The following is a 245,350-nucleotide window of genomic DNA, read 5'->3' as shown; positions in this document are numbered from 1 at the left end:
CTCCTCAGAGAAAGTTCGAGAATCTTCAGGCAGCTGCCAGAGCTCCCTGGAGAGGCCTGACAGCTGACACATTGTGCCTGTCACCAAGCCTACTGGAGACTGAAAACGTGGGCAGCAGTAATTAGAGCACATGGGGGCGGGTGGCACCAGGTCTTTCTGGAAGTGTCTAGACACTGACCCTCTAGGAGTCCCTGCCCAAAACGCATTTCCAGCCTGCCCACCCACTGGGCCTCCGGCTTCTGGCTGGCTTGGCCTTGGGATCACCTAGCTCCGCCCATCACAGAAAGGGTTCAACAAGGGACCATGTGAAAGGGGAATCATCCTCTGGCCCCTACAACCTTGCTGTCCAGCAGGAAGAATGTGTCTAGCTCGGGAGTCTGGGGAACCCGCATGTCTGTCCCTCTGTGACCTTGGCCGGCAGCCAGCTCCCGTGACTCATTTTCTTCATCTGTACAATGAGACCATGGGACTGGATGTTCTGTAAGACTCCTTCCAGCGCCATGAATCAACAGTTTCTCCTCCACTTTCCCCCTCCCCCCAGGCTCCCTACACTGCCTGCTCTGCGGTCTAATGCTGCCGGCAGGGGTTGTATACGGTGAGTGGAAGGGAGGAAGTGAGGAAGGTTGTGGAGATGTGGCATCCTGCGGTGGTCGTGGAGGTGGGAGGCCCTGGTGGTCGTGGAGGTGGGAGGCCCTGCGGCTGGGGGACCCTCATGTCTTAGTTGCCCTGAGAGCCTTCTTCAGGCGGAGGGGGGCCTGGAGAAGGAAGGGAAGGTGCTTGGTGATAGCAACAGTTTGTTGAATACCCCCTCGGCTGAGAGAGGCTGGTGAGAGGCCAGGGGGCTTCCAAGAGCATCTCAGAGAGGCTGGGGATGAGGAGGGGGTGGTGCCAGCTGGAACACCCAAACTGGGCATGTGCACTTGTGACTTGCTTCCCTGGGCCTGGGAAACCAATTAAGGAGAACAGGACACAAGAAAGCCCTGTCCAGCTGCCTGGCTACTGTGTGTGTTGGGAAGGGAAAGACTGGAAGTGGGAGGGGTCCATGAAGCCCCCTTTTGCGGAGACAGACCAGGAGAGAACCTACTGCACCCCAAAGGCTCACATCCTGGGAAGGTTCCCCAACCCCCAGCCCATTTTCCCCTCCTTGTTACCAGTGCAGAATTGGAGTTTCCTGTTTTCCTGCATGCCTGCCTTCCTGTCAGTATTTTTCCCTTTTCCCAAGGTACAGAACAGAGGCTGACCCCAGTCCGTGGAAGGGACAGGGGCTTGGTACCCTGGTACCCTCCCCATCTTTCCCTAGGGAACGGGCAGTGAGGGCAAGAGCTTCAGGCCACCAGGCTGACTTGGACCCTCCCCCAGGACTGTCCTCTCAGTCCACGCCTGTTTGTGCCCCTCCTGGCTGACACCAACAGGTTTTTTTCCTCTCTGTCGCCCTCTAGTGTCTTCTTGCTGCCACCACATCTTGCCTTTGGGCCCCTGCCCTTCCCCCGGGGTTTCTGGAACTTCTTACTCCCTTACTTCTTGCTCCCTTATTTAACTCATTTACTCATGTGACAAACATTTCAAAGGCACCTATTGTAGGGGTAGCAGAGACCAATGAAGCATGGGGTGGGCTCCAGAAGCTCACATATTTAGGGAGAGAGAGAGACGCCAACAAACACTGGAACAAGAGCTTAAGGCCTTAAAGGCAAGAACAGACCCAGCACTGAAGGCCCAGAGGCAGGGGTGGCCACCACAGCTGGGGGCCAGAGGCTCTTTAGAGTAGCAGGCAGTCTGGCTGAGCCTCACCCAAGCCTGTGGCGGTCAAGGGACATTCTTGGGAGACCCAGGGAGGAGGGCCAGCTGAACTGGGTTGTGCCCAGTAAAGGGAGGTTGGAGGGCTGGCAGGAGGAAAGAATGGCTGTTGCAGGTGGAGCCATTAAGAAGCTTTCCAAGCCCTACGAGCTGGTGGACTTGATCAAGGGATGCAGGGCCCACAGGGAAGAAAGTTCCATTCCATTACTTCAATACCGTGCCCTCTGAGCCAGTGTGGCACCCAGCAGTGCGTGTTCAGTGTGTGTGTGGAAGGAGTGAGTGAAAGGTCGGACCTGCAGTTTAGATAGAGCAGGACAGACTGGAGGGGGCAAGAGGTGGGCCTAGGAGGGGTGCTAGTGAGAAGGCCCAGGGTTGCTGGGCCAGCGATGGAGGTGGGGCAGAAAGGGGAGAAGTGGTACCAGGGTGTGGGGAGAAGGCCTCAGGCTGAGCAATGAGGAAAGGGAACAGGGGAGTCAGGAGGGGCAGGCACGGGCTCAGTGTGAGACAGGCTGAATTGTCACTCCCACCTCTGTGTTTCCAGGTCCCCCGCCCAGGAGGCCGCACGCCCAGAGCAGGGCCAAATATAGGCTCCTTGGAGCCCCAAGAGCTTGTCTGAGGCCCAGTTTTGCTGAACTTTGTAAAGATTTAAAGAGATAGGTACTTTTCTGAAGAGCCTTCTCAGATCAGAAATAGAGCCACTGGCTAAAGTTGCCCCTTCTAAGTCAGAGGGAAAGGAAATAAAACTGGAGGGCAGGTCATACACAGACACAGCCACTGGCTTCAGGAGCATGGCCTCCCTGCTCTGGAGACCAGACCCGACCCGGGCATCTGTGTCGTGGCTGACAGGTGGGAGCTGTGGGCACGTCAGATGCTTCCTCAGCAGAGGTGGGCTGGCGGGCCCTAAGGGCTTAGTAGTGTCTGTGAGATCCAAAATTGCATGCCAAATTGTGGGCGTGTCCCTAACTTCTGGGAAAAGGGTTCCCAGCCTTCATCAGGTTCCCAACAAGCAGCTGATTCAAAACCGGGTTCAAATCCACCACTCTGAGAGAAAAGGAGCAGAGGAAGTGGGGAAAGAGGAAAGGGAGAAGGGAGAAGGGGAAGGGGAGATTTTGTGTATTTGTTTAGATCTACATAAAAGTAATACAACTGTTAAAAGAAAAAAACAACCCACTATTCTAAACTCTCCTGTCCAGGCCCACCCCAGTGCCCTGCCAGGACGGTGGTAGCTTATCAAACACTTGCTCTGTGCCAGTCCTGGCCCCTGGTACTCTCCGGACGGTGTTTCCTGTCAGCTAGCTCTCAGCCCTGCCTGTCACATGGGGAGAGTGGGAGCCTGGGTTCAGGCACATGACGCTCCAAACTGCGTTCTATCCCGTTCTGGAACATTCCACATACAGGGAGGCTCCCGTGTGTTGGCCCAGCGTCTCCTCCCTCTGCCCCACCTCCACTCACTGCTGAAGCAAGATGGGGTGTGGAGGTTGGGGGCTGTAGGGGTGATCTTCTCGGGTCCGTTTTCTTCCCCACTTTGCTGCAGGCTCTGCAGACTCCTGCACGGAGGCAGGGGAATGGAGCTGCTGGGCTCTGGTTCCTTGGTGCCAGTTCTTCTCCCTGGGTCCTGAGGAGTCTGAGCCCCTCTCATTTCTCAGTGGAAAGGGCCCCAGGACTCCATGCCCTTCCCGTACTCTCCAGGTACCCAAATCCACAGAGGCCTGGTCTCACCACCTGCCCTTTGGGCACTGAGTGTTTTATTCGAGTCCCAAGTTTTATCCGCACCGCGGAAAAAAAGGGAGTGGAAAATAGAGAGGGGGAACCCGGACCAGATCCCAGACCCCTCCCCCCACTGGAGCCCAGGGCATCTGCCCTATTGGGCCAAGGAAGACTTTGTGAGATCCCTGAGGGCCCCAGGAGGAGGGGGCTGGGAGCAGCAGAAGAGGGCTGGGGGCCACTGCCTCCTGTCGATGCCCTAGGCCAAGGTCCTCATCTAGATCCTACCCTTTCTTCCAAGGGCTATAGCACCCTTCTCTGGGAAGCTGTGGCTGGCCGCACCCCCACCAAACCCTGAGGAGGAAGTGCTCCCTCAGGCAGGCCCTGAAGCCCACATCGTCCTTGCCTGTGATCCCAGACAAGGGGCAGGTGGGAACACCAGGGCCTGCCCAGCCATCAGGCTGCACTGCCTCTCCCCTCTTCTCACAGGCTCTTCCTCTGCCCACCCCTTCTCTCTTCCGCCTCCTGACCCGGACCCCTTTTCATCTCAGTCACACTCAGTTGTGGTCTGTGTGGCCCATCTATTGTCATGCAGAAGGCCTGGTTGGTGTGGCCTTGGCCCAGAGCACTAGGTGAGGGCCGGAGGGGACAGACTGGCCTGGCGAAGAGAGGTGGGACTGGAAGTGAGTTCCCGGGCCCCTCCTGGCACTCCTGGGCCTGGGGAAGGGGCTGGGGAGGCTACGGGGCCAGCCTCCAACCTTTAGCCAGGGTCCTCCTGCAGCTGACTCAGAAGGAAGCAGCTCCCCAGCCTGGACGGTGGTACACCAAGGGTTAGTCCGTTCTTCTAACTAATATCCTGCTTGCTCTCCCACCTCCTTGCCTGCCTAGTGACAGAGATGAGCCAAGGGCCCTGTGAAGTAGGTAGGGGAGGCTCCCAGGATTGGCACCTTTGGAGGTGTCCCTGGGTCCACTGAGCTAAGATCCCTAGCCCGGTGAGCTGGCATCAAGCAGGAAGGGGGGGACAGGGTGACCCCTGTGTTCGAAAAGGCTCTTTGTTCCCTGGACATCGTGGTCAGGCAGGAGGTGGGGGTAGGGACCTTCTAGAAGTAACAGAACCCAGCCCCTCCTTGTTTGCAGGGCACCCACCTCAAGGTCTTCCCTGGCCCTGGGACCTCTTTGTAGCAGTAGGGTGTAGGCCCCCCCTCATGGGTCCTGGGGCCTGACCCCTCGCTTCTCCCTGTTGCCAGGGGATACCAAGCTGGGTCTCTGAGGGCTCAGAAGCCCCCACTTTCTGAGCTGCTCCGGCTGTGATAGCTGGGACTGAGGGTCCGGGAGGGGCTGCGCGTGCGGCTTCGGGTCCCGCGACTGTGGCTGCTGTAGCTTCCGTGGCTGTGGCCGGGACTGGGGCTGCGGCTGGGGCTCCGGCTGGAGTAGTCACTGCTCAGGCAGCTGGAGGAGGAGGAGGAGGGGCTGGGCCGGTAGTAGGGGATGGGCCGCTTTCGGGCACTGCAGGGAGGGAAAAGCTGATCACAGGCCATCCAGGGCCCTGAGCTCTGCCCATCCTGGGCCCTCCCCAGCAGTGGCCAGGGCTCTTCTGCCCCAGATGCCCTTGAGCCCTGGCCTTAGAGTGCCCCAATCAACAGGACTGGACAGTTAGTGGTCACTTGCCAATTTCACATTAATCATTTTGTTTTTCCCCATTTGTCTTCAGGGAAAAGGGCCTGAATCTCAGCTTGACCTGAGTAGGTGCTCAATAAGTATTTGTTGAATAAATATAAGTTTTAAATACAGACAATTCACATCAACAGAGCTAAGCAGTGGCTTCTGTGCATGGAAACATTTGCATGTGTGGCCCAGCTCTGCTCCTCTGTTCCCCACAGAATGGACGATTTGGGTTTTTCAGGTCACGTAGAAGGAACAAGGAAGAGACCCCTGGCCACTGCTGCCCACGCCCACAACCTGGCCCAGGCCCACTGGCTCCCTCTCCTCACTAAGCTACCTCCCGCCAACCCTGGAGTTAGTTTGAAGCCAGGAGACTGTGACCCAAAGAAAAGAAAAGAGAGTGGTTAAGGGGTTACAATGCCCCATCGCGTGGGGTTAATTCTGAGGAAGAAAACAGGTGTGCGTTAGTGGGAGCAGGAGGAGGCAGCCTGGGAGAGGAGCTGAGGTGGGTGCCAGGTAGCAGGTGTGAGGGTCTGCTATCTTAGGACCCCCATATATGGGTGGAGTGTGTCACCTGTCTGGGGGATGTCCCCAGACTCATGGTCTGGCCTCTAGCTCTGGGGTGAAGGGAGGAAGCAATGCGGTCATCAAGGATTAGGACGGAGTGGTTGGAGAATCAAACCGTGTGGGAGCTGAAAAGATGCTCAGGGAAGCCTGCTTACTGTTTGGACACAAGAGCAGAGACACAGAGAGGCCCGCTGATCCCCCAAGGCTGCTCAGTAAGGCTGCAGCAGAGCGGAGCTCAGAATGTTGCCTGAGGCCTTCTACCTGGTGTCAGGGGTCTAGGACTTCTGGGTGATTTTTGCAAATACAGACCATTGGCTCACCTGGAACCCAGGCCCAAACCCTCCCATCCTGGCAGAGAAGCTCTGATCCTGGCCCAGCCCCTTGGACTGTGTGGGGAAAGTGGGAGGGTGGGGTTTCTCCCACAGCTGCCCCAGAGATCAGGCTGCTGTTGCCCCCTCCTCTAAATTTCCCAGGGGGCTAGAAGGTGAGCAGTGAGGTTAGTGAGAAAAGGAGAGGCAGACAGACAGCTGAATAGAGCCAGATCAGCTCACATGGGCATCTCCCCTGCAGCCTGTGGAGAGGGGGTCCACTTGGCCCCCAGGCTGGCCACAGGCCACTCAGCAGGCTGGACCTTGAGATGAAGGAGAAAAGGAGACATCATTGCCAGGAGACGAATGTGGGGAGGGAGGGAGGGAGGAACGGGCTCCAGGAGGGGTGGCTGGAATCTTCCACAACTTAATTTCAGGTTTGCAGCTTTCGGCTCAGCCCCAAATACAGATTCCCCCTCCCCTCCATGGGCCTTCAGGCCCCCACCGGGGACGATTCGCCTCTTGAGGCCTTCCTTCCCTCAAAGAGCCCCCACTTTTGTCTCTGAGTCCCACCTCCTCCCCAGCACCACCAGTTCTAGCCTCTCTCCTCAGTGAGCCCTCTTCCTTTCGCTGAACCCCCACCGCCTTTCCTTCAGCCTCCTACCCCCCAGCGGTAGGTTCCGTCGGCCCCCCCGCCCCCGGAGGTCCCAGGGGCCTTCGCGCCGTAGGTCCCTGGCTGGTCCCCTGGCCCCTCCATACCTGGTGATGCGCCGCGGCTCCATGAAGCTGGGCGAGTCCCGGCGACGCTTGCGGATGGGCGAATAGCTGCGGGAGCGGCGCCGGGCGCGGGCAGCATCGGCGTCCGCGTGCCTCGCGCGGCCTTCGCCGTCCTTGTCCCTGCGGGGCAGAACCGAGATGAGCGCCGCCGCCGCGCGAGGGCGCTCCGGGCCCGCCCTCTCCCCGGCCCCCCGCACCCCTCCTTCGCCCCCACCGACAGGCGGGACCCGCCCCGCACTTACCGGCCCAGCGGTTTCTTGGGCGACGGTGAAGGGCTGGGGCTGCGGGCCCTCCTCTCCGCCGAGCGCGAGCGGGATTTGGAGGGCGAACGGCTGGAGCTCCACGAGCGCGGGTGGGGGCCGGGACTGCGCGACGAGCTCTTCCCTTCCGGGCCGCCGTGCCGGCCGTGCGCACCTGGGGACGGGGAGGTGCTGGCCGGCCGCGCGCGCGGGGGCCGCTCCTTGGCCCTGGAGGAGGGGCAGGGCGACAGGGGGCTCAGCTAAGGAGAACGCGAGCTCCGGGGAGCGGAGGGGACTCAGGAGGGGCTGGGGTTGATGCGGGAGGTCAGCGGGGAGAGCACGGGTCGGTGAGCGGGAGGACGTTGTGTGTGAGCTGGGGGTGGAAGGTTCCTGGACCCGGGAAGGTTTCCTGAGGACGGGAGGGGGCGGGGAGAGAAATCGGCGATGGAAGGGCCGCTTGGGGGTGTCGCGGGAGAGTGATCAGTGGGGGGGAGGGGGGCGCCCAGTGCGTGGGGGAGGGGCGCGGCCAGTGAGGGCCGCGGAGGGCCGCGCGGGTGTCCCGTGCGGAGGACCGGCGGGCAGGGGCGCCACTCACCGTTTACCGTGCCCGCCGTGGCCTCGCTCCGAGCCGGGCTCGGGGCCGGGCGCCCCGCCGCCGCCGCCGCCGCCCGAGTCGCTGCTGAGTGAACGCGACGACCCCCGGGGCGGCGCAGGCCGGCCGCGCCGGCGGCCTCTGCGGCGGGGCGCGGACGTCGGGGACCGCGAGCGCCGCCGCCGTCGCCGCCGCCGCCGCCGTCGCCGCCGCCTCGCCCGTCCGCCCGCCGCTCGGTCTCCTCGGCCCTGCGACGACGGCACGGAGCGCGGGCTCGCGCTGTCCTTCCCCCGCGCGGGCGACGTAGCTGCGCCGGCCTCCACCTGGTCGCCAACCCTGGACGAGGGCGAGCTGGGCTTCTGACGGAGAGAGAGGCAGAGAGGGCACGGCGGGGGCAGGGGGAGGGGAAGACGGAGAGAGGGGACAGAGAGACCGGAGCAGAGACGGAAACGAGAGGAGACGGAGCACCCAGAGCGGGGAGAGGCAGAGGCAGAGCGCAGAGTGGGGAGAGACAGAACGCAGATGAGGAATCCGAGAAAGAGAGGAAGAGAGAGGACAGACCAAGAAAAGGAGCGAAAGATGGAGGGTGAGAGAGCGGGTGGGTGGGGCGGGGGGAGAGAAGGAGAGGGGGCTTTCACCGGGCCCAGGCCGGGGGCTGCCAGTCCCGGAGCATCGCACACACGGTTCCCCGCGCCTGCCCTGCCTCTGCCTCTCCTGCGGGTCCACCTTCTGGCCTCAACAGTGCAGCTCATGCAAGGTTCTCAGCATGCAAAACACAAGAGGGACGGAGCGGTGAGGGCTGACAGGGAGGGGCTCCAGGACGGGCACGGGGCTGGCATTGCCCCCCTCCAAGGGACGGACGATCCCAGCAGAGAGAAGAGAGAGGGCGGGCACCGGGAGGCCCGACCAGGGCCAGCCCAGCAGGCCAGGCCCCCCAGCGCGTGGGGGTGAGTGAGGGCATGGAGGGGCACACGGCACACAGATGGGGTGGGGGCGGGACAACTGAACTCAAAACTAAACCGAAGAAAGGGAAGAAAAACAGAAATAAAAAACAAAATCCACAAATGTCATTAGATACCAAAATCAAAAACAATGTCTTAACTCCTGGGGAACTGACATTTTTCTGTTAACATTTTTCTTTCTTTGTTTTCCGGCCCTGCAGAGACCTGTGGAGCTGTCAGTAGCACCCGACTGTCTTTCTGTTTCTCTCTTTTCTTTTTCTTTTCTCTTTTCTTTTTTTTTAAGTTCTGATTTTTTAAGTCCCTCTTGGTTAACGTCCACTTACCAATAAAGTGGCACTTCCTCCTTTAGTAGGTAAGATGTGTAAGAGAAGGGAAAAGTGTGGTAGCGTAAGTTCATCATTAGATTCACAAAAATGCAAGAGAGATAGAGAGAGAGAGAAAAAACTCAACCACCCCATTCTAGGCCTAAAGGAGGCCACACTGCCTCTGGAGGAAGGGCTGGCAGCGCCTGGCTCCTCGGGCCTGAGCAGGCAGGCAGGCAGGCAGGCAGGCACCTCTTGGGTGACCATGACCGCTGAATAGAGATGTCATATGTTTTTCCAAAAGTGGAGTTAGGACACAAGGATCTGCACACAGAAAACCAGAAAGGGCACCTGGTACCTTCAAAAGGGCCTTGGCTGAGAACCAGGGTTCCAGAGCCTGCCACTACCTTACTTGGTGGCCCCGGCCAAGTCACTTCCCCATCCTGGGCCTTAGTTTCCCCATCCACAAAATGAGAGTGTTGGGCTTTGCTTCCTGATGTTCCTTCCGGAGCAAATTTTCCAAGATTCTCTGCATGCCCCCTGACCGCCCTCTCCATCCCCCTCCCTCCACAGGACTGGCTCTCCTCCTGTCCTTGGGCTTCCTGTGGTAACAGTTGATTACACTTGTCTGTTTATAAGTCTGTCCATCACTCCCATCCCGCCCCCAATCACCAGCACCAGCTTGACTTTGAGTACCTCCAGGGCAGATCTGGTGTCGAATTCAGCTCTGTAACCTGGGTCTTTATCACAGAATTTGGCACCTAGCAGGGCCTCAGTACTGTTTGCTGAGGGAGGAAGTAATGCCCTTACAAGAGCCAAGGCCAAACCAGGGAGTCTTAGGTTAGGGGCGGGGTCTGGGCCAAGTTCTTCTGACAGGCTCTTGAGATGAGAGAACAAAACCAGCTGCCACCCCTCGGGGTAACTTGCTGCCAAGGGCTGGAAGGAGTGTGTGGTTGACATGGCCCTGGTGCTTCCTGCAGTGACCAGGGTGGTGCCAAGGTCTTTCTGGACAAGCTTGGATGCAGCCTGGGCATGAAGGTAGAGCCAGGAAGTCATCCCCATTGGTGGAGAAACACAGCCAGCTCACATCTGGTGGCTGAAGCAACCAATAGATTCCGACCATAGGAGGTGAAAGCAGCTGACCAGAACCAGATGGGCCATGAAGACCTTCTCCTGGGAGAGCCTGGCATCTTTCTTTGGGGCACAGGCAGGCATAGTGGGCAGAATAAGCATTACCAGGTACCAAGACGCCCTTCTAAGCACACTGACCCTAGGCTAAGAGAGAGGGAGGCTGCATTGTTCAGCTGTGGCCCCTCTGAGATGGCATTTCCATTCTCAATAGACATTACCAGAGACCCTGGGCTCCCCAACACGCATGCCCTCCACCCCCACCGGTACAGTGCCCGAGCCCAGGCGTTAGGTTCTGCCATCCAGCATCCTTTTCCTTCCAGAGAAGGCAGATGAGAAAGAACTCTCCAGGTTCCCCAGATGTCTAGTTTCTTTTCTATTCCCTGGGTTGTCAAAAAGTGTAGCGTGAACAGATACGGGGTGGGAGAGTGGGTGTCCTGGCAGCCAATGCATAATAGCCCACACCCAAGGCGACGTTGGACGCTGCATTTATGAAGCCTTCACTTTTTACTTTCAGGGGTGGGGGGCAACAGTGCAAGAGGGCAGAATTTTAAACTTGGGGATGAGGGCCTGCATATGAATTCTGCTCCAGCCCAGCTCTGGGTCTGAGCCACTACTTTGGACTCCAGGAAGAGGCCAGCAGGGTGGGAAGAAGACTGAGGGCCATGAGGTTCCTTCCCACGGGGACTGCAGGGCCCTCTCTACTTCCTGCTGTCGATCTGGGAGTATTAAGAATAAAAAGGGCCTGGGCTGGGTGAATGCGCGCCCCCATCACATTGCGGTCCCCAGTCATTGAGGTGCAAGTCCCTGGGCTACATCTCTTGTGCTGATCTGGACCCTTCCTGCCTGTCACGTCTTGAAGTCCAAGCTCTTTCCCATTTCCCTCTCACCTCCTCCAAGCCTACTGGCTGCTGTAGCTCAAGATGATAGTAATTGGCAAGGCAAGCACCCTGGGACCAACCCTGCGGTGAGTTTGCTGAGAGACAAGGAAGTGACTTAACTCTGGGGCCTCAGTTTCCCCACTGGTAAAATGACCACAACTGGGGCCTTTCTGAACAGAGTGGGTGTATTCAGGGGTGGAGAAGCCTTTACAGAGAACAACTGACTCCCCGTTCCCTCAGAGACAAACAGGGTCAGAGCGGGGCAGGAAGGCACGTGGCCCCACGGCGTGTCCTCCGAATGCCGGGGGAAGGCAGACAGGAGGAAGATGTTGTAGGTAGGGTGGCATGTACTGCCTTCCTGGGGGGGAAACTCCTAGAGCCACCCTTATCCATCCACCCCTCCAGAAGCCCTCAGCAAAGGGTCACAAGGATCCTGCCAGAGGGTGAGCCTCATCCCCAGGAAATGGGGCAGATACAAGCCCAGAGACCATGGGGTCTCGTTGCCAGACAGGACTGTGGTGGCCAGGAACCACCAAACACCTTTGGAAGCCTGTTCTGAGTCCTGTCCCTCTTGCCTGGACCCATTCTTCCCTCTCCCCTCTCCCCACTCTGACTCACAGCCTGGCTCAGGCTTATCTCCCGTCTACAGTCAGCCTGAGGCCACCACCTGCAGGAAGCTTCTCTCGAGCTTCACCCTGTATTGGGTGTGCTCCTCTGTGACCCCCAGACCCTTGTTCCTTCCTTCAGTATGGACTGTGCCAGGACGAGCTAGGGCTAGGGCTACTCTGATGACAACTCCCCATTCCCGGGCCAGCTTTTCCTCTCTCGTTGTTCTGAGTGGTCTTTTTGTCTGTCCTGCAGCCTGGCAGGTGGGGGCTGCAAGCCCAGGTCTGCCTGTCCCTCCCTGGGCAGGGACGCTCGGGCAGGGCCTGGCACGGAGGCATGCTCGGCTAATGCTTGCTTAGTGTGTGTGAGTGAGTGAGTGTGTGAGTGAGTGAGTGAGCGAGGCCTCCCCTGCCCCTGAAGCCTGCTCCCAGGAGCCCCTCTGGTCCTTGGTACCGCCTGCTCCCTGACATCTTTTTTTTTTAATTTCTTAATTGTTTTAATGAGAGTTTACCTCAGGTTAAATTTATGTGATACCTAAAAAACAATTTCATTCAGTTAATTTGGAGAGAAAAATGCACAATGGTATATTGGGTGATCACTGACTTCCTGTTCAATGTCTTTTCTTTTTGCTTATGTGAGGAGTCTGAGGTGGAAAGACAATGGGAAGAGAGTAGAAAGGAACAGTGTGCCTGGCTGATCCTGGTGTTCTTGAAGACAAGAATGAGTGAGCATCTGGAATGCTACCCCTCCAACTTAGCCTTGGAGGGTCCTGTTTCTGGTCACATCGGGTAGTCCTTGTGGGTGGGGCCTCCACTCCCCCATCGGACCAGCAGCGCTTTCTCCCTCCACGAACAAGATCCTCGTCTGCCCTCCTGGCACCACCCAGGGCTGAAGACTATTCTGAGTGGGTAAGCTCCTGAGGACCTGCCCCTGGGGCCAACAAGGGGGGAGATGAGAACTTCTATTTTCAAAGCTGAGGATGGAGGCCCAGAGAGGCCTCACAAGGGTTGGGGTGTCAGACTTCTGTGGCTGCTCCTAGGTGGGACAGAGAACAGTTTGAAGGGCAGGGATGGGGAGCTGGCGTCCCTGAGCACCTGCGTCTGACACGTGCCCTCAGTGTGGTTAGATGAGCACTGGGCTGGAAGTCACGAGTCCCACCAAGCCTGGTTCTGCCCTGACCTTGGGGGTCCCTGGCCTCTACTGACTATCCCTTCTGGATTGTTCTGCATATTAAGCTCAAATTCAGAAGATGAAAAGATGCTGGGGAAGGAGGGAGTGCCTGTCTGGACTGGGTAGTGGTCCATGGAGGTGGGGGTTAACTGGGAGTTCCTTCTACCCCCAAATGACCCTGCAGAGACTTTTCCAAGTAGGGCCTCTAAGTCCAGTGCCTACTGGCCAGCTCACCCCTGCACCCAAAGCTCAACTACCATCGCACCCCAAAGATGGAGCTGTGGGGTTCAGCCCTGGTGTCAGCCTCACGGTCCTACCTAAAGCTCCACCTGCAGCCAGTGTAGGACCCGCGGGAGCCCAGCAGGCCCCAGAGAGTGGGACAGGGTTCCTTCCCCGCCTGACCTCAGCCAGAACTTCCTCCAGGATCTGGAGGCCGAAACGCCCAGCACAGGCCCCTCCACCAACAAAGGCTCGTTGCCCAAGTGGGCCCCGGGGCTGGCAGGGGTGAGGGGTGAGAGGGTTAGCAGTTACTCCAGACAACAGAAATCAAATTGGCTCAACCACAGCATAGAGTTCAGGAAGGGGACACAAACTCGGAATGCTAAACCACACAGAAATGCATTCAGACAACAAAATGAGAAAGAGAGGGCATGAAGGGGGGTTGGAGGTGGGAGTGAGGTGGAGAGAAAGAAGAAGGAGCAGGGAAAGTGGAAAGGAGGGAAGAATGAACCAGAAAAGTTGTTGGGAGGTGGGGGGTGGGAGGGAGTCAAGAAAACCAAATGACAAAACCAGGAAACACAGCTTTGTAGCTCATTTGGAGGAAATGCAAGTTACAAATGAGTAGTCACTAAAATAAAGAAAAGGGAAAGGGAGAAAACCAACCAGAGCGAGACTGAGAGAAAGAGAGAGAAAGAAAACCACATTCAAACCAAGCAGAGTGGCAGGGCTTATCTGGAGATGGGAGCGAGCGAGCGCACAGCGGAGCCGGGATACCTACCTTCTCAGTGGTCAGGGACGGGAATGCAATAATAAAAAAGAAAAGAAGGTCTCCGCATTGGGAATGCAGAACGGGGAGAGACAGTGACTCTAGGCTGCGCTGCCCCTGTGATCTGGCACATGGGCAACCAGGCGTGGCTTTTGGTCTAGTCCCTGGGATGTCAGGGGGCTCCTGCCCAGCCATCACTGTTTGCTTCCCCCCACCCCAACAGGTTCCAAAAGGCAAGCTTTTCTTAACTCGTTAAACAACAGAAAACCTCCAGAGGGCATGCAGGAAGCAGCTGATGGAAGCAGAACCACAGGGTGGGCAAAGGAGTGGCTGGCAGCCTGGGGAGACAGGCCCATTTCAGGGGAGAGATGGAGAGAAACAGACAGACACAAGAAGAGAGAGAGACAGGGAGGGAGAGAGAGAGCAGGAAAGAGAGAGACAGAGAGAAAGGTGGACCCAGCCAGAAAGAAAGAGAAGCTGTTTAAACAAGGCCAATCCGAGTGGACAGATGGGTTGAAAGGAGAACTGTGCATTTAAAAGGGAAGAAAACCACAGACTCAATTTGGAGGACCAATCCTGCCTCAGGTCAACCTGACTCCCTTGTCCCGTGGCTTCAGCACCATTTTAGCAAAGTTCATTCCTCCTGCTTTCCGGCTTCATCCGGGAAGAAGCGCCAGGGTGGCCCTGCCTATTCTGACTGCTCCACTCCAGCCGTGGTCGCTGCTCTTTCCCGGGGGAGGCGGGGGTGTGTGTGGAGGAGAGAGGCCTGGGATGAGGCAGGCCAGGGAGAGCTGTGGGCGGAGGCACCTCTTCTTGGGGTCACCCTAGGCTGCCCATTTTGTGATGAAATTCGAGCCAGAAGCAGAGGTCAGAGAGTCTGGGGGCCTTGCTCAGGAACCCTGTGTGGCACTCTCAGCAAATGGTAAGGCACCTCCAGTGCTAGGGACAGGTGGTGCCAAGGCAGGGGCCCCTACTTCTAAGGCTGCAAACCCTGCATACCCTATCAGCTCAGCTTTGGGCTCGGCGTCTTACTCTTCTATCCCACATCGTGTTCCCCAGAGCAGCTCCCTTGGCTCTCTGCGCCTCCCTATTTCCACACTCACATGTGTGAGCTGTGAGGCCTCAGGGCTCCACGGGTTGCTAAAGCTGCAGTCACATAGAGTTTTGTCACTTATGCAGTGCCAGGCTCACCTACACCCTGGTCTGCGTGTGGGCTGGCCTGAGTGCTGGGGAGTTGAGGGAGCTGGGGGCCTGCCATCAGCATCTGGAGGGGTCCCCTCGGGGAAGGCATGAGTGGAGACTTCCAGCACCCACCTCCCAAATCCTCCTCCTCCTCCTGCTCAGGGCTCCTGGAGTTTGCCTCCCATTGGCTACTGTCTTCACATCATGACTGTGGCTGGGGGTCTGGAGGTCAGAGGGTCTCCTTTTAGATCTCCCTCCAAAATGCCATGTGACCTGAGACTGTCATTTGCTCTCTGTGAGCTTCGGAGGGTGGGAAGCAGCAGCACCCAGCAGCACCCAGGAATCCCTCTGTGGGGTTTGGCCCTGGCCCAGGACAGGGCGACAAACAGACGTCGGGAGCCAGCATCCCGCCGGCCTCAGGCCTCAGTTTCAGGACGAGGATGGATTGTTTTTCTCTTGCTCAGGAGTATCTGGCTTTCACACCCCCGCCTGAGCAAACCTCTCTCAGGTGTATGCGGCTCCCCGTTCCAAGGCCTCCTCAGGATCGGAGGCCGGCACGGAAGGTGCTGAGCAGCCTGTCCCTGTCATGCCCAGCCTTCCTGTACTAGACGGAACTGAGGGGACACAGGAAGCTCGCTGTTCTGGGAAGGTCCCTGGGCGACTGGGACAAGTCTCTCCCTCCCGGCTTCTCTCCAAGGTTCCTTACAGACAGGGACCCAGAAGTGCCATCTGTACGCCTTTTGTTCATTTGAAAGCTAAGGCAGCCCCGCCTGTGTGCCTGCACCCTGGGGCTGAGGGGCAGGGTGGCTGCTGCTGCAGATTCGGCACAAGCAGATGGCTCAGGAATTAGTTTTTAGGAGTTATCTTCCCTTTTAAATTCTGATTGCAAAGGACGAAATAAGTACATAGAGATATGTATGCAATTAATGTTCACTTGAGATTCAAAAACGATTTCTGCATTAGGAGGAGAGGCTCCCACAGTAACGCACAAAAGCAAAATTCTAGAACAACAGAGAAAAAGATAGAAAAAAACCCAGAGAGATAGTTTGCATTTCTGTACATTACAAAAGGAAAAAAAAAAGGAAACAAAAATACAAACAAAAATGAAATAACAGGAAAAGTTACATGAACTTCCCCACCCTCTCCCCTTGCCACTAAAGGAGAAATGGAATCACAATATTACCACGTTTCAAATGGGAGGCTAAAAAAAAACAAAAACAAAAACAAAAACATAGACGGGGTTAAAAATGGTGAGCTTTTCTTTTTCCATTTGTCTCTCTCTCTCTTTTTTTTTAAAGGTAGAGTCCAAGAATACCACCCCCGGTGCTTTTCCCAAGAAACATTTTTGGTTAATGGCGGAGTCTATGTCCCCATTTCACTTTTAGAAAAGGCCTCACGGGCGAGGAGGGACTCTGCGTGCAGGTGAGGGCTGGGGGGTGTTCCGCAGTCCCTGGTCTCCCAGACCCCAGATGGGACTGAGAGGGCTGGGGAACATGTTCTGTGAAAGGAGTAATGGAGTGTTGTCTCCTAGAAAACTCCCAGGGCAACGTCCAAACGGAGTCCCATTCTGAGAGGGAGACGAGCCTGGGGTGGGGCCAGGGCTTTTTCCCCGGGCCAGGGGCCAGGTCACCGGCCCTGAGTGCTTGCTCCTGGGGTTGCCTGGCTGCTGTGGCCATTTTGTCTGCACATGCCCAGGGCTCTTGTGGGGGCTGTTGCTTAGGTGTCCAAGGCTCGGGGTGGCTGGGGTGGGGGTATCAAAAGTGGGAAGGGGCATCCTTTTCACCCTGACTTGAAAGCACATGCTTTTCTGCACCTCTGGGGAGGGGAGGGGCGGGGCCTGAGAAGGCCAGGGTCCTGTGCCCGTGGGGTGGAAGGGCGCCCAGGCTAGGTGTCCTGTCTTGGACTTGTCCCTGCCCCGGCTGCCCTCGGCTGCCTCTGCGTGCCCTCTCCCACACCCCGGATGGACCCAGGGACCCTGGAGTGATCATCCCCACATGGCTCCACCAGCCCCTCAGAGCTCAGGGGCCTGGCACCCTGTCCATGGGGGCAATCTCCAGACAGGTAATGCCCTTTAACAGAAATTAACCTTGAGACCAAGGGCCTTTTGTCAAGTTTCCTTGGCTTTCTGGGCTGAGGCCATGGACTAAGGGTATTTGGGTAAAGAAAGGAAGTGAAAGGAAAACAGCCAAAAATCAAAATGAAACTGACCAACATGTACTGTTCACTGCTAAGACCTGAGATCTGGGGAGGGGCAGCACCCCCGCCTGCCCGAGACTGCAGGCAGCCTGTGGGTCTGGGGGTGCGAGGGGACTTGCAGACTGCAACTCTAAGTCCCTGTGCCCACCCGGTGCCCCTGCCGGTGCTGCAGCCCCTCCTCCCTGAGAGGGCCTCTGCACTCCGCAAAGACCAGCAAATGAAAGGCCGCTCTGGGCCTCCCCTGGGGCCTGGGCCAACCCCCACCCTGGCTCAGACCTTCCACTGTGAGCTCCTACGATCCCCCCACCTATTGATGGGTCTCAAGGAGTCTCTGCCCCTCCTGGAGGATGGATGGGGACAGTTTTTTTGGGGGGGAGGGGGCGGTTGTGGTGGTCTCCCAGGGAGCAATGGGTACACTGGGAAGTGCCTTAGAAAGGATGGGAAGTGGAATCCCCAGGTCTGACCTACCCAAGGGAGGGCAGTGCCTGGGACAGGGCAGGCTGTCCCGGCAGCAGGGACTCTAGAACTGCGGGTCTGTTGTGGCAAGGGGACTGAGATGGGGGCAGGAATCTGAGAGAGGGGTGGGGGCTAGCGAGGAGGTGAGGGACAGCGAGCACTCTGAGGGAGGGAGAGGACTGGATGAAGTCAGGGAGGCTCAGGGCCCAAGTGATGCCCAGGGGAGTCCTGCCTCTGGAGCCCTGTTCCAGCGGCCATGGCCCTCCCACCTCAGTATGGGGGGGGAGGGGCAGGGAGGCAAGAGATCTTGGTTCCTCCTCAACTCCATACCCAAATGGCTGAGTGTCCCGGTGATCAACCCTCTCTGGCCAAGCTCAAGGGTGGCTCAAGCCTGCAGAACCCCCACCCCCACCCGAGGACACTAAGGCCAGGTGGGCATAACAACCAAGCACTCCTGGCCGCTCCGGTTCAAGGGAGGTCGCATGGGAGGGGGAAGCGGCGGACTGAGGGAGGCTGGCAGCGCCCCCGCCCGGTTACACTCTCCCCGCCCCCGCCCCCGCCCTGCAGCGGCTGGCCCAGTCCCGGCAGGGCGCAGCCCGCACGGCGCGGGAACCCTCTGCAAAGCCAGGCGTACGTACATCGGGCGGGCTCTGCGCCGAGTCTGGGCGGCCCCCGCGCGCTCCACTTCTCTGCCCGCTGCCTCCATTCTGTTGGGGCGACGCCCAGCCGCTGCCGCCCGAAGGGGAAGGCGATCGGCTCCCGCTGGACTGCTGGCTGCCTGTCTTCCGACTTTCGTCTCGGTGCTTGGGGCTCAGCCTGGGGTCAGGGGACACGGGGCGCCGGGCAGCTAGTATACGACGCTCCTCTACAAAAGGCCTCTACCCACCCCCACACTGGACGGGAAACCCTTCTATTTAGAGAGCAAGGCCCCAATCCTCTCCTGGCCTTGATTTCCATTCAAGGTCCGGAGCGCCAAGCTCGGTTCCAGGCTGGCATTGGCACTGCCTTGGTAAACTACCCACTGATTGGTTGCCATTCTATCAGCCTGGCTCCCCAACCCTTGGGGATGTTTAATAGGCAAGCCCCATCCCTCCAGCAGAAAGCCGAGCTCAACCACACCTTGAGGCTCCCAGTGGCCCAGGACCTACCTGCTCGGTGGTCTGGAATCACTGTCCTGGGTGGAGAGTGAGGGGCTGTGGGAACTTCTGCTGCTGTGGCGATGGGACCTCGGGCCTGGAGACTCCTGTGGCCTGCGGGAGAAATCAGCCTGTACCTAAGTTCTGCTTGACCTCCCCATGGGGGAGGGCCTGATGCAAGCCACTGCTAACCAATGCGCTCTCCCCCAGCCCCCTACGAAAACACGCAAAGCCTGTCCATGCAGGTGCAAAGCCCAGCTAGTCCCTGTGGGTCATTTATGGGAATTAGGAAAACACACCCTTTTCTCTAGATGGTCCCAGCCCCCCAAGACTCTGGAGAGGTGCAGGGGGGTTACAAGGACTGAGCCTGAAGAGACCCTGGACGGGGAGGCAAGAGACTTGGGTTTCAGTTCCAGCTCTGCCACTGACTCATGAAGGCTCTTGGCTTAGCTCTCTGGGTCTGAGTTTTTCCATCTGGGCAAGGGGTACAAAATGAGCTCTCTGTGCCTCTGTGATCCAGAAGGTCAGCTCTGCTGTGGGGGAGGGAGGAGGGGCTGAGGGGCTGAAGAAGGGGAAAGAGTGCTCACCTCTTCCTCTCTTTGTTCTTCTCTTTTCTTTTGCTCTTGGGGCTCCGAGATCTGCAGAGAGCAGAGGCTAGGTGACAGCACAGCCTGAGCCAGGCACAGGAGGGTGGGCGTGGAGCCCTGGAGCTGAGCTGTGCCTTGGTGTGGGCCTGAGATTTGCTTTTTTTCTGATCTGAGCCTTCCTGGCAGATATGGGATGCCCCCCTCCCCCCCACTGCTTTGGTTTCTTCCACTTAGCCAACTCTGTTCCTTCTCGGGTAAGTCTTGGCCCATGATGACCTCCTGTCTGGGCCCTAACTGCTGCTCCCTCTGGGAGAACCAAAGGGTTATATGTCCACAGATCCAGAAGGAAGGGGGACTTGCCCTTATCTCCTGGCATCGGTCTCAGAATAGGGCCCTCTGATGAGTTACCGGAGTGAAGGTGGTCCCTCCACACTTCGTTTGTGCCCCAGGTCTTCTCAGATGGGCCCCCCAGTTCTCTGGGGTGGCCTCCACAGCCTAGTTCCTGCCTTTGACAAGAGGACTGAGAGCCTTCTGATTAGCCCTCTAACGTTTCAGCCCATGTCTGGTCCAATGGGTCCCTCAGCCCCACCCTCCCCTGATGCCACCAAATTCCAGCTCAATTCTTTTAGTCCTAAACAGATGCTTTCTTCTGACCAAAAATGGGATGATGCTAAGACACATTGGAAGGTGTTTCTCACGGGAGCAAAGCAAGTGGCAGGCAGGCTTGGGGGGTGGGGCAGGGGCAGAAGTTTGGGTCTAGAACCCCTGTTGCATGCTGTGGGCTTAAGTGTCCCCATCTGGAGCACTCTAGCCTAGCTCCTCTCTAGGTCCTTCCCAGGATGGCTGGGAGCTGGCCGGAGGACCTGTGCAAACTGATAGTGGTTACTGAGGGCAGCAGGGGCCCACACTGGCCCATAAGAACTGCAGGAGGGGAAGGGAGGTATTGCAGGGCCAGGACTAGGTGTTCATTTAGGCTTCTCCCCTACCTGCAAATGATCACGGGCAAATTCCCACTACCGGGATGGAGCTGGGGACTCTGCCCCTCCTCAGGGCTGCTGGGAGGGGCTCTGGCTCTCATGCCAACCGTGGGGCATGTGACTGCCACACATCTTTCCCTCTGTGCTGGGCGTCCTACTTTCTCCGCCCCTGCTTCTGCCTGGGCTCCTGCCTTACACTTCCTCCTGTCCTCTCTCCCAATCTGCCCTGAAGTAGTCACTGTCCTGCTCGAGGCCCATGCTGGCTCTCAGCCCTGCCTACGTGGAGGCCAACTCCATAGCAGTCAGGCGTGTTGGGGCTGGCACCTGCCCCTCAGATACTCCACCTCTAGCTGCAGGCCACCCACCCTGTCTCCTACCCACTGAGGCTTCCTTCTGCCTGGAGTGTCCTTTCCCTGCAAATTCGGAGTTCCAGTTCCTCTGCCTTCTTAACTGACACCTCTGTGAACATGCCCCTTGGACACTGGACCTGCTGTGTAGTCTGGAAATTCTTGGGGCCCCCTTGTTAAGGCTGATTCACGGGGCAGGTAAGGATTACAAAGAACTGGCCTGCATTCTCCTCCCCCACCCTCAGTCCCCTGCCTGGCTCTGAGAAGGAGTCCCTGGAGCTGGAGGGTGGTGTGGGGAGGGACCCTTGCAGATGCTTTCCGGTGGTGGCTTCCTTTGGACTTTGGTCTCCGCAGGGGGGCACAGCATCTCTCCACACCCTCCCATCACGTCACACCTCCACAGGGCACCGCTCACCTGTGCCGCCTCTTCCTCCTGGACCCAGAATCAGACCTGTGGAGCCATAAAAGGGTTCTCCTAAGCCCACCGGGGATGACTCAGGGACACTGGGGCAGCACAGCTCTGGTCCTGGGCCCCGAGGAGGTGAGAGGAGGCCCCAGGGGAGGGAGGGTACCTGTCTCTGCGGTGCTTCTTCACACTCTTCTTCTTCTTGCGCAGGGGCGAGGAGCTCCCACAGCTGCGAACAAAGGGATGGGAGGTGGGCTCTAGTGAACTGGGGCCTGGGAGGTGGAGGGAGGGGCAGCTGAAGTGACTGGGGAGGCTGGGTGCCTGGGGCATCAAGGCTGGAAAGGGGATTCCAGGCCATGAAGTCAACTGCCTGTTACACAGAGTGAACTGAGGCCCAGAGGGTCTCTAAGGCCCGAGGGTCTCAGCAAGATCTCTAAGGGTCGCTGGTGGAGCTGCCTGTGTTGCCCCCGGTCATCCTTCTAGCCCCCTTGGCATTGTACGAGAGGACAATTTCAAGCCCAAAGTATAGAGGCTGTAATGGTGGGGTTTCTGGCCTTTGTGGGGGAAAAGCTGCTGGTGTCCGAGGTCCAGGCCCTGAGAGACCAGGCCTCCTGCCCCAGGAGGACAGCCGGGACTCTCACCCTCCCACAGAGCCCCTCTCCCCAGCCCCTCCTGGCTCTCGCCCGCCATCAGCACTGACCTGCACTCGGAGTCTAGTCTCCTCTTTTTGCTGAGGGCCAGGGGAGAAAGAAGGACACAGTTGGATGGGGTTAGTTGGGCTCCCAGACATCTGCCAGGGCCTCACCCAGGACAGGGGAGGGGGAACCACAGATGAGACCCTGCCAAACCCTCCTCCCCAGGCCACTCACACTGTGGCAGTGAGGGCAAGACTGCTGGGGAAGGGCAGAGGGGTGCTCATCAGGTGGACCTAGTCAGGGGCAGTGTGTCCAGCTCTGGGGCCTGGAGTGGGTGAGTGACCATGCTGGGGACTCCATGAGGGGAGGGGACTTGGTGAAAGGGAGGGACTCGGTGCATGGGGGGGGGGCAACACAGTGAGGGGAGAAATTTTGTAAGGGCACATGGGCTCAGAGAGGCGGGCTCACAAATGCCGCGTTGGGTCCCTGCGGACACCTGGGGGACCCCAACGCGCCCCTCCCGTTCCCCGCCGCCTGGCGGCGCTCTCACCGGCTCCTCCGGTGGCCGCCTTTCTTTTTCTTCTTCTTGGGAGGGGGCGACGCCGAACTGCTGGACCAGTGCTTGGTCCTGGGGGAGAAGGGGTGAGGGGCGAGGCGGAGATGAGGGGGAGGGACCGCCCCGGCCCCACACATCGGCCCTGTCCACCCCCGCCCCGCCGGGCGCTGACCTGTACCCCCGGTGCCCGCGGTAGCAGGCGGCCGGGCAGTCGCAGTCCACCGGACCGTCGTCTTCGTCGAAGGGCGCGTACTCCAGGCCCGGCTCGACGCCCTCGGGCAGCCTCGGGGTCTCCGCCACGCTGCCGGCGACAGGGAGGCTCAGCACCCGCCCCCGACCCCGCGGGCAGGCCTTCCCTGTGTCCCTTTCTCAGCGCAGCGCCCCAGGCCCGGTCCGCCCCGAAAGGTCCAAGGCAGGCGGGGTGCGGCCGGCCCCGGGTCTGCAGCCTCGACCCCCTAGACAGTCAGGCGGGGATTTGGGGAATCCAGCCGGGAGCCTTTCTTACAGCCCCCCGCCCCAGCCTTAACGGTGCCGTGCTTTGCAACAAGGAAAGAAGAGCACCGAGGCCTTCTGCCTCGGATTTCCTATTCCAAGTTTTCCTTCTCTCATCCTTGAGCCCCCTCCTCCTGAGTGAGGCCGCTGTCCTCATTAAGTCCCTCCCCGCACTGATTCTTTGTCCCCTAGTCCCATTCACTGCGCCCTCTCACCCAGCCCCCTTTGCCCTCACGGATCCGCTCTCGTGCGTCCTCGGCCCCTGTAACGTCACTGCCCTATTCGCCAGCCCCTCTCCCGTCTCTAAGCCCACTCCTCCTCTCCAGCCCTCCTCTTCGCTCACTGAGCCCCCATCACTGCTACGGCTTTCCTGAGCCCAGCTGTCCTCGTCCCTGAGCCGCCTCCCCCTGCGCACCCGCCTGTCTCCCTCCCCCGCACCCCTCCTTCCTCCAGCCCTGGCCGCCTCTCTGAAATATTCATAGCTTCTCCTCGCCCTCCTCTCCGCAGCCTCCAGCCTCGGGAGGCCTCCTTGCTCTTCTCCTGCTGCCAGGCTGTCATCCATCACTGCCTGGCGGCAGCAGGCGCAGGCCCCAGTTCTCGGCCTGCCTTGGATGCTCCCCATCCATCTTGCGGAGCGCTCCCCTGCGCTCAGCAGGGCCCAGTCCTGTCCTTGCTCCTGGCTCAGGAGGCCCCAGCCTTCTTCTGCCAGATGTTTGAACCCTGCGAGCACTTCAAAGAATGAGGCTCCCTCCCCAAAAGGTAGCTGGGCTTAAGGCAAGCGCAGGAGGTTTGAAGCTGCAGAGGCGCCTTCACTGCGCACTGTCCCTGAGTCACTGTGTGACCTGGTGCCTGTCACTCCCCCCTCTGAGCCTCTTCTCCAAGATGACAGTGATAACTGCTACAGGGCGGTGGGGAGAATTCACAGAGGTAACGGGTGCTGCGCAACTTTGGTTTTTACTGAACAAGCCCAGAAGTGACCCTCCAAAAGCCCAGCTCCAGGGGGGTGGCCCCCCACCTCCACTTTTCACTTCACACTGGCTCAGGGCCCCTTCTGCACTGAGGCTCAGCCCTGGTTTTAATTACCCTCACTCCCGGGTGCCATTCACCTGCCTCATTCTTTCCCTGCCCTGAGAGAGGGAGGCCGGGACTTAGATCGGACGGCAGAGTATTAAAAGCATAACATGAGCTTTGGATTCACACAGACAGGTCTGAATCCAGGCACGACCAAGTTCACTGAGCCTCAGGGTCCTTATCTATCCACCGAGGAAGAGCATATCCACGCTTTGAGGAGAGGATTAAGTGAGCTTCTGTGTTGGAAGCTCCCGCTGTTCCCACCGTGGTCGCCCCTGTTGGATGGGGGGCCTCTGCCTCACACAAACCAACACCGTCTCTTGCAGGGAGAAAAGCGGTTGTGACATGCTCGGAAGAGATAGAGGACAAGGAAGGCAGACCACAGCTACTGAGATGAAAGGATTTTCAGGGTCAGATCTCCAGCAGAGTGCCCATTGATCTGCTAATCTTGAATCTCAATGATGCCATTCAGTCCCCAAACACCAACCTGTCCCTGGCAGCCTTGAAGTCATCCAGGTGTTACAGGAGACTCCTCTGAGGTGATGGAGGAGGGGCTCCTGTCATTTCCCCCACCCCCATGGAGTCAAACGCCCCCATGGCCCTTCACTCAAATCTCTGTGCTCCTCCCCACATTCGTCTTTCTGAAGTCAGTGGCCTCCCACCTGCTGTCCCTGTCCCTGAAGTCTCCAACTCCTCGGCCTAGTCAGCACCCCACGCTCCCAGGGCCTGTCACCCCACACAGCCCTTAGCCACACAAGTGCCTGACACACAAAACATAGTCTCCAGCAAAACTTAAGGGCACTCCAACATTGTGTGGGCACGCCAGCGGGAGGAGGGGCTTCCATTTATCCAGACACAAAAATGAGGACGGTTATTCTTAAAATAAAATAGCTGAGTTTGGTCACTGCCTTCTGCAGGGACCCTTTCTTGCCTCCTAGCATCTCAGCTGAGTTAACCACGCAGTCTAGACCCTCACCGAGCTCCTCCTTCCCCTCACTGTGCCCTCCTTAGTCGGCTGGCTGCAACCCTGGGGACATCTTTCCTTCCTTCCTCTGTCCCAAGGACAGAGCACCCTCCCCTCCACCCGTCCTCCCTCCCTGAGGCCTCATCATTTGGCCGCTCTCATTCTTTAGGCCCTTCTGAGAGGTTTACTCGAGAGCAGACTTAGGCTACAAGTGTCGGGCTCAGGGGCAGGCACAAAGACCTCGGAGCCTTCTGGTAAGACTTGTCCTGGGAGTTCCAGGGATATCAATAGAAGTTAGGCTGTGACCTCTTTTGCTAGTTTTGTGGGGCTGGTATGACTACATGTACTTTGCAAGATCTCCCAGAGTTTTCCTATCCTGTCTTTACCGGGTGACAGTATCACTAATTAAGTAATGTTTTCCAATGCTTAAATAGTTCTTGACAGTTCACAAATCTCATACAGAGCCACTTGGAGAAATTGACACCCCCCCCCCCCCGCATTTTACAGATGAGAAAACTGAGGCCCGGAGAGGGAAAGGAACATTCCCTTATGGTTTGGGGACCTCTGAGCAAAGAGGGTAAGTTCACCTATGGACTTGGCTTTGAGAAGTCACGTGCAAACAGGACAGCCCTTGACTCTGCTGGCTGGGCCTCCCTGCTGGAGACATTAGATCAGCTGTCCTCTCCCTGGTTTATAGATGCATTCGTGGGTGTGTGCCGCGCTCTAGATTTGTTTAACATCTCCTGCTCTTAAGTTCACGTTTGCGATCTAGTTTACTTCTCACTATGTCCATGGAACGGGCAGGGGAGCCGTTCCTCCCTGTGACGGAACAAACCAAGCCTCACAGGGCTGCCCAAAGCGGACCCAAAGAGTCCACTGTGGAGGGACCAAGAAGATAGTGAGCTTGAGCACAGCACAGGACATGCACCGGACTGGCTACCGTGGGCAAGGTTCTGACCTGGGAAGAGAGCGCCTGTCACATGCTCTTCTTCACGCCAGCAGTGTTGCTAATTAACTGGTTCTGTTTCCTATTAGCCAGGAGCACAATGGCCAACTGACAGATGAATGAGCCCAGACAGAGGAGGGCACATCCCAGGCAAAGGCTCTGCCCTCTCTGCTCATTTACTCAGACAGTACGCCAGGCCTGCCAGGGGCCTGGAGGAGCGGGTGGCAGTCAGTGGTGGCAGGAACAGGGATGAGTCAGGCCTGGGGCCTCTCTTCTGTGTCCTCAAAATGCAGGGCAAAAACATGACACTGTGCACACTATAATTACTAATGCAGGTGCCAGACATTATTTTAAGCATTTTATATGTATTTTTCTCATTTAATCATTTAATGCTCAGAACAAGCCTTTGATGTGGGCACCACCATCAATATTCCCATCTTACAGGTAAAATAATGAAGCACAGAGAGGTCGCACTGCATATAAAATCAGATGCATATGGGGGAAAAAAGAATGAGTTTGCTCACTGTGTTAGAAAGTAGCTTATGATTTTCTTTTCTATAAACCTTTTCTCCCAAACATTTTGTTATACAATTATAAAACAATTATTACTTTTTGAAGATTTTATTTATTTATTTTTAGAGAGAGGGGAAGGGGAGGAGAAAGAAAGAGAGACATCAATGTGTGGTTGCCTCTCGAGTGCCCCCTACTGGGAACCTGGCCCACAACCCAGGCACGTGCCCTAGACTGGGAATTGAAGTGGAGACCCTTTTGTTCACAGGCTGGCATGCAATCCACTGAGCCATGGCCCCAGCCAGGGCAAAACAATTATTCTTCGAAGTTGTCATTGTTTATTACAGTGAAGAAAGAAAAAACGAACTGACAGCAGCCACAAGAAGTAAAGAAAATGTGCATTCCAAAGAAGAGAAAGTTTTACTTTTACCCTGGGAATATGTGCAAAGTGGTTTTTGGACGCAGCCTTGGATGGTGGGGTTTTGAACCTGTGCAGAGGGGCTTGGGCATTTCAGGCTGAGGGCCCAGGGCGAGAAAAGACGTGGGAATGACAGCAGGCAGGGCGTAGCTGGGAATTGCCGGCAGGCCAGGCTGGCTGCTGTGTAATGGTGAGACTGGGAGACCAGGCTGGGTCTAGTCTGTGGAGGCCTCGAATGCCAGGCCAGGAAGTCCAAACTTGATGGATGGCTGATGGGGAACCCACAGAAGGTGTCTCAGGCAATATAGGGCTGCCCACAACAATCATTTCTAAGGACAAAAGCTTGTCCTTTCTTCGTGTCTCTGGGACCTCACTCCTTGTCTCCATCACCTCTCCCTCAGAATAGGAGCCTCCTGCCCTGTGGGACTCCCTGCAGTCTCACCCATCTGATCATCTTCCAAAGGGGAAAGTCCCCGAACACCTGTCTGACCACATCATACCTCGGCAAAGCCTCCCACTGGCTCCCACCACTGGTGGGGTCACATTCAGATACTGCAGCACTGTGATGTTCTGGTGTCCAGTATGAGGGCAGACTGGAGGTGGGACTGTCACTCGAGCCAGTCCATTAAGTTAAGGAAAAAGGATGATCCCTGGGAATAAAAAGCTCTGGGAGTGATGCTGTCCCTGCTGAGACCCTTTCCTGAGTGGGAGGTGTCATGGGCTCCTACGGTCCATAGAGAGTTAAAATCAGACACACACGCGCGCGCACACACACACACACACACACACACACACACGCATGCTCGGTGGAGACCCTCCAGCTGGCTCTTCTTTGTCATCTTGCTGAGAGGGCATTGAATTTCCCCACATCTCAAATTACAGGCTATGAGTGGGTGTGGGATATCAGGGTCAAGAAGGCAAAGACATGAGCACAGGGCCTGCTGGGTAGTCAGAGGGCATCATGGATCCCTGACAGAATCCACAGTTGGCAGACGGGGAGGAGACACCCAGGCGGAGAGGGAGGAACTAAGGCCAACCTGGTACTTGTCATTGCCAGGCCTCCCTGTGGTCACGGGGGATCGTGCATAGTACGGACTGAATGTTTGTCCCAAATTCATATGTTGAAACTCTAATCCCAATGTGATGGTGTAAGGAGATAGGGCCTAAGGGAGGTGATTAGGTCATGAGGGTGGAGCTCTCATGAATGGGAGTAGTGCCCTTATCAGAAGAGACCAGAGAGCCCTGGCTAGTGTGGTGGCTCGGTAGACTGAGCACTGGACTGTGAAGCAAAGGGTCACCTGTTTGATTCCCAGTCAGGGCACATGCCTGGGTTGCGGTCCAGGTTCCCGGTAGGGGGCTTGTGAGGAGCAACCACGCACTGATGTTTCTCTCCCTGTCTTTCTCTCTCCCTTCTCTTCTAATAAATAAATAGATAGATAGATAGGTAGATAGATAAATATTAAAAAAAGAGACAGGAAAGCTAGCGTTCTTTCTGTCAAGTGAGGACATAAGAAGGTAGCAGCTGACAACCCAGACATTCCTCACTTGAACCTGATCATGATTTCAGACTTTCAGCCTCCAGAACTGCTAGAAATAAACTTTTGTTGCTGATGAGCCACCCAGTCCATGGTGGTTTCATTATAGGAGCCTGAGCTGACTGAGACCGAGGGGGTGACCGTCGGCTAGTGATGCAGGTCTGCTGTGTGCCGGTGGCGGTTCCCATACTTAACACTCACAGTCTCATTGAATACCCTCAACAGTGCTATGAGGGAGTACTGATGTCTCCATTCTGTACGTAAAGAGGTGGAGGCCCAGAGCAGGTAAGGGGTGCCCAAGTCCCACAGCTGGGGTGTGCTGGAGCTGGGGTTCACAGCCCCGGGGGTTAGCGTTTAACTTAAAGGCTTGGACAGGGGAGCTCTGGCGGCAGAGCCTGTGCTCCCCCTCCGCTACCCCACGCTCGGAGCTAAGAAGTGAAGGTCCGCAGGGAAGCATGCAGACGACCCGCCTGTCACCTCCCTGCCTCGGGCCTTGGTTTTAGCTCCATAAACAGCTCTGCCCAGCCTCTGAGTAGCCCAGAGGGCACCAGCAACCTCCTCCGCTTGCTACAGTCACTGTTTGGAGTGCTATTTTCACACCATTTGGGCTGCTGGAGCTAAAAGAAGCCTCCTGGTCGAGCCCCTTCTCTGTGTAAAGGAGGAAACCGAGGCCTTGGAGCTGACGTTGTGAGGTCCCAGGACCCTGCCAAGTCTATGTGCGTCCTTCCCTCCAGAGTAGGAGTTCCGTCAGGCAAGGCTTCGGGACGCTGCTTCTTCCAAGGAGCCTTCCCTGACTGGCAGCGGGGCCTGTCCCCCTCAGTTCCCCTACTGAACATGCTGACAGGTGCAAGTGGCCACACTGTCAGGAGTTGCCAGTAATTTCTGGTTTCCAGTTTCAGGTTTGTGATTCTATCCAGAGCAAGAGGCACATCTCCCCTCCTCTTCTCCCCACTTCTCGCTCCTTGAGCTAGTCCAGGGCTCCGCATACAGCACAGATCCTCAGGGATGTTTATTTTGATGATGGTGACATGGCAATGTCCCCATGGCATCTCTCCCAGCATGCCTCAGTTCTTAAATGCTTCATTCATTCATTCATTCACTCATTCAAGGAAAGATAAGATCAAGACTACGGAAAAAGATCCGGAATCACCCACTAACAGGAGAGTGTTCCAGCTTTGGAAGGGATGAGATCCCTCAGGGAGATCTCTGGGACCTCACTCCGCAGGAAGAGACAGGTCACATGGTGGAACCCGGGGGTGGGGGACGACACCAACATCTGGGAAGTGGGCAGGAAGGAGGGAGACAGCAGCAGCCATCAGAAGGGCAGGAGGGACTCACAGAGAACCACATCTTGGAAGCCAAAGGGGAAAGTAGGTTTTCGGAAGGGGAAGCACAATGGTGGCACATGCCAGAGAGGTCAGGCCTGCAGAGGAGCATGCGCCATGGTGACTAGACTCAGGTGGCCATAGCCTGAACAAGTCATGGGGGTCATGGGGACAGAAGCCAGATCTCCATGGCCTCGGGAAGTGGAGACAATGCATGCTGCGCACTCTACAGAAATTTGGTTGAGGAAGGAGAGAACAATGTGGGCTGGTAGCCGGAAGAGAAAGCAGAATTGAAAGACGGTAACTACGTTAAGAGGAAGGAGCCCAGGGCAGGGAAGAAAAGCAGGCCTGTGCTGGGAGGGCCCAGAAGGTGGCAGGGCAGGCGAGGTTCGCACCCTCGCACAGGGTAGAGGAGGAAAGGGCAGATGACCTTCAGAGGAGCCCTCCTCTGGAGGAAATGCCCGGCAGGGCAGCGTTTACCCCAGCCTCTCACCCCACCTCAGTCCTACTTCCAGTCGAGGAAGCAGGGAATGCCAGGATGGGGTGGGGACGCCGAGGCTTTGCAAAGGGAAGATGGAGCAGAGTGGCTTCAGTGACAGTCCCTCAGCGCACATTGTCTGCCTGGCCTCTGGCCACCCAGCAAGCCTGGACACTCCCAGGGACAGGCTGCCCTACCCTCCTATGGCAGTCTGCTCCATGTTGCATAATTTTGAGTGGTTCCCAGTTCTTCTCTAATCTGAGACCAAGTTGATCTCCCTATAACTGCTCTGTGTATCTGAAGCTCTCCCGGGGGCCCATAATACATCAGCACACCTCCTGCCCTGTGGCAGGTGCGGAGATGTGACACCCCCACTCCCAGCTCATGCTCTTTCCCTGACAAGACTTTGGCCGTGCTGGCAATGGCATTGGTGTGTTGGTTCTTACTTTCCAGGGTATGAGTTTACTCTGGAGGCTATTGTGATGGTAAAAGTTAAGACAGAGGGACTAGCCTGGGGTCACACTGTCAGCCCGCAACAACACTGGGGTCAGGACATTTCTCAGCTTTCCTGATCTGTAGCCTATGATTCCCTTGGCTGAGATCTGGGCTACCTACCCCAGGGAGCAGGGGCTGGTCCCCAATAATGCCCCCATGTCTGGACAGGCCTGGAACTCCCAGTGGACAGAGTCCACATCTCTCTCCTCATCTTCCTTGCACCCACCACCCCAACTCCAGAAGGAGCCTTTGGAAAGACCCCTCTGGCACCCCACTGTTGCCCCAGCCTGCACCCTCCCTCCCCCTGCCCCCACGAAGGTGGCACTCACATGCGGCCTCCAGGCCGGTCCTCTCTGGTAAGCATTCCCTCCTTCTCCATCAGCATCTGCCGGAAAGTCCTGACCTTCTGTCGGGTCTCCTCCTCCGAGTACCTGCAGGGGTGCAGGGAGGGTGAGTGCTGCTCTCCTGGTCGGTTCCCTTCCTGCCTGTGCCTCTCTTCCTCCCCGAGCCGTAGGTCACAGGAGCACTTCCCAGCTTGAGATGACTTCTCTGAGCAAGGCTCTCGGCCCTGGGGCAGCTCAAGGCCTGCCCAATTTTCGCCAAAGCAGCCAACAAACCAACTGAACAAACAAGCCACCCGCCAAACAAACACATAAACTAAAGGAGGAGTTGTTCCCAGAGGGGGGGTGACCGACTAGGTGAGGCCACCCTTGCCTCCTGCCCTCCTGTTGCCCCCAGCCCCAACCCAGGTCAGGCCCCCCTCCCACTCCAGGCTGCTACAGTCACTCTCTGGATACGTTTTAGGGAAAAGTGAGAATCCATGGCTTTTTCTGCTTTCCTGGCCTCAAGGACATCTCATCCTCACAGTAGCCTTGGGAGGTGCTTAGGACTTCGCCATCTCTACAAAATCAAGGCTACCAAGTGGCTTGCTGGGGACCCCAGTGCTAGCTAGATCCATTGCTTCCCTCTGCACTGGTGGGGGCAGGGTGTGGGTGAAAGTCCCTCACTTCTCTACTCCCTACTCCCTCCCTCGCCGATTCAGGTCTCAGGCTAGGGACCGAAGTCCAGAATTTTCTGCCCTTCATCCTTACTCCCACACCCTGGAGTGAGTCCTCATCCTCTCTTGCTGCACCACGGTGGCAACCGCTGCCTGGGCCTTCCAGCTTCTCTGGCATTTCCCACTCTAGCACATGTGTACACTGCCCAGGCGGGGGCCTTTGCTCGCCCAGCCCCTTGCCCTGTGCCAGGGACATAACAGGCCTCTAGTGGCTGCTGCTGAATGAATCTTGGGGTCCCTGGCCCCCGCCCTCTCTCCCTCATGGGTTGCAGGTCATTGTTCTGGATAGAAAACACGGCGGCAAATAGAATGGGGGTCCCGTCTTGTCTCTATCGTCCCTTTACCATTCACCCCCGTCCACGCTGCGGGGCCAGCACGCCCCGCTCAGCCTGCTCGTGGAACCAGCACATGGTTCCCTCTCAGGGACCATGTCCTCCCTTCATCCTCCTCTCCCCTTCTTCAACGAACATGTGCAGAGTGACCCTGCCTTTTAACAGAGCAATTTCACAATCCTTTTCAAAGGCCTTAAAAAAATAAACACACCCTTTGACTCAGAAATTAACTTCCAGGTTTACCCTGAGGAATAATCATGGCTAGGCACAAAGATGTGACTCATAGGATGTTTACAACAGCGTGGATACCCTCTGATCAGGCTAGGTGCTGATGTTTGTGTTTCCATAGCAACCTGTACCTCCTGGATCCTGGCAGGTGGCTCCTGTGCCAGTCATCATCATTGACTCCTCTGTATTCCGCACTGGCCTGGGAGCCCCCTGAGGCAGGGACCTTGTCCTCTGGATTTCCATTGTGTCCCCAGCACCTGGCACCTTGTTTGTTTGCACGTGTGGCACCCCAAACTTTTGATAAATGAGTGACTGGTGATGAAGAGGCATCAAAGAGTTTGAAGGCTGGATTTTTAGTTTGGAAAGACGGCTTTGGTGGCTGTGTGGCTAGAGGAGAGGGACCCGAAGGCGGGGAGGCTGGCATTGGGCTGCTGCAGCGTTCAGGCAGGGGACAGTGAAGTCAGAGCTGGAGGGTGGGCCTGAGGATGGGGGGAAGACGTGGGCAAAACTGTCTTGGTGGGACAATGGCTGGAGCTCAGGGACTGACTGACCACATTGGGGGTGGTGGTAGATGGGGAGCACAGCTTTTTAACCAGGTGTCCTCTGATCCCCAGTTTGGGTCTGATCCTCTGCAGGTTCAGGTGCCTGTGTGGCCCACCATAGGGAGGGGTGAATCCTGCCTGGCAGGGGGAGAGGGCCAGCTATCCGGACTCCCCACCCCCACCACAGGGAGGATGTGTGGGTTGGGGGTGCTCAGGCTGCACTATACTGACACCTCTAACCCAGCTTCACCGAGCTCTGGGGCTGGGCCCATGGTGTCCGCCTGCGTCCCTACTTAGCATTCAGCTGGAGGGTCCTTGTCCTCGTGTGTTGGTCGGTGCAGAGCCGTCTGAGGGCTGGGCTGGCCCGGTGCCCAGGAAGATGGATGGTGGCCTCTCTCTGAGCAGTAGAGGCACAGAGGAACTGCTCCCCATCTCACCTCCTCAGGACACCAGCTTGTCATTGTCACCAGCACAGGGACAAATAGCACAGGCCCTTCAAAACTGCTCAGCCCCTGGCTCATAGACCCCGGGAAGGAGACGCAGGCTGGCTGGACCATTGGCATGGGGCCCTGAGGAGATGGCCCAAGAGAGTGACTGGGCCAAATCACCCGCTGGGTTGTAGTGGCTCCAGGCCAGGGTTCAAGCCCCCAGGTCTGGGGGTCTATGGAGCACGTTAAGCTGGGAGATGGGTTTCATTATGACCTGGAATAGGACATGTGCAGGGATTTGGGGCTCACCCCCAAGCTGGCAGGTTTCAGGCAAGCTGACTAACTCCAGCACCTGTCACTGGGGGGCTGGGGGGCTGGATTGGACTTGGAGGCTTGCGGAGGACCACACTGTGCCCCAGGGTTTCATGCTGGGAGAAGCTGGGGACCCAGGGATAACATTTGATTTTTGAGAAAAGAGGTCTCGAGTATGGCCACCCCCTCCAAGACTCCACTCCCCTCATACCTCTTGAAGTCAACCCTCTCAGCTGAGGCCAGCGGTTAAGGAGTGAGGCAGGAGAGCCAGGCAGCCCTATTTTTGAGTCCTGGCACCCCCCACCCCCACTTTCTAGCTTTGTGAGCTTGGATATACTTCTCTCAGCTGTGGCCCATACATCTGTGAATGGAATAGTAACTTGCCTTTTAAGGTTGTCATAGGATTAAGGGAGATATAAAGTTCTTTACACAACACATAGTAGGTACTCAATAAATTGTAGCAATTGAGGATTTTTTGTTCCCGAGTGGTGGGAGCAGAGGCTTTCAGGTCAGGAATCACCTGGGCCTCTTCTCTTTCCATCCCCAGGAGGCAGAGGCTGAAATGGGAGGGAGGCCGGTGCCCAACCATCCACTCTCTGTGGAAGTGGCAGCATCGGCCAAGCTAAGGCCATGCAGGAGGCCTGGCTGACACGGGCCAGAGCTGCACACTGAGAGGCAAGAGCTTGGACAGGGGAGTGGGGATGGGGAGGACCATGATGTCTGTCTCCCTGTCTCCTCTCCACTGTATGGGAAGGGCATGCCAAATTTGTTGTGCTTTGGGGACTTCCTGGGTTGCTCTCTGGGGCTGGGGTGGGATGAGGGGACACTGTATTTTAAAAGAGGTCCCCAGAATAGAAAATGTTTGATTCTGCCTGTCCCTGACCAGACCCAGGGCTCATAGATAATCCCTTCCTTGGTCATTAATGTGTTGATTTGATCTGCACAGTAGCTCTGAGGTGGGCGGATGGCCTCACTATTCCGATTTTGCAGAAAAGGAAACAGGAAAGGGAGAGGGGAGGGCCCAACGTTCCAGTCTCTGCCAGGGGCAGGGCCTGCCGCCACCACCACCACTGCCACCATCCCGTCACACAAGAAAGGGCCCGGGCAGGGGGACATTTGTGGTGGGGGTGGGAGTATCACATTGCATAGGCTGAGGGTTCTGTCCCCACCCCCACGGAGATTGCAGGCTGTGTACAGAGGCTACCCTGGAAGGTGACTCAAAATGCAGCATCAATCACCAGTGAATTAGCTGGCCATCTATCAATATTAAGGAAGGAATTGCTTTTTAATGGGGCCAAAGAATGTGTGTTCCTGTGACTAGTGGGAATATTTGTCAAATGTCTGAGAACCTGGTAAATAAATGCGAATGAACCAGTGTTTCCAGAAATGGATATTAATGACTGAATTTGATAACAGGGCAAGGGTCCCTAGTGTTTGAGGAGCACTTTCTGGGATCTGGCTGTGGGCAGAGGAGCCCTATATATGTCTTAGTCCACAGGACCCTCGAAACGATTCTGGAAGGCAGGTGTCCCTATTTTACAGGTGAGTAGCTGTGGCTTGCCCAAGGTCACAGGCCTGGGCTGGAAGGTTGGACTGTCGGGTTCCAGAGTGGCCGTGCCCTTCACCCCGGAGGCTGCCACCAAGAGATGGGAGGGGAGGGGGCTGGTGACTGGAAAGCATCTGCAGTGGCTGCTCGGGTGAGGGGAAGGGGCCCTGACTGAATATCTAGAGACTTAGTAGGCGACTCCCAGAGATGCACAGGGTCCTTGATGCCTGGGGGCTGACACCAAGGACGTGACCAAGTGCCGTCCCTTCCACCTCAGGCTGCGCTCATCTGGTCAAGACCCTCCCAAGTGCAGTGAGGGGCTGGGGCTCAGGGAGGAGGAGGAAATTGAGCTGGGGAAGGGGCGGGGCGGAGAAGGCTTGGGGAGGGGGAGGAGCTCTGTGAAGGAGGGGCCTAGGGGTTCCCCGAAAACGAGCTCAGGAGGGGGAGGGCTTTCAGAATGGAAGGTTCAGTGAAGAGGCAGGGGCTCCGGGAGGGGAGAGGTGCTCAGGAAGAGAGTGGGGCTCTAAGAGAAGGAGAGGGCAGTTTCCAAGAATAAAGCCCAAAAGGTTGGGCTTCCCTCCTTTGTCTCAGTCATCCCCTTCAATTCCCAGACCACGCCCACACTCCCCTCCCTCCTGGACACAGCCACCTCCGCAGGGTTTGCAGGTTTAAGGCCTTGGGGCTCTCTCTGCAGAAGGATACTCCATCCTACCCGCTACTCAACCCTGCCCTGGGGATCTCATTTCCTCATTCCACATCAAACCTCTTTCCATCTGCCAGCTGGAAGCCTCCTTTTGGTCTGTTTTCAGGAGTCCTCATCCATCCATCTCTCTCAGCAGAGACTTTCCCCTCCCCAGCATGGTTCCCTGTTGGAGGTCAACACCAAGTCCCTGCGCCCCTCTCCTTCCCTTATAAACAGCACAGGTTGCCTTGGCCTGCCTTTCTGACGGTCTTCCTGATGGCCTACTACTGATGACTGTCTCTGTTTGAGCCTTAGTGTCTTCGTGGGCTTCACAGGGACAGTGAGCCATGTCTTGGCTGTCTGCTGAGGCCAGACAAAACAAAGCACGGTTTGGAAGGACTGCTGTCTGCAGGCTGTCTGCCCTGATGTGGCTCGGGGCCCAAGCCCATACATTGGCATTTCGGATTTCTTGGCTCATGGACAGTGCATGTCCAATAAGTGGGCCGGCTCCCAGTTGGTCTCCCTCCATGGGCAGCCCACTTGTTTCAAAGTACTATACTCAGGGCACATGCAAAAGGGAACCTTGGGGCTACCAGCTTTCCCTGGGGCTGCACCTGTGGGTAGGTTTGTTCTCTGTTTCTTTGCCTTCAGCTCCACGTCTGTCCCACAGCCACCAGACTTGTGAGGGAAGTCCCTCCCAAGCCCTCCTTCTCAGCCAGACAAGTTACTACTCATCCTTCAAGGGCCATTCAAATGTCTCCTCGTACCAGAATCTCTCTTGTGAGTTCCTGAAGCCCTCGGTCCTCTCCTGTCCTGTCCTATAACCGTGATTCTGACCTGTTTTGTGATGGAGTTGGTTGTTAACACACTTGTTTCTTTTCTGAGATGGGGAGGGACTTTGAGGAGGCAATTCCAATCCAACTCTGGGCCCCAGCACTGCCCAGCACAGCGCCCAGCACACTTGTGTGCCCCTGTGACTTACTCTGAACTGGACAGGGTGATACCTAAGCTTCTGGCTGCCAGCAAAATTTCTGATCCATTGCGCTTTCCAATCTGGCTGCTGCACCTGCTCGGCAGAGTCCAGTCAGCTTGATCCACCCATTTTATAGAGGTCTTGAGTTGTCACCTATTTTTACATGCTTCTCTCCTCGACTGGACTGGATGTTTTTTGGAAGGCATGAATTGTGTCTCCTGAGCTTCTGTGAATCTGAGCTCATTTCAGAGCTTGACACAGTGTTCAAGACATTTTGTTGGTTGAATAAACTAATAAATGAATAAAAGTTCGGCTGGGCTTACAATAGTTCTATTCCGACTGGTTCGGACTCCCATTCCTTGCCTGACTCAGCCCCAGGGCTCCCTACGCTTGCTTGGCTCCGCCCTCGGCCCCAGCCCCGCCCCGCCCCCGGCCGAGCGCCCTATCCCGAAGCCCCTTTCTGGCGCCGCGGCTCGCTCACCCCTGCTCCTCCATCATCTCCTGCAGCTCCATGCATTTAAGCTCCACACGCCGCTTGCGCTCGTGGTCTAGGATCTCGCGATGTGCGCGCTTCACCAGGCCTGGCTCGGCGGCCCGCAGGTCCTCCTCCGCCCGCGGCCAGCTCCCCGAAGAGGCGCCCGGCTGCGGGAAGCCGTTTGCAGCGTCGGGCGGGGACGGCATGCTGGCCGCCCCGTTGTTGACGGTGGAGGACATAGCGGCTGTCCCCAGAGCCGCTGGTGTTGGCCCTGCGGGATAGACATAGACACGAGGCGGGATAGTCACTTCTCGGCCACCTGCTAAGCTCCTCTCCGCGCGGGTTAATCCTGGAGATTTAAAGGTCCACTCAGGGCTCTAATCCGCTTCCCCGCAGGCTGAGGAGCGGGGTGGATGGCAGGTTTGCACCTTTGGGTCACACCTCAGAGCATGAGGTGGGATTGGACACTGGGCTTTCCCCATCTGTAAGGTGGATGAATGCAGGCAGGCGGGACTGTAGATGGTCTCTAAGTGTCCTTGCCTTGGCTTGGAATTCCTGGGCCTGGCTGCTTAGCCCCAGTCCTCACACCTGTTTGCAACTCCCCTGGCAATCGAATTGGTTCCTGAGAAAATTGGTCAGTTTTATTCTTGTTTTTCCTTCAGCCTCCATTTAAACCCCCGCATCCCCAAGATACTCACTGTCCTGGCTCTGGCTGGGGGGATCACAGACCACGGGTGCTCCCACCTCCCAGTCTGCTCCCAGGGCAGCCCTGCAGAGGTGAGAAGACAGAGCCTTCTTTAGGCTTAGGGGCATTTCCACCACAGATGGAGTTTTCAGTTCCCACTTTGACCTGGCTGACTTCTCCAAAGCCAACAGTCCAGGTGGGGGCCTGATCCAGATTGAAGTCTACAGGACTGTCCCCTCCTTTGTTCTGGAAACACTGCTTCTGAGGATGTGACCAAAAGTGGCACTGATGTTAGTTTTCCAGGCAGGCACATTTTCCTCCAGGCTCAGGGAAACCTGAGAGTTAGCATGGCTGGGGAGATAAGAAGTCCTAGCTCCGCTCTAGGCCCAAAGTAGAGCATGTGTATGCATTTGTGCTGGCACACACATGTGTGTGCACACACATACACACCAAGGACCCATCTCAATGGGGGGAGGCACCTCCTGAGCTATTTCCATTTTCTTTCTCCAAGGCTCTGCTAGTTGCTAAGCAACAGGGAGGCCTCCTTTCCAGGGAGTGGGATGGGAGGGAGGGAAAGGGTGGAGGGAGGTGGGAAGAGAAGAGATTGGGTATGTCTGGACATCCTGGATGGACCTCCCCTGCAACACAGCCCCCGACACACACTCTCCTTACTGACCTCAGAGTGATGGGAGTGTGGGGCACTCAAAGCCACAGAGACTAACAGGCAGAGAAGAGAGGGAAGGACTGTGAAAGGCACTAGGGGCTCTGAAGGGGACAGAGTGACAGTGGTGATGATAATATGACATCCTTTATATGTCCATCCCCTTAAGTCCCAAGTCCCTGGGTTCTGGGCCAGACTCCTCTACTCTTTGCTATGTGACCCTGCCCTCTGAACCTCTGATCGCCACCTGTGCTTGGGAGTGTCATCCAGACTCACTCTCCAGGAGAGGAGGGCTCTCAGGGTTTTACAAACCAAAACTGTTCTTTTAGCCTCTCTTCACCCCAAACCCTGCAGGTGTCCTGCCGGTGTCCTGCCGGCCCCTGTCCCACCTCTGTACCCCAGCTCCACCAGGGCTTCTCCTGGGGTACCCCATAAGCATCACCCACTCCCCAGTCCCCACACAGAGCTCTGGGAACCCTGCTCCCCACCTGCCTTAGCCATGGTGCTTGGCTCACAGGTGTCCCTTCCACGTGTTGGTCACCTAGCCAGGGACATGTATGGGGCTCAGAGACCTCCACTGCCCTGGCCCACTAGAGCTCACCTGTCATCAAGTTTGGTCCCTCACCCTCTCTTCTCAACATCGCTCACATTTATTTACTTCCTTCCCTCCTGTTACGGTCTCAGTCCAAGCCCCTCACCGTGGTCCACTCTGGTCTCAGTGTCCTGCCTGCCCCTGCCCTCTGTCCATCCTGTATCAGCAACCTGGGAAGTCAGTCCAGGAGCAAACCAGACATGTCATGCCCTGATGAACAATTTCTAGTGGCTTCTTCCCGTCACCTTGGTTTAAATTCACAAAGTGGCCTGCCTTCAGTCTAGCTGTAATCCACCCCTTAGCAGATTCTCCCTCTTTCTTGCCTCCAGGCCTTTTATTTGCTTTGCCCTTTCCCTGGGACACTCTTCTGACTCCTACACATCCTCAGAGTCCCTGCTCAGAGGCATCACCACCTTCTGGAAGCCTTCCTTAGCCTGTCCAGAGCCCTCGCCACTCACTGTCATCACTGTGGGTTCACGGGCCTGGCTCCCCCGGGCTTGGCGCAGTTTAGTTTTCTGCTCCTGCAGAAAAGTGTCTGCAAAGTGCCTGGGCAGGTGGAGCTCAGTGCATATGGGCAGAACAAATGGAAAACAATTGCAGTGGGAGCTGGGATGGAGGAACACCTGGCACGGCTCTCGATAGAGCCTGTGAGATCACTTCACATTTTGCCTTATGTGATCTCACAGCTTCATCCCTTGCTACGCCTCATCCTGCAACCAACGTCCAGCCCCTCAGCCTCTGTCATCTGTCCCCAAACAAGCATGATGCTCTTTTGTGCTTTTGGTGGCACCCCATGTGGTTCCTTGGTGCTGGAATCTTCTCCTCTTCTTCATCTGGGGAACTTCTACTCATCCTTCAGGGCCCAGCCCAATGTCACCTCCCCTGGGAAGCCTTCCCCACTTCCGAGGAAGGACGAGTCACTCCCTCCTTGACTCCCACTGCTGTTGTCCTCCCCTGTTTAGATACTGAGGTTCAACGTGTAGTTTTCATCCAACCCCTGTTCTAGACTGCGAACCCTTTGAGGACACTGGACGACCTTCATTCAGCTCCTCAGAGCCTCCCCAGCCCCTGGCAATGCAGGAGACACCCTGAAGGTGAGGGGAGAGAGTGCTCAGGCCCAGTGAGAGCTGTGGAGAAGGCAGGCTCCTGGCCACGCTGCTCTGCAGGCTCACCCTCTGATGTGAGTGAGGCTCCCCAGTCTAGAACTTGGCCCAAGCTCCTTGAGGACAGAAGAGAAGAAGCTGATGGGGATAGTTCTGAACATACTCAGATCTCCAAGCCCTGATAATTCTACCTCCAGCACCAGGAGAATGTCTGGATGAGACTGCTAGGCTGCTGGGGGCAATCTGTCAGGAATGCCTGAGAAGGGAAGGAGAGGGGTATGAAGGCACAGGGGGTGGGTAGTCTGCATTTTCACTAGATCAGATGGCAGATTCTACCAACTTGTGGTTAATGGGAGGGTGCCAGGCTGGAATCTGAGGAAGGTCATTAAAAGGATGACCCTTGACCCAGTAGTGGAGGAGCCAGGGGTCACTGCACACTGAACCCACTTCTTTCTGAGTTAGGGTTGCTGGACCAGCAAACCTGGGAGTCACTAATGCTGCGAGCACAGGGCCTGGTCTCTCTCTGAGGCATCCTGTCTTCTACGGAATCCTTGTGAGCTTTCTTAAGGCAAAGGGACATCGTGCTGGTGGGAACTGATATTCTGCACTGTTGTAATTGGTGGACAGATTGACCTGTGTTCAAGAGAGCTAATTAATAAGTCAGTGTCACATTAGACGGAGGTATTTAATGGAGGACCAACTACAGGGCTCTGTCCTCTACCGCTGCTCTGATATGCTCGCCATTGGCTGGAGGGAACTTTGACAACCTAGTGATCAGATTCACAGAGGACACCACCTGGGAAGGCTCCTAAAGGATGGAGGGATCTAAGAAAGTGAAACAGGACAGTGAGAAATGCCACAGTCTGCAGCTGGGTCCCAAACTGACTCTCTAAAATTGGAGTGGGGTAGACATAGTTCAGAAGCAGTGTATTTAGGAAGGATCTGGGGGCTTTCAATGGTCAGGGACTCCATCGTGATGCGGGTGCCAAAAGTACATGTTATCTTATGCCCCATCAACAAAAATACATGCAGGATGAGGAGAAGATGAGAATATACAGGCTACCAGAATCCCTGTCTTTAAATATTTGGAGGATTGTAGGGAATGTAGGCCAAACCTGGCTGAATCTGCTAGGAAACTTGTGACAAATAGGTAGGGCTGCCAGATTTGGCAAATAAAAATATGGAATGGGAAGTTAAATTAGATTTGAATTTCATGAATTTCATCTTTGGGACATACTTATACTGAAAAAAATATTCACTGTTTATGTGAAATTCAAATTTAACTGGGCGTCTTCTACTTTATATGTCAACACTACCCGGGTCGCACCCCAGACCTGCTGAATCAGAATCTCCGCAGGTGAAACTGTTAATGTTCCCCAGGTGATTATGATATAGACTGCAGACCAGCGACTGGGAGCCCTGTCAGAACAGGTGCTCAAGTTTTCTCAGGCCTCAGAGTCACCTGGAGGGCTGCCCCGCCCCTGGTGGCCCGGTCCTGACTCAGCAGATCCCGGGAAATGTCTGAGCGCTGGCATTTCCGACCAGTTCCCGAGTGCTGCCCTTTGGCCGCACGGAGAGAGGAGCGAAGCCCAAGCCAGTCTCTCCCACTGTGGCGCTGCCCCCTTCACAGCCTCACGACTGCAGGCCTTTGTTCCAGAAGACAAAGCCAGAATTCCTGCAGGGAAGTCATGTAGAGCGGACTTCAACTAAGTCCAGGACAGAATTTTTCCCCTAACAATCTAATCTTAACGCCCCCGCCCCTCAAGAAAACCTCGGCGGTTCAGTCCATCCCAGGGCAAGTGCTTCCCGTGGCAGGAGCTGCGCAAACAGGAGGGAGATGCCGTGTTTGCTCAAACACTCCCCCAGCGTCTGCTCCAGCCCTACCCTGTGGAAGGCTGAGGATCTCAAGGTGAACAAGACCCCATCCTGGCCCCCTATTGCTTTGGGAAACCAATAGGTGCCGGGTGTAGTAGTGTGATCAAACGGAATCTGAGGAGTGTCTGCAGCCTTGCCTGGTTGCTCAGGGCAGGCTGCCCAGAGGGGGTGCAATGGCTGGAGGCAGGGACAGCGGGGCAGGTGAGACCTGAGCAGAATTCAAGAAATAGACAGACTTGGCAAAACGTGATGGATGTGGGGTGGGGGCAGGTGTCTTGGATGACAACACCTTGGGTGAGCAGGTGGATGGTGCAGCCATTGACTGTGATGGAGGACATGGAGGGCAGATGGAGAGTGTGTGAAGGGTGAGGGTCTTGTGGGGGTCCAGCAGGCAGATACGAGATCTAGAGCTACAACCCTAACCTTGATCCTAACTTGCCAAAGTCCCTGGGGACACTGATGCCATCTTTGGAGGCCCAGGAAGTCTTTTCTCTGCCGCTGATTGGCTGTGAGACCCTGAGCAAGTGTTTCCTGGTCTCCTGGACAATGTGGGGAGCGGGGCTGGTCTCAGAGACCCCACAGCTCCTTCCCTGCTCTGGTAGTGCTACTTACACAGGTACACCGCCAAGCTTTCAGCCCACCCCCTTCCTGCTGATGCAGCCAGGGCCAGAGCCACAGCAGCCATCCTCAGCACTCAGCCCGAGGCCGTCCCCAGCATTGGGTCAGGTCCCAAGGGCAAGCCCAGATGCGGGCCTGCCAAACCCTTGTGCAGATTAAGTCATGTGGCTCTAAGTGGTTAAAGAGCCAGACCTCTGATTCCCAAGCCTCAGGGCTGTGTCCCTGGGCTTGCCTCCTACTACCAGACCCAAGCCTGGGTCCCCTGAGCAGACCTGGCCTGCTCAGGATGGAGTGCAGGATGGAACAGTCTGGCTGCTGGTACCTGCAAGTCCAGCCCTGCTGGTAGAGATTAATTGAAGGTGAAACAGTCCATCTGTACTGCAGAGTCCAGTCTGCTGACAGGCATGGCCTCCCAGCTAATGAGATCGTCACTCATTCCGGGGCTCAGAAGGGTGGGATTCACAGAGCGGTAGTGACCTGGCCAGAGCTGGGAGGGCGAGCAGTGAACGACATACGTGGCTGAGGGGGAGATTGGGCTTTGCCCTGGGCAACCCTGTTTTGAGTGGGACACAGGGGTATGCTCTTTGGGAACGCATAACACCTTATCATGTGACTTAAACTCCGTGCCTCGATTTCCTTGCCTATAAAATGTAACCAATAACAACACCCTGGCCCAGAGGTTTGTTGTAGAGTACGAATGTATGAGAAATGGTACCACAGCGCCTAGCATGCAATGAATGTCTCATAAATGGTGCCAGTGGTCATTGTTATTTGTCAGTGGTGACTGTCCTGGTTTGGACATGTGGGTGTGAGGAGTCCCCAGACATCCAGGGGAAGATGTCCAGGGGCCTCAGATCGTGGAGCTGGCACTCAGGAGGCTGAGGTCAGGTCCGATTTGGGAATTGTCCTGACATAGCTGGAGACTGAGTCAGGACAGGGAACAGGTTGTTGCTCATGGAGGGAGGAAAGCAGATACAGGAGCTCGGGGCAGGCTGTGGGTGTCACTCTGAGGAGCTGGCTGAGGGGACAGGGGCCACTTTCCTACTGCTGGCCTCAGCAAACTTCTCCCCTCCCCATCTCACTCCCAGCACCTCATGGCACCGACCCAAGGGCCCCCTTTGCTCCTGGGGCTCAGAAGCCTCTCTCGGCAGGGGGCAGCACTCAGTGCCCCAGGGGCCCCTTTCCCTGCCCCAACCTGCCAGAGACCTACCTCCCCAGTGATAATGCCCGGACTCAGGGCCTCCACACCCTTGAATGTACAGGTTCCCACAGCTTCAAGTAAGCTCTCGATCCACAGCCACACACAATGTAACTGCATTCTTGCTACTAAGGCCTTTCTGTTGCCTCCCATATGCCCAGGAAAACGGGGTGGGGTGGGGTGGACGAGGAGCACTGGATTTGGAGTCAGAGGACTTGAGCTTGAATTCTGGCTCTACCACTTCTGCTGGGTGATCAGGGAAAGTCATTAAACCCCCTGAGCCTCACTATTCTCATTTGTAAAGCCAACACTCTTTACCTCATGATGCGGTGGGGTCATTTATTCTTTGAGTAACAAGCTTGTTGTGCAGGCAGATTCTAATTACACCCTCTTCCCGCACCCTGACCTGGTACTGGGGAAGCAAATAAGAGACCAGAGAAGGTCAGCTTGGCCTGGGATGGTCAGGGGAGGCTTCACCAAGGAATCGGTGTTTGGACTGGCCCCGTGGAAGATGAGTTGCTCCACGTGAGGAAGGGGGAGCCCAGGTGGGAGACAGGGTAGACGGGAGGCAAGGGCAGGCAGGGCGCAGGGCTCTGGGGCTGAGAGGACCAGAGGGGAATGGAGCATGATGGGGACCTGCCTTCTCATTAGGTAGGGGCTGTGGACACAGTGTGAGCCCTTCCAGAGAAAAAACCCAGTGTGGGAGAGAGGTAGGGAGGGACGTGCCTCCTGAGTTTCCTGGAGGAAAAAAAATTCTTTGTAACTGTCAGGAACGTGATGAAACTGACAAACACACATGAAACCACGTACTTAGATTGTAAAACTAAGTCTGGGTCTTTGTAAGAATGAGTGTCAAGATTTTGTCAGGCTGGGGGAGAAAACCCATCTCCACCGTGTCCAGGGAAGCTCAGTGTGTCTCGCCCCACCTCAGTTCCCGGCCCTGGAGCTGCGGTGTATGGGGGGAGGAGCATAGCTGGGAGGTCTTCAAATGTTTGTAGTTGGTTTTTTTTTAAGATTTTATTTATTTTTAGAGAGAGTGGGAAGGAGAAAGAGAAGGAGAGAAACATCAGTGTGTGGATGCCTCTCATGTGCCTGCTACTGGGGACCTGGCCCACAACCCAGGCATGCACCTTGACTGGGAGTCAAACTGGAGACCCTTTGGTTCGTCAGCCTGCGTTCAATCCACTGAGCCACACCAGCCAGGGCTGGAGGAGAGATCTTAAAGGGTAAGTAGAAGCTGGTGGGACAAAGAAGGGGAGTAAGGATGTCTTGGGTAGAATGTGGGGTGTGTGCAAAGAAAACATAGAGGAAAGAGCATGGGCTTGTGTAGAGCGGAGCCCAGTGGATGGGAGGGGACAGAGGCTAGGGCTGTACCCTGCAGGCCGTAGGGAGCCAGTGAAGGCTATTGAGCTGGAGAGTTCATGGTCAGATTTGCATTTTGAAAAGGTCTTCTGTGCCTTCACTTTTGCTGGCCCTTGCCCTTTAGAGAGAGGTGTCACTCTAGCTCCACATTAACCCAGTCCACATTCATCAAGGTGGACCTAAGACTTGGAATGCATTAACAAATAGGCTCCATTAAAAAAAAAGAAACCTCAAGATGAACATGTGCGGATCAGCAAGAGGCAGAAGAGGAAGCCTGGGCTCAAATCACTTACTGTGTGTCCTAAAGTGACTCAGCCTCTGGGCTCAGTTTCCTCATTTGTAAAATGGTGTTAATACTAGTAACCCCCTTAGGGTTTAAGGAATTAACCCTTAGTGAGTTAAGGGTACTCACTATGTTCTACATGTGAGTATTAATTTCTCATGACCATAACCAGGGGTGTCCAACCTTTTGGTGTCTCTGGGCCGCACTGGAAGAAGATTTGTCTTGGGCCACACATTAAATATGCAAACACTAATGAAAACTGATGAGCAAAAAAAAGATTTTAAGTAAATTTACGATTTTGTGTTGGGCCACAACCAGTCTAAACCACGACAGGGGTGCGATAACCAGTGAGACATGTAGGTCAGCATAAATCAGAACAGATCATGTAGATAATTGACCATTCCAAATCAGTACCAACTTGTGAAGACTAGTAGCCAACAAGGTCACTTTCCCCAGATAGCAACCCACATGGACCAGCAGAGACCAGCATTCGCTGGTGAGAAGATGCTGCAGGGTGAGGCCTGGGAGGAAGGGCCGGGCAGGCCGGCAGCGAGAGGGTTAGCAGAGTGAGCTTCCTCTCTGCCTCCTGGGGACTCTCGGGAGGGCGGGAGGCGCTGGCACTGCTGCTTGTTACCCAACCCTCCAGAAGACGCTGTGGGGGAGGGGAGAGAGAGGGAGAAATGCTGAAAGCCTGCTTTTCAATTATTCAGCAGCCAGAGCTTCCTGCCGCCCCTGTCGGAGCCAGAGGAAGTCCTTGGCCAGAGTCCCCGGCTGGGTCTGGCTGGGCTGGTGCAGTTCTGGTTGCAGGAGAGGCAGGCAGCCGGGCCCACAGAGATGCTGGCACCACAGCCTGGCCCTGCGTCACAGTGCCCCTGGTCTCTCTCCTGCCCTCCCCTATCCAGCCCTGTGCTGGGCCCAGGGGTCCCTGTGCAGGGCTCGGAGCTGTCCCTTTCCCTGCAGTCTTGGATTGTGCTGTGAAACAGAGGTGTGGGGATGGCCAACTTCCCAGAGCCAAAATGGAGTACCCAGAGCAGGCAAGGGAAGGAGGGCAAGCCCACTGACCGCAGGAGAAAGTCCTTCAGCCCCCACTGCGCTCTCGGACTTCTGGCACTCTGCTCCACACGAGAACACACTAGTCTGTGCTGTCCTGTCTGCCTGGAATGCTCTTACCCTTTCATGCATCCTCCAAGACTCTGCTCAAGCATCACCTCCTCAGTGAAGCCTTCTGTGACTTCCCCCGGGGGGCACACCTCTGCTGTGCTCCTGGAGCCTCACCCTCTCGTTGCCACTCACAGCATTTATCTCGTTCTGTTGCGACCGGTTACTGCCTGGCCAAGTAGGGGCTCTCCAAGGGCAGAGACCGGGTAGCCTTCATCTTCCTGTCCCTGGTGCTCAGCACAGAGCTTGGCACAAAGCAGCCATCTGTGAACATTGGTTGAAACCCAAACTGTTTGCGCTGATGGCAAACTCACTGCTTGCTTTTCATCACTGCCTTCTCCCGGGACCTCAGTGAAAAACGGTACCTAGTTCCCGCTCTCAGTATGCCTAGACTTTGTGTGCTGGCATTTGCAGGGGCCACATCGTCACACACTTTGTAAGCACTGGAGTCCAGCTCTGTCTTTGAAGGATTAGGTTGGGCCAGCCTGGCATCCAGGCTCCTGCCCATCATCAGCCTAGGGCCCCTGTTCTTGTTCCTTTTGGCTCTGATTTGGGTTCTCAGAACAGAGGATCTGAGTGGCAGATTCCAGGGACAAGGAAGCCTCATTGTATGCTCCCCAAACAGGGGCCCACAGTACAGGCAGTCCCCCTAGGTAAGACCAGTGCAGACCACTGTAGCCCAGAACAGACCACGGGGAGCCTGAATCAGACTACATACATCAACAAAGGATGGTGGAGAACTTGCAAACCAATGTAAACCAGTGAGAGAGACCAGTGGAATAGGGCAGAGCATGCAATACTGGTCACTGAAAATAATACAAACGCATTCCACCCAGCAGACAGACCTGTATGAACCAGTACTGATACAAAACAGACAAGCGGTATTTTAGTCCCCTCTGCACTCTAGTGGAACGAAGGAATCCCTGTCCCCACTTAGCCCACTCTGCCCCTCTTCTGGGTGCTTCCCGGCCTTCAGGAAGCTGTAGCCTCCCGGCCAGGGAGCAGGCAGCTTCCTTGTGGCTGCCTGAGCTAGACTGGAGATTCAGGATGGGAGCCTGAGAAAGGACCTGTGCATGGCTGAGCTGTCACTGATAGCCTGGGCTGTTGTGGAGGTGGTGATCTCTGTGTCCTGGGGAGGGTGTGCTCCAGAGGGCATTGGTGAGGCGTCCTAGGGAGAACCCCTATGTACCAGGACTCCATGCTCTCTGAGGACCCTCCCATGCTGGCCTCTGGGGGTGACCCTGGGGTGAAGTCAGAGGAGCCCATATACTCTCACCAGTTCCATACCCCCTTTCCTCCACCTCTTCCCCCTCCCCGTCCCCGGGATCCAACCCTCCCAGGTTCACTCCTAGGAGCTGGGTGGAGGAAAGGAAAGGTGACCTAGAGGCTCTATAACTAGATCTCTTTTCTTTTTGGGGCCTCAGCGTCCTCATCCAGATGGCGAGTTAGGAGCCTGGGACGAGGGCAAAGCTGGGCTCTGAGTCCCTGACAGTCCAAGATTGAGAATCATCAAAATTGGGCGGTGATGTGTCTCCCCAGGAGCCGTCAGCAGGAAGGGAGTGCTGGACAGACAGATAAGGCCCTTCTACCCACTGGGGCAGGGTACAAGAGAGGCCAGGGGCAGCTGCTTCCACTGCCCACACAATCTCATTATGGAAAATTCCCGCTATTGACTCAGCTCTAATCAAGCTGGCTGCCCTGGGCATCCCCCCCAGGTTTCTGCTGGGCCGGGAGAGATCAAAGAGAGCCGGGCTGGGGGCTGGAGCCTCAGCTGCCATTCTCATCGATCCAGATGCGCCTCTTGTTGCTAGGCAACAGCCTCCAGTCTCTCCTGGTCCTTCTTCCCCCAGGGGCTGCAGGGTAGGGCAGTTAAGAGGGTGGAGGGAAGACCCCACGTTCACTCTCCAGGTTTTCTCTTACCAAGCTAGAGATCTCTGTCGCCAAATGGGGAGCCCCTCCACCTGCCAGGAAGTGCTCCCCATTCTGGAAGCTTGACCCTCTTACTAAAATGGACCCCTTTCTCCCCTCGCATTAGTATTCATCTCTAGAACACTCAAAACCCACACCTCCTCTGCTCTATGTAAGCACGTGGTCAGGAATACAGACCAAGGGTTCATCAGAGAGGAGAGGTGACCCTTGGGGGGCGGTCAGTGACAAAATCAAGATGAGACTGCAGGCCACCAACTTTCAGCTCAGCGTTGGACTAGATGTGAGAGCCATTTAATCTGGAGAGAATGGCTCTGAAGACAAATTCACACTCTCAATTTTGAGTGGGTTGGCTTTTTTTTTTTCTTTTTCCAAAGCGTAGGATGAATTTCATAGTAGTTTTTTCTTTTTTGTTTCAAGTGCTATAATTTAAAACTGTAAGTTGTTCTTTAAAACAGACATAAAAATGTAGTATGGGTTTTGGGGGCTGAAATTGACTAAATAATGCAAATCTGATCATTTTATTACAGTTTAATATTTTGCATATTTTATCTACCCGATGCTGCTCATCCGCCCTCTTTTTAAACTGCATATGTACAATTCATCCCAGCAGTTGTTACGTGGTGACCTACTTATATCGTGGCTTATTTAGGATTTTATTGTTTCTCCCCTTCCGAGGCCTTTACAGCCCCTAGGGATCAAAAGGATCGGGCTCTTCCCTCATCAAACTTTTTTTTAAAGTACAACTAAGGAAGACGGGGAGGTGATGTATTTCCCAAAGTGTGAAGAGCCAGAACTCATTCGCCTGAGGACCCAGCCCGCAGAACTGCCAAGAGGTGCACTGGCCTTGGGCAGCCAGCTGTCCTGGCGTCCTTGGTCTTGCCACTGCCGGCCACCTGCTCCTCCCAGCCCCACAGCACAGTGACAGCTCCTCCCTGGCTCCCTGGCCCAGCCCCAGTCACGCACTTCAACTCTGAGAGGTGCAGCTTTCCAGGGTCCTTGACAAATGGTAGCCAATTAATGTCAATTAATCTGATTAACCTAAATAGTTAATTAAGCAGTTAATTAAAAACATCGTTGACAATAACCTTCTATTCCTGAGGGAGTGTGGTGGGAGGCGTGAATGGTGGGGAGGGGGGTTTCTCCTTGCTCCGGGAAGGGGCAAGCCCCTGAAGGTTAGATTGGGAGTGAGAGCTGCTCCTGCAGCTGCGACTTCTCCTGGTCTCCACCTTGCTCTGCCATCGGCCCACAGAGCTGCCATCAGGTTGTCCAACCCTACCCCAACCACAAGCTCTCTCCCGGCCCCTGGCCAGTGTTGAGAGGGTCTGAACTCAATGGGAGAGGCTTAACTTCAGCTCAACAAAGGAGGGAGAAAGGCCTTCTTTCTGGGAAATGTTCATCCTCGAATCCCTGAGAGGAGTCCTGGCCTTTGCTGCCACCACCCCCACCCAGACCACACACCTCACAGCCTGCAGCCCCATTAAGACCAGAGACTTCCCCACGCCATAGAGCAGCCCTGGCAGGGAACTGCCATCCTTAAGCCCATCCTACAGATGGGGAGACAAGCACCTCCCATCTGCCACACCCTCTGCTTGCACTGGGGACCTGCAACCATGAATAACATAGGGCCCCTGCCCTCAAAGAACTCCTAGTCTGGGGCATCCCGGAACAGTGCAGCCTCTGTGGTCCTACCGCATCTCTGCTGGGCGATGCAGGTACGTCCCAGTACCCTCCACTGTGGCCTGGCTCCTTCACAGGATGCTGCAGGGACTAGATGAGTCAGCGCACCCAAAGCCCGCAGAGCTGTGGCTGGCACATGGGAAATGCTGGAAGAGTGTTCCTGAGGATTATTGAGGGAGATGGGAGGGTGGACGACCAGCCAGGACAGAGTGTAAAAGGAACCAAGAAGGAAATAGCACCGGGCACTTGGGGGGACACGGAGGAGAGGGCCCGGAACAAGCATTGCACAGAAGACATGCGAGCAGAGTCTGAAGTTCAAGGAGGTAGAGGAAGAGGAAGAAGGGAATCCAGCTGAACGGAGCAGCAGGCGCAGAGCAACGAGGTACCCATTCTCAACTCTAGCATGTGCAGCCACCTAGGAGCTTTTGAAAATGCAGGCCCCCACCTCCCCAGCCCCACCCTCAGATTCTGAGTAGATGGGTCCCAGGAATCTGCTTTTCATAGAATGTTCTGGAAATGCTCAGGCAGGACTCTGCACACAGAGACCATGGTTGCTGCGGTTCTGGATGTCCCTGGTTGGGAGGAGCAGAGCCGCAGCAGGAGAGGCACCAGGCCATGTGATTCGTGTCCTGAAAGCACACCGCAGGCCCCCCTGCTCTCTCCATCTGTCCAGATCATGCTCGTCCTTCGGGGGTGACCTTCCTGAAACAGTTCTGGCTGTGTGCTTACCTGCTTGAGACATCCCGTGGTTTCTCTGCTGCTACAGGAGAACGGTTGGGCTCCCCCGCCTCACGCTGAGGTCCCTCATGAGGCCTCTCTCCAGCCTGGTCCTTTGCCCCTCAGGCCAGGCCCTGATTCTCCAGCCACACTGTATCCCCAGTGCCTGGTGCTCTTTCCTCCTCCATTATTCTGCTCATGCTGTTCCCTCTGCCCGAAGTACTATTCCCTTTTTTCTCCCCCTGGCAAACCTGTACTCATCCTATGAGGTCCATCAGTGAATACTGGCTCCAAAGTCACCCAGGCAAGGCAACCCCCCCACCAACCAGTTGCCCAGCAGCCATGGGGATGCTTCCACATAACCATATTCCATCTCAAACATCACCAGTTTAGTGGTCTTGCTCCTCATGAGACTGACCGTAGCTCCTCCCTTTCTCCAGTGCCTCCCTCAGGGTTTGGGGATAATAAAGATAACTGAGCCTTCAGTTCAGAAAATGTTTGATGAGTGAATGAATGACCATCTATGCTTTCTAATGTATGAGAGGCAAGGGACAGAGGACAGAAATTGGGAGGCAGAGAGGTGCCCCTCCCTTATTGGAAACAGTAATGGGTGGGTCACAAGGACCAAGAAGCATGTGTCACACCGTGCCAAACAGGGAGGGAAGACAGGACAGCCCAGAGGCAAGGTCTGCGGAGTGTCCCAGCTTCCCTACCATCCCGGAAGGGGTGGCTGGGCTCCTCCGCCAGTCCTGAGGCTTACCCACCCCAGCCTGGGGCTCCCTGTCTGACACTGAGGTCTGTGCCAGCAGCTGGGACAGGTGTGGGAGACAGATGCCTCACTCCTCACCCTGTCCCTGCTCCACGGGTCTTTCTTTCTTCCTGAGCGAACCCAGCCTGGAGCACGGGCACACACATCCCTGTCAAATCTTCCAGAGCAGTGTCTCCAGTACCTGTCCCTCTCTCACTGTGCCGTCACCTCCTCCCCAGCCTCTCTGTCCTTGGTCTCTTTCTCCCCGTCTCTCCTCCCCTCACCAAATGTAGCCAGAGTGGGCTTCCTAAAGTGCACATCTGACTGTTTGTGACTCTGCTCCAAAGCCTTCCGTGACTCCCATTCATTTCCAAACAAATCACTAGCTGTCTCAGTGGTTTTCAAGATCCTTCCAGACTTGGCCCAGCCTACTACTCCCCCTGGCTGCCCTCTCCTCCCAGGAGTGCCCTCTGTGCTGTGACTACATTCAGTCGTTCACTGTCTCCTTAATTCACCAGAACTTTCGTGCTGTTGTCCACACTGTCCTCTGGAGCGCCATGCATCTGCCGGCTCTGTCTGGTACCTTCACTGTCATTCTCCAAGGACCCTCTCCCAGGAGCCTCCTCTGGCTGCCACATCACTGTGGGCATCTTAGTCCCAGCAGAATCTCAACAGGTCGTCACTATCAGTGTCCTCAGGCCTCCCTCTCCCACTAGTCTGGGAGCTCCTCAAGGTCAGGGAGTCAGTGCTCCTGCTGTGCCCAGAAAATAGGGGCGCAGATAGATGTTGCCTGAGTGGTCACACACTCACAGGACCAGCTTCTCTGTGGAGCGCACTGGGCATTCTCCTTTCTCAGGAGCTTTCACACCCATTGCCAGTTGCTTCTCATGCCACACCTGGAGGAAAGTATCACGATGACCATTTTACAGGAGAGGGAAAGACCTGGCTGTGGAGATCGGGGCCCAGATGAGATCTGGGCCCAGAAGATTGGCAGTTGCCTGATTTCCAGTCCTGAACTCTTCTTTCGGAGGTCTTGTTACATCCAGGCCCTCCCCCTTCTTAGGGGATGTAAGACTTTCTCATGCTTCCCCTCCACGCAGAAGCCTTGGCCCTACCCCCCTTGGCACTGGCAGTGGGTGGACTGAGGAAGCAGGCCCCCTCAGTCCCTGGCTGACCCGGTCACAGGCCCCCAAGCCAGCTTCTTGGGGAGAAACCGCAGCAGCCAACAGGCCCAGAGGGTGTGCCCCACCCAGGAGAGGAAGCGAGGGGCAAGCTTCTCCCTGCAACTTTCACTGGCTCCCTGAGAAGCAACTCCCCCCCGCCCGCCCCGTGCCCAGCCTTCACGAGGCCATTAAAAGAAAGCTTTTTGAAGAATCTTTAAAAGCACCAGAAAGTTCTCATGATGGAATAAAAAAAGAAGATACCGGTTTCCCCCAACAGCATGTTCCCAGTTATTTAAGTCTATGGATCTGTGAACACGTGGAAAAAATCCTGGAAGGAAATTCTCCCCTTTGCTTTGCTCACAGTGGCTGTCTTTGGGTGGTAAGACTACTGTCGATCCCTATTTCCTTCGGTTTCTCTATTTCCAAGTCTTGTGCAATAAAGATGTGTCGTTTTTCAAATCAAAAGACTTCAAAGAAGGTTACTTTTACATGTCTCCATTCTGGGGAGTCCTGGGGAGTTGTTCAAAGCCACAGGCTACACTCAAAGCTAGAAAGTGGAAGGCCAAGAGCTTCCCCGTGCAGAAAGTGGCCTGTACCCCGATGTCCAGTTCGCTGGGCCCAGGCTGCCTCATGGTCCTCCCAGGCCCCGGCAGGATGCTAAGGGAGCAGTGGCACTGGCCGCCAGCTCCAGCTGGCACAGCGGCCTCTGCAGTGGGCAGCAGGCCAGGGCGGGGGCGGCAGGAGGCCGAGCCAGGCTGACTGCCCAGGAAGCAGTGCTGCAAATGAATAGGCTGGCTGGCTTTTGGTGACGGGATGGGAGACCCTGGGTTTTGAGGGCTGCTCTGGAGCCAAGGACCACATGGCTGCTGAGGCCTTCCTCCCAGGTCAAAAGTCAGCCTGGGCAACCTTGAACTGGCACATCTGCCTGGGACCCCTGAGAGACCCATTCTGGATGGGCTTGGCCCCTGGGGATGGAGCTGTTGCCCTCCTGTGCTCATGACCCAGAGGAAGGTGAAGGGGCAGAAACCCAACGGTGTTAGCAGGCACTAAGCCACCATGAACGTCTAGTCTGGGTCTGGCTGGGGTCTCTAAAAGAGCCCCTTGTGCCAGAGGCCCCTCTGGGTCTCCGCCCTCTCACTGCTGTCTCTGTTCCCTCATCGAGCACCTCTCAGCCCCCTCCCTCTCTGAGCCCACTCTTACTGAGTGCCCTCTCTCTGATCTTTTCTTTCCTCATTAAACCCTTCCTCTTCTCTGAGCTCCCCATCCCTTCACTGAGCCCAGGTGTTGGAATTAAGAAGGAACTTCTCCATTTCTTGTCTGGCTGCCCCTCCCCACTGGGCCTGGACTAGTTGCCATACCGACCCACCTCCTCTGCAGGCCCCTGCATCCTCTCTTTAGAGCATCAGCTGCAAAATCCCTCCCTGCCCCCAAGGCTCCAGGAATAAGCCTCAGCCACCACACCCTGCTGCTTCCCTGGACAAGGGGCCTGTACATGTGTGTCTTGGGGCCTCCTGGACTTTGGCAAACAGCTCTGGCAGGTGTGTGCAGGGCATGTTCAGTGTCCTGGGCCAGAAGGGCTTCAGCCTGGGATCTCCAAGTGACCTACCAGGCCTCTCCAAGTCATATTTTCCCCCTTGAGTTAATCCTCAAGTTTGTAGGTGGGAGGGATGGGTGCATTTTAAATCTCAGCTCCAATGAATAAATCAAACCTGAAACCCTGGAGATGACTTCTATTTCTGCAGATGGACCCACAGGCTTCCTGACATACAGATTTATAGAGCAGACAGATTTTAAAATCTTGGTGCTGGTAGGGCCTTTGGGATCATCTAGTCAAGCCCTACCATGTTGTGGTTGAGGACACTGAGGCCCAGAGAAGGAAGGGCCCTGCTCAAGGTCATACAAGAAGACAGGGTCAGACATGGCTCCAGAAAGAAAGTCTTTGGACTCCTGTCCTAGAGCCCTTCTGTTACCTCCAACATGTGCCACCCTCCAACTCCCGCTGACCTACTGTGCCCTGGCTGACCCTCCCCCAGGAGAACCTGAAGAACTGAGGACAGAGTGGTGTTGTGGAGGCCACACTGGGCCCCTGAGGCAGTGGACTAGGGTTGCTCCACGACTTTGCTCCATGACCTTGGGGAAGTCATGTCGCTACCAGACCTTGTTTTGCTCCTCCGTGAAAAGGACCAGGTTATGTGAGGATGAAATGAAGTAATGTAAGTGAGGTGACAGGTCTGTGGCAGGGGCTCAGAGTGTGTCTAGGAGTTAAAGAGGAAGGTGGGCTCCCCCATCTCCTCTGCAGAGTCCTGGGCTGGCTGCTGGCACAGGAGGAACTATGATTCTGCCCCTGGGGGCAGTATGAAGTGGTCAGAGGAAGAGAGAAAAGTCAGTAGGGGAGGCACATGCCAGCAATGGGGCAGTTGCTCATGACCAAGGCCCCACTTCAGAGGGTGAGGACTAACTGCTTCAGAAAGGAACTGGCAGTCACCGGCTTGCCGAGGTCAGCAAAAGGCTGGCAGGCCTAGGATGTGAGAAGTGGGTGCAGCAGTGAGCAGATGGGCCTGTCAGATCCCCGTGTCCCCTTTGGCAGGCATGACAGTGGCGGGGGGTGGGTTGAAGTGGGGGCACTCAGCTGGCCAGTTCAAAGCACATTCCACCTCCAAATATCCCAGCGACCTTGAGGGAGTCAGCTCCTCCCTGCATTGCACACCTTCACCCATATGCCTCAGGCTTTCCACCTGGAACACTGGCAGCATGAATCAAGAAACTGACATTTAACTGGGCCTTGATATCAAGGGCCTGGGACAGGTCTGCCCTAGGGAAGACAGCTTGTGTGGCTTCATGACCTTGGGAAAGTCACTCAATTCTTGTGTTTTGGCTGTGAAATAGGGACAATGATGGCTTTCCTGTGAAGTTTTTGTGGGGATTAACTGAGTCAGCTGTAGCATTGTGCCTAGCATGGAGCTTGGTATCAGGCCCTCACCCAATGTCCACCTCCTCTGGGGAAAGAGAAAGATGTGTTTTAGACAATGCTGAAAAATTTTCCACCTCCTCCTTAAGAAATTCTTACTTGCATTTAATTTACTAACACTTGCCCAGTGTTTTACAGCTTAAAAATAGTTTCTCATCCACTATGTGGATTATTTCTTTGAACAATAAAGTAGATGCTATTAATGCTATACAGTACTTGTTTTACAAATTGGGAAACAGGCTCAGAAAAGTTATGTGGCTTTCTGAAGTCGCATAGCTTAGGTCTGAACCCATGTCTTTCAGACATCAGAATCCATGACTCCAAACCCACACCCCCCTCACCTCTTAAAATCCAATCAAGTCTTTATTCACTCTTCAAGAATTCTTACCTCACCCCTCACAGGAGAGTGGGATGGGGTATAAAATTAGGGAACCAAGAAGCTGGTGTTGTGTGGGAGCAACTTCCCAGCCATCTTGGTCCTATTTTTGGCTGAGAAGAATCTGGCACATGCTGGGAACATGACCTTAAGATGCCCCTTGACAGAGAAACTCCAGCCCCTGTCTTGCTCTTCATCAAAGTGTCTGCCTTTTCTCTTGACTCAGGACAAAAGAACAGCACAGGCTCCCTAATGCCAGAAGTAGGTGAGTGAGTGAGGTCTTAGGGGAGTGAGGACTTATGGCTAGGACAGAGCACAGGTATTGGAGCACCAGGCCAGAACTGGCTGCCCTTCTCTTGCTCTCCCCCAAATCCATCCCCACAATGAACCTGCTGCCAGAAGCAGGAACTGCAGGAGGCTCAACACTGTCCAAGCGAAAGCCCTGGGAGGGAGGGGGAGGAGGATGCAAGGCAGAGGCTGCGTCTCTTCTCTCATCTCTCCTTTATACCAGGAATTTTCTTTAGGTTTGGGCCCACTCTGAGCCCCAGAAACTCTCCCTGGGCATCCAGAAAGCCTACAGAAACCTCCCTAAACTCTTAGTGGCTATTTTCACTTCAGTGTCCTCCATCCTCTTCCCAGTGGGAGAGTAAATGGCATTCTGTGTGAGAGACCCAGTTCTCATTGCCAGCTCCTGCCTCCCCAGAGGCATACAGGCAGGTGAGAAAGGGGCCAGGTTGTCCCTTGTGCTGCCACTCCCTGCTGGACAGAAGCCCAGCATTCAGGTGGGGCCCTGCTTCCTCCACCCCTCCCAGTGACCAGCATCTCCACAGGGTCCCTGCAGCGGTCTCTCCCTTCCCTAGGGAGCAAGTCCTTCTCCTCAGTTGGGGGACGGTAATTGGACTGCAGCTGGGCGGCTCTCCAGCATTCTCATGGGGCAGGCTATAGTCATTTATGCCCACAAGAGTCCTGTCCATGACCCCGCATGGCTCTCACTTTCTCCATTCCTGTCTGTGAAATGAGCAACGTCCCTCATCTCTGTTCCCCAGGTGCCTCGCATCTCCGACCAAACACTCTAGCAGTCCCCCAACCTACCCTCTGGTGGGGTGGTCTGTAGACTCGGAGCACCCCAGCCCAGCTGGGAAGGCCCGAGGTTTGACTCAGCCCCAGCCCCTCTGGGAAATGCCCCCACCCCACCAGGGGCTCTCACCTCCTTGCTGACCGCTGCGCTCCGCCGGGCGCTCGAGTCAGGACCTTCGGCCCCGCTTGTCCGGACCTCCTCCGGGCCGGCTCCTCGGCTGGGTTCGGCAGGGCAGTTCCGCGGGCCCCCACGGCCCCGCGCCCGCCGTCTCCTCGCGGGCGCCGCCGCCACCGATTGCTGAAATGCTGGACAGCGCACCACCATGGAGGTGGCCTCCCTGCCCGCCTGCCGGCCAGAGAGGCCGGACTCCCACAGCGCCCTCTCTAGGTGTGGAGGCTCTCACCACCCCCCACCCCCCCCCCACCCCCCCCCCACCCCCCCACCCCGCCCCAGCCACCTCTCCTCGCCCAGCAGCGAAGGCGCGAGATGCGGCGTTAGGGGACTCTCCACTCTGGGACATCTGTTCCACTTCTTGTGGGTGGGGGCACCCCAGACCCAGGAGACGTCTGGAGCAAGGGAGGTTATTAATTTGGAATTGGGAGTAGAATTCAGGATGCTGAGTTCTGGCCACGACACTGCGCAGCGACGTCTAAGACGGCCGCACGATGCAGCTGGGGGACGGCTTCAGAACACCCCTTTCATCGTGCACCCTGGTGGCCGGACCAAGGCTGGGTTAGGTGCTGGCGGGGGAGGTCTCAACGGATGAGAGGAATTTTGAGAATGGAATCGTTGAACCTTCGGTGGTGCTCGCTCGGCTGGGTGTCTGGAGTTCTGAATTCAAGACACCCTTTGGTTACTTTTCCTAACTTTGGATGATCTGTCTGTCCTGCGGCTCCCCATTCCCTTTCCTTGTGTAAACAGTAATCCCGCTAGTGGAGGATATTGGGGGCGTGGGGGAGCTCTCCAAGGGGCGTTGGAAGCCCAGAAACCTTTCCTTAAGGGAAGCCGGGAATGTGGAGGCCTTTGCTTGGAGCCCACCAATGGTGTCCCGGTGGAAATTTCCTGCCTCAGCAAGCTGGGCTGGAAGTACCTGAGCAGGCTTGGGAAGGGCTGGGACTAGGGTGAGGCAAGTGAGGCAGATTTTAAGAAGACATATGCATGACCGTGAGAGTCATCCCTGGGTCCAGTGTACAATTGCTGTTTGTGGGTTTACGTGCATATGTCCCCATCTGTACATACGTATGATTGTGCCTCTGTTTCTGTGTCCGTGTTTGGAGTCTGTGTGCACCCTCCTCCCTTATTCTTCCCCCCAAATTTCTTCACCCTCACATGTGTCTTCAGAGTGTGTTGTGTGTGTGTGCTTGTGTGTGAGTGGTTGGATCCCTGATACTGCAGGCTCAGCCTAGTCTGCAGAACAAAGCTTGAGATGGGGGCGTGGGGGGTGGCTACAGCTGCTACTGCCGTTATCACAGCCCCATAGCCCCAGGGGTGAGTCCTCTGCAGGTCTCCTGCCTTCTGGCTGCATGAATATTTCATCTGCTGGGGCTTTGGGCTGGCCTAGCACCAGCGTGCTTGTTCTCCCTGTCTGGGATGGGTTGCCCTTTTTGCCTGGCGGTGGGGGGGGGGGGCGGTGCTGCATGCCTTTTCTTGGCTGGGGAGCCATGGCTGGGCATGTGGAAGGAGTGTGGGGGAGGCCAGAGGAGGTGCGGGAGGCTAACCTCTCAGAGTGAAGCCCTTCCTTAAATGAAGTCAAGTTGGCTTTAAACCTCACCACACTGATTTGGTTTCTGACCAGCCCTGGCCTCACCTCTATTTGGGACTAGTGCCCAGGAATACTTTGCCCCAGTTGGGCATACCTCCTCCTGCCCTCCCCCTCATCTGCCTGTGGTGTTTTTTTTTATTTTAAATTTTTATTTTAGAGAAGGGAAGAGAGGAAGAAAGAGAGGGAGAGAAACGTTGATGCATGAGAGAAACATTGATGGGTTGCCTTTTGTACACACCCCAACGGTGACTGAACCCACAACCTAGGCACATGACCTGACTGGGAATGGGACCTGCAGTCTTTTAGTTTGCAGGATGACACTCAACCACCTGAACCACACAGGTCAGGGTCCTCTCATCTGCCTCTTACAGCCACTGCTCCATAGATTTGCAGTGAGAGCTGCATCAGCGGAGATAGGGAGAGGCCCCTGCAAGCTGGCTGGCGGCAAGCTTTTCCAGCCTCCTTGGGCTATCTCTTCCACCACACCTGGGATGGGAGCCCCAGGAGCACGCTCACCTCTTGCACTGCTTTGCCCTGGAACAGAGGAATAGACAGGCCTCTGTCTTGGTTTCCCTACCAGCCTGCTAATTCTCTAAAGAGGGCTCCTTCCCTTGTGTTACTCATTTCAACAAAGGGCATCACCATCTATGTTGGCTTTTCTCTGTTTGCCCCTATGGGTCTCTTTCCCACCGATCTCTGATCTGCTCAGGGCCTGGGGAAGCTGACCTCTGTAGCCAGGTTACCCAGGTTCCCTTGTTCTTGACTTCTGGTTGGATTCATCCAAGGGTGAAGCATCACCAGGATAATGAAGGCTGGAAGGAGAGAGAAGTCAGGTATTTATTCCCTGGCTGAGATCCTCTCCAGCTCTGCTCCAATAGCCCCTTGTCCACAGCTCCATGTCTTCTGGCCAAGTTCTGGCATTGCTTCTTCCCTGTGGTGACTTCAGGCCTAGAGGTAGTAATGGTTCCCACCAATATACATCTCCAGGTGCTCCTCTATTCTTTATTGCGCCATTCTCATATCCTTACCCACACCTCTGTGCACAGTCCCTTCTTCAAGCTCTTCGATTAAACCTTTGGAGGGTCTATCTACTTTATTCTGGGTCCCTGGCCCATGCAACCTCCCTTCCTAAGTCCCATCTCAAGTCAGAGCCTTGTGAGTCCTTGAGTCCTCTAGTTCCCCCTTCTTCCTGCAGGGCTTCCACCGCCTAGAACTGTCCCTCCTCTTCACCTCCCATGATGTCTGCCTGGGCCAGGACTTGCTTGTTCCTGGTCCTGCTGGTACCTGCTGCTCCCCATTTACTCTTTCCTGGAATACACATCTCTGCTCCAGTGGCACTTGATCAACGAGCCTTTCCAAGACCTCCCCATATTAAACAGCATCTCTTTGCCCAACACTATTTTTCACTCCCTTAAAAGAATTATTGTGGCCCTGGCTGGTGTGGCTCAGTGGGTTGAGTGCCAGGCTGTGAACTGAAAGGTCACCGGTTCAATTCCCAGTTAGGGCACATGGCTGGGTTGAAGGCCAGGTACCCAGTTTGGGGACACACAAGAGGCAACCAATTGATGTTTCTTCCTCACTCTTTCTCCTTCCCTTCCCCTTTCTCTGAAAATAAGTAAATAAAATCTTTAAAAAAGGAATTATTGTGGTAAAGGATACATAACAGTTAACATTTTAACTATTTACAGATTTTAATAAATTAATTAATAATTCTTGGAGACAGAGGAAGGGAGGGTGAAAGAGAGGGAGAGAAACATTGATGTGAGAGAGAAACATTGATTGTTTTTTTCCTGCACACACCCCAACCAGGGACTAAACCCACAATCCAGGCATGTGCCCTAACTGGGAATGGAACTGGCAACCTTTTGCTTTGCAGTATGACGCCCAACCAACTGAGCCTAACTATTTAAAATGTACAAATTGCCCTTCTGATGTGGTTCAGTTGGTTGGGCATCGTCCTGCAAATTGAAAGGTTGCTGGTTTGACTCCCGCTCATGCCTAGGTTGCAGGTTCAGTCCCCAGTGGGAGCATGCACGAGAGGCTACCAATTGATGTTTCTCTCTTGCATCAATGTTCACTCCCTCCCTTCCTCCTTTCATTTCTCTCTTTCTAAAAACATAAAATAAATAAAATCTTAAACAAAATAAAACATACAGTTTAGTGGCATTAATTACAGCACATTGCCGTGTAGCCATCACCCCCACCCAAACTGAAGCTCTGTGCACATGAAACACTAAGTCCTCATGTCTCCCCACCCTGGCCCCCTGCACCCGCCATCCTACTCTCTGTCTCCACGAACTGGACTACTCTGGGTAGGCATAGATGCCTTATATAGATGGATTTATACAGAACTTGCCTTTTTGTATCTTAGCACAAAGTCCTCAAGATTCATTCATGTTGTAGAACGTGTCAGAACTTTTTTTCCTTTTTAAGGCTAAATAATAGTCCATTATATGGGCAGACCACATTTTGTTTATTCATTGTGAATAATGCTGCCATGACCGTGAGGGTGAAAGCATCTGCCTGAGCCTCTGCTCTCAGTTCTTCAAGGCACGCACCCAGAAGTGGAATTACTGGATTGCACAGCAATTCTCTGTGTGATTTTTGTGGAACTGCCGCGCCATTTGCCACAGCAGCTGCATCAGGGTAATTCCCACCAAGGACGCACAAGGGTTCCAGTTTCTCCACAACCTTGTCAACACTTGTAACTTTCTTTTGTTTTGGAAAATGTAGTCATCCAAATAATTTTGAACTGGTGTCTCATTCGGCTGTGATCTGCCTTTCCCTGATGATGGGTGACGTTGAGCATCTTTGTGTGTGCGTATTGCCATTTGCATAGTTTCTGTAGAGTCCCCTCTTTTATTTTTATCTTAGCACCATCTGTCACATTATCCAACCACTTATGTTTTTTTCTCTCTTCACACTCTAGACCTTGAACTCCACGAGGGCAAGGTCTTTGCTCCCGGCTGTATTCCCAGTTTCAGCACATAGGAGGCACAGGTGCTCAGTAAATATTTGTTGATTGAATGTCTAAAATGCTTCCCTTAATGTTTGGTGTTTCTCAGTCCATCTTCTGCCTAGCTTCACCAGCCAAAGTGTGGCTGTCTTGCGTTCTGCCGTTGTATTCTGAGAACACTGGTTCCCCAAATAAACCGTTTTGGAGTAGACCTGGGACTCCGTGTCTGATTCAGAGCCCTGCTCCTGGAGCAGAGTGATGCTGTCCCACTCCTCCCACAGCTGGGCTCGCTCACCTTCAGTCTGCCGCTAAATTTGGCGTTGCCCCCTCCCCTCTCTCCTCCTCCACCAGCCCCTGCATCCCGACCAGGCCTTTATTATGTTTGCTGTAGCACCTTTTTCAGTTTCCATGTCTTTTGGCTCCAAAGCAAATTCCCTTTCCGGGTACCCAACCTCCCACCCCTGGTGCCTGATCAGCCCTTCCAGGGGCCTCATGCTCAGAGGCAAGAGCCAGAAAGGCCCTGTGATGAGGGGCCGGCTAGGCCAGGCTGGTGCTTTCACTCACCTGCGCTCACAGGCCCAGAGACTGTGACCTCAGAATTAGTCCTGCCCTTTCTCTCTTATTCTGCCTCATCTCTGCCACCCTCTCTCCCTGCCGTCTTCTGTCTGGAACATGAAATCCACAAAGGCAAGGCTGGGCCATGGCTCTCCATATATCCTGCACCAGCACAGAGGAGGCAAGAATCCCTGCTGGTTGAATTAAGTTGTCTGTTTTTCTGTCTGTCTCCAAGCTGTTCTCTGTCCTGCCCCTCCACCTTTCTTTCCCTCTCCACCCCGCAATCTACTCTGCTCCCTTTTCCTCTGGCTCTGCCTGTCTCTTTCCATTTATATCTTTGTGCAAAGTGACTGTAGGCGATGTGGTGTAGGCAATGTGATGTAGGCATGCACCTTGGGGGCACTTGGCCTTGAAGTCATTCCTTCTCCTCCAGTGCTTCTCAACGCGTTTCCTCAGCGCTCTGCGTCAGACCCACCGTATTAGGTCCTCGTTAAACTCGGTGTCTGAACGCTCTCCAGACCTGCTCTAATGGCTGTCTGCTGTGGCCTAACAAATATTCCAGAACTTAATGACGCAAAACAACCACCGTTTTATTATATCTCACAAGTTTGTGGGTCAGAAATTTGGGCAGGACTTGGCTGAGTGATTCTTCTGCTCCATGAGACAGTAAATGGAATCACTTGGTAGTTTTCAGCTTATGGGTGGGGTGTGGATCGGAAGGTACGTACAAGGCACCTTCGTTCACTTGTCTGGGGCTCTGGTGGGGATGGCTGGAGGACGGGGCTCAGCTCACCTTCTCTCCTTCTCCGGGTAGTCCCAGGCCTCTTCACAAACTGCCTCCAGCAGAGTCCTTAGACTTCTTACCACAGCTCAAGGACCTGGGAGCAAGTGTTCCAAAAGAGGGGAGGTGGAAGCTGCCAATCACTTAGTGCCTGGGCTCAGAGGGCACATCACTTTCCCCATCGTCTATAGGTTAAAGCAGCCTATTTAAAATAGTGCTCCCTTACTCATTCATATTCAAAGGTGGGGATAAGATTCCGCCTATGGATGGGAGGGACCAGGAGCTGGTGGCCATCTTTAGTGGGCCGTATCTATGGAGGCATGCTCTTTGAGGCGGACCCACAGTCACTCCCGAACTTGCAGAGCTGCTGCTGTGGCCCTGATCTACCCTGGAGCTCACAGTCCTCACGCCCCGGGCCGTTCCCTTGCCTGAGCCCAGAGTTGTTACTGACTAGTCGTGGGGATTAGGAAAAGCCTCGTTGAGCCTCAGTTTTTTCTTCTGTAAAATGGGGCTAATAATACCTGTTTCTGAGAGACGTATTCCTTTTCTAATTACTATAGATCTTCTCGTTGCTATAGCCTTGCAGTAAACTGGTGATGCAGGTGAAAGGCCGGTAAATGTTCTGGTGCTTTTTACCTGAAAAATAACAAAACCTGGGCATCTGTGTCCTTCCCACATCTGATACCTTAACTATCCATTCCTTGCCCCGGACCCAACCCATCAGTGTTCCCCTGCTGCTGTCCGTTCTCACTCCTCACTCCCTTCCCTGTCGCCCTGGCGCCTCTCAGTGTCCTGCACTCTGCTGGATCCACACTGCGTTCACGGATCATACTGCCTCTTTCCCTCTGTACCTCTCCGTCTGGCCCACCTCAGGCTTCTTCCTCTCCATTTCCTCCACCTACTTACAGCATCTCTCTCTCTCTCTCCTTGCCCAGCCTGGGAAATTGAGGAGTCCCTTGTGGCAGACAGGCAAGGCTGACCTTGAAGCAGATCTTTAATAAAAAATGAGCAGAGGCGGTAGCCTCCCCTACTCACCTCCCCTGGGCTCCCCTCCTCCTTCCAGCCTCCTACTTTCCTCTCAACTTGTAAATACACCATAAAGAGCCATTGCTCTGGATTAAGCATTGCCTTCATTAGGGTCCTTTTGCAGGTCCCTGGGATGGTAGAGTGAAGGAAGGAAGCTTTTGCTGGGATTAGGGTAAACGGGGGAAGGGGGAATGTATTCTGAGCCTGTGGGCTCTGCCTGCTTCTTCCTGAGAGCTCTACATGGGAATCCCCTCCCCCACCAAGGTCTCACAACTGTCCCAATGGTTCAGCCCCCACCCCAGCCCAAGGCAAGCCCTGGCTGAAGTTGGGAGCTGTAATCAGCAGCCTCATCTTTACCCCCTTGGGGGGCTTGTAATTAAATCCCCCACAGACCCAGGTCCCCTTAGCCTGGGCCCAGGAGTGAGAGTGACCCACTTTGAACACTGTGGTATCCCAGTGATGATGCTTGTCCTCCTTACCTCTAATTCTCACAGTGAGCCCCTGAGCTGAGGATCATTGTCTCACTGCACAGATGAGGACACTGAGGGTCAGAGAGGTTCACAGCTGCCCACAGCCGTCCAGTCCATAGGTGACCTGGGCAATGACCTGAGCCACAGTCTATATGACCCAAAGCCAAGCTTGCCCCCTGAACCACTGGCCTCAGAGCTTCACACGGTGTTATTCCCACTCCCTGGGCCTGGGGCCCTGGCCCCCGCCCTGACCAGGGCGCGCATTCCTCCTCCTCCTCCCCGAGCCTCCAACACACTCAGGCCCTTGCATGTGGGCCCATGGGAGGGACAGACCTCCTAGAACCTAGTTGACAATTCCTTGGCTCCTCAGCATGTCTTCCTCTGCCCCAGGGCTTCTTGGGACCCCAGGCCTGAACCCCTGTGAGTTGTTCACGTGGTGGGTGTGTGACTCTGGCCAATGCAGCTGTCCTGCCCCTGAGGTTGGCCAGGGTCTTACAGGCACATAGGAGGTGTAGATGTGTGTAAGGGGGTGTGTGCACAGATGAGTGGATATAGTGTGTGTAAAGGGGAAAATGAGTAAATGAACTGGCAAATGAATGAATGAGTGAGAAATTACTCAAGTGGATAAGTGAATGAGGCACTGAGTCAGTGAACCCTGCCCTCCAGGCCAGGTAGAGAAGGGAGCAAAGAGACTGCATCCTCTCTGGGCTCTCCCTCCCTGCGAGGCCCACTGTGACAGAGAAGCCCACCAAATGTTCACTCTCCCCTTCTGACGTAGAGAGTTGTCAGTGTGGCGTGAATGTCCACTCAGGGACTATATCTCCCAACACTCCTTGTGTGTAGATAGACCATGTGACTAATTCGCACCAATGGAATGTAGACAGAAGTGACAATTTCCTGGAAAAGGCACATAAAAAGCAGGTGTGCCCTCTCCTCTCTTCTCACATCTTTTTAAAAAAATTTTTATTTATTTATTTGTTTAAGATTTTATTTATTTATTTTTAGAGAGGGAAGGGAGGGAGAAAGAGAGAGAGAGAGAGAAACATCAATGTGCAGTTGCTGGGAGCTGTGGCCTGCAACCCAGGCATGTGCCCTGACTGGGAATCAAACCCGCAATGCTTTGGTTCACAGCCCGCGTTCAATCCACTGAACTATGCCAGCCAGGGATTCTCCCATCTTTTAGCAGGACCCTCAAAACTCTAAGGCCCTGGGGAGAGGATGAGAAGCCACAAGATGAAAGAAACTTGTGTACCAGTATCACCACATGGAGGAGAGCTGTCTGCTGACCAGGAACATCAGTATAAGACTGTTAGAGAATAAGAAGTAACAAGTGGTTATAAGCTACTGAAATTTTAGAGTCTATTTGTTGACCCAAAGCCAAGCTTGCCCCCTGAACCAGTGGCCTCAGAGCTTCGCACAGTGTTATTTCCACTCCCTGGGCCTGGGCTATTTGTTATAGTAGCTGACATTGCCATAACTAACACACTTGTACAAACTAATTATTCATGGGTAGCTATGGAACTCAGCCCTGAAACACTCAAGCAGGGGCTGTAGAGACCTTCGGCAGGTGTCTGTGACACAGGGCCAGCCAGGTCCTTCGTTCTTTGCCTACAGCCCTGGGGTGGGGGGCAGAGACAGACAACATGGCCGCACTTGCTTTCTCTTCACCTCTCATGTTCAGGGACGAGTTAATGTTGCTCTGGGTGGGAGAGGAGCTCGGGTGTTGGCATTAGCAATGACTACTTAGACAGAATCAATCCACAGTGTTAGAAGTCGGGATGGTGGCGGCCCTTCAGGGCGGTGACTGGGAAGGGCACAGGAAGGCTGGTAACGCTCTGTTTCTTGATCCGGATGCTGGGTGCATGGGTGTGTTCAATTTGTGAAAATTCATTGAACTGTATATGAATGATCTCTACACTTTCTGTATGTATATTGTATTTTAAGAAAAGAAGTTTCAATGCCCAGGGGCGGGAAGGTTAGAGTGAGGAGAGAAAATGGGTGAAAGAAAACAGGATGGAAACAAGGGGAGCATGTCAGCAGAGCAACAAAGGAGGCCTGCAGGCGGCCAGCCCAGCCCTACAGCCATCGCTGTAGCCTGCGATGTGCGTCTGCTCTTCCTTGCAGGTCACCATAGGTCATCTCCACCACCTGTCTTCCCTCCATCTCACACTGGGCACCTACTCTATCTGGGTCCAGAAAGCATCCAGGCTGTCCCTGTGGGTAGGTGTCCTGGCCTGAGGACGCTTACCCCCAAGGAGTGTGCGTTGAGCTGTCCTTGGAGGCCTGGAGCATGTGCCTAAGTCCCTACATTCTGCCCAGGACAGGGCACTGGTGGGGTGTGGGGGTGGAAATGGGGAGGGGTAGCTACAGTGACAGCAGCTGAGGCTGTCTTGGAGGATGTGACCCAGTTTTATCTCCAGCATCTGTCTGCCAGCGGAATAGATTCCAGTTACCTGAACCCATCGCACACATCCACACAGCACATACGTGCACCAGACTCACACACAGCTTACACACATCTCATATACACGCCACGTGCATGCCCCCACACTCCTTCACGCCCCAAATATATGCCCCATATACATGCCGCATAGATACATCCTAATCACCTGTCCCACACCCGTGCCTCATGTGCACACCCTGCACGCTCACCACATATATGTGCCACATGCAAGCCTCATGGTTGTTGGCACAAGCCATTGAGTTGGCTTTGATTCCTGAAGACCCTGTGAATGAGTGACAGTCACAACGTCCTGTCCTCAGCAGCCCCGCTCAGCTCCTGTAGACGCATGCCCGTGGCTTCTTCCATGGAGTCAGTCCATATTCATTCTTCCTCTTTTCCTGCCGCCTTCCATTTTTTCCCAGCACTATTGTTGTTTCCAAGACCCCTGCCTTCTCACGATGTGCCCAAAGTAGGGCAGCTTCAGTTTTGTCATTTTTTTAAAATCAGGATTTCTTTTTTTAAAGGTTTTATTTATTTATTTTTAGAGAGAGGAGAAAGGAGGGAGGGAAACATCAGTGTGTGGTTGCCTCTCACATGGCTCCTACTGGGGACCCGGCCCGCAACCCAGGCATGTGCCCTGACTGGGAATCAAACTGGAGACCCTTTGGTTAGAAGCCCACGCTCAATCCATTGAGCTACACCAGCCAGGGCAGTTTTGTCACTTTTGCCTCCAGCAATGTCTCGGGCTTAATTCTAGGACCCATGCCGTGTCTACTCATTTATGTACACACACTCACGAACCTATCTATGCCTCCCCTACTCCTGTACACCCTCAGACACACACACATCACATCACACAATTTCTGACACACACAGCACACACATCTCTGCAGCAACATGGGCCCCACACACGTGTGTGCATGCACACATACATGCACCAGCAAGAGGTGCTGGGACAGAGATGGCCAGAGATGGCGTACCTATGGGAGAAGCACATCCACAATGAACGGAGCCCCCAGGCACCCGGAGGCAGGAGTGCATTCACTGAGGGTCCCTTCGTGGGGTTCTAATGTGGGCCCATCTCTTCCACGACGTCTGACTGTTCAGTGGTCCAAGAGGAGCCCTCTCTGAGCTGTAGAAATCTGTCTTACGTGAAAGGACAGACAACTCATGTCCTGGCAGGGGTCTGCCAGAGCTCCAGGCCCAGCCCAAGCTGAGACAGCAGGCTGAGTGAGCTGGGGGCAGGGCTAGGAAGCAGAGCCAGGTGGGAGCCCCAGGGCCCTGGGCTGGACCATCCCCAGCCCGCCCACTCAGCGGCCCTGTTCTGGTGGGAGGAGGATGACTTGGGACAGGCTGTCAGTGTGGGGCAGGAGGAGAGCAGGGCTAGCTGGAAAAGGTCTGTATGTGTGCAGGTGTACACACGGTATCAGTGCATTTAACTGCATAATTAAAAAACCTCCCCATGCACTGATAACAGAGGGATCTCTTCCTCCTCCCTGGTCTTGCTTTCATTACTCCTTCAGGGACCCTGGCAGGCTGAATTTGTTTTCTGAGCCAGAAACGAGCTTGCTCAGCCCAGACAAAGCTTGTGTTGGCCCAGCCCTGCGTGTATTTGGGCAAGAGTTGGGATTTGGGGGTTGGGGGAAGCCGTGAGGCCTTGTGCATCTGCACAGCCTGGGGCTGCTCCTCCAGCAACTGCTTCTTTATCTTGCTCGGCCCAGCCAGAGCCCTCCTCCCAGCAGCCCCGCCCCCAGACCAGGACCCTCCCTGTGAGGAAAATCCTGGAGTTAGGCACCACTTACTGAGTGCCTACTGTGTGTTGTGGACCTTGTATACTCAATCCTCTCAGCCAGCCAGGCAATGGGCATTATCACCTCCATTTTACTGGTGAGGAAGCTGAGGCCCAGAGAAGTTCAGTAATTTGCTCAAGGATCCACAACCGGGGAGGGTTGGAGGGGTGGGAGGTCTAGAGTGAGGTGAACTCCTGTCGGTCCTCAGCAGCCTCATCGTCTCGGCTGCCCTTCGGGACTGCTCCAGCCCTGCTGGGATCTTCCTTCTGGAAGGTTCTGTTGACCTGGGAAGCATGGCATCAAATTATAATGTAGCATGGTGCCACAGTTTTGTTCTATCTTCATGTTTTGCCCCTCCACATACCTTCCGTACAGCTATTTAGCTTTACCTTTAAACCAGGTCCTGTTCGTACTCAGCCTGTACGAGCAATGCGGCTCCATGTGTTGTTTCTAACATTTAAACACACATCGCCATAAATGTGCCTCAGTCACGGCAGGGCCCCTAGGAGAGGCCTGGCACCCAGCACCAACCATTGCCCCTGCTTTCGTGCCGGGACTCTCCAGTCTGTGGTCAGCGCCCCCTTCTGCCCCCTCCAGTGGCCCCTCCACAGTCCCTTCTGGCAACAGCCAGGCTGGTGACCCTGATCCTCCCCGGTGGAAAGCATGTTGGGCTGGTGTCTGCTCAGGTTTCAGTGAGGACTCAGGTCCCACCCACCAATCACTGCTGGCAAGGTCACTTGACTTGAGCCTCAGTTTGCTATTCATCCCCATGTCCCCATGCCCAGTAGGTGCCTGGGACAGAGTAGCTGTCTGTAAAGGCAGCTAAAGCTGCATTGGGCTCACACTGGGGTGGGGCTGGCCGGGCAGTTCCTCTCTGCTTTCCTGTTTGCAAGAGGCCTCCTCGCAGGCATGCTGGGAGATGGCAGCTGGAGAAGTTTCTGGGTGAGAACAAGATGCTCTGCAATGTGAATAGGCATTGCATACACACACACACACACACACACACACACGTCACATACATATGCAATGTACCACACCACACATACATACACACATCACTTACCATACACCCAGCATGACACACACACACACACACACACACACACTCCATGCAGAATCACCCCAGCCCATGAAAGGAACATTTCCAATCACCCTTACCCAGCTCCACCCACCCACTGGGCCTCTGTCCCTGGCAGGAGGGGGGTTAACCTAATTACTGGCCTGCAGTTTGCCTAGCACAAGGCTCAGCCTGGCTGGGAGAATATTAGCACCTGCAGGAGCCCAGGAGGGAGAGAGCAGGGTGGAAAAAAGTTATTTTTAGGCAACGAAGGTGGGGTTTGCAGTGGAGCTGAGCTGGTTGGTGGCTTAGGGAGGAAGGGGCAACACAGGGTGATGGAGTGCTCAAGTCAGGGGGACGGGGCAGCCTGGCTGTGACCTCTCCCAAGAGGGACCAGGCCAGCCTGAGGCTCCCAGGAAGGAAGGGAGGGGGCTGAGAGAGGGAGAGGGACTTGCCAAGACTCCCTACCGGAGCTGTTTGACTGGGCTGGGTTGCCAGCTGGAGAATTTGAAATGGCTCTAAAATGGGGAGAAGGCCCTGTGTGAGCTGACAGCTCGTCCCACACTTACAGCGGGACAGACAGACAGAAAGACAGACACACAGGATGGGAGAGCAGGGTGGTGCTTCTCTGTCAGGACTTTGAGAGGAGCTGGGCAGTGGCAGGGGACTGTGACTTCCTCAGGGCAGTGAGCCCTGCAGCCCCAGAATGGCAGGCAGGGGAGGATGTGGGTGGCCTCTTAAAGTGGGTTAATTGAGGTCCTGATCGGGTGGTTCAGTTGGTTGAAGCATTGTCCCAATACGCCAAGGTTGCAGGTTCGATCCTGGGTCAGGGCACATACAAGAAGCAACCACCCACCAAATGCATAAATAAGTGGAACAACAAATTGCTGTTTCTCCCTCTCTTTCAAATCAATAATAAATAAATAAATGAAGTGGGTTAATTGAGGAGCTCCACCTAGAGATGTCCAGGAAACACTCTTCTGGAACTCAGAGCTGAGAGCACTGGGAGGCCCTGCAGCTGCAGGCCTCAGGCGCTGGGCCTTTTCCTCCTGGCCATCCTGGGTTTGTATTCCTTAAGTCTCCCCGCCCCCTTCCCGGACATGTGCTGGAAGGTGTGGCCTGCCTCGCTGTCTATACAGGGAGGAGCCCAGGGTTCCCCATGAACAGAAGTGGGAAGTTACCCTCTCCGCTGCTCTGCCAACTCCTCTTGCGGGGCATGGCCTTGAGCCCACCCGGCAGGGCTAATGGGGAGGGGAATGTTTTCTTCCTGGGCCCACGTTCCCCGGAAGTCCCCGGCATTGATACTGCGTCTTTCCAAAGCTGGGCGGTAGTTTCTTTCTTTCTTTTTCTTTTTTTAAAGATTTTATTTATTTTTAGAGAGGAAAGGGGAGGAGATAGAGAGAGAGAGAAACATCAATGTGCGGTTGCTGGGGGCTTGTGGCCTGCAACCCAGGCATGTGCCCTGACTGGAATCGAACCTGCGGCTCTTTGGTTCACAGTCCGCACTCAATCCACTGAGCTAGGACAGCCAGGGCGGCGCTAATTTCCACAGCCCTCCCTGGACTCACTCCCACCTGTATTACCCCTGCCTGAAAGTGGCTTCCCCTGGAGTCTGGTGATCAGAGACCTGAACTCAGGGAGCCGGATTTGGCTCTGGAATGCTAATCCTCACGCCACCACCTGACCTAGACAGTTCCCAAGGAGCAGTTTTGTAGCCCTAGTCTCTGTCTCCCCCTCCAGGCTATTTGAGAGAACTGCAGCATACATCCCTCCTAAGTCAAGGTCATTCTTAGTTAAGCTCTACACCCCCTCTGCCATAGAGAGAGCTTGACATTCCGCTTTCCTAATAATTACCCAACTTGGCTGTGTCTACCTCGGACGGCAGCCTCTTTGCAGGACTAATTACCATAAGCCGACACCTAATTACCCTCATTGTGGGTGCCCCACTGCTTCCACCCAGCCTCCTTTCTGCTCTCTAAAAACCAGTTCTGGCCCTCCCCTGGCAAAGGCCTCAGCCAGCTCATTATCATCATTAACACCACACACTCAGTCCCTGGGCTTTTCTTCTTCACCGAGGGGAGAGTCGTGTGTCAGGAGGTGACCAGAAGGCAGGGACGGCAGCCAGTTATGGGCCTGGGAGGTGTTTCACTGAAGCGTGAAAGCAGGGGCAGCTAGTTTAACCCACGCTGCTAGCTGTCTGATGGGCTTCTGGGTGGTGAAAATGGGGCTGGGAGATGCTGTTTTTCCTCCTGTCCCTGTCCCCTCTCTCACTCACTGCCATCCCACTGTGGGCCCTTGGCCCTTCTGCTGCGGAGCATCCTGACCACTACTCCATCTCTTCCCTACTCCAGGGTGGCCTGCAGCACAGGCCTCACCTGGACCCTGCCCAGGCTTCTGAATCAGTGTGTGTGTTAACAAGCCCCATCTTAGAATCACGTCACCTGCGTGGCACCTTTGACATCCTCCCTGTTCCCACTACCCACAGGGTGAGGGCCAAGCTCTTTAGCCTGGCGTTCAAGACCCCCCAGAATGGCCTCGCTGCCCCCATCCTGTGCTCTATGCTGCAAGTCAAACACGGCCATTCCTCACACACATCCTGAGCCTGCTCCACGCCCAACCTGCTCCCGCTGCTGCCTGGTGTGCCCAGCCTGCCCTCCCTGCCTGCTGGACTCCTACCCAGCTTTCAGAGCCTGCTCAAATGCCATCTGTCTCTCCTCCTCCCTCCTGCTGTCTATATGGAGCAATCTTCTCTGATCCTTGCCTCTGCCAAATTGTCAAGAAGCAACCTTGTTCTCTTCTGGACTCCTGCAGGACTTGATCTGCACTTTCTGATTCTCGCATCCCTGACTTCTCTGTAAGCCCCACAAGGCAGGAGGCTTATACAGTGAAAAGCATTCTGGGGTAGCCAGTGTCCAGTGTGGTGGATGGCCCCACCTCCCCAGCTTAATCTGGAAGAATCTCAGGCATTTTAGTTTCTTGGCCCTTCCTCTGGGACTTCTGAGTGGTGGGGCCAGGAACCTGAATTTCATGCAAACCCTGGGAGATTCTTGTGTGGTAATCACAGGTATATAGGATGGACACTGACAATCCTAAACCAAGACAACCTTCTGTGAGTCATCTGTTCTAGGTCCTGCCTGTCAGGGTTGCTCTAAGGACCCCATAAAGTAGCAAACACACCCAAGACAGAGCTAGCACAGCGCTTCACATACAGAACCACCAGGAGGAATTAGTAGTGCAGTGATGTCCAGGGCCACACTCTTCGTAGTAGTTAACATCTAAACCACCTAATTATTCAAAAGTGTTATAAACTGCATAGGGGATAACATTCCCCTATGTGCTATAAATTGCTTAGGGGATAACATTCCCCCTAAGGTTATCCAGCTATTAAAAGTGACATAGGAGTCCTGGCTGCACAGCACCCGCCTGTTCAACGTGACAGAGACAGAGCTGAAGCTGCAGGGCCCGCAGCAAACTTTGGGGGTGCAGCAGCCAGAACAGCCTGGACCACGTGAAGCGGCCCACGAACGCCTTCATGGTGTGGTCCTGCAGGCAGTGGCGCAAGATAGCCCAAGAGAACCCCAAGATGCCCCACTTAGAGATCAGCAAGCTCCTGGGCACCAAGTGGAACTTGTCGGAGACGAAGCAGCAATTCATTGACGAGGCTGAGCAACTACAAGCGCCGCACAAAGGAGCACACAAATTATAAATACTGGCCCCAGCAGAAAACCAAGACGCTCATGAAGAAGGGTAAGTACACGCTGCCCTGTGGGCTGCAGTCCCTGGGAGAAAACAGCTTGGCGCGTGGGGTCGTGGTGGGAGTGGGCCCAGGCACAAGTGTGAACCACTGCGTGGACAGGTGTGCACACATCAATGGCTGGAGCAGCAGTGGCTACAGCACCACGCAGCACCAGCTGGGCTATCCACAGAACCTGGGCCTCCACACGCACAGCGCTGCCCAGGCTCCGGTACCATGTGGGCACCCTGCAGTACAACTCCATGACTGGCTTGCAGACCTACACCAACATCTCACCCACCTCCAGCATGCCCTACTTGCAGCAGGGCACAACTGGCATGGTGCTTGGCTCCATGGTCTTGGTGTTCAAGTCCCGAAGCCACCTTCAGCCTCCTGCTCCCCGCTCCTCCACCCCCCGTGGTTACCTCCTTCTCCTCACTCTGGGGCACTCTGCCAGGCTGGGGACCTCTGGCACAGGATCTGCATGTATCTCCTGCGCACCAAGTGCCCAGCCAGCTGCGTCCAGCGGACTTCACACGTCCCAGCACGGCCATTAACAGCACACTGCTCCTCTTGGACATGTGAGGGCCAGGCAGTGAACTGAAGCGGGAGATTTTCAAAGAAAAAAGAAGGGAAATGGGAGGAGAGTACAAACAGCGCAGAGAAAAACCTCATCTGCAGAAGAGACAGCAATCCCACCTACCCTCACAGAAAAGGCCACCATGCCAACGACATTTTTATGAGAGATCCTGGACTTCTTTTTTTTCCCGGGGGGGGGGGGGGCTGTTTCTGTACAGAGAAAACGGGGGGGGGCAGTGGGGTGGAGAGGGCGAGGGAATGGACCTTGTTATGAATCTGGAGGAAAGAAAACTATGCAAAACTTTTTATAAGTTCTAGTGATATGGTAAGAGCTTTCCAGAAAGTTTGCAAAAGTCTTTACTAATAATATTAAGAGCTAGTCTTCCAGCAATGAAAAAAATGTTTTAATATTTGCAAGCAACTTTTGTATACGATCTATGAGATGAACATGGCAATCAATACGTCCGTTGTCTATAAGCTGAGGGCTTGCTGACAGTTTTCAAGGAAAGGCTTCTTGCTGCATTTGGGTTCTGCAGCTGAAATTCGGGCAGCTGCAGATGCAGGGAACTAAGATTTGGACATTTGTTTAAAAATTGTACAAAAAAGTGTCGCAGGTTCGAGTCCCAGTCAGGGTACATGCCTGGGTTGCAGGCCATAACCCCCAGCAACCGCACATTGATGTTTCTCTATCTCCCTCCCTTCCCTCTCTGACAATAAATAAATCTTTAAAAAAAATTGTGCAAAAGGAAAAAACTAGGATAAGTACTACCTCTGTGGTCTTTAAAGAAGTTTTAGATTGTACTAAATTTTTTTTAAGCTTACTGTTAAAAGCAAAAATGGCCACACAGGTTGACATCATTGGTAATTTATAATAGCTTGTTCCCCAACTTCCCCTTTTGTTCAGACAAAAGACATGAAATTACTGTTCGAAATATTTCCTTATGGTTTGTAACATTTCTGTAAGTGTATTGTCATATTTTAAGGTCCCCCTCCCTTTTTCCCCACAGTTGTCTTTTGAAGACTCTGTATTGTTGGAGTCCGTCTGCCGAGGACCCATGTGTGCACAGGGTAGAAGTGACGCCGGCTTCCGTGTGGTTGGCAGGGTGATGTGAGTGTAGTTTAGAGTATTTCATCCAGAATGTTGTATGGTGTGCTTAAGTGTGATGTTGTTATGTTACAGAATTACATGCTCATGATTTTGTAATAAAAAATTTTTGTAATAAGGAGTATTTGTGCTGGACTCTGTATTTGAACTAATACCATCCTCATAACAGGTACATTTTCAATTTGTTTTTATTCCATTATGCAGTTTGAGATAAATTTTTGAAATGTGAAAAAACAGTGACATAGGAAACCGAGTCCATACTCCCAGCATGAATCACGTGAGGCAGCCAGTCCCCAAAGCTGGCTCTCACAGATCCAGGCCTCCTGGTCCTCAGGCCTGGCGTGGTCGGCACCGCCCCCCAGGCTCCTGGGCTTGACCGGCTCTCACCAGTGTGGCAGGACTGAGGCTGTGCCGGCTGAGGGTAAGCCTTGCTGCCTGGCAGCTACTGCCCTTGCACTGAGGGAACCCGGAGCTGTTCAGAAACTTGCCCGCCCTGCAGCAGAGGCCCTGTGAATGAGGACCGAGACCTCACGAAGACACCCAACTTCCCAGCACCCCCCAACACCAGCTACTTGCCCGAACCATCATCTTGAAGGTGCCAAGCCAGCCAGGCCATTGAAACTGGAGCGAACCACCCAGCCCTGTCGACCTGAAGAATCTGGGACATAATAAAATGGCTTGGAAGCAGCTAGGTTAGAGGTGTGTGTGTGTGTTACACATGAACAGATAACCAGAACAGGCTGTAAAATGGCACATGAAGTATTATCTCAACTTTTTGAAATATGCAAAATCAAGAGAATAAATACTGTTTATTACTGGTGACTACTTCCTGCTTTATTTTTTGGCTACATTCTAGGTTTCAAACAATGAACATGTATTACTGTTTAACAAAACGACATCACTCTTGATTATAAAACCCATGTTTGAGTTCCACTGGGCACAGCCGCACCCCTGCCTGCCCCTTCACCCTTCAGTGGACGGACACTGCCCATTACCAAAGCTCTCTCAGCCATGGAGCCATTTCCACTTCAGGGGCCATGGCTCTGGGGGGCCGATGGCACCCAGCACTGAAGGGAATCAGGTCCCCTTTTAATGCCCCACATTTGTCCTAAGCCCAGCCTATACAACAAAGTCTCTTCCAGGTCACTGAGGAAGACAGACGCAGAGCCGCCTTTCCCTCAGGACAGACAGCACTGTGTCTTTGGTCCTGCCACCACAGCTGGTGGTTTGGTCGTCCCTGCCCCCACCCCAACTTTCCTCACAACACTGACTATGGGATGTCACAGTCACATGGCTCCAACAGAAGAGGACAAAATCCAGAGTGGGACAGTGGTCAGCCAACACAGCCCCAATGTAGAAAATGGTACTGTTTGCTTAGCTGGAAACCACCACACAGAAATAGGGACAGAAAGCAATGGCCTGGCCCCAGCCACTGAGCTGACCCTTCTCAGTTTACACGCTGAGGGACGCAGTGGTGCAAAGAGGAGGGCTGGCAGGAGCAGCGACTGGTATGCTAGGCTTTCTTAAAGCTACTGGCAAAACCATCTTGCTTCAGTCTAATATTTAAATAACATCTAGTTCTGATTTGTGATGAGATGCCAGACACTCTGCAGTCAGCTCCAATGGGGCCGAAAGCACAGTATTTATGAAAGATACCTTGAAAAAGAAAATCAAAACCCACTTTTATTGATGCATCAGTAGACCCACGATTTGGAAGGGATGGTCAAGTTAATACAATACTCATCATCAAAGCAAATTGAAATACAAAGATATCGGAAATTCCTTTACAGTGACATGATGCCATAATAAGTTAAGGAAATGGACTGCTCACTAATTGCCCTTATTTCATGTTCTTTACAAAGTCTTCTCCTTTCTTGATAGAGGCTTTCAGCTCAGGAATGGCCTCAGCGATCATCTTCTCTTCAAAAGGGGAGACTTTGCCGATGCCTAGATTCTTCTCGATGCCCTTTTTCTGAAAGGGAGGCAGAAAATTTTTACAACAAAGTTAGTTTCCATAAATAAGTTTTTTACGGAAAACCTAACTTGAAACTTCACCAGCTCTGCCTAGACTATCTGCACCGTGGTTCGGGGCAGCTGCGGAGGGGCTGCGAGCTCCCGGAGCTCGGGGTTCAGTCAGTCCTAGGGACATGGGCCGTCACCTTGCTTGTGTCCTGGATAGTGGTTCCCACCAAGCTGGCTTCCTCATGTATAAAATAAGGGCACTACCTACCTCGAGGGAGGCTGTGAATACACGTGGGTAATTTGGCATATCAAGTTCTCGATAATTAGTAGCACTTGATGTTATTCTCCCTCGCATGGAGCATACTTTTGGGTTCTAGTGTGTTTCCCAAGTTGATAAAGGACTAAAGAAACATTTTAATACCCACCTGAATCCAATGGGTTTCAGTAGGCAGATGTCTGATAGTGTCTCTGCCACCACCCACCTCCTTGGAAGGCCCTTCCCGACGTGGACAGCCAGCCAGCCCCCTGTGCTCCTTCCCACAGGCCTGGCTGCATCCCGCACATGCCTGTGCTGAACGCGTCACTGAATTAACGTGTTTCAGCGTCAGTCTCTCCACCGCACGGAGCCCCTGAGGCCTGGGGCCACATCTTACTGATCTTTTAACATCTCGGTGTCTGTGGGAAGGGCCTCTGGGTGGACCAGCAAGTCACTAAAAAGTTTCTTTCTGGGAATGAGGTGAAGGCCAGCACACGTCTGCCTGATTTCAGCAGCTGCCCACACCTAAGAAATGGAGACCTGGCTTGATGGTCTGTGTGAGTGAGACCTAGGGGTATTGGCTCACTGAAGACTCGAGAGTCAACCGGACCAAAAAAAGAGTCCGGCTGAAGCTAGCAGAACCCCAGATGGGCTCCGTCCAGATACCATGAGTTTCTAGGGAGCGATCAGCAGCACATTCCCAGAAGGAAAACCAGGGAGGCAGGGAGCAAGAAACCAGGATGCCTGAACTGGAAGGAGCAGCTGCACACCATCTCCAGACCTCTGTGGCGGGGGATCAGGCTGGTAGGCCCTGAGGTCAGGACAGGAATGGACAAGTCTAATAAGCTATAGGGAGACTGGTGTGGCAAAGCTTCCAGAGCTTCTTTCAGAGCTGCCCATGGGCTGCTCTAAGATGGAACAAGGGTCTCATCAGAAAACACACCCGGGTAGCCACTGATGACCAGCTGTCAGACCCCTGGGCAATGAAATACCTGTGCCAGGAGGTGCCAATCCCACAGTTCCTCCTTGCTCTTAATTCTGCAATGCACCTCCACCCTCAAAAACCCACACACACACACCAGGCAAATGCGGTGAGGTGCAGTGACTGCACAAAGGAACTCTGAATTATGAAACGACCAGACAGGGCAGAGCTCCCGAGTCTTTGCGAGAATGCTCCTTGTACAGTTAAGAGACCCAGCCTCCAGGATACGTACCCCTAGCAGCAACGGTGTGGAGAAATAGGGACAGTCTGTTTCTTGGGATTTAACAAAGGAACATTCGACAACTCCTTCCTTTCCGTTGATTGCATCCACAAGGGAAAAGACAAACCGGGCTCCAGCATATGCCATGGACAGGGTGGCAGAGCCTAGGAGGACACAGAGAGGTCGACCCAGCTAGCACAGAGGCTGGAAGATCCAGGTGAGCCCGCCCCACCAGCTAAATCAAGCATCTGTCGAAATCTCAGCTTTAGTTGTGGAGCCTTTAGGCCAGCACCCCTCAATTCACAAACTCACGAATGGCAGGAATTAGCTCTGCCAACCTCAAGCGCCACTCCACTCTACCGAGCAAGCTGAGCTCCCTGATACAGGGTTTTCTATCAAGCGAACAAACAGGAAATGCAGCAAGTATTTGCTCCTTGCCCAGGCCCCTGTAGTCTTCAACTCTGAACTCTTTCTTAACAGGGCCTCTGGCATCAGCGCCCCACCCACGAACTGCCTCCGAGAAACCTACCTGCTCCAGCCTTAGCCTTCACCACCTCGGTGCCGGCCTCCTGGATGCGCCCGGTGAGGGCTGTCAGCTGGTCCTGGGGGAAGTCCACCTTCGGGGTACACTGCAAGCCAGAGAGACACAGGGGTCCCGTGAGCAGGTTCTGGCTGCAGGCATCGCGCCCAGCTCCTGCACGCACGGTCCTCACCTGCCTCCCAGAGGGTCTCTCGCGTCACCACTACATGGGAAACCAAGAGCCTTTCTTCAAAGAGTCAACTTTGTTGGGAGGTCCCTACTCGTTTTTTAAGAACTTTTTATGTTTTGGACTCATTTTAGACTTAGAGAAAAGTTGTAAAAGCAGTACAAAGATTTCCCTCACCTGTCTTACCCTCATGGTAACACTGTACGTGAAGGACAGGAGACAAGTATCAGTGCATTACTAACTGAACTGCAGACCTTATTTAAACACCACTGGTTTTCCCACTGCTGTCCCTCTGCTGTTCCAGGTTCCTATTCAGGACCTCACTGGCAACAGACTACGTCATTTCACCCAAGTCTACTCTGTCTCTTCTCTCACAGTTCCTCGGTCCTGCTTATCTTTTCTGACACTTGGCAAGAGCTCTCTCATTTTGCAGAAGCAGCTGGGATCTGTAAGGTGTTTCCGCAGGATTTTCTTGTAAGGTCATGCAGTTTTGGCAGGAATACCACAGATACCGTGCATACTTCTCAGTGCATTATGCTCAGGGGTGCTGATGCTGATTGCACGCATCTCCTTCCTCATGGTGCTCGCCTTGTCTGAGCACCTTCCGAGTACACTCACTGCACATGGCTGTGGGCTCCTGAAACATGGGCACCTAGCCAGGCCCCACACCAGTCCAGACACCCTGGACAACTGGGGCTGGGCTGCACCCACAGCAGGAACCCTTTCAGACTACACAGACGGGTAGACCTTTGTCAGTCTGTACAGAGTGCCTCCCAGTGGAACCTTTCAAAGGCGGTCATGGGATTAAGGCTTCCTGGCAAGGGCGCACACCCACCTGAGAGATCAAAGGGATGATGGTCTTCCCAGCGTGGCCTCCAATGACAGGGACATTGACTCGAGCTGGATCCAAACTCTGGTCAACAAAATGTGAAGCTTGATTAATTGTTTGTTTGTTTAAGATTTTTTTATTTATTTTTAGACAGAGGGGAAAAAAGGGAGAAAGACAGAGAAATAGCAATGTGTGGTTGCCTCTCATGCACTCCCTACAGGAGACCTGACCCGCAACCCAGGCATGCACCCTAGACAGGGAATCAAACTGGCAACCCTTCAGTTTGCAGGCCAGTGCTCAATCCACTGAGCCACACCAGCCAGAGCAGCTTGGTTAATTTTTAACAAGCTCTTTTAGGTATAAAACATGACATATCCACCAAAGCACCAATATTGGAAAACCCCACAGAACTCAGAATAAAACAAAGAAATCAGAGACGAGACTGACGCCAGCCTTGCTCAGACCTACCACGGACCTGCCCCTGTTCTCACAAGTCTGAACACAAGTAGTGAGGAGTAACTTGTCATCTTGAGTTCACGATGAGGTTTTCCCTTTACAGTGCGTTGAAAACTGCCTCACTGTAGCCACCCCTGCAAGCGGTCCCTTCTTCTCAGAATCAAAGAACGACAGTCTCTTCCTCACAGACAATGCTACTCCCCTGCACAAGCCCAGACTCGGGTGCTCACACTCTCACAGACAATATGTCAAATTCCCTTTCGCGCATTTCAGGGTAAAATTCAAAAACAATTCCAGGAAGCCCAGGGGCAACAACTCTGGGCTTCAATTCAAACAGCAATCGGGACAGAAAGAACAAAACCGGCAAGGGTCAGAACACCCTGGCTTGTTAGTGGGCTCGCTGGAAGAGGATGGTGTGTTTGCTAAGTGGAGGGACAACGCCCTAGAGAATCTGTGAACTGATTATTTATGACTGTAAAAAATAAAGTAATAAAAATCTGGGGGGAGTTAAGGGACAGAGGTGAACGGTCCCAAAATGATGCCATGTTCTCCAAATGCTGCAGCTGCTGAAGAGAACAGCCCTAACCTAAGTTGGGAACCAGCCTCACCCAAGAAGGGAGGCTCAGCCTCTAGGGGGTGGGCACAGCAGGACCCTCGGAGGCCAAGGTGTTGTGCCCGCCACCAGGACACAGGCATAAACAGACAAAAGCCCCTGCTTTTGAGAAACTTACTGTCTCATGAGACAAACACAAAGAAACATCACTATGGAAGCCAGGGGAACACTTCGTCAGTGTGGCAAGGCTTCCTGGGTCTGCCCTAACTTCACCTGGGAAGAAACAGGAGGCCTTCCCCAGGGGAAGCATACTCTGGGCAAAATGAGCAAAGGCCAGCAGCAATGAAGAACACGCACCACATCAGCAAAGTATGGAATGTGAACCAGAAACACTCATGAGCCTGGGGAAGGGGAAGGTGGCCAAGAGGGCTGAGGGAGGAACCAGGCACTGGGAGCTTTGGGGTCAGTTTTGACTCTTCAGGAATTCTCCAGAATGCCAGACAGCCTGAGGTAAGTGAGGGCACTTCCGTAACTGAGGCATGTCAAGCACTAATTCTCTGGGAGGGGCCGAGATCCCCCATCTCCACCTCAAACAGTACCACTTCTAGGCTAAGACAGCACCATCTAATAGGACTCCCTGCAAGAACACAGAGGCCATATGTGGCTATCTGAAGTCTGGCCAGTGTGACGGAAGACATGAATTTCTCATTTTATTGATCTGATTTAACAGCCACAGGCAGCTACTGCACTGTGCACACGAGCAGGGCCCGGGCACACGGAGTGCTCTGAAAGCGGGCAGTGCCACGGGAGCCCTCAGAGAATGGGTACTGCTGTTCCTGGGGAGCTGGGGTCCCGGCACCCCGGCCCGCGCACTCTCAGCTCCAATGTGATCTCTTCCACAAAGCCTTTCCTGACTCAAGGGAATCACATGACATACACCGAACTGAACCGGTTATTCAATTAAATTATCTCTTGAATTAAAGTGCTTCTCCACAGAGCAGCCACGGCCTGGGGCCACGTCTTCTGGACTGTGGTGACACCCACACCCAGAACTGCGCCTGAGGAACGTGTCACAGGGTAGGCTGAAGTGGGGCGGCACCAGCACTTCAGAGGCAGGCCTGCCTGGTGCACGGGGGAGTAAAGTCAAGTCCAACAGTCCTGTGTGTGCACTTCTCACCAAGCTGTGTACAGTGTCCCCTACTTTAGAGAGGCACCCCTCATCTGCAAAAGTCAGATAAAAAAATGACCTCAAGTTCAAGAAGGAGACTTTTTGAGGCCAAAGTAAGTGGTTCTGCTAGATTCATAATGACAAAGACCAGACAGCGTGTTGTGAAAGGCACCAACGACCCCAAACCTAGTGCTGGTGGCAAACCCAGCTCAGGATGAGCCCCGCAGCCCAAGAAGCAGCAGACAACTGGCAAGATCGGACCTCTCCGAAGAAAGCTACCACAGGTAACCCAACAAGAGGAGCCAGAACTATAGCCTAGGGACAACAATTCTGAATGCTCAGGATTTATATAATAATTTATCTAACGATTAGTGAATAATTCCTGTTAATACTAGTTTCTAGAGGCAATGACCTTGGACTTAACAACAACAATTGATTTAAAAAACAAGAAAGGGGGAGATGCTGGGAACTGCCCTGCCTGGCTTCAGGAGCTGCAACCCCCCCATTGCTAAGGCTGAGTGAGAGACCTCTGGACCAGAAGCCACAAAGGAGACAAAGCTCATCTCCCTGGCAGGAGCGCCACTTGTGCTCCTTGCCTGGCCCCCATTGCTTGATCAGTTAGTCAATGATTGGAAAGATTCCCCAAGGGTGGAACGACCTAAGACAAGCATGATCACGTGGGAAAGCCCTCAGGGAAGGACTTGGGGGCTGTGGAAAAAGGCAGTGATCAGCCCTTGCCCCTCAGCTTTGACAAAGTCCTCATTCTGCCTGCGAGAAGTCTCCTATCTCTTGGCTGCCTTGTCTCCTCTGCCTGACTCAAGCCTGTAACAATGAAAAGGGGCAGTGCAGCCCTGAGCTAGGAAACGGGGGGCGGCGCACGGGTTTCCCTGGGTAATCAGGCCTGAGAAAGAACACAAACTCCTGGTGAGTCCAGGCAATGAGAAACCCAGAGAAAGCCCGAACCCTGGATGCATCAGGGAGAAGCAGAAGAGGAGCAGGCCGAGTCAAGTCCGACACTGGCTGGCTCAACCCTGCAGGGGCCTGCTCTTTAGATGCCGTCCCCCAAAATGTGGGAGCTACTTCCCACCAAGGAGGCAAGCCATTAAAAACATTTAAAACTCCCAAGTTCTAAGTGACCTGTTAGTGCCCTGGTGTCTTCTATGCCCATATGTGAGCCAAGGATAGCCCGGAGAAGTTCAGAAAAGGGAGCATGAAAAACACCCGATGTGGCTCTTACCTTCAGTTCTGCGACGAAAGTGTTGGCTCTGACAACATCCAGGGTTGTCACCCCAAAGATCTTATTGGGGTTGTATACTCCATGTTTCTTGAAAACTTCACTGGTGATGGGGATGGTGGAGTTAACCTAGTAAATCCAAGAGAGAGGCATAATTTGCCCTGCATTCTGCGAGCACAGCCATGGAGCGACAAGAGCAGGCCACAGCAGGCGCACCTCCTGCCCAGCTGGAGTGCTCCTTTCCCCTCCACATGAACAAAGGAGCCAGGGTTCAGACTGCAGTAGGGGCTCTTCCCTCAGTGGCCCCTGAGTCCATAATTCAAACATGCACAAGACCCCTGAACTATCAAAAGTGTGGTGATGGCTCCACAGGGTATTGTTGCTCCAGCCAGAACTTATGCCTGAACGGCCACTCCCAACAAAACACAGCACAGCACAGGGCTAACGCTCAGAGGGTGCAGGGTACAGTCCCAGCCCTGTCACTGCGCACAGTAACCCTGGGCAGACTACGTCAACTCCCTAGGAGTTGGGGCCTTTATCTGTAAATGAGGGAATGCTAGGGAACCAGGAGTTGCAAACCCTTGGTACAGCACAATAAAAGTCCACAAGCTACCAAATCATGTCTGGATTTTCCAGGTGGAGAAACTAAAGTTCAGAGAAGGGAAGTGATTTGCCCAAAGGCATACAGTTAATTGATGGAAAAACCAGGTTCAAACTCAGTCCCTGCCAGAAGGCATCCTTAGGGAACAGATGTAGTTCACCCGACTTCCCACTTCGGTGTGTGAGTCTGAGTATGCCCCCATGCCATCAGCACCCCCCGCTGACTGTGAGCTCTCACACAGTGCTAGCAGCACCCACCGGGTTTGCGATGACGCAGATCATGGCCTCAGGGCAGTGCTGGGCACAGGCAGCAGTCAGGGTGGCCACGATTGTGGCATTGGTGTTGAACAGGTCATCCCGTGTCATACCTGAGAATAACCCAATTCAAGATGTTCACAAAACACAGGGAGACATTTCCTATGTGCCAAGTGCTGTGTGTTAGCCGTTACAGGAAATTCCAACATGGACAGGGTTTCTGTTCATTTGTCTTGCAGGGAAAACAGCCCAGTGTGACAAGTGTCCAAACAGGGACGTGTGGGGGTGGGGCAGGGGGAGGGGAATCAGGAAGGATTCCCAAGGGTTATGGTAAGGGTTAGGGTTAGGGAGACAAGTGGAAGAAAGGGCATTCCGGGCAGGGGGGTACCTGGAGGCCTTGATCTTTATGCTGCAGGCAATGGAGAACTTTCGGAATTTTTTCTGCAGCAGAGAGATCTGACTAGCTCCATTTTTCACAGAAAACTACTTCCTCATCTGACTTGCAGGGAGATGTTGGCGGGGGGCGGGGGGGGGGGGATGGGGGGGAGAGCTTTCAAGCACACACCTGGTTTTCTCGGGACTCCAGCTGGAATAACTACCAAATCACAGCCTTTCAGGCAGTCTGGCAGCTGCTCAGGTCCGAGGTAGCCTAGAAGAACACCCATAAGAGCAATCTTATCATTTGTGACCTGGTGGGACTAGCTCACCTGTGGGGACACACCCAGAAGGATGACCCCACCTGCATTGTGACCACCAGCCACAGGAAAGGCTGGCAGGCCCACCTATGGCATGCTTCCTTTCCCTGGAGGACTACCGCCCTGTGAATCTGACACTTCTGGCTGGCAGGAATGCCCCCTTCACTCCACTTTCCTCCGGTCTCCATTTGTCCAGGCCCCAGACTCAGAATGGATTAACTCTCCAGGTTGGTAGGAAACCAAACCAAGTCGGCCACTCATCTTTACTCACTAGCACCTGCTCAGCTCCCAGTTAGAAGAGCTGCTTATTCTACGTCATGCTCTTCCTAGCGAGAGCTCCATCTCAGGTCAGGCCAGAGGGCACACTGAAGGCCGTGAAAAAAGCCCTCCGTGCTGATACACAAGAACTCTAATTATTAGCACGTATTTTGCTTATTCCTTGCATCTAAGGGAAATAAGGTCTACTTTTAAGGATTTTGGGGACATTTGCTCCAATGACCAAATCTGCCTTGATTTTGATTAACTTTTTCCTTATTTGCAAGAGCTTGAAGAAAATCAAGTCTACAACACAAAAACAAACGAGCAAACAAGTTCAGGGCGACTACGAAAGGCTCATAAACAAATGAGAGTCAGCCTCCTGTGTTGTTTTCACCTCTCTGGACAGTTAGGTACTTTATAGCGAAAACCTTAAACTAGTCATACTAATTCTACTTTTACGCCTCTAAGAAACAAAATATAACAAAGTTGAGGATGTTCGCCCTGACCGGTGTGCTCAGTGGGTTGGGCATTGTCCTGAAAAGTAAAAAGTCTCTGGTTCAATTCCTGGTCCATGTTTCTCTCCCTGTCTTTCTTCTCCACCTCCTCCTCTCTCTAAAAATAAACAAGGCCCTCACTGGTGTGGCCCAGTGGATTGGGTGTCGTCTCACAAACTAAAAGGTCACAGGTTGATTCCCGGTCAGGCCATATGCCTGGGTTGCTGGCCAGGTCCCTGGTTAAGGCAAACAATCATTTCTCTCACACATTGATGTTTCTCTCCCTCTCTTTCTCCCCCACCGCCCTGACTCTCTAAAAATAAATAAAAATAAAAATCTTTAAAAATAAATAAAATCTTAAAAAAAGATGAGAATGTTTACCATAGCTTATATATTTATAGTAGAGAAAAACAAGAAAGAGCCCAATGGTCCACAGCCTGGGAATAATACTAAGTAAGTGATAAATTACAGTATTGCTTCGAAACTGACTGCATCAAGAGTTGGTGACATGAGAAATGTTGCTAAGGTGTGAAGGTAAAATAAGCAGCATATATATATAATTATATGCAAGTATGAATTACTTTTTGGGTAACATACCCACATTTCCCGAATAGGAAGGCAGACTTCCCTGAGGTGGCCATCCTCTGGGGAAGCTGGCCCATGGCATGGGAAGGCGGCCTGTGATGACCAGGAACAGCGTTTCTTACTGCCCCAAGTCCCTGCAGGAGGTCCCCCCCCCATCATCATGTTACCTTTCAAGTTAGGACAAATTTCAAAAGGGAAGGTCAGACCACGTTTATTTTTCTGAAAGACACTATTATTTAAATTTTTATAGACAAGTCCAAAAAGGTGTGATGATTTGTAAAAGTTAACTCTAAACTGAACATGGATATCCTGTCTCCAAACATCTAGTTTCATCCAAGGATCTTACTGCAAACTTGAACCTCGGTCTGCTGGAGAGAAGGGGTGCAAATGCTCCAGGGCCAGTGTGCCTGTTACCTTTCACAGTCGCTCTGGTCTCAATGTGGCTCAGATCTGCAGCCACTCCGGGTGTGTGAGCAATATCGTAGAGGGTCAGGCGGCTCACCAAAGGGCTGTTCTTCAGGAGAAGCGAAAGGGGCTGCCCGATTCCTCCGGAAGCCCCAAGCACAGCTACTTTCGCATTGTTCTAAAAAGAGGCAGAGAGGAAGAACTCTTAGGATGGAATCAGCATTAAATGGATTCACATTAAAAGGATACCTCCTGTACATTACTGCACTGGCTTTAAAGAAATTATTCGTTAATTTTTAGAGAGCAGAGGGAGAGACATATGCATTCATTGGTTGCTTCTTGTATGCACCCTGACCAGAGACGGAACCCATGATCTTGGTGTATCAGGATGCTGCCCTAACCAACTGAGCTGCCTAGCCAGGGCTGCACCATCATCCTTTATCACACAGGTGCCAAAGGAAGACACAACTGTATTTTCACTGGTCCAAAGATCCTGTTTCCTTGTGAAGTTTAAGGCTTGGCTCAGGAAAACTGAAGTCTATAAAGGTCATAATAGGGTCCTACCTCAAATACCCTCTGAAAGATGAGTAAGCTTTACTCTTTCAGGAAGCTGGCCTGGTAACAGCAGCCTTACTTTCAATCTGCAGTTTTAAAAACAATAACCATTTACTGAGCACCTACCAATGGGCTAGTCATCACACGTGGGACTGCAGGAACGAAGGCCCCTGCCGGCTCTAGAGGGGACAAGTAAAGAGATGTGCGAGAAGCTAAGGGAAAAGACCTACCGGTATAAACTGTGTGCAGGAGAGGTGCAGGGTGGGACGGCAATCAGCTATCTGGGGAACAAGGATCAGGGAAGATTCTAGCACCATCTCAGCTAAAGCCTAAGGCAGGCTTATGAGGGATGTGTATATTTAAATTTCTACCAGGTCAGACAGATCTGCAGTCTGACTCCTTACTCCACATCAGTTCCCAAATTTTGGGAATTACGGGCTGAACTTAAAAACAAATGAAAACAAAACAAAAACAAACAAAAAACAGAAACAAAAATAACAGAGGGCCAGTCACAGAGGATCTGGTTTAGGACTTTATATTGCTACCAAGTTTCCCCAAGTGATTCTGACACCTGCTGAGGTTTGAGAATTACTACTGCTCCCCACCAAGCTGAGCAGAACAAGCTGCAGTTGGCTCTGGCATGTCAAAAACAGTTTAAAAAGTGATAGTTTAGTAGTGGGGGGAGGTTTCCAAAGAAACTAGACTGTCTCATTAACATCTGAAAGGCCAGACTAGATGCTTTTGTATCACTTCACTGATCAGCTTACCGGAACTGAAGTCATATTACCTGACTTTCAACAACTGCTCCAGAGCTAACTAGATCTAATAACTGGTCATCATCTAGTTGCATTTATTAAAACAAACAAACAGCTTTATTGAGATGTTATTTCCCTACATAGTCCACTCATTTAAAATGTACAATCCAATGGTTTTAGCATAGGCAGAGTTGTAGAACCGTTATCCTTTACAAAGAAACCCAATGCCTTACTTCCCATTTCCATATAACCCCTGGCAACTGCTCACCTACTTTCGACCCTATGGATTTGCCTTTGCCTACGCTGGATGTTTCACGTATGAATGGCATCTCGTAACACGTGGCTTCTTTTACTGACCATAATGCTTCCAAGGTTCATCCATGTTGTAGCACATATTGGTACCCCATTTCTCTTTTGAAAAAAAGATTTATTTATTTATGACCAGAGAGGAAGGGAGGGAGGGAGGGAGAGAAATGTCAATGTGTGGTTACCTCTCGTGCGCCCCCTCTAGGGATGGACCTGCAACCCAGGCATGTGCCCTGACTAGGAATCGAACTGGTGACTCTTTGGTTCACAGGCTGGCACTTAATCTACTGAGCCACACCAGCCAGGGCCCATTTCTTTTCATGGCTGAATAATACTCATCATATGGCTTTGCCTGCCACATTTTGTTTAGCCATTCATCAGCTGGACAATTGGGTTGTTTCTTCCTTTGGCTATAATCAATAGCACTGCTTTGAATATGCATGTGTAAGTTTTTGTACAGACATGCTTTTAATTCTCTTGGGTATACACCAAGGAGTGGAACTGACAAGTCATGTGGCAACTCCACGTTTAATCTTTTTAGAAACTGCCAGACTGTTTTCCAAAGTGGCCGATATTCATCCATTAAGGCTCATTACAATTCAACAGTCACCAAATTTCTATGTGCCAGGTGCCGGACTGGCTTTCTTAGTGTCAATAAGACCTATAAAGTGAAAGACAGGGAAACTTAAATGGCACCTAGTGTGACAAGTGCCACAGAGGCATATACTAGCAAGAGCAGCAGCACAAACAGGGAAGAATAAACTATTGGAGGGGGTTTTGAGGGTAGGTAGTTTACCAGGTAGATATCGGGGGCGGGAGGGGGGGCATGGAGCATGGCCCACTCACGGGAAGCAGCCCCAGCAGTTCTTTACGACTTGAGCACTGTTGGATACATATGGAGAAAGGAAGCGGTAGGGCCAAGCACAGAATATCTAAGTCCTTGTAGGTAACGGGAACCACTGAAGGGCCTCACAAGCTGGGAAGAATGTGACCAAATCTGTATCAGAAAGACACGAGGCAGAGCGGAAGATGGAGTGGAAATGCATGAGAATGGAAGCAAGGAGGCTACTGCAGTAGTCTAAGAGCGACCGAAGGATGGAATAAATGCAGCAGCAAGGGTGGGTGGGCTATGAGTGGCTTGAGGAATAGTAGCAATAGATTCAAGTTACCCCCTCCCTTTCTTCAATCATCTAAGTGGTGAGTAGAGGAAGGAATCTAAGGTGACGACTTTCTGGCTGGACTGGATAGCACTGTCTTTACACACGGAGGGAACTGAGGAGGGATAAGGGGTTTGGGAAAAAGGATAATGCATTGCTTGTATGTTGAGTTTGGGCCACTTGAAACATTCAGACACATACATGTGCCTGGTAGGTCCCCAGACAAAGGGCTTGGTCTCGGGGTCATAGTGTCTGTCCTGGGATTAATGGAAGCCATGGACATGGACAAGACACAAAAGGGAACAGAGTGAGAAGAGCAGTAAGAACACCGGCATGTAGGGGGTGGGAGGAAGAGTCTGTGAAGGATGATGAACTGATACTTAAGATCACCCCCACCCCAGACATTTTTAACCACCAATTCAATGCCTGCTTCTTAGTGATCTTTCCTATGGAGGGCAGAATTTATTACAAAGAAATGCTCTGCCCCAAACTCAAGCCATCCAGCTACCTCATTTACTGGGAACACTGGAAACAAAATGATGACAGCTGGCCATTTATCAGGGTCTGCTCTGTGGCAGGCACTGAACTTAGTCTTTCCTCATGTAATTCTTTTTTATTTTTTTTTTGAAGATTTTATTTATTTATTTTTAGAGAGTGAAGGAAGGGAGATAGAGAGAGAGAGAGAGAGAAACATCAATGTGTGGTTGCTGGGGGTCATGTCCTGCAACCCAGGCATGTGCCCTGACTGGGAATCGAACCTGCGACACTTTGGTTCGCAGCCCGAGCTCAATCCACTGAGCTACGCCAGCTGGGGCCTCCTCATGTAATTCTTACAACTCTTTTAAGCAATATTAACAGACTCATTTTACAGATGAGGAACTGAAGCACAGAGGTTGTAAAATACCCAGCTTCACAAAGACAGCAAGTGATGAAGCTAGTATACAAGCCAAGCATAGGCGATTTGAGTCTTAAATTTGGTCTCTTACAGAGAGTATTAAAGAAAATAGATCTAAGTCCTGCCCTGGAGCTCATTCCTACTGTACTAAAGACATTCTTCCTCTTTAGGTCTCATTCTGGGCCTTACCAAAATTCTGGCCAATCTCAATGTTGTTGTTTCTAATCTAAAGTCACAAATGAGAAGGGAGCCTATTCCTGACTGGCAGGCAGGCTGTGGTCAGGAAGTTAGGAAACAAACTGAGAAAAGACAGCAGGGACAAGAACACAAAGAACTTTGTGTGGTCATCTGGGGCGGCTGTCTACTCTGGGTCCTCACGCTGTTGCTGCACACTGTATTCTGCAGCAACTGATGTTGGTAAAACCATGCTTTCATTACCAGAAACAAAAATCAAACCAAACAAGCCCCAAACCAAAACAACCCCACACAATGCAATCTGTTCAGTGAAAACTCAAAAAGCACACACTACAACCAAGATTTGAAATTATTTTTTAAGTTGATGCTTTAAAGGTAAATCCTTGACTTCACTAGCCAGACCAACTCAGAACCCAATCTGGTAATCATATCCACTTCCAGATCTTCAATTACCACTCCCATATCTTTTCCCTAATCCCAGGGACTCCCAAATTCCAATTCCACATTCCCAGCTGCTTTAGGCATTCCACTGATCCCACAAACCCAACTGTCTAGATAAATTGATCCTCTCTACCTCTCCCATCCCCAATGGCACCTGTGTTCTCCCCAACTTAAAACTTTGGAACCAGAGCCCTGGCTGGCCTAGTTCAGTGGATTGAGTGCAGGCTGCGAACCAAAGTGTCGCAGGTTCGATTCCCAGTCAGGGTACATGCCTGTTTGCAGGCCATGACCCTCAGCAACTGTACATTGATATTTCTCTCTTTCTCCCTCCCTTCCCTCTCTAAAAATAAATAAATAAAATCTTAAACAAAACAAAACAAAAAAACTTTGGAACCAGCTTCTGCCTCTTCCCTTATTAGAGACACTCAGTTAGGACACGAAGGACTCAGGACCTCAAACCTACTTCCCATGATCTAACTTGGTCATCAGCACCACCTCCAAACCACCCTTCATAAAATTTAAAGTTTTAACCATTTCCTTGCTTCTGAAGTTCCTCATGCCGGAATTACTCAACATGGCTTCCAAGGCTGACCAGAGCAATGGTTCCACCATGGGGGCACAAGACAATTCCACTGGGGTACAGGATAAAGATGTTCAAGTCGTGTTTTTATTTTTATCTGATAAAGAATTAAACTCTACCAAGAAACAGGCTGACCGGATGCCCTCAGCAGGGTCCTTAGCCAATCAGTCCCATATGATAAGGAGATGAACACAGGGAAGCAGGGAGGCAGGGAGGCGGATGACCTCCTCACTTGTGCTGCTGTTTTCAGTGTGCTGAGGTGATGTTCCTGTCTGTACATTACAGAATTTCATCACCTTAGATAGCATTTATAAAACCACATCCCTTTAGTGGTGGAAGCTTTACAATGAAGTGAGAATCTTTGGTACTGCAGATGTTAGCTCATCATCTCTTTGGAAAAGATCTGTCTCCAAACTCAGTAACCTCTTCTAAGTTGAGAAGTGGTTGTCAACAGCACACTGCTTAGCAACTGTTTTGAAAATGGACATGCAGTAGCACTCCTTTCATTTACACTTTTGCTTTTTAAAGTCTGTTAGTTTTTAAGTTTCTATTTTTTGTTTGTTATAACTTGAGGTCTGTCTGGAAAAAGTCTAGCCATTGTTAATATAAGGAAAACAGTTTACATGACATCAATGTAACCTGGCAGCCAAGGAGAGAGGACTGTAATGTGCATGTGTAAACAATGACAACTTCACTGTATTAGTCATTGGGGCAGTAGACTCTGTTGAGTGTGCTGGGTGGCTGTCACATTCAAAATGACTGAGCAAGCAGAGCCATGCATCTGCATCACATTTTGCAGTAAGGTTGAACATTCATTCCTTATGCAGAAACTATTTCAATAATTCAGAAGGCCGCATCTATGGGCAACTGGTGATTGACAGCTCCATCACAACCACAGGCCCACTCATGCATCACATTTCATGCAGAGGTTTTTGGTGAAACATCAAATCACCCAGGTGACTTGGCCTTCCTACAGCCCAGATTTGGCCCTCTGCAATTTCTAGCTTTTCCCAAAACTCAAATCGCCTTTGAAAGGGAAGAGGTTTCAGACCATCGATAAGATTCAGGCAACTGATGGCAACTGGGAAAACTGTGTGAGGTCCCAAGGTGCCTACTTTGAAGGGGATTGAGGCATCACTGTCCTATGTACAATGTTCTTGTATCTTCTTCAATAAATGTCCTTGCTTCTCACATTACATGGCTGGATACCTTCTGGACAGACCTCAACTACACTAGTATGTATTTGTAGCAATACATATATTGAGGTTGTTGTGCCCAACACGTTTACTCCAAAGAATACAGTATGTGAAGACCAATGTAACATTTGGCTCAAGCTCACCTTTCTGACACACTACCTTCTCAACATCTCTCCTTGTATGTATAATAGGCATTTTAAACTCAACATATCTAAAACTGAGCTCCTGATATCCTCCACCTGCCCCAAACCACTCTCTTCCAGCAGTCTTTTTCCCATCTCAGCAAACACCAAAGGCTTCGTGTCCTTCATGCTCCTCCTTCTCTCAGGACCCCTCATCAAATCGTGTCAGTAAATCCCGCTGTCTTACCTTTGGTCAGCTCCTCCTGCCACTCCTCAGCATCAATCTTCATCACCCCTACTTGCCTTAAGTTTACTCATTTTTGGCTGATCTCAAGCGCCACTTCTCATTCATCTTGGTATCCCCTGCAATACCCAGCCCTGCTCTTGGCAAGCACGGATACTCAATATATTTTCCAAATGAATTAAACTCACAGAAGAATGATCTGAAAGACAAGCTAAATAAGAAATCTGGATTCTCCTTTAATAATCAACTCCCTTTTGGGTGTGGCAATGTGGGCATCTCCTGGGTTCTGATTCTGGTTGTATCAGAATTGCCTGGGACACTTGGTAAAAATACAGAGGCCCAGGTCCTACCCTGCTTCAATGAATCTGGGCCTCTGATCTTTATTAGCTTTCAGGGGATTCTGCACACACCAGAGCTTGAGAACCACTGTCCCAGAAGAAATAGCTAAAAATAGTTTAGGCTTTAATAGTCCCAGGCCAAGTATTGGCCTGTTAAAACACCTGGGGGTTAGGCCCAGTACACTGTGGCATAAGGATCCTTTAGAAAGGTCCTTAAAATGAAGCATTCTTCAGGTCCTTAGAGGAAAGGCTTGCTAATCCAAAAGCTATTGATAATGGTCAGGAGAGTTGAATTTTAATCCTCTAGCCAAATGACTGTGTAACCATGGACCAGTTCTCTACCCTCAGTACCACAGTCCAGTTATGGAGCTAATAATTATACTTTATTTGCATGCGTCAAGAAGAACAAGGTTATTTACTCAAAGCTGTATAAAACCATAAATTACTTCTGGCCCCAGAGCCCTGGCTTCTCAAGACTGAAGGGGTGCAGTCCAAGAACAGGCCTTCCGCGGAACCCGGGGATGAGCTAAGGATGGGAAAAGTGCACCGGTTCTGGAGTTGGGCTACCTCCCTCCTCTCTCCCGCACTTTCCGCCCGGTATCAGGGCCGGCCTAGGGTGTCACAGCCGCCGGCCCGTACCCGGCGGCGCCGTGGAGCAGGCTGGACCGGGGTCAGGGCAGCTCGCGGGCCAGAAACGCACGTGCCCCAGGCCGGGGGCTTCCGCCTGCAGCCAGCCCCTCGTGAGGCCTACCTGGGCCGAGGTGCTGAAGCTGCGGCGGAAAGCGGCGCCGGCAGGCCGGGCGAGGGCGGACAGCATGGCTGGGGAAGGCAGGGCGCGGACCAGCAAGTGAAGGAACTGGTGGCAAGCAAGTGACTCCAACGACCTCCACAGTGTTCGCGGCCTCCTGTCCCCACTCCGCTGGGCCTCGCGAGAGGGCCCAACTTCCGGCCCCGCCCCACCTCCCAGATCTCGCGGGGTCACGGTCAGATCCGGCTGTCGCAAAGGAAGTCGCAGCGGCTCTCCTAGCTTCTTCTGAGTTTAGCCTGAGGCTGGGCATTAACGCCTCTGAAGTTTCGTGAAGCCCGTCCGGGAGAAGCTGACGGAGCGGGAGGGAGAGCCCCTCTCCCAAGAGGTGGAAGAGGACGAGGTTTAGGCTGGAAGAGCTTTAGAGGAGCCTTTTTCCAGGTGGGGCTCCAGACATAGGCTCTGACTGGGAGATAGGCTAAGATCCGAGCCCCCTACCTCAGCCAGACTTACTCCTCTTGCCCCCGGTAGTAGGAGGGGGCCCCGAGCTCTGGAAAACTCTGGAAAGGAAAGGAGCGAAGGGAAGAGAGCTCGACAGTCCCGGGGGTAGAGTGGGAGGATGGGGGGTTCTAATCTGTCACTCCATGCACTCCCCTGCTTACACACACGTACCGCCCAGCCCCTGTCCCGCGAGGTGCCACCACCGAGACACCACAACTGAGAATGGCTGACACTAAGCACTGACTTAGCGCTGGGCACTGTTCAGTGAGCCCTGCAGGACAACAGCCTTGTGTTAGGACGAAACCGGTATCTAGGTAACTAATGTGATCACCCAGTTCCTACATCTCAGCTTTGCCCAGCACTGCTATGCACTTGGCCGCATTGTTTCTGCTTTAGGGACGAAGAAACTGGCTGCGGCTCAGGGTCTTTATTCAGAGTTCACTCAGACAAAGTAAAGAGATGGTATCTGCTCAAGAGGTGTTCATAAATTTAAATTTATAAATTAAATTTAAGCTTCAAGCCTCTCCCCACCCCACCCCGCTATTTTCTGGGCATACAGAAAAACCTTGCCCTCACCTCAGAAAGCCGAGTCAAGTGGGGCAGACAGATGTGCTGCAGTTTGTTGCCTTGAGAGGAATGCATTATCCCAGCGGGGGCGGGTGGGGGATTGATGACTCAGCTTGCCTGGAAAGGGTGGTTAGTTTGGAAAGCAGAGTGAAAAGAAAGTTAGCATGAGTGCTAAAGACAAGGGAGTGCCTGCCTGGTGACTGGCTTACTATTTTCTCCGGCCCTTACACTCATTTATTGAGCTACTAAGATGTGCCAGCCCCATCTTGGAGCTGGGTATTCAACTGTGAACAAGACCCACGCATTTTTCTGCTTTCAAGACACTCAGCGTGTGGTGGGAAAGAGGTAAATTGATGTGGGCAACGCTAGGAGAGTTATGAGGTACTGTGAGGTACCGGGACAGAGAGGAGGTGTATCCAACCTAGCTTTGGGGTGTGAGTAGGTGTCCTGTGAGAGAGGACTCCGAAGCATGAAATGTCTAAGCTGAGAGACATATAGAAAGAGAAGGACCTATTCAACTCCAGAGGAGGAAGAGATCCTTGGGCATTGGAATTCTCAAAGGAAGGGTGCTAGGAGCTGGGCATTTAACAATGGAAAATGTTTAAAGAAGAAAAGAGCCCAAAGGAAAACCCAGAGGTAGGAAAGCCAAGGCCTATGTTTAGGGGACAGTGAACAGATAATTCCTGATGAAGTGGGGACACGAGGAGGAGCAATGCCCTTCATCTTGCCACTGACCATGTTCTCTGGTTAATCATTTGCCTCTCTATCTTACCACTAGAACTTTGAGCACCTTGAGGTCAGGTATGTCTTTCATCTCTCCGTCTTTATTGCCCGGCACTGACCAGGCTGGGAGTGACACTTTGAACTGGGAGAGAGTTGAATGTTTTTAGATAAATCTGGAAAAAGCAGATTGGAGAAACCAGATTGCTCAGGGCCTATAAATGTTAGCTGAGTTTGTATTTTATTCCTTGGGAAGCAAGTGTTTATCAAAGGCCTGTGTGCTGCCATCAGAACTGTGAAGAAGATTAGACTGACCTGTGCAGGCTAAAGATTCCACAGGGAAAATGTGGGGGGTGGAGAGATTGTGTAGGAGGTTATCTTAAGAGATGATAAAGATCTTAATGATGATGGCATCCATAGAGAATGTGGGGCCAAAAGAGGGAACAGACTCACGGGAAGAATCAAGAGTTTATGCCCATCTGGGTTTAAGAAATGAATGAAAAGGATGTGGAATATCAGTCTGAGAGAAGGATGTATGTACAGAAACAGGGAATTCTGGGGTGTGGAAGAAGAGTTGGCTAGATAAATAAAAAAAATAGCACTCCATTTTAGATGGGCCAAATTGGAAGTGATGATGAGTTGTCCATGAAGAAATAATCAGTGGACAAATGGGGAATTACTTCCAAGAAGAAATGTGGGATTGAAACGCAGGAGAAAACCAGGCCTGAAGTCATCTCTATAGAAGGGAAAGTTGAGGCTGTGAGAGAAGCCAAGTTAGCCCTGTCAGCATCTCCACAACACCTCACTACCTGCCACGTCCTTTACTGGGGCCATCCCAGACAACTGAGCAGCAAGGGTGTCCTTACATGCAGTTCCTGTTTGCTTCCCTTTAAATCCCAAGATAGTTTGTAACACTCTGGAACAGCAGCTGTATCGAACAATGACTGGCAGGTGCTGTGCTCTGTTTTGTATGTGTAACTGCTACATGCAGGGCTGTATTCAAGAAGCCTAATGCAGTCATAAAAACTTTATGTCTTCATCCCTGCTCTTTCTAGGAATTTTTATTTGCCCCTGGATTATATCTGGTCACCAGGACAGACAGACTTATTGCAATAGCCTAACTGTCCAGATCACATTAATAGTTAAAACTCTGAACTTAATTCAAAGTTAAAGTGTCTCTTCTCGAGCTTTAGTTAGGCTCCACTTTTGGATAGGGGGCGGATAACTTCTGTATCCCTCCATCTCGCTTTCTCCCCTCTCCTCCACCCCCACACCATGCAGATGGAGGCTTCAGAGCCATCAGTATTGAGGGAGGGGGATGTAAGAGTAGAGATAGGGGCAGGAAAGATCTCTGTCATCTGGCAGTATTTTCTGGGCTTGGTGAGAATTTAGCTGACTCCTAGATGCAGCGCTTTTGTGGATCTCTCTTACCTGCAGTTCTCTTGACCTAGTGGTTACACTTATCTTGCCGCTTTCAGTTGCTTCCTCAGCTCCTGGTTTCTTGAATTCCCCACTACGTGCAGTTGGTCCCTTGTTCCTCCAGGTAGCCCCTCTTGGGCAAAGTCCATTTAAGATGGCTTCTAGTTGGCCTCTCCTGCCTGGCCCACATCTGGTCTATAGGACACCCTAATGTATCTTTTGCCTTAACAAAGTCTGGGGATGCAGACAATTTCAAATGCAGCTGTCTCTCTTTGCTTTGTTAACAGCCTCAGACTTTTCTAGCCGGGGGCCCAGCATCAGCCTCTGTGCCTGCACAAGCTTCAGAGGACATATGCCAAGTTATTCTAGGGGTTTTCTTTCTGGTTTCATGAATTGTTTCAAGAAAGCTGAGACTTGTAAATGTTTGAAAAAGAAAGAAGGACGCTAACAGAGGGGGTGAGCTTTGAGATGTCAAAAGGAGAGGGCCATTGGGAGAGGGGGAGGAGGAAGGATTAGGTAGGAGAGGATGAGGTCGGAGGACATTTATCCCTCTGACTCTGGGAGAAAGCTGTATAGACAGCCAGAGAGCAGGGGGGAGGAGGGTCTTTCACACCTAGTAACCTTAACCTTCCCAGTAAGAACTAGAAAATTACAGAGAAGTTGCTCGACTGGGACCCAAAGAGGGTAAGGAGGTTTGGATAAGAGTTGTAGGCATTAGGGAAATGCTGGGCAAATGAGGAATGATGAGAAAAGGATAAGCTGGTGGCTGTGGGGGCCAAGCTGAAGTTCTGTAGTGTGTACTTTCTGTGTGCCTGTGTCCTCATGGTTTCCTATGCCCAGACCCCATACTGAGGTCATAGACATACAGGTGGGGCTATACACACAGATGCACATCTGTATACACACCTGTGTATTTACATCTTTGAATACATAAACCCATGGATCTATGCAGGGGATTTATTTTCGTTTTTTATTGCCATATAGTTTACATACGATACAGTATACCAATCTTAAGTGTTCTGTTGGTTGGTTTTGACAGTTTATACCCTGTAACCTCCACTCCAAATAAGCTATAGAACGTTTTCATTCTAGAAAGTTTCCTCATGCTTCTTTTCATCAGTCCCCCGAGACAGCTACTTCCTGATTACTATCACCATAGATTTATTTTGCTTGTTCTTCATTGTATATTTTTATACACAATATGCAAATACATGAACACCTACCTTGTTCTACCCCCACAAATACACAAGCCACACACATCCACATATACTGACCACGGTCATGAGCTATCAGATTTTTGCTTTTAGGTATGCATATTATATAATAACCTGCCTTCATTTCAACCCTAAAATTGAACCTCAAGTGAAATATTTTAAATCTTTCAGATGCTTGGAGCTAAAACTGAGTTAGGAAAGTGTTAATCATTCACCTTGCATGAGAGTTTATTTTTCTCTAGGTGCTCTAGGGTATTGGAAAATGGGGGCATATGTTTTTAAAAAGCACCATATTTAGGTAAATAGCTTTAACTTTTATTTGTGGCCCATACCTGCTTCAAGTCAGAAGGATTTGGCTCTCCAAGATGCGTTCCAGCAGAACGACTATGAGGTGGTGGACTGGCAGCAGCAGCAGAGGCAGCAGGAAGCTGCTGGCAAAGAGCTCTCAAGAGCTGAGAGTCACTGAGGGTGGCAGATCTAAGTTGGGAGCAGAACCTTCAGTCTTCTAGACCAGTCAGAGGTCAGGGAAGTGAGAGCAAAGCTGAGTTCAGAGCCTAGTCAGGGCCAATGACCCATGTGAGAGGAGCAGAAGATGGGGCCTGAGGCCAGTTAAGGAGCAAAGGAAAAGTAGGTGCTGGAGGTAGAGGAGGTGAGACCAGATGTGGTGACCATAGCCTTTGTGAGACTGTATTGCAGTTCAGCAGCTCTTATCTCCTAGAGCTGACTCGCTGTTGCTGCATGGGTAGGCCTGTCAGCCTCATAGAATGAGTAGGTACCTCTTGGGTACAGAGGCCCTAGGTCTGGGAACATGGAAGTGAAGGCAAGATAGAAGACAAGGGACAGGGATATGAGCAGCTGAGTCTAGGCTTCAGGCCCATGCCTGCCGCTTCTTCTGCCGCTACTATTGACTGTGACTGCCAGTATACAGAGATACTGGCAGTCACTAACAATAGGACTTGGTGCCCCTCTGAACTGAGAGTTTTCAGAACCACTTCTGCAGCCTCTGAAGCTCTAGGGTACTGTGGCCTGGGACCACAACCTCTAGCTTTCAAGGTTCAGGCCACAAGAAAGTGTCAGGCTGGAATCAAGGAAAGACCCTCAGACAACACCCCCTGCCCTTCATTACTTACAAACTTGGCCAGATCCTGCTGTGGTCTTTGGCTTGAGATTCTTTGAATGGTGCTTTCTGTCTCTTGGAGTTGTAGCCATCATAGGCTCCTCGGTGAGTTGAAAAGAGAGAGATAGTGTAGGAATAAAGGAACTGTTGTTTCTTCGGCTCCTGCTGTATGCCAGGCCCAAGTGCTGGGCAGTTCATATCAGTTATCTCAAGGTTGTAACATTCCTACAGCCTTCCCAGTGCATATTACTGCCTCAGTTTGTACATGAGGGCATTGACACCTGTCACTGTATTTAAGCCTTGGTCACACTGGCACAGCCTTAGTTTTCCATAGAGAACCAGTGGGTAGTGAGGTTGACTGTGGACCCTGGCTCATATCTGTGTAGTCCTCTGGTCCCCGCTCAGCCTGAGTCAGGAGCCCAAAGTGAAGTTCATGGTCTGGCTTCTCGAGGAGCATTAAGTGATGTGTCTTTTCCACCAGAAGCAAATGCCCACCAACTGGGTCCACTTGGACTGATGGGGATGAGTGTCAGACCAAGCTCTCAGTGTCCTGGAACTCCTGTGAGAAGCCTGGGGTCAGGCCCAGTCTCTGGCAGTGATGCTGTCAGTCAGAATGGAAGGCCCAGGCATTGATCAGGTATAGGGATACAGGAGAAAGGCTGGGTCCAGCCAGTTTTCCCTGTAGTCTCAGGCTATGCAACCCATTCCCAATTGGCTGCTTTCCTCAAATATAGACATGTGCTCTCAGTGGAGTTGAGCTTGCCAGCTCAGCTGCAGGGAAGCTCTGGGCTGACTGGGAGAGAGCTACATACAAACCCCCTGGTTTACAGTTCAGGCCATGACAGGGAGGATGAAGAACCTTTCTACTGGGGGTGTCAGTGTGTAGGGACAAGGCCTGTGCTGGCACACTGTTCCCCTGAAAGAGAGAGTAGGTGGGTTTGCTTGCCACCTAAAAAGCTGTGTGGCTTTCCTAGATGGACCAATTAATAGGAAGTTCAGTCTCTCATCACCTCAAACCAGACCCCCAGAAGGTACTCCCTCAGACCCCCCTTTCCACCTACATGTTCATTAATTCCTCAAGAACACTAAACACCCTGAAAGTCTCTTAAGAAGAGCTGTGCTGTGCTGAAAGAGTCCCAAGGGGAATATCTTAAACTTGCCATTTTGACTGCACTGTTTTGAGCAGGTCACCAGGAAAACAAGACTTGATAGAAATAATTGGTACAAATGAAACTTACAGTGGCAAAACCATATGAGGTAAACTCTGATTGAGGAAGCACATTTTTATTGTAAAATTCACATGGAAAAAAGACTTGATGTTGGGAAACATAATCTTGGTTTAACAAAATACAAAGTGAAAAAATTGGAATTAGTTAACTCTGAAATACAGAAAAGCAATTAAAGAATTAAATTGGAGCCCTGCCTGGTGTGGCTCTGTGGATGGAGTGCTGGCCTGCAAACCAAAGAATTAAATTGGCTCAAAGGAATTCATTAAGGAAAATACTTTGGCAAAAACTCAAAAATAGTTTAATGGTTTTATGTAAAAGTACAACATCAAAATATTCTTAAGGCTCAAACGGTGGAGCCAGAACATCTTAAACCCTGCAGAGTTTGGAATAGTGCTGAAGGGGATGTAGCACTCAGTCCTCCACCCACCCAGGCTAGCAGTGCCCCTGGTCTGAGCTCACGGGCCTGTGTCACCTCTCAGAACCGTGCTGTGAGGTTCAGGGACTGCTTCCATCGCTCCTGCACTTTACCAGCACATGAGGGGCAGTTCTTGCCTGACCAGGGAAAGTGCTGCCTTTGGGAAGGAGAGAAGTCTGAAGAAGTTGATCCCTGGGGCTGGGTTTTTACCTGGTTTCCCAGAGCCAATCCCTTGGTGAATGAAGAGATGGAGGTTGTAATTAGGAAAAGTAGGTGGGAGCTTGAGGATGGGTGTGAGTGATAGGCCAGATAGGTTAGGAGCCAGCTTTTAGGTTGGCTTGAAATTGTGAACTAGGTCTAAAGTCTGTCCTCAGTCTTCTACATTTACCACCTCCCAGATGGCCTCGGGACAGGGCTTTTGGAGGCAGAGGACCTGACTGGGAGTTGGAAAGAGAGGTCTTAAGGAGGGATCAATGTGTGACATCTATATGTATGGCATCAGGTCAAGATGCCTGGCCCCATTGGTGAAGGCAGGAATGGTGACTAATTTATTCATTCAACCCATGCTTCCTGGCACTACTCTACCAGAAATCTTGGGCACTGGGCCATGCTACAGCAGTAAACTAGAAGGGCAAGATCCCTGTCCTAATGAGCCACACATTCCAGGGGGAGGAGACTGATGATAAAGCCAGCAAAGAAATGAGTGATAATGTCAGATAATGACAAGTAAGGTGAAGACAAAGAAACTTATATTTTGAAAATATCACCCTTACTGACATGTGAAGATTAGACTATAGGGAAAAAGCAAGAAGTTCAGTTGGCAAGAATTACACCATCAGGAGAGAGATGATAATATCTTGGTCTAGAATGTTTGCCCTTGAGATGGAAAGAAGTAGATGGATTTGGAATATATCTAGGTCACAGAGCTACTAGATTGGATGCGAGGGGTAGAGTGAAACAGGAATTAGGGACTTGTGTAACCAGGTGAATAATGGTGCTGTTCATTGAGACTGAGAAGACTAAAAGATAAACATGTATGGAGGTGTGGGCATGTGTGAATTAAAAGTACTCTACTGGTTATGTTATATTTGAGATGCCAATTAGACGTCTAAGTGGAGTCTGGAGCTTAGTGCGGAGGTCATGCCGGGGTACAGTTTGGGACTCATTTGTATACAATGGGTGAGATGAATCACCTAGACACTAGATTTTAGAGTGGTGGTTCTCAGCTAGCATTTTTTAATTAAGCAATAATTTTTCAGTTTACTAGATGAAACTGACTTGCAACATAGTCTGCATAAATGCAAAATAGGTCACCTACAGCAAATGATAAGGAAACTGGTCAAAAAGGGAAAAAGTGTACATTGGGAAAAAAGATTTTCTCAAAAGAAAATAGTCAAATCATTATTATAAAGGACACCGCCAAAGAACTGTTATATTTTCCCCATCCCATCTGACAGAAATCAATGGGAGCATCCAGCACTTTGTGTTCATGTCAAATATCAGATCAGAGCATCCTAATACAAAGCAAAAAGATTTTTAAAAAGAAGAAAAAGAAGCAAGCAAACAAACAAACAAACAGAAAAACCCCTTAACTCCCCAAACTGTAATACAGTAACTAACTCCAGAGTTCAAATTCAAAAGAAAAGAAAGTGGCAATTGAAAAAGGTGATGGTAGTGGTAATCCTATTAATGGGTTTTTGATATCTCTTCTTCCAAAGGACATTTGGCAATGTTGATGGGAGAGACCTGGCTCTTCTTGCTGACGCACTTAAAGAATTACATTTCAGCAAATCTAGTAGTATGTAATCAGTTTATTAGTGGCCTGTTTCCATGGAAGAGAACAGGACTGGGTAGAGTAGGGGGTGAAAGGCAAAGTTTCAGGGCAAAGCAGGGTGAGAAAATCAAGAGAGGCTGAAGACCAGGGTGGCAATTCCCTGGGCAGCCTGAGGCCGGGTGGCCAGAGGCCCTGTGGCCCAAGAGCCAAGAGCACCCTGAGCCCCTGAGAGAGAGCAAATCCTTTGTTCTCAGGACATTGTGGGATAGGAGGGAAAAAAGTTACATATTGATTAAGGGGTAAATGTGGTGCCAGCTTTCCTGGGGGAATGTGACTACCCAAACTTAGGTAGGTGTGGAGGTCTGTTAGCCCAAATTCTTATATTGTTCCAGATCCCATTTGTTCATCTTGTAAAATAAATAAATGACAGGAGGCAGTTAATTAAAATTGGGGCACTTTCCAAAGTTATTTATGGGCTCTTTCTGTAAGCATCAGGGACTCCCTTGTAAAACAGATAGTGACCAGAGGTAGGCAATTAACCAAAGTTGTTTTACAGGCTCTTTTCTTTGGGCACCAGGGACCCTCTCCCACATTCAGGCCTTGGGATAAAAGCAGTTTCAAGGCTTTCTTTCCCAGATAGTGGAAATGTTACATGGAATTTCAAGGACTTTCCTTCTTTCTTGCTAACATAGTGTTTCTTGTGATGTTGGAACACCTGGCAATATTATCAGACCAGGCTCAGGGCTGCTGAGTTAGCATGTGAGACTTGTCTCCTTCCTCCGTACTGCCTCAGTTTACTATTTATTCTACCTATTTGGTAAAAGGCGTTTCCTGGCAACCAGAGTGCTAAATGCTGGCCAGTGACAGTATTGCAGTCTCAGAGTTCTTCCTATGCTGTCTCCTGCCACAGCAACATCTGGAAACTTTTTTGGTTGTTACAGCTGGATTGGGGGAGGTTTGCTGCTTGCAACCACTGGGTGGAGGCCGGGATGCTCAGGTCAGCCCTCACTACAGAGGATTATCTGGCACCAAATGTCAATGTTGCTGAGTTTGAGAATCCCTGTCCTAGAGTGAGAATATAGAGAAGAAAAATAGCTATGCCCAAAGGCATTCTTATGTGAAGAGAGAGCCTCCTGCGAAGAAGACAGCAGAAACAGTCTGAGAGGTGGGAGGGAAGCCTGGATAGTGTGTGTGGGGGTGGTAGTTCTGAAAGTGGAGAGGGCTGGGGAAGGAGGAATGCTCAACTGGGTTAAATGCAGGTAAGAGACTCCAACGTTTGAGCACAGAGAGAAGTGACTAATGGATTAAGCAAGATAGGCACTATTGATGACCTTGATAGAAGTTTTTGTGGTTTGATAGGGTTAGAAGCTCTAGGGAAAAAGCTTGTATCAAGAGCCAACGCTTACTGAGCATTTATCTCCTCCCTGCTCAGAATGCCTTGCATATAATTTTGAAACCAGAAAAGTCAGTGTTCATGCTGCTTATCACCACCAGAACCAGTACATAGAGACAGGGATTGAATCTTGATGGGTGCTTTATTCAGATGGCTGGTCATCTGAGAAGATGGTAGGTTATGTACTCTGAAAGACTGTGTTACATTTCATTTCAAATCAACACTTTTAACAAGGAGAAGAAAAGTGTAAGTAAGAGGTTTGGAATTTAGGAAAAAAGTTGGTAGTTTTGGAATTCAGGGAAAAGGTTAATCAGATAAAAGCTGCAGTCAATGAGAGCTTTTATTGCATTTTTTCCCAGCATTCTTTCATCTGTTGACCTTGTGGACCAGCGACTTTTGACCTCTCTCTGTCTCTCCCTGAAGCACAATGGCTCAGATATCATCTTGATTGCTTGCAGTCCTCCTGGACACAAAGGTTGAATTGCTTGAGGCCTCCAGGAGTCAGAGTGGGTCAAACCTTCTTTTAAAAAAAATTTACTTTAATTGTTGTTCAAGTACAGTTTTCTGCCCTTTACTCCCATCCCAGCCCACCCCCCTCAGTTCTCCCCACCTCCCTCCCATTCCCACCCCCCCCCTTAGTTTTTGTCCGTGTCCTTTATACTTGTTCCTGTAAACCCCCTTTTCCCCTGAAATTCCCTCCCTTCTCCCTTCTGGTCACTGTCAGCCTGTTCTCTGTTTCAGTGTCTTTGGTTATATTTTGCTTGTTTGTTTGTTTTGTTGTTTAGGTTCCTGTTAAAGGTGAGATCATATGGCATTTGTCTTTCACTGCCTGCCTTATTTCGCTCAGCATAATGCTCTCCAATTCCACCCATGCTGTTGCAAAGGGTAGGAGATTCCTTCTTTCTTTCTGCTGCACAGAATTCCATTGTGTAAATGTACCATAGTTTTTTGATCCATTCATTTACTGATGGACACCTAGGTTGTTTCCAGCACTTAGCTATTGTAAATTGTGTTGCTATGAACATTGGGGTACATAGGTTCTTTTGGATTGGTGCTGAAACAATAGCTTTTTACATACATTAATTACTAACCTTAATAACTATAACTTAAAACTAAAATTTTTCTTCTGTCTCTTGACTTCCCCCATCAATTTCACTAACCCACACACAACAGGTAGGTTCTATTATGCTGATTTTATAGAAGTGGTAATGTTACAGGGTGCAGCCAAGAGGGGGGACCCCAAATGGGCATTTGAAATGGGGTCCAGAACTTAAGGTGTCCAGGAGACTCCCCCCCCCCCCCAGGGTGTGGGATGGGAGAAGGAACAAATGGAGCAAGGCCATTGAGAGCTTTTTGCATAGCAACAGCCTTGCAGCTACCCTCTGGCGTGGTCATTTAACATAATCTATAGCCTTTGGCTGGTCGCTTAGATATGTTAAATAGCTGTGATCATCTCTGAGCCAGGGGAATGGAAGTCACTTCCCCACCAACACGTGCCTGGGGGCAGATCCCCCAAGCTACAGCGCCTGCGTGGGAGCTTGGAGAAGATTGGCTCCAGGACATGGGGCCACACCTGCCCAGACTCATGATGGCAGCTCAGTAAACCTGGAAGGATACGAATTCTGGCAAGTGAAGCTGAGTGTGGGAGGAGTCGGAAATGAGGCTGCAGAGGAAGATTGGCCGCGGGGATTTAAAACCCAGACTTGGTAGCCATAAAAAAGAGAACCACGTGGCTTTGGCAGAGTGAGGACTCTCTCTTCCCGCAGCCATAGGAGAGAGAACCACGTGGCTTTGGCAGAGTGAGGACTCTCCCTTCCCGCAGCCCTGAGAGAGAGAACCATGTGGCTTTAGCAGAATAGGGAGGACCTCAGCCATTGAGAGGAGGAAGAACCGTGCTGCTTTAGGAGAGAGAACCACGCAGCCTGGACAGAGTGGGGACTCTCCCCTTCCCGCAGCCCTGAGAGGGAGAACCATGAGGCCTGGACAGAGTGGGGACTCTCCCCTTCCCGCAGCCCTGAGAGGGAGAACCATGAGGCCTGGACAGAGTGGGGACCCTTGCAGCTTTAGAAGGGGGAACCACCACCTGGTTTTAGCAGAGATCCTGGCGACTCAGCCGAGGGTGCCGGGAACCCAGGGAGGTCTCCCAGTCGAGAAGGAGGACTAACTAAGAACCAGAGGACTGTCTGAGCCATGGACTTCGTTTTCCTCCCCTGAGATACGGTATTCTGGACTGGGCAAAGGGGGAAGGAAGGAAGGACTGTGTCTGTTTGTGGGTGTTTTGGGGGACTTTGGGATTTTTGATACAGACATTAGGTCACTACTTTAAGTTTGAATAGCATTAAATAAACATTTCCTTTCCTTTTCACGAATCTCTGGCATTGAGAGATGTCTTTCCTCTGGCAGCGGACATAACGGACCCGGAGCCTTCTTTCAATAATAGTATATGGTCCAGGCCCCTCTTGTTCTGTTCTGTAACAGTAATGCTAACGTTACTCCATTTTACAGAGGTGCAAACTGAGGCACATGGAGGCTAATTACTCCCTATAAGGCAGCCCATAATAAGTGGCACAGCTGGAATTAGGACCTAAACAGTTTGGAGGTGAGGAAATGGAGGCAGTGAGTCAACACCACCCTTTTGAGAAGTCTTGCTGTAAAGGAGAACAAAGATAGGTACAGAAGATATTTGTGTGTTGTTAGGAATGGTCCATGTAGAGGCTGAAATTGATGGAGGGGAAGCTGAGAGCCACGTCCTTGAGAAGGTGAGACATGATCCAGGGGACCATGTCCAGGATTTGGCCTTTCCCTGGAGCACCATACTAGTAACTCTGAAGTGAACCCTAAATGTTTTTGATCAAGATTATCTAGCCCTGGATTCAAATTCTCCACCTGTCCCCTGCTGGGACTGCGCAGCTCCATGCAGCCCCCACCCCTGCTAAAAGGAGACTTCTCTGTAGGGAGTTGCTGCACAGGCCCAGCCCTTCTCCTTCAGTGTCCTTGAAGCACCAGAGACAGTCATGCTCAGGAACCAGTATCTCAAGTACAGCCCTGCAGTTTGGAGCCAGAGCCCGAGTTGGCTGGGAAGTTCTGTTAAACCACATCAGCAATTCTCCACCCAACAGTGACCTTTATGATCTTTATCACAAGCCTCCCTAGGATCTTCCCTTATCACTCTCTGCTCTTGCCATACCAGGCTCTTTGAACTCTCTCAGGTATTGGCTGCTGTGGATGAGAATATGTCTTCCAAGACATGATCTGCTTGGGGAGGAAAGGCTGACCAGTCTCTCAGAGGAGAAAGGTATTTAGCCTTTCTCTCAATGGGCTTTATTGAGTTTAGCTTGCAAAGGGATGCATATTGAAGAAAGGAGGTGTGGTTTACAGATAACATTTCTGGGATCACGGGGGTCCTTTTGAGTCAGGGTCTGATAGACAGGGTGATGCCAGTTGGCTATAAAACCTTGGGAAACAAACTTATTTTCTGCTTGGATCCTTAACATTTAAATTGAGGACATTCTTAGCAAAGCAGTTTTCACAGGATTTTATGCATTGTTTCTTAGGCCTGACTGCCCCTTGCTAGGAACCGCCAGTTCTGGCACAGGGCTGCACCCGTCTTCAGCATTGTTTCAGGCCTGAATCAGGCAGGGGAAGCAAGGAAGCCAAGAGATTAGGAGACTTTTTAGAGATAGAATGAGGACTCAGGCTATGATAAAGCTGAGGGGTGAGGGTTTTTTGTCTCTTCTCTGCAATCCCCTAAGTCCTTCCCTGATGGCCCCTTCACAACTGTGTCTGTCTTAGGTTGTTCCTTTCTTGAGGAATCTTGCCTGTCATTGACGATCCAGCCATCCTCAGGAGCCAGGCAGGGTGAAGTAAAATGGGGCAGAGGCTTTACCCTGGCCAGAAGGATAAGTTTTGTCTCCTCAGTGGCTTATGGTCCCAAGGTTCCCTAGGCGTGGGGTCTTTTCACCTGTTGGCAGGTTTACAGCTCCTGAAACCAGGCAGGATGGTTCCCAACAAGGTATGAATGCTCTTGCCTTCTTTTTCACCCTTTTTCCCTCTTTCACTTGGCTAAGTGTTGCCTAGCCTCCTACCTTAGTTTAGCAATCACATCTCAGACAGCCCTTCTCTGACCCCCCTCCCCCCCGACTAGGTTAGGCCTTCCTCCTACATGGGACATTGACTTTTTTATAGTGCTTTTCCTACTGGTATTTTTTTTTGTCCAATGTCTGCATTCCGTGCTGGACTGTAACCTTCATGAAGGTAGGTTTAGTTTACCACAATTTTCAGTGCCTGGTATATAGTAGGTGCTCAGTAACTATATGCTCAAAGAACAAATGAATTGGTGACTATTTTACAGCCTACTTGTTATTTACATGCTTCATATGTTGTGTTCAATATTTTATTCTCTACACATGTTTTGCTACAAAATTTTGAAGCTTTCCTGCTCATGTTCATGGTTACTCTTATCTTTGCTTGAAGATGTGTTAAGAAAGAGTTTAACTCAATATCTTACTTTTTGACCATTCATTTAAAATAAAATAGAAGCTTTACATTATTGCTTCTTCCCAATAGGATGGATGGTTTGGTTTTATGTGAACCAATAGAGCTTTACAACATCTTGAATCAGGTCACAAAACTATCCAGATTGACTGAAACCAACTATCTCTGTTTATTGGGTAAGTACTTTTTAAAAAATTTGTAGATAACATCTTTCAAACATTATTTTTGATGAATCAACAAACTTTTGGGGGTGGGGGGATAAATGACTTTAGAAATCTGTTAAACTTATTAAGCATAGCTTAAAATGCTGCTACTCATGCAACATGACTTGGAAATCATCCCAGATTAAATCTAGAAGTTCCTGGAACACTAATGTTCTGCATCCTCTTTGTTTTAGTGAAATGTATCAAACATCTAACAAATATATAGAAATACTAATAAACACCCATGTACTCACCACTCAGATTAACGTAAATGTCCCATACAGACATACTCCTCTTTTGTACTCCATCCTGATCTCATTTCTTTCCTTCCCCAAAGATAACGGCTTCTATATTTTTGCATTTTTACTGCCTATGCAGGCATCCCAAAGTAATGCATGGTTTAAACATTTACACAAACAGTGCTGTAATGTACAATCATTATGCAATTTGCTTTTTTGCTTAAAATTGTATATTTGATATATTTCCCTCTAAATTTGAAGATCTAATTTATCTTGGCTGTTAATTGGGATATAGATCTATTTCTAATTGACTGCAATTTGGAGCTTGCATTATGAGGCTCTAAAGGATAGTGCTGTAGTGAACAACTTTGTGTATCTCTCCTTATTCATGTGCAATAGTTTCTTCAGGATCTCTATACAGACATGGAATTGCCAAGATGCAAATTCAGCTTCACTACATTATTATCAAATTGCCCTATATAAAGATTGTATCAATTTACATTCCTATCATCAGTGTAAGAAACATACATACCAATACCTGGCTTTGTCAGCCTTTACCATTTTTGCAATCAGATTTGGTGTGAATTTGTATTATGTTTTTTCCCCAATTAAAAAAATTGTGATAAATTATACATCACATAAAATTTACCATTATAACCATTTGTAATTACATTTATTGGGGTAACATTGGTTCATACGGTTATATAGGTTTCAGGTGTACATTTCTATGGTACTTGATCTGTGTATTGCATTACGTTCCCACCACCCAATGTCAGATTGTCTTACTGAGTCACCATATATTTGGCCCCTTTACACTTTAATACCTCCTCTACCCTTTCCCTCTGGTAACCACCATGCTGTTGTCTGTCTGTGTCTATATATCTGTCAGTTTATATCCCACATATGAGTGAAATCATATGGTTCTTAGCTTTTTCTGACTGACATTTCTCTTAGCATAATATGTTGTCGAAAATGGCAGTATTTCATCTTTTTTATGGCTGAGCAGTATCCGTTGTGTATATATATCACATCTTCTTTATCTAATCCTCTATAGGAGGATACTGTGGTTGTCTCCATGCCTTGGCCATGGTGAATAATGCTACAATGAACATAGAGGTGCATATATCTTTGCAAATAAATGTTTTCAAGTTTTTCAGGTAGATACCCAGAAGAGGGATAGCTAGATCATATTGTAACTCTATTCTTAATGTTTTGAGGAACCACCATACTGTTTTCCATTGTGGCTATACCAGTCTATATTCTCACCAGCAGTGAATGAGGGTTCCTTTTTCTCTGCAGCCTCTCCAAGATTTGTTATTACCTGTCTTGTAGATAATAGCCATTCTAACAGGTATGAAGTGGCATCTCATTGTAGTTGTGATTTGCATTTCCCTAATAGCTAGTGAAATTGAACATTTTTATGTATCTGTTGGCCATTTGTATGTCTTCTTGGGAGAGATGTCTGTTCAGATTCATCTAAATCATTCTTTTAATTAAAATTTTTAATTCATTGATTTTAGAGAGAGAGAGAGAAGGATTGATTTGTTGTTTCACTTATTTATGCATTCATTGGTTGTTTCTTGTATGTGCTCTGACCAGGGATTGAACCCATAACCTTAGCATATCAGGATGGTGCTCCAACCAACTGAGTTATCTGGCCAGGGCTCATTATAGTTTTGATTTGCATTTCCCTATGATTACTGATGTCAAGTATCATGTCATATACTTATATTCTTTGCAGAAAGGTCTATGCAAGTTCTTTGCCCATTTTGAATTGTTTTTTATTTTCATTGTTGAGTTTTAGGTCTCTATATATTCTGGGTATTTTCAGGTTTAATTTTCATGAAGTTCATTTTGTCTATTTTTTTTTGTTGTTGCTTGTGCTTTTGGTGTCAATTCCAAGAAATCATTGCCAAATACAATGTTGTAAAGTTTTTGCCTTATGTTTTCTTCTAAGTTCTATACTTTTAGGTCTTTGATACATTTTTATTTCATTTTTGTATGTGGTATTAGATAAGGGTCCAACTTCATTCTTTTGCATGTGTATATCCAGTTTTCCCAGAACCATTTGTTGAAGACTCTCCTATTCATGGCCTCTTAAGATTACATATGAACTTGGGATGATTTTTTTCTATTTCTGCAAAAAACATTATTGGGATTTTGAAAGGGATCACATTGAATCTGTAGATTGCTTTGTGTAGTATTGATATCTTAATAATATTAAGTCTTTCAGTACATAAACAAAGGGTGTTTTTCCATTTATTTGTCTGTTTTAAATGTCTTTCAGTGACATTTTGTAGTTTTCATTGTACAAGTATTTCATGTCTTGGTTAAGGTAAACTTTTTTTTAAGTTAAATTTTTAAAAAATTATTTATTTTTAGGGAGAGGGGAAGGAAGGGAAAAAGAGAGGGAGAGAAACATCAAAATGTAGTTGACTCTTGTGTGCCTCCTACTGGGGATCTGGCCTGAAACCCAGGTATGTGACCTAACTAGGTACTGAATGAGTGACCCTTTGGTTTGCAGGCTGGAACTCAATCCACTGAGCCACACAAGCCAGGGGGTAAGTTAATTTTTTTTTTATCCTTACCTGAGGATATTTTTCAGTGCTTTTTAATTTATTTTATTTTATTTTTTAAAGATTTTATTTTTGCCCTGGCTGGTGTAGCTCAGTGGATTGAGCGCGGGCTGCAAACCAAAGTATCGCAGGTTCGATTCCCAAAATAAAATCTTTTTTTTTTTTTTAGATTTTTATTTATTTATTTTTTAGAGAGGGAAGGGAGGGAGAAAGAGAGAGAGAGAGAAACATCAATGTGCGGTTGCTGGGGACTGTGGCCTGCAATCCAGGCATGTGCCCTGACTGGGAATCGAACCTGCGATACTTTGGTTTGCAGCCCACGCTCAATCCACTGAGCTATGCCAGCTAGGGCTTCAGTGCTTTTTTAGAGAGACAGGAAGGAAGTGAGAGAAGCATTGATTTGTTGCCAGAGGGAAATATTGATGCAAGAGAAAAGCATTGAATGGTTGCCTCCAGTAGGCACCCAACCATGTATCATTTGCACTGAGACTGGAGATCAAACCCGCAACCTAGGTGTGTGCCCTGACCAGGAATTGAACCTTCAATCTTTTGTCTATGGGATGATGCTTCAACCAACTGAGCCACACTGGCCAGAGCAAGTTAATTCTATAAAAGCACTTTTTGGGCCTGACCAGGGGGCTCAGCTGGTTGGAGCATTGTCCCAGGGCACTTACACGGAGAGGGCAGCCAACTGATGTTTCTCTCTCAGATTGATGTTTCTCTTTCTCCCTTCCTTCCCCTCTCTCTGGATTAATAAACATATCCTCAGTGAGGATTTTAAAAAATCCCATCAGCCTTTAAAAATTATTTTCTTTCATTTTAATTATGGTTGATACTAAATATTATATCAGATTCAGGTGTACAATATAGTGGTGAGACTTTTATAAAACTTATGAAATGATAGCCCCCTGGTAAGTCTTGTCCCCACCTGATACCATACATGGTTATCACAATATTATTGACTGTATTTCCTAAGCTGTACATGATACCCTTGTGACTATTTTGTAACTGCCAGTTTGTACTTCTTAATCTTAGATTTCATGTATAAGTGAAATCATATGGTATTTATCTTTCTCTGTCTGACTTATTTCACTTAGCTTAATATCCTCAGGCACATCCATGTTGTCACAAATGGTAATATTTTATTCTTTTTTATGACTAAGTAATATTCCATTGTATATATCTATTCCTGTTTTGATTGAAACGTTTTATCCATTTACATTTAAAACAATTATTGAGAGCTTCTGGTCAAGATGGCAGTGTAGTCAGAAATGGCTTGCCTCCTTACACAACTGTATCAAAATTACAGCTAAAATATAGAACAGCCATCACTCAGAACCATCAGAAATTGAGTTGAATGAAAGTCCGACAACCACAAAATTAAAGAAACCACATCCATTCAGACTGGTAGGAGGGGAAGAGACACAGAATGGATTGATCCCACACCCATGTGTGTTGGATAAAAATTTGGCAGGGAGATCTTAGTAGCAAGGAGTCCCAGCCCCACACCAGACTCTCCAGTGCCAGGAAGATAAGTCCTCAGAACTTCTGGCTGCAAAACCCAGCAGAGGTTGAGTCAATGGAGGAAACTTCTGGAGTCTCAAATAGTTTCTCTTAAAGAACCCACACATGGACTTACTCAGACTCACTCCCTGTGAGCTCTAGCACCAGGGTAGCATATTGAAAGGCACCAGCAGCATAAGGGAGAAACTGAAGTGTCTGGCATCAAGACAAGCAGAGGCCATTGTCCCTTTTCTGAACCCTCCCCACCCAGAGCCACAGAGCCAGCAGGCTGGTGCTATATCTGAGACTCCATCAACCCAGATAACATTATTTGTCCTGCCTTGTAGATCCCCAGAGACTCTGCCCCAAAAACTTATGGGGCCACACAAACTGCTTTTCCATATGAGTGACTGGTCTTGGCTCCTGCTTCACAACTTCCTAAATCTTTTCAAAGAGCCAGCCTCAGTGAGTCCCCAGCTCCAGTACCTCTTGCTAAATGTCCCCAGGCCTGACACTAGCAGCAGCCAGCTTAAATTTAAAGCTTGGCTTCACCTGGGAATCTCCAAGCCTAGCACAAGTAGCAGCCATCTCAGATTGTTTACGCTCTGGCAGGGTGGCCCTGGGAAAAACACAGAAGGGGGCTGACCTTGCCCACCCCCCCCACCAGGAAACCCCAGTGCCTACACACCCAGTGGACAGCTACAAACCACATTAGAGTTCCACCACCCTGCTCCTGCACAGCTGATATTCCACAGAGGGCAGAGGTTGGTGGTCAGTGGTCACAGCCAATCCTTGCAGTTGACTGGCCTGGATGAATCCCCTGCATTGACCTGCCAATAGCAATCAAGGTTCAACTACAAGAGAAGGAGGAGCTCAGCCCACACGAAGGGCACACCTTGAATATCCAGCTTGGGTGACAGGGGAGGCTGTGCCACTGGACCTTACAGGACACCCACTACATTAGGCCACACTACAAAGACACAGTCAAAGCAGTTTTATCTAATACATAGACACAAACACAGGGAGGCAGCCAAAATGAGGAGACAAAGAAACATTGCCCTAATCAAAGGACAGATAAAAACTCCAGAAAAAGAGCTAAACAAAATGGATATAAGCAATCTATCAGATGCAGAGTTCAAAACACTGATTATAAGGATGCTTGAGGAACTTATTGAGGACCTCAAAGACATAAAAGAGATCCAGTTAGAAATGAAGGATACATTAGTTAAAATAAAGAACAATTTATAGGGAACAGCAGTAGAGTGGATGAAGCTGAGAATCAAGTCAATGATTTAGAACATTAGGAAGCAAAAAAAAACCAAACAAAAAAAAACCCCAATGAGAACAAGAAGAAAAAAGAATAAAAAACAAAAACAAAAACGAGGATAATGTAAGCAGCCTCTGGGACAACTTAAAGCATTCCAACATTTGCATCATAAGGGTGCCAGAAGGAGAAGAGAAAGAGCAAGAAATTGGTCATCTATTTGAAAAAAATAATGAAAGAAAATTTCCCTAATTTGGTGAAAGAAATAGACGTGCAAGTCCAGGAAGAAGAGCGAGTCCAAAACAAGATGGATGCAGAGGCCCACTCCAACACACATAACTAAAATGCCAAAGGTTAAACATAAAGAGAAAAAGCAACAAGAGAAAAGGAGCTGATTTCTCAAAAGAAACTTTGCAGGCTAGAAAGAACTGGCAAGAAATATTCAAAGTTATGAAAAGCAGGGACCTACAGCCAAGATTGCTCTACCCAGCAAAGCTATCATTTAGAATTGAAGAGCTTCCCAGACAAAAGAAATATAAAGGAGTTCCTCATCACGAAACCCTTATTATATGACATGTTAAAGAGACTTATTTAAGAAAAAAATCAAAACTAAGAACAATAGACACTTCCGGCAAGATGGAAGAATAGGTGGATGCACCGTACCTCCTCGCACAACCAAGATTAGAACAATAATTTACAGATAGAATATCACTCAGAACTGATAGAGGATTTATCTGAATGGAAGTTGGACAGCCAAGAAGTTGAAGTAGACCCATACATCCAGACTGGTAGGAGACAACGAGCCGGGTGGGCGTAGGGCTGGCATGGGTCGGCGGCTCGCGGAGGTTGGGGAAAATTTGGCATGAAATCGGCACGACAGACATCCGGGGCTCAAGAACGCAGAGGGGGTCCCTGAGTACACAAGCTGTGGCTGGCGGACCCAGTGAGGCGGCAATTGTGGACCAGGGCAGAGCTCGCAGCCCAGGATCCCAAAGAAGGGTCTGAGCCCAGGAGAACGGAACTACCACCATTGTTTGCCCCCGCCCCTGCCCCCGCGCTCACATATAACGTCACAATCTAGCGACTGGGGTGCCCAGCCCCAGTGAACACCTAAGGCTCCGCCCCCCACCATAACAAGAGCGACCTGACTGGGAAAAAAAAAAAAGGAGAGACAGGGAAAGACATAAGACATGTTTCCAACAGAACAGATCAGTCCCCCAGGACTCATCCTTTTGAGCGACCAAGAAATAGCCGATCTATCAGATGCACAGTTCAAAACACTGGTGATCAGAAAGCTCACGGAATTGGTTGATTTTGGGCGCAATTTAGATGAAAGGATGCAGGTTACCATAAAAGAGATGCAGGAAGACACGCGGAGGAGAGCCAATAGTGAAAGGAAGGAATCTGAGTCTCAAAACAATACAGTGGACCAGAAGGAAGATAGAATCAACCAAGCAGGAAAGCATGATGAAATAAGAATTCAAAAAATAGAGGGAAAGCTTAAGAGCATCCAGGACACCTTTAAACATTCCAACATCCGAATTATAGGGGTACCAGAATGGGAAGGAGAAAAGCAACAGATGGAGCACGTATTTGAACAAATAATAAAGGAGAACTTCCCCAATCTGGCAAAGGGAACAGTCTTCCAAGAAATCCAAGAAGCTCAGAGAGCCCCAAAGAAGTTGGACCCAAGAAGAAACACACCAAGGCACATCATAATGACATTAGCCAAGGTAAAAACAAAGGAGAGAATCCTAGAAGCAGCAAGAGATAAGGGGACAGTAACCTACAAAGGAGTTCCCATCAGACTGTCAGCTGATTTCTCCAAAGAGACCTTACAGGCAAGAAGGGGCTGGAAAGAAATATTCCAAGTCATGAAAGACAAGGACCTACATCCCAGATTGCTCTATCCAGCAAAGCTCTCATTTAGAATGGAAGGGAAGATAAAGTGCTTTTCAGATAAGGTCAAGTTAAAGGAGTTCATCATCACCAAGCCCTTATTTTATGAAATGCTAAAGGGACTTATCTAAGAAAAGAAGATAAAGAAAAGACATGTATAGTAAAAGGACAGCAAACTCACAATTATTAACAACCACACCTAAAGCAAAACCAAAAGAAACTAAGTAAACAACTAGAACAGGAACAGAACCACAGAAATGGAGGGCACATGGAGGGCTAGCAGCAGGGGGGGGTGGGGAGGGAGGAGGGAGGGGGAAAAGGTACAGAGAATAAGTAGCATAGAATGTAGGTTGAAAATAGATAGGGGGAGGGCAAGAATAGTATGGGAAATGTAGAAGCTAAAGAACTCATAAGTATGACACATGGACATGAACTAAAGGGGGGGAACGTGGGTGGGAGAGGGGGGTACAGGGTGGAGGGGAGAGAAGGGGGGAAATGGGACAACTGTAATAGCATAATCAATTAAATACATTAAAAAAACTAAGAACAATAAAATGGCAAAAATACATATTTATCAACAGTTGAATCTGAATAACAAACTAAGCAAACAAGAAGAACAGAGACAGAATCATTGATACAGAGAGTGTTTCAATGGTTGGCAGATGGCAGGAGGGTATGGGAGAATGAGTGAAGAGGTGAGGGATTAAGAAGTACAAATAGGTAGTTGCAAAATAGCCATGGAGATGTAAAGTACAGCACAGGAAATGGAGTAGCCAAAGAACCCATATGCATGACCCATAGACGTGGACAATGGTGGGGAGATTGTCTGAGGGAGTGGGGGGTGCTGGGTGGAAGGGGGCAGAGGGGGAAAAATTGGGACAATTGTAATAGCATTATCAGTAAAATATAATTAAAAAGTCATTATCGTTAGGTATGTAGTTATGGCCATTTTATTGTTTTCTGATTGTTTTTGTAGTTCTTGGTTACTTTCTTATTCCCTTCCTCTCTTGTAAGCTGATGGTTTTCTGTAGTGTTGTGTTTGGATTCCTTTCTCTTTATTTTTTGTATATCCCTTGCAGATTTTTGGTTTGTGGTTACCATGTGCTTCATATATGCCAAGTTATGTCTATAGCAGTCTGTTTTAAATTGATGGCCACTTAAGAACACATTCTAAAATCACTACCATTTTTATTCACTCCCTCTATATTTATGTTTTTGTCATTATTCTTTTTTGTGTGTGTTTGTGTGTCCTTTAATTTACTGTTGTAATAACACATGATTTTTCTACTTTTGCTTTTTAACTTCTGCATTAGCTTTAGTGTTGTTTGATTCACTGCTTTTATGATGTGTTTGCCTTTGTTAGGAAATTTTTTTTCTTTGTGATATTTTCTGAGTCATATTTTTTATTTTTTTCTTCTCCTTAAAGAAGTCCCTTTAACATTTCTTGTAATACTGGTTTGGTGGTGATGAACTCCTTCAGCTTCTTCTTGTCTGGGAAGCTCTTTATCTCTCCTTTGATTCTAAATGATAGTCTTGCTGGATAGAGCAGTCTTGATTGTAGGTGTTTAGTTTTCATCACTTTGAATATTTTCTGCCAGTCCCTCTTTCCTGCAAAGTTTCCATTGACAAATCAATTGATAGTCTTATGGGAGCTCCCTTGTAAGTAACTGACTGCTTTTCTCTTGCTGTTTTTAAGATTCTTTCTTTATCTTCAACCTTTGGTATTTTAATTATAATGTGTCTTGGTGTGGTCCTCTTTGGATCCATCTTGTTTGGCGTTTTCTGTGCTTCCTCGACTTATATGTCTACTTCCTTTGCCAGGTTAGGAAAGTTTTCGGTCATTTCTACAAATAGGTTTTTAATCCCTGCTCTCTTTCTTATCATGATTCCCCTATGGTGTAAATTTTGTGAGGCTTGGTGTTGTCTCAGAGGTCCCTTAAAATATCCTCATTTTAAAAAAGAGTTTTTTTCGTTGTTGTTCTGATTGAGTGTTTTCTGCTACCCTGTCTTCCAAATCTTGGATTTGACCTCTACTTCATCTATTCCACTGTTGATTCTCTGTAATGTAGTCTTTGTTTCTGTTATTGTATTCTTCAGTTTGACTGGTTTATTTTAATGTTTTCTATCTCCTTTCTTATGTTTCCCATCTCTTTGTTGAAGTTCTCCCTGAGATCATCTAATCTTCCCCTAAGTTCATTGAACATCCAGTGTTTTGAACTCTGCATCAGGTACATTGCTTGTTCCATTTGTTTCATTCTTTTTCTGGAGTTTTGTCCTGTTCTTTCATTTGGGAAATGTTTCAGTGTATTCTCATTTTGGCTGCCTCCCTGTGTTTATTTCTATGTATTAGGTAGATCTGCTATGTCTCTCAGTCTTGGAAGAGTGGCCTTATGTGGTAGGTGTCCTGTGGGGCCCAGTGGTGCAGTCTTCATGTTTACCTGAGTTGGGTGCTCCTGGGGTGTTCCTCATGTATGTTGTGCATGCTTTCCTGTTGTAGTCGAGCCTTGATTTCTGTTGGCATGTCAGTGGGTGGCTCTGACCCTCAGCCTGACTGGCTGTGAGGACTGACCATGAGTACAGCAGACAAGTTGTTATATGGGGCCTGACACCATGGAGCAAGATTTGGTTTAGAAGGGCTCTGGTGCATGCTGAGTCTACCCTTTGAGTCTACTGCTATTAGTGATATGTGGCACTAATTGTGTGGTATTCTGGTGTGGTTTGATGCCAACCAGCACATGTATTGATTCTGGGGCCACTTAGGAAGGGCTGTTTAGGCCAAGGTCAGCTGCTCCCAGTGTCTGGCTTGGGACCACTTGGTAGGCATTACAGAATGATCCATGGTTGTTAGCTGTCTGTGCTTGCAGGTGCCTCAGAGTAGTTATGGTATGAACCAAGATTGGTTGCCACTACTGCTGGTTTTGGGGCCACTTAGCAAGTGGTCCAAAGTCAGCAGCTGCTTGTTTGGGGCTTATGGACCTTTGAAAGGTTTTAGGAAAGTTTGCAGTGTGGGCTCAGGCCAGCCATTTGTGTGGATTAGCCTCTGAAAGAGGAGTGAGAAGGGGTGGAGGGGACAGGGTCTCAAGGAATCACCAGGGCAGGGCAAGAGCTGTGTCAGCCACATTGATGGAGACTCAGATTTGCCCACCTGTACCTTCAGGCTGTTGGGTGGGAGGACTCAACAAAGGATCAGTGAAACTGCTAGTATTTCTGCCTGCACCTGCTTAGGGCAAATATCACAGTTCTTAATTCAGTTGAGTAGCCATATGGACACCAAGCACCTATGAAAAAGGTTTTTCTCAAATATGTGGTTTAACACTGTCATTTAGGAAGTGATTGTACCAAAACAGCACCCCCACCCCCCCAAAATTACTGATGGTTGGTACTTGAGATAAAAATCCATTCAATGTAGAGTCTAGTGGTTGGTTTATTGCAAAGTCAAAACTGAAAACTGTGAGTCCACTCTGAAAACTAAGAGTGATTTGTGCTGCGCCCCTTTAAGCAGTTGCCTGAGTCCCCAGCAGCCCTCCATCTCACCCCAAATGAGTCCTTGGTAATTTTCACAGCCAGCTATTGTGGGGACTTCTCTTCCCCTCACTGGTGCTCTGAGCTGGGAAGCCCAGTGTGGGGCTGAGACCCTCTCTCTCCTCAGGGAGGACCTGCATAGCTGAGATATCTTTTCTGATTCTGATCCTTCACACCTAGGTGTGGAGCCTGCCTGTTTTGCATCTCTGCCTCTCTAACCAATCTTGACATGAATTCTTCTTTATATCTTTAGTTATAGGAATTCTTTTCAGCTTGTTTTCAGGTGATCTCAAGGGTGGTTGTTCTATAATTTAGCTGTAATTTTGATGTACTCATGGGAGGAGGAGAGCACAGCATTTACTTATTACTCTGCCATCTTGATGAGAAGTATCACGCTTTTCCTAATCTTTCATGTTGTACTGCCAAAATCTAAAATCTGATTAAAAGAGGTCATCAGATAAAAGAAAGTAAATAAACTATAAAGTGGTTATTTCAGAATAGAATCTGGGATGTCATAGTTGTTTCAGATTTCCTATTGGGATCATACTTATTTTACTACAATGAATAACAATTATGAGCAAGAATTACCAAAAATCCTATGTTGAATTCTTTCATGTTCTTTGGTGACTGGCCAGAGAAGCTGCAAAAGAGTTTGGCAGTACATACGCTTTTCATTCAAAGGGCCCCCATAGGGTGAATTGCAGAGCAGGTGCGATTCATTTGTATTCTTATCCACCTGCTAGTTTGTACAGATCCCGGAGAATTCGAATTTTTAATCTGGATTGTGCTTGAGTTTCACCAGCCCTTTTCATTGTGTTCATAGAAAGTTGCAGTCGTCTGTCAGCACTCACACTAGCTCTCTTATCCTACATTTGTTGTATACTGGTCATCTATGTCTTTGGAATCTCACAAGTAATATTCTGTATAATTTGAAGAAATAACCATCTCTTCTCATTCCAGGTTTACCGTTTTCAAATATCACAGTTCTTAATTCAGTTGAGTAGCCATATGGACACCAACCACCTATGAAAAAGGTTTTTCTCAAATATGTGGTTTAACACTGTCATTTAGGAAGTGATTGTACCAAAACAGCACCCCCACCCCCCAAAAATTACTGATGGTTGGTATTTGAGATAAAAATCCATTCAATGTAGAGTCTAGTGGTTGGTTTATTGCAAAGTCAAAACTGAAAACTGTGAGTTTACTATATTCATTCAAAATAAATAACATGAAATACAGATTCCGGCATAGATATAAAATGTGAAAATTAAAATAAATAGTTTGAACCTGCATGTTTTCTTCGCTCACAAACTTGCACACACTAATATTCTGTAAAAAAAGAAAGTTGCAGCAAAGAAAACTGCCCTTTTGATTTCTCTTTTGATTTTTTTCATTGACCCATTGGTTGTTCAGTATCATGTTTTTAGAAAACTGCTCTTTTGCAAACAAGACTAACAGCATCCCTCCAGAGAGACCAAAATAAACATGCATGCATGTATAAAGTGTTCCTGCTCAAATGCTGTTTCTAGGAAAAACTTAACTGTCTGGATTAAAACAACAACAATGAATAACCTCTTAAGCCACTAAAGCACCAAAACTAGAAAAAAATAAAAATCATTGTTTTTAGCTTATTAATATACACAAATAGGAAGTATTGATCAAAACTCAGGAAGTAAATATTTGGACTGATACAATGTTAATTGTTGGGAGAATTTTTTTTCTTTTTATTAACATGAAAACATGTATTTTTTATTTTTAAGTATATTTTATTGATTATGCTATTACAGTTGTCCCACTTTTTCTCCTCTTTGACTCCATCTGCCCTGCACCTGCACACTCTCTAGTGTTCCTCCCCTGCTTAGTTCATGTCCATGGGTCGTACATGTAAGGTCTTTGGCTTCTACATTTCATATACTGTTCTTAACCTCCCCCTGTCTATTTTGTACCTACCAATTATGCTTCTTATTCCCTGTACCTTTCCTGCCATTCTTGCCCTTCCTCTCCCTGCTGATAATCGCCTATTTGATCTCCATTTCTGTGATTCTGTTTCTGTTCTAGTTGTTTGCTTAGTTTTTGTTTTCATTTTTTAGGTTCAGTTGTTGATAGGTGTGAGTTTACTGTCATTTTACTGTTCACAGTTGTGATCTTCTTTTTCTTAGATAAGTCCCTTTAACATTTCATATAATAAGGGTTTGGTGATGATGAACTCCTTTAACTTGACCTTATCTTGGAAGCACTTTAGGTGCCCATCCATTCTAAATGATAGCTTTGCTGTATACAGTAATCTTGGATGTAGGTCTTTGCCTTTCATGACTGTAGGATAAGTGGAGGCAGTCTGGCTTCCTCCCCCAGGTGTCTGGGTAACAAAGGGGAGCAGTGTTCCCATATCCTTGGAGGCGCCTGATAACCAGTGTTCTCATAGCCCTGAGACTGGGTCCGATAAACTGTTTCTGTAACATGAAGTGAGCTCATATGTGCAGAATTATATTATGTTATATAATGTAATATTCTGGCATCTTGCCAGCTTTGTTCCCCTCTAGCATTTAAACAGGTAGGGACTCCCTGCTGGGGGTGATGATGATGAGAGACATGCAAGGGGACAGGTGCCACGACATGTGCCACGCTGGGGAGCAGGGGCCACGACATGAGACATGCAGATAGACATGCAGCTTGCAGCATATGTGGCTCACCTACCCATGAATAAAGGCACACCAGACACCCCAACGGCTCCGTGAATATTTTTTCGTCTGCATGAATACCAGGGACCTGCCTGGCCTTGAAGGGTGGCAACACAATGACTTTGAATACTTCTTTCCAACCCCTTCTTGCCTATAAAAGGTTTCTTTTGAGATATCGGCTGATAGTCTTACAGGAGCTCTTTTATAGGTAACCCTCTCCTTTCCTCTTGCTGCTTTTAAGATTATCTCTTTATCTTTAGTCTTGGGTAACTTAATTATTATGTGTCTTGGTGTGTTTCTTCTTGGATCCAACTTCTTTGGGACTCTCTGAGGGTCCCAGACTTGCATGTCTAGTTCCTTCACCAGACTGGGGAAGTTTGCCTTCACTATTTGTTCAAATAAGTTTTCAATTTCTTGTCTTCCTCTTTTCCTTCTGGCACCCCTATGATTTGGCTATTGGAATTTTTAAAGTTGTCCCAGAGGTTCCTCAGCCTCTCCTCATTTTTTAAAATTCTTGTTTCTTCATTCTGTTCTGGTTGGATGTTTATTTCTTCCTTTTGCTCCAAATCATTGATTTGAGTTCCAGTTTCCTTCCCTTCACTGTTGGTTCCCTATATATTTTCCTTTATTTCACTTTGTATTTCACTTCATTTCTACCTTCATTTTGCAACCATACTCAACCATTTCTGTGAACATCCTGATTACTAGTGTTTTGAACTCTGTGTCTGAAAGTTTGTCTATCTCCTCATTGCTTAGTTCTTTTTCTGGAGTTTTGATCCGACCTTTCATTTTGGCCATATATTTTTTTTTTTTTTGTCTCAGCAGAGCGCCTGTTACTTTGTAAGGAGTGGAGCCTTAGTTATTCCTCAGGGAGGGGCAACCCACTTTGCTGCCTTTTGGCGCTGTATGTAGGGGAAGGGGTCAGACAGGGAACAATGCCCTTTGCTCAGCTCTCGCCCACTTTCCAACACATCCCTTGCTTCCCACAAGCAGACTGTGCCCTTTCAGGTGATGACTCCTGGGTGGGTGGGCTTGTGTCTTACTTTCTATAAAATGAAATTTTTATAGTGCTAATATGGGCCTCTCCAATGGACTCTACTCTCCAGTAGACTAGACTGGGAGTTTTTCCCACTGCCACAACCTCCACAGGTTTTTACAGTCACAGGTTTTGAGGCTTTATTTCCTTGCCCTGGAACCCTGGGTTGCACCATTTGTCTCACTCCTCAGTTGTTCCTCCCAGTTTACCCACACATGAATGTGGGAAATCCTGACCACCAGCTAGCTGCTGCCTTGCCTGCCTTAGTTTGATGTCACCTTGCCATGTTTCCTCTCTGCCTAGGCTACCCATCCCCACCCCTCCTACTGGTCTGGATGAATATTTCTTCTTTAACTCCTTGGTTGTTGGACTTCCATGAAGTTTGATTTTGTGGCAGTTCTGGTTGTTTTTTTTTTTTTTTAAGATTTTATTTATTTATTTTCAGAGAGGGAAGGGAGGGAGAAAGAGAGAGAGAAACATCAATGTGCGGTTGCTGGGGGCCATGGCCTGCAACCCAGGCATGTGCCCTGACTGGGAATCGAACCTGCGATGCCTTGGTTTGCAACCCGTGCTCAATCCACTGAGCTACACCAGCCAGGCCTCTAGAGAAATTTTTATAGTGCTAATATTATAGAAAGCTGGAAAATTCTTCAAGTAATTTGCTATTAAGTATGCCAATTTATGTAGAGCTAAACAAGGAACTAAGAGTAAACAAAAGTGAGCCAGGAGGATAGTTGTGGAGAAAAAACTGACAAGTTGTAGCTGGACAAAGCAATAGAATGTATTATGTTATCTTGGCTTTCTCATTTCAATTAAACACATAAGATAACAGATTAGGCATCTGCTAGTTTAGTATACTGACTTCCTTGGATTTCCTAAAATTTTTACAACAGTCAGTAGGGCTGCATAAAGGTCTAAGGAAAAGAATACCACTTAAAAATCAGCACTGGACTCAAAAGCCATTTTAAAAATAAAAGGTTGTTTACTACTGTAAATAAATATAAAATGAATTTATATTGATATAACATGGATCTTTCAAATTAAGAACTGAAGCCTTGCCCAAAGTTTATTTATTTTTAAAAAGATTTTATTTATTTATTTTTAGAGGGGAAGGGAGGAAGAAAAAAAGGGAGAGAGAAACACCTCCCACAATCAGCTGTCTCTCCAATGTACCCCAACACATGCACCCCAATCTGGGACTGAACCCAGAGCCTGGGCATGTGCCCTCACTGGGAATCAAACTGGCGACCTTCCAGTTTTGCAGAACAACACCCAACCAACTGAACCATACCAGTCAGGGACTTGTCCAAAGTTTACTCCTGCCCTTCAGCTGATTTTTCAAGGAAGTATACATTCATTAATCAAAGGGCAATTGAAGTGCTTGCTGTAATCTTTTTCATTTGTAAAAAGAACAAGCAGAGAAGATACAAATAAAATCTCCTTCAGCCGCTTAGACTGCCAAGACCCCCCATTGCATTTTTTAAACTAGTTTCTTGTGGAATGGGCTGAAGCCCATTCAATCCAGGATCATTGCCACTCTCTGACATGTTGTCACTTATCACTTAGGTCACTTCCATCTTGACTGTGCGTTCCCTTCTTCATTATCAGTTTCCTGAGACTCATTTATTATCATGGTAATAGGAGGTATTGCCAGGGCAGTTTTGGACGCTGCTTCATGTTTTTCTATTGGTGGGGGAGGAAGCTGTGCTGAAACTGGTTCTTCCACTGTGGAGTCCTTCCTGGGAAATTCTCTTTGTGTTCTGATCAGTGTCCATTTCTATTTCACAAAGCATAGTGTCAGCCAGATAAGTACCATCTGAACTCTCCCCCTCTGGAATATTCAGGTTCGTTGGGAGGATAAAATACCGATGGATTCCTCCATGCTAGCAGCAAGACCACCTAGTCTCTTATCTGCCTCTTCTGCTACTGCTCTCTGAAGAGAGGCTTTAGCTAGTGTAGGTTTTTCCTACACTAGCTAAAAATTTGCTCCCTGTACAGAGCAAATTTTTTTGACTTCTCTTTTAAGTTTCCCTTTGGAAGCAGTGATACTGCTGGTGGTGATACTGGGCACCTGCAATTCCCTTTAGATTCACTCTGCAGTTAGACATTTCCTTTTATTATCTTTTCAAGGAAGGAGACTTTTTGAGGATGGGCTCCTTGTGAAGGGGAAGTTCCAAGGGAGGAGGCGGTTCTACTTGAGTAGGCTCCTCCCACCTAAGCCAGCTCCTTCTGAACAGGCTCCTTCTGAGCAAGCTTGCTGCTTTTTTTTTTTTTCCTTGATTCACTTTTCAGAGTTTTTATCTTTGTCCTTTTTAAAATGCAAGCATTTTGTTTTTTATTCTCCTCCACTTTGCCATCATTTTTTGGCACTTCTGCTTATTTTTGGATTTGCTTTCTACCTTCTGTTTCCTTTTTGCTACAGGTTCTTCACCTTTCCAGGATCATTTAAAGAATGGGCTTTAGCTGTTCTCTTCCTGAAGCTTTTCTTGGCTTTTACAGGGTTTTCTAAATTATTGCCTCTATGCACATACATCTCTTTTGTCTGTTGCTGAATTGAGAGTTCTGGTAGACACTTGGGTTACAGAAGCATTATTTCAGGCTTTATCTCTTTTGAAACATCTTTTTTTTCTCCAGTTTTACAGACCATTATTGATTTTTTGATGTTGATGTTATATCTAGCAACTTTGGTGTGCTAATCTACTAATTCTAATTGTTTGTGAATCTCTTCAATTTTCTTTATAGACCATAATATTGTCTGTTTATAAGACAGTTTTACTGTATTTTGTCATGTATAATGCACACTTTTTTGCCCAAATTTTTGAGGGAAAATAAGGATGCACATTATACATGAGTATAATGATTACCTGCCATGGGTATAATAAGGGGTATAATAATTCCATGAATAATGCACACAAAAACACGGGTGCACACTGCACATGGCAAAATACAGGATTTCTTCCTTTTCAATTCTTATACACCTTACTTCTTTTTTTCTTATCTCACTACATTGCTATGCCCTTTGCCCTCTAGTATAGTGTTAAAGAACAGTGATGGTGAGCATTTTGTCTTGTTTCTGACTTTACAGATCAGTGTGATGTCTTCTCTAGATATTTAGTGACACACACATCAGAAATTGCCTTATACCCCTTGCTTACTAAGAATATTTTTCATGGTATGAGTTGAAAATTTTCTGCACCTATGATGCGTGGGTCACTGGCCAGCAGTGATCACGGAACGCTGCGGATGGCTTGATGAAAACACGCGAGAAAAAACATGCACAGAGACAAACTAGTTTCTGTGGAGGAGTAGGGATGAGATGGCCACCCCCTCTAGTGAGGAGTGCGCCCGATTTACCGCCCATACCTGCTTTTATTGGGCTCATTTTGCATAATAATTCAGGTAAAGTACAGTACTCATTAGGGGGAAGTAAGGAACCATAGAAAACAAGGAAGTCTGAGGGTCTATTTTGAGTCGGGGCCAAAGAGTTGTAAGACTTTGAGGAACATAACTAACTTCCTCCTAGGACCCTTTTCATTCAACTGAGAGCATTCTAAACAAAGCAGGCTTCACAGTAATTTACATATTCTTTCTTAGGCCTGATCACCAGGGAACCTGCCCTTTTCAGCGCAGAGCTGCACCACCCTGTCATTGTTTCAGGCTTAGGTGGAGCAAGGGAACAAAGGCAACCAAGAGATAAGGAGATTTTCTCCCAGACATGAGAACTCAGGCTATGTCAAAGCCGAGGGGTGAAGGTCCATCACCCCCTTTTGCTGCAGCCCCCAAAGTCCTTTTGGGGGGCTTCCCAAGTGATCATGCCTGTCTTAGGTCGTTCCCCCCCTTGGGGAATCTTACCCATCTTTGGCTAACCGACTGAGGTTTTTGGGGTTCAGTTATGAATAAAGCAGCAGAAGCAGCATTCCTGCCAGGGAGATAAGCTTTTGTCTCCTTGCTGGCTTATGGTTCCAAGGGCGTTCCCTTAGCCTTAGCCTAGGCAGGGGTTTCAGCTCCTGATACCAGTCAGGGCGGTTCCCAACACACCTATGGAAGGAAAAGTACAGATTTTCTCCTTTAATATCTTAATGTGATTTCAAGAATTACATAGTTCCTACTAGGAATTAATTTATCATAATAAAATGATAGATTATTTTTTTGTGCAGGTTTGGCTTCTGTTATATTTGGCTTACTATTCACTTCAGATTTTTGCGTCTACAGGGTCTGGCACAAATAATGCCCCTTTTTATTACAAAATCTTTTATTACAAATCATAAGTATGTAATTCTGCAACATAACAGTAATATACTTGAGCACACCATATGACATTTTAGGTGAAATGTTCAAATTAAAATATAAATTATTATACACATATTATTATCCTACCAACCACACTGAAGCAGGCATTACTTCTGCTGGATTCTGTATATTAATGCATAAAGTTAACTTACAATGTATGTGCATTGTTGCACTCATTTCTTTAATATGTTCAACTTTACAACTTTATTAAAAATAAATTTATAATTAGACAAAATCACAACTATATAAATTAAAGTTGATTAGGATTGAGGGGAAACAAGGTTTAAGAAAATCTGCTACAGTGAGGTCTCAGGATCTTTTCCTGAATGGAAGCACATATGAGGTGAGGGGGAAAAATAGATCAAAGTTCCCAGCTGCTTCTCCCTAAGACCTCTTGTAACCGGAAAAGACACCGGTGTTCGGGCTGCCTGTCACTACCAAATCCAATAAGCAATGACAGTGATTGAATCTTTTATAGGCGCTTTATTCAGATGGCCGGCGATCTGAGAAGATGGTGGGTTCATACCCTAACAAACCATCTCCCTCTCTCTTTCCCAGCCAGATCTTTTATAAGGGGGTTGGGGGAGAGCAAACAAGGTGTCAGTGAAAGCCTTTGAAATTCAACAGTTGCCTCCAAGGGGGAAGGGTAGTTGCTTGCTTCTTCCTGGTACAGACCTCTCCAAGAGGTCATCTGCTTACTCTTAGGCGCCAAGGTAGGCCTTATCTGTAGTTACTGAAACAAAAACTTAACATACACATTACTTGCTAGATTTATGACTATTTACCTTAAGCTAAATTTTCCCAAGTCTTAAGCCCCTATCACTGTCTTTCACCTTCCCTAACAACCTATGTTGACAGCCCCTGAGTGCTCTTGAACTGCACTGCACATGGGCAGGAGTCCCCCAGCAGAGCCGTATCCTGGGCTCCATCTCCATTCAGTGAGTTGCCACTTACAAGGTTTCCAATTTAGAGATTTTTTTTTCACACCCCATTCTTTTTCTATCAGCTCTCCCTCTCTTCCACATGCATTTAGTGACTTCCACCTGACTTTTTGCCATCCTCACTCACTTTTCCATTTCTGGTATAAAACATCATTCATCATAAGAGAATGTATCATGTAGATGGGTCTGGTGTTACTTAATTCACGTTGCCTCATCACAGCTAAGTACCATTTCTTTTATCCATTTCCTTCCACATCTGATAGATGCCACAGTTTCACTCCTCTCTCCTTGAACGCAAGACCTTTGCCTCTGCCTCTGACAAATGACCTTGCTATCTTTCCCCAGAGGCTGGGGCACAAGGGCCCTATCTTTAGGTGTTGTCTGGAACCAACAGTAAGCTCTTGTGGCAGCCTTGAATTTTCTTAGGCAGGCACTTTAAGCGGGGCTGGGGTCATTACCTAGAGTGACCTAGAGTGGCCTTGAGCTGTTTCTCAAGATTTCTTAGAATAAAGATATCTTCAGATATATGAAGTTTTTTCTTCTCCAATTGATTTATGAATTCTTTATAAGTTCTGGACATAGGTCTTCTGCTAGTGATTTGTGGTAGAGATATTTTCTCTTACTCTGTGGCTTGCCCTTTTACCTTCTTAATGTTGTATTTTGATGAAAGGAGATAGAAGTCCTTAATTTCAAGGATTAGATTTATCAATATTTTCTTTTGTGGTTAGTGCTTTCTAATGTCTTTTTAAAAGTAGACTTTGTTTTTTAGGTTTTAGGTTCACAGCAAAATTGAGCAGAACACACAGGGAGTTCCTATATACTCCCTGCCCCCACACAAGCACGGCCTCCCCAGCTGTCTGCATTCAGCACTATCATGGTATACTGGTATATGTTGGAGTTGATGAAGCTACTTTGACCCATCATTGTCACTCAAAGTCCATACTTTACATTAGGGCTCACTCTCAGTGTCATACATTCTGTGGGTTTAGACAAATGTATAATGGCATGTATCCATCATTATAGCATTTTACAGAATAGTTTCACTGCTCTTACAATCCTCTCTCCCCACTAACCCCAGGAAACCAGTGATATTTTTACTGTCTCCATAGTTTTGCCTTTTCTGGAATGTTGTATTATTGGAATCATATAGTATGTAGTCTTTTCAGATTGCCTTCCTTCATTTATATATGTATTTAACTTTCTGCTGCATTTTCATGGCTTAGTAGCTCTTCCCTTTTTAGCATTGTCTAATATTCCATTGTCTGGTTGGACCACAGTTTATTTATCTATTTGCCTACTTAAGGACTTGCATCCAAGTTTTGGCAATTATGCATAAAACTGATATACACATCTATGTGTAGGCTTTTGTGTGGTGACAAGTTTTCAGCTCATTGGGGTAACAAACAAAGAACATGATTACTGATAAAAGAATGTTTAGTTTTGTTAGAAACTGCCAAACTGTCTTCCAAAATGGCTGTACCACTTTGCAATCTCACCAGCAATGAATTAGAGTCCCTGTTACTCCTCATCCTCACCAGGATTTGGTGGTGTCTGTATTTTCAATTTGATATTCTATTAGGTGTGTAGAGGTATCTCATTATTTTAATTTTCCATTCACTTCTACATATGATGTTGAACATCTTTTCATATACTTATTTGCCATCTGTGTAGCTTCTTTGTAAGGTGTTTGTTCCTACCTTTTGCCCATTTTTAATTGGGTTGTTTGTTTTCTTATTGTTGAATTTTAGGAACTCTGTATATTTTGGATAACAGTCATATGTAGGGTTTATGCATAACATCCAATTTCCATTCCATGTTCTCCCAACTTTGAAGAGCATCAGTAATGCAGCTGCCCTTGCAGGAGCATTTGAACCTTAGTTCCTCGGTTCTAGAGTCTGAATTTGGGTCTAAACCCCATGGGGGCATTTAGTATGAGCTCACTCTGGCTTTGATTTTTGTCCTTGTTTTTTTGGGGGGGCCTCAGAGAAAACTGCCCCTAAGTCAAAGATACAAAGTCTCACTACCCCTTAAGGGGACGTGTGATAAGGTGTGATGAGGTGGTGGAGTCATGGTGTGTGCAGCTGAGAGTAGTGGAACAACACCTCAAGTTGTGAGTGGATAGTAACTATCACTTATTGGCCAAATAAATAGATGTTGATCATATGAGTTCACTAAGTAGCTTGGTCGTGTGCTCTTTTGCAAATATGTTATTAGTTAAATTCTTTTCCTTTTCAGATGTGCGTTCCAAACGGGAGTATGATGAAAGCCATGTGATTACAGCCCACCGGGTGAAGAAGGTATACTGGCAGAGTCAACATCTGGGGCAGGCTGGCTACCTTACGGGAGGGCAGGAGGGTGGGAAGTTTTATCCTAGATCAAGGAGGCGGCACATACTGTTGGACCTTGTGGGCTGCAGAAGCAGGGCGGCCCCTGTGCATCCACCATGAGGGTCTCCCACACTTCCCTCACTTCCCCTCTGCTGGGGGGGGCTCCACCTGCAGGCACCCCCCCCCATGGCCACGGATGAGAATAAGTCTACCAAGACATGATCTGCTTGGGGAGGAAAGGTGGCCAATCTCTCAAAGGAGAAGGGCCAGGAGCCTGTTCCTCAATGGGCTTTTATTGGGTTCATTTACACAAGAATTCAGGTAAAGCTCATCAATCACTGCCAGGCAGTAAGGATCAAACAATGGATAACAAAGAACTCTGAGGGTCTATTTTGAATCAGGGTCAGATAGCTAAAGACCTATAAAATGTTGAGGAACAAACTTACTTCTTGTTTGGACCCTTGTCATTTAATTGAGGGCATTCTAAACAAAGCAGGTTTCACAGGATTTTACATATTCTTTCTTAGGCCTGATTGCCTGGGGAACCTGCCCTTTCCAGCACAGGGCTGCACCACCCTCTGTCATTGATTCAGGCTTAGGTGGAGCAAGGGAAGTAAGGCAGCCAAGAGATTAGAAGATTTCTCGCAGACAATGAGGACTCAGGGTTTGTTAAAGCCGAGGGGCGAGCGTCCATCGCCCCCTTTTGCTGTAGCCCCCAAAGTCCTTTCTTGGGAGCCTCCCACTTGATTGTGCCTGTGTTAGGTCATTCCACCTTTGGGGAATCTTACCCATCATTGGCTAACTGGCCAAGCATTGGGGGCCAGTTATGGATGAAGTGAAAGGAGCAGAAGCTATGCTCTTAAGCCAGGGAGATAAGCTTTTGTCTCCTTGGTGGCTTACGGTCCAAGGTCGCTCCCTCAGCTTTAGCCTTGGTGGGAGTTACAGCTTCTAAAACTAGGCAGGGTGGTTCCCAGTAGTCCTCCACACTTCCTAAGGTGTCTCTCCCACCCTCACAGTTAACAGCTTCATTAAGCAAATACTGATTTAATTCCTTTATGTGCCAGGCACTGTTTCAGACCCTGGGTATAGAACAGAATACTAGAGGCGCTTAATTCATTGTTCCTATCCTCACAGTTTTTGTTCTACTTAGGGAACAGACCATCAGAGGGTCTGTTCCATATAAATTTGTCCAAATTTGGTTTATGCTACTTAGGGAATAAACCACATAGATAGTCACAATAGCCCAAAGATGGAAGCCACTCCTTTCCCTTCCCTTTCAGTCTCATCCCTTCCCAACTTCCTTTCTGCATTCCAATTATTTAAAAAGACAGAGCCCTGCAATAGTCACCATGCCCCCCTCCTGCGGTGAGGCCCTTTCCCCCACCCCCCACAGGGTATCTTCTCTCTCAAATCGTTGTCAAACCTAGCAGCCTTCACTCAGGATCCATCTGTGGGCTGTGCAGCCCTGACTACATTCTCCGCATTTGACTTCAGGTTCTCTCTTGCTTCCCTGGTTTCTTTTCCGTCTCTTTGGCTTAGCTTCATTTTCTTCTGCTGCTGCCTGTAAAGAAAACCACTCGTCTATCTTTGTTCCCTTCATACCTGTTAGTACACTTTCTTTCTCAGAGATTTCACCCAAGCTTCCAGCTTCAAGTATCGACATAGTTGAGCTGTCCTGTCAATTTTACTTGTAAAAATGTCTCATAAAATTCCCTTAGCCACCGTGCTGTTATGCATTCTGACTCTGGCTCTTTCCCACACCTAACTAGAGAAGGAGCACAGGCCCTGGCTCAAGTATTTTTCCAGGATAAGCTTGCTGCCTAACAAGCTTCCCCCAGACCAATCCATCATTACCTGTTTTCCTTTTTTTTGCCCTTGGATTTTCAACTCTCTGGCTCCGTCCTCTAGTTCTAAATCCCCATTTCAGGCCTTTCCCTCCTTTTTGCAGTCTGTTCAAAGCCCCTTCATGATGCATGGCCCTCCGTTCCCAATTTAGCTCTCAAATTGGCATATTCTTTAGATTCTGACAGCACCCCCAACTCTGGAAAAGAGCCATTCTCTTTTTCAGCCCTGCAGAACTCCTTAGCCAGACTGACACCTGTTGCCTCCCCCTTCTCAACATTTTTTTGCCAGCTGATTGCAGGCCTTTAGGGAACTCCTAGGCCCAACAGGACACAGAGCCTTTTAACTCCATGTTCATGGCCTGTTCTACCTGATTCCACCACCTCCCTCTCCAGCCTCACCTCCACATGCTTCTATTCTCAGCTGACACCTCAACAGCATGCCCTGCTGTATTTCCTTTGTTCTAAGATGCACATACTCCCCTAGCCCCCTTATTTTAACATTTCTGAAATTGGAATATATCCTAGAATTGATTTGTACTTAAAAAATTATTTTATTTATTTCTAAAGAGAGGGGAAGGGAGGAAGAAAGAGAGGGAGAGAAACATCAATGTGTGGTTGCCTCTTACACACCCACTACGGGGGACCTGGCCCACAACCCAGGCTTGTGCCCTGACTGGGAATTGAAGTAGTGACCCTTTGGTTCACAGGCTGACACTCAGTCCATTGAGCCACACCAGCCAGGGCTGATTTGCACTTTTAAGGTGATACTGTCTTTCTTTTCCCAAAAGTGCATGTGGTGTACATCTGTTATTTTCTGCTTGGCACCCTTCCCTCCTTTTTGAGGCAGAACTTCTCCTCTCCCAGTTCAAACCAAGGGGGTTGAGTGGTACTCCCTAAAATAGTACCCTGACCCTGGCCACACATCAGCCGAGGATGAACATTAAACAAATCAGAATTGGAATTAAAACAGGTGGCTCTTTCTATTCCATGGGTGGTGTTTGGAGGACAGGAGTCTGAGCACTGCTGGTGGCCATGACTTGGGCCTCTGGGAAGGCTGTCTGAGAAGGTGAAGTCAGTGTGCAAAGGGAGCAGAGGGGCAGTGCCTGAGAGGAATCTGGCTTTCATAGCCCTGGTTCAGGTTTTCCTGGGGACCATTTGCTCCATACCCTGCCAGAAGTATTGTTATACACCAACAAATCCCTCTTTTTCCGTCCATTCCTGATTGCAGCTATTGGTAAGCTGGTGGTGTATCTTACAAGCAATGGTCTCTTAAGATCTAGGAGATAAGAGTCTGTGTGGTCCCCTGAGCACACTGCTTTCTCTGAGCGCAGGGGTGTGTGTGCTTTGCTCATCACTGTATCCTGGATGCTCTGTCTGGCCCCCGGGATCTGGTGGGTATCTATTTGTTGACTAAAGTGAATGACTGGAAGCTGTTCCTTCTGCCTCAAACACACCCCCAACTCTTGTCCATCTGGAGAATTTCCACTTGCCTTTGCAGTCTCACCGCATTGCCTCTACTCTCCCTGTACACCTTTTGGAGTCCTCTAGACCAACTCAGGCATTTCCCTTAAAAAAAATTCTGTATTCCTGAACTGAGCACAGTGTAAGGACATACTACGTCCTAAGCAAATGTTTATTGAATAAACAAATAAATGTCTAGCCACATCTCTCCCTGCTCTCCCACCTGCTCCAGCCTCTATGGACTGTTCCCCACCTTTTCCTTTGCTCATGCTCTTTTCCACATCCAGAACCCCTCTTTCCTCGTTATCACCTATCTAAATCCTGCTCATCCTCGGAGCACTACCTCTCTGCCAATTCCTTTAGACAAACACAATTCCTCCCTTTCGTTTCTCAGAGAACTTCCCTGGTCTGTACCTGCCTGGGCCTTGTCTCCCTGCCTTGTGGTAGAGTAGATGTGCACTTGTCCTGTCCCACATATAGGTCCTCTGTCAGGGCTTCTGTGTCAGCCAGAGAGGTTGTAAGGGACAGAGTTAGGCTCAAGTTCCCCTGAGTAGAGGGGGCATTTGGGAGTCATTGAGAATGAATGAGGACTAAGCTCTCAGCTGCTGCCCAGCCAGGCCTCCAGGGGCTCTAGAACAGTCTGTGGGATCCTAGGCGAGTCTGGTTCTGCGAGAGCTCATTCCCTTCTTGCCAGGAGGTACCCACTGTTCCTGCCCCTGCAGTCCATCATGATGGTGACTGAACAATCTTCACGATCTCATGGAGCTGTTTGCCTGTTCCTTCCTGTAACCATATTTATGATTTAATGTGCCAGGCAGTGTTCTAGAAGTTCAGGATACATCAGTGACTATAAAAGGACAAATGTTCCCGCTCTCACAGGGCTTACATTTGAGCTTACAGTTGGCCTAATTTTATCTGTTTACTTATGACTTCTTCTCATTCAAGTCTTCTGCTTACTGCCCTCTTATGGGGGATTTTGGCTTTGGCCCCTATAGGCAACCACTTACTCCCAGAGAGAGGATGTCTTAGTTCAGTTGGCGGGTCAGTAGGCTAGCTATTCTTTTGTCATGCACTTATTTCTGATCCAGTTGGCTGTGGTCAGCTTTTCACATTAGGGGGAGTGGGTATGGAAGACCCTTGGAATTTGGTAGAGTCTCTGGTCAACTCTCAGCGCTTCAGTGCACATGTGTAGTCAGGAAAACAGGCAGAGTCCTACCTTCAGTTCCTCACAGTGCTGGTGTGCAGGGAATATTTGCTCAGCTGAACCTATCTGCCAACAGGCTTCTCTTGTGTTTTCTTTAGAAGGCAAATGAATATCTTATCCCGGAGTCTGTGGATCTGGAGTGTGTAAACTACTGTGTAGTGTATGATCACGGAACCAGCTCCCTGGATGTACTCCTAAAACATGATGATGATGACAATGATGAGTGCTCTGACAATATTGGAGAAGGTGGGTTTTTTTAAAAAATATATTTAATTGATTATGCTATTACAGTTGTCCCATTTCCCCCCTTCTCTCCCCTCCACCCTGTACCCCCTCTCCCACCCACGTTCCCCCCCTTTAGTTCATGTCCATGTGTCATGCTTATGAGTTCTTTAGCTTCTACATTTCCCATACTATTCTTGCCCTCCCCCTATCTATTTTCAACCTACATTCTATGCTACTTATTCTCTGTACCTTTTCCCCCCTCTCCTCCTCCCACCCCCCCCCCTGCTGCTAGCCCTCCATGTGCCCTCCATTTCTGTGGTTCTGTTCCTGTTCTAGTTGTTTACTTAGTTTCTTTTGGTTTTGCTTTAGGTGTGGTTGTTAATAATTGTGAGTTTGCTGTCCTTTTACTATACATGTCTTTTCTTTATCTTCTTTTCTTAGATAAGTCCCTTTAGCATTTCATAAAATAAGGGCTTGGTGATGATGAACTCCTTTAACTTGACCTTATCTGAAAAGCACTTTATCTTCCCTTCCATTCTAAATGAGAGCTTTGCTGGATAGAGCAATCTGGGATGTAGGTCCTTGTCTTTCATGACTTGGAATATTTCTTTCCAGCCCCTTCTTGCCTGTAAGGTCTCTTTGGAGAAATCAGCTGACAGTCTGATGGGAACTCCTTTGTAGGTTACTGTCCCCTTATCTCTTGCTGCTTCTAGGATTCTCTCCTTCATTTTTACCTTGGCTAATGTCATTATGATGTGCCTTGGTGTGTTTCTTCTTGGGTCCAACTTCTTTGGGGCTCTCTGAGCTTCTTGGATTTCTTGGAAGACTGTTCCCTTTGGCACATTGGGGAAGTTCTCCTTTATTATTTGTTCAAATACGTGCTCCATCTGTTGCTTTTCCCCTTCCCATTCTGGTACCCCTATAATTCGGATGTTGGAATGTTTAAAGGTGTCCTGGATGCTCTTAAGCTTTCCCTCTATTTTTTGAATTCTTATTTCATCATGCTTTCCTGCTTGGTTGATTCTATCTTCCTTCTGGTCCACTGTATTGTTTTGAGACTCAGATTCCTTCCTTTCACTATTGGCTCTCCTCCGCGTGTCTTCCTGCATCTCTTTTATGGTAACCTGCATCCTTTCATCTAAATTGCGCCCAAAATCAACCAATTCCGTGAGCTTTCTGATCACCAGTGTTTTGAACTGTGCATCTGATAAATCGGCTATTTCTTGGTCGCTCAAAAGGATGAGTCCTGGGGGACTGATCTGTTCTGTTGGAAACATGTCTTATGTCTTTCCCTGTCTCTCCTTTTTTTTTTTTTTTCCGGTCTGGTCGCTCTTGTTATGGTGGGGGGTGGAGCCTTAGGTGTTCACTGGGGCTGGGCACCCCAGTCGCTAGATTGTGACGTTATATGTGGGCGCGGGAGCGGGGACGGGAGGGAACAATGGTGGCAGTTCCGTTCTCCTGGGCTCAGACCCTTCTCTGGGATCCTGGGCCGCGAGCTCCGCCCTGGTCCACAATCGCTGCCTCACTGGGTCCGCCAGCCGCAGGGATGCGGACCCAGGGATCACTGCTGTGTTCTTGCACCCCGGATGTCTGTCGTGCCGATTTCGCGCCAAATTTTCCCTGACCTCTGCGCGCCGCTGACCCGCGCCCGCCCGGCTCGTCGTCTCCTACCAGTCTGGATGCATGGGTCTACTTCAACTTCTTGGCTGTCCAACTTCCATTCAGATAAATCCTCTATCAGTTCTGAGTGTTATTCTGTATGTAAATTATTGTTGTTCTAATCTTGTTTGTGCGAGGAGGTACAGTGTGTCCACCTATTCCTCCATCTTCGAGAAGGTAGGTTTTTATACTAGCTGTAAGAATAATAGTTAACAGTTATTGAACATTTTTGCCACATGCCAGGAACCATGCCCTGTGCCCTACCTGGGTTAACTCATACAGTCTGCAGAACATCTCTATGAGGATGGCAATATGAAGAACTAGGAAGGGTCTGAGATTTTTCCTTCCTTGCAAGATGGCAAGTGATCCTACCACCATTTCAGAGGTGTGGCTGAAGGCTCCTTGATGAGGCTCTTGGGTTGGAGACAAAGGACTCTATTACTCAAAGCAATAAAAGTAACCAGAATGTCATCATTTTCCTACACTGGAGCCCCACACCACGGTTCTCACAGGGTGACATGAAGAGGTTCAGTACACCTACCCATGTAGTGCATTGTATTGTAGGAGAAGAACTCTGAGCTTAGGCGGCCTGAATCTTATATAATGGGCAGAAAGCCTGCCCATCTTTGGCTCTGGAGGAAAAAACTGTCTCTGTCTTCCAAAGCTGTTGGTTACACAAATATCTTTGAAAAGCCAGAGCCTCATTTAAAGAACATGTGGAGAGATCCAGGATGGTGGCAGAGTAGTAGAAACTACACTAACCTCCTCCCAGGACCAGACTGGAGTTTTGACTAAATTATAGAAAAGTCATCCTGAAAAACCAGCTGAACACTAGCTGGAGAGAAGCCTTATAACAAAGGACTTACTGAAGAAACCATATCACTCCACTGAGACTAGTAGGAAGTGCAGAGGCACGAGAGGGCTGGCTGGGCTCCCATGGGTGACAGGTGAAGTTCTGGAGGGATATTTCAGTGGCTGAGGGGGAGTTCCCCCTGAGGAGTGTGGGGTCTGAACCTCAAGCTGGGCCCCCCAACCTAAAGCACTAGAACGGGGGAAGGAACACAAATAACATCCAGCTGTGAAAAGCAGTGGGGTTTCTCTCTGCCAGGGAGAGATGGCTGGAGACACAGAGAGCCTCTTCAAGGGTCAACACAAAACTTAATTTGCAGCCACTCATCCTGGGCTGTGGCAGAGGGAGGGCAGAGTGGGTTAGAGACATGCGAGGAGAGTCTGGGGTTGGTGGCTCTGAGGAGAGAGATGAAGAAGCAGCCACCTGTGCTGAGACATTCCCCATATAGCAGAATCCATCTTTCTCAGGCAGAGCACTCCTCTCCAAGTGGCATTGGCCTAAGGAGAAGCAACAGCTTCACCCACAGGGATCCCTTTTGCTCCCCCCTTTGGAACTTGGCTGCTGAGTACAGCTTGAAGCTATCTCAGTGTTTAAGTCTAACAGAAAAGGTGGATTTCTGGGAGCATTGAGGCTTTAACTGACACTCCCCAGGCCTGCTACTGGTAAGCGCTGGCCTTGGTGCACATCCCGGTTCTTTATGCACACACCCAGGCCCAGCAGAGCAAGCCACAAGCTGTGGATCGCTGATAGCTCCAAACTGGTTGCCCAGGGCCAGTCACAGGCAGCATCTGGCATAGGTCTGCACCAGAGTCTGTGCAGATCTACCTAATACATACAAAGACAAAGAGGCAGCCAAAATGGGAAGACAAAGAAACAGGCCCCAAATGAAAGAACAAGAGAATTCTCCAGAAGAACTAAGTGAAATGGAGGTAAGCAATTTATCAGATAGAGAGATTAGAGAAGTGATTATGAGGATGCCCAACAGCATGAAAAAAGACACAGAAACCATAAGAAAGGACCAATCAGAAATAAATAATGCAATATCTGAAAGAAATAATACACTGGAAGGAGTTAACAGTAGGTTAGATGAAGCAGAGGATCAAATCAGCGATTTGGATGACAAGGTAGAAAAAAAGACCCAAGCACAGCAGCAAATGAATTAACCAGCAAAACAGACTCAGATAGAGAGCAGGCTGATTGTTCTGGGGTGGAGGGTTAGGGGTGGAAGGATAGAGCAAAAAAGAGGAGGACTCACGGACATAGTCAACAGTGTGGAGACGGGGGGGGTGTGGGAGAGGGGGCAGAGGTGGAAGAGGGTGTAAGGGGGATAAATGATAAGAGAAAAAATACAATAAAATTTAAAAAATAAATAAAGGACACATAGGGGTACGAGAGACCATGGAGAATTGTCTCCTAATAGGTAACATTCCCATTTTATACAAGGAGAAATTAGGGCCCAGAAAGGCAAAGTAACTTGCCCAAGATCTTATACCTAGTAGATTAGTTATCTATTGCCATATAGAAAATTACCTCCAAACTCAGTACCTTGATATAATAAACATTAATTATCTCATAGTTTCTGTGGGTCCAGAATTCAGGAGTGACTTAGTTGGGAGGTTCTGGTACAGCGTCTCTCCTCAGGTTGTAGTCAAGATGTCAGTCAGGGCTGTTGTCATTGGAAGGTGGGACTGGGCCAGGATGATCTGCTTCTGAGATGATTCACTCACATGGCTGTGTCCAGGAGGCCTCAGTTTCATTCTGGCTGTTGGCAGGAGACCTCAGTTCCTAGTCACATAGACCTCTCCCTAGGACTGCTTGCAGGGCTTCATGACATGGCAGCCAGTCCCTGCACCAGCTCCCCGCAACCCCCCACCCCTTCCTGTGAGTGATCAGAGAGAGAGAAAGGGAAAGTCAGTCTTGGGGCCTATACATAGTCATTTCCACCACATTCTATTCATTATAAGGTCACTGACTACAATCTACCCTTATGGGGAGGGGAATTAGACTCAACCTTTTAAAGAGAGGTATTTGAAAGAATTGTAGACTTTTTTTTTTTTAACTAAGTGCTGGGGCCAGGATTCAAACCCGGGCAGTCTGGCTCTGTCCAGTCTTCTAAGGCCTGGGTAGTAATGTTGGAGAACTGGGCAAAGTCACTTCAGCCCTGAGCTGGAGGATTAAAACATGGTTGGTTGTAATCTGGTTTCATGATGCTCCACAGCAGTTTCCATTCAGCCTCTGCTCTGGGCTGACCACCCCTGGCCATTGGCACGAGGCTCTGGTGTTTGTGGCTCAGTCACTAACATGTGTGGGTGGTTCTGTGGGCTGGGGCATTCACACTGATGGTCACGGGGTGGCACTAGGCTTCCACCTTTGATAAAACCAGTCTTCCCCGGAGGGCCTTAGGAAACTATCCCTTCTTCCCCAAGCTTGTCTTGCTGGGTTCTGGTTGGCAATCCTGGGATTGTAGGCTGGACTCTGAAACCCTAGGGAACAGTGATCAATAAAAGGAACCCCCTCTCAATTCTCTAAGTGACCTCACTGCTATGGAGTGCTTGTTCTCACTGGGTAGGAAACCACTATCACAAAACAACAGCAAAACAACAAAAACCAAAACTACACATGTGCACAGCTTGCCCATTTAAGGCAACTTTTCTTCTTTAAAGTGGATATTGTTCAGGTAAATGCAGTCTTTTGGGTAAAATACCATTTCAAGGTTTCTCTCACCACCCCCTCTGCCTCTCCACTGTTAAGCACCCACCTCCCTGACCCCTAAGGAAATCTGGGCATTGGGGCAGGGGGAACCTTCATCACATCCTAGAAGTAGGTGTTGGTCTCTGTTTAGTCCTTTTCTGCTCGCCTCTGGATAAGGTGCAGCTCAGCCTATGGGGCCTTTGGCCGTGGGCTGTGCTGTGGCCAAAATGTCCATGTCTAGTGTAAGCTGTGAGTGGGTCCCTCCACCTTGGCCGTGCATGGTGTGGGCTCCTGGGGGCCTCAGCCTTGCGCCTCCCTACCCAGGCTCCCCCTGACCCTCCACACGTGCTCCTGATCCCTGGGCCTGCTGCAGCTTCTAGTGTTAGATTAACTACTCCCCACCCCACCTCTGCTGTGGCGGTCCCAGAATCCTAGTGGGGAATGGGACAAAAGCCGTTTTAGCACACAACCCGCCCACCAGCCAGGATGTTCTACCCGCTTAGTTGAGTGTCTTCTTAGGAGCCTAGGAAGTATGTTCCCTTGTCTTGGCTTCTGGGACGCTCTCTCCAGGCTTCTTTTAGCATGCAAAGGGCAGCCCCTTCTTGTATGAGCAGCATTTCCCTCATGTTAAAGCATCCTTCCTGGCAATGTGTGGGTCATAGACCCTCACAGTGGGCTCATGATATATGTGGGTGGAGTTTCCTGGGCCTGGACATCTATACCAATGGTGAAGGGAAGCCTTGGGAATTTTGGGATTCCTTTTCTCCTTCCTCAACAAAGCCTAACTTTCAAGACAATTGTTTGGCTAAGGACCTCAAATAATTTAACTTAAAGCTCAGACTGAGTGGTGACTCCCTTGTACTGGGTGGTCACCCCCTTCCTCTGAAGCGGTGGGCACCCCAGTTCAAGGGGTGAGAAAAGTAATGTCAACATAGAACCTGGGATTAATAGGAATAGAAATGAGTGAATTTAATGTTTCAGAAACATTAGCCCCATTACATCCTTGGCTGGATATCTTGGGTTATTTGGGTAACTGGGATGTTCTCATGGCTTTTCGTCTAAGTAAGTCTCTACTTGTGTCCTGGAAACTGGCCTCCCTCCATCTCTGACCCCATCGCCCCTGTGCATGACACTGGCAGGGGAGCGGCTGTCTGGCACACTGGCTGTGCTATGGACAAATAGGTGAATTTACAGTATACAGTATGCAGCATATATGATACTATATATATGTTTACAGAAAAACAAAGATTAACCTACTTGGTGGTATGTTGCTTTTAAATTTTAATTGTAACACCCATCTCCATTTATACTTGCTTCAGCTTCCTAGAGGATTGCTTTTCAGAATAAAGTGGCCATTCATTGGAGCTTTCAACAAGTGATGAACCTGCAGGAAACATTCATTTCTTTGGTCTCCACTTTTAGGACTGGTTCTCGGAGCTGCCATTGAATGTGGTAGAGCCTTGGCCCACCTCACCCACCACCCCATCCGTATCCTGAGAGGGGGATATGAGAGCTTCTCGGCCATATACCACTTCTTCCGGACACAGAAGATTATTTGGATGCCCCAGGTAAGGCATCCAGTGCTGAGCACAGCAGGCTCAGATGGGAGCATGGCCTTCCCTTGAGGGCCACAGGGTGGGGAGCAGAGCAGGAGAAAGAGAAGGTCACAGACAAGGGGAATAACTGCACATATTTAAAATGTACAATCTGGTAAGTTTTGACATGTATCTATACCTGTGTCTTGCCCTCAGAGGCGTGGGGTGGTAGTATAAGGGCCTGCCTGATCAGGAGTGCTATCCTAGTCATTTGTGGTCTTCTCTAAAATGTAGGTGCCTACTATCTGCCTCTCCCTGCTCTGTTACTAATTCAGGAGCAAGACTGAAAACTCCACTCCCTTCCTGTTACCGTTCTGATACATTGTGAAGCAGGTGTGTCCTTACTGCTCCCCAAGGAGCTCCTTGTGTGAGTGGAGATGGAGGCACAAATCTGGGCTCTGAGATTGCCCCCTACCTCAGACAGAGTGACTTGTAGTTTCCTGCTTTACATGTGGCATCTGTTAAATGAGATTTCATCTTGAGCAAAGGGGTTTTGTGACTAAAAGAAGTGTGAAGGCCGTACTGGAGGGAGATGATGATGAGACACGCAGTAGTTTTACCTTGAGGGGTGGCATGGCCAGGGTACACTTAGATGACCTCTGATCGCAGTGCAGAGAGCAGGGCAGTGGGGACAGAGTGGATCTGGGGAGACCTGCTGGGAGGTAGGGATGCATTGGTTAATATGGGGGGTGACGGAGAGAGAGGAGTCTAGAATAATGCCCTGGTTCAGGTGTGGGTGACAGGTGGCCTCTGGTGTGGCTCTTTGAGGTGGTGGACACAGGAGGAGGGGGCAGCATGAGGGGAAGGCAGTGGGCTCAGTTTGGGCATGTTAGTTTCAGATACCTGTTTCTTTTTAATTTAAAGAAGATTAATTACTGTTTTTAATTTTCATTTCATTTATTTACTTATTTCATCCTTACCTGGGGACATTTTCCATTGCTTTTAGAGAGAGGGGAATGGAAGAGAGAGGGAGAGAGAGACAGACAGACAGACGTCGATGTGAGAGAGACACATGGATTAGTTGCTTTCTTGTATGCACCCTCACTAGGGATCGAACCCGTGACCTTTCCGTCTATGGACCGCACTCCAACCAACTGAGCCATAATGGCCAGGGCCAGATACCTGTTTCTTTTGCATTGGTTGATGTGGCAGTCAAAACTGTGTCATCTAGAATTAGCATGCGCTTGCTCTTTACATTGCGGTATACTTTTACCCATGCTACACCCTCTTCCCCTGCAGCCTGCATGAGCACAGGAAAGGAAGCTGGTTTGAAAGCATCAGAAAGAGAGTTGATAGATTTGTGATAGGCATTTAGTGAGATTTTTCCAAATGGAACTAGGAGGATTTTGTTTGTCTCCAGCAAGCTGAGTGTCCTGGGTGAGATCAGTCCAAGCCCTGGGAACACATCTGCAAACAGCAGGTCTAACTGCAGGCAAAAGGGTGGTGAATCTCTCACAACTTGAGGATTTGCTCTGCCTGGTATCTGTTCTTTGATGCAGGTTTTTGAGGCTGACAGTGTGGGAAGGATGTTGGCTTGCAGTGGGTTCACTGAAAAGGGACATGTGCTGAGGCCAGAAGGGTCCAAAGTCCTGAAGTGGGCAGTGAAGTGCCTGAGATACTTAAGATGCTATTTCTGAGTCAGACTTAGAGCCAGAGCAGTTTTTAGAGCTTTTAGAGTTTGACCTTTGAAGTTACCTAGGTCAGCCTTTTCCATGGAATACTGATGGAAAAATATGATGACCTCACAGATATTAGAAATGTCGGTTTATACAGTGCTGGTGAAACTCTTTTCTAACAAAAGATTTCATTTATTTATTTTTAGAAAGAGGGGAAGGGAGGGAGGGAGACAGGGAGAGAAACATCAGTGTAAGAGAGAACATTGATCAAACACCGATTGGTTGCCTCCTGTATGTGCCCCACTGGGGATCAAACCTGCGACTGGGGTGTGCCTGGACAGGGATCGAACTGGTGCCCTTTCACTTTGGGGGGGGGGTGCCACCCACCAATGGGGGAGGCACACCAGGCAGGGCTCTGTTTTCTTCCTTTTTCTTTTTTCAAGGTTTTGTTTAGGTTTTATTCATGCCAAGAATAAGTATGTAGCCACTGTTTTATTACAAACATCTGAGTAATAAGAGGTCAGCCCAAGGAGCCATTAGAAAACTTTTTACCAGCTCTCTGTTCTCTGGAGACACATTTTGACAACAATCTTAGACTGGCATGCCTTTCTGGCTGTTTTCCAACTTGTTTATAAAATTAGTTTTATTATTTGATGATGGTTTTTTTCCCTAATCACATAATTGGTGCTCTAAAAATCTTTCCTTGGAACAATCACATTTTATAATCCCCCCCCCAGGTTTATTGATATGGAATTGATACATCATAAGTTTAAGGTATACAACATGATGATTTTATATATATATATAGTGAAATGACTACCATAATAAGTTTAACACATCCACCTCCTCCCAAAACTATCTTTTTTATGCATGTGGTGAGAACATCTACTCTCTTAGCAGTATGCAAGAATATAACACAGTGTCGTTAACTGCAGTCACCATGCTGTAATATGGACCCCCAGGACTTCCTCTCCTTATATCTGGAAGTTCTCACCCTTTGGCCAGCACCTCCCTGTTCTCCCTCCCTGCCCAGCCCCTGGCAGCCACCACTCTGCTCTCTGTTCTATGAATATGGCACTGTTAATATCCACATATAAGTAAGACCATTTGTTTTTCTGTCTGACTTATTCTGCTTAGCATAATGCCCTCAAGGGCCATCTCTGTTTTAAATGACAGAATTTCTTACATTTTCATGGCTGGATAATATTCCCTTGTATATGTATGGCATATTTTCTTTACCCACTGATGGACACTTGGGTTGTTTCTATGTTTTGGTTATTGTGAATAATGCTCCAGTGAGCATGGGAGTGCAGATATCTCTTTGGGATAGTGGTTTTGTTTGTGTTGGATATACACTCAGAAGTGGGATTACTGGATCGTATGGTAGTTCCATTTTAATTTTATAGGAACCTCCATGCTATTTTCCACAGTGGCTGTAGTTAGCAGTTTCTTGAAAGATTTTTTAAAAAGATTTTATTTATTTATTTATTTTTAGAGAGGGAAGGGGGAGAGAGAGAGAGAGAGAGAGAGCGAGAGAGAGAGAGAGAGAGAGAGAGAGAGAGAGAGAAAGAGAAAGAGAGAAATAGAGAAATATCAATGTGTGGTTGCTGGGGACCATGGCCTGCAACCCAGGCATGTGCCCTGGCTGGGAATCGAACCTGCGATGCCTCGTTCGCAGCCCGCGCTCAATCCACTGAGCTACCTGAGCCGGGGCAATTTCTTGAAAGATTTTTAAAAAATATTTTATTTAGTTATTTTCAGAAAAAGGGGGGGGAGAAAGAGAGAGAGAGAAGCATCAGTGTGTGGTTGTCTGTCACATGCCCCCCACTGGGGACCTGGCCCATAACCCAGGTATGAGCCCTGACTGGGAATCGAATCAGCCACCCTTTGGTTCACAGGCCGGCCCTCAATCTACTCAAGCCACACCAGCCAGGGCAGTTAGTGGATTTCTCTACTGCTGGACTTCTTTGAGTTTTTCAATGCTAATGTAAATGGTGAGTTTCTGAGAGAGGGATATCAGAGGTACTGTTTCCAACATGTACATAGTTCTCTGAACCTTTTTTTCACAGTGAATTGTGAGGGGCCCATGTTTCTTCGAACACACTTTGGGAAATGTAGCTTTGGGCCTGGAATTTAGTAAGCTTCCATTTAAGTGGTGGCCTATTCTCCCTACCATCTTAAGAACTCATCAGAGCTTCATCAGAATTCATTTGCTAATGACAAATAGGTTCTTGTGAGTTGTTTCATTTTTTTTTTTAATATATTTAAATTCTGGTGGCTTCTGAGTGTAATTAAAGGGCTGTTCTTCTCCTTACTTGTCCTCCCCTAGCTGGACACACCCTGGGTTTAAGCAGTTGTTGGCCACAGGATATTAGACTCCAAGTTTTAGACTCCACGGTCAAATACAAACAGGTACCATGGAGGCAGGTAGGATGTTGGTGTCCAGAGTCATCACGCTGTACCATGGTGTTATGCTAGGGCTAGGGTTCAGTCCTTTTGTTACCACCAGCCCTGTAACTCCTTGTGCAAGTTATTACTTGCCAATCTCTTCGAACGCCCAAATCTTAATTTCATGCACTGTCCTGGATTACCTTTCAAAGCTTGTTTGTTGAACCACATTTCAAGAAACTAGTCCTGTCCCTCATCCCCAAATGAAAATGACTTCTTCCCTGAGGAATATTTATAACAGCCTTTCTCCTCTTCCACCTCAGGAGCTGGATGAATTTCAGCCATACCCTGTTGAAATAGTGCCAGGCCAGATCTACCTGGGTGATTTCAGGCAAGCCTGTGACCCTAAAATTCAGAAGGATTTGAAAATCAAAGCACATGTCAATGTCTCCATGGAGACAGGGCCATTGTAAGTAGCAATACTATTTTTTAAAAGATTTTACTTATTTATTTATTTATTTATTTTTAGAGAGAGGGAGAGGGAGGGAGAAGGTGAGGAAGAGAAACATTGATGTGCAAGAAATACAATGATCGGTTGCATACCCCCACTTGGGGCCCAGCCTGTAGCCCAGGCATGTGCCCTGACTGGGAATTGCATGTGGAGATAATCATTTGTTGAAAATCTGATCCCTTTTCATTCAAATTGCTTTGCTACCTTTGTTGAAAATCCTTGTCAAAATTCAAGTGTGTGAAATTGTATCTGGATTCTTTATTTTTTTATTGATACATGTTTTTCCCTATGCCAATTCCACACTATTGATTGATTACTGTAGCTTTATAATAAGTCTTGAAGTCAGGTAGTGTTAGTCCTGTAATCTTATTCTTCTTTTTCAAAGTTGTTTTCTTTGCATTTCATATCAATTTTATTTATTTACTTAAAAAGATTTTGTTTATTTATTTTTAGAGAGATGGAAAGGGAGGGAGAAAGAGAGGGAGAGAAACATCAATGTGTGGTTGCCTCTCACACTCTCTAAACTGGGGACCTGGCCCACCACCCAAGCATGTACCTTGACTGGGAATCGAACTGGCGACTCAGTGGATTGAGCACCAGCCAGCACTCCATATCAATTTTATAATCAGTTGTTAGTTTCTATGAAGAAGTTTGCTGGAATTTTAATTGGGATTGAACTGACATCTTAATGTTGAATTTCTTGGTCCATGAGCATAGTCTGTCTTTCCATTTACTTCTCTCTTTTGTGTCAGATTTCTTCCTAAGCATTTAATGTTTTTATGTGATTATAAGTGATATTTAAAAATTTTCAATTTCTGATTATTTGTTGCTAGTATGTAGAAATCCAACTGATTTTTATATATTAACCATGTATCAACCTTCTCTATCCAGATGCCTCTTCCATTGTGAAACTCTCCCCAGCTCTTTCCTCAGATAACTGCCTGGCTTGTTCCCTGTCCTCCTTTAAGCTCTGCTCAAATGTTACCTCCTCAGTAAAGCCTTCCATGATTACACTATTTAAAACAGCAACCCCACCATTTTCCATCCCTCTGACCTTATTTTCTCCATTTAACATAGCAGACTCATTTTCCAAAGTCATGACATATTTCCTCCCAAATTTTATTATTTGTACCATTCTAGGAAAGTACCATGTTCAGTTAACCATAATAATGCTATATTTACTGAGCACTGTGTGCCAGATTGCTAAATGCTTTATGTAGATTAATTGATTTAATCCATACCCCACCGCATAAGGTAGGTGCTTTTCCCCTGAGAGGGGTTCAGGTCTTAGCTCAGCATCCCTCCCCGGTGGTCCTGTTGCTATGGATGAGGGATGCTGCAGTGGGGACTATGTGAGTCTGCCCCATTACCTGTGCTTTTTCTCTGTTTAGTTTTGTAGGCGACTCTGACAAACTTCTGCATATCCCAATAGAGGACACCCTGGAAGCCAACATTTTCCCCTTTTTGCGTCATCTCTGTCACTTCATTGGTAAGGAGCATTCTCTAACCCGGCAGCAGCTGGCCTATGCCCTGAGGGCAAAGAGCTATGGCTCTTCATCCACATGCCTATTCCTGATTGTGGCTCAGTGCTTGGGAGAGAAAGGACAGCACATTCCCAGCCAGGTGTGGACAAGCCCCAGGACAAACCTGCCTCTCTGGGGCTCTCAGCAATATGGGCAGCCACACTTTTACTTCCTGGACAGTGGGGCCAAATAAGAACGCCAGACTGGATCAAGACCTATGTTCTGGCCTTGGCCAGACTGGTAGGCCCTTTTGGGCCTGGCCTCACTGCCCCAGTTGGCCTGTCATGAAATGAGGGTGTTGGCCCATCATCTGTATACATGTTCATGGAGGCCTGCTCTGGGCTGTGCTCTGGTGACTCAGAGGTGAACCTCACTCTGTTCCTGCACCTTCGTCTGGTCAGTGAAGTAGGGTGGGAGGAAGACTCCGGAGCTTTTGACTTCTCCGATTTCCAGTGTGTATACCAAATGCCCCTCTGTTGTCCCACCACACACAGCAGTGCCCAACAGTGGCTTACCTCACTGAAGATGGACTTTTCAGTCATTCCTAGGGCTCAGGATTGTCCAAGTTGAGTAAGATGCCTGAAGTGAGTGAGATTGAGTCTGGTCAGAGACCCCACCCCAGGACTGCCTACTTGGCAGCCTCCAGCCTGAGTCACTGCACAAGGGGCCAGAGAATGGCATTTGGCTCAAACATCTGTTTGCCTAGGACGTTGCAACGAACACTTGACTAGGAGCTGAGACTGAGACTTGCCTCATATCCCACCATGGGATGGCAGAGTTCTATGGCACAAAGAGGCCCCCTCTCCAGCCTCACCTCACTGGGTGGCTCTGGGCCAGTCCTAAGCTGCTTGGTACTTTAGTTTCCTTATCCTGTGATGAGTCAGTTAGCCTCAATCATCTCTGAGTCCCACTCCAGCACTGACAGTCTGTGATTTTGCATTTGGAATGGTTGCCTTCAGTTCTTGGGGGTTGCCAAACCAGCCTAGAATGCCAGCTTAGCTTTCCTCCCTACCCCTCACTGGGCAAGACTCACACACAGACTCAGCGTCATTTTTAGTTATGATTATAGCTAAGGTTTCTGTGCCAGGCTCTGGGCTAAGCAGAGCACAAGACCTTACAAGGCAGACAGTATACTGTTATCCCATTTTTCAGAGGAGGAAACTGTGGCACAACCAGTGAGTGGCAGAGCCAGGATTTTGACCCAGGCTGTGCTGCCTCTGTCAGCATTGGTGTGATCCTCTCTTCCCCACCCTGGGAGGCCAAATGGTAGCAGACCTTCCTGATCTGAAAGCCTAGGGAGTGAAGAAAAGGCCTTTGCATGATAATGCTGAATGCACAGGTGTGATATTTGAGCTGCCAGCTAGGTCCAAGAATCCCCATTTGCCAGGTGACTCAATAGTGTCCTAGAGATGTCACGTGATTTGCCTAGGACATGGTGTGCTGGTTTTGAACCCACTCTTGGACCCACTGAGACCAATTGTCTCATAGAAATTGAGTCCATAAGGAAGAGAACACATACAGCACCCAACCCACCCACTCAACCCTTCCTTCCTCTTACAGAAGTCCACCTCCAGATTGGCTCTGTCATCCTGGTATTTTCTACTCTGGGCATCAGTCGGAGCTGCGCAGCCATCTTGGCCTATCTCATACACCGGAATGAGCAGACCTTGAAGGTATGGATTCCCTGGTCTAGGCTCAACCACAGCTGCCTCCATGAGGTGGCTTCTGAGCTCTACCTGGGAGAAATGGACCCCGGTACTGCCCAGGGCCCTAACTGGGGAAGGGTCAGGGAGGGGAGCTTCAAGCCCACCACATCCAAGGGCAAGGTTCCAACTGTCTGGGCTAGAGGTCTGAGGCTGGGCGCATGGGCCAGGCCCAGGGATTCTGGCTGCGCAAGGCTGCAGCTGGCAGCACCTTCTGCCTGTCCCCCACTGCCACTAGTCTGTCCGTTAGGGTTTGTTCATGGTTCTCCAGGTGAGGTGCATTTTTGTTGCTGCTCAGAATCATAGAAATGCAGTGCTGGCAGGGCTTCAGAGGGCACCCACTCCAATGATTCTTTTACCCTTGGGGAGCAGGGCTCAGAGAGGAGAAGGAAGTGGGGACCCATCACAACAAACCTGGTGGGTACTCAGGGCTCCTGACCCCTAGGGCGGTGCTTCCCCACTGCCCACTGCCCTAGGAGATAGCAGACCTACCCCGAGGGGTCGGGGAAGCTTGCCGGGCACAGCTTGTACATGATTTCAGAGGACCTGGAAAGCTCCCACATTTGTCTGGGAGTGTGCCTGGAGGAAGGGGAGGGACAAAGGATAACTGTGGTCAGAGTCTATTGCCAGTGGTTTGGGGTGTTGACTCTTTGGGGGTGAAATTGCTGGCCAGAAAGAGTCTTGGATATACAGCAATTCCACCTCTGGGTATACATGCAAAAGAAGTGAAAGCAGAGACTCAAAGAGGTAGTTGTACACCCATGTCCACAGCAGCTTTATTCACTATAGCCAAGAGGTAGAAACAAACCAAGTGTCTATCGACAGACGAATAGATAAGCAAAATGTGGTCTATCCATACAATGGAATATTATTCATTTTTAAAAGGAAAGAAAATTCTGACACATGCTACAACATTGAGGGCATTGAGCCAGTCACAGAAGAACAAATACTATATGATTCCACTTACATGAAATAATTAGAGAAGTCAGGTTTGTAGAGACAGAAAGTAGACTGCTGGGTGCCAGGGGCTGCGGGGCAGGGGGAAGGGGGAGTTGTTAATGAGTATGGAGTTTTAGTTTGGGAAGATGAAAAAGTTGTAGAGATAGATAATACAGTGAATGTGTCTAAAAATGTTTAGAATGGTAAGTTTTATTTGTATATTTTACCACAATTTAAAAAGAAAAGAGTCTGGATGCAGAATCAGAGGGCCTGGAGTGAGAGGCCCAGGTGCCTGATCTCTCACCCCGTCCAAGGTGAGCTGTCAGGGTCCTCACACTGGGGTCGCTGCCTGCTGAAGGGTTATCTTGGGGTGTGCTGGGGAGAGGATGATGTTGCTAATAACTCTTGGGAGGGAGGCATGTGCTGTTGCCCCTGGAGAGTGCCTTTCCAGTCCCCTTCCCAGGAATGGGCTCTGTCTCCTGAGGAGCCTCTTCACTGCCATTTTGAGCTGGTATGAGGAGAAGGCAAAGAGCTGTCGGAAGGCAGGCCGAGCTCACCTGCTTGCAGGGGTCCCGGGAGTTCTAGGACTTGAGCTCCCCTGGAATTCAAATGGGGCCATCTGTTGACTATCACCAAGCCTTCTCCGGCTGTGATCTCTGGTGTCCTCTTTGCTCACAGGGAGGCTTGGGCACAGGAAGGTCTTTGGAGCCTTCCAACTTTGACATTTGTGATGTGTCCTAACCCTGACAAGCAAATCACAGTTCTCTCTCTGGCCACATCAAAGCAGGTGTCACAGCTGATTCTAGAGCCAGCTAGGGCGAAAGCAGAGAGGACTCCTCTTCTCACTCTAGGCTCCTCTAAGTTCTCCAGCAAGGCCAGGACCCCACAGTAATGGGGCACATGCAGGCTTGCACCCCGACCTTTCCTGCAGGGAGATGCACAGCTCCAGCAATGACTGTAAGGGACATCTGGGCGTGGTTGTTCTCGTCAGTGGGTAGACAGGCACTTGGTTGTCTGAGGTGCAGGCAGTTCCAGCCTCAGGAGAAACCCTGGTGCTGCCTTCCTGGAGCAGCCATCTTTATCTCATCTGCAGAGAATCGTGTTGTGGGGCACTTGGTGCAGAGATGCCATCTAGATAACTCTGGCCAGAAAAGCTGCCCAGCTCCCGGAGCTATGGGCAGGGAGCACTGCCGCTATGACCTTGCTGGGTCCTCTCCAGGCTCAGTGAGTCCTGTGTGGCAGTTGGCTTCTCCTGCTACCAACCCAGTGCCCTGGATCACTGACACAGGTGGACTTGGGCTCAGCTCTGCTGCTACCTGGGGTCAGCAGAGACATGCCTGCTTGCCATTGTCTGTCTGGTCCTGGCGGTCCTCCCCAGTGCATTGGAGAAGCCGTGTCCCTGGCTGCCGTCAGCTCAGCTGTGACAGTCAGAATGTACAGGACTGGTGAGACCAGTGTGGGCCACTCTGCAGCAACATACTGCTTCCTGGGCTTGTGGTCCCAGCTCCGCTCCTCAGGGCTTCAAGAACAAGAGTGAGAAGTCAAGGAGTGAACTGGGAAGCACTTAGCAGCCAGAGCCACTCCCGCCTGTCTTGGGCTTGCAAAGTTTGGTGCAGGGTTGTGTGGGATCCCAGAGCCAGCAAGCTCTTATGAAATCAATTTCAGTGCCTTTAAATCATTTGGAGTAGCTTTGTCCCTTATAGATCTTCAGGGAAAAACAAAAACCAACTCCTGAGGCGCTATATAATAGCTTATATTGGCAGGCTTCCCACATGCAAGGCTGTTTTAAGTACTTTGTGTGTAATGAAAACACAATGACCCCCAAGACCTGCTATTATCCCCATTTTTCGGGAGGCATATAGAGGCTGAGTGATTTGCCTGAGGCCCCACAGTGGTAGGTGGCAGAGCTGGAATTCAAAGCCAGGTGGGCCAGCTAGAGAATCTGGGAGAGTGCTGGCTTTGCAGTGTGAAAAATGGAGCATTACTCCTTACCAGGAGTGATCTGGGCATGTCCCTTCACCTTTCTGATCCCTAAAAAGACAGAAAAAGGCCTGTCCTTCCAGCTTGCTTCAGTTGCTGTGAGTCTCAGCAGACACATTGCGGGCTGGAAGCAGGGTGTGTGGGTTGGGCGTGGTTGGTCCTCAAGGGCCTCTTCCAACCTGGCCAGGACTGAGTAATCCTTATAACTGCATGGCTCTGCCCCTGGTGTCACTGTGTTTTATTTCATTTTTTTTTTATTGTGACAAAACACAGGTAACTCAAAATTTACTATTTTAACATTTTCAAGTGTACAGTTCAGTAGTGTTAAGTATAGTCACATCATTGTGCAACCCATCTCCAGAATATTTTCATCTTGTAAAACTGAAACTCTATACCCATTAAACATTAACTCCCTGTTCCCCTTTTTCTGCATCCCCTGGCAACCACCATTCTACTTTGTCTACCTCATATAAAGGGAATCATACTGTATTTGTCCTTTTGTGGCTGGCTTGTTTAATGAAGACACTTAGCATAGTGTCTTCAGGGTTCATCCATGTTGTAGCATGTGTCAGGATTGCCTTCTTTTTTCAGACTGAATAATACTCCACGGTATGTAGAATTCACCAGTGAACTTATATGAGTCTTGTGCTTTCTATTTTGGAAGATTATTTTTTTTATTGATTCAACTTCCTTAATAGATATAAGGCTATTCAGACTGTAGGATCTTGTGTGAGCTTTGGCAGATTTTGTTTTTCAGGGAATTGGCCTATTTCATCTAGACTATGTGTGGGCATAGAGGTGTTCATAGTATTCTTTTATTATCCTCTTCATGTCCATGGGATCTGTATTGATTTCCCTTTTTTATTTTTGATGTTAGTGATTTTGTCTTCTCTCTTCTTGTAGTTAGCCTGGCTAGAGGCTTATTGATTTCAGTGATCATTTCTAAGAACCAGAGTTTTGATTTCACTGATTTTCTCAATTATTTTCAATTTTATTGATGATGTATGCTCCAGTTTTTATTATTTCTTTTTCTTCTTTTTACTTTTGATTTAATTTACTCTTGTAATTTTAGTTTCCTAAAATGGAGGCTTAGATGATTGATTTAAATGAACATTTATCTTGGTGAATGTTCCATGTGAGCTTGAGAAGAATATGTATTCTTATGTTGTTGAATGAAGTGTTCTACAGATGTTGATTATCTCTATTTAATTAATGGTTCTGCGGAGTTCAGCTATAGCCTTACTGACTTTCTGCCTGCGGGATCTGTCCATTAGTGACTGTCCATAGTGACAAGGGTGATGAAGTCTCAAACTGTAATAGTGGATTCATCTCTTCTTCCTTGCATTTCTATCAGTTTTTGTCTCACATATATCAGTGCTGTGTTAGGCACATACCAGTGCAGATATAAGCCACATTTTGTTTATCCATTCATCTGTTGATGGACACTTGGTTTACTTTCATGTTTTATTTACTGTGAACAATATAATTCTTTTGTGTGTACAGTTGACCCTTGAACAATATGGGTTTAAATTCTGTGTATAAAGTGAACCCATGCAGTTCAAACCCATGTTGTTCAAGGATCAACCGTATATTCCATCAGCAGGTGGGAATCGGTATATGTGGATGGTCACCTTAAATTATATGTGATTTTTGACTGTATGGTAGATTGATGCCCTCACCCCCATACTGTTCAAGGGTCAACTGTATATACCATATTTTGTTTGTCCATCCGTCGATGGGTTGCTTTCCTATTTTGGCTATTGTGATTAATGCTGCCATGAACAGGTGTGCAAATATCTCTTTGACACCCTACTTTCAAATCTTTGGGGTATATACCCAGAAGTGGAAATACTGGGTCATATGGTAATTTCTATTTTTAAATTTTTGAGGAATCTTCATGTTACTTTCCATAGTGGCAGTACCATCTTACATTTTACCAAAAGTGCACAAGGGTTTCAATTTCTCCACAGCCTCACTGACACTTGTTTTCTGTGTTTTTTTTTTTTAATAGTAGGCATCTTAATGAGTGTGAGGTGGTATGTCATTGCAATTTTGATTTACATTTCCCTAATGTTTAGTAATGTTGAGCATCTTTTCATATGCACACTGGCCAGTTGCATATCTTCTTTGGAGAAATGTATATTCAAGTTCTTTGCCCATTTTTTAATTGGGTTGTTTTTTGTTGTTGAGTTTTAGCAGTTTTTTATATTCTTCATATTAATCCCAGATGTGTATCTGGATATAAAGCAGATACATGATTTGCAAATGTTTTCCCCCATTCTGTGGCTTGCCTCTTCTTCTGTTGATTCTTTGGTTGTTTTGTTTTTAATGTTCTTTTTAAAAATATATTTTATTGATTATGCTATTACAGTTGTCCCAATTTTTCCCCTTTTGCCCCCCTCCACGTAGCACCCTCTACTCCCTCAGGCAATCCTCACACCATTGTCCACGTCTATGGGTCATGCATATGGGTTCTTTGTCCATTTCTCGTACTGTACTTTACATCCCCATGGCTATCCTGTAACTGCCTATTTGTACTTTTTTTTTTAAAGATTTTATTTATTTATTTTTTTTAGAGAGGGAAGGGAGGGAGATAGAGAGAGAGAGAGAGAGAAACATCAATGTGCGGTTGCTGGGGGTCATGGCCTGCAACCCAGGCATGTACCCTGGCTGGGAATCGAACCTGCGCTCAATCCACTGAGCTACGCCAGCCAGGGCTCTATTTGTACTTCTTAATCCCCTCACTTCTTCACCCATTTTCCCCTTCCGCCCTCCTAACTGGCAACCTTCTGGTAACTAACTTCTTTTCTCTTGCTTTTAAGACTCTCTTTATCTTTGACCTTTGGCCTTTTAATAATGATGTGTCTTGGAGTGGGCCTCTTTGCATCCATCACAATTGGGACTCTGTGCGTCCTGGACTTGTCTATTTCCTTCACCAAATTAGGGAAGTTTTGTTTCACTATTTTTTCAAGTAGATTTCCAATTTCTTGCTCTTTTTCTTTTCCTTCTAGCACCCCTATGAAGTGAATGTTGGACTTCTTAAAGTCGTCGCAGAGGCTGTTTACACTATCCTCATTTTTTTTTAATTCTTTTTTCTTCTTGTTGTTCTGCATAGTTGTTTTTTGCTTCCTTATGTTCCAAATCATTGTTTTGATTCTCAGCTTCATCCACTCTACTGTCGTTACCCTGTAAGTTGCTCTTTATTTCAATTAATGTATCCTTCATTTCTGACCAGGTCTTTTTTGTTCTGCTGAGGTCTTCACTAAGTTCCTTGAGCATTCTTATAAAGTGTTTTGTCCTCTGCATTTGATAGATTGCTTATATATCCATTCCAGTTAGCTCTTTTTCTGGAATTTTTATCTGTTCTTTCATCAGGGCCATGTATCTTTGTCTCTTCATTTTGACAGGCTCCCTGTGTTTGTTTCTATGTATTAGGTAACTGAGCTGCTTTGACTCTGTGTCTTTGTAGTGTGGCCTAATATAGTAGGTGTCCTATAAGGTCCAGTGTCACAGCCTCCCCTATCATTTTGTTACAGAACACAAGGGGCCAAGGGGGTCCAAGGGCAATATACCATTACCGAAAGGAATGCCCCAGGTTCATTATGTCTGCCACCTTATAGGAAAGACATTTCTCAATGCCAGAGATTCATGAAAAGGAAAGGAAATGTTTATTTAATGCTATACAGACTTAAAGTAGTGACCTAATGTCTTCAACAAAATCCCCAAATCCCTTTTAAAACACCGACAAACACACACAGTCCTTCCTTCCCCCCTTTGCCCAGTCTGGGGTACCATATCTCAGGAAAAGAAATAGAAGTCCGTGGCTCAGGCAGCTCCCGGTTCTTCCCAGTAATCTGTCTCGGCTCGTAGACCTCCCTCGGTTCCCGATACCATCAGCTGTGTCTCTGGGATCTCTGCTAAAGCTGGGTGGTGGTTTCCCCTTCTAAAGTTGTGGGGGTCCACACTCTGGCAAAGCTGCGTGGTCCTCTCTGCACAATGGCCTTGGGAGTCCCCACTATGGCACAGCCGTGTGGTTCTCTCTCCAATGGCTGCTGTCTGGGTTTAAATCCCCATGCCAATCTTCCTCTACAGCCCCATTTCTGACTCCTCCCACAATTGGCTACACTTGCAAGCACTCTCATATCCTCCCAGCTTTACTGGGCTGCCATCGTGAGTCTGGGCAGGCATGGTCCCATGTCAAGGAGCCAGTCATCTCCAAGCTCTCACGCAGGCGCTGTAACTAGTAACTAGGGGGAGTTGCCTCCCATTTACGTCTTGGTGGAGGGAAGTTACTTCCATCCCCATGGCTCAGAGCAAGCCACAGCTATTTATCATATCTATGCAACCAGTTAAAGGTTATAGATATGTTAAATGACCATGCCAGAGGTTAGCTGCAAAGCTGTTGCTATCAAAACAGCTCTCAATGGCCCTGCTCCAGGTGTCCCTTCCCCCAACCCTCACTTGTGTGGGGGAGGGGGAGGACATCCTAATATTTCCTCAGGACACCCAGAGTTCTGGATTCCATTTCAAATCCCTATTTGGGGACCCCCTCTTGGCTGTACCCTGTTACAATTCAAGCTGGGTACTCAAGGTGCACCCTTCATGTGGAGGATCAGCTATGCAGGGCTGGGTGGTAGTGCTCCGATGTGGTCTGTAGCTGTCCACTGGGTGCTTATATATCCATTGGCTCTGGGGTTTCCTGGGTGATGCAGGCCAAGGTCAGCCCCCACCTGTTTTCCCCAGAGCACCCTGCCTGAGCTATAAAGCAATCTGAGATGGCTGCTACTTGTGTTGGGCTTGGAGATTCCCAGGTAAAGCCAAGCTGTGACTCTAATCTGGCTGCTGATAGGGCTCACTGAAGCCAGCTGTTGCTTGTTTGATAGGATTTAGGAGCCATGACCAGCCACTCTTATGGAAAAACAGTTTATGTGGGCTCATAATCTGGGTTGGCTAGAGCCTCTGTGGATCTCCAAGGTGGGTCATACAGTGTTAGCCAGGGTGATGGAATCTCAGACATGGCAGCAGCCTACTGGCTTTGTTGGGGGAGGGCTCAGCAGAGAGACAATGGCTTCTGTTCTCCCTGATGCCAGACACTTCAGTCTCTCCCTGTATACCAGTGCCCTTGGTACCCTTCAAGCTGCCATCTTGGTGCTGTAGCTCAGAGGGAGCGAGTCTGAGTAGGTGAGTCTGTGTGTGGGTTTCTCAAGAGGTATTGCTTAGGGCTCCAGCAGCCTCCTCCACTGACTGTTTTTGCAGATAGAAGTTGTGGTGACTTATCTTCCTGGCACTGGAATCCTGGGCTGGGGCCCTGGTGTCGGTCTGGTACTCCTCACTCCCGAAATATCCCTCCTGAATTTTTATCCACATGGGTGTGGGGCCAGCCCATTCTGCATCTGCGCCCCTCCTACCAGTCTGGATGGATGTGGTTTCTTTTATTCCGTAGTTGTCAGACTTCTATTCAGCTTGATTTGTGATGTTCCTGGGTAATGGTTGTTCTATGTTTTAGTTCTAATTTTGATATGGTTGGTGTGAATAGGCAAGCCATGTGGGCCTACATCACCTTGCTGATCTTTTTCTTTAAAAAAAAGTCCCTTTAATATTTTATATAATAAGGGCCTGGTAATGATGAACTTCTTTAGTTTTACCTTGTCTGGGGAGTATTTTATCTGCCTTTCCATTCTAAATCATAGCTTTGCTGGATAGAGCAATCTAGGTTGTAAATACTTGTTTTTCATCACTTTGAATATGTTTTAACAGTCCCTTTTAATCTACAAAGTTTCTTTTGAGAAATCAATTGACAGTCTTAGGGGAACTCCTTTGTAGGTAACTCTCTTTTTCTTTACTGCTTATCTTTAACCTTTGGCATTTTAATTATGATGTGTCTTGGTGTGGTCCTCTTTGGGTCTAACTTGTTTGGGATTCTTTTGTGCTTCCTGGACTCATGTATCTATTTCCTTCATCAACTAGGGAAGGGTTTTTTTCCATTATTTCTTCAAATAAGTTTTGAATTTCTTGCTTTTCCTCTTCTCCTTCTGGCATCCCTATGATTCAGATGTTGATATGTTTGAAGATGTCCCAGAGTCTCCTTAGTCTGTCCTCCTGTTTTGGGTTCTCTTTTCTTGTTACTGCTCTGATTGAATGTTTTTTTCTTCTTTATGTTCCAAATCATTGATATGATTCTCAGTTTTATCCACTACACTGTTTGTTCCCTGTAGATTTTTCTTTATTTCACTTAGTGTAAGCTTGATTTCTGCCTGGGTCTTTTTTATGCTATCGAAGTACCCAATGAGTTCCTTGAGGTTCCTGATCACCAGTGTTTTGAACTCTGCATCTGATAGGTTGCTTATCTCCATTTTGTTGAGTTATTTTTCTGGAATTTTTTTCTGTTCTTTCATTTGGGCCATATTTCTTTGTCTCTTGTTTTGGCAGTCTCCCTGTGTTTGTTTCTGTTATTAGGTAGAGCTGCTTTGACTTTCTGTCTTAGTAGTGTGGCCTGTTGTAAAAAAGTGCACCAGTAAGTTGGATGGGATAGAGCCTTAGGTAAACGCCACGGTGGAGCAACCTGTTTTGCCAGTCTGTGGCTCTGTGTGATGGAGTGCTCAGAGAGGGGACAATGCTGCTGCCTGGCCTCTGGAGTTTTGTCTGGGAGGGAGCTGTTTCCTGAATTTGTCCTGATGCCAGACATTTCAATTTCTCCCCATATGCCACTGGTGCCCTTCTAGCTGTTGCCCTGGTGCTGAAGCCCAGAGGGAGTGAGTATGAATAAGTTCTAAGTCCACTGTGGGCCCTTTAAGAGGATACTCCAGAGAATCTTGCAGTTTCTTCTGCCGCCCTAACCCCAACTGGTTTTTATAGCCAGAAGTTATGAGGACTTATCTTACTGGTGCTAGAACACTTGGCTGGGTCTGGTGTGGGGCTGGGATCCCTTGCTCCTAATTTTTATCCACCACATGTGGGTGTGGGCTGCCCATTCTGCATCTCTGTAGCTCTTTGCGTCTTTGTGCCTTTCCACACCTCTCTACATCTCCACCCCTCCTAACCGTCTGGATGAATGTGGCTTCTTTAATTCCTTGGTTATCAGACTTCCATACAGCTTAATGTTCTGATGATTCTGAGTGATATTTCTTTTGTAGTCTAGTTGTAATTTTTGCTGTGGTTGTATGAGGAGGTGAACCAAGTTTACCTATGCCTCCATCTTGACTGGAAGTCTGATTGTTTTAATGCAACAATGTTTTTAATTTTGATGCCTGATTTATCTGTTTTTCTTTTATTGCCTGTACTTTTAGAAAGTCATATCCCAGGGGAAGTAACTGAAATCTGGCAGAGAGCAGAGCAAGTGCCATTGTTCCGTCTCGGACCCCGCCCCCACACGCAGCATCACAACCCAGCGACTGGGTTACCCCGCCCTGGTGAACACCTAAGGCTCTGCCCCTCATAGGTAACAGGCGCATCAAGACAAAAAAATAAAAAAAAAGGCCTAAATGGAAGAACAGACCAAAGCTCCAGAAATAATATAACTAAGTGACTAAGAGATAGCCAACCTATCAGATGCACAGTTCAAAGCACTGGTGATCAGGATGCTCACAGAATTGGTTGAATTTGGTCACAAATTAGATGAACAAATGAAGGCTACACTAGATGAAATAAAGGAAAATGTACAGGGAACCAATAGTGATGGGAAGGAAACTGGGACTCAAATCAATGGAGTGGACCAGAAGGAAGAAAGAAACAACCAAACAGAAAAGAATGAAGAAATAAGAATTCAGAAAAATGAGGAGAGGCTTAGGAACCTCCAGGACATCTTTAAATGTTCCAACATCTGAACTATTGGGGTACCAGAAGGAGAAGAGGAAGAGCAACAAGTGGAAAAGCTATTTGAACAAATAATAAAGGAGAGCTTCCCCAATCTGACAAAGGAAATAGACTTCCAGGAAGTCCAGGAAGCTGAGTCCCAAATAAGTTGGACCCAAGAAGGAACACACCAAGGCACATCCTAATTACATTAGCCAAGGTAAAAATGAAGGAGAGAATCTTCAAAGCAGCAAGAGAAAAGGAGACAGTTACCTACAAAGGAGTTCCCATCAGACTATCAGCTGATTTCTCAAAAGAGACCTTATAGGTGAGAAGGGGCTGGAAAGAAGTATTTCAAGTCATGAAAGGCAAGGGCCTACATCCAAGATTGCTCCCTCCAGCAAAGCTTTAATTTAGAATGGAAAGGCAGATAAAGTACTTCTGAGATAAGGTCAAGTTCAAGGAGTTCATCATCACCAAGCCCTTATTATATGAAATGCTAAAGGGACTTATCTAAGAAAAAGAAGATAAAAAACATGTACAGTAAAATGATAGCAAACTCATAATTATTAACAACCATACCTAAAACAAAACCAAAAACAAACTAAGCAAACAACTAGAACAGGAATAGAACCACAGAAATGGAGATCACATGGAGGGTTTGCAACAGGGAAGTAGGAGGAGGAGAGAGGGGTAAAGGTACAGAGAATAAGTAGTGTAGATGGTAGGTAGAAAATAGACAGGGGGAGGGCAAGAATAGTATGGGAAATGTAGCAGCTAAAGAACTTGTAAGTATGACACATGGACATGAACTAAAGGGGGGAATGTGGATGGGAGAGGGTGTGCAGGGTGGAGGGGAGTGAAGGGAAAATGGGACAACTGTAATAGCATAATCAATAAACTATATTAAAAAATTTTTTTAAAAAGTCATATCCAAGAAAGAATTGCCAAATCCAATGTCATGGAGCTTTACCTATGTTTTCTTCTAAGAGTTTTATAGTTTTAACTCTTACATTTATTATTTTTAAAAAATATATTTTATTGATTATGCTATTACAGTTGTCCCATTTTTTTCTCCCCTCTACTCCCCTTGGCCATGCACCTTCTCCCACCAGCATTCCTCTTCCCTTTAGTTCATGTCAATGGATCATACATATAAGTTCTTGACTTCTCCACTTCCTATACTATTCTTAACCTCTCCCTGTCTATTTTGTACCTAAAATTTATGCTTCTTATTCACTGTGCCTTTCCCTCCATTCTCATCCCTCCCCCTCCCTGCTGATAACCCTCCATGTTATCTCCATTTCTGTGATTCTTTTCCTGTTCTAGTTGTTTGCTTAGTTTGTTTTTGTTATTTTAAGGTTCAGTTGTGGGTTTGTTGTCATTTTACTGTTTATATTTTTGATACCTCCTTTTTCTTAGATAAGTCCCTTTAGCATTTCATATAATAAGGGCTTGGTGATGATGAACTCCTTGAACTTGACCTTATCTGGGAAGCACTTCATCTGCTCTTCCATTCTAAATTATAGTTTTGCAGGATAGAGTAATCTTGGATATAAGTCCTTGCCTTTCATGACTTCGAATACTTCTTTCCAGCCCTTTCTTGCCTGTAAGGTTTTTTTTTTCTTTTTTTTTTTGAGAAATCAGCTGATAGTCTGATGGGAACTCCTTTGTAGGTAACTGTCTCCTTTTCTCTTGCTGCTTTGAAGATTCTTTCCTTATCTTTAATCTTGGCTAATATAATTATGATGTGCCTTGGTGTGTGCTTCCTTGGGTCCAACTTCTTTGGGGCTCTCTGAGCTTTGGACTTCCTGGAAGTCTATTTCCTTTGTCAGATTGGGGATGTTCTCCTTCATTATTTTTTCAAACAAGTTTTCAATTTCTTGCTTTTCCTCTTTTCCTTCTGGCACCCCTATGATTTGGATGTTGGAACACTGAAAGTCCCGGAAGTTCCTAAGCCTCTCCTCATTTTTTTTGAATGCTTGTTTCTTCATTCTGTTCTGGTTGAATGTTTATTTCTTCCTTCTGCTCCAAACCGTTGATTTGAGTCCTTGTTTCCTTCTCATCACTGTTGATTCCCTGTACATTTCTCTTCATTTCACTTTGCATAGCCTTCACTTTTTCCTCTATTTTTGAGCATACTCAACCATTTTTGTGAACATCCTGATTATCAGTGTTTTGAAGTCTACCAGACTTCTGATAGGCTGGCTATCTCTTTGTTGCTTAGTTGTTTTTCTGGAGCTTTGATCTATTCTTTCATTTGGGCCATATTTCTTTGCCTTGGTGCACCTGTTATGTTGTAAGGGGTGGAGCTTTTGGTATTTGCCAGGATAGGGCAATATATGTTGCTTTGTTGTGGTGCTGTATGTGGGGGAGGGGTCAGAGAGGGAACAATATCCCTCGTTCAGCTCTCACTGCATTTTCCATTATTTTCCTTGTTTCCCATGAGCAGATTGTGCGCTTTCAGGTGCTGATTCCCAGGTGGGTGGGTTTGTGTATGTTCTAGGATCCTATTGGCCTCTCCAATGAATTCTCCTGTGAGACTGGGAGTTTCTCCCACTGTGGCAACCCCCACAGGTTTCTACAGCCAGAGGTTTTGAGGCTTTATTTCCCTGCACTGGAACCCTGGGTTGCGCCATTTGTCTCACTCCTCAGTTGTTCCTCCTGGCTTATCCGCACATGAATGTGCAGAATCCTGACTGCCACCTGCTGCCTTGCCACGTGTCCTCTCCGCCCTGGCTGCTCATCTCTGTCTCTCCTACCAGTCTTGACAAATGTTTCTCCTTTAATTCCTTGGCTGTTGGATTTCCATGCAGTTTGATTTTGTGGCAGTTGGTTGTTTTCTTTTTTAGATTGGTTGTTATTTTTCTTTTGGTTGTGTGAGGAAGCAAAGTGTATCTACCTATGCCTCCATCTTGGCTGGAAGTCCCTTAGCTCTTACATTTAGTTCTTCAATTATTTTGAGTTAATTTTTGTACATGGTGTAAGAAAAGGTCCAGCTTCATTCTTTTGCATGTGGATATTCCCAACACCACGTGTTAAAAAGGCTGTCCTTTCTCCATTAAATGGTTTTGGCACCCGTGTAGAAATCACTTGACCATATATGTAAGGGCTTATGTCTGTTCCATTCCATTGGTCTAAGTATCTGTCTTTATGTCAGGACCACATTGTTTTGATCATTACAGTTTTATAATAACTTTGAAGGTTTGAAATCAGGACAGTGTGATGCCTCCAACTTTATTTTTCTTTTTATATGATTGTTTCAGCTATTTGGTGATTCCTGGAGATTCTGTATGAGTTACAGAATATCTTTTTCTATTTCTGCAAAAAATGCCATGGGGACATTGATAGAGATTGCATTAAATTTATAGATTACTTCAGGTAGTGTTGACATCTTAATACTATTAAGTCTTCCAATCCATGTAAATGGGATATCTTTTCATTTATTTATGTCTCTTTAATTTCTTTTATCAACAGTTTGTAGTTTTGGGGCACAAGTCTTTCACATCCTTGTTTAAGTTTATTCCTCAGTATCATTTTTAATGCTATTGTAGATAGAATTGTTTTCTTAATTTCCCTTTTGGATTGTTCATTGTTATTGTACAGACATATAACTGATTTTCAGTGTTGATTTTGTATCCTGTAAGTTCACTAAATTCATTTATTAGTTCTAATAGGTTGTTGTTTTTTTTTTGGAGGGGGCTGTTGTTTTTTTTGGAGGGGGCATAATCTTTAAGGTCTTCTACATAAAAGAACATGTCATCTGCAAAAATAGATCACTTCACTTCTTCTTTTCAATTTGGATGCCTTTTCCCCCCCCCTTGTTTTTATTTCTCTTTATTGCTCTGGCTAGGACTTCTAACACAATGTTGAGTAGAAGTGGTAAAAGTGTGCATCCTTGCCTTGTCCTGCTCAAACACAGGAAAAGTTTTTGGTCTTTCACCACTGAGTATGATGTTGTCTGTGGGCTTTTCATATATGACCTTTATTATGTTAGGGTGGTTTTCTTTTATCCCTAGTTTGTTGAGGCACCAATTTTAAAGCCTTTTCCTTTTTCCTCTGTCCTCAATCCAGATGAGGCCAGCTTGTCACTTTCTTCCCTATGATAACTCTTCCTGCATTTTAGGGTGGGTGCCTGAAAGAAGGCAGCTCTGATTTTCCTTCTTCAGAGAATTTGCCCACAGTTCTCTTCCTCTTTCCATTAATTTGTCCACTTACAACATGAACCTTTGTTGAGGCTGCACCATGTACCAGGCATGGCCATGGTGCTTTCTTGTTCATGGGAGGTTTCATGTATGTAGTTTCAACCTTCACAGGAGCCAGCTGAAATAATGATTCCTGTGTCTGTATTCATAATCAGAGGTGCAGAGGGGCTTGCCCAAGCCAGAGCCAGCTCCTACGATTCCTTTGCCTTGATATATTAACCCCTGCTATTTCTGTGTCCAGCCTTTAAGCCATGTTGTTGGTCCTGGACAAATGCCTCCTGTGCCATCTGAGCTGGCTGTGATCTAAGTGGAAAGGGCCCAGGTCCAGTTCTGAAGTTTGTTTGTTTGTTTGTTTGACAGAGGGGAAGGGAGGAAGAAAGAGAAGGAGAGAAACATCAACATGTGGTTGCCTCTCACATGCCCCCTACCGGGGACCTGGCCTGAAACCCAAGCATGTGCTCCTACTGGAAATCAAAATTGTGACCCTTTGGTTCCCAAGCTGGAATTCAATCTACCGAGCCACAACAGCCAGGGCCAATTCTGAAGTTTTTCTCTCCTTATGTTCACAGAAGTCCTGGGACTACGTCAAGAAGTGCAAAAACAACATGTGTCCAAATCGGGCCTTGGTGGCTCAGCTGTCAAAGTGGGAGGAGATCGTTCTCGGAGGCTCTGTCACAGATATCTCAGATCCACTCTACTGATCTCTGTGGTCCAGCTGTAGGTCCTGAAGAACTTTGCTTGGGAGCTTCTTGTGGGTAGTGGGCCAGGATATATAACCAGACCGGTGTGGAAGAAGGCCTTTGCTAGCCTCCTGTCAGTCTCCTGCATTGTTTTTTCCCAGGCTCCTTGTTCATAGCAGGCGCTCAAACTCAGTGAGCGCCCTCATCCCTGCATCATCCTGGACCACTCCCACTGTAATCATGCAGCTGCCTCTGGAAGAACGCCTGGCCGCCAGAACAGCTGCCCCACATGCGCTCCACCCATGACTTGTACCCTTTGAAGGCTGCCTGGGGGGAGCTCCAGGGGTTCCTGTTGCCAGTGTTGGACCACAGGGAGTGCCACAATGCCCACCCATGGGCACAGATCCCCCAGTCCTAGAGTAACCAAGACTAGGCCCCAGGCCCCACAGCTGAGAGACTCCTGTTACAAAGGCATACATTTGCCTCATGCCCAGTTCCAGCATGCCCCACCACTCCAGGGGGTCATCAATTGTACAGATTTCTTCCTCTCATTTCTACCTGGCTGTGTTCACCAAGAAGATTCCTACCCATCCTATCTTCCATACCCAGGTTTCTATAAATTCCTCAGGTCTCAAAGGGAGTTTTCTTCAGAATGTGCCTTGAGCACTGCAGTCAGGAGAGAATACAGACAAGGGGACTGATGAAGAATTTAGGATGTCCATCAATTGTTCATTCAGAAATTACTATCTACCAGCTGGGCAGGGCTGGGGACATAGCATGAACACCATCTCATGTCTGTAGAGGGTTGGAGGTCACCCCTATCCCCAACGGAAGCCCAAGCCCTCAAGGAGTTGGGTAAGGGCTTTTCTGGCAACACAGGCTTTAGCCAGGCCTTTATTTTAGCTGGAACACAGCCTGGGATGACGGCAGAGCAATGCCTCTGTCATTAGAGACATCCTGGTAGGCAGGGCAGAGCCTTTGGAAAGTTTTCGGCAGGCACGTGGTGGGGATTAGCCTTGCATTTAGGAAGAGCATTTTGGTAACTGTGTGAAGGGGCAGTAGCGGTGAGCCTGGAGGCAGGGAAATAGTAAGGAGGACGCTGTCAAAATCCAAGTGAGATAAGAGATTCAGAATTTTCTCCCCGAGGAGACTCAGCGTCCCAAGAACAAAAGTGCTTGAGGTACGTGTTACTTCTCTGGACTTTGATTTACATCCAGGATGACGGGATAGGGCACTACTGGCTGCAGAACGAGGTTGGCACAATCAGTGGAGCCCAGCGAGGAGTAGCCACCACCCCAGCTCTAGTTCAGGACCCGAGTCGCTGGGCGAAGCTGCAATTTGTGCATTCGGCTCCGCCCAGGCCACGCCCCGGGCCCGGATTGGCTCACATAGGGGCGGGGCCAGCGAGTTCGCAGCTACAGGTTCCTTTTCCATTGGTCTGCGTTGCGGCGCGAGCCCGGAAGCGGGCGGGGGCGGGGGAGGCCGAGGCTCCTCGGCCCGAGAGGGTTGCTGCAGCGTCCTCTACCATCCGCTCTTCTGGCTCCCGGCCTGGCAGCCATGCCTCCCACGCCCCCGGGCCCGCTGGGCGACTGCCTGCGGGACTGGGAGGAACTGCAGCAGGACTTCCAGAGCATCCAGGTGAGCACCAATGCAGACACCCATTGGCCCGCGGCCATGTCTCTTTGACTCGGGGGTCAAGGGTCTGGCAGCTCTGTGTCAGGCAGCGGGGAGCAGAGTTCAGGGGTTGGGGTTCCTGGTGTTGTTCCCGCGGGCAGCGAGGACTCGGGTCCCTGTGTCCTGGCTGGACTCTCCTCTTGACCTCATATGAGTTGTCCGAAGGGGGCACTTCGCCCGCGCGGCTGATGCGAACCCGGTGGGACCCCATTGCGCCTGTCGTACCTATGGCCTCCCGCAAGGGCCTCAGAAAGAGGCTCTGACCCCAACCACGCTTTCTTCCAGTAGTGTGGCCGCTTGAGTCAGAGCTGGCCGGGCCCATTCTTGGGTCAGTCACTCAGCAAACATGCCATGGGCTCCGGCCCGGCGGGAGCCGCAAGTAGTGTCATCCCGCCCTTCGGGCAGCGAGATCTGGACTGAGTGCGCCTAGGGTGAGCCACAGGAGGCAGCTAGGTTTGGACCGGGGAAGTGGTGTTGAGGTGAAGTCCCCCGCCAGGAGGGGGGCGGGGCCGATCCAGAGTGAAGGACAGTGTCCACGAAGGCAGGTCCTTGTAGCTGCTGCAAAAAATGAGGGGATAAGTGGGTGGGGGACCTCATGGACCTGGCAGGGCTGGGAGTCTCTTTAAGACCAGTGGGAAGCCACTGGAGGAATTGGCTGGAGCTGGCTTGTATGGGCCGCAGTGTTGTTCCGTGAGGAGTCAAGGGAGGAAGAGGCTAGGCTACTGGCCTCCTTCCCACAGCAGAGGTGGGGGATGGGCTTGGGCAGAGGTGGAACTTGTTGGTTTCTAAGGGGGCGTGGTGCCCCTCCTTGGAGTGAGAAACAAGACCCAGGCAGAGTAGAGCTCAGGCAATCTGGACTTTTGATTAGGCCTTTGCTCCTCCTGGACCCGTTCCAGCCATTTCCTGCCGGTATTGAAGCCTACGTGCCCCCTGGCCAGTCAAACCTGCTGCCACTAGTGCTTCTACCCGGAGTCCTGAGCAGAGCAAACCCAGGCCCCCAGCCTGATCACCACTGTCCTGGTCTCAGCCCCTGCCTGGCCTTCCTTACATTTACCATTGCCCAATATCCAGGCTGCTGCTTCTCTAGACCCACCCACCAGATCAAAGTGCTCTAGGAAGCTTTGGGCCAAAGGTACTGGAGAGGGGTATGGACTGGCCTCATAGTAGAAGGTCCAAGGGCTGAAGCCCGATGACCTTTAACCTGGGAGGAAGATGCTGGGAGCGCCAGAGCAGAAGGCATCTCGGACACCCCAAGCTCCCCCTGCACATGTAGGATGGATGGGCAGGAGGATCCGAGAGGGCCAAGGGTGGCTTCAGGCAGCCTGGTTGGTCCAGAAGGTGGACCCATGGGCCTAGAATCAGGGTGGAATAGAGAGGGGTGGGAACAACTCGTAGATGGACTGAGACTAAAAAAAAAAAGAAAGCCTCAGGGAACTAGCCTGTTTCTGGGAGAAGGATCCCAGGGGGAGCGTCTGGGCTTGCTGGAAGAACTCCATTTCCTTGCCAGTCTTGGGGAGAGTGCAATCTTAGGGAGGTCCCTGGGCTGGCACAGCTGGCTGCCTCATTTTCTGCTGAGACCCTCCCAAGGAGCCCTAGAGGAGTCTGTGTCCCCCGCCATCCTCCCCAACCCCCAAACCCAGCAGACTCTGGCTCAGTGCCCTCCAAGCAGTCTGACCCTTCCCCTCAATCTGGTCCTCAGGAGACCCACCGGCTATACCGCCTGAAGCTGGAGGAGCTGACCAAGCTGCAGAACAATTGTACCAGCTCTATCACTCGGCAGAAGAAGCAGCTCCAGCAGCTGGCCTTCATCCTGAAGAAGTTAGGATGCCCCCTCCTCATGGCCTGCCATGTCCCCCCATGTCCCCTTGGCCTTGGTCTGGGGGGTGGGTGTCTGAGCTGGTGGGGCAGAGAGCTGGCACTGACTCTGGGAGTGTCCTTGGCACCGCTCTTCTCCTCTCTGGGCCACCCCGCAGGTGCCAGTGTGGTCCCCCGGCTCTGACTCCGGCTTCTGTGGCCCTACTTGCAGATGCAAACCCTCCCTCCCAGTGGAGGTCAAGGAAGCTGCAAAGGATCTGGAGAGCCAGATCAAGGAACGCCAAGGCCTCTTCTTCGATATGGAGGCCTATTTGCCCAAGAAGAATGGGTGAGACCCCTCTCTCAAATTCAGTTCACAGCCTTGCCTGGAAGAGAGGCCTGAAGTGCGCTCGTCGTCTGCTCAATCATTTGGTCAGCAGACGTTCCCTGGGCCCACTCTGGGCTGAGTAGTCAGGCACCATCCGGGGAGCATACTGTCTCAGGGGGGCAGGGAGACAGCTGGGTGGCAGTGACAGTTTACTGTGATCAGGTGCTTTGTGGTAGAACCACACAGGAAACAGGGAGTAAGGGAAGCTCTTAATCCAGCCCAGGAGGTCAGAGAACCCCCTGGAGTAGGTGAGGCCTGAGCAGGGAGTTATAAAGGATGGAGTAAGCCAGGCCAACTCAGGAATGCAGTAGCAGCAGGTATGCTGAGAGGTGAGAGGTTGAGAGGTCAGGATGGGATCACATGGGAGCCCAGTGGGCAGGGGAGTGTGACTGGTGAAGTAAGTATGCACTTCCACAGCCGAGGCAGATGGGCAGGTACAGTGCAGAGGCCTGGGCTGAACGACAACACCAAAAAAAATGCAGCAGAGATGGCAGGTAGCCAGACTGCTGGGAGAGAGCATGTCCCAGAAGGCAAGGGGAGTGGCTAGTGGCTTCAGAGCAGATGGCTGTGGGGGTCACATTCAGTAATGAAGGGGAAAGGGGAAATGCTTCCTGGAAGTCAGGGTGACTTTGGAGAGAACCACTTCATGGGACAGTGTGAGTGGAAGCTGATATTGGGAATGACAAGAGCTGAGGAGACAGCCAGGTTTAGGCCACACTTCAGAGGCTGTGAACAGAAAGAGAGGCTAGTACTACCGTGAGGACTGGTTGGGGGGCTTTTGCTTGTGTGTATGTGTAACTTTGAACACGGCACAGACTTGAGTGTATCTGCTTGCTGAGAGGTAGGGCCAGCAGAGAGGGGAGGCCCAGAAAAAGGGCACCAAGTGATGGAGAAAACCTCCTGGGAAGATGAAGAGGGCTGGGCATGGGCCCCTGTTGTTTGAGATGGGAGGGGGTGCAGAGATGAGGGTGCCACTGCAGGCAGGAGGGGTGTCAGGTGCCAGGAAGGAGACAGGATGGAGAGTCCAGGGAAGGGGTTTGTCAGGCCACTCCCAGGATGGGGCAGGGGGGCGGCGGTGGTGCTGAGAGGCAGCCGGAAGCCTGGTCCAAGCGCCGCTTTAGTCTCTCCACAGCCTTGGGCAAGTCCCTTAACCACTCTGAGCCCACCCATATGGTTTGAGTGTGAGCAACAGCCCATGTATGGGTGCAGCTGCTTAGTACACCACTGTGACTCTTTGGTCACCTCTTGAAGTCTCTCTGGCAGAAGACAAGACAAGCTTAGCTGGTGGGTGTGATAGCATTGCCAGGAGCTGGGAGTGACAGGTTGGCAAGAAGTGGTTGACATGTGAAGGAGACTTGGGGACTTGGCTGGCTCAGGAAAGAGTCGCAGGGTCAGCAGGGCCTGGGAACCTCTGTGGGGGGAGGGTCCATATGGTGAAACTGGCTGGGAGGCCGGGTTCTCAAGGGCCAGAAAACAACTGGCATTGCGAGAGGCTGCTCTGGGCTGGGGAGAGGTCCTGGTGTGGTTGGGGGTGTAGGTTGCTGCAGGGCACTTGGGGCTGCAGTTCTTGGAAGTATAGGGCACCTACTGTGGGGTAGGTAACAGATGGTGACTCTGCACCCAGACAGTGAGTCCGCTGCCCAGGCCCACAGGGGCAGTCTGAGATGTGGGCAAGGCTTCCGTGGGGTGGAAGGGCCAGGCTGCTCTTGAGGTCCTGAGGTAGGGGAGTGTGGGTAACAATGACAAAGGAAGGAAGGGATGTTGGTTTTCCTTGGAACAGGATTTAGGAGCAGGCAGGAGGAAAAGCTGGGCATCAGTGTTTCCTGTGGAGCTGGTCTGCAGCCTCCCAAGATCAGCCCTCAGCCAAGGCCATGGAAAGGCTGAGTGAGGGTGGTGACCGATGCTGGCCTGGCCCACTCTGGGGCTCTGCACCCTTGGCTTCCCTCTGGGTCTGGACCTCTTCTTACCCCGTCTCCCCTTTCCCTAGGTTGTACTTGAGCCTGGTTCTGGGCAACATCAACGTGACACTCCTGAGCAAGCAGGCTAAGTAATTGGTCATCGTGGGCTGGGTCTGTCCTTTCCACTCTGCCCCAGCTGTGCCTGAGCCTTGGGGACCAGGGGCTACTCCCCCGTGCCGGCCCCACACCACTCTTGAAGTGTGTCTGGAGCAGGCGCCTCCCTCCTCAGGGAGGAGGTGAGGGTGGGTCCCGCCAGCATCCCAGCCTGTCCCATGGGTGCGTGCCCTCCCCCAGGTTTGCCTACAAAGATGAGTATGAGAAGTTCAAGCTCTACCTCACCATCATCCTCATCCTCATCTCCTTCACCTGCCGCTTCCTCCTCAACTCCAGGTGGGTGTCCTGCTGCTCGGGGCCAGACCCTTGTTTTCTCCCAGCTCCACCAGCGCCAACCTTGTGCCCCCCCCCCCCCTGCAGGGTGACAGACTCTGTCTTCAACTTCTTGCTGGTGTGGTATTACTGCACCCTGACCATCCGAGAGAGCATCCTCATCAACAATGGCTCCAGGTGGGCATGGGCCGAACTCCAGCTCCTGGGGGCTGGGGGGCGGGGTACTGGAGCTACCCTAGGAAGTGGTCGGGGGGAGTGCCGTGGCCCTGCGAGAAGCAGGAACTGGGCTGGGGTGCTGGATTCTTCCCACCTCAAACAGCTCCCTGTCCCCAAGCGCCAATCCTGGGGGCTAAGGGCTACAGGAGTGACAGCAGCTTCCTGGTACAGGATCAAAGGCTGGTGGGTTTTCCATCACTATGTGTCCACGTTCCTGTCGGGAGTCATGCTGACATGGTGAGTAGTGCAGCTTGGCTCCCAGGGCCTTGGTGGGGGGCTGGGACACGGGGAGTTGGCATCCCCAAGCTCCCCACCCCGCCATTTTCTGCCTTAGGCCCGACGGCCTCATGTATCAGAAGTTCCGAAACCAATTCCTGTCCTTCTCCATGTACCAGAGTGAGTGTCTCAGAGGTCCCTGCTCAGCTCAGGACCTGCCCAGGGGGAGGGGCCGGGAAAGGACTTGGGGCTCCAGCCCAGCCCTGATGCCCCCCAACCCCCCAGGCTTTGTGCAGTTCCTCCAGTATTACTACCAGAGTGGCTGTCTGTACCGCCTGCGGGCCCTGGGCGAGAGGCACACCATGGACCTCACCGTGGGTGAGTCAGGCGTGGCCTTCCGCTGTGGGTCCTGACCGGGGAGATGGAAAGGGGAAGTCCTTTCCTCTCGACCTGGGTCTGGGTAATGTGTCTCTCCCCCCACTCTGGTTATTCTGTGCCCCGCTCCTTCTCCCCCACAGAGGGCTTCCAGTCCTGGATGTGGCGGGGCCTCACCTTCCTGCTGCCCTTTCTTTTCTTTGGACATGTAAGTTGTATGTGTCCCCGTCCATCTGGCTGTCCAGCCCCTGCTCTGGCTGAAGCAGGGACCATGTTCTATGTGAAATCCCCCTCCCTCCCAGTTTTGGCAGCTTTATAATGCGCTGACGTTGTTCAACTTGACCCGGGACCCTGAGTGCAAGGAGTGGCAGGTGAGCCGGGGCCCTGGGAAGGACGCCGGGGGGATGGGGTTTCGGCCCGTCCTCACCAACCCTGGTTCCTCCCCCAGGTGCTCATGTGTGGCCTCCCCTTCCTCATCCTCTTCCTTGGCAATTTCTTCACCACCCTGCGGGTCGTGCACCAGAAATTCCACAGTCAGCGGCACAGAAGCAAGAAGGATTGAGGCTGGGTCTTCTGCCCACCAGCCCCGAAGGGCTTCTGAATCCCGTGTGTTGTTTGAGGGGGTGGGGACTCCCTTGTCCAGGAAGGTCTTTTCTGCCCTCCCTGCGTTTTGTGGGCTCTGTGGGCCCTGAAGGCGGCACTGGAGAAGACCTGGGCCCGCGTCCCAGCCTGTGGGGAGCTGGGGGCCAGTGGCCACAATAAAGGAAGAGGGGCACAGAGGTGGCTTGAGGTGTGTGGTTTCCTAAAGGTCGGGCCAGGGCCTGGTGGCTCCCTGTGCTGCCGCAGCCCAGGCTCGTGCGGCTCTTGAATTGGTCCCTCTGGTGTCCGAGTTAAGCAGACCCAGGTGGAGGCTCCAGACCTCTTCAAGGAATGTCAGGCAAATACAGAAAACAGAACTTTATTCCAAGGGCCAGAGGTTATTTAAAATTATTTACACTAATTGAAAATCATGTGGAAGGGCTAAGCCCCCGCTCAGCTGAGAGAAGAGCCCTCTCGGACCAGCCCCTGGGGGCCTGAGGAGTTCACAGAGCGTGGGCCTGGTCACCCTCGGCCGCCTGCCCTGTGGCCAGGGGACCCCGGAGGGCACATGTTGGACCCAGAGTCTTTGTCACTGGGTCTGCATCTTCGGACGAGGCCCCGCAGAACCCATCCAGGAGACTGGCAGGGTGGGGGCGGGGAGAAGTGATTACAAGGGGAAGCAAGTCTATGCGGCAGGAGGCCAGAGCAGGGCTGGGCCGGGGGCCCCTAGCTCCACACGTCCAGGGAGTACCGGCCCTTGGTCATCAGTTTCTTGATGTAGTCCACAGCCTGGGCACGCTCCATGGAGCCCAGCTCGGCCACGATGTCGTAGAAGGTGTTCTGCACGTCCCTCGCCATGTTCCGAGCATCCCTGTGGGGAGGGGGAGGTAGCGCTCAGGGCCGGGCAAGGAGCGTGGGGGAGGCAGTGCCTCACCCCTTCCACGCCTCTGCCCTCGCTCACCCGCAGACGTAGATGTGGGCGCTGTCCTCGTGGATCAGCTTCCACAGGTGCTCCTTGTCCCTCTTCAGTAAGTGCTGGACGTAGACCTGAGGGCAGAGGGGGTGCCCGTAAGGAGGCCAGTCTCTCAGCCCCCCGCCCCGCACCCCTCGGGGGCAGCCTGCCCCCTCCTCACCTTGTGGGGCTGCTCCCGGGAGAAGGCCACGTTGAGCTGGGTGAGGGAGCCCTCCGTGTGGAACTGGGCCAGCTCCTCGCGGTACAGGTAGTCCTCGTCGGAGCGGCGGCAGCCGTAGTACAGCAGCGTCTCCCCCACCTCCTTACCTGGTGGGGGGCGCGGCCAGGGTGAGCACGGGGGCTGTCCCATCCCTCCTCCTGGGCGCCCCTGCCCCCCCGCACCAGCGCCCACACTCACCCTGCTGCCGCAGCCAGGCCCGCTCCTGGATGAAGCCTATGAAGGGGGCGACCCCGGTGCCGGGGCCCACCATGATGACGGGCGTGGTGGGCTTGAAGGGCAGGCGGAACTGGGACTTGCGCACAAACATGGGCACCAGGGCCCGGCAGCCATTCTCCCCAGTGGGCTCCTTGGCCCGAAGCCAGCTGGTGGCTACTCCCTTGTTGATACGGCCAGACTTAGCTTCGTACTCCACGGCCACGGCACAGATGTGCACGGAGTTGGGGTGGACCTGGAGGGGCAGGAGTGAGCTCAGTGCCCAAGGCCCCTTTCTGCCACCAGCCCTGTCACCCGAGCCACCTCGGCACAGGGTTCCTGCTCAGGGCTTCTCCATGGTGCCCAGACCGCAAAAGCCCCTTTCCAACAGTTTTCCTGACTGGCTCTTGGCACCGGGGCTGTACAAAGCGTGTAGCCCAGCAGCCCAGCCTACTGGCAGCACTGCCCAGCGGACCTGGTGAGCTGTCCCAGGTGACTGGGTGCAGGGGGGCTGTGCACAGGGCCCCGTGCACCTCAGAGAAGCCAGCGCTGTGCTTTCTGTACGCTGGCCAGCCCCTCACCTTGGAGGATGAAGCGATGGAGTAGTAGCGGGCCTGCAGCCGCGGCAGCAGCTCACACAGGTGGTCGATGGGGGGCCGCAGGGATGGGTAGTCCTGCAGGATGGCCAGGATGTGCCTCCGAGCCTCAACCACCCAGCTCAGGTATAGCTCCTGGGGAAGGCAGAACATGGGGTGAGATGCAGGTGAGGGGACACAGTGGTCCAGAGGACAGGGCTGAAGTGGGACCCAAGCCACTTGGAGAGTGGCTGAGGGGTGGCCTGGGGGTGCTGCCCGGGAGCTGCAGCCCAGGGCTGAGGAGGTTGCAGTCAGGGTGCCGGAGGCAGGAACAGCTGGCTCACCTTGCCTTCGCCTGAGGAGGACGCCATCTTGCGCAGGTGTTCCTGCTCCGAGGGCTCTGAGGCGTACTGGGCCAGCTCGTAGAGCACATTGGTGCGCGGTGGGTTGGTGATGTCCAGGTAGTAGGTGAGGGCTGTGCGGTAGGTGGTAGGGCAAGGGAATGGGTGCTTCTTGTTGGATTCCTCTGCAGGGACAGATAAGGCAGGATTTGGGGTGAGTGGGGTGCCATGGGATTGGAGGGGGGGAGCCAAAGGCTATTCTGCAGGAAGCAAGCGGCCCGGCTGGCACTGGAAGCAAGGCCAGCTCTTTGCAGCACTTCCTCGGCCCTGGCAGCTGAGCCTCTGGCTTTCAGCCAGCCTTTAGCTTCAACCAGACAAGTAGTGCTCATCAGAGGCCCAACCTTGCTTGGGGACCTGGTGCCGTTGCCCCTCCAGGACAGTGAGACCCTAAGTGGCTCAGAGAGAGGGCTGCAGAGGTCGAGCTGCCCAGGCGTGTCCTGCCTGCGGGCTGGGCCTGGTCTCCTGTGCAGGCCCCAGGCTCATGGCCAGGAGATGCGACACTGGGGCTTTCAGTTGTGATGGCAGGGCCTCACCACATCAGTTTGTATGTGTGGACACACCAGCAGGTCTACACAGGGCACACAGATGAGCTCTTGGCACAGCGTCCTATGCACTCCAGCTGCAGCCACTGGCACAAGCCGGACCGCCAGCCCTTGCTGCAGCCTTCTGCGGCCACCAGCCGCCGGGCAGCTTTGTTGACCTCCTCCCCACAGTCAGGCCAGAGCAGGACACAGAAGGGCCCACCTGGGAGCCACCAGAAAGCACCTCCACCTCCAGAAGCATGACGACTCTGGAGGCTGTCCGCGCCTGTGCAGATGAACCTCTGCAGAACTGCTGGGAGGGTTGCCGAGGACACACAGAGGGCCTGGCGCAGGAAGGGCTCAGCATTTAGGGGTCTGGGTCTATTCTTTGGAGGGGTTTATACTGAAGTATAACCTACACGAAGTATACAAGTTATATGTACAAGGCTTAATGGATTTTCACAAACTGAGCATACTTGTGTTCACACAGATCAAACAGCTGGGTGTTCCCAGCACCCCGGGGCCCTCGGCGCCGAGCCTGGAAACAGGGCTCAGGCTTCACACTAGGGGGTGGGCGTGTGAGAGCACCTTCTCTAACGCTATACGTCTGCCTCGGGGACTTCCAAGCCTCCGCACCTCCTCCTGAGCAGCTCTCCGCAGTAAAGGGCCGCCAGCAGAGGTGCAGATTCTCCTGCGGGGAGAGGAGGCACACCACAACCTCCCCCGCAGGGCGCCACCTCTGCCGGCACAGGGACACGCCGCACGGGGGGGAGACGGACCCAGTGTGTGTTCACTGGGCCCCTACTGCTATCACGACCAAGTACAGTCAATATAAATCAACCCCCTTCTGTGCTGTTCCTTTCGAGGGCCGACTCTGGAGCTGGTGAGAAGGCGCAGCCAGGCTAGGGGCACCGAGGACAGGAGTGAGTGGGCAGCGCCAGGGAGAGCTGGGCCCCGTGTGGGGTGGTCAGTGGGGGGCCCAAGGGTCAGAGCAAGAGGCCAAGACTCTGGGAAAACCCTGCACCACGTTCAGTGCCTCTTGCACCCCAAGCACCCTGAATGGACCTGGGGGGCGGTTGGGGTGGCTGGCTCTGATCCCCAAGTTTGCAGGTGCGGAGATGAAGACCCTGGCACTGGGAGAGGGCAGCCGCAGGCCCTCGGTGGCCAGGCGTGGTGGAGCCAGGCCGAGGGACAAGGGCCCTAGCCTGTAGTTCCCTCTGTCCCACAGGACACAGGGGCTGGTTAGGCACCCCCCTTCCCTCAAAGAACTATGCTAGAGAGGTGATGGAGGGAACCCCACAGTAGAAGCCAGACCCCACAGCTGCTCTGCTCCCCAACTCCCAAGTTTGTTGCAGGACCAATAACCATGGCACCTCAGGCGTGAGGGTTGTCTTGGGCACCAGGGCTTCAAGCCTAGGCCCCTCGACCTATGGGCCTTGCCAAGGGACCCATTTCCTGCCGGCCGCTTCAGGCCTGGGCAGGCGGGCGGGGGTGGCCTTGATTCCAGAACTCACCATCCAGGTTGTTCAAGGACATGACGACATCCAGGTCGGCACCCAGGATCTCACCAATCTGGTTGACCAGGGCAGAGTCGTTGGCTGGGTAAACAGCTACATGGTCACCAGATTCATACCTGGAGGGGAGATGAGATGTAAGGTTCAGGAGGAGGGGGGAGGCCTCTGCACCCAGATCTGGAGGCCCCAAGTGAAGCGGTGGGAGACAGGTGGCTGGTACCTGATTTTAGAATCTGAGATGTCTAATTCCAGGTGCATGAGGTGTCTCTCAGTTCCCTGGTTCAGCTTCCGGTTGGTGGTGACGACCGCTAAGAATGGGTTCTTGGCATCGAAGGGGCTGGGTGGGGAGAAGAGCAGCTCGGTGATTGGCCAGGTCTTCGATTTGAATGTCCCTGCCCCAGAGGGATCCTTCTGCTTTCACAGAACACTGGGAACCTCAGAGCCGGCCTCCAAGGGCCAGGAGGAAACCTCTCCAATTATGTCACGGATTTTCCCAGCCTCATCTCAGGCAGTGCTCCTGACAACCCACAACATGGGCAGGGATCGGTTATCAGTGTCTCCCTGTACAGATATGGAAACTGAGGCTGGGCCTTAGGGACTTTTTCTCCCTAAAAGTCAGGGAGACCCTCCACACTCTGAACCCATCGGTGAGCTGAATGCAAAGGACCAGGCCATTGAAGGTGGCTCCCTAGGACAGAAGGTGCTTGTGTCCCCAGGTGACTGTGGAGCAGAGTCTCCCCTGACTTGCCCTGGGCTGCAACACCAACAGGAGGTGAGCTTTACTCTGTAAAGTCACCGACATGCTGGGGTCTCCTGCAGGGCTGCGGGAGCCGCGCTGCCTGTCCTGAACCCCGGATGCACGGGGAGGGCGTTCCTGGGCAGCTCCGGCAGTGCCCGGGTGTAAGGCAAAGCAGGGGCCCAACAGAGGGTCGTTATGTTTTTGGACAAAAAAGTCCAAATATAGAGGCAGAATTTAAGAAAGCATGCCCTATTGCCAAAGTTCAACCTAGAACTTGCTCTGTCCTGGTTCAGGAACTGGTATGCACCCCCCACCCCAGGATATTTACAGAGCAAAATGTCAGAGCAGATGAAGTACAAACTGAGCAAGCGCCCGTCTCTCAGAGGCTATGCCCTGGGCTGAGGGGCCACGGGGTGGGGAGGGGTCCTGAGGGCCCTGAGCACAAAGCAGCCTCCCACCCCTCGGCCCTGGGCCTCATGCCCTCCTGTGCGGTGGAGACCCCCCACCCATGTTCACTTCTGGGCAATGCTAAGGACTGTCCCTCGGGGATACACAGGACTACAGGCTGTTTCCCGTCCCAGGCGCCTGAGAGAGGGGCGTGCCAAGGGCCACTGGGCCTGGCCCCCAACCACGCTTCCCACTCACGGTTTCTGGTGCTCATAGCTCTTCAGGCGGCCCATCTCCCCCACGTACACCTTGGCCATGTCCACGTCTGTGTGGACCACAAGTTCATACTGGCGAATGCTGAAAAGGGGAGATCGAGGGTGAGGCAGAGCGCCGGCGGGGACTGGGGGCTGCAAGGACAGTCCCGAGGAGGAGGGAGGCTGCGTCGGGGAGGGAAACGGTCAGGAGACAGGCAAAGCCCAGCACCTCAGCCTGGGACCTAAGGCTCTCCAGTGTGACCGAGCTCCCACCAGCCTCTTCCTCCAGCCCCCACCCCCGCCCGCCACCCCAGCAAGCTGGGTCTCCCGCCGCAGGAGGCACTCACCCTCAGCCCCCAGCTCCATCCACAGGCACATGCTCACCTGGACTCTTCTCCAGTGGCCTCCACCCCAAAGTGCTCGCACACAGCTGGCCAAAACTGCTCTCGCCACGTGATGAAATCCTCCTCCAGGCTGGGGAGAAGAGGTACTGAGCCAGGCCCCAGGCCACCCAATCCCAGCAGTGAGACCCTGCAATGGGCTGGCTTCCCCAACAGCCTGGACCCTCTCTCCAGCGCCCCCAAGGGTTGGAGGGCTCCTTGCGAGCTGCTGCACCCAGTGATGTAACCCGAGGCACCGGGAGGTGTCTAGAGTTTCTGCGCTAAACGCGGGCAGCTCCACGTGAACTGGGCAAACCGGGAGGGTGGGGGGCAGCAAGGAAGGCCCACTCAGTGGGGGTTGGGGGGTGGGCAACTCCCTTCCCTGCATGACACGGAGTTTCAGCAGACACCATGGCTTTGCACCCCCGTCCTGTGCCACAGCCACCCTGGACCCTGAGGCTCCTGACGCCTGACAGCTGGGGTTGGGGGGGTTCCAGGGAGGGGAGGCCCAGCACGAGAGTCTGGGTCTGGTGCACTCACTTCCCGTCATCGTCGCCCATTCCCAGCTCAAAGATCCGCTGGGCACCAAGCTGCTCCAGCCGCTTGTCCACATACTTGCCCATGGCATTGAAGTGCTCATAGGTCTTGTTCCCAAGGCCAAACACCTGTGAGGACAGAGGGGTGGGTCAGAGGCCCGGCCAGCGGTCAGGGCTGGGTTTCCCCTGCAGGGCTGGTCAAGCCACTAGGCAGCACTGTGAGGTGGGCCACCTTTGGCCCCTGGAAGTGGCTTCGTTTTGGTGCTACAGCCCAGGGTCCCCTCCACAGCCAGCCTCTAAGCCTCGACCCTGGGTGGCAAGCATGGGCAGTTCACCCGCCCCACTGGGCTCTCCCTGCCCAGCCAAATCTTGGACATCCTGCCACACCCTCCTTGTCTTCAGCTCCAGCCACAAATGCCCTGAGGAGCAAAGCAGGGCTGGGACGTTGGGGAAGAAGCGTTCTTATTGCTGGGGTCTGGGGTGGAAGAGGGAGCTGTCCTACTGTCCCATGAGTAGCAGCCTTCCCCAGGGCTCCCTCCCCCCACCCCATCCAAACACCTCCGCCTGCTCTCGCTGGTCAGACTGAGGTGAGACCCCTTGGACATGGGGGTCAGAGGTCCGGGGAAGTGTCGCAGGCTGCCACCTGGGAACCTGCAAGGAGCCACTGGGGGAAAGATGGAGTGACTCACCGCATACTTGACTCCAGAGAGGTCCACATCTGTCTCCTGGAGCCAGTCGTAGAAGTCCTGAGCGTTGTCAGTGGGGTCGCCTTCGCCGTAGGTGGCCATGCAGAACACTGCCAGCGAGTTCTCTATCTCTGGCAGGCTGCCCAGGTCGGCCTGGAGAGACAAGGGCAGGGCCCGGGCCCAGCGGCTGTGACTCAGCTGCTCTAGGTCAGGTCCGTACCTCCTGGGGTACAGACAAGTGAGTCAAAGGTCGAATGGAGGGGGTGGCTTTGCAGAGGGAAAGGCATTCATAGGCACAGACAGACTGGGTTCCAGGCCACCAGCTGGCACTTAGAATGTGGTGTCCTGTGCATTAGCCCTGGGGCACCACAGTAAACCTCAGTGTCCCTCAAAGTCCCGGGAGCCCTGGCAGGGCCTAGGCTCTCACTAATTCCTAGCCGACTGTCCACCAACTCCAAACCCCGGTCTGGAGACGGAGAGCAGTGGTTGGTGCCGGTCCCCAGGACCGAGGGCAGGGCGTGCAGTGGGTGAAGGGGCAGTTTGTTTCTGGAGGCGGAGTGGCATGAGCAGGGAGCAGCTGGCGCTCAGGAGAGCACTCAGGTTCTGAGGGAAAGACCACTTGTTACGTTATTGGAGCTGCTGGAGCTGCTGGAGCAGCCGGGCCAGGAGTGGCAATGACCCCATGGGGAGAAGCAGGAAGGCAGCTCCCTGGGGGCTTCTTCTCAGGACCAGCTGCTCGATGCCAGCCTCCTCCCCTCCTGGGCACCTAAGGATCAGCTCTCCCATATCCATCCTCTGCTTCTACCTGGGGCAGCTGGCCTTGCTGTCACGAGCTCTCCTGACCCAGAAACAGGCAAGCATGCTGCTGGAAGTTTCCTGCACTTTGAGAGTGGCAACCAGGAGAGGGGAAGGCGAAGGAGAAGGAGCCCATCTAGGGGGAGAGTGAGCAAGGCGAGCCTCCCCCACAGCCCAGGAGGAGACAGGCTGGGGCGGCTGAGCAGGCGTTGGTTCTGTGGCAGCACCAAGGAGTGCTTGGAGGAGGGGAGAGGGAAGGAACTCCAAACACGGCCTTTCCCAATTTTCAGATCTCCCGGCCCCTCCACAAGCTGCACTCTTCCCTCCAGCCCTGTCCCTGCTCTGGCCCAAACACAGGAGTTTACGGCCTCATTTCAAAGCCCAGCAGAAAGATTCCCAGAGATGGCCCAACCCACATCCCTCGTCTATGTTGTGAGACAAGAAAGGCCCGCAGGGGCAGGGGCTCCCGGGGCTCACACGGGCGGCCACGGCAGAGCAGGGTTAGAGCCCAGGTCCCCCCAATCTGCTCCCCTGATGCTGCAGTTTGGGGGTGGGGTGCAGTGTGGAGATGGAAACAGTTCCTCTCATGACCTGCTGAGACCCTCTTATGTTTAAAGCCACGCCCAGCCCACTTCAGCCAGCACCTACCCAGCACCTACCCAGCACTGGCAAAGGACGGCATGGAGAGCGTGAAAGACAAGTGAGAGTGGTGCTGGGAGCTCACACGGGCACATGTGCATTTTTAAAAAATTGAATATTGCAGTGACATTGGTTAATAAAATGATAAAGGTTTCAGGCACACAATTCTACAACACAGCATCTGTATATTGTACTGTGTGTTCACCACCCAAGTCAAATCACCGTTTAAAACCGGGGCCACCTGGCTGTTCCTACAAAGAACAGGAAACACCCACTCCTGTCTGTCCCCGTGGCTGCCTCAGCCCTTGGAGCACCTCCATGACGCAGGGACGCCTTCCTTCCTGCTGCTGGAAGGCTGGGAGGAAGAGCCAGGGTGTGGTGGGAGCTCACCAAGTCATACTCTTCGGGGTCTGCTGCCATGCCCCGCATGCCGTAGCGGTGGGCGTCCTTGGACAAGCGGTTGGCAAACTCCTCCGCGGTCCCCGTCTGGGAGCCGTAGAACACGATGATGTTCCTGCCCTGGAGAAGGCCAGACACGTGGGGTCAGTGCAGGGCCAAGAAGCACAGGTGTCACTAGAGACTCCAGATGACCACAGGGGCAGGCCAGGCGGGTGGGGCACCTCAGGGCCCCCTCCTCTTGCTCCAACTCCCTTCCAAGTCACTCTGGCGCTAGGGCCTCACTGCCACAGCCCCCGTGGTGGACGGGGGCAGAGGCGACTCCAGCCATCAAGGTGATCTTACACAGCCACTCAAGATCACACTTTGGACAGATTTTTAAATGACGTGCAAAAACCACAACAGAATGTTCAGTTAGAAGCTGGTGACTCTGTGTGTGTATGTTTTGTTTATATACATTCATATGTACACCGAAGAAAGACTGGCAAGAAATACACCAAGAGTGTCTGGGAGCTATGGGTGGGTTTTTCTGGGTGATTATGAACGTGATACATGCTGATGCAAACGCAGGCGGTAGGGGGGGACCATATGGACGGGCTCACACATTCTCCCCCATCCACCCTCCTACTGTGCCTCCCACGGCTGCTGCTGAAAGAGGCCCAACCCCGCTCCCCAGACTCCCCAGCAGCCAGGAATGCAGCAAGGGAGGCCCAGCCGACCGGATGTGCTTTTCGGGATCTGGAAGGTGGAAGCGGGGCACAGGCCACCTTCTGGTCCTCTCATGGGGATGAGAGGTTTCTCTTAGTGGTATCCAGGGCCCCCAGTCCCTAGAGGGGTTTCTGGTTTTTGCACCCAGCCCAGCAAATACAGGTGCAAAGGACAAAATAAGACATATGGATTATTATTGGTTTAAAGTGTTCTCATACTACATTTCCTGAGTTTTCTACAAACCACTTGAAAAAGTATTTTTAAATGATTGCTACAAAAACTACTGAATAAAGGAGAAAATACTTCAAGTTAAGGGAACCAAAGAGGATATAAAATAGTAGCTAAATATTTACGGTAGAATCAAAACATAGTAAGTGCCTAGGAACAAACCTTGTAAGAAACACACAAGAAGCTACGGAGTGGTGAGGGCCCGGCCGGAGGGAGAGGTGCTCTGACGCTGGAGAGGAGAACTCAGCACACGAGATGCCCGTTCTCCCTACATTCAGACGGGAATATAATGTGATCTAATAAAACCTTTACCAGCTCTTTGTTTCCCTCTCAATAAATCGACTAGAAGTCCTGAGGAAAAATCATCATGACTCCATGCGCAGGAGCACTGTCCGGCCATGAAAGGGAAGGAAGCGCAGACCCACGCCTGCGCGGGGGAACCCTGAGGACGCTCTGCCAGGCGACAGGTGCCAACACAGAAGGCCACAGAGCGTGCGGTTCCATTCGCACGCAACGGCCGGGACAGGCAAATGCAGAGAGAGACAGAGCAGATCCGCAGCTGCTGAGGGCGAGGGTGAGGGCGGGGGGCTGGGCGGTGGGGAGTGACTCTTAATGGGATGGGGTTGCTTTGGGGGATGATGAAAATGTTCCCACGTTAACTGTGGTGATGGTGGTGTGCACGATGCTGTGAATATACTAAAAAACACTAACAGTGTATACTTTAAATGCACGGACTGTATGGAATGTGCATTGTCTCAATAAAACTGTTACCCCAAATAAACACACACATCTGAAACAAGAGCCAGGGACACTGAAAACGGGAGCCCCGGTGGGGGGCGGGGGGGGGGGGGAGGACATGCCTGGCACTACTGGGTGCTGAAACAAGGCACAAAACCTCAGCAATTAAAGCAGTACAATATCGCACATACCCAGACAGCCGGATCAGAGTGTTAGAATAGGAAAATACGGAAACAGACCCCGAAACTCATGGGGATTATGTATATGATAAAACCAGTGGAGAAAAGACAGACTTGATTACACGGAATTCTGACTGTACAAGAAAAGCAGCGCTGGACCCATACCTTACATCTAATGCCAGGATGAAGCCCAGTCGACTGAATTCTAAATATGAAAAGTGAAACCACGAAGGTACTAGAGGGAAACATGACAGAACCCTTTACCCCTGGAGCGTGGGGTGGGCCTCCCAAACGATACCTCCAAATCTGGGAGCCAGAGAGGGAAGAACGAGGTGGGCCGTGGAACACGTACGTGGCAACAATAAACCGAACACCCGTGACAGACCAAGTCAAAACAAACTATTAACTGGGAAGATATTTGTGACTCATATCACAGACAGGGTAGACCTCCCTAAAAATTTGAGGCAGTTCCTCAAGAAGGATCAATCCTGACAGAAAATTGGGCCAAATATTCAATCTATGAAAAGAAAAAAAAAACAAATGCCATTGTAACACATGAAAATCTGCTTAACCTCATTCATAAGAAAAATACAACTCAGAACTACACAAAGACGGCATTTTTTAAAACCTAGAACGCTGGCACAACCCCAGACTGTGGTAACAAGCCGTTGCGAAGCTGCGAGGACGGGCCAGGCCCCCCCACCGCCTGACACACGGCCAGTGCAAGGGCCCCGGTGCTGCTTCTACGGGGGCCGGGGGCTCGGCAGCTTCGGACACAATTACAAATGTACATGCCTTTTGATTCAATAATTTCACTTCAGGGATCTTTTTGTGCTGTGGTACCTCAGTACTCGGCTTTAATTTGCTTCAGAACTCGTGACAAGTGCCAAAACCAGTAAGTACTAACGATGAAGCATTTTCTCTTATGGGGCGGTGTCATGACTCACGCAAGTTCTAGCAAGCGCGAAGAGTCTCGAGCAAGCGCCGAGTGCTGAAACATTTTTTTTCTCATCAAAATGCAATGAATACAGGGTTTGATGAGTTCTGAAGCCAATGAGAATCGAGGTATGACTGTATTTGCAAACATGCAAATTGATCTATATAGTCACAGCAGCACCTTAAGATTAGAAATATTCCAAGGATCCATCAGCAGAGTGGTGTTTAAAGATACAGAATACTTCACGGTCCCATACTGGAATCGTTACGCTGCTATAATAAAGAATGAGGAAGGTGTCTTTGAATTGCTACAGAAGGACCTCCAAGATATATCATTAAGTCAGCATAGTCTACGACACTGTGTACGAGATGTGTCCAGAAGGTGTCCAGCTATGGAATATGAAAAATAGAGACATTTACTGAAGAAGATACAAGATACAAGAAACACTGTACATAGAACAATGACACCTCTGTCCCCTTCAACGTAGGCACCTTGGGACCTCACACAGTTCTCCCAGTCACCATCCGCTGCCCTGTTGTATTTTCCTGAATCTCACTGATGGTCTGAAATCTCTTCCCTATCAAAGATGATTTTAGTTTTGGGAAAAGCCAGAAGTCACAGGGTGACAAATCTGGGCTGTACAGGGGCTGAGTCACCTGGGTGATTGGATGTTTCACAAAAAAACTCTACATGAGACATGATATGTGAGCGAGTGTTGTGATGAAGCTGCCGATCACCACTTGCCCACAGCTGCAGCCTTCTGAATCATCCAGTTTCCACAGAGGAAGTTCAAGCTTAACACACAACTTGATGCAGATTCATAGTTCTACTTACTCAGTCATTTTGAATTCAACAACCACACAGTACACATGCTCACTCAGCAGCATCTATTGCCCCACTGACTAGTACAGTGAAGTAATCATTGTTCATGCATGTGCATTCCAGTCCACCCTCCTTGGCTGCCAGGTTACATGGGTGTCATGAAAACTGTTCTTGTTATATTAACAATGGCTGGACTTTTTATGGAAAGACCTTGTGTACTATGCCATTTTAGTTTTAAGAAAGTATAAAATAAGAATCTCTGTGTTTTTGTATGTGCACAAAGGAGCTCTAGAAGGATCCATAAAATGCTAAGAACAGTGGCGATAAGTGGCAGGAACCAGAGAGGCCTCCCATGAAGTAATTGTGGATTTGAACCCTGTGAAATGTGGTACCTTTCCACACATTAAAGATCTGAATGAAAACAGAGGTAGAACTGCAGCTGTGCCAGGACCACAGCTGTGTGAGGCTTACGTCTGCTCGTGGGCTGAGCCTGGATGGGAGGGAGGACGCAGGATGGCATCCGGAGCTACGGGGATGGTTTATTCTTACAGTTTGTTTGTTCAGGAAGTAAATATTAAAAAATACAAAGCAAGCTCTCCCAGCAGCTTTGGGGCTTTGGTACGACGAGAATGCACACATAAGAGAGCCGGCCCTGGGTGCCTACCCGCTCTTTCCCGTCCAGTGCAGCTGGCCCCCTGCTGGATTCCCCTAAGCATCCCCCCGAGCCAAGACTTGCTGGCCACAGCCCAAACTCAGAGGGCAGACTCACCGTCTTCTTCATCTTTTCCACGAAGCTGCTGTCTTTGACAGAGGCGGTCCTGAAAGACAGAAGGGTCAGATGAGCGTGGGGTGCTCGTGGCAGCATCTCCAGTGAGCATGCCGGCAGCTGCCTCTGGTCCAGTGCCAGGGCTGCCAGGCCCCCTCCCCCCTCCCTCACAGTAAATGCCAAATCTCTGAGACACCAACACTTGGCAGAGCCAGGACCCCCTGCCCCTGACAGATGAGCACACAGAATCGCCAAGGACCTGACTTTCCCATCCCGAGGCATCCATAGGTGACGGTCCCCACGGCCTTTCCTCACCTCCAATCCCTGCCTCCCACAGCACCCAGGGGTCTCCTAAATATGGGCGTGGCCATGCTGCTGCCTGCTGCACTCTCAAACCCTGAGTGGCTCCCGCGACCCACAGGATAAGGGTAAATGAGTCCCTTCAGAATCTGTCCCAGCCTTGCCCAGTTCTCCCCGCCACACACCACCCTCTCCATGATGGCCCTCAGAATCCTGTGGAGCCATCACCTCCACTCAGAGCACCCTCGTCACACTTACTCACCAAAAGACTCCTGTTCCACCTCAAGGCCCTGACAGTTCCAATTCCCCCCGGGATTCCTAAGCAATACCACGCCTGCCTGCCCCTTCCCTGCACTGGGGCCACATTTCATCATCGCCTTCGAGGTTATCCTGGCTCTTTCCAGAGCCCTGAACTGGGCGCCATCCCCTCAGACAGCAGCGCCACTGCTGGGTCCGGCACAGCCTCAGGGTCTTCGGTGCAGCGCCACTCCCTACCTCCCTGTGGGCAGCCTGCGGCTCTCCCAGTCCTCCCGGTCCATTTCCTGTCCTTTTCTTTTAAAGATTTTTAAATTTATTTTAGACAGAGGGGAAGAGGGGGAAACAGAGAGGGAGAGAAACATCAATGTGTAGTTGCCTCTTGTGCACCCCCCTACTGGGGACCTGACCTGGCCCACAACCCAGACACGTGCCCTGACTGGGAATCAAACCGGCGACACTTTGGTTCACAGGCTGGTGCTCAATCCACTGAGCCACAGCAGCCGGGGCAATTTCCTGTCCATTTCCTTCTTTCTTTCTTTGCCCCAGGCCCGCACGGCCATCTAAAGAAGCCAAGTGAGCCTTTCCAGGGACTTTGAGGCCTAATGCAGCAAGGTGGGCAAAACAGAAGATATTTGCAAAACATGTACATCTGACAAAGGACTTGCTTGGGTTGAGAATATAAGAAATCATAATCCAACAGAAAAATTGTCAAAAGACGAAGAGTCACTTCCTTAAAAAGAGTACCTTAGTGGTCAAAAAACCCCATGGAAAGGTGCTCAACGTTCGTGCCCAGGTGAAGCCGTAGAGCGGCTAGAATTCCCACACGCTGGTCGGGGCGGCGGGTGGGCAATACGGCACTCCTACGTTGGAAGGCTGTTTGACGGTATCTTCTATAACCCAGCAATTCACTCTTTGGTACAGACCTGGCGGAGTGCACTTGTACCCATGCACCAAGAGACACACAGGGCATGCTCTTGGCCCGCGAGCCCCCCGCAGGAAGCAACCCTATTGTGCATCAGCAGAACGAACGAACTAGCTGTGGCGCATTCCTGCACGGGAACACGTTCTGCTGCAGTGAGGAGAAAGGTGACCCCCACACACGCTGATGTGATGAACCTCACCCACCTGATGTTGAGGGAATTAAGCCAGAGAGAAGAGTGCACGTGTGTGACTTCATTATATAAAGTCCCCAAACTGTCAAAACCGAGGTGTGGGGAGAGTGGGCAGGGGCACTCCTGGGGGCTGGGGATGATCTGCTCTTCGATCTAGGCGGTGAGCACCACTTGTTCACAGGACGAGAACCACCGCTCTGCCTGCACCTTTCTGCAATGTTACACCTCAATAAGAAGTTTATATTTACTCTCGGACAACAAGCGTTGCCCAATAAGGGCAACGAGGTGGAGGCCAGGCAGGAGCTCTGGAGTCAGGCACACGCATGTGCCAGGCCTAGCCTGCCAATTCGCAGCTGAGTGAACTTGAACCAGGAATTCATTGCCCCTCTACTAGAAAATGGGGATAACCAATCCCACTTCGGAGGCTTTTGCAAAGATCAGATGTAAAAAAGGACACAAAGGACCCAGAAGAGCATGCAGCACGAGGCAGGCTGCACCATACAGGGCTGTCCCTGGGAAGGGAGCTCCAGCCACTCCAGCTGCTGCCAGACCACAGCCAGCAGCAGGGAGTCTGAGCAGCCAGAGGGCACCACCAAGTCCTCGCACAAAAGCTTGTGGTGCAGAGTGACAGCAGGTGTGTCCAGGCAGGTGCGTGCAGGCACATGCTGAGTTTTCCCAGTTTTTCAAAAGTTAGCTGATGGCTGGCCTCCACACTCGTGCCATTTATGAGGGGGACCCCCCCCCAAAACTCAGAATTATCTTCTTGAGGGTGGGACCCTTGTAGTACAGGCTTCCCCTGCTAGGTGAGTGTTCTAGGAACCCATTGTATCATTGTACCAACTGGCATTGTTGTGAGAGGCTGCATTCGGCTTCAGTGAATTTTTTGGAAGACTCTTTCAACACATTTGCCCATTTCATGATGGGTGATGTATGAGCACACCTGCCCACAGAGCCTGTTTAGCAGCTTTTGACCAAAGACAGCATGATCTCTGTGCCCTACCCTCCCTATTCACCCAATCTCACCCTGAGCAACATTATTTTGGTTCCCCGGATGAAAAAAATCCTCAAAGGGAAACGTTTTGCTACGGAAGAGGTGAAACAAAAACCCTAAGGCACTAAAAGACACCAACAGCAACAAGTTCAAAAACTGTTTTGAGCAGTGGAAAAAGTCTCAATAGGTGTATTGCTTCAAAGAGAGAATACTTTGAAGGTGACTGAAGTTTAAACCTTTAAGAATACACAATATTTTATAAGTAAATTCCAGGGATTTTTTGGCCACCCCCCCTTGTATTTATTTAGCAAACCCTTTGAGCAGAGTGGCTAAGATTGTCCCAATTTGCAATTCAGACAAATCCAGCTGAGCAGCTGTGCTGTTTCCATGGACGGAGGGGGCAGATGGGACCAGAGCAGGGCAGAGAGGGACTCAGTGAGGCATGAAGGGGCCCAAGGGGGGCTGTGCCTGGGTGAGGTGGGCTGCACTGGGGTCAGGAGAGAGCAGGGCTGGCGTTGGGGAGGGTGCAGAGCCTCCCCTTTTCCTCCTCCCCGACCGTCTGGAGCTCTGTGGTTCCCTTCTGCCTTTAGCCCGCAGGCCAGGGGTCTACCGGCTGGTCTGAAAGGCTGGCCGGGGGTGAGCGTGCAACCACACACTTCAGCCATGGGGCGATACGTTGGAAATGTGGCGTCTCAGGGGAGGTGACCCAAGATCACACCCAGAAAGCCCATACCACAGAGCAGCCCACCCCCAACTGTAATACAGGGGGCACTGAACACCCATTTCATACACAGCGACAGAGGCTCGAAGGCAGCACTTGTGACCCACCCTCTGGCCAGCCAGTGGCTGGGCAAGGACCAGTCCCAGCCTGATTCCAAGCCCTTCCCCTGCACCTGGCAGTGCACAGCGAGGCACCGAGGTGCGCAGCGTCAGCAGGCATGCGTGCACGTCACAGGAGCACAGAAGTGATGTTCCTCAGGACGGGAAGCCTAGGGTCCACGGAAAACCTCACTAAGTGAAGGTTTCTTTTAAGAATGCCTCTGCGGAGCTGACTGGACATGTAGGTTTGCAAACATCACGACAGAAGTTTCGTGTTTAAGCCCCCACTGGTTTTTCACTGGGTTAGTGGGTCCAGGGCTATTGGGACCTACTAACCTATTTAGTATAAAATAGCAGGCTGCTTTCAGAGCCTCAGCGTTAAATAACGTGACACGTGGGTCCTGTGGGGCAGGGCCCGGCGCCTGACGGGGACGCTCAGCTCGTCCCCTCTGTCCCGGGGGCCTTGTCAGTGCAGCAGTCCCTCAAGGGGTCGGGAGAGAGGCGGTTGGGGGCCACCTGCCTGGGCTTTCCCACCTGCCCATGGCCTATCCTCACGGAAACCCAGAGGGGCCCTCCCTCCGACCCCCCACAACCCCGGCACCTCCAGGGCAGGCCCACCCCAACGTGAGCAGGGCCAGGGTAAGAGCGGGAATGGAGGCCCTCGGGCCTCCCTCTTTCTCTTCCTACTCCCAGCTCCAACCCGAACTGCAAAGGGGTCTTGTGTCTGGACATCTTCCCTACATGTCCAGCTTCTCTCCATGTCCAACCACCAGCAGCCACATCTTCACTCCCCTTTAGTTCACGCGCAGCCTAAGCCAGAGTGCTATGCATCCACCTCCGTGCTGACACGGCGTGCTCGCGGAGCCGCAGCCCGACGCACAAGCGATGCGCACAGGGACGTGTGTCCTGCTGCCGCGCTCCTTCCGAACCCCGAGTCGAGGGAACGCACGATCTCTGAAACTCGGATCGAGCGTAGGTCCAAACTGGCTGTTCAGAAAACTGTCAGCAACCAGACAAAGGTCTGATGAAATATTATGAGGAAAAAGCAGATACAAGACTAAATGCAGTTTCCATTTATGTGAAATGCGCAGGACAGGTGAATCCAGACAGAGCAGTGCCAGGGGCTGCGGAGGGGAGGAGGGGAGCGACTTAATAGGGGCAGTGTTTCTCTCTGAGGTAACAAAAATATTTTAAAATATAATTTATTGATTTTTAGAGAGAGAGGAAGGGAGAAAGAGAGAGAAACATGAATTTGTTGGTCCACCCGTTCATGTATCCACTGGCTGATTCTTGTGTGTGCCTGACCAGGGGTCCAACCTGCGAACTGGCCCACCAGGGCGACGCTCTAACTGAGCTACCTGGCCAGGGCTGGACGCGCTCTGAACAGACAGTGAGGGAGGCTGTACAGTCTGTGACTACAGTAAAAGCTGTGAGATTATGCACTTTAAAATGGTTAATATGGTGAAGTTTAAGAGGTGTGAATTTTAATTTTACTTCAATTAAAAAAATGAAAACAGAGTAAATGCATTTAGTCGACACCCAGAAGGGGCTAGGCGTGAGGTCTGGGATGCTCACTCACATGGGCCTCCTCCTTCTCAAGTTCTCAGCCGCTGCCGGCCACCGTGCGGGCATGCGGCCTGACAGTGCAGAGCCCGGGAGACGCCAAGGTAGTGAACACACCTCCCCTCACACTTGCTCTCTCCCAGGGCGCTGTGTGTGATGGCCAGGAGGAAAACAAGAATCCGTGTCCTTAAAACACGGAGTGTGCAGTATTAATTCATCACAGAAAATCACCAGCATCCTGCCAGAATAGCAAAGGTTTAGGATAACAGGTGAGATGATTTCTGTAGTTTCCTAAATTTTTTTTCCACACTATTTTCATAACTAAAAATACATTTTATATTTTTAAAAAGTGGGGGGCAACTCAAATGTCAAAAAATAGGGCGAGGCAGCACCTGGCCATGCCCCGCACGGAGCGTGCTGCCTTCTGTCCGCTTCTCGGGCGCTCAGCCTGAGTCCTCTGCCCAGCAGCAGGCTGGCGGGGGCCTGAGACGGCCTTCGGAGCACTCCCTGCCCACCCGAGAGGGCCTGATGCCAGCCACAAAGCCACCTCCTATTTCTTCGGAAAGGACAGAAGCTTCCACAGAAGCTGCGTCTGGACAAAGGTGGGTGTGCAGACTTGTGAAGAAAGGGACAAGCACCCCCAGGGCCCACCGAATGCAGGGCCCCTCCTCCGTCCACAGGCCCCGCACGGCAACCTGGGGTGGGCGGGCACATGCCAGCACCCCGGGCAGCCGGCACAGCAGGTGTGAGGCTGAACAAGGCAGCTCTGCCTTCCAAGGGCCGACCACCGGGTTGGGGAGAACTGTGGCGGGATGAGAGGGGCCGTACATCAGGAGCAGAGACTTGGTTCAAATCCTGGTTCTGCCACCAAATGAGCCTGTGACAAGTCACGGCCTCTCAAGGCCTGAGAGTCCTCTTATTGAGAACACTGCATCGTGGCCTCTGGCCTCCCAGTGCCCTGCACGGCCCCTGGGACTCGGTTACCCCTCAGGGATGAAGAGGGTATTCTATTCTCTAGAAGAATGAGGCTGTTTGGGGCACACTGTGCTTCCCACAGCCCAGAGGTGGCCTGTGCTAAGACCGAACGGGTGGATCAGATGGCCCAGGCCACAGGGCTTCAGAGGGAGCAGGCACCATGACTGGAAAAACCAGGGAAGACCTCTCAGAAGAGCTGAGCTCTAGTTTCAGAGATGAAACGACTCCCAGGAGAGAAAGCCATGGGAACCGGCCACAGATGGGCTCCTAGATGCGGCCACGTGGCTGGTGGGGAGCTCGGCTCCAGCACTGAGAGCCTGGAGTCTGTGGGGAGGAGGGCCTCCGTGCGGCCTCCTGCAGCAGCTGCACAGGGAGGGAGTCCCAGGCTGGCGGCTGCGGGGCGGACAGGGGAGCCCTCCAGGCAAGTCTGCCTGGCAACATCAGAGGCAGGCAAGATGGCTAGCCCTGCCTGTCCCCGGGCGAAGGGTTCTCCCAAGAAGCATGAGCACATCCAAAGGCCAGCCCTGGGGAAAGAACACTCCCACCCTCTGCCCTTAGCTCCAGAGACGGCCTCCCAAGAGCCCAGGCAGACCGAAGTCCATGAAAGAGAAAAAGAAACCCAAGGGGACTGGGGGGAAATTCCCACGCCTTTAGTCAGTGCCCCAACAACATGTCCAGTTTCCCGACATTTGTGCTCGTTACACGTTGTTACCGCTGCTCCCTTCCTGAGTGTGCTCCACGGGCCTCACCCCACCTCACAGCTTCGCACCGAAACTTACACACGGAACCTGTTCTTTCACAGGCCGCGGAGTCGGTGACTGGGTCTTCCTGGCTTCCAGTCCACATCCTGCCCTTCGGAAGCAGAAAAATGCAGCCTGCACATCCGGGACCGAAGGGACCAGCAGTGCCCCTGCCCAGCCAAGCCCCCCGGGGCTTGCCCCCAGCTTTGCTGGTCAACTCCACACAGCACCCTCTTCGTGCCTTCGTGGCACCCCTGCCCAAGAAGAAGTTACGTCCTCATTTGAGTACAGGTGTCACGTGTCCCTCAGCCGGAGGGGCATCGACCCAGTCTGCCGTCAGGGGCACTGTCTGGAACTGACCTTTTCGGGGCCGGCTCGTCCGGCGGAGATGAGTATGCGCACCCCATAGTTTCTCGCTCCCAGCTCCAGGACTTAAGGAAGAAGGCAGGTTATTGCTGTTTCCCGGAAACGGGCAGGGAGCCAGCAGCTAGGCAGTCGGGGCCTGTCCATCCTCCACACGGAGTTGGCTGGGCTCGGTAGCTCTTAAAGTGCTCCTGGGTGCCCCGAAGTCCTCTCGGAAGCCCGGCCGAGGCCCTCCATGCATCCGTCTCCATAAGCCTGGGAACGCTGAGACATCTGGCAGCTCCAGCGGGGAGGAACCAGGACTCTGGGCTGGGACCTCCCGTGATCCCCTGCGTTTGGGCACACACCCCTCCTCCTTCGGGGTATGGACCGAGGGAAGGAGAAAACCTTCCCAACCCCAAGTCGGGTCTCCTTGGAAACTGTTTATATCAGAGCTCTTTCTCCCCACATCCTCCCCCTTTCTCATTTGGAAAAAAAATAAAATAAAAGGAAGTCATGGGGGCTGAATGAGGCTCTTCTAGACACTAGCAGGCAGGTTGCTATGGCAGGGCCCTCTCCACAAAGGAGGCTGCACTGATCCCGCCGCCAGGGTGCCTCGGGGTCCTGTTAAATTAGATCTGGTTCCCGTCTTCCTCCCCACAGAAAATACTGTGGGCCACACAGCCTGAGACACTAATGTTAGCCTATGTCACCTGGGCACGGTGAAACCATCACATCCTACCCTCCCATCGTGTGGTGTGGGGACCACCTGGAAAGGTGGTCGCGGCATTTGCTGCTGAGATGTTTCGTCTTAAGGAGCGCCCCCTTCAGAGAACCCAAGCGTGAACAGCCCCACGCAAGAGGCTGCAGCTGGCCCAGGCTCCGAGCCCAGAGACCACGCAGCCCCAGAATGAAGCACAAAAGGTTCCAATTAGGGCTCTCCACTCCTAAATTAGGAGCAGCAGTCTCTCTGGTTCAGGCTTCAGAAGTCAGCTGGCACCCGCGGTGTGGGAAAGATGAGAGGGAGGGTGGACAAAAGTACTGAGTCACTTGCACAGAGATGAACCAAGACGTCCCAGTGTGATTCATTTGTTTCCAGTCCGGGCAGCATGCAGAGGGATTTCTGAAAACGGCAACTCAAATTTAATTTTCTGCCCAGCAGAACTGACTTCTCCTGGGACTTTCCCCTGCCCTGCGACACACGGGTCAGTTGCTTTCGAACAGCTCCCTTCCACAGCCCAGAGCGCACTGGCGGGTGTCCCAGCCCCAGGGGAGCAGATCCCCGTAGCTGGAGAGCGAAAGAGAGCTGAGACCGGCGCACGATGGCTGCAGAGCTGTGCGGCAGGCCGGCTGGCACAGGGCACACTGCGACTTTGAGGCCCCAGCAAGTGGGCCCAGGATTCTCTAACATTGGCAACACAGGCCCAGAACCTTGGGGCAGAAAGCTATTGGTTGGGAAGAGCAGCCATTCATGAAAACAAAGTGGTTTGCTGGAGCTTAAATTAAAAAAACAAAACAAAAAAATAGCAGCTCTTGCCACTGACGGAAGAGCAGTGCGGAGGCTGCCTCCTAGCCAGCGGGCCTGTGGCAGGTGGGAGGCCAGAGCAGGTGTGGGAGGCCACAGGTCGAAGACCAAAACAGGGAACGAACTCTACAAGCTGAGTGCCTACTGTATGCCAGCGAGTATTCAAGGAGCTTTATATTTTATTTCATTGGAACCTTCCCAGCTTGTGAAGTGGGCAGGGGTTTTTATCCCCATTGGACAGCTGAGGAGAGGAGGCTCAGGGGCTAAGCGGTAACTCAGATCCAGGCAGAGTGGTCCAGCACCCAGGGTTCATGTCTGCTCCCACTGAGCGCGGCTGTGCCTCCCCGTCCCAACCCATCAGTCAAGCCACGGAAGTCCCAGGTGTGTCCCTGGGACACATTCAAAGAGCGTACGTACATCATAGCCCTTCCCAGGCATCCGAGGTCCTTGTCCTCTGGGGTGCTCCGAGGCTTGAGTGGCCTGCTGTTTTCCTCATGGATCCCCTGCCCCCGATGCACCCCCATGCAGCCTCCACCACGTACCCACCTAGACAAAGACCACCTAGCCCGCCAAGGCCCTGGCCACCTGGCCTCCAGAAAACCACGGGGCATCCTTCAGCCTCTCTCTCCTGAGCCAGAAGGACCACTGGGTGGTGACTTGGCCTATAAGGTGTTAGGCAGGGCTGCTGCTATTGTGCAGGAGAGTGAAGAGCGAGACTGAGGTCCAAGGAACTGCTCGTGGATATTCAGCCCATCAGTGACGGAGAGAAAAGGTCATACTGGTGCCGTATCCTCTGACACCAGTATGACTTGATTCTTGTCACCAAGTGGCTCTGCCATCACATGCAATCAAAGGGGAAAGGGAAAGAAAGCAGGGTAGCTGGAGGGTAACGATGGGGTGGGGGCCGGTAGTTAGCAGGAGTGAGTGCCGAGGTGTGGGAGGAGAACCCCTGAGGCACGGGCACCAAGGGTCCCGACGCCGCCCAGCAAGGCTGACAGGCCCACCGAGGCTCGGCTCTGCCTCGCCCTCCCACAGTCCACCACTGAAGCTGCAGGCACGAGCCAGAATGGCAAACCACCCCCTCTCCTCAGAGACCAGGAAAGAACGAAAGGCCAGTGAAGGCCCTGAGTGATCCACTGGCGGTGGAAAACCCTGGCCTGCGCTCATAGGGCAGTGCAGCCATCCTGAGCCCCTTCCTCTGGATGGTGGGACCCATCAGGTATGGTCCGCTTCCCCTGGCGCTTTTCTCTTGGTAAAACCCATTTGTGTTTCTGTTTTCACATTTGGCAGAGCCAAGAATGATGTATAGGAAGAGACCCTAAACTCGACATGGGAAGAACTCCTGCTCACTTCCACCTGTCAGCACTCAAAAGATAAAGACGGAAAGAAACCACACCAGCTGCCTTGTCACCTGCCTTCCCTGAACCTTTTGTCCTGAGTCCCTAAGTAAAAGTAACACAGGAAAATTAGCTCTTTTGTGGCTTTTCAGATGCAACCCCCAATGGGATGCCATCAGCAAAATCCACAGTTTCCAGTAGGAAACTGAGACAAACGACCTGGTCTCTTCAAAAAGCCTTCAAGGGAAAAACGGATGGAGGAGAAGCCTGTGAACTGAGATTTCTTGCCATGGTAAGAAGTAGCCAGGCACAAAAAGCTGCAGCTCCATTGTTCCATTTGCATGACATTTGAGAAGGGGCAACCCACAGGGACCGGAGAGAAGAGTGGTTGCTGAGGTGGAGGGGAGTGGGCACCTCCTGCAAAGGTACCTGGGGGAGCGTTTTGGGACGATGGAACATTCCGTATCGTGGCTGTCACGCTGGTTACACAACTGCACACACCTCGGGACTCAACGAACTGTACCCTGAAACAGTGAACTTAATTTTTCTTAAGAGGTAAATTTTACTGCATGCAAATTACAACTTAATATACCTGACCTATACCCCACCCCTCGGTGCCCTGAGAGCCTTATGAGATTTATTAACCAATTGTAATGTGTGGGTCTTGTTTGGATCTTAAATTTTTTAAAAAACTGTTTAAAAAAATATATGTCAATCAGGGAACTGCGGACAAATGCTGACTGAGTATCTCACCATGCTGGAGCTTACTGCTGACTGTAGGGAATGGCATTAAGTTATGTTTAAAAAGGGGGGCCCTTGAATTTTAAAGGACTGAAATATTTTCATATTTCCATATAAGCTCATAGGAAATATTTCCAATTTCCTATGAAACCATACATTTCTTTACTCATAATTCCTATGAATTACATGCCCCTCACTTCCACAGTCATCCATGTCCATGGGTCCTTCATACGTGTTAACCAACCCCCTGACCTTCTTTCAGTCAGTCCCCACTTCCCTCCTCCCTTCTGACCACTGTCAGTCTGTTCCCTGATTCTCTGCCTCTGGTTCTGTCTTGCTCATTAGTTTGTTTTGTTCATTAGATTCCTCTTCTAAGTGAGATCATATGGTATTTGTCTTCCACCGACTGGCTTATTGATCCTAGCATAATAGTCTCCAGTTCCATCTATGCTGTCGCAAAAGGCAGGAGTTCCTTCTTTCTTTCCGCTGTGTAGTATTCCACCGCATAGATGTAACACGGTTTTTTAATCCATTCATCTACTGATGGGCACTTAGGCTGTTTCCAAATCTTGGCTATTGTAAACAGTGCTGCTGTGAACACAGGGGTGCATTAAATTCTTGTGAATTGATGTTTCAAGATTCTTAAGGTATATTCCTGGCAGTGGAATCGGTGTGTCAAAAGGCAGTTCCATTTTTAATTTTTTGAGGAAATTCCATACTGTTTTCCTCAGTGGCTGCACCAGTCTGCATTCCCATCAACAGTGCACGAGGGTTCCCACTTCCCCACCACCTTGTCAGCACTTGTTTTTGGTGCTTTATTAATGATAGCCATTCTGGCTGGTGTAAAGTGGTATATCATTGTGGTTTTAATTTGTGTGTCTCTGAGGGCTAATGATGTTGAGCATTTTTTCATGTGCCTATGGGCCCTCTGTATGTCCTCCTGGAGAAGTGTCCATTGAGGTCCTTTGCCCATTTTTAAAAAATTGGATTACTTGTTTTCCTGGTGTTGAGTTGTATGACTTCTTTATGTATTTTGGAGATTAAACCCTTGTCCGATGTATCATTGGCAAATATGCTCTACCATAGAGTTGGTTCCCTTTTCATTTTGGTGATGGTTTCTTTAGCCATGCAGAGCTTTTTAATTTGATGTAGTCCCCTTTGTTTATTTTTGCCTTTATTTCCCTTACCCTGGGGGATACAACAGCAAAAATATTGCTACATGAAATATCTGAACTTTTACTGCCTATGTTTTCCACTAGGATTTTTACGGTATCACAACTTATATTTAAGTCTTTTATCCATTTTGAGTTTATGCTGGTATATGGTGTAAGCTGGTGCTTTAGTTTCATTTTTTTTTTTGCATGTACCAGCCTAGTTCTCCCAACACCATTTATTGAAAAGACTGTCTTTATTCCATTTTATGCTCCTGCCCCCTGTGTCAAATATTAATTGGCCATAGAGACATGAGTTTATATCTGGGCTCTCTATTCTGTTCCATTGATCTATGTGTCTGTTCTTATGCCAGTGCCAGACTGTTTTGATTACAGTGACCTTGTAGTATAGTTTGATATTAGGTATTGTGATCCCTCCAACTGTGTTCTTCTTTCTCAAGATTGCTGAGGCTATTTTTTGGAATATTTGTTCTAGATCTGTGAAATATCTAGCCATTTGTATCTTAATGGGAATTGCATTGAATCTATTGATTGCTTTGGATAGTATGGACATTTTAATGATGCTAATTCTTCCAATCCATGAACACAGTATATGCTTCCACTTATTTGTATCTTCTTTAGTTTCCTTCTTCAGAGTCCTATAGGTTTCTGAGTACAAGCCTTTTACCTCCTTGGTTAAATGTATTCTTAGCTACCTTATTTTTTTGGTTGTTTTTGCTATAGTAAATAGGGATTTTTTTCCTTAAGTTTCTCTTTCTAATAGTTCACTGTTGATGTACAAAAATACAATCAACTTCTGAATAATGACTTTGTATCCTGCTACTTCGCTGAATTCACTTATTAGGTCAAGTAGTATTCTGGTGGAGCCTACAGGGTCTTCTATGTACACAATCATGCTATCTGTGAGTAAGGCCAGCTTTGCTTCATCCTTTCCAGTTTGGATTCCTTCTATTTCCTCTTCTTGTCTGATCACTGTGGCCAGGACTCCCAGTGCTGTGTTGAAGAAGAGTGGTGAAAGCAGATACCCCTGTCTTGTTCTTGTTCTTAAGGGAAGTGCTTTTAGTTTTTGCCCATTGAGTGTGACTTTGGCAGTAGGTTTTCGTATATGGCCTTTATAATGTTGAGGTATGTTCCCTCTATTCCTATTTTGCTAAATGTTTTTTATAAATGGTGCTGGATTTTATCAAATACTTTTTCTGCATCTATTGATATGATCATGATTTTTGTCTTTCGTTTTGTTTATGTGCAGTATCTCATTTATTTTTTTAAGGTTTTCTAGAAGTTTTTAATGTATTTTTTAAGTTATACTGTAACAGTAAACACAAAGATGTTTTACGATTATATCATAGTAAGTGATTGTTTACTGGGACAAAAAGACATGGTAAAAGATAAATAAATACCATTAAATATGCACAGCTTCTTGACATTTTTCATAAAACAAGATATTGGGTTTACCCAGTGAAATATAGGCATTTGGCCCCCACCTCAGGTAGCAAACGGAAGCAGGTTTTAAACATTCCCGTGACCTTGAATATCTTGTCAAGTGTTAGAGGACTTCTGTTTTCCTGTTAGCCACTACATCTTCAGGAAAACTTCACCTGCTTTATATGAAGAACGCACCAGAGGGCCACCTGCAGGATAATGAAATCCAAGTTCCTTACCTACTTGTTCCCAGTATTTGAACTTTTCAGTAGCAATGTACTCTTCCACCTTAAGGTGGAGCTTTGTTGGCTGCATATATTGTCCTAAAGTCAAACAGTCCACATCTGCCTCACAAGGAGCCTGGGCCTCACGGTGCAGACGACAATCCACAGCGTAGAGACGTCTCCCTCTTCTGTTTTCTGAGAGCATCAAGGGATCTAATTCCCAGGAAAAGACCAGTATCACGTTTATTGATTTGCGGATGTTGTACCATCCCTGCATCCCTAAAATAAATCCTACTTGATCATGGTATATGATCTTTTTAATGTATTGTTGGATCCAGTTTGCTAATATTTTGTTGAAGATTTTAGCATCTATGTTCAAATGCCCTCTAATTTTCTTTGTTTTGCCTTTCCCTGGTTTTGGAAATAGGGCAATATTGGCTTCATAAAAAAGAGTTTGGGAGTCTTCCCTCTTCTTGAAATTTTTTTTGGAATAGTGTGAGAAAGATAGATGTTAGTTCTTCTTGGAATGTTTGGTAAAATTCGCTTGTGAAGCCATCTGGCCGAGAACTTTTTTGTGCCAAGAGTCTGTTAATTACTGCTTCGATATCACTAGTTGCTATCAGTCCATTCAGGTTTTCTGCTTCTTCCTGATTCGGTTTTGGAAGATTGTGTGCGTCTAGAAATGTACCCATTTTGGACAGGTTGTCCAGTTTCTTGGCATACAGTTCATAGTAATTTCCTACAGTCCTCTGTATTTCTGTGGTATCAGATGTTACTTCTCCTCTTTCATTTCTGATTTTATTCATTTGGGTCCTCTCTCTTTTTTCTAGATGAGTCTGGTTAAAGGTTTGTCAATTTTGTTTATCCTTTCCAGGAACCAGCTCCTGGATTCACTGATTTTTAAATTTTTTTTTTTTAGCTTCTATGTCATTTAATTCTGGTCTGATCTTGATTATTTCCTTCCTTTTACTTGCTCTGGGCTTTGTTTGTTGTTGTTCCTCTAGTTCTTTTAGATGTAGGGTTAGGTCATTTCTCTGAAATCTTTCCATCTTCTTTAGGTAGGCCTGTAATGCTATGAACTTCCCTCTTGGGACTGCTTTCGCTGTGTCCCATAAGTTTGGGCTGTTGTGTGTTCATTCACATGGACTAGTTTTTCCATCCCTTCACTTTCAGCCTGTATACAACTTTTGTTCTGAACTGGGTCTTGCAGACAGCATATGTGCAGGTCATGTGTTCTTATCCGTTCAGCTACTCCATGTCTTTTGACTGGAGCATTTAACCCATTTACATGTAAGGTTACTATTGATGGGTCTTATTCATTTTCCCCTTATTGCCATTTTCCCCCTCTGTCCCTGTGTTCCGGGAGAGAGGATAATCGTTACAACTCAGTGGTGAGTGCATATGCGTTCATTCTCCTACGTTCTATGCCTTAGTTTTTTCTTGAAGTGTTCCACAAGGGACAGCTTTGTTTTTCTTTAAAGCACTCAGGTGCCTGAAGTGAAGCCGAGGAGGCGGTCGGGGTTGGGGGTGCACTACAGTGCTTCTCAAAGCAGTGAGCACAGCGGAGGAGGCCTGGAGCCCGGGTCAGCTTGGGGGAGGGCTGTGGCACAGGCCCGTGTAGAAGGGTGGCTCTGTTCAGCTCCAGCCACTGCTGGCAGGCACCACTGTGGGCCTACTGTGGCCAGATTCTCTGACTTTGTTTCTTTATTTAAAAGTTTCAAAAAAATTTTTAAATATATTTTATTGACTATGTTACTACAGTTGTCCCAATTTTCCCCCTTTGCCCCCTCCACCTGGTACTCCCATTCCCTCCAGCAATGCCCCCCATTAGTTCATGTCCACGGGTCATGGTGTATATAAATTCTTTGGCTTCTGCTTTTCCTATAATGTTCTTGACATCCCCTTGTCTCTTTTGTGCCTACCAATTATGCTTCTTAATCCCTGCACCTTCTCCCCCTTTCTCCCCCTTCCCCCTCCCAGATGATAACCCTCCAAATGATCTCCATATCTATGATTCTGTTCCTGTTCTGGTTGTTTACTTAATTTGTTTTCTTAGATCTAGATGTTGATAGTTGTACATTTGTTGCCATTTTAATGTTCATAGTTTTGATCTTCTTTTTCTTAAATAAGTCCCTTTAACATTTAAAGGGACTTGGTAATAAAGGCTTGGTGATGATGAACTTCTTTAGCTTTTCCTTGTCTGGGGAGCACTTTACCTGCCCTTCCATTCTAACTGATAGCTCTGCTGGAGAGAGTAATCTAAGTTGTAGGTCTTTGCTTTTCATCACTTGATGCGGTCTGGCCTGGGGCTGGGCCTGCTCGCTCCCAAGGTGTCCCTCCTGATGTTTATCCATCACACGTGAATGCGGAACTGCCCATTCCGCCGCTGCTGCCCCTCAGTGCCACACCACACCTGTCCGTGTCTCCACCCCTTTCTACCCATCTGGATGAATGTGGCTTCTTTAAATCCTTGGTTGTCAGACTTCCATACAGCTTGATTTTCTGATGGTTCTGGGTGTTGTTTTGAGGTGTAGTTGTAATTCTTTCTGTGGCTGCACAAGGAGGTGAAGCGCGTTTACCTACACCTCCATCTTGACCAGAAATCCTGACTTTTCCAAAAGAAGCTGTAAGTCTTGGTTTTATGTGGAATTGCCTGATTTTTCATTTAAAAATTTAAAAATACCATGTGAGCTAAACCTAGCCTCTGGATCAACTTGCCCTAGAGGCAGCCACACATACGAACTGAGCATTTACCGATTCAACAGCCATTCTTAGGGTGCCTTCACTCTGACAGGCCCTGTGCCAAGCTAGGGCCTCCCACAGGAATGAGTGCTAACTCAGCACCACGGGGGGTAGAAACAGAAACAGACTCCCATCCAACAAGAGGGAAGCCCCAGGCACAGTGCTGTACCTCGTCATGAGGTGAAGTGTGCGGTGTTCAGAGAGGCCGAGGAGCTTCAGACTCCCGTGGGAGCCGGCGTCTCCGGAGCTCCCTTTGACCAGGAACTGCCCGGGGCGGAGCGCTCTGTCCACAGGCACAAGGTGAGTGAAGGCCGAGGAGTGAGCAGAAGTGCATATGAAAGAGCCACTTTTTATTTGGTATTAAGAGGACGTGTCAGTAATTGCCATTAAAAACAGTTCAAAAGATCTCCTCTAGGCAAGAAAACAATGTTCGTGAATTAGAAGGCTCAATGTTGTAAGATGTCAATTTATTTACAGATTCACTCGACCCCCAACTAAAATCTCAGCAGGCTTTTTTTCATTTGTTTGGTTTTGGTGGATGCCGACTGAGTCTAAGTTATATGCAAGTGTAAAGGCCCCCCAAAAGCCATGAGAATCTCAGAACAAAGCTGAAGACCTAGCTAGCCTACTAGATATCAGGCCAAGAGTTAGTATAAAATCATAGAAAATTGAACACTGTGATATTGGGGAAAGAACAGAAGACAGGTCAATAGAATGGGACAAAGTCTAGAAACTGACTCTCACCTGGCTGATAGCAACGGTGACGACTGAAGTGCAGTGGGAAAAGAAGGACCTTTTCCAATAAATGATGCTGTGTTGAGTGAGTACTGATGAGGGAAAAAAATAATCCTGAAGTGCCTCACGCAATTCACCAAGGCCAGATCGATTTCAGCTGGATGGCAGCATGAAGATTACACCTGCGACAAGGATGTTCTTACATTAAAGAACATCTCCGTGACCACAATACAATAAGCAAAGGTCTCTTACGCTGGACACAAAAACATTAACTGTTGAGGTCAACCAACATGGTGACAGAGTGGACTAAGTCAAGGACTTCTGATCATAGAAAGACATTATTAACAGAGTAAAAAGGCAAGTTACAGAAGGGAGATGATACCTGCCACACATTAATCTAACAAAGGACTTGTATCTAGAATATAAAGAACCTACCAAGTCAACAAGAAGACTGCTAGCCCTTAGAAAAAATGAGCGAAGTCTTGAACAGACAGACCTTCACAAAGGAAGATACTTAAATGGCCAATAAACACATGAAGAGGTCATAGGTCATCAGAGAAGCACAAATTCAAACAGGATACCACCAACTGCCCGTTAGAATGGCTAAAATAAGAAAGTTGACCAAAGGAAGCCCTTGTGAGAGCGGGAAGCTGCTGAAACACCACACGCTGGTCTGGTGGGGGGACTGGACACGGCACAGACACACTGGAAACTGGCAGTAGCTAATGGAGCTGAATACAGCTCTTCCCTATGGCCCAACCACACCCTAAGTAAAGTACATCCACATGGGGACCAAAATACATGCATGAGAATAGAATGTTCACCGCAGACTGGAAACAATCTAAACGTGCGTCGTCATCAGCAGGGGTAAACGGAGGTTTGCCCGCACGATGGAATATTACGCAGCGGTGAGACTGAAGGAACTACAGCCGCACCCAACATAAATAAACCTCAGAGACAGTGTTGAGAAAGAGACCAAAGGATATACATTCCGTGACATCAACAACACTCACCTGTGTCACAAAATGTCAGGAAGGTGGGTGACCTGGGGGTGGTGACGGGGTGGGGGTGGGGGGCTGGGACGGGACAGAGTGGCTTTTTTTTTTGACCTGAGTGCTGGTTGCGTGTGTTTTTTTGGTGACAAATAATCAAACCATGCACTTATGATCCATGTACATTTGTTTGTGTGTTGTGTATATCAGTAAAAAGCTTACAAATAAAAGCAAAGGTGGACTTCCAGAACTGACCTCCCCTCTAAGCCCCGCCACCTGTCTTGGGCTCATCTCCACAAGCTGGCCCTGAAGACCACAGAAAGGAGTGGTAAGTGGTATAATGCTGCTGAACACAGCTCTTGATCAGCCTTTAAAAATATTTTTTTTTAGCCCTGGCTGGTGTAGCTCAGTGGACTGAGAGCAGGCCTGTGAAGCAAAGGGTCACAGTTCGATTCTCAGTCAGGGCACATGCCTGGGTTGTGGGACAGGTCCCCGCTGGGGAGCGTGCAGGAGGCAACCACACATTGATGTTTCTCTCCCTCTCTTTCTCTCTCCCTCACCTTCTCTCTAAAAATAAATAAGTAAAAAAATATATTTTTTTAAGATTTGTTTTTTACTTCACTATCTTCCTTCTAAAAACCCTTGATTTCTTTTCTCCAGGTGCCCCCATCCCCTAATCTCTAAATTGGGGCTTTGCTGAACCCCCCCCCCCCGCCCCCCCCGCCCCCACCGTGCCCCTCAGCTCACTCTCAGAGGAGTCCTCACCCTCCACATCACGGCCGATCCCTGTCCCCCCCAAACCTGCTCCAGGGCCTGTGCGCCTTGTCAGCCTCGCCTTCAAAGGTCCCCAGCCTCTCCACGCCCAGCCAGGGCCCCACAGCCCACCCACTGTGCCTTCACTGTACTTGCCCGCTAGGGTCTATCCTCAGGCCTTATCATCCCTCTCTGGACCCCCTCCTGAGAGGCCGCTCAGCCTGCCTCCCGCCTCCTGACTGCCCCGCACCCGCCCACACTGAAGCCCCCACGGGGCCCTTCTGAAATCACGGTCTGACCGTGTCATGTTCTACAAGGACACTCCAGTTGGGCTGCGGGTTGCCTCTTCCACACCCCCCACCCCACCCCATCCTGGACACACCTCCTCACAGTCCCACCACACGGAGCACTGCCCTTCTAACATACTACGTGGTCCTTTTAACACGTCCCTGGTCCTCCCTCTGGGCCTCAACCCCAGCCTGTCAACTCCCACTCTACTTACAGGCTGGATGCAAACACCACCTCCTCTCGAAAGCCTCCCGCAGCCCCCAGTCAGAGCCTGTCCCTGCTCCTGGGCCTCCCTGGCTCCTCACACGTGGGTTTTCCAGCATAGCCCATTCCAGATCTGCTCTCGGGACTGCCCTTCCACGGGACTAGAAGGCGGGGGCTCCGTTTTAGTGATCTGTCACAAGGGCCTTAGCACAAAGTTTTATATGAACATTGTCTCACTTGATAGATCCCAGGATGCTAGCCAGGATTTCAACATCCCCTCCTGTCCCGCCACCCCTTTCTACCGGAGTGGGTAGCTTCCAGGTATTTCACCTGCATCCCCGGCAGCATTCTAGTCCCACGGTGTTCCTCCTGAGGGGGGCTCTGCCCGGGAGGAGAGCCGGGGCAAAGTCTACTCCGACAGGTGTTTTAACCATCTCCCATCCCTATCCTGGAGGGCAAACACCATCTCAAGTATCCTCCCGGACTTATGCTGGTCTCTCAAAGCTCAGAGAGCAAGCTCCAGGGCCCAGAAGGGTCCACAGGTGGTGTCTTTGTCAGCCAGCCACTCACGGACAGTGGCAGCAAAGGGCATCTGGGCTCCGGAGGTCCTGAGAGTCAAATTTAGGGTGGTGGCGAGGGCCCTGGGGGCCAGTGCACCCGGGGAGAGTCATTTGTGCACACGCGGGGCCTCCTCCCGGATCCCCTGTCCCTGGAGCCCGGGCTCGGGGACCACGGATTTGTGTCCTGTGCCTCCGTGCTGTCCACAGTGCTTGCTGGTCAGACACAGTTGGTCCCACTGGTTTTGGGCCCATTGGTTTGGTTTTTAAAAATATTCATGCCCAAAGTTTTGGACATAGTATCCCAAGTGGCTAAGGCCTTAGAACACTAACTAGAAGCCACCAGAAACCATGGTGAGAATTCCTGGAGTATCCCTGGGCCGCATACAGCCCCGTGCACAGCCCCCACACTAGGCCCTGTCACAACCCACTAACCCGGTGGGAAGGGAAATCACCTGTGCTGTGGCAGAAATCACCTGTGCTCACTGAAAATAAGCAGGTGGGACTGTGATGCGGGATCTCCAGTGCAAGGTCCAGGCTTGTGGCCCATTTGCATCAGCTAAGTGACCCCTCCGAGTCTGTATGGAGCGTTCGCAACAGCTGAGAGAATGAAGGCAGCGTGGCCAAGCAGGGAGAACGAGACTTGTGAAGTGTGTAGACCTGAGTTCAAAAGCCAGCTCTGCTCCCTGCAGGTTAGGTGGCCCCGAGCAAACGCCTCAATCACTAGCGCTTCAGTTTCCCTGTCTGCAAAACGGGATTATAATGCCTTCCTTAGAGGTCTCCTGTAAGACTGGAGACATCGATACTAAAGAAGAACTAGTAACACATACAACTGGAAGGCTCGTCATGCACCAGGACGGGGGCAAAGAGCTCTACAGTGGATTATGTCATTTAATTTTTACAACCCTATGAGTAAAGTACTATTATTATCTCCAATTTACAGTTGAGGACACAGACTTCAAAAGAGTACGTAATGCCACACATTAGGCGACTACTACTCGGTAGTCAGGATTCAAACCATAGTCACCCCCCTTTACAGCCCAGAACTCAACCATTGCACGATAATGTTCCCCTGTGTGAAGTACGCATAAAACTCCTGGCCACAGCAAGTATTCAGCATAATGTAATGAGGGATGAGAAAAGGATTTCTATAGTGTAGAACACTACACACATAAGGTTAAATAAAATTTTATGAGCAAGAAGGGGGAACCATAGTTTCAGCATCCTGCCAAAGAGAAACAATTCGAATTGACACAATACAAGTGCTCCCACAGCCTAGGAATTCTACTGCAAGTCCACCTTGCCCGGTGGGAGCAGTGACGGGGACAGCGGCGGCTCTGCGGGCCCTGGCACATCTGCGTCCTCACTCCGCGTGGGGGCAGGGGGCTGCAACTCCATTTCAGGGATGAGGAAACACAGGGCCACGGTAAGCTGGGAGCTGGACACACTGGTCCCCTTATCTTGAATGCCACATATTTTCCGCCAAAAGTGCTTCGCTACACCTGTATGGCCCCCGTTTGAACAGGCTGAATTCCAGCTCGCCTGCTGTTCTCCCTCTGGCCCACTCAGCCGGCAACGCCCCCTCAGCCCCGCCTTCCAGGGTCCTCCCAACACCACCACCCACAGCACACCTTCCCGGGGCCTCCACCAGGCGGGATTCCTTCTTTCTTAGAGCTCTGGCAGCCGGTGTCTCCCTCTCCCTCCACCCTCCCTTCATCAGTGGGCCTTTCTGAGAAGCCACAAGGCCCCCTACTCTGTCTATCAGAGGTCCTGTTGCAGAGGTCCTGATTAGATAATGCACACAAAAAACCACTTGTTAAAAGTACTTTTTGACATCCCAACTTCTCAACTTCTTTAATGTAAATGCCACCTCTATTCTTACAGCACCTCACTTGTGCTTGATGCAAAACACATTCTGACATCGTCACTAGACTGCTACCACGGAATAGTGCTAGGTAACTGTCACAAATGTCACCTCACTTAATACCTGCAAGAGCCCTATGAGATGGAGGTGATTGCCTCCATTTAGCAGAGGAAGAAACTGAGGCAGAGCGAGGTTAAGGGTCTTCCCCAGGATCTGCCCAGAATTAGGCTGCAAGCTGGATAAACATGGGGACTTCATCTATTTTCCTCATGACTATCTGGGACTTGGTAAGGCCTTGGGAAATATTTGCTGAGTTTTTTAAAATGTAAAACTAACGTCATTAGTGGTAAAGCAGACCCTGGAATAATGCTGTTTCATCCAACATAGTTTTAATGTTAATGAGATGCTCTAGGAACTTAACTCTTATTTATATCAATTACCTTATGGTAAAATTGGTTTCATTTTCCTATCAACAATATTAAGTGAGGACTAACTGTAAAGAACTGTATTTCCTGAATATCTGCTTTACAGTTCAAGGACTGTAACATTTCTGGGAGAGAAAATTGTTACCAAAACTGGAATAGGGATCAGGAACCTGAATGCTCACCCGTCTAACCCTGGCAGTTCCGGCTCAAGCACAGCCCCCCACTCTGCACCGGAGACCGGCTCCTGTGGATCCTGGGGAGCACCCCAGGGCTCTGCCCGGGGCTCTCCCAGCACCGGGCCTGGCCTGGTAGATACTGCCCCCCTCAAACCTGCCTGAAAGAACGTGACCTGGTTGCGGGAATGCTATGAAACTCAATCTTGAGGAGACAGGGGTGCATCGTCATGTTTTTCCTATCTAAAACCATCTCTTATATATATATTTAAACTAAGTCACCTTTTTAACAAAAGGAAGCTTTATGGAAGCTTAAAAAAATCAATAAACTAAAAAGAAAACAGAATTAGTAAAGTCAAGCTGGATACTGTCTGTGATACTGTAACTTATGATTAAAAAATACGTATTTGGTCTTCATCCCGTTTCTGGCACAAAGCTCCTAAAATCTTTAGAATTTCCTAAGTGATAAGAGTGATAAAACTACCTTCTGTTATTTGCAACAAGCCCCTTTCAACCACACCTGGCTTCTGTTAATAAAGGGACCTTCGGAAAGCCCTAAGGATGGCACTAGTAGCCCGGGGAACCGACCCTGTGATTCTGGGGTTAGAACTTTCAGCCCCACCCCCGACCCTGGGGGGGAGGGAAGAGGGACTGGAGGTTGAATTAATCTCTGATGTCCAGTGGTTTAATTAACCATGCCTGTGTATAGGAGCCTCCATGAAAACCCAGAGGGAAGGGGTGTGGGGTTTGCAGAGCCTCAGGGCTGCTGAGGAGGGGAGGGTGCCAGGGAGTGCAACTCCCAAAGGGGGAACAGAAGCTCCTGTCTGTTCCCCACCCACTGACCTGCTCACCTTTTCCACCTGCTGTTCCTGAGTTATATCCTTTTATAATAAACCAGTAATCTAGTGAGTAAACTGTTTTCCTGAGTTCTGTGAACCACTCTAGCAAATTAATCGAACCTGAGGAGGAAGTGGGAACCTCTGATGTATAGCGGGCTGCTCAGAAGCACAGGTGACAAAGTGGACTTGCGACTGGAACCCAAAGGGGATGACAGTCATGTGGGACCGAGCCCTGAACCCAAGGGGTCTGATGCGAACTCTAGGCAGCTGGTGCGAGGAGTTTGGGAACTGCTCGGTGTGGGGAAAAAGACCCCCACATCTGGTCACAGAAGTGTTCATTGTGAATATTGAGAGTTGAGGGGAAAAAACAGAGTTTTCCTCTTATATAGCCACCCTCCAAAGCTCTAAGCTGGAGGTAGCTCTCTTCACTCACAAAAAGAAATGAGCAAACGTTAGGTATAAGGATGTATTAGCACCAAACTGCAACTCTCTCCTTGTCAGTAATGAAAAGAATTGAAAGAAAATGACAAAGGGAGTAACTGCCTTGCTCTGTGGCCCTGCGTCAACAGCACCTCTGGGACCCCATCTGTCTCTAAGTTGGGAAGACCCCCGGCTGGGGGGCAGGCGCCAGTTCCAGCTCAGTCTCGTGCAGACAACCCCGGGCGGTGTGTTTGACATCCGCGAGCCTCAAGTTTTATCTGTAAAAAATGTGCCTCTCACTCTGGGTGGTCCCGATGAAGTTCAGATAAGACAGATATAAAAGGACCCTGGAAACTCTGAAGCGCTGTGTAAACGTAAGGAAGATCCGGAGCACAGTCTACCAATAAGGCAAAAGCCAAGGCTCACCCCAAAAGGCTGCAGGGAACGTGTGTCCCTCTCGGCTGGCTCCCTGCTGGCCGAGGCCTGAGTGGGGGATGCTGCTTGGCCAGACAGAAACAGCCACGGGCTCTGGAATGCTGAGAGAGACCCCGAGCGCTGTGACTTACGTTGGTTGAATTCTGGTGAACTCGGGGATTTCATCTGTTTTCTTTCTGAAGAGAAACCAGTAAGTCAGGAGACCCACAATGAGTGAAAACAGAATCATGTCCGTCATGCTGAAAAGAGGCACTTCTTCGGCCACAGCCTTGGACCCGGTGGCGCTGGTATCCACGTTGGAGTCCCCCATGTCGATCGCAAACTGTGGGGAGAGAGAAATAACACACTTCAGAAGGGAGGAGCAGGGCCCCGCAGGGCCTGCTGGGGAGATCCCCGAAAGCTTCAGCCTGCACCTCACGGGCTGCAGCAACAAGCCAAGCACCAGGGTAGGTGCTGCCGGCTCCTGCAGAATAACCTCTGAGCCCTTGGAGTGCGTTGCCCGGTAAGAGTGTATCTCAGTATACACACATACTTTATGTTACCAACGTCACTTAGAGCAAACACCAGGGACTCTGTATCACATCTTTTCAGTTTGGTCTCTGGGATGCTGGAGATAAGAGTAAGTGAGCTTAGAGACACTGGTGCTCCATGCCTACAAGACTCCAAAAAAACCCCAGGACACCACAGCTCAAGAGAGCTTCCCTGACTGGCGATGCTGCATCTGACTGCCTCGCGGGACTGCTGGGAGAATTTAGTGCTGTCTGGGTTACTCCCCTGAGAAAGGACAACTAGAAGCTAAAAGATCTCCTGGTTTCTTCCTCACCCCACCTTAGGAAGCCTTTTCTCTTTGCTGATTTTAGTCTGTACCCTTCTGCCATAATAAACCATAATTGGATATAAAACAGCTTTTGTGAGTTCTGAGTCCTGGGAAATCACTGAACCAGAGGGTCATCTTGGGGACTCCCCGCCACACATCAGCCTAGTTAGTTCCCTTGGAAGATGTGCAGCTGGTCGTTCTACCACTGACAGCTGGCATGTAGGGAGATGTGATGTGAGTTAACGAAGACCAAAGTTAAGAGTGCCTGAAACCTCAGCAGCCTACTCCTGCCACCTAACAATGAGGCTGGGCTCAGCTCTGCACTCGCATCCTTCCATTCTGCAATCCCTGCCTTAGCAACCGGGTTGCTTTCACCACAGCCATGACTCCCAGACTCAGTCAGGAATGCCTGTCATAATCTCAGCAACCCAGGCAACAGGAGATTGCTTCATATCTGACTTCCGCTAGCTGTCACTGCCTCCAGGAAACCACGGGGCCAACCCTGCATAACCAGAACACCGGGGCATCTGGGGGCTCCTGGCATCGGCCCTACCCTTTGGCCACTTGTTGGGTGTGAGCCATTCAGAATGGGCACTCCCACTTCACTCTCCCTAGTGTCTGAGCTCCTGGGTAAACTCGACTGATATCTTTAGATATCCTGCATTAAAGGACAAACTCAACTCCAGTGCCTACGGAGAGTACTGTTTATATTTAAGTATTAACTTACAAACACACAATATTTATTCAGTGTTAGTCATGCCTTTCTCTCCAGCCTTGTCACGTCATCTGTCATGCCCACAAGCCTCCTGTCAAGCGCTCACAAAACTGTGGAGAGGGCCTGCTGGGGTGGGTTCTGGAAGGAACCCGCTACCTCGAGGCAGCAGACGACATGCAGAGCGCTGCCGGAGCCAGCTGGGGTTCTGGTCAAGGCCGAGGTGTGGACACGGGCAGCCCTCACAACGCAGCAGTCAGTGGGTGTCTGCTTCCCGCCCCACTGCCCCCCCAACTCAGGCCACCCAGCCCCTTTTCTTTACCGAACAGGAACTAATGTCCACAAAGGTAAACAACTGTTGACAAATATGCAGGTTGACGGCACAACTCAGAAAAGGAAGCTCGTTTCCAGCAGGTTTCTAAGCGATGGTGCGCTGCAGGGCCAGGGAGACGGCACACTGGCACTCACACGACCCCACGCTTTTAATGACGTGTGGTTCAAGCCTCCCAGACCCTGATGGGCCCTCCTCCACCTGCTGGCGAGAGGGATTCTTCGAAAAGTGAGTCGGATCATGTCACCTCCTTTAAAACCCTCCAATGGCTTCATACTTAGTACAACATCTAAAGTCCTTACCTGGCCTCTAAGCCCCGAATGATCTGGCCCCTGGAAACTGCCCCCACCACGCTCCTCACTGCTCTGCCCTTCCTCACACTCCACCAGTCACACTGACCTCCTTGCTACTCCTCAAGCCCCCAAGCCTTCATTGTGCCTCAGGGCCTTCGCACTTGTTAACATGTTGCCCAAGGCTCTCTCCCTCACTTCATTCAGGTCTCCGCTGGGCCATCACCATTCAGAGAGACTTTGCCTCACTATCACATCTGCTCACTCTCCATTCCCTTGGCCGCTCCCAGTACTGACCACTACTCGACATCATACATGTCTCCACACTGGCCATCTCCCTGACCACAGGGCTGGCCAACAACGGCAGGGGCTTCGCTTTGTTCACAGCCTGGCAGATAACGAGCACCTAGTACCAACCTGTAAAACAAACACACCCACAATTCTGAAGTGTATTCTGGCCGGGTGGGTAAAGCGTGGCATACGGATTACTGAGAGGCTTTATAATCTGAAAAGCACAATTCAGACACATCACTAAAACGCAGTTTGTGAGGCTATATCCACTCTTCTTTGCTCTTGCTCCGATACCTGCACTTCCTGCTTCTGCAACACCTCAGGCCTCTCCGTTTTAGTTCAGAGCCAGGACACCACAGATTCCTGCACCACCGTGGAAACCACACACTCCCACTGGAAATATGACCGACTCCCCGAGGCAGGTGGGGGTGGGGCTCAAGCCCCGAAGTCCCCACAAACACACTGGGCACTGTCAGCACTCAGACCTGGGGTCTCAACAGAACTGAGAACGTCCCCAGCAGCTCGGACTCTGGGGCGTGAAAACTCTATCAGAGGAGTGGTGGATGAGCCCTGGCGATCGTTTGAGGCCCGTCTGCAATGAAGAATCAGGGGACCCGAATGGGTAAGCAGTTTACCCAAGTGTTAAAATCAGGAAGGGGCCTTCCCGGGGCTCCCCAGCTTCCCGGGGGAGGGCGGGTTCAGTGCCCATCTGAGGAGGAAGACCCGTTGAACACCGGTCTCTCCCCTGCTCTGCTGCGAGCTCTTGAGGCTCAAGGGCACTTCTGAATCTGGCAGCCTGTGGGGAGGAATGGCTGGCAGGCTGGCAAGAAGTCCACCTGAGAGGGAAAATCTTGACCCCACACTTCCCGCACTAGGACACAGAGCCGCACAGAATACATATCAGTGAGCCCAGGGCCTGAAGCTGCGAACAAGCTGCTACACCACTATTATGGCCGCACACCACTCTTTTCATATAGAAGCACACAGAAACACCCACGCCCTCTCCTGCCCGCATCTCGGCACCCCTGCCCCAGGGCCTTCACAGGTGCCTGCGATGCTCTTCCTCTGGCTGATTCCTACTCAGTCTTCAGCCCTCAGATGGACTGTCACTTCCATGGGTCACACTTTCCTGGCAAATTCCTTGGCACATGATCCAGTGCTCAACGAATACACTATGACACAGGATGCAAAATTTGCATGAACCAGTTATCTTAAGTTTGTAGATTTAAATGAAATTTGGGCTGGTAGTGTGCCCATTTGGCAATGGGAGGGAGGCCCAAACTCTCGCAGTTCATGGAGACACTGGTATCTCCGGAAGATTTCTGTGGATTCTAGGCCCAAAGCAATACCTGACAGTCACATACAAGAAGCAGTTAAGTCTAAACAATCACTAAAAACCCAGCTTTGCAAAGACACAAAGTCATCAGAAGAAATGTAGGAGATCTAACACTGACACTGAACTACCCCGAGACAGTACTAATGTGAACAGAGACCTCCACTGAGACGAACTTCCACTGTGTTGGAAAATTAGACACCTGTGGAGGTTGACATGGTGCCTCGGCAGTCTGGGAACAAAGACTCTATGAGATGAGGCCACTCTCCTCTGCTGTGTGACATATTTTGATGGGAAAATTTTGACGTCCTGCCTGACAAGTGTCCCTCCATTTCAGGTATGGCAGGGTGACCACAAGACTGAGGTGCCCACAGGTAATCCAAGGAGACTTTGGGAGACCTGTGTGATCTTTCTGCCCTGTGAGTCATTTCTTCTTTCCACACATGGCCATGAGCAGAGCTCATGGGCCAAATGCAGCATTTGTCAGCAACAGAAAAAGAGGAGGATTGGATGAGGAGGAAGAGAAGTGGAGGAGGAAACAGATATGAAAAAATAGAAAGAGTAATTTCTTAACTAGGCTGGAGTATTGCCACAGTTCTGCTACCAACTGGTTGGGCCTCCGGGCAAATCCCTTACTGGCGGTACGCTTTGATGTCCCCATCTGAAAAAATTAGGCACAGAAAGTGGGTATGTCAAAAACCCACCCCAAGGAGAACAGATCTGGCTTGATCTTCTATTACAAATTAGGTCTATACACAAGTTTTCATCATGATTACAAAAGACAATGTACATACAGAAAGGGGCACAGACAGACAGACAGATCCTATTCCGCCTGAATTTCAACAGCTAGCCAATTCCCACTAATGGCGTGGGCCGAGATTAGCGGCTCCAACCCCTTGGCCCCAGTCCACAAGCAGGCAGCACACCACACTGCAGAGCAGGTGGGCGACTTCCTGGCCTCTCAGGCCAGGGGCACTGGCGGGATCTTCGCCAGCTTCTGAAAGAACAAAGGAGGCAAGAACAGAAGGGCCCATTCCCCCATCCAACTGTTTACAATACTGGAGTGCAAAATTATCTTCCAGGATGTATCTGCAATTTCCGTTTACTATACACGACTTCTGGTCAGTAAATGAGACTGATCAACCAACCTAGCACTGACATCAGAGTGAGCCCATCACCTGATGCAACAAGAAGGAAGGAAGTGAGCAAGCAACTTAGCCCTGTCTGCATGCAAATCGCCGACGGGGAACAGTCACCGGCACCTCGGGCAGCCCGGAAGCTAAAGGTCGGGCATCCATCCCTCAGCTTCAGCGGGGACGGGGTCTGCTCAGGTTCACGCACCTCTGCCAAGGTTTAATGGCTTCAAGGTGAGGGAAAACCCTGAAGAAAACAAAGACCGCTCTTGCCTAACGGCTCATCCTCCGAAGACTGAGAGATCCTCAGGGAGAAGTGTCTCCCTGGAGGCAGCCTGCTACAGAGCGGCGCTCAAAAGAGCAACTGGAACCCACTTCTCCCTCGCTAGAGCGGAACAGTGGCGGTGTCCAACCTTTTGGGTCTCTGGGCCACACTGGAAGGAGAAGAGTTGTCTCGGGCCACACATTAAATACACTAACACTAACGAAAACTGATGAACAACAACACAACAAAAGGTTTTAAGTAAATGTATGATTTTGTGTTGGGCCATGGGTTGGACACCCCTGATAGAGTGTCCACAAAGTTTATCACCCAAACTGAGATGTGGCTGCTGTCAATATCTTTGGGTTTATCCTGTTTGGAATTCTCTCAGCTTCTTGAATTTGTAGATTTGAGGACTTTCCAGTCATTTGTTTTTCAAATACTTTATCAGCCCCAACCTTTTTTCCCCTCTCCTTCTGGGACTAGGACGACATGAATGTGTTTTATTAGTCCCACACGTCTCTGGGGCTCTGTTCAGTTTTACTGGTCTAGTTTCTGTTGTTCAGATTGGTTCATTTCTACTGTTCTATCTTCAAGTTCACTGATGATTTTCTCTGTCTTGTCCATTCTTTTGTGGAGCCATCCACTGAGGGTTTCCGCCCCCCTCCCCCCAAATCACATTTTTTAGTTCTAAGATGTTTGTTTGGCTCTTCTTTATACCTTGTATGGTTCCAATGTCTGCGTCATCTCGATATTGGCATGTGTTGACTGTCTTTTTGCACGCAAGTTGCGATTTCCCTAGTTCGTACTACGGTGAGTGATTTTTTATTTATAATACCCTGCACATTTTGGGTATTATAATACTCTAAATCTTATTTAAATCCTCTCTTTCATCAGGCCTCCTCTGCCACCACACTGGTGGGGGGTGGACAGTGCCAACCCACAGGCACAGCCCAGCAGTTACAATGTCACGGGGAGGCCTCGCAGGGGGAGAAACAGAGCTCTGAGGACAAAAAAGGCAAGGTGGTCTGAAACAGTCAGCGAAGTTGCATCAACATCTGAGCTGGGCCATGAAAAAGGAAGAGGGTCCACCAGTCATATAAAGGAGGTGAGAGAAATTCCAGACACAAACAGCGTGTACCAAGGTTCTAAACCATGAAAGACCGGTAGCTACAGAATCTGCTGTAACTCAAGTGTGGTATGCTGAGGTACATTTGTATGTGTGGGTGTGAGGGTGGTGAGTAAGAGGGAACTGTTTTAAATGAGGCTGCGACCAGAGTGCAAAGGCCCAGGAGCCCTCTATGTGTCTAAGGTCTTTGGGCCCTGGGCGGGCAGCTGGTGACAGCAGGGTGAGGATGTGACATCATCAGAAAGAAATGCACCTATACAATGATGCTGGCACCACATCATATCAATATACTCACAGAACCTTGACTAAGGCAGTCTAGATCAGAACAAACTCAGGCCAATGTTCCACAGCCGATGCTCAAAGGCCCTTAGCTGACAACCTTTCCCCTACATAAACAGGGCTCATGACTGTGAGCTGGAGACACATGACTGGTATTGTGAAAGAGGGAGATGGCCAGGACAGCTGGATCTGTGAAAGCATGACTTGGCAAGAAGCAGACGGACAGCATCACTCAGCACAAATCAAGTTGACAAAGCCCCACCGGGGCTGCAGCTGGTCGTGAGAGCTACGCAGGCTGGTTCCTACCAGCCTCTCTGGGGCCTTGGCCACCTCACCTGAGCACCAAGTCAGGTGAACCCACAGCTCCCCTAAGCCTTTGGCAAAGTACTCCAGGGCCTTTTGTGGGTATAACTTAGTAACACCATTAAAAGTTAGCACAGGGAAATTTGTGGGTACAAGATAACTTCACATGAGTTCTGTGAGATAATAGAAAAATAATTTATATATATGTAAATATACATAAATATACTGCTCTCTGTGTCCTGTTCCTGACACAGAACTCCCTCAGAATTTCCTGAGTGACAGGAGTAGCTTTTGTTCTAATGAGGAGAATCTGGTGGGCTCCTGGGTGGGGACTGGTCACCAGAAAGACCAAGCCATGATTAGAAGCTTGGGATTTTCAGCCTTACCCCCTTCTACAGAGAGGGGAGAGGGGCTGGAATGGAGCTAACCATTGATGATGCCTACATACTGACACCTCCTTGAAGCCCCAAGACTGCAGGATTTGGAGACCTTTTAGGTTGGTGGACATATCCACATACTAGCAGGTGACACACACCAACTCCACAGGGACAGCAGCTCCTGCACTCAAGACCTTCCCAGAATTTGCCCTACATCTGGCTGTTCATTGGCATCCCTTATCACATCCTCCAACAAACCAGTCAATGTAAGTAACTGTTCTCTGAGTTCCGTGAGCTGCTCCAGCAAATTAATTGAACCAGAAGAGGAGGTCGTTGGACTCCCAGGTAGAGCCCACTGGTGAGAAGCACAGGTGCCACCCTGGACTTGCGATTGGCATCTGACGTGGAGGCAGCTTTGTGGGACTGAGCCTTTAACCTGTGGGATCTGATGCCATCTCCAGGTAGATAACGTCAGAACTGAGTTGAATTGTAGAATTCCCAGCTGGTGTCACAGAGAATGAAGGGCTGTGAGTGTGATAGACAAGTGAGAATAAAGGAGAGGCTTGGGAGGGAGAACTGGGTTTTTCTAACACAAGTTAATACAGGTCAATCCTCGCTCCTTTGCCTCAATTAATTTTGAATGCAAATAAGGAAGAGAAACACAAAGCTGGGGACTTGCCTTAGTTTACTCAGGTGCTGGGCAGACCAGTTCTGGAGGCTGCTTCTGCCTCTAGGGTGTCAGCAGGAATAAGGGGCAACTCTCTGACAAGAACCCCTGGAGAGCGACCAGACCCCCCCCACCCCCCTCCCCCAAACAAATACACATCGGCAGGGCGTGCTACAGTTTACATCACAGTCCGTGCGGCAAGTCTGCAGCACAGACGGTGGCGCACCCTCCCTTTCACAGAAACGAGAATGGGATGGGCCGATGCCTCCCAAAGTGAATGTGCACTAAGGGCTCATTAATATATTTTTATTTTCTAAATATTTTATTTACTTATGTTTATTTAGAGAGGGGAATAGGGGAGGAAGAGAGGGAGAGAAACATTGATCAGGTGCCTTTTGCAGACACCCTGACGGGGGGCTGAACCCGCACCCCAGGCATGTGCCTTGACCAGGAATCGAACCCACAACCTTTTGTTTTGCAGGACGACACCCAACCAGCTGAGCCACACTGGTCAGGGTAAAGGCTCCTTAAGAGGTACAGGTGGGCTGCACTCAGCATCAAAGACAAACTGGAACACAATTGGAAAGTGCCCCCAGGATGGAGCAGTCCCTAAGACATGAAACGCTAAAGGAACTGAAAAGGTTTACTACCCTCAGGAAAAGGAGATTCAGAGGCAGCTGCTCCCTTCTTCGAGTAGTCGAAACACAGAGAAAGGAGAGGCCCTGGAGTGCAGAAGCGGGCCTGGTCACAGAGGGCAGCGCTGTGCACACTCTGCAGGAAGGACTCCCTGACGAAGGGGCTGAAAGGGGATGCGCTGCTGTGAGGTGAGGCCCCTGTCCTAGCAGATGCACCAGCAGAAGGCTGGCTGATCTGGGTTCACTGAATGACACAGAGAGTACCTGCCATCCCAGGGGCCTGGGACACAAACCCACCACACCAATGTTCATTTAGCTGAACTGGTTGATGGGTGACAATGCTGGGGGAAAACCCCGAGGCTGTGCGCTGAGTTAATACTGAAATACTTACTGACTTCTGGATCTCTTTCAGTGAACCTTCTGAATGAAAACACACACACACGCGCACGTGCGCGCCCACACACACTTCTAACTTACATTAAACAAGAGCTATGGAGAGCAAGGGCAGACATCCCACAGTGACATGCGATCCCACAGCACACCCGAAGGCCTCAGGAAAGAGGAGGAGAAACAGGAAGGTTTAGGGCAGACCTCTGAAAAAGGCAGGAAGGGGGAAGTACTAACTCTTTCAATTAAGAACTGTTCCCATAAATAATCCGTGCTTCACACGTGTGTCTCATCTTTAACAAGGACCTTCTCATGGGGTAAATGGCCTTCTGGCTCCCCCAAACGCACCATCATCATGTCCTAGTTATGTCTTTAAAACCCAGCTCTGGGCCCTGGCCAGGTAGCTCATCTGGTTAGAGCACAGTCCTGATATACCAAGGTTGTGGGTTCGATCCCTGGTCAGGGCACATACAAGCAGCAGCCGATGAATGCATGAATAAGTGGACCAACAAACTTCTGTTACTCTCTGTCTCACTCTCTCTAAAAATCAATAAATAAAAAATTAAAAAACCCTCAACTCGGTCTGCACAGACACAGTGCTGCTTCCTGATGAAACTGTCACTGCCCCTCTAGCTCCAGGAAGGAGGACGTGGCGTCTGCAAACAGTGGCAGAGAGAGAGGACCAGGACTGCCAGCGCTCCTGGGCCTCCCCTCTGCGGCACCTCAAGAGCCACGTGTGCCAGGATCTCCCGGTCCCTGCACAGACTCCAGCAACCAGGGACTCGCCCCTCCTAGCCTCCCCTCTCCCTGCTCAAATGTTTACGTTAGAGGGTTAAAGTCAGACCAGAAGCTGATCATCCACACAGTGTTTCTCTCTAGTGTTTTCCTTCATTTCTTCCATACATAAATATATTATACACACACACCTGTTCATATGAACAGCAAGTAAAATGTATTCTATTTTATAAAACATTTTTTCATGTTGCTAGAGGATCCTTTATAATAATATTTTCTTTGGTTGTCCAGTAGTCTCCTGATTTAATATACCATTATTTACTTAATTGCTTCCCTATCCTTCATTTATTGAAATATTTTTTAATCTTTGTTTACTTTTTAGAGAGAGGGGAAAGGAGGAAAAAACAGGGAGAGAAACATCGATGTGAGAGAGAAACATTGATCAGTTGCCTGTCAACATACTCCCTGACCGGGGACTGAACCCACAACCCAGGCATGTGCCCTGACCAGGAATTGAACTAGCAACCCTTTGCTTTGCAGGATGATGCCCAACCAACTGATCCACACCAGTCAGGGTGAAATATTTTGCTCACATAAATATATTGTGTATGGGCACATGGGAGAAAAGATGAGATAAGCCTAGCCCTGCGGTGTAACAGTTCACAATCTGGTCAAGGAAACACCAGATCACACAGCAGTCAAATGCGGGACATGCAGTAACATCAAAGTGTTGCGGGAATAGAGAAGCGAGTAACCTGCCCCTGGAAATGGGGGAACACTCCACAAAAGAGCGATTTTAGCAGCATTCTTCCCGGCTCCTCACTGTGGTGAGTGACGGCGGCAGTGGTTGCCCACTATAAGCACGCCCGGGGCCTGGCGCTTCTCAGGTGTGTCTGTACGTTAACATCTCGGCCGCCTCACACCGAAGTCACCGTTGTCTCCTGAATGAGGAGCTCAGCACTCAGACCGGGTTAAGTGGCGGAGCTTAAATTAAAATGTGTGTCTGTTTCTGAAGTCCATTTTGATTTCTTCCCTAAATAATATTAATAAAAGCATCTTTAGACAAAAGCTTTTCCCTCAAAATAAATAATCCTTAAATTCCCAACTAGATTTGAATTTATATAACTCTTGATACATACGTTGCCTTTAAACAGGATCAACCTCTCTAGCCAAGCTGATAAGGACGAAAAAGAGAACAATGGCATAAATGGCCAATAAAGGGGACAGGAGAGGGGGACATCACTAGACTCCACAGACATGAATGCTATAATACGGGAAACTACGAACATTATGCTAACACTTGATAACTTAGGTGAAATGGACAAGTTTCTTAATAGGCACAACCAGAGCTCACCCAAGAAAACTAGATAACCTGAGGAGTTCTCTAAAAGAATTCAAATTACGTTGAAACCTTCACTATAAGTGAACACCGGGAGCAAACAGCACTGGTAAATTCTATCAAACATTTAAGGAAGAAATAATGCCAACTCTATACAACATCTGTCAGAAAATACATTTCCCAACTCATTTTATGAGGCCTGTGTTATCCTCACACAAACACCAGACAAAGACAGTACAAAAAAAGCTGTAGACCAACAGGTCTTATAAACATAGACGCAAATATCTGAAAAAATCCGCCTGTTAAATCCAGTGGCGTGTACGAAAGGGCACTGCACCGTGGTCAGATGGACCTGCCGCCGGGGGTGCCCGCTCCTTCGACACCAAAACACAGCGCAGCTCACGGTGTTGACAGGCTTACTGAACTCAGACGACCACCCTGACAGATGGAGAAACAGCACCTGACAATATTCAACATCCATCCATGGTGAAAACACCGGGAACACTAGGGATGATAGAGCACTACTTCAGCCTGATAAAGAGTCATGGGCATGTTATTACAATGATAACAGTACCCACTTCACTGGGTTCTTGTGAGAATTAAATACGATGAATTTGTAAAAAGTTTAGAACAGTGCCTAGCAGAGTATGTGCTATAGTAAATGTAGTTGTTACTATTAAAAATTCTGAGTAAGAAATAAACAAAAAATTAAGTGCCTGCAGCCATGATATGAAAAGAATGAACTATCGCTACCTACAATAACACGGATGAATCTCAACAGATGTAATGCTGAATGAGAGAAGCCAAACACACAGGAGCACCAACCATTTACAGTCTAACTTCAAGAACAGACCAAAGTAATCTATGGTGATAGATAGCAGCATAGTGGTTACCTTTGGGGGAAGGGCCATGGGTAGGAGACAAAAGGGAAGCTTCTGGCATGCAGGACAATGTGCAGTATCTTGACCTGGTATTTATAGGGTAGTTACAGGGGAGTTTCCCCATGTAAAAATTAATGAAGCTGTACACTGAAGTTTTGTAAAGTTTACTATACATAAGTTAATACAAAATAAGTAAGCATCTGAAATACAATAGCATATGTGCTGTGGCCCTAGATATGTAAACTATTTATGTATGTATATGCATAAAATGATATTTGAGAGGATCATCACAAAAATACTACCTCAGGGTTGAGCCTTTATTTTTTCCAATTTAATTTTAATGTATTATTTATAGATTTGTAAAAAATATTTTATTTATTTTTAGAGAGGGAAGGGAGGGAAAAAGAGAGAGAGAGAGAAACATCAATGTGTGGTTGCTGGGGGCTGTGGCCTGCAACCCAGGCATGTGCCCTGACTGGGAATAGAACCTGCAACACTTTGGTTCGCAGCCCACGCTCAAAACACTGAGCTACGCCAGCCAGGCTTATTTATAGATTTTTTAAAAGAAGAACAATGAGTGTGTGCTACTTATCTAATCAGAAAAACATTCTTGAAGCTGTGTTCTTATGGGGAAGGAATAAAACCAAACCCACCATGTCCTCAGGTCCAGTGTTTCTCCTCTTGGAACGTGCCTCTCGCTGGGCCCAAGGACATGTTCACGGTACCACTGATTGTTTTGGCCCCAGGTTGAATGCTTATGTTTGTTTTCCATTCCAAATTATAGAATGCTATGCGATAGTTAAAAATAATTAGATGAAATTAATGGTACGTTACACTGCCAAAACATATTACATAAAAAAGAAAGTTATATTCTCATTATGAAACCATTAGTGAAATTAAAAAAAATTATGTATTTCGCTCTGGCTGGTGAGGCTCAGTGGACTGAGCACCAGCCTGTGAACCAAAGGGTTGCAGGTTCAATTCCCAGTCAGGGCACATGCCTGGGTTGCAGGCCAGGTCCCCAGCAGGGGGCATGTGGCAGGCAACAGCGCACTGATGTTTCTCTTCCTCTCTCCCTGCCTTCCTCTCTGTCTAAAAATAAAATTTAAAAAAATCTTTAAAAAATAAATTATGTATTTCTCCAGAAAATGACCCAGGAAGATATGTACAATAGTGACCTCCTCCAGAGAATGTCTAGAATATGATTGGGGTGGTAAGTATCTAAAGAGGACTTTGCTTTGCCTGTTCTTTTATAGTGAGACATCGGCATTCACGTGTTACTTCAAAAATTAAAAATAAATACAGCCCCTGCCGGGTGGGCCTGTTGGTTGAAGTGCTGTCCTGATGCACCAAGGTTGCAAGTTCCATCCCCGGTCAGGGCACGTACAGGACTCAAACAGTGACTGCATGGATGAGTGGAACAACAAATCGATGTCTCTCTCTCTGTCCTTTTCTATCAATTAATAAATAAAACTTTTTTAAATTAAAGAAAAACACATGGGGGCTGGACTTCATGCTGATGAAAAAGAGAATTACAAATATGCAAAGAGAGAACAAGAACTAAATGCTGTGGAGTTGGACTGAAATCGGAGGTATCCATATGCACAATGGTTTTTTAGTATATAAAGACAAATCTAAAAATGTGTGTATGTTTATGTGTATATTCCCTAGTTTTGTCTGCCAAGGGGGTCTAGAAATAATGATATCCCGGGAACAAGGAGCCATCCAGCACCCAGATCTTAGTTTCTAAACCATTCTCCATCACAAGGGTCCAGGGCTCCGCAGAGAAATGACTGGCTCCAGATCTGGGACAGGAGCCATAGTGAATGAACTGAGGTGAGGCACCTCCCTGTGCCAGAGCAGGAAAGGGCTCAAACAATGATGGGGACATGTCCCAAGGACGTAGAAGTCTACGGGGGTGGGGGAGGGGTCCCACCGGCCAAACTTGGGGCAACCTGAGCATACAAATAAAGACCACCAGTAACAGATTATAACCCATAGGATAAAAGAATAACTTACAAGTTAATACTGGTAGACATATGTAAGTGAATAAATACATGGGCAAAAAGAGAAAGTTCTTCCTTACAGTGGAATGCCAACTAATAAATGTAGAGGAAATGAAAGACAGAAAATCAACAATTGACAACCACGACAGTAATAACTGATTCAGACAAAAATCATGAATGCTAAAATTGTAAGTAAAAGTTTGATGAGAAACTTATGGATTACATAGGGAAAAAAGAACTTCATAATGGAGAACCTGCCTGATATCACATAAGAGAGTGACCTAAGCTACCAGCTCCCATATTGGGGAACAGTGATGCCACTCGCCGATAGAGGCGGTGTTCTAAGTGTGCGATACCATTTCTGACGTCCCCTAAAAAATAAATGGCCTGAATTTATCACAAAGGAACATCAGACAAATCCACACTGAGGGACACTCTACAAGGAAATGGGATGACTTTTTGAAAAATGTCAAGGTCATGAAAGATAAAAAAAGACTGAGGAACCAGTCCACATCAAAGGGAACTAAAAAGTGGTTACAGTTAAACGCAATCTTGGACCAGGAAGAAAAAACAGATCTTTCTTTTGTTAGAAGACATTAGTAACAAAGTTTGAATAAACCCTATGATTAGATAATACGATATTTTTCATGTTCATTTCCTGGTAATGATTATTTGTACCAAGGACTAAGAAGAAATGTCTCTGGATGTGGGGGAAGAGAAGGGGTCCCACATGCCTCTTGGTGGCAGTGCCCCTAGGAGATGACAAGGTCCCAGAGGGGTAGAGTGGTGACCTAGGGAGGTGGCTGCTTGGCTGGGGTATGGGGAGATCCCAGCAGCAAAAAACAAACCGTCCTTCTGTAAGGGAGGCACAAAAGCCAGCAGAGAGCACCCAGATCTGAAATGACCATGTGGGAGAGACGACAGCCACCACTGTAGAGGCCACGATGGGCCAATGACTGAGAGCCCCCAAAATGCGGGCCCTGCAGGAGGCCACCTAACCTTGTCATGACCCCTAGGGAGCTCCAGGAATGACTGCGGTGGGCTCTAGCCAACTTGGAGCATGACGTGAGAAATTAAGGTCATTTGTAGAAAATCATTTCTCTCACCTGGATTTGTGGACTGAGATTCATTATCAGCTAAATGGTAGTGATAAAGAGCTTGCCTGTGATGGAATTAAGTTTTAAAGACTAGAAAAATGTGAGCAGGGGAGTGGGAAGGGGGAAGAGGGAAAAAGACCCCCTGTGGTGTAGCGGGGACCATGTGCAGTGGGAGGTGCTAGCCCAGGGTTGCAACCACACACCAACCTGAGGACCACAGCTTGGGGACAGACAGATTCACCACTTAGCTCTCCACCTGCTGAGAGTCAGACATTCATTACCTGCTCCACAGTGCAGAGCTGCCCTCAGTGTGACAGCTAGAGGGGAGATTGTCAGGGCAGTGGGCAACATAGAAAGTAAGAACCAGAGTCCTGGGAAGCAATTTCAATAATCACTTACCCATGATTCTCCTTAAGTCACAACATTTACATACATGCACACACACGAATGTTGAAATCTCTCTGTGCCTCAGTTTATTCATCTATAAAAGGGGGATGATAGTATCTAACTCACAGGGGCTGTCGCTGGAATTATCAAAGACAACAGATGCACCCAGTGAGTGACATCTGAATGAAGAAGAAAGGTAACTGCAGTCTGTTCTGCGCGGAGCGTACTGGTGGGCTCAAACTGGGAGAATGCAGAGGATGGGCTGAGTACCACCGCTCTGTGCCCTCCCGGAGACCCAGGCCAGGTGACTACCAAAAGCTCCCGATTCCCTTCAGGAGTTTAAGAAATACGATGTGATGAAATCCAGAAAGCTCTGGAGAAACCCAACCTTTTTTGAGGGGAAGTAAGGGTCTGAGTTGAGGTTAAGAACTCCCAGAATCTGCCAACACTGCCATTCAGAGAACCTGAATGAGCAGGGACTGAAAGGACCGGCACCCCTCCCCCAGCCACTGCCCCTGGTCAACAGGAGCATGTGGGATTGGAATGCACTGCCTGTCAATCATTCTTGATCAGCTCACCTTGACTTTCAACAGAAAAAAACCTTAATTTACGTGTAGGTGATGTCATATTATAACTGATGCAAACAAGTCCCTCTCACTAAAGGGGTGGAGGGGCGAGGAGACAAAAGAAGACAGCAACAGCTATTCTGGCCTTCAAGAACACAGAGCTTCGGGTTCTGAACTCCTGCCAAACCCCAGTGCCCCTTTGTCCCCGTTTTTCTACCTCATTAGATACCCCGCAAACTTCCACTGACCCAAATGGAGAAATGATAGCACTTAATCCAACTCACCTGTTGGCTCTGGCGTGAAGCATCGCCTGGACCTGACCCAAACCTGGACCTGCATTTGGGCAGGGCTATTAAAAACTCACAACAACATAAACAAGTCAGGAGTAATCAGATGCCGTGGTGATGCAGGACTGCCCTGCAGTGTCTACAAAAGCATCCCCAGTGACTATTCCCCATTCACAAGACTCTGCATCAGCACTGACCATTAGTTGAGGACAGTTTCATACTGCCCTGACCACATTCTCTCAGGGAGTAGGAAGACAAAAGCCTCTGAGTCTGGCCTGATGTTATACCATGCTGTCACTTGGGACAGGTACACCAGGTCATACAAGATGCTCCTGAGACTGACAGTGCAATGCTCCCTCTGACAGGCACTGCCAGGACAGCTGTGTATTTGGTGGCAGTGAGCTGTGGGGACACAGCTGTGTTATGAGAGTCACTGTGCCACTGCATCTGCTGTGGCTTCCTGTTAGAAAAGACGCCCACCACATCAAATAGCACACCTGTGCGAGGGGCAATGAGGTCACAGGGCTAGGGAAAAGTGTCCTCTGAGCACTGACACACCTGGGCGGTTTAATGCATACTCATGCAATGTCCAGCGTAGGCAAGGTGGCTGCTCCGCACCTGGCCTCTGCAAGGGACCCAGGTAGTTCAAGCAGCTTTTTCCTTGTGACCTCCCCACCTCAACGTGTCACTTCCAGAGTTGGTGTGAAGGGCAGCAGACTGTGGGAGGGCTCAGCCCCAGTTCTTCAGTGCCTTGGGCCAGATGTGACACACCTTACTCCTTCTCAGAGGCCTTAGCCCCAGTTAACTTCAAGAGGGATGAGGAACGTGAGGGAAACACCAGAAACACGCAGCAAGTGGCGAGTGCACCGGCCACAGGAGTGTGGCACCTGCTCGAGGTGATGGGGAGTCAGGGGCAGGACGAGCAGAGTCCGGCTGCTCAAGGACTCATAACCTATAAACTGGGTTTTTAAAAATGGAGATATAATTCATGTACCATAAAAGTCACCATTTTAAAGTGTACAATTCAGTGGTATTCAGTACACTCACCCATTGTGCAACCGCCACTGCTAATCCCAGAACAGTTTTGTGACCCCAGAAAGAAACCTCACGCCCATCATCAGCCACTTCCCATTCCTGACTGGTCCTTCCCTTTTTCTCTGGACAGCAAGGAACTGAACAAAACAAAAGGGCCTCTGGCAGCCATACACTATCCTGAACCCTGGGTCTCATCTATTTTTTTTAAATAAATACTAATTGTAGCAAAAACTAACATAATTAAGCATTTATAAGTAGAATGCAAAGACATTCCACTACTTCATTCTATCCTCACAACAGCCCTCTGCGGTAGGGGAGCTGTAGTCGTCACAGAGGTTAAAGTGCTTGTTCAAAATCAGGGAACGGATACGAGGTGGGAGCAGATTCCAAACCCACACGAAATGGCACCAGAGCCACTCTGTCATCCACTAGCATGCCCTTCGAAACCTTTTTAGAACAAGGCAAAGCTACAAATAGAAGCTGCTTCCTTGAACGATCTGGGGTTCATTTTGCAGTTGACATCCTGGCTGTACCATCAGGTGACAGAATTACTCAATATTAAATAGCCCCTGTCTCTAAGACACAGCAGGCACTCGGGACTGGCTGGAGCTTCCCTGTATTTCTGTTCCCCAAGTGTTCCCGAGGCCTGGCGTAGCATGGTGTCAATACACACATTCATCAGTGATCGAAGCAACAGAATCTCCCAAACCAGAGCCATCACTCCACATGTGACGAACAGCATACGGGCCCCGAGGCCATGAGCATTTGAACAGGACTGACGCTTCCTTCTGAGAACTCTTGGCTCTGCTTAAAGCCACCCATTAAGGGACAAGAAGTCAAGCCAGGCTTTTCAATTTTCACCGCAAAAAGGCAGAACATGCCTCATGAGATGTGCTTGAAAACCTCAGGACTTCCTCTACGGACTCTCTGCCTCCTACCTCTGGCAAAGGGTCTCTCCCTGCTCACTCTCCCAGATTCTTCTGCTTTACCCCCGCCTGATAAAATACATGACTTGCTCCCACCGCCGAAAGCCCTGCCCTTACTGTTATTATACTAGAGCCTGAAGCTCTCTGCCCTTACCCAAGTGGGTCCCAGAGAGGGCTGGCAGGCTGGGGGGTCACGCTCTTATGTTCTTTGGAACACTCCCTCCACCCTCTCTACACCATCATCATCCTGTGTGGTCTTGTTCACACACACCTGCAGTCCCAGCGTCTCAAAGAGGACCCGGTGCACATGAGGTGCTCTCCAAGCACCTGCTGAGTGCAGAGGCTGCAGCCACCACCTTATTCAATGACCCTTCTGCAAAGACCCAGGGAAAAGTGCTTCCTGTGAGAAACGGATCTGCTTCCTTTTCTTGCAGTTTGCTGAGCAATCCCATCCTTCTTTGCCTTGCCTTCTAGGAAGCTCCGAGCTAAGCTTTGTGCTCAATCACAAAAGCTTCCCTTGACTGTTGTTTTGGTACAATTACTTGCCTCCCTGGGTCCTCCTCTCAGTTACTAGTTCTTTCCATGGTTTCAGTTTTGCTGAGAAGAGTGTGGGCCTTCCAATTCAATAAAATTAAGACCCAGCTGAGCCAAGAAAGAACATGGGCCTTGTAGATAGACAGAACTTGGTTCAAACCCCAAATATGCCACCTACAAACCATGCGGCCCTTTATTTATCCCATTACTTATCACAGCTTCAGCCCCCTCACTGACCATCCTCACAGTTATGATCGTCATGAGACAGAAAACACCCAGCACAGGGCCTGGCACCCAGCACACACTCAGGGGTTACACTAGATTCCTTTCATGCATTTCACTAGAATCTTTAAAATAAACACATTTATTCATGTTTTTGGTATCCAGATAACTGACCTAGAAATATCCAGAAAGACTTAGACTACTATGAGGAGAGGGGATCCAAGTTCTTTCTCTTCTTAATAATTGTTGAATTAATTATTCAATAAACTGTCCATTGCGGGAGGAACTTGAAATGTTTAAAACCTCATACCTAGATGGAAAATTAAAATCCTATAAAAAGTTCATATGGCACCGTAGAATAATCTTGAAAAACACAGATCAGACCCAATGCTGACAGTCACTACAGAGGAGAAAGCTTAGCCGGACACTTGGGAGAGAGAAGCCGTAATCGCTCACTCATCCACTTATTCCTCCATTCTCCCAGCTGGTATTTCTAGAACACCTACCTTTGTACCTGGTACTGCCGCACGCACTGGCTCACACTCATGGGAATGATGGGGAAGTTCCCTGTACTCAGTGAATTCACATTCTACTCCAAGCATATTGTCAGTAGGGAGAGGGAGATTTAGACTCCTTGTGTTGTAAGACACTTCCATTATGGAAGTAGATGGAAGGGAAGAAAAATATGAAACAATACGACAGTGAGCCCTCGCTAGTGTGGCTCAGTGGATTGAGAGCCAGCCTGTGAACCAAAAGGTGGCTGGTTTGATTCCCAGTCAGGGCACATGCCTGGGTTGTGGGCCAGGTCACGCAAAGGGCAACCAATTTCTCTCGCACACTGATGTTTCCCTTTTGTTCTCTAAAAATAAATAAATAGATAAAATATTTTAAAAGATGAGGTTTCTTCTGTTTAAGAACTACCACAAATTTTAAAAAAATGACAGTGAGAACGATAGTAAATTCTTTAGCAAAGGAGGGTAATCAAAACAGAGCCGTGGGATCAATCTAGCAATGGTGCCATGGGTAGGTCTGGAAAGGAGGTGGGGCAGAGAAGGGAGGAGAAATTATGGACTCAGGGAGCCAATCAGGGGGCTAGAGCAGACAGGAAATGACAAGGGGCTACAATAACACCAGGGCAGTGGAAAGACATTCAAAGACTAAAAACAGACAGGACAGCATGGTGGTGGAAATCCAGGAGGAATGCAGGAAAAAGGGACAGATGTCATTTGTCCTTAAGAGTGTTAAGAGACCAAGAAGACGGTGAGGTCACTAACTGGGATAGAGTCTTGCTGGTGGCATTTGCAGGTAGGCCATGGCCTTTTTTGTATCTGTTGACATACTAAATGACCTTTGAGAGTTTGCAAAGTATGTTACATAAGGCACTGCATCCAACATGTCCCTATAACACTGTGTCATTTCTTAAACACTCAAAAGGTTCTGAACCCTTAGCTGAAACCAACAAATACTCTTACTCACAAGACCACAAATCACTAATGCATTGCGTGGAATGTGTCCCAACCTAAACTCCACCCCTGAAAGTCCTGGACACAATTGGCCAATACATTCTCCTGTGTGTTCAGGAACCACCATCTCTGTTTGCAGTGTTGAAAACTGAACCCAAGTGACCAACACATGCAGAATCAACACACCTGGTTCAGGGGAGGTGAGCACAAGTTCTTGTGTCCCTGCCCAACCCTCAAACCTTTGTACAGACCCAGCCTGCCCAACATAATGACGATGTATGCCTTCGAGGATCAAAGTACTGCAAGACCACGGCACTCTTACATAAGGACCGAAGGGAGCGGGGGTGTGGAAGGCTGGGCCCAGCAAACCCGGTGGGAAGGGCAGGACCACAGGTAAATGCACTGAAGACAAAGATAGGGGAGATTAAAAAATGACTAAACCTAATTCATAATGATTTCACCTGGAAGTAAATTATGTAAGTGCCACATCACAGGGAGGGCACACCCCACAGAGTCCATCTTCCTCCGTTATCACAACCAGGGAGACAAAAGCCATCTATTTCCATTCTATTTTCCCAACACAGGATGTCTCCTAAAGAATCCAATTATCTGAGAAACAGTCCACAGCTGATCGCACCAGTTTCACCCACCATTGCATCCTAGTTTAGGTTTGAAACTCATTAATTTCGGGAAGCACCTGTACTCTCTCAGCTGTAAAGACACTGTCCAAAGGATATTACAATGCCTTACCCTCCAGCACTCCAATTAAAGGATAATTCTTATATTTCCCCTCAATGCAGTCACCTCTTTAAAAGTAAAATAAATAAGCTTCCCACATCAGCCGTTTTCTCCACAAGCAAGAAGGACTAGATCCTGCTGGGACTTTGTTCAAAACATACCCAAGGGTTAAGCAAGTCGCCACACCAACCTGCATCAGGCCTAACGGAGGCTAATGAACTTGGCTCCAAAGGACCCAACCAACAGGAGCCACCAGCCTTCAGAGCCATGGTTGGCCCGTGGGATGCCTCTGCCACCTTCACACACACACACACATACACACACACACACGACAATGACAACAATAACAACAACAACAACAAGCATACAATTAATGTAAACATCTCACTTGGGGAGGGGTTTGAGGAAGGAAACAAACTTTTGGAATGAGGAGCTCTAAAATGGTGTGATACAGATTCAGGCAGAGTAAGGTTCCCAAATGATGGATTCACCAAGGGAGAAAGACACTGGGCAAGAAGAAAGTCTGAAAACGCCCAATACAAGAAAGCACTTCTGTGCTAATCATATCACTGACCTAAAAACCTTCCCATCACTTGGCATGGTTCACAGACACCTTCAGATAATCCCTCTTCACTCCAAGCCTCCTGCAACCTACATCCTACGCCCCCAGAGTGGGTGTGCCCTGCTGGGCTCCCTGCCTACCCTCCAAGGCCCAAGTCAAATGTCACCTCTTCTGTGGAGCCTCACAAGACTCCCTTCCACACACAAAAAGGCAGGTCGTCCTGAGTGCTCAGCACCAAGATAAGCTCCTCATATGCATTATCTCGAGAATGAACTCAACACACTCTGCCATAAAATTGTTTAATTTTATGTTTGTTCCCCTCCCTGGCAGTGTTCTCAAGTGCCAGAACCAGGCCCTAAACATAGAAGCTTACAGACCCTGAAGGCCAATTATGTTTTTTATTTTCATTTTATTAAAAAACCTTTTTATTCTCTCCTGGGGACATTTTTTTTAATTGCTTTTAGAGAGAGAGGAAAGGAGAGAGGGAGGGAGAGAGAAGAACACTGATGCAAGAGAGGAACATGGACTGGCTGCCTCCCCTACATGCTGGGTCCAGGGAATGAACCCACAACCTAGATATGTGCCTTGACCAGGAATTGAACCCATAGCCTTTTGGTTAGGGGATGACGCTCCAACCAACTAAGCCATACCAGCCAAGGCCAGATATGTATTATTTAAATGTCATTCCAGAGGAATGGAAACACTTCCAAGTGAGCATTACTGCAGAAACACACAGAAACACCTCTTAGGCTATTCCAGGAAGAAGCTGAATCAGGCCTTCACTCCCCCACTTCATGGGTAAAGAACATAAGGTGGGGCATGGGCCACTTTAGTAGAAGACACTAAATTGCCTTTGACCCAGGAGCTGCTCCCTACCCACCCAGTGAGTCTAAGTTTCTATCCAATGCCAGATAACAGAGCCATATAGGAAAACAAGTTTTGTTCTGTAGCCTGTATAATGAAAATAATAATAAAGAACTGGCATCATCTATCTATCAGACATTTATTTCACTTCTGTTCCTACCCTATAATGAAACATACAGTGAAACATATAAGAAAGACATGCTCATTTGCGCTTTGCGGTATTGCAAGTGAGGAGGAACAATCATATCATTAAGTACTTGTATGTATTAAAAGATTTCCTTTCCACCAAAGCAAATAAAAAAGCAATCCTCTGCAGTCAGAAAGGGAGATACAGTGCAAAAAGAGTGAGGACTCTGGATGAAGATGGCCCTGGGTAAGGCCTCGGCTTCACCCTCACAGCCTTGACCAAGCGATTTCATCACTGAGCTCCCTCCCCAGCTATGACGTGGGCAAGAAAACACCAGCTTTTGGGGTCACCAGAAGCACTTGAAATAAAAACGCATCTGTGTACCTGTGTTTGTGTGCACACAGATATGCATACATAATACAAACTCAGTGCAGAGTCTGGCATAAATTTCTCTGGAATAAAAGCATCTCAGCCATTATCAGTCTTTGCAACTGGCCTTAGAATTATAAATTAGCTGGAATGGGAGTAAAAGGGAGAAAACTGTACTTGAACAATGATTAAAACAATAAAAAAAGCATAAGAAAAAATTATAAATTAAAAAATGATGACAAGGTATTCTTTTTGGAGGGGAGTTTGGCAATGTATCCTGACATTTAAAGTCACACCATTTCTACAAACACACTCTTCTTTCTCTTCTGTATTATTTTTCACCACAGAAAAAAACATTTCAGGGTAAGGCTATGGAGGACATTCACTGTCTATATTGCATATTTTTCTAACAGTCATTTTTTTTAATAATGAGCACTTAAAGTTTTTTGTAAACAGAAAAAAATATATTTTTATCCAAAGTCACTTCTCCATTTCATTTTCTTATACTTTTAATTTTTAAATGAATCTCATATATAATAAAAACTTAAACCCCAAATTATTTATCACCATTTGACAAACTGTGTGTGTTATTTGGCTCCCCCCATTAGACGTTCAGATCTAGGGGATGTTTGTTTGGTCACTGCTATAGCCTGACACCTAAAATGTTGCCTGGTATGCAGTCAACATTTGTTAAATAAGTACACTTAAAAGCTGACAAACATTGTTCCAGCTCCTCCACTACTAAGAACACATTATGCAAAAATACTTGACCAACTGCAGGAGATAAAGAACAAGACTGCTCATGCAGATTTAATAACAGCAAAAAGCTACAACCCCGTAAATTTTTTTCGGTAATATTGGTTACTGAAATATTCTGTCATTTTTAAAAGAATGAAGTTTTGCCCTGGCTGGTGTAGCTCAGTGGATTGAGCGTGGGCCTGTGAACCAAAGGGTCGCTGGTTCAATTCCCAGTCAGGCCACAACCTGGGTTGCAGGCCAGGTTTATATTATTCATTTGTTTTTAGAGAGAGGGGAAGGGAAGGAGAAAGAGAGGTAGAGAAACATCAATGTGTGGTTGCCTCTTGCACATCCCCAATGGGGGACCTGGCCTGCAACCCAGGCATGTGCCCTGACTGGGAATCGAACCTGTGACCCTTTGCTTCTCAGGCCGGTACCCAATCCACTGAGCCACACCAGCCAGGGCTCTCCCCTGATCTTTATCCTTCCCTTCCCTTCTCTCTAAAAACAAATAAATAAAATCGTAAAAAAAAAGAATGAGGTAGACCTCTACATAGTGACATAGAAAGATTATATGTTAAGTAATGAAAAGCAAGCCTCACAATAGTGTGGCTAGTTTCATCTACACTTTATGTTTAAAATTAAAATAATAAAAAAAATTCTGTTGTTTCAAATTTTAAAACTTTAGATAATAAATATTTTTATATGTGAAAAAATATCTGGAGAGTACATACTATAGCACAGTGATTTTTTTGTCTCAGTGAAAAGCTCTGAGAAATGTTCACTACCTACAGTGCATTATCTCTAACAGTTTTTAAAATAATAAGCATTCAATATTTTTGTAGACAGAAAAAATTTACATTTCTATAAAAAGTCATTTCTCCATTTTTTTCCGATTTTAATTTTCAAATGAATCTGACATATAAATTAAATCCTAAGGCACTAAACTGAAGCCCTAGGGCCTGGGGTGGTTTGTCAAAGGAAACACAGTGCTAGTGGCCAGCGCTGGGGCTCAGGGGCCCTGACTCCCAATCCAGTGCTCTGCTCTTTCCTAAATCACAAGGAAGCGGAGATACTGCAGGGGCAGCTGGGCTCTCTGGAACCATTAAAGGTCTTACAACTGTACAGAAGCTTCCATGGGGTGGGGGGCGGGGAATGTTGCTTAAGAGCTAGATTCTTACTAACTTAAAATGTTCCATGGGTTTAACAAGTAAATGTTCTGGATTTGCTAAGAAGTTCTGATTTCAAATAGTCTATCTCCTAAGTACACAAGGATTTATTCAGATGCTGATTTTCAAAGAGGATCAACCCAGTCACTGGCAGGTCCTAAAATTTTAGGGTCCTCAGGCAACTGCCATCTCCTGTGGCTAATAACAAATTCATACCATCCAGGGATATTCATTTGCCCAGCTCCTGCTGGCTGCAGTCCATGCAGCTATCCAGGTGCTGAAGTACAATATATCCCTGGGCTGTTTTTTCTCAAACCTACTTGTCCTTTTTTTTAAGTGCTAGACCTGAAGAATTTTAGAGTTAAGCCCATTCTGCTGGTTAACACCGCAACACAACTGGAAGCTAATATTCCAATCTCTGAAATGCATACCCATTTTTTGGACACTTGATACAATGATTAAGCTGTATGCCCAATGAAAGAGCTTCCCGTATTAGGAGTATGAAAATCATGAAAAGCTCAGGAACTCACTCTCTCAAAAGGAAAATAACTCCTTGGAGAGCCACAAAGAAAAGACAGTGATCCCTTCTGGGTTTTCTGCTTTACTGAGGCTTTCGGACTGTTTCGTTGATCAAGCCAACCCCACAACCACTCAAAGGAGATTTGTGTAGGCAGAACGTGTGAGTGCTTAATGAATCAATGGCTTCTCCCCAAACAACAGGAACCAGAACATTGCACAATGGGGACAATGGATCCCAAAGGGTTAGTTAATGCTCGGCTTAAAGGAATTTAACAGTTCTGAATATCACCCTCCAAGACCCTCTCCTTCAATCCACAGAACCTCAATCCTATGGGGGCAGCAGGGTGGGCTATATCACTGTGCAACTGAGGAGCACACAGAGACTCAAGAAGTTAAGTGCTCTGCCAAGATCCCAAGATTCAGACCCAGAACCAGCCACCCCAGCCCCATTTCCCTTCACACTAGCACTACTCTCTAGCTTGGCCAAGCTCAAAGGAAAGGCTGTGTTTGGGGGGTCCTACAGAGGAGGCAGTCACATTCACTAAAATAACTTTAATCTCCTCAATATTGGCCACCAGCTTACACAGTGGTGACTAGCCTTAAGAAATAAAAAGCAGCCCTGGCTGGCATAGCTCAGTGGATTGAGCACGGGTTGCGAACCAAAGCATCGCAGGTTCGATTCCCAGTCAGGGCACATGCCTGGGTTGCAGGCCACGTCCCCAGTGGGGGCCACGTGAGAGGCAACCACACATTGATGTTTCTCTCTCTTTCTCCCTCCCTTCCCCTCTCTAAAAAAATAAATAAATAAAACCTTAAAAAAAGAAATAAAAAGCGAAAAGTCGACATCAACTTCCCACCTCACAGACGACCTCGACCTCTTTAATGGCTCCCACGAACTAAGTAGGTTTTCACGGCTGCCAGGCAGAGCCCGTATCTTTATGCTGTCACAGCTGCCGCCAAGGCACCTTTGCCTGTGAGAGGCACTACCCCCCACGGTTATCTGGGCCTCGCCCACACGCAGAGCGATTCACACAACAGGTTGGGCTGACTGGCTCCCTGAGCCCGGGACTGAGCCCACCTGACGCTACTAGATCGGATTCGGGTCCCATTTGCACTCCTAGAGCGCATCCTACCTCAGTTACCCCCAAGACTGGTCACCTCGAGGCCCACAGTACCGACGGGGAAACTGAGATTTGGAGAGATAAAGTGGCTCAGCTCAAGGGAGAGCCGCGGGGGCCCTAAAGCCGAGACCTCTGACGCCAAGAACTGAGGGGCCCGTCGGGCGTCCTTAGCTGTGGAATGGATGACCCTCAAGCCATCGCAAGAGGTCGGCTCTAGAGGAAGGGCCAGCCGGCGTAGAACCGAGGTGCGGGTGTCGGGTGAGACACTCAACCACCCAGCCCACAAGCTCGCTCCAGCGCCAAGGGCCTAGGCAATCGCGGCGACCATAAGGCATCGGGTCCCAGAACTCCCGCACCCCGACACTTACAGCCCGGACCTTTTCAAGCCGATGTACCAGCTACACTCACTCACCTGGAGACGCGCCGCAGAACTCCCCAAACTGAGCAGGACGCAGGCCTGCACCACTGAGACGCTACCACCGCCCGCGCCGAACGCGGGGGTGGAGGCGTGGCGATCGGCGACCCCGCCCCACCCAACAGGCCGCCCCGCGAGCTGCCAGGGCCAGGTTTTTCCCCCTGCCAGTCCATGCTCTTGGTACTGCCCGGATCGGCCACGCCCCCACCGCTTGTGGGCTGTGCACTGGAGTTTGAGAGCTGGCACGTGGTTCCGCGGAGGGCGGGGCTTCTTGGCAGGCCGCCTCTCCTTCCCCTTTGTTGCGATCTCCCGCCCCGCTGCCCACCCTCTCGTGGGTCACCAGAGGGCCCTGGCTGTGCGTCGCGCTGTCTGGCCTGCTGTAAGCAGCGACTGACATGTGTAGGCCGCTTTTTTCTCTCCCACAGTCCTCAGTTTCCTGACCTGAGGCTGCAGTGTGCGCTGATGGTCCGGATCCCCTCCCGCCAGACCTGGGATTGGAATGATGGCCTGCTTCGGTTGGGGGCGGGAAGTGACCAGGTAGGGGTGAGGCCTGGAGGGACCAGAGGAGGGGATAAAAGGCGCCTCCGGTTGGAGGAGTCTGTCTTGTTCCGGGGTCAGACCCACCGCTGCCTCCTACTGCAGTTTCTAAATTATAAGGTATAGGTGTCGATGTAAGCATGTCCAAACCAAATTTATTTGAACCAAACAGAATATCTTGGAAGCAAGATCTAATCAGGCTGGAAAAAAAGAAATGCATCTAAGAAATGACAGTTTGCAACTTCTTTTATGTATTTAGAACAAAGGAGGGAGTGTAAGGAAAATTACATGAAGGTGGGAGAAAGCAAGGAGGCGATCTGATTAATACAGCAGCAATTTTCAACCTTTTTCATTTTATGGCACATGTAAACTAATGACTAAAATTCTGCAACACACCAAAAAAATGTATTATTTGCTGATCTGACAAAAAAAGTAGGTATAATTTTTATTTATACTGGATGGCTATTGTGTTGGCTGGTGTCATTTTTTAGAATTTGACAATCTAGGGAAAAAAGACATCAGTGCCCCTGACTAAATAGTCAGGTATTGCATGTTTTAAAAAGTCTTGCCTTGGCTGTTGTGGCTCAGTGGATTGAGCTCAGGCCTGTGAGCCAAAGTGCCCGTTCCATTCCCAGTCAGGGCACATGCCTGGGTGGCAGGCCATGACCCCACATAGGGTGTGTTAGAGACAACCACACCTTGATGTTCACTCCCCCTCTTTCTCCCTTCCTTCCCCTCTCTCTAAAAGTCAATAAATAAATTTTTTTTTTAAAAAAAGTCTTTCGGCACACTGGTTGAAAATCACTGGATTATAGGTTAGTGAACAAGATTATGTGCTTTCTTGAGGGTGGTCATTGCTTTAGAAGGAGCAGATCTGAAGGGGGTCTTTTCAAAAATATGTTAAGGTGGATGCACAGAAACAATGGACAGGATTTGCTTAAGGCAAAGGTTGGCCTTTTACCTAAGAAGTTATATGCCTGGGGCCTGACTATCCACTATGATCTGCCCAGTTAGGAATTTATGATCAGATCATCTTGTGAGCTTACTTTCCATAGAACCTCTTTTTCATCCACATTGGGTTCTGAGGATTAGCTGATATAACTCCTGAGCCTGAAGGAGCTCAGTAATTACTACTACTACTATTAGTATCACAGGCTCTGCTGCAAATTTATTTTGGAACAGTGGGAAACTCACTTTGTTCAGAGCTGGTTCTCCTTTTTTGAAAATGGGACCAGCCAACTAACAACCAAATACTTTGAACATAGTCAAGTCCTATGTAGAGGCAAGTTGTTACTGTGGCCCCAGTTTCAGGCTTCCTGTATCCAGGAACCAGTCTGTCCAACAGGTTTGATGAATGCAGTAGCTGGCAGGGTGGGGCACATGGTGTCCAACTAAGGGACCAAACATGTAACTCCTATATTTGGTCCTTAGGAGAAATCCACCCTTTTGGTCCTAGTGGGGGATCCATCACCCAGATATCTGATACTCTCAGATACCTTTTCAACACCAGCTTGACCATCTCCCCTTGGTGTCCCTTTGACACTTTGACCCTGGATCCTTGCAACTTACTCTGTGAAGCATGGACTCATAACTGAGTGCTCTCTATCTGATAAAAGCATCCCTGAGGCAAGAAAAGGTATTTTCTTTTGCTTTTTCCCATTGAACCAGTAACTGCAGTCTGTGGATTCTATCTCCAGGACCTCCCCACCTTCTCACCTTTTCTGCTTCCCTAGCCCTAGTGCAGGCTTACCTGGGTTGACCTTTCAGCAACTGGATGATCTCAGCAGCTATTGACTATGCATGATACCTCCAGTTTCTTCTACACCCACTATTAGGAAAACTGCCTTGTACAGTACTGCTGAGCTCATGGCCCAGACTTCCTGTCCCTCTACCCTCCCTCCTCAAAACACACTCTTACTAGCCAGCTGGGGGAAAAAGTAGGTGGTTATACATCTCACACCTTACACTAATACAAGGTCAAGGGGACCCAAAAACAATTTATTTACAAAAATTGTTATTCTTACATGTTTAAACTTCAGTGACCTTCAAAGTACTCTCCATGTGATGCAATACACCTATTGAGACATTTTTCCCACTGCTCAAAACAGTTTGTGAATTTGTCCATATTGATGTCTTTTAGTGCTTCTGCCAATTTTTGTTTCATCTCTTCCACATTGGCAAAATGTTTCCCTTTGAGGACTTTTTTCATCTGGGGAAACAGAGTCACCAAGGGCAAGATCGGGTGAATAGGGAGGGTGGGGCATTGAGGCTGGTTTTGGTCAAAAACTGCTGCGCAGTCAGCGCAGTGTGGGCAGGTGCGCTCATAAATCAATCACCCATCATGAAATGGGCAAATGCGTTGAAAGAGTCTTAAAAAAAATTCACTGAAGCCAAATGCAGCCTCTCACAATAACGCCAGCTAGCACACTGATACAGATGAGTTCCTAGAACACTTACCTAGCTGGGAAAGCCTATACTACAAGAAGCCCACCCTCCAAAAAATAATTCAGGGTTTTTTTTGGGGGGGTCCCCCCTTGTATAAATTCCTGGCAGATAAAATATTTAAATCATTTTAAAAAGAGAGCAAGAAGAAAAATGAAAAGGCCTACAAAATACCATGGAGACTTTGTGTTAATCTATAATAGGCCTTTCTGAGTTATGACACAAAACCCAGAACCCATAGGAGAAGACTGACTGAGAAATCTGCCTACATAGAAATCAAAACAATGTGTGACAAAGACCTACAGGCAAAGTCAAAAGAATGACAGTCAATGACATAGTTGGAGGAAACATTTGCAATTATTAGTGGTCAAAAGATCAGCTTCCGTAATAAAGAGCCCCCACTAATGAATTAGAAAAAGCCTGATTATTATAAATGGGAAAAATATGAATCATCATCAGCTCACAGAAAAAGAAATCCAAATGGCTCTTAACCACATGAAAAGTTTTTCCACCCCAAACATAAAAGAAATGCAAATTAAAACTTGGCTTAGATACCATTTTTCACCTGGTAATGACAAAATCCAGAAGTTAGACGATGCACTGTCGGTGGAGCTGTGTGGAAACAGGCTCTGTCGTTCACTGTTGCTACGTCTGAACATGAGTACCGTCCAGCTAGATAAAGGACAAGTGCGGAAGCTCACTGCTGGCACCGAGCCATCTCTGGGATAAATTGATAAAAGAAAAATGCAAAGCCACAAGTAGCAGGCCGAGAAAGGGGAGGAAGAATGCACCTACTGTGTATAGATATTTGGCTGGGCATGCATGACCTCTCTGGAGAGAGGAGAAAGGTGGCGTTGCTTGTCTCTAGAGGGGAAGTGGGGCTGGGGGGGGCCGGAGGGAAGCCTCCCCGGGTGCCCTTTGCACCTTTCTTTTCGGGCCTTATGAATGTCTTACTGTACTTATTCTGAGCCAAACACAGAAGTACTTTTTTAAAATATCCAAATAATGTTTTCACAGGTCAAAGGCCCAACTCTTTTACTAGCTTTTGATACCTAAACAGTGACTCTCCACTTCATTTTTCTTAGACCAAACTGTACATGTGTGGGATCACAGACACCGGTCCCCTGCCATTCCCTGCCGATTCTCCTCATACTCACTGCCCAGGGAGAGGCGCTCACCGCCTGGTTTAGCCCTTCCGGCCTTATGTGCATGTTGGTAAAGAACTGTTTTTGTGGATGGCTGTGGTCCTACATGTTAGGTGTTATCTCTTGGGTCCTGTTGTGGATGAGTTGGGTCATTGGGTTGTCATGTGTCATACGTAGGTAGGGCCTGCCTCCCCTACCCATGCGTTTTTCAACATAATACATTTATATGCCTACTTTGCTTTCTCCGTTAGTCGTCTTTGTAACTGAAGTCAGCCTGAGACCTTCCTTTCCTAGTCCATCCACTGCCAGCAGGATCACGCTGGGCTACAGAACGCAGCTATCAGCACCCCTGCCTTCCCTTTGCGCCCCAACCTCTGCCTCCCCACTTCAGCCGTCTGAACCTGGACATTTTCACTGTTGAGCTTGGTAATGTTCACATTCGGAATATGCGTTCTTTGCTTCGTCTGTCACGTGAGCCTAAAAGTGAAGTCAGCGAGCACTGACATTGCTAACACCGTGCCGGTGTGCGCGGCCAAGCCTGCCACCCCCGTGATGACAGGTCTCTTCTTGCGCAGCTGTCCTCTTCCTGGAGGGCCTTTTCTTTTTTCCCCCGGCATGACTTACTCATTTTCCTAATTTTGTTTCTTAAAATATACATTTCTGTGATACATGATCTGTACATTGCATTGCGTGCCCTCCACCCACAGTGAATGCTCTTACATCACCATGTATTTGGTCCTCTTTACCCTCTGCCACCCTCCCCACACCCATTCTCTCTGGTAACCACACACTGTCGTCTGTGTCTGTGAGTGCCGGCATGACTGCGAAGAAATAGATGCTCAGTCTCTCCTTGGATCTGGTGTATCAAGCTTTCTCTAGAGACTTCCTTCGGGGTTCTCTGACTGCCCCCTGCCCCCGTCTGGATTAGCTACTGTCCAGGATCAGGCTGAATTCCTAACTGGGTTTCGGTTCCCACATCAGGTTCACAACAAAAGCTTGTGGAATGAATGGATCTCCTTAGTCCGGAAAGCAAGAGCATTCAAAATCGGGCGCCAACCTGTCTCTCCAGCTTGACCTTCCTAATTTCCCCCACGAACTTTACACGCCAACTAAACTGGAGGAACTCTCACACGTGCTATGCCTTTTCATTCCTCAGAGCCGTCAGGCTTGCTCTTTTCCACGTTTGTATGTCTGGATCTTACCAATTCTCCTGCCCCTGGAAAGTTGCCCTGATCCCTCTGGAAGTGATGGCGCCCTCACTGCTATTCAGCCCTCCAAGGCCCAGAGTATTTTCTAATTCAGATCATGTCTCCAGAGTATTGGTCTTTGGTCCCTTCAGGGCGGGTCTGTTAGAGGTCAGCTCTCTCTGTCTCTCCATCCCCAAGTCCTGCCAAATGGGGTGAGAGGGAGCAAGGGGACGACTATGGTCATTGAAGGACAAGGACTCTGTGACCTGTCCAAGGCCCTGCTTTGTTTTGTGGGGCTCTCTCCATCGGAATGGAAGGTTTGTCCAGGACACAGGTGCCGCTCCATTAAGGACTCATGGGAAAGGTATGATCTTTTAAGGGAGAGATGGGAAGGGGGGCACTTGGATGGGGTGCAGAGGTGGCCTTTCTCCTCAGATGGGATACTTCTGTGCCCAAACCTCTTTTACAAAAGACCCCCGACATCCTAGTTCCCTTCTGATACCAGGAGCAGCTGGCTCAGCCTGCCCAAAGCCTCCTAGCTCAAGCCTTGTGTCTGGCCATGAGCCGGGCCCTTGTAAAACAGAGCAGAGACCCTGGCTGCTGGGCTTTTAAGCCAGATGTGTGTGGCCCCACTGGTTATAGGGTGAGCTTGCCAACTGGGTGCTGCTATATGGACATGCTGTCTGTACATGGTGATGTAGAACTAGATAAATTGCTCCCAGGGAACAGCTGAGAAAAAGAGAGGGCAGAGCAGCTGGGGCGCTGGACAAGAAGTCACTGCAACCTGGGGGCTTCCCGAAGTGACCATGAGAGTCCAGGAGATAGCAGAGGCCCTGGATGACTCCCAGGGCAATCTGCCTATGTCAGGCTGAGGTACCGACCTACATCAGAATGAGCATGGGGCCTGTTAAAACTTGGTTCCTAGGGCATCCCTATCCCCAGCCACCGGATCAGAATCTCTGGAGGCAAGGCAGAAATTGATATCTTAAAAAAACTTCACTCTTACCCCACTGGAATATAAGAACCACTGCTTTATTGGGTCAGCTTGACCAGCACTGGGGTGGGGGTGGGGCTGTCTAGAGTACA

The 245,350-nt window shown here is 49.8% G+C and overlaps 5 protein-coding genes and 1 pseudogene across 8 annotated transcripts; 3 read left to right on the top strand and 3 right to left on the bottom strand.

The window, feature by feature from the left end:
* Nucleotides 1–3,514: 3,514 nt before the first annotated feature.
* SRRM3 (serine/arginine repetitive matrix 3) lies at nucleotides 3,515–50,926 on the bottom strand. The gene is made up of 16 exons (XM_045819453.1): nucleotides 50,835–50,926; nucleotides 37,663–37,733; nucleotides 36,971–37,235; nucleotides 30,719–30,820; nucleotides 22,328–22,456; nucleotides 22,150–22,227; nucleotides 21,665–21,694; nucleotides 21,131–21,193; nucleotides 20,974–21,009; nucleotides 19,235–19,285; nucleotides 18,660–18,761; nucleotides 18,150–18,327; nucleotides 7,647–8,002; nucleotides 7,055–7,279; nucleotides 6,795–6,932; nucleotides 3,515–5,004 (listed from the first exon to the last, which is right to left on the bottom strand). Exons 3-16 carry the CDS (start codon nucleotides 37,201–37,203, stop codon nucleotides 4,773–4,775), a joined length of 1,953 nt encoding a protein of 650 aa, XP_045675409.1. The 5' UTR covers nucleotides 37,204–37,235; nucleotides 37,663–37,733; nucleotides 50,835–50,926; the 3' UTR covers nucleotides 3,515–4,772.
* Nucleotides 50,927–57,477: 6,551 nt separating this feature from the next.
* Nucleotides 57,478–74,285, top strand: LOC123806299 (annotated as a pseudogene).
* A 1,939-nt stretch (nucleotides 74,286–76,224) lies between these two features.
* On the bottom strand, nucleotides 76,225–94,798 carry MDH2 (malate dehydrogenase 2). The gene is made up of 9 exons (XM_045819568.1): nucleotides 94,607–94,798; nucleotides 87,081–87,249; nucleotides 85,200–85,283; nucleotides 84,638–84,747; nucleotides 83,783–83,908; nucleotides 80,375–80,452; nucleotides 79,362–79,461; nucleotides 78,845–78,996; nucleotides 76,225–77,384 (listed from the first exon to the last, which is right to left on the bottom strand). Exons 1-9 carry the CDS (start codon nucleotides 94,670–94,672, stop codon nucleotides 77,253–77,255), a joined length of 1,017 nt encoding a protein of 338 aa, XP_045675524.1. The 5' UTR covers nucleotides 94,673–94,798; the 3' UTR covers nucleotides 76,225–77,252.
* A 69-nt stretch (nucleotides 94,799–94,867) lies between these two features.
* Nucleotides 94,868–168,083, top strand: STYXL1 (serine/threonine/tyrosine interacting like 1). 2 transcript variants are annotated; one of them, XM_045819395.1, is made up of 9 exons: nucleotides 94,868–95,041; nucleotides 109,516–109,619; nucleotides 131,830–131,891; nucleotides 136,529–136,676; nucleotides 143,278–143,423; nucleotides 147,778–147,923; nucleotides 149,357–149,454; nucleotides 151,049–151,161; nucleotides 166,676–168,083. In XM_045819395.1, the coding sequence occupies exons 2-9, from the start codon at nucleotides 109,517–109,519 to the stop codon at nucleotides 166,805–166,807; spliced, it is 948 nt and encodes a 315-aa protein (XP_045675351.1). In that variant the 5' UTR covers nucleotides 94,868–95,041; nucleotide 109,516; the 3' UTR covers nucleotides 166,808–168,083. The 2 variants fall into 2 exon arrangements, with proteins under 2 accessions (XP_045675351.1, XP_045675350.1); XM_045819394.1 differs by lacking the exon at nucleotides 94,868–95,041 and adding an exon at nucleotides 95,812–96,013.
* A 134-nt stretch (nucleotides 168,084–168,217) lies between these two features.
* TMEM120A (transmembrane protein 120A) lies at nucleotides 168,218–174,571 on the top strand. Its single transcript, XM_045819396.1, has 12 exons — nucleotides 168,218–168,424; nucleotides 170,160–170,278; nucleotides 170,487–170,603; nucleotides 172,630–172,689; nucleotides 172,895–172,990; nucleotides 173,075–173,164; nucleotides 173,375–173,440; nucleotides 173,538–173,599; nucleotides 173,705–173,797; nucleotides 173,938–174,002; nucleotides 174,097–174,165; nucleotides 174,243–174,571. The coding sequence occupies exons 1-12, from the start codon at nucleotides 168,344–168,346 to the stop codon at nucleotides 174,354–174,356; spliced, it is 1,032 nt and encodes a 343-aa protein (XP_045675352.1). The 5' UTR covers nucleotides 168,218–168,343; the 3' UTR covers nucleotides 174,357–174,571.
* Nucleotides 174,572–174,736: 165 nt separating this feature from the next.
* On the bottom strand, nucleotides 174,737–239,076 carry LOC123806339 (NADPH--cytochrome P450 reductase). 3 transcript variants are annotated; one of them, XM_045819392.1, is made up of 16 exons: nucleotides 238,951–239,076; nucleotides 212,039–212,229; nucleotides 187,963–188,011; nucleotides 183,576–183,704; nucleotides 181,755–181,904; nucleotides 181,070–181,194; nucleotides 180,534–180,623; nucleotides 180,154–180,252; nucleotides 178,990–179,106; nucleotides 178,770–178,888; nucleotides 176,678–176,859; nucleotides 176,340–176,489; nucleotides 175,744–176,014; nucleotides 175,507–175,652; nucleotides 175,335–175,420; nucleotides 174,737–175,244 (listed from the first exon to the last, which is right to left on the bottom strand). In XM_045819392.1, exons 2-16 carry the CDS (start codon nucleotides 212,215–212,217, stop codon nucleotides 175,100–175,102), a joined length of 2,037 nt encoding a protein of 678 aa, XP_045675348.1. In that variant the 5' UTR covers nucleotides 212,218–212,229; nucleotides 238,951–239,076; the 3' UTR covers nucleotides 174,737–175,099. The 3 variants fall into 3 exon arrangements, with proteins under 3 accessions (XP_045675348.1, XP_045675349.1, XP_045675347.1); XM_045819393.1 differs by lacking the exon at nucleotides 238,951–239,076 and adding an exon at nucleotides 238,907–238,928; XM_045819391.1 differs by lacking the exon at nucleotides 238,951–239,076 and adding an exon at nucleotides 213,759–213,891.
* Between the last annotated feature and the right edge of the window lie 6,274 nt (nucleotides 239,077–245,350).

This window comes from Phyllostomus hastatus, unplaced genomic scaffold (genome assembly GCF_019186645.2).
Source record: "Phyllostomus hastatus isolate PE091 unplaced genomic scaffold, TTU_PhHast_1.1 phas_scaffold_385, whole genome shotgun sequence".
In the NCBI taxonomy this organism is placed as follows: domain Eukaryota; kingdom Metazoa; phylum Chordata; class Mammalia; order Chiroptera; family Phyllostomidae; genus Phyllostomus; species Phyllostomus hastatus.
The sequence above is the reverse complement of the archived record's forward strand: the minus strand, read 5'-3'. Positions and strand labels throughout refer to the sequence as shown.

Bases quoted from the DNA above. Each gene is read 5' to 3' on its own strand.
- MDH2 (XM_045819568.1), bottom strand. From the start codon at position 94,672: ATGCTGTCCGCCCTCGCCCGGCCTGCCGGCGCCGCTTTCCGCCGCAGC. The intron at 85,284-87,080 runs GTAACAGGCACA...GTGTTCTTCTAG, and splicing joins GACCAGAGCGACTGTGAAAG to GCTACCTCGGACCTGAGCAG. The intron at 83,909-84,637 runs GTGGGTGCTGCT...TGGATTTACTAG, and splicing joins TCTGCGTCATCGCAAACCCG to GTTAACTCCACCATCCCCAT.
- LOC123806339 (XM_045819392.1), bottom strand. From the start codon at position 212,217: ATGGGGGACTCCAACGTGGATACCAGCGCCACCGGGTCCAAGGCTGTG. The intron at 178,889-178,989 runs GTACCAGCCACC...TCTCCCCTCCAG, and splicing joins ATCTCAGATTCTAAAATCAG to GTATGAATCTGGTGACCATG. The intron at 175,245-175,334 runs GTGAGCGAGGGC...CCCTCCCCACAG, and splicing joins GCCCACATCTACGTCTGCGG to GGATGCTCGGAACATGGCGA.
- SRRM3 (XM_045819453.1), bottom strand. From the start codon at position 37,203: ATGTCCTCCACCGTCAACAACGGGGCGGCCAGCATGCCGTCCCCGCCC. The intron at 6,933-7,054 runs GTAAGTGCGGGG...TCTGCCCCGCAG, and splicing joins CCCAAGAAACCGCTGGGCCG to GGACAAGGACGGCGAAGGCC. The intron at 5,005-6,794 runs GTATGGAGGGGC...CCCTCCCTGCAG, and splicing joins GAGCCGCGGCGCATCACCAG to TGCCCGAAAGCGGCCCATCC.
- STYXL1 (XM_045819394.1), top strand. From the start codon at position 95,919: ATGTGCCAGCCCCATCTTGGAGCTGGGTATTCAACTGTGAACAAGACC. The intron at 147,924-149,356 runs GTAAGTAGCAAT...TTCTCTGTTTAG, and splicing joins TCCATGGAGACAGGGCCATT to TTTTGTAGGCGACTCTGACA. The intron at 149,455-151,048 runs GTAAGGAGCATT...TTCCTCTTACAG, and splicing joins TCATCTCTGTCACTTCATTG to AAGTCCACCTCCAGATTGGC.
- TMEM120A (XM_045819396.1), top strand. From the start codon at position 168,344: ATGCCTCCCACGCCCCCGGGCCCGCTGGGCGACTGCCTGCGGGACTGG. The intron at 170,604-172,629 runs GTGAGACCCCTC...CCCTTTCCCTAG, and splicing joins TATTTGCCCAAGAAGAATGG to GTTGTACTTGAGCCTGGTTC. The intron at 173,441-173,537 runs GTGAGTAGTGCA...TTTCTGCCTTAG, and splicing joins TCGGGAGTCATGCTGACATG to GCCCGACGGCCTCATGTATC.